At 48.4% G+C, this 281,891-nt stretch overlaps 8 protein-coding genes and 1 long non-coding RNA gene across 29 annotated transcripts; 4 read left to right on the top strand and 5 right to left on the bottom strand.

Moving 5' to 3' along the window:
- Window positions 1–8,366: 8,366 nt before the first annotated feature.
- LOC116448784 (diacylglycerol kinase beta-like) lies at window positions 8,367–33,657 on the top strand. Of its 3 annotated transcripts, XM_032119718.1 has the most exons (25): window positions 8,367–8,453; window positions 13,637–13,903; window positions 16,020–16,096; window positions 17,057–17,222; window positions 17,935–18,174; window positions 18,871–19,041; window positions 19,362–19,411; window positions 19,998–20,072; window positions 20,167–20,286; window positions 21,167–21,284; window positions 21,569–21,657; window positions 22,003–22,119; window positions 22,232–22,330; window positions 22,478–22,591; window positions 22,679–22,752; window positions 22,862–22,936; window positions 23,025–23,110; window positions 23,318–23,407; window positions 23,739–23,899; window positions 24,890–24,954; window positions 25,862–25,952; window positions 28,574–28,775; window positions 29,919–30,039; window positions 30,126–30,186; window positions 30,783–33,657. In XM_032119718.1, exons 2-25 carry the CDS (start codon window positions 13,837–13,839, stop codon window positions 30,879–30,881), a joined length of 2,628 nt encoding a protein of 875 aa, XP_031975609.1. In that variant the 5' UTR covers window positions 8,367–8,453; window positions 13,637–13,836; the 3' UTR covers window positions 30,882–33,657. The 3 variants fall into 3 exon arrangements, with proteins under 3 accessions (XP_031975609.1, XP_031975610.1, XP_031975611.1); XM_032119719.1 differs by lacking the exons at window positions 8,367–8,453; window positions 13,637–13,903 and having other exon boundaries at window positions 16,020–16,080; XM_032119720.1 differs by lacking the exons at window positions 8,367–8,453; window positions 13,637–13,903; window positions 16,020–16,096; ... (6 more) ...; window positions 21,167–21,284; window positions 21,569–21,657 and having other exon boundaries at window positions 22,028–22,119; window positions 22,483–22,591.
- Window positions 33,658–35,627: 1,970 nt separating this feature from the next.
- On the top strand, window positions 35,628–49,325 carry ETV5 (ETS variant transcription factor 5). 2 transcript variants are annotated; one of them, XM_032119850.1, is made up of 13 exons: window positions 35,628–35,732; window positions 36,262–36,398; window positions 36,559–36,646; window positions 36,792–36,839; window positions 36,944–36,994; window positions 41,923–42,052; window positions 42,162–42,425; window positions 44,077–44,336; window positions 45,007–45,066; window positions 45,471–45,539; window positions 45,894–46,063; window positions 47,269–47,370; window positions 47,530–49,325. In XM_032119850.1, exons 2-13 carry the CDS (start codon window positions 36,354–36,356, stop codon window positions 47,749–47,751), a joined length of 1,509 nt encoding a protein of 502 aa, XP_031975741.1. In that variant the 5' UTR covers window positions 35,628–35,732; window positions 36,262–36,353; the 3' UTR covers window positions 47,752–49,325. The 2 variants fall into 2 exon arrangements, with proteins under 2 accessions (XP_031975741.1, XP_031975742.1); XM_032119851.1 differs by lacking the exon at window positions 35,628–35,732 and adding an exon at window positions 35,958–35,972.
- A 19,045-nt stretch (window positions 49,326–68,370) lies between these two features.
- BOK (BCL2 family apoptosis regulator BOK) lies at window positions 68,371–87,184 on the bottom strand. Its single transcript, XM_032119769.1, has 5 exons — window positions 86,893–87,184; window positions 85,657–86,035; window positions 81,664–81,792; window positions 74,282–74,445; window positions 68,371–69,512 (listed from the first exon to the last, which is right to left on the bottom strand). Exons 2-5 carry the CDS (start codon window positions 85,877–85,879, stop codon window positions 69,387–69,389), a joined length of 642 nt encoding a protein of 213 aa, XP_031975660.1. The 5' UTR covers window positions 85,880–86,035; window positions 86,893–87,184; the 3' UTR covers window positions 68,371–69,386.
- Window positions 87,185–99,275: 12,091 nt separating this feature from the next.
- On the bottom strand, window positions 99,276–102,621 carry LOC116448812. The gene is made up of 2 exons (XR_004242124.1): window positions 102,112–102,621; window positions 99,276–99,395 (listed from the first exon to the last, which is right to left on the bottom strand). It is a non-coding gene; the product is annotated as an uncharacterized LOC116448812 (long non-coding RNA).
- A 250-nt stretch (window positions 102,622–102,871) lies between these two features.
- Window positions 102,872–124,945, top strand: STK25 (serine/threonine kinase 25). Of its 2 annotated transcripts, none has more exons than XM_032119982.1 (12): window positions 102,872–102,969; window positions 103,827–103,941; window positions 110,095–110,325; window positions 111,488–111,544; window positions 112,574–112,682; window positions 113,911–114,068; window positions 114,323–114,508; window positions 115,053–115,198; window positions 116,070–116,184; window positions 116,480–116,551; window positions 119,954–120,090; window positions 122,808–124,945. In XM_032119982.1, the coding sequence occupies exons 2-12, from the start codon at window positions 103,912–103,914 to the stop codon at window positions 122,845–122,847; spliced, it is 1,281 nt and encodes a 426-aa protein (XP_031975873.1). In that variant the 5' UTR covers window positions 102,872–102,969; window positions 103,827–103,911; the 3' UTR covers window positions 122,848–124,945. The 2 variants fall into 2 exon arrangements, with proteins under 2 accessions (XP_031975873.1, XP_031975872.1); XM_032119981.1 differs by having other exon boundaries at window positions 102,872–102,973.
- Window positions 124,946–127,109: 2,164 nt separating this feature from the next.
- Window positions 127,110–202,289, bottom strand: FARP2 (FERM, ARH/RhoGEF and pleckstrin domain protein 2). Of its 14 annotated transcripts, none has more exons than XM_032119972.1 (28): window positions 202,251–202,289; window positions 197,102–197,325; window positions 182,296–182,400; window positions 180,836–180,878; window positions 177,143–177,221; window positions 175,063–175,160; window positions 172,937–173,051; window positions 165,386–165,533; window positions 164,514–164,609; window positions 163,268–163,431; window positions 163,068–163,136; window positions 161,576–161,633; window positions 160,668–160,908; window positions 149,280–149,458; window positions 144,056–144,145; window positions 142,728–142,861; window positions 141,793–141,874; window positions 139,754–139,991; window positions 138,809–138,939; window positions 137,949–138,017; window positions 137,457–137,546; window positions 137,059–137,079; window positions 136,707–136,789; window positions 134,478–134,596; window positions 133,525–133,688; window positions 130,821–130,928; window positions 129,890–130,041; window positions 127,110–128,762 (listed from the first exon to the last, which is right to left on the bottom strand). In XM_032119972.1, exons 2-28 carry the CDS (start codon window positions 197,303–197,305, stop codon window positions 128,675–128,677), a joined length of 3,168 nt encoding a protein of 1,055 aa, XP_031975863.1. In that variant the 5' UTR covers window positions 197,306–197,325; window positions 202,251–202,289; the 3' UTR covers window positions 127,110–128,674. The 14 variants fall into 14 exon arrangements, with proteins under 14 accessions (XP_031975863.1, XP_031975865.1, XP_031975857.1 ...); XM_032119974.1 differs by lacking the exon at window positions 202,251–202,289 and adding an exon at window positions 201,548–201,982; XM_032119966.1 differs by lacking the exon at window positions 202,251–202,289 and having other exon boundaries at window positions 127,110–127,770; window positions 128,627–128,762.
- A 10,576-nt stretch (window positions 202,290–212,865) lies between these two features.
- SEPTIN2 (septin 2) lies at window positions 212,866–235,231 on the bottom strand. Of its 2 annotated transcripts, none has more exons than XM_032118881.1 (13): window positions 235,164–235,231; window positions 231,909–231,941; window positions 230,661–230,781; window positions 227,368–227,454; window positions 226,371–226,494; window positions 222,618–222,752; window positions 222,264–222,381; window positions 220,861–220,962; window positions 220,422–220,567; window positions 219,692–219,775; window positions 217,928–217,985; window positions 215,909–216,021; window positions 212,866–215,496 (listed from the first exon to the last, which is right to left on the bottom strand). In XM_032118881.1, exons 2-12 carry the CDS (start codon window positions 231,915–231,917, stop codon window positions 215,917–215,919), a joined length of 1,089 nt encoding a protein of 362 aa, XP_031974772.1. In that variant the 5' UTR covers window positions 231,918–231,941; window positions 235,164–235,231; the 3' UTR covers window positions 212,866–215,496; window positions 215,909–215,916. The 2 variants fall into 2 exon arrangements, with proteins under 2 accessions (XP_031974772.1, XP_031974771.1); XM_032118880.1 differs by lacking the exon at window positions 235,164–235,231 and adding an exon at window positions 234,279–234,372.
- On the top strand, window positions 234,455–273,725 carry HDLBP (high density lipoprotein binding protein). 3 transcript variants are annotated; one of them, XM_032118875.1, is made up of 28 exons: window positions 234,455–234,562; window positions 252,799–252,866; window positions 253,408–253,520; window positions 254,453–254,607; window positions 255,081–255,296; window positions 256,927–257,133; window positions 257,593–257,808; window positions 258,624–258,830; window positions 259,035–259,142; window positions 259,666–259,770; window positions 260,205–260,283; window positions 260,949–261,088; window positions 261,367–261,471; window positions 261,777–261,890; window positions 262,213–262,299; window positions 262,472–262,603; window positions 262,921–263,139; window positions 263,975–264,196; window positions 264,422–264,640; window positions 265,339–265,477; window positions 265,877–266,031; window positions 266,637–266,741; window positions 267,399–267,533; window positions 268,081–268,224; window positions 268,399–268,584; window positions 269,981–270,097; window positions 270,521–270,649; window positions 271,288–273,725. In XM_032118875.1, exons 3-28 carry the CDS (start codon window positions 253,445–253,447, stop codon window positions 271,372–271,374), a joined length of 3,804 nt encoding a protein of 1,267 aa, XP_031974766.1. In that variant the 5' UTR covers window positions 234,455–234,562; window positions 252,799–252,866; window positions 253,408–253,444; the 3' UTR covers window positions 271,375–273,725. The 3 variants fall into 3 exon arrangements, with proteins under 3 accessions (XP_031974766.1, XP_031974767.1, XP_031974768.1); XM_032118876.1 differs by lacking the exon at window positions 234,455–234,562 and adding an exon at window positions 248,492–248,594; XM_032118877.1 differs by lacking the exon at window positions 234,455–234,562 and adding an exon at window positions 248,777–248,800.
- Window positions 273,726–274,273: 548 nt separating this feature from the next.
- Window positions 274,274–278,534, bottom strand: ANO7 (anoctamin 7). The gene is given in 12 exon segments (XM_032119899.1): window positions 274,274–274,390; window positions 274,520–274,639; window positions 274,741–274,831; window positions 275,236–275,378; window positions 275,763–275,965; window positions 276,204–276,352; window positions 276,463–276,543; window positions 276,657–276,722; window positions 277,305–277,411; window positions 277,678–277,835; window positions 278,295–278,347; window positions 278,392–278,534. Coding segments are annotated over 12 exon segments (1,431 nt in total).
- Window positions 278,535–281,891: the final 3,357 nt, after the last annotated feature.

The following is a 281,891-nucleotide window of genomic DNA, read 5'->3' as shown; positions in this document are numbered from 1 at the left end:
CATGCAGCCAAGCATCTCATTTTTATACAGTAATCCCTCAGCATATGGCAAACGTTTCTCTTCTCCCGGTGACTGCGGCAGCGGCAGCCTGGCATGGAGGGGTTTCAGCTGAACCCAAGATGAGCTGTCTGGCTGTGGCTCAGGATTCACATTGGAGACCCAGAAACTCTTTTAATAGCAACATCTTTTTTGGTGTAGCTTTGGAAAAAAAATCACTCAAGGTGCCCCCTGCCCCAGGCCCCAGGGCCAGGAGGGCATTTTGGGGGTGCAGACCTTGGGGCATCTCTACTGGCTGCTGGTCTGGGGTGATGGGGACAAAGATGTGGGATGTGCCAAGTCATGTCCCCAGGTCTCTCTGGCTAGTTCTGCTGTCAGTGTGGGAAACAGCTTCTGGCTCATTTTGCCTCTCTCTCCACTGAAAATGTCATGAAAATTCCCATCCGTTATTCTAAGATTTCACATGCCAGTAGTTCTGGGATTGACACAACTGTTGCCCAGTGCATGGTGTAGTTCCTGGTATGTGTTTTGTCCCAGATGGTGTTTCAGTGTCAACAATTTTGTCCTGACAGTTTGCAGGTGTCTGACGGATGTTCGGGGAAGCAGCATCCTCGTGAACCCTGATCCTGCTCCTCTCCTCTCCTCTCCTCTCCTCTCCTCTCCTCTCCTCTCCTCTCCTCTCCTCTCCTCTCCTCTCCTCTCCTCTCCTCTCCTCTCCTCTCCTCTCCTCTCCTCTCCTTCAGATGAAACAAGTCTTGTGACAGCACCTGTCATGAAAATTTGAGAAAGTAACCGAGAGTAAACTTGCAGGTTCCTGAGTGCCACGCACATTTACCAACTCTGTGGCAGCTGTGGGATAGAGAGAGGCAGGAGCCAGATGAGAGAAGGTGATCACACAGTTATTTATACAGCCCTTCCAAATATTTGAGGCTGGTGACATGCATGATGATGTATAACAAAAATATCTCCTTCAAAAACCTTCCAAGTTAAATCCCACATCCGTATTTTAATTCAGGAGTTCAGGGGACTTAACAAGTATATACTTACTGTGATTCTTATCGCTCACGGTGAGGAGCTCTCCAGCCGGTCCTCACGGACAGTGGAGCAGGGTTGGGGACACACCTGCAACCCAGCACCATGACTCTGGGGAAGAGGAGCCTCAGTGGGCACACAGGCTGGACCACCTGTGGGAATAACATGAAGGGCAAAGGTCTCTGTGAGCCTCTGTGGGGATGCACTGGATCAGCACCTTTGATTTGGGGACCCCCCAATCCCCGGCAAAGGGGAGACTCACTGTCCCCTGCGGCCTGGTGCTCCAGACTGCTCAATGTAATAGGGTTTCTAATGAGGTCAGTTTCATTTTGCTCACTCAGGAGAGGCCAAACCATCTAAGGGAGCACTCAGAGCTCTGCAGGGCCCAGGAGCTGGGGGTGGCAGGGCCCCTGGCACCAAACATCCCCTGGGCAAGGCTGTCACAGCAAAGCTCAGTTCACACCAACATGCCGTGCTGGGACCACATGCTCCATCCCAAGGTGATGCCATGAAGATTTTTGCCTTTTCTTTTATACCCCTGTTACACCTTTTTACAACTTCTGTATTCCTAGTGCTTTTTGCCTACATTCTTGGACTTGTTTGTCAAGCTGAGAGACTCAACATTTTAGAAGCTTCGTAGGTAGGGATCAGTGTGCCCCAGACCCCAAGGTCCTCTCCAGAACACATTCTGTAAACCAAGATAGAACCATCCAGGGGAAGGCTCCTTGGGGAGGGGGGCTCACTTGAGCCTGTCATTGGGGAATCTTTGATAGATCTGCTAATTAGTAACACTTATAATGTTATACCCAATGTTGGGGGGGGGGGAACACACACACTCGGCGGGGTGCTTCTCCATGCATATGACCTGGACGTGTGCACCTAAGGATCCTTAAAATAAATACCAAGGTAAAATCCCTTTTCCCCTTCTAACCGTGTATGACTCTTGATTTTAAGACCAGGAAAAGGCATCAAAGGCACCCATCTGCAGGTCCCTTCCCCTCCTTCAGGGGTGTCAGTGTGCAGGGGACCCCCATGGACACCGTGGTGTTCGGTTCCCCTTGACCCCACAAAGTATCCCCAGCTCTGGTGGGAAGATTCTCGGAAGAGGGAGCAGAGCACGTTCCTGCGTGCCCAAATGTCTGCCGCAGCTGAGCCAAGCTTTACAGAGGGTTTTAAACGCCCACCAGCGTGTTCCCTGCAGCCCTGTGATTCATCAATAGCCACTTGACTCAGCTGTACCCTTTCATCATGCCCGAATGTGGCATTTCCCAAATCACATGGGCTTTTTCTGCTGCTATTCCACACCTACGGGCCCAGCTGCTCCCTCCCAGACGCGCTCTGTGTGGTGCCATCCTGCGCTAGGAGTGCCCGCTGCCCAGTGACACGTGCTGCCCTGAGATGGCACGTGGGTTTGGCACAGCAGATTTTATCCCCACAGCATCCCCACAACCCTTCTTCCCACAGACAGGGATTTCCTTCTCACAGTTATTGTCCCACGCAGCTGCCTGTGTCCCTTGGGGTGCAGCAGTGCAGGACAAGAAGGATGAAGATTCGGATAAGGGTCTGGTGGCTCTTCATGGTTGAAAGGCTGGTGGAAAACCTGTTCAGCCTTTTGGTTAAGGATGCAGGATCCATGTGCACGTTCCCAGGTAAGATGGGTGTCTGTGGGAACCAGGTACACCACCAGAAGTGACCCACAGCTGGACCAACACATCCCAAAAGACGCAACGAATTTCCCAGGAGCTCTGTGCTCCAGTGAGGATTTTTGTTACAATCCTGATTTTCTTGCTCTCATCCTGGGATGTTTGAGCTCGTGGTGCCAAATGCTGCCCAGCGTGTTTATTAGTGCTGATTGTAGAACCATGGCAGTAGCATTTACAATGGGGGCTGCAGAAATCCTACCGGATCCGCTGCCTTCCAGACAGATGGGCCTTATTAAGAGGTGTCACACTGCTAACAGCATCTGACAGCTCCTGTACTCCCTTCCCTGCTCTTCTCCACACACTCTGCGAGCGAGGCAGCAGCCAGAGACGGAGACAGGAGGCAGGATCCCTCTGTTGCCATGCCTGCCCCAAGGGCACAGAGCTGGGGCTCTGCCTTTGCATGGATTCCTGCACCCCAAATTTGCTCCATGCTCGTCCCTTGCCCTCCTTTTCCCACCTCCCTTCTTCATGATGGAGGCACCCAGCTGCACCCATGGGCGTGCAGTGAGGTGTCACCCCCAGCTCTGGATGCTTGAGGTTGCAGATGATATGTCAATATCTCTGTACAAGAGGGGGTTTTCCATGTGTTTTGTAAAATTTGGGATTTTTTTTCACTAGGCTAAAAGAACCTGCTGCTCTCTGCCAATGGGTTCTGACGTCATGATGCTGTGACACCATCATGTTCTGAGCTGTGGCATTGTCACTGTGGTCATCTCAAGTCTAGAAGAGGCCACAAAGTTGGTTGGAGGGATGTAATCCCTCTCCTATGAGGAAATGCTGAGGATTGCTCAGTCTGAGGAAGAGAAGGCTCCAGGGAGACCTTATTGTGGCTCTTCAGTACCTAAAGGATCTCCAAGAGAGCTGGAAAGGGACTTTGGACAAGGACAGGGCTAGGTGATAGGACAAAGCAGAATGGCCTTACACTGACAGAGGGCAGGGTTAGACTGGATTTGGGGAAAAAATTCTTCCCTGTGAGGGTGGTGAGGCCCTGGCACAGGTTGCCAATAGAAGACATGGATGCCCCCTCCCTGGAAGTGTGTCAGGCCAGTTTGGATGGGGCTTGGAGCAACCTGGTCTAGTGGAAGGTGTCTCTGCCCATGGGGATGAGATGTTGGAACTGGATGACTTTTAAAGTCTCTTCAAAACCAACCCATTCAGCGATTCCATAATTCTATGATCACCTTCTAACAGCTCCAGGTCACTCGAGGGGAAACAGGGCAGGGACAAAATGTAAGGTACCCATGGGTGCTCTGACTTGCCCCATAACACCCCTCTCGGTCTCCCAGCTCCCTCTCTCTTGGGTTTCCCCAGTCTCTACTGAGCTCCTGCACTCAGAGGTAGCGATGGCTCATGAGGCTCCATGCTCGAGTCCTCCTCCAGCCTCGGGAAGACGCTGCTTCGCCTAAATCCCTGACTCACAGCATCTTTCCCTTACAGCAGGCTGGCTCTGCGATTGGAGCTGGGCTTGGGCAGGAGCCACACAGCCCTGGAGAGCTGCTGCTGGCACTGCTACATATGTTCCCTCCAACTGCTTTGCTGCAACTCTCACTTGCTTCCTGTCAGCCCCATGGTTTCCCAAATCAGAATTATTTCACCCTCCAGAAAGTCATCCTGCCTAGAAGTCATGCTCTGCGGGAGAGCCGTGCAGGCTGTTCTCCGGTGCAGAGGCAGGGATGGAGTCAGCTGGCAGCCAGCAGCTGAGTTGTTTCCTCTGTGATGCTCAGCACCCCAAGGCTTGGGAAAAGCCTGCTGGGGTGACACCAAGTTCTTTGGGAAAATCTACAGCAGTGAAAGAGCAAGTGACTGTCCTGCCCTGCCACCGGCTCCTCTCACTGCCTGCAGGAGCCCCAGCACCATGCCCAGGGACACCCATACCCCCATGACTGGCAGCTGGGAAGGGGCCAGTTTGGCCACTTTGGCATCTCCTGGCTCTTCAGTCGAGTCCCTCTCGGGGAACATCCCATCCCTGCAGCGTTTTCTAATTGCCAACCTAATCTACCTCTCTCCAGGCTCACTGAGACTTAATATAACACTGGCAACCACCCATGAGCTCATCCTTCTCCCAGGGAGCAGAACTGTACTGAGCAGAACTGTACAAAAAAAATCATCCTGGAAATTTCTTGTGGTTTTATGGGGTTTTTATCACCTTTCCTGTGATCACTGAGAAATAACTGGGCTGTGAAGGGCTTCCCAAGCAGCTGTTTGTCTTTGGAGCAAGAGCTGGGACTGGGGGAGCCTGGGCTCATTCTAATCGTATCTTGTCTGCAGTGCTCATTGCTCTGCAGTTCCCATTTGTAATCACACGTTCAGTAAAATAATCAAGTTATAATTGCTTGGGATTCCTTCTCTCCTACGTCACAGAGCCCAGGAGGGGAAGCAGTGCTACAACTGAGTCAGCAGCCAGCCTTGGCGTTGCCTTGGGCCAACATTTCAAGGGAAAATTAACAAGAGTTAAAGCAAGAAGAGAGCTGATAAAAATCTCCCAAATCTGCCCAGCTGATGAAAAGACATTTTTAACCTCTCCTTTACTTGTCAGACTAAAAAAAGCATCTTCCTCCCCTTGAGTGCCCCCAAAATAAGGCTGGATCAGTGTCCATCCTTTGCAGAGCAACCACCTCTGTGGGAAGCTGGGTGTCCAGGGTGATCAGGGAAGGGGCTTCAGCCCCTTCTCTGCTGATCCCTGCTGGGTTTGGGCTCTGCCAGGGGAAACCAGGGAAAAGGAAGAAATCTCTGAGTGTCAGAACAAGGAATCATGAGTGACTCAGGTTTAAGGAGAACAATTTTTGCCAGGCAAAATGTAATGGCTTTTTTGGACAGGGATAGAAAACGGGGCTGCAGCTCTCCTTAACCCATCACTTGCCTCAGTCTGGAGAGCAAGACTCAGGGCTTGAGGCACAGGGCTTGGCAGAGGTGCTGTGCCAAGGGGCACCTGCAGACGCAGCTGTGGGCTGTTTGGTGGGTGGTGGGCCATCCCAGGGAGCCACTGGCACAGCAGGGAGAGTATTGAGGAACTGGCAGGGACCAGGAAGGCATTACAAATCCCCAGGGTAGCATCCCATTGTCCTTCCTGCTTCTACAAACTGGGCTTTTTCTCCTGCATGTGTGGAGGCAGCGCTGAGAGGCTTCACAGCTCCTGCCAGCACCCCTGGCTCGTGGTCACTGCCACCCCAGCAAAGGGATCCTCCTCCTCCTCCCTCAGGTATGGAGCATGGTCAGGGCTTCCAGGCCTGGATATCAGTGTTAAGTAGCTCTCATCCTCCCAAAGCTGAGCCCAGTGTCCCACTAAGGGAATCAGTCTGGGGGGTGAGTCTGCTGCTTCAGCTCTTTTAGGGACTGGGAGTGTGTCAGGACACAGCACACTGGTCTGCAAGAGAGAGACATCATCACCGGGGCTTGTGCCTAATCATCATAATTTGGTCTTTCTACCCTTTTAATTTACTAATTAAACCCTGGAAGGGGTACTTACTTGGATGAAGGGAAAGAATTAAAGTCTCTCATCTGGGAGTACTGAGAATTCCAACAAGAGCCCTGGCAGAGCATTAACCAAGTGGAGGCAGAGCGGAGAAGTCCAGCATCTCACTGGGCTAGCAGCTTCTCATGACTGAGCTGGCCACTCTGCCTGGAAAAAATATTCATGCCCCACTCCCGCAGGGCCATTCCAACGGCTGGAAGACCTGTGAGAACTCCTGGCCATCTGGAAAGCCCTGGGAGACTGCTGCTGGCTGGAAATTATTGCAGGAGGTAATAATGCATCCCCAGTGCGTTGTTCCCACGTGGGCTGGGATCAGCCCTGAGCTGGGCAGGGTCATCTGGTGTGAGTTTCCTGTTGGGAAAAGGGTTCTGTGTCTACCAGCTGAGCCCTTGCAGGAGAAATTTCACCAGCCCTGGCCAGGTCTCTTCCTGCCCGGCCCAGAGACCACGTGCCCTGGGACCCGGGATGTGGACAGCAACAGGCCAGGAGACTTCTTCTTCATCCTGCTCCTCCTCCTCCTCTCACCCACATGTTGGATAAACTGTTGCCTCCCTGCAGTAGTTGGTAATAAATGACAAAACTAATTTATTATGAATTTCCCACCCTGCCTCCCCCACGGTGGCCGGGCTTTCCCCACATCCCACCAGTGTGCCCTGAGGCCCCACTTCTCCATCCTCATCCTGGTCCCAAACCCAATCCCCATCCCCGGGATGGAGAAGTAAGCCACACAGGATGAGGGCAGGGCTGGGACGTTCAGGGGAGAGGAGATGTCACCTGCTTTGGCTCAGTGTTGACACAGGTTACAGCTTCTGAGGGAGATGGTTGGCATGGATGGGAGCAGAGAGCTCAGGGTCCTCTTCCCACTGCTCTGGAATGTGAGACTCCTCTGTGCTTTGGCACAGCCCATCATCAGAGACCAGTTAGTTCTTTGAGGGGATGCTCCTCCTTCCCAGGCACAGATGACAAGTGCCACCATTAAAAGTTAATGGTTGGACCCAATCTTAGGGGTCTTTTCCCACCTAAATGATTCCATGATTCCATCTCCCCTAAAACTGGTGTGGCTCTGGGGACTCTGTCATTCTCAGCATCCCAGCCAGGAACCCCAACCCATCTCTTTGGGGTCGCAGCCAGAAGGGAGGGAGAGAAAGTGGGGCTGGGACTGGAGAGATCCCCTATGTAGAGCAGGAACATCATCTGGGACTGGCATGCAGTGCACAGCTATGGCTGTGGAACCCGCTCCTGTTTCTCTCAAGAAAGTTCAGTCCCAGCTGTCAGTCCCCTTCTCCTGCTTTTTTTGAAGTTGGAGAACTACGCACATGGATCACGTCTCTAATTAATATAAATATAGCGAAACATAAATAATAGACATGCCTGAAATAGTGTCACTCCCAAGCAGGCAGGCAGACGCGTCATGGAAAGAAAATAAAAATGCTTTTTATCTGTTTTGGCATTTTTTGTTTGTTTGTTTTCAGCGGTTTGTTCTGTTCCTGAGGAAGGAGCAACCTTTGCCATGGGTGAAACTGTTTGAAAGTGAGAGACCGAGGTGCAGGCGGAGGGAAGGCCCCAGGGAGGAGAGCGAAATGGGAACTGGGGTGGGGACAGAGGGGGACGGGGACAAGGATGGGATGAAGATATGGCTTGGGATAGGGATGGGGACGGGGATGGGGACATGAAAGGGGATTGGGACATGAACGAGAATGAAGATGGGAACGTGGGCGGGGATGGGGACGAGGATGGGGTTAGGGATGGGGATGGAGACAGGCACGGGGACAAGGACAGGGGCGGGGATGGGGACAGGCAGCGTCGGGACTGCGGGGCAGCGCGCCTTGGTCATCGCGAAGTGGGGAAAACCCTGCCGCTGTGGAGAGGTGGGAATCCATCACAGATGAGTTCTATCGTGGAATCACGGCTCCTGCCGCCCCCGCAGCCGGCTGCTCCCGCCCCGCTGCTCCCCGGCGCTGCCCCGGGCCCGGGGAGGGGCGGGGGCGCGGTCGGGGCCGCCGGGCTCTTCCCTCCAACTCCTCCTCCTCGTCCTCCTCCCCCTCCCGGCCCGGCCGCCCGGTGCCGGCGGAGGCGGGCGGAGCGGAGCGGCGGGGCGGGCCGGGCCCGTTCGCATCCCCCCATCCCCGCCCCGCCGCGGGAGCGCGGAGCCGCCGGGCTGCCCAGCGTTCCCCGGCATCGCCAGCCCCGGAGCCGCCGCCGGAGCGCCTCGGCCGGTCCCGCCGATGGCACCGCGCTGCCGCCGCCAAGTAAGGGGACAGCGGCGGGGGGACGCGGGGGGGCGGGGACGCCTGCGGGCTCACCCCTTTCAGTGGTGGGCAAACCCCCCGATCCACTCGGGACCCCCCACCCCACGCGGGACCGGCTCGGCAGCGCACGTCGATGCCCGTCTGCTGCCCTCGGAGCCCGCGACCCTCCCCCCGGGCCAGCGCTGACCCCCTTCCCGAGCGGTTTAGGGAGCTGAAGGAGTGGGGCAGCGCTGGGGTTGGGGAACCGGGGTTCCCAGGCGTGTGGCTCCGCTCCGGGGAAAAGGAGAGGGCAGCATATACCCTTGTCCCCAGGGTGAGGAGGATGGCAGCCAGCCCCTAAAGCAGCCCAGGGGGCTACACCACCCTACACCACCTTCACTGGTGTCTCAGCATGTGTTGGTTCTCAGCCTAGCTATAGAACCAGCCGTCCTTTGGCTGGGCAGAAGAACAGCCCAATCCAGCTGTTCCTCTGTGTTGCCAGGCCGGAAAAGCTCGTTAGTGTCTTTCTTGTTAAGTAAAAATTGCCGGGGCCATTGGCTTTGGAAGCCAGGAGGACTGAGGAGGTGCTCGGTGTGGCTGGCCTGTGGAAGGAGGCTGGATGTGACTTGTTCTGCAGGTTGTGTTGGGGGATGAAAGGGAAGAGCGTGGTTCAAAGCTACCAGGAAGCAGTGTTGTCCCATGCAAGGTGGGGTTAACCCACGGGACTCGTGGCCACAGGGTTCCCGCAGGGAGAGAGAGCCAGGGCTTCCATCTGCCGGGTTTGGGGGTGTACTGAAGTCCTGGACTTATCCGTGCAAGGTGGTGGAGGTGGGATCCTGGGGAGGATCCCAGTCCTTAGGCTGCAGGGCCAGCATTTGCTTCCCTGTCTGGTGTGGGAAAGGGCTTTTCCATGAGACAAGATCTGTTTTGACTGGGACCTGCAGGGGTGATGGCAAGGGGAAGGGTCTTGCTCCGAAGGTATCCTAGCTCAGATCCAGTCTGCTCTGAACTCAGCCAGCAAAATTGTTCTCTAAAAATCCAACAACGGTTAAGTCAGGAAGTTGTTGGTGTCTCTGGGGTATGAGCTGAGCTGTCCTGACCCTGGCGGGTGGGCGAGTTCCAAGGAAGGCTGGGTCCCCGCTGTCACAAGGCTGAGCCAAGCCCTCCCAGCACCCAGTTGGGAGTTGGTACAGCCACAGCCCAACCTTGGGGCTGGAGGGCTGGCTACGGCCACCCACCTCTCCCTGTGTCACTGTGAGGGAGAACACGGATGCTCCGAGCACCCCTGCCAGCACCTTTTATCGCCCTGGTGCCACGAGGGTGCTCAGCACCCAAAGCAAAGCCTTCCTCTGTGTGGGTGGGTGGTCAGAGGGTCAGGGGGATGTGTAGACTGCAATAGGTTTGGAAAATGGAAAAAGCTGATCGTGAGTGTCCTCTTGGGCTGGCAAAATGCAGAAAAGCTCCTGTCACTGCAGAAAATAGTTTGATCGTGACTTGGTTGGGGTTTGTTTGCTGCAGTGGGACAGGAGGGATTTATACTCCACCCACTGCCTCAGGGGCCTCTCCCCATCCAACACAAAAATAGGCTGATCTTTCCAAAAGATGTGGGGGGAGACCTGGAAAATGCCATTCCTGCAGGGACCTGCCATGCTTCTGCCCCAGGAGATGTGGCACGTGACTGTGGCTTCTGCAGGCCCGGGCAGGGATGCAGGGAAGAGCCCAGCATCGTGTGCCGTGCTCTATCCCTCTGCTGCCAGGGAGCCACGGCCTCTGCACGTGTGCCTGTGCTCAGCACGAGCGTTGCCTCCTCGTGCCACCTCCTGCAGCTCAAGGAGCCGATGTTTTTCCTTCCCAAAGGGCATCTGGAGCAGGAATCTACTGTGGGGCATGCGCTGCAGCCCCATCCACACACGCCTGTGAAGCTGATCAGAGGCTGGGGGCTCTGCCAGCACCTGGAAGCTGCCAACCCGTTGCCTCTGGTTCTGTGCCCCAGCATGGGCAGAATTAGGTCCCCATCAGCAGCTGTGGTCCTGTGGGGGGCCAGGTGGGTGACAGTGGAACAAGCCCTCCCAATCCTATGGTGACCCCCAGAGCACTGTGCTGTGGGATGGAGGAGCTGGGTCCTCCATCCACAGCAGCCTTGGGCAGCCAGCGGCTGGGGGCTGGTGAAGAGGCTCCTGACAGGGATGTCTGGCTGGAAAAGCAGCTCCTCTGCCATCCCATCGCTGCTTCTGGGAGTCCCCCATCCCTGGATACTGAAGGGACATGGACACTCCTACCTGGACAGCCCTTTCTTAGGGATATTGACATGTTCTGCTGCCCGTGGCTTGGTCCTGCCGCATCTCCAGGCTCCACTTACCCTTGGGAACTGGCCCATGGCTACCTCCCGCCTGGCATTTCCCACGTTGATGTGTTTCAAGCCCTACATGGCTGGGCCCTGGCTCCCATGGAGCTGCACCTCTGCTTGCACCCGTCGATGCTCCCAACAGCACCTCCTTCATCCCCGGAGCTGGCAGGATGTTCCATGCAGCTTCCCAAGAGCTCCAGCACCACTTATTCCCCCGGGAAGGTTTGGGAGGCTCTGAGATCCCCCCTCTCCATCCTCTCCAAGCCACTTTGGCTGGCCCGAGTCACACCACGCCGGTGCCCACACCGGTGCCCACGCCGGTGCCGGCGGAGCGGCCGAGCCCACGCACGCGGCCGGCGGGCACGGAGCGAGGAGGGGGAGAGGGGCCATGTCCCGGTGAGTGCCTTCAGGCAGGGTAATCCGGTGTTATTTGTAACACTAGTAGGGAGCTATTTTTAGCGAGAGGCAAATTTGATTTAATAGAACATAATTTGCCGCTGACAATTCAGAGGGCGGCCAAGCGAGGAGCAGCTGGATTCCTAAGGAGGCTTTTTCCTGCCCTTCCTGAAATCCAAGGCTGACGCGCCAGAAGTGGCATTTGTTATTCCAGCAACTGCTGGGGGAAAGCCCCTTGGGATGGCCCAATTAGCTCTGCTTTGCTTTCCTTCTGGTGCTTTGTGCTGCCCTGTCACCCCGCCCCATCACCCACCATTAAAAGAAGCGAGGGATATTTTTGCTGCCCTCTGTTGTGGGAGGGCTCAGTGCCCCCAGACTCCTCCGGGGAGCTGGAGCCAGCCAGGTCCCCCACTTGGCCTTTTCTTCTAGTTAGTTCTGCACTCTCAGCCTCTCCTTGGATAAGTTTAGGATAAAAAAGAGGCTCTGGTCGAATCAAACAGCTTGTTTGCCAGGAAACATGAAGTCTGTGTGTGTTCCTGGGCATTTCTTACAGACTGAGTTCTTCTGGACCAGCCTCGGAGGTACTTTGGGGCAAACCCATCATCCAGGATAGGAGCAAACACCATGTTCTTGCTTGTGCTTTCACCAAGATGAAGATCCCCACAAAACCAGTGTGGGAAGACGTTGGATAGTTCTTTCCCAGCCCTACCACTGTCACACCCAGCCTGTCCCCGGTTGGTGGCGTGGGGACAAAGAGCTGCCAGCATGAGCTGGGATAGTCACAGGCTGGAGGCGAGTTGCTGTGGGGCTGCAGGGCCCCAGTGAGGGTGGGAAGGTGAGATTTTCCCTGGATTGTATGTTATCCTGCCATGGGTGCCCCAGGGCAGAGCAGTGAGGGCACTGCTCCCTAATCCTGGGGCAGCCATCGCTCCACCCCTGGGCAGGAACAGCATCTTGTGGGGTCCCCAAGCCCCAGAGCCCTCCAGGCAGCCTCAGAAGCAGCCGAGAAGTTCCAGGCCATGGAGGGGTGGAGCAAGACCCCAGCGACTTTGCCCTCCTGGGAGGAAAGGACTGAGCAGGACTAAGGGGAGTTGTGGCATTTAACTCCAGCAAGTGTGTAGCCAGGGTTTGGCGGGCTCCTCTCTCGGTGTGCAGTCACTCCTTGCAGCTGGAAAACCCCTCGGCAGCCATCTGGGTGTTTCCTCAGAGCTGTCACCATCCTCCCCACAGCCCCAAAGAGGGTTTGCTCCTTCCTCTGCCAACATCAGGCTTTGTCCCTGGGACCACACCTTGCCCTGGAGCACTTTCAGCAGCTGAAAATAAAGCCAAAATAGCATTTGTAAAGACATGTGGGGGAAGCCCTGAGTATGAGGGGTTAAGAGACTGCTCCTGGTGCACACCGTATGTGAATGTCCCTAGGGACTCTCTGTGGGGTTGGTGTGGCTTTTGGGACCTGACTGCTCCCCAAAATTACCTGTTCACCTTAACCAAAGACCTTTTTCTGGGAATGGAAAGGTGCAGCCAGCTGGGGGATGTGGGTGCTCGCCAAGCATCATCCCAAGTCCCGTGACCTTTTCCAGCTCATCCTTGCTCGGCTTTCTCCAGTCCATCAGCTCAGGCTGGTGGAAACTGGGAGCCAACATTTAGCAGGGAAACAGCCCTAAAATGGAGATCAAACTCCTTGGAGAACAACCACCTCCTCCAAATGCTGCCCTTTGTCTGATTACCAATTCAGTTAAATGAAAAAAGCGAATAAATTTTGAAGCCTTTAAAAGGGTGGGCTGGAGAGGGCCCTTTGGTCAGGGTTTTTCTGTGGCACAGGTTTGGTCAGGGTTTTTCTGTGGCACAGGTTTTTCCCTTGTGTCCAGTTTTGACTGTAGATTTTCATTTACAGCAGTTCTCTGGAAGTAAGCACTGGCCTCAAAGGTGCAGGAGTAAGCTGGAAGTTTCTACTCTCTTGTATTCCCTGCCTCCAGTTTTTGCATCTTCTTTAAATAATCGTGCGCTTCCTTCTGCTCCCCCTTCTGCTGGGTTCCCCTGGAAAACGCTGGGGGTGACAACTCCCTTTCCCTGCCTGAGGCGTTTGCTTGACCTCTGTCAGCCACACCCTCTGGCCACTGAGAGCTGTGGCTATTGTGGGTGGCTCCATGGCAGAGGGGCTTCCCCAGGGACACGGAGCCCTGAGAATGGTCACACAGCGAGGTGCCCCGTGCTCCTCCTTGTGCTCACCCCTGTTGCACTGCAGCCCACACACTCCTCTCCCTGTTCCCTGGAGTACGGATCCCCCACGTCTGCAGTGGGGCGTCCTTCCCAGCTGGGAAAACACCCTGGCACCCCATTTCCAAGCTCACCACCCCCTGCCCCACAGACCCCACTACGGAAGGTGACTGTCCCCAGGGAGCCGTGGCAACAGGACCCAGTCTCTGCCTTCCGCTGACCCCTCTCTTTCTGTCCCCTCCAGGGAGAAAGGTGCTGACCAGGTGCCCTGAAGCTCTGGGGCTGGCTCCTCACAGGCTCAGCGGGATGATGCCAGCAGTCCGAGAGCCCCCCGTGCCCCTCGCCGTGCCGATGTGACCGAGCCCTGTGTGGCACCTGTGGCACTGAGCCTGGCACGGCAGCACGGTGGCTGGTGGCCCCCGTCACAGGCCCTGCTGCCCAAAGATGAGCGATGGCATGTGGATCTCGCTCAGCCCTGCCGAGTTTGCCCAGCTCCAGCAGTACACGGACTGTGAGTACCCTGTTGATCTGTGCTGGACTGGTGTCCTACCTTTCCTTAGTGTCCCCCTGGAGAACCAGGTGGTTCCTTAGATTTTGGATGGGGAGTCTGGAAAAATCCCTGACCCCTAACACCGGCTGGTTGAGGTCCCCATGCCTGCCTGCCCGGAAGGATCGAGCTGAGCTTTGGGGGCCAGACACGTGAGCTGGGCTCAGTCCTTCTGAAGGCGGCCGGCTCCCACGTTCCTTAGTGAAGTGAAATGCCAACCAGGAAAGCAGACTGGCTTTTCCCAAACACACGGAGCTGCTCCACGGCTCGCTTTGGGCTGCCAACCCTCTGCAGTAATTTTCCTTAGTGCTTTTGCAGAGCAACACTCTGCTGCAGCTGCTGCTGCTAAGAGGAGATTTGCAGCAGCACCGAGGGGGTCCTGGGGCTGGGAGAAGCTGGAGAGAGAGCCTGGGCAAAGCCCAGGGGTCCGAAACCAGGTCCTTGAGGTCCTGCTTGCCAGAGAGCTGGAGTGTGGGTGTGCTTTTTCCAGCATTGATGGAGAAGCGGTGCAGCCCGCAGAGGTGCTGAGAGGGGCAGGGCAGGGTGGGCAGGAAAGCGCAGCCAGGACCACGGGATGAAGGGAGAAGGGGTGTAAAATCACAAGGGTGTTGCTTTGCAGAACTGGCATGACCCTGGAGTGAGCAGGCTGGGTGGGAGATGCCTGAGAGGCCCCGTGAGCTCTCTGAGGCTGTCCTTGGGGACATTGTACATCAGAAGGGTGAGGCTGGGGACAAGTTCCTCACCACCTCCTGCCCACCAGCCAGAGGCCTCAGGCAGGGCTGCAGGCAGCGGCGTGTGTGCAGTATCCCTCTCTGCATCTCATCCTGCCTCTGGAGGATGGTGAGCTTTGCTTTCCTGAATCCCAGACCATAAAGCACCATCTGTAAGGCTGGGCTCAGAACACTGATAGCATCTTTGTTTTGTTAATCAAAGTGTGGCCAGCATGGGTAGCTGCCTCCTCCCTGGGAGGATGGCTTGGCACCGGGCTGGGGACACAGGGCTTGGGGGTTCTCTGAGGAGGGCCAGGATCCCCCTCCTTGAGTGCCCCAGACATCCCACAGTTGTGGTCCTGTGGCAAATTTTCTCCCCAGCAGAGGGCTGGGGGGATCAGAGCCAGCACAGCCCCCACTTGCAGAGGATTTCACAGTAATTAACAAGGCTGGTGTGTCCAAGAACCTTTTAAATGCCCGTGCCCAGAGACATGTGTGAAGGTGAGGGCTGAATGTTCTCTCACCTTGATCTTTCTCTTTCCACTTTTCCCTTTTTTCCTCTATTTTGAAAGGATGAATGTCCCTCCAGACACGCCAGCCCTAGGAACACTCAGCCAGGGAAAGTCTTCAGTACTTGTGTGGAAGTTTGCATGGACCAATCCAATGATAGGGCAAGAAGGAGTGGCCACAAGCTACACCAGGGGAGGTTTAGATTGGATATTCGGGAAAACTTCTTCCCCAGAAGGGTAGTCAAGCACTGAAACAGGCTGTCCAGGGCAGTGGTGAAGTCACCATCCCTGGAGGGATTTGGAAGCCATGCAGATGTGGGACACTTCTATCTTAGTGGTGAACACAGTTGTGCTGGTTAATGGCTGGACTTGATGATCTTGAGGGCTTTTCCAACCTAAATGATTCCATGATTCTATGAATACAGTTCTATTTCTCCCTCCTGGCACCTCCTGGAGATGCCAATGGGCAGCCCGAGGCAGCCTCTGGGATGACTGGGCCTGCCAAGGGGTGCCAGCAGCCACCTGCATGGGGGCAGGGACACCCAGGGGTGTGCTTAGCACAGCAGAGCAGCTGGGACTGGAGCGTGGTCCACGCCTTCCTTGCTTTGCTCTGGCTCTGTGTTTATTTTCATACTGGCAGGAGGAAGCTCTCTATGTATGTAAAGCTCCCAGGCCAGCTTTCCATATCTGCCCTGCCCTCTGAAGGCGGAAGGGGAAGCAGGGCATGAGTGGCCTCTTCCAGGCACAAAAGGATCCAGAAACTGCATATCCAGCAGATAAACCCCTCTGCACCACCCTGCTGGTGGATGACAAAGGCAGCCCAGTGGGGCCATGCTCAGCACGGTGCCTTTGTCTCCCCAGACTCCACCAAGAAGCTCAAGGATGTTCTGGAGGAGTTCAATGGGGATGGCGTCCTCTCGAGGTACAACCCCGAACAGGTATGGCCCTGTGCCCGCCAGTGTCCCCCCTGTGCTGCTGGCAGCTCCCAGCCCCCCACAAGCTCCCCCAGCCCAGCTCCCCCAGCTGGAAGCAGGCAGGAGAAGGCAGGGCTGGGTGGCTGGCCCCCATCTCTCCCCATGGTTTTGCTCCCAGGACCTGATTCCCATCAAGGCCATCCCGGGGCCATCCCACCCCATCCCGCTGAGAGCTTTTTGGGGCATTGCCTTGCCAGGCAGAATCCAGGAGGGATTTACTGTCCCCCTAAAAGCAAATGACTTGGCCAGCATGGGGATGGGATATCTCTGTGCCCTCTCACTCTCCTCCAAAGAAGGCTGGGATTATTTTTTCCAAGCGGTGCTTTCCGAGAGACCTATTAGTGTGCCAGCAGGACAGAGCCTTGCATGGAGGCTGTAATCACTAGAATCAAGGCAAAATGAGAAAAATCAGTGGGCTGAACATGGCAAGGAGGGGCATAAAGCTACCCTGCTATTCCAGGGCACCACAGGACCCTCACTCCAGCTGGGGCCACAAAAGCCATTGGAAAACATCGTCCTCATGCAATGGCAGCGCCCAGCGGGGAAGGAGGAGGCACAGAGTCCTCAGGAGGAGGATGGTCCCCATGGGGCTGAGGCTGGGCTGGGAGGTCCCACTGCTCTGCACTGCTCTGCCCTGTCCTGCCACTCCCCCAGCTCCTGCCCTGGCTGCTGTCCCTGCTCCCAGCTCGCCTGCCTCAGCCACGCTGGCACTTCTGGGCATTTCTGGCCCTGCTGCCTCTGGGTCCCTTTAGGTTACCTCGAGCCACTGGGATTTGGGAAGCCAGCAGTTTTGGGGAGGGCTCTGCAGCTGCTGTGCCCAGTGAGGGGGGCCCAGGGCATGAAGCCCCACACCCACTGGCAGCTCTACACCCTCATGGTGGCCTGGGGCACCTCCATCCTCCTCCTCCTCTGCCCACTCCCCAGCCCATCGACTACGAGGGCTTCTGCCTCTTCATGAAGACCTACCTGGAGGCAGACGTGCCCGAGGAGCTCTGCCAGCACCTCTTCACTTCCTTCAAGCGGAAGATCTGCCAGGCCTCCCCCGAGACCCAGCACCAGAGCCCCGCTGTGTCGCAGCCCAGCACCCTCGGTGAGCCAGCCCTGTCCCAGCTGGGCACCAGCGTGGCACGGTGGGCCCGCTCCCACCCTGCCCGCGGGAATGAAGGTTGGGGGGTGGCACCTGTGGTGGGTGGCATCGGGGCCAGCTCACAACCCAGCTCTGCCCCATCTGTCTCCCAGGGCCCTGTGCTGCTCCAGGGAGGGATTTCTCTAGGATGCAAGGGCACGTGCCCTTTCCTCTGCACAGTCAGAGCCCGGGTCACTCCGTGTCAGCATCTCCATGCAGAGCAGTGCCCTGTGCCTCTGTCACGGGTACTGGTGCAAGCAGCCACCCTGCACTTGGCAGCTCGTGTGGGCAAGGCACCCAACTCTGCCTCCCCCAGCCCTTCCCGGGTGGATTCATGGCTCGTGGAGACATCTGCTGAAAGGACTACAAATTGCAAAAGGAAAGGGAGGACCTCCCCCAGCTCTGACTGGTGATGGAGGAGCACATCCTTGCTGTCCTGAGCACTGTGGTGTCCATCACCCAGGGATGGCAGCACTGCTGGGAGCTCCTGGGCCAGGCAGGAGGGTGAGGGGCCGCCTGCAGTGCCCGTCAGAGAGCCCTGGGGCTAGGATGCCGGGGCAGAGAGGCACGGGGCTAGCAGAGAGGACCCAGGGCTAGCACCCAGCAGCAGTTCCTGGAGCAAGGGGCATAGACACCCTGGTGTCACCCTGCCCTTGGGCATGTGTCTGCTTTGCAGGGATCAATGGGAAAACACTTCGAAGTACTCTGGGACGACACGCTCCCGAGCCCAAGAGCTGCCACAGCAACACAGCTGAGCCACAGCCAGCATCCCTCACCCTGGCATCGATCCCCAATGCCTCCCCCAGCTGGTCCAGATCATCCTCCCAGAAATCCACCACTGGCACCACTTCTGCTCACAACTCCTCGGGCTCTTCCAAGATCTCCTCCGTGTCTCTGCTCAGCCCTCAGTCACCAGGTGAGCTTGGCTGGGGCTCCACAGAGAGACACGGGCAGTGACAAGCCTTCCTTATTTTCTGGTCAATTCCCCAGCATGGTGACCTTCCAAACTCACTGGGTTCCTGGCATCCTGACACCTTTGCTTGGCAGACTTGAGCGACCGATCCCATCCCACAGAGCCCCCACCAGTCACTGTCTTAATTACCTGGCAGCATCTTGCAGGGAGGGGGAAATGGGGCGGTGAGTCACGGCTGGCCCTTGCCCCAGCCTCTGCCAGCCCCTGAGGAAGGGCCCTCTGCCAGGAGCATCCCTCTGCCGAGGGCTGCTATTGGCACGGGCATCAGTGAGCGTGGGCTGTCCTGGCACCCTGGCAAGCTGCCTTGCTGCCCACTGAGCTGCTCACTCCTTCTGGGTGGGTGCTTGTTCCCAGCAGGACACGTTTCCATGGGCTCCAACTGCTCATCCTGCCCATAGCTGCAGTGATGGAGGTGTGGGAGTCTGCACCCCAGGGACTGAGTGGCACTGCCCAGCCCTGCGCCTGTGATGGCACCAGTCCCAAGTGCCCTTTTTGTGCCCATTCCTGTGTCCCATCTGTGTCCCCGTGGTGTCACTCAGTCCCACGCTGGATGAGTCCCTGTCCCAGAGTTCCCATGTCCCACCTGGTGACAACTGGTCCCGTGTCATCCCTGTGCCTGGCCTCTCTCCCTGCCCACAGGCACGAGGACAGTGGAGAAGAGGTTACCCTTCAGCCTGCGGAAAAACCCCAGCTCCCAGAAAGCCACCCCGCCTCCTCCTCCCACCCCCTTGGCCCAGGTGGTCCACCTGAAGGACATTGTCTGCTACCTGTCCCTGCTGGAGAGGGGACGAGCAGAAGACAAGCTGGAGTGTAAGTGGGACCCTGGGCTGGTGCTGTGCAGAGGGGGGAGCAGTGGCTCAGGGGTTTGCCCGAGGGCGAGTGCAGGGCTGGATGCTCCCGTCCACTTGGGAAAACCACTCAGCTTCCCCTTCTGCTCCTGCCTGTGTCACCCACGTCTGGCCAAGGGGCTTCGATACCCCACAGCCCTGGGGTCACATCTCTCCCTGGCTGAGGCAGCACAGTGCTGCTCCCACCCTGAGGCTCCAGCAGCCTGGAATAGGGTGCCTGGGGCACCCCAGGTTGCCCCTGGGCTGGGCTCTAATTATCAGCAGCTTCTCTCCTCCTTCCAGTTATGTTTCGCCTCTATGATACCGATGGAAACGGCCTCCTGGACAGCTCGGTGAGCCTTCCCTCGGGAGAGAAAGCAGGGGCTGCTCGGGGGGCTGGAAACATGCAGGACACTGTTGGGGTGCCCACCACCCTACTGAGGTGCTCCAAAATGGGCAGAGATATGGGAAGGGAGGAAGAAAGCAGCAGCTGGACTGCAGAGCTGGGGATCACATGCCAGCTCTGCTGCATCCAGCAGGAGCTAGAAGAAATCCACCCACCAAGAATTGTAGCTCTGCATCAGGTCATGGTATTTCAGGGAAGAAAAAAATCACGCACAGCTCCTTCTCCTATGATGTTTTCTCTTTGTTCTTTGGGTATCGTCCTTGAAGGCTGTTGCAAATAAAATCTGGTTTATCAGAATAGTTTTTCCCAAGGAAAACCTCTTACAGATTTTCTTGCAGGTTTTCAGGGCAGAAGGCCCTGAAAAAAGAAGGAGCACCCATTGAGGGCTGGGGTGTTGCTGCCCCTCCTGTGTAGGTGGGGACTGGGGTAGCCTGGGGCTATGGGAATGTAGACCTTGGGGGCTTGGGGCTGGACACTCTGCTCATGCCTGGAGCCGTCCCTAACATCGGGCACTGCTGTCTCTCTGTGCTCAGGAGCTGGATCGTATCATCAACCAGATGGTGCACGTGGCCGAGTACCTGGAGTGGGACTCCACCGAGCTGAAGCCTGTGAGTGCCTGGAGGCAGCTGGGGCAGCTGCAGGGACTCTCAGCCAGAGCCCTGGGTGGCATCACCGTGTCACCACATTTTCTCCTTCCTCCAGATCTTGAAGGCTATGATGGAGGAGATCGACTACAACCACGACGGGACCGTGACGCTGGAGGAGTGGATCCGGGGTGGCATGACCACCATCCCCTTGCTGGTCCTCCTGGGGATGGAGACGGTGAGTGTCCCTGTGGACACCTGCTTCGGCTGCTCCAGCCCACCCCCAGCAACAGACCGCGCGCTCACACGGCACCACGCAGCCCCACGCTGGCTCCCAGCCCCTGCTGACACCCCTACCCTGCCCCCTTCACCCCCCAAATCTTTCCAAGCTCACTTTTGAGCTGCAGCCACTGCCAGCTGCTGTGCCCAAGCAGGCTGGGCTTGCTCCTTGCTGTCGCAGTGCACTCCAGTTCGATGAACATTTAATCAAAACCTGAAATGAGTACCTCAAATGGCACCTCCTCTTGTAGAGTGAGGTTTGAAGAGCAAAGGTGGGGTTGTTGGGATCCCCCTTGTTTCTCTGTCTTGTTTTTCCATCCTTTTGGCCTTCATTTCTTTCAAGTGCATCCCTGGCCGTCAGGTAATAGTTTGCAGGGAAAGATGGTTTTGCTCATGGTACCCATGGTTCCCCTGGAGAGGTGGGGGGGAGGACAGGCTTTCTGGCAGAAAAATTCAAGAAAGCAGGGAATTTTAACTGGCTCTTGCAAGGCACTCATGCCTGGCCCCAGATGTAAGAGGTTTGTACTTTTGTCACCCCGTGGTGGTGGTGGCAGCTTGACCCCAAATGTGAAGTCACCTTCCTGTCAGCCACCAAGATCCTCCCTGTGGCTGGGCTGTGCCAAGGGTCCGTGGGAGCTGGACGTGGCAGGGAGATGCTCTGGGGAACACCAAGAGAGAAGGGGAGTAGGGGGAGCCCATGATCCTGCTGGGAGCAAACTCCCAGAAACACCATGGGGTTTTTAGGGGATGAAAAGTTGATCAAAATGATGGGCTGAGGGGGCTGGGGCTCTTGGCAGCAGGGGAGTGACCCCCTCACCCTCCACTCTTCTGCCCTGCAGAACGTGAAGGATGATGGGCAGCATGCCTGGAGGCTGAAGCACTTCAAGAAACCTGCCTACTGCAACTTCTGCCGCACCATGCTGCTGGGGGTCCGCAAGCAGGGCCTCTGCTGCTCCTGTGAGTCCTGGATCCTTGCCAGAGTGTTGCACTCCCAGACTGGTGGCTGCTGCCACATCCAGTGGTGCCCTGGGGAGGGAGGACTGGTCCCTGTTAGTGCTGAGCCCCGTGGGTGCTGCAGGCTGAGCGGGGAGGGGGCAGCTCCCTGCTGCTGACCACCTTCTTGGTGGCACTTGGGTTAGTGGTGCCCTGGTAGTGTTGGGGTAACAGTTGGACTCGAGGGTTTTACAGGGCTTTTCAAACCTAAATGATTCTGTGGCTCTGTGGTTTTTCTCTCTCACCAGTCTGCAAGTACACAGTCCACGAGAGGTGTGTGTCCAAAGACATTGCTTCCTGCATCAGCACCTACGTTAAATCCAAGAGAAACACAAGTGTAAGTAGGCAGCTGGTGCATTTCTGAGCCAGTGGCCGTCCTGGCCCCTTGGTCTCCTGCTCTGCTTCCCCATGGCTTCTTCCCCTGGCTTTTGCCCCTCACATCCTGGGCAGCAGCTCACGGGCATTCCCAGCATCCAAAGCCTTGCAGGATGCACCCCATCCCCAGTCCCCAGGCACCCACATGACCTCCAGCCCCAAGGTTTGCCATGGCTCCACATGGGGGCTGGATTGGATCAGCAGCATCCCTTCAGGACAAGCTTCCAAAGCCCTGGTGGCACCCTCAGCAGGAGGGAGATGCCGGGGGTCAGCGGGTGCCGTGCCGCAGTGTCCCCGTGCCTTGCAGGTGATGCAGCACACCTGGATCGAGGGCAATTCGCCCGTCAAGTGCGACAGATGTCACAAGAGCATCAAGTGCTACCAGGGCATCACTGGCCTGCACTGCGTCTGGTGCCAGGTCACGGTGAGTACCCAGGGCTGGGGCACAGCCACGGTGCCTGCAGGGCCGGCTCTGGGCTGCTGACCACGAGAGGGCAGGTGTCCTCTGCTCACCATCCCTTCCTGCCCTCCTCCAGCTCCACAACAAGTGTGCCTCCCATGTGAAGCCAGAGTGTGATGGGGGCCCGCTGCGGGACCACATCTTGCTCCCGTCCTACATCTGCCCAGTTGTTCTGGTAAGTGCCCCCCTTGTCCTGGTAAGTGCCCCCCTCCTCGCTGCCAGTGACAGGGGCCCAGCAGGGCATTGCCAGGCCCGCCTGCCTCCCCTGGCTGCTGGCACTCCCTCTCGGGCACTGTGGGCATCCATGCTCGGTTCCCCAAAGGACAGGCAGTCCCACTGCCGACGCTCGGAGAGCGACTCCCCCGCCAGCACCAGCCCCGAGGACACCCAGGGCTTCAAGTTCAACTCCACCACAGTGGATGGGCAAGGGCTGCAGGTAGGTTCCTGTACCGGTCTGCAGGTGAGCTCTGCCACTGAACTCGACAGCAGGCAGGAATTCACAGCGGCGTTTTCTGCCCTCCAGATCAGCCCTCAGCCCGGGACACACCCGCTCCTAGTGTTTGTGAACCCCAAGAGTGGAGGAAGGCAAGGCGAGCGGTAGGTGGGGTCCTGCCTGCGAACAGCTTCCCCCCGGGGTTGGGGGCTGCTGGTGCCTAGGGCATCACTCCCAGTGTGGGATCACCTTCATGGCATTCCCTGTTCCCAGGGTCCTTCGGAAGTTTCACTACCTGCTCAACCCACGCCAAGTGTACAACCTGGACCGCGGCGGGCCCACGCCAGGGTATGGAGTTGCTGCAGGTGATCCTCTGCCCCCTCCCGCCGGGCGCTGCTCTCCCACGTCACCCCTTGTTTCTCCTGGCTTTCTCCAGGCTGAACTTCTTTCGGGACACTCCAGATTTCCGTGTGCTGGCCTGTGGAGGGGACGGCACGGTGGGTTGGATCCTGGACTGCATAGGTGAGCAAGGGACAGCCGTGTTCCTGCAGAGCATCATCCACCTGCATCCTTGGTGATCGGCCACAGATTCCCGATATTCCCCCAGTGAAAGTGGGGTGGTGGTCCTGCCAGCAGCATCATTCCAGGCTGCTGGTGGAGGAGGGACATGGAGAGGAGCAGGGAATGAGCCTTGTCAGCCCCAAACTTCTCTTCTCCCTTGAACTGCAGATAAGGCAAACCTGGTGAAGCACCCACCAGTGGCCGTCCTGCCCCTGGGAACGGGCAATGACCTCGCACGGTGCCTGCGCTGGGGAGGAGGTGAGGACGGGCAAGCATTGCCCGGGGGTGGCCAGTCCTTGGGAGCCCTTCCTTGTGGCCATCCCAGGGGAGGGAGGGCTCCTGGGATGCAGTTCAGACCTGTATGGAAGCCTGGTGCCTCTAACTCCTTCCAAAAAGAGCAGCTGCTGCTTTCTGAACCCCCCGCAGCTGGATCCTGCTCAACCTTTTCCATTTGGAGAGCCCTGCCATTAGCCAAAATCTCTGCCGCTGCTGCAAGAATGTGCCGCAGCAGCTGCCCTCAAGTGCTTGGCACCTGGCTATGACATGGCTGTGCTCCCCTTCATCCTCCTTCATCCTCCTTCCTTTCCAGGCTATGAAGGAGGCAACCTAATGAAAGTCCTGAAAGACATAGAGCACAGCACAGAGGTGATGCTGGACCGCTGGCAGATAGACATCATTCCGAGTGACAGGGAGGCCAACGGAGATCCCGTCCCATCCACCATCATCAACAACTACTTCTCCATTGGGGTGGTGAGTCCCATGGGGCAGGAGTTGGTTTCTCCCTTCCCATCCCTCCTTGCTCACACTCCCAACCTCCTTCCGTCTCTTGGCCTTGTTTTTCTGGTTTTATTTTCATTTGTAAAGGCAGCACCAAGTTACATAAGCAGGCATAGGATCTCTATCTTCCCAGCAGGAATGTTGGAAGAGTGAATGTGAAAGGAGCTTAAACAGGATTCAGGGAAGTTTGGGGTCCCAGAGACACGGACGCCCCACCTGCCAAGACAGCACCCATCAGCAAAGCCCTGCGTTTCCCTGTGTTTTCCTGACCTGGAGAGGTTAGGGAGCCTGGGGGACGATGACAGCCCTGTGCCACAGGGGTTTCCCCCAGTGCTGGGGGTCAGTCCTGAGAGCAGGAAGGTTTTGGGGACAGCCCTTCTCTTCCCAGGGGCTTGCAGCATTTTTGTCTGTGACAGGGGTGCCGCCACAGCATGGGTCACTCACCTGCAGCACTGCAGGACGCTTCTGGGGTACATCAGCTCCTGCTGATGCCAGGGGGTGTCACTGCAGGTGGCATTTGGTGACAGCTTCTGAGCTGGGCTTAAGCACCCCCACTGTGCACAAGGAGAGGTTGTGATGAGTTTCAGGAGAGCTGCCATCCTGCAAGGGGAGCTGTCAGGGTGCAGGGTCTTGGGGTGTCCTCAGAGCCCCACTGCTCCACTGGGTGCCTTTCCTCCCCTCTGATCATCCCCTCCATGCAGAGCCCCTGTGATGAGGGAAGGAGGCCGAGTGCGCTAATTATGTCTCCCCTAACAAGCTTTGGGAAGAGCCTGGCTGAGGGTCCCTCCAGCACCTTGGGCCATCAATGCCATCATCAATGACACCGTGTCATTGTGCCACCGGGACCAGTGGCGAGCATGAGGAGCTGAGCACCCACATCCCAACACGTGCCCAGGGGGCAGAAGAAGGGGGTTCTGCTTCTCTGCTGTGCCACTGATGTCTCTGTGCTCCCACTCTCCGCAGGACGCCTCCATCGCCCACCGCTTCCACATCATGCGAGAAAAGCACCCTGAGAAATTCAACAGCAGGTAAGGGCTTCCCGAGGGCCCCCCTGAGAGCTGGCTGTGGGGGGCACCCTGCCTCTGCCATGCACCCTGCCAAGAGGATTTGGTGTTTGGCCAACCTTAGGGGACAGGCAGGGCATGTACCAGGCGTGGTGGGGGTCCAGGGCCAGGTATGGTGGAGGTTTGGGATGCTTCTTCAGGTGTGGCAGGCTGCTCAAACTTGGCCGCACACCCGGTTACGTTCATTCATGCTTTATAATTAGTATGGAATTCCAGGACGAGCAGGAGCAGGCCAGGCAGGGAGGGCAGGGCAGGCAGCAGGTCACGGCTCGTTCCCACTGTGCTCAGGGTGCATGGAAATGTGGTGATGGCAGCAGGAGCTGTGGCTTGTGACCCCCATCCCCAGGTTTAGAAATACCCGCTAGAAAAACCCCGAGTGGACCAAAGTGTCCAGCCCTGCCCTCAAGTTCAGCTCCTCTCGGCTCACAGCCTCTCACAGCTTACAGCTCCCCCTCACAGCCTGGCACAGCAGCTGATGCAGGGAACGAGCCATGGTCAGGGGCTGCTTAGGGGGGTGCTGGGAGGCTGCTGAGGTGCAAGACATCCCCTCCGTAGGTGTCCTGTTTCTTGACAGCACATCCCATGCCAAGGGAGCACCCAGCACCCCCATTCTCCCCCTCTGCTGGGTGTCAGAGCCAGGTCTGCTCCAGCCACCCCCTGACAGCCCCCCCAACCCCCAGGCACACCCCCATCCCACCACACAGCTCCCTAGGGCCACGATGCCAGTGGTCCCTCTCCACAATGGCTTGTGTCATCCATGGCTCATGTCCCCAGCACAGCAGCTCCAGACAGTCTCTGGCAGCCCATCCTGCTGCTGACTGGTGCAAGGTGCTGCTTCCAGGAGGGATACTGACATGTCTCTGTGCCCCAGGATGAAGAACAAGCTGTGGTACTTCGAATTCGGGACATCAGAGACCTTTGCAGCCACCTGCAAGAAGCTCCATGACTATGTTGAGGTTGAGGTGGGTTTCCTGTGATGATCCTTGGCTCCCATCATGGCACAAAGGCTTTTTGGAGCCATTGCCCATGGATCCCTCAGGCAAGGCCTTTAGCTGTCTGGGGAGAGGGTGCCACCATGGCTTTGACCCCTCACTATGGCAGGAGGACATGGTGGCTGGCAGGACCTCCTATCCCACCACACAGAGCTTGCTACAAAGCCAGCCAGCTGTGGGCAGAAGAATAATCCTGTATTCCCCACTTCCAGCTGTACTGGAGAGCATGCCTGGAATATTCTCTCTGTAAATTCCGCGCTGCTCCCAGCCCTCATTGGCTGACATGGAAACAGCCTTTAATTAGAGCCGGGGGGAGGGCCCGTGGTTGCTAAGAGCGCTGTCACTTCTCCGCGCTGGCGCTGGGGATTTGGGCTGTAAACTTCCGTCTCTCCCTATCTCTGGATAATCCACCCTTTTATAACTTAGGCTGGAGGGTGAGGGGAGAAAACAGCACTTGCTGCAAGAGGTGGTGGGAGTCAGAGCAGCTGGTGGGTGCAGGGGTGCTGGCGGTGGGCAGCGAGCAGAGAGCTGGCCCTGCAGACGTGTGGCCATGGGCAGAGGGATTTTGATGCCCATTTCCATACGGGGAGTTTCTTCCCTTCCCAAAGCCTGAGGTGGGTAGCTGCACCCTTGGGAACTTGTGGGAAGGGGCAGGACCAGCATCACAACCATCTCACCCCCTTCCCCATCCAAGCAGCAGGGTGTGGGGTGGACAAAGTCCGTGTCTGTGGAGTTGAATGCTGCTGGAGATGGGCACGAGGTGCCCCCCCATTCCTTCTCGGGGTGCTCCCCACCAGCTGAGCCCTCTGGCAGGAAAGTGTTAATCCCACAGTATTTGAAGTTGAAAGCAGCCGCCTGTCCTCCCTCCAGCTCCCAGGCAACTGTCAGCCTTGCAGAGAAATAGCAGTTTTGTTTTGGAAATTGGCACTCGTTCCCCCTACAACTCCTGGAAATGAATTTGCTTTTTCCCCCAGCTGCAAATTTCTCCTTCCAGCCTCGCTGCCAGCGCGCCGTCAGCTGCCCCTGCTCAAAGGGCCCATTGTAGCTCGCTGGCACGAGCTGGGGAGGACTCTGCAGGGAGAATCGCTCCTGCCCGCGGCTGTGGGCAGGCGTGGGCGGCTGTGGGCAGGAACAGGCTCCTGCAGCATCCCAGCATCCTGCACTCTTGGCAGCCAACTCTCTCCCATCCCATCACGGCTGGGCTGGCACCCGCTGCCTCACTGGCAGGTGGGAAAGGTGCCTGTGGTTGGGGATGATGCTCGAGGTGTGTTGTCCATCCCGCCAGGAATCGGAGCTCGGTACCCACTGCTCAGAGCATTACGGTCTTTTCTCTTCCTGCAAATCACAGTATCATTAAGATGTACTGAGAACGAAAGGATTAACATCCTTTCCAAGCCTTGGAGAGACAGCTCGTCCCTCCCAAACCAGAAGATTCCTGCTTTTTCTTTCAATGTGAGGCTAAAAATAAGATCCCGCAGCACCAGGGGAAGCAGAAAGGATCTGACACACCAAGGGGTTCGCTTGTGTGAGCGCCCAGCCCCACACACATGGGCTTGGTGTCCTCAGCACTGGCCAAGTGGGTGGTAAAAATGAGCTCTAGACCTTTGTTCAAGGAAAACAACCAGAAAGGGGCTTCTTAGCCCATTTCATTCCTCTCAGCACAAGAAGTGAGGGCAGAGATGCCTTTGCATCACCAGAACGCAAGGAAAAAGCTGTGCTGGGATTTGCTGAAGCACAGAGTGGCAGGTAGAGAGCAGGTGCCTCAAGGAAAGTAGGAATGCTTGATAGAAATTCCAGTTGGATGGAAAAGTGGCTGCTTCCACCAGAGGTATCTAGGAAGGGGATCCATGTCAGGGTAGCGTGAGAATATTTGAAGTTAAGAAAAGCATTTCCAAGGCTGTTGCTTTCAGTCCTGTGGAAAAGCTGCAGGCAATGGATATTTTAACTTTTACAGGGAGTTTTCAGCTGAGGCAGTCCTGCTGCACGACAGCGAAGCCTGGGATGCCAGTTCTGTGTGCTCTCCTGTGGTTTGCTCTCCAAAACCTGACATTTTTCCCTCTGACACCTTCCCCTAATTTCCTTCCAGCCTTATTTCTAGTTTCCAAATGGCACTTGAAGACAAACTGGTTTGAGCTACTTTTTGGGCAGCCAAACTTTCCAGTCCTTTGGAGTCAGTTTGGATAAGGAGAGGGGGGAAAGCAGGTGCTGGAGCTCCTTGGGTGGAAGTCGCTTTAGGATCAAGGTGGTGTTGCCTCCTATTTTGGGTCACAGCACCGAGTTTAGCCAAGGTTTTATGTGGTCCCCCAGGAATTCGCTTTTTTTGAACCTGCTGTTTTGGACCTGTAGTAAAACTCCCACGGAAACAGAGGGGAGAGCAGCACAAGGAGTTGACAATCACTCTAGAAAGGCAAAGTGGGAGGGTATTTGTACCTCCAGCCCCAGCCACTCTGGGTTTGCCCATGCCCCCAGAGACCATCCGGGGACATGCTGTGCTCAGGGACCCGCGCTTCCATGGCGGGGAGAGGAGGCTGGGCTCCATGTGGTGGGCACAGCTGCCCCGACCCTCCTGATGCCACCCATGTACCCCGCAGTGCGATGGGACCCTGCTAGACCTGAGCAACACGTCCCTGGAGGGCATTGCCATCCTCAACATCCCCAGCATGTACGGGGGCTCCAACCTGTGGGGCGAGACCAAGAAGCAGCGTGGTTACAACCGGCTGGGCAAGAAGGCGCCAGAGAAGCTGCCTGGCACAGTGGTCACCGACGCCAAGGAGCTGAAGTTCTGCGTGCAGGGTGAGTGGTGGGGTTAGCACAGGGGCACTGGGCACCCACTGTCTCTGGAGCAGCAGCACTGGAGGAGTTGTTGTCAGCTCGGTGTCTTTTGGGGTGCCATGGTGACCCCACAATAAGGAGGAGGAGCTGGAACCCAACTGCAGAGCTGGCACCAAGGGCTTTTGTAAGCGTCTTGCCAGGCTCCACCACAGCGCTGCCAGCCTGGATGTAGGGTTTGGGAGCAGCACAGTGCCCACGCTGAGCCCAGCTGGCACCTTGCACCCGCTACTGAGGCCACCGGAGCCGTCGCTGCGGGCAGGGAGAGTGCTGGCAGCGTTCCCCAGTGGGGAGTAGTGGGGTAGAAAGCAGCCAGCAAAACAGGCAAGGTGCCTGGGTTTTCCACCCACCACCTCCCACAGCCTGGGGCTGGGCTGGGAATCAGCCCCCCTGTGATGTGGCTGCCAGAACAGTGGTGTCACATCCCAGACTGTCACTGTCTGTCCCTTGCTGCGTGAGCCAGGGGCGACAGGCTGCAGGGAGCGGGGCAGAGCACAAGCCGGTCCCAAAGGGACTGCAGGGGACATCCCCACTCCTGGGTGGGCGAGAGGGCATGGGAGGCTCAGAGGACTTCTCAGGGGTAAGAGGGGGTGTGTGTGAAAGAGGACCCTGAAGCAAAGAGCTGCACCAGTGTCGGGTGTCCTTGCTGGCAGCCCAGCAGAGCAGGATGAGCTGTGAAAAGAGGCGATACCCTGGGATTTGAGCAGATTGCTCACAGCGAGGATTCTGCCTTGTGTGCTGGCTTCTGGGGAGCTGCAGCACCCCAGGGCACCCAGGGAAGAGGCGTCACCATTTCATACGCTGCAAACAAACAGTCAAAGGGCTGGTGGGGATCTGGGCTGGCGCCCTGCAGCCATGCAGGCCCAGGTGCTGTTTCAGACCAGGAGTACTTTTGCTCCAAAGATTTTGGATAGCAGCATTACCCAGCGCTGGAAACACCCAGCTTGGTGGTCTCGGGACAACAGAGGACATCTGGCTAAATCCCCACTGTGCCACCAGCCGCGCTGTGCTTCAGGACAGCCAGCAGCCCTGGAGGTTTCGAGTGAGGGCAGAAGGCGGGGGATCCCTGGGGATGGGGAGAGCAGCTCAGATCCCTCTCTCTTGCAGACCTCAGCGACCATCTCCTGGAGGTGGTGGGGCTGGAAGGCGCCATGGAAATGGGGCAGATCTACACGGGGCTGAAGAGTGCAGGGAAGAGACTGGCCCAGTGTTCCTCCGTCATCATCAGGTATTTGTCACCTTCACAGCTGAGCGCCCGACCGGCAGTGAAACCTGACACCTGTGTCACCCCCGTCTCTCCTTTGTGCTTCGCAGGACGTCCAAGCTGCTGCCCATGCAGGTGGATGGGGAGCCCTGGATGCAGCCGTCCTGCACCGTGAGTCCCCAGGAAGGGGGCAGGAAGCCGGGCTGGGCAGAAGGGGCTGGCAGGATGGTGGGATGGGGCAGGAGGGACTGGCAGGATGGTGGGATGGGGCAGGAGGGGCTGGCAGGATGGTGGGATGGGGCAGGAGGGGCTGGCAGGATGGTGGGATGGGGCAGGAGGGGCTGGCAGGATGTCGGGATGGGGCAGGAGGGGCCGGCAGCACAGCAGGATGGGACAGCCTTGGCTCCTGGAAGCAAAGCCCCTGGATGTGGAGGGAGGCTCTTTCGCTTGCCGGTGGGCGGCCGCTGAGCCCGGCCAGCTGTGACTGCGCCGTGGCAGCCCCGGACTCGGGACACGCCCGTTTCTCGGTGGATGGGTGCTGCAGCGTTCCTCCCTGCGGGAGCTGCAGTGGGGTCCCCTACTGGGATGCACAGAGGAGAAATCCTCTTCCCATCCCACCACTACCTGGACGTGATTCCAGAGCTCTTCACCCCGGTGCTGAGCTGCTCCCAGCTCCACGGGGTCACTCCTGAGGGTCCTGGGGCCGGAGGGTGCCTGGGAGGGCTCAGGGCCCTCTTACTGAGCTGGGTTTTTCTACTTCTTTTTAGGTCAAGATCACACATAAAAGCCAGGTGCCCATGCTGCTGGGGCCCCCCCAGAAGAGCAGCTTCTTTTTCCTGAAGAGGAGAAGCCGAACTCGGGATTAGAGCAGCATCCAAGGGTCCACAGCCTGGAGGCACTCAGCGTCCCAGCCACCTGCCTGATGCAGGGGTTCCCAAATCCCCATTCTGCGGCGGGGACAGAAACTCCCCCTCCAAGCCCAGCGGGGATTATTTCTCCTGGGAAGGCCTTGTAGGCTCCTTCCTGATCACCACGAGCATCCTGTCAAGCTGGGATGGAAGAAGGGGGAGAAGGCAGGCTGGCATGCAGGGAGCACATTTGCTGGAGCAGCCCTAGGACTGGGATTTTTTTTCCCCTTTATTTAAATACCCTCCAGCCAAGCTGCCAGTGAATGTGCTCCAGAGGCAGCGCCAAGCTCCACTTATTTATTTATCATCCTCCTGAAGACCACTCGGTGTCTCGCTGCACCGGCTTTCTGTCCCCCAGTCCTTGCAATGGGAGGAATTATTTATTTCCTTAGCCTAGAGAAGCCATCTGGGCTGCTCACCTCTGTGCTGTGGGGTTTGAGAGAGATGCAAAGAACCATTTCTGCCAGCCGGGTGAGCCACGAGGTGTGGAACAGGCTGGGGACAGACAGTGCACAGGGACAAGCGTGGGGTGGATGGCAGAAGACTGTGTTTTTACAGGGAAATGGCAAAAAAAGGGATTTTGGGGGGAGCTGCCCCAGTTCTGGGCTTTGTGTTCATATTTATGTATTTATTTAGCAAACTTTGGGGGGAGTCTGGAGATCAGCTTTTTAGGAGCGTGGATTGGACACAGACACCACCTCCCTCCTGTGCTGGCTGTCCTCCATGGCACCTCCTTCCACATGGACTTTCCTCTCTCCTAAAGCCTGCCAGCCTGTGCCAGGGGCTGGAGACCCTGGGGACAGACATCCAGAAGCTCTTCTCTGCTTGAGAGTGTCCCCACCACCTTTGACACATCTCCCGACGTGCTCCGCCAGGCTGGTGCTGTCCCTGTGAGACAGGTGCTGCCTCTGATGCTCCCGGGCTGCAGGGAGTGGGGCACAGTGATTGCACCTCGGTTTCTCTATGGCCAGGTCTCCCCACAACCCACTCCAAATCCAAGAAGCCTCTCAGGTGCTGCTGCCTGCACGGCTGCCGGGGCCCACTGGGATGCTCAGGCAGGTTTTGGTGGCATCACCCATGGATGGACAGATCAGGGCATGCAGCTTCTCTCCAGGATCCACGGGGACCAGAAGACAGATATCTGTGTGTGGTGGTCTGAATGTACTCCCCAGGAGCCAGGAGTTGGCAAGACTTGCCCATGGAAAGGGCTGCTGGTTGCTTCTGCAGTCACCCACTGCCTCCAGCAGGATACAACCACATCCTGAATTACCCCTGCTCCCAGGCAGCTCCCTTAGGGCTGGTGGAGGCTCCTGTGCTGCTGGGAGCAAGCTGGGAGCGGTGTGTACCCCATGGATGTCACTGCAGGCAGGAAAACTTTTGCTTGTCCCCATGTCCCTGCCACAGGGCTGGGACAAGTCACCCTGTCCTCCCCAGTTTCCCAGTGCCCACTCAGTCCCTCCTGATGCTGCAGGTCCCCCTGCAAGAGCATTCCCCTGGCAGAGGGTGCTGCCATCACTGTGTTTCAGAGTGAGCTGCAAGGGACCTGTTTGTGACCTGTGTACACAGGCACGCGTCACCCGCAGTGCACCAATCCACCCTCCTCCTCCTCCTCCTCCTTGTCCCCCGAGGCGGCTGTTTATGAGTAGCCAGGTGAAAGCAGATGGAGCGAGGCCAAACAAACCCCAGGTCCCACAAACCAGCTGCCTCCGTTTGCCCAGTCCGTTGCCAAGGGCAGGAGTGCCTCACAGCCCCGCATTTGGGGAGGGTGAAAAAACCACCTCCGCCATCTCCAGAGCTTTGCCAGCGGGAGGGTGACAGGTTTGTTCCGTGGGATGGCAGCACACAAGGTCAACAGGTTTGGTTCCATTTCCCTGCCCACTCACCCTCAGCCCGGGGTTTTATCCCAGAGCCTGCATGGAGCCAGCAGTGGTTTCCCTGCTCTTTGCCCCGTCACAGTTTGCTGGGCTCCGGGCAAAGAGCAGCACTGGGGTCTCTGCTGCGGTTTGCTGTCGGTGGTGGCAGAGCCGGAGGAAGCAGGAGGGCATTGTGCCTGTGCCTGCACCCCTGGGTCTGGCAGCACCAGGGCTGAGGAGCTGAAATCCAGGGCTGAACGCTCAGCCACGTCCTGCGGGGCACAGGGAGCCCAGGGCCACCGCTCTGGGCCAGTGGGACGGTGATACACCAGCACCACTCTGCTCCAATCCAGATGTCCCCTCCGATGGCCAGGGAGATGAGCCCTGCCACCTGGCCCAGGGGACCCAGCTCCAATCTGCTCTCACACTGCCAAAGGCATGGTTCCCTGGGCCTGCCAGCTCCCAACCTCCTTAGTCTGATGGTGCAAAGGTCCCGAGGCCGGGAGGGACCCACAGAGGCCGGGAGGGACCCACAGAGGCCGGGACTTCAGCTGAGCTGTCCCCGGCTCCAGGGACGAATACGCCGTGCAGCTGAGGGGCACTCGAGGCTGTAATCCCCCCCATTCCCCAGTGTCTCCCAGTTCCCAAGTGCGTGGGATGGAACCAAACCCCCAAACAAGCCCCTAGGCGCTGGTGCTGCACTGGGGGACCCCTGAGAGCTGGGGAACGCCACTCCCACGGGAGCCCCAGCCCACTCCTCCCTGTGTGTGTGTAGCCGTGGTTGCCTGCATGGAGTGGTGTCCGTAGCGTAGCGCGTGTTGCCGTGTACACCTGGGCTGCCGTGGGTTTGCCTCCAATAAAGATGGTAATGAACTCCTCAACTCCTGCGGTGCACGGGGGTGATTCCTGGCCAGGTGTGGTGTCCCCACCTCTGGGAACTAAAAGCGATGGTGCCCAATCCCGGGTGCCGGGGCTGAAGGGGTGCTGGCAGCAGCAGCAGCAGCGCGATGGAGCGGTGCTCGGTGGGAGCTGCATCCGGCTAAATTTGGAGCTTGCGAATTTTTTTTTTTTCCTCAGTGGGGTCTAAATTTAGCAGGCACCGGTCACCATCCCCCCTCCCAGCCCTGGTTCTCCAGGGGTTTCTGCTCTTCCTGTGACCTCCCACCCGCCTGTCCTAGAGCTGCACTCGGCCTCATCACCTCTCCCTGTCCCAGGGGTGCTGAGCAGCCCGCAGACGGTGCGGATCTGCAGCTGATGTGGGGTGCCCACTGTGCCCCCCAGCTCTGCAGTGACCCAGCTCAGCCCCTCTGCCCGCTGTGCTCCCCGGCCCGGGTTTTGCCACCCGCCTGCCCATGTGTCATCTGCTAATTTTACCTGCAGTGATTTAATCCTGGTTGCCTTTGTGCAGAGGGGAAGTGAGAGCACGAGTGCCTGCAGAGCCCCCCGGGAGCGGCCCCCAGCAGCAAGGACACCCCGTGCCCTGTGTGCTTCCTCCCCTGGCACGCGGTGTATCCCAGCAGCCCCCCCATCATTCCGCCCGGGACACGAAGGCAGATGAGCTACCTGTGGTGACCACCATCAGCCCTGGGGGCTGGAGGTGGCCCTGGAGGGCTTTGGGAGCTCATTAGTAACCCAGCATCGACAGAGGAGTTCCTACCAGAGACACGCTGGGCAGCTCTCCCAGGACATTGACAAGCCCACGACCTGAGGATTTCGAGCTGGCCAGGACATCTCTGTACGGACAGGCTTCCTAGCCCCTGGGCAGCTTCCCAGGATCCAAGCAGAAGGTTCCTCTCCTTCCTAAGCTGAGATGTGCAACATGTAACCAAACACCTTGGTTTTGCCTTCTCCAGCAATAACTTCCTAGCCTCCCTCCACAACAATGTGAGGCCTCCGCACAGCCCATTTATCTTGTGCAAAGTGCTGCGTCCTCCCTGAGCAGCCACCGACAGGGCCCCATGGCAGGTCTCACCACCTCGTTACAGGCAGGGAAACGAAGGCACTTAGCGGGGAAATGCTGCAGTGGGGGGCCTGGCAGGCACCCAGTAGCACCACTCTGTCCTAAATTCGTTCCCAAACCTCTGGGACATTTGGTGTCCTTCAAGGGTGGGTGTCCAAGGGTGTGCTTGGAGGGGTCCGTGGCAGGGGCAGCCCCAAAGCTGCCCTTGCAGGTGGGAACTAATTTTCCCATGTCCCTTTTTAAAGGCAACCCTGGCTCCAGGGTGCCTGCAGGGGCAAGGCTGCCCAAATCAGTACTCAGGCATGGGTTAGCCCTGGCCTCGCAGGGGGTGCCGTGTGACGCTGCCTTCCTCGTGCGAACCACCTCCCAAGAAAGCAGAGGGGACCCCACGGCCTGTGAGGCCCAAGGTCCACCCCATCTACACGGCTCGCTGTGTGGCAGGTCCTTGGGCACGTTGTGCACGGACACGGTCCTTCCTCGCCACCCTGGACCCGGACCAACCCGAGGGTTGTCCCACCAGGTCTCCCACCCTCAAGGCCGCCCGTTAAGTCCCATCCCCGCTCTTGCAGAGGGCCGCGGCCCCTTTAAATCCTGCGCTGCCCCGGCCCCACCCGTCAGTCTTTTCCCCCTTCTATTTTTTTATGAATGAAAAACGTTCCGGGCGGAGCCATGCAAATCGCGGCGCGCCCATTGGCCGCCTCCGCCCCCGCCCACTCAGCCGCTCTCAATGGTGCTCGGCGGAGCGGCGCGCGGGCGGGCGCGGGGCGGCCCTGCAGCCAATCAGAGGGCGCAGGCCGCCGAGCGGCGGCACGCCATTGGCCAGCGCGGAGGGTAAACAAGCGGCGCGGGGCGGGGCGCGGCGGAGGCCGCTGGCTCGGGGCTTGCGGGCCGGCGCAGAGCGGCAGCGCGGTGCCCGGGCTCGGAGAGGCGCCGCGCCATCCCCGGCCCCGCTCCCGGCTCGCCCCGCTGCCGCTGAGGCTGCGGCGCCCCGGCCGGGTACGTGGGGGCCTGGCGGCGGGGCGCAGCGCGGCCGGGGCCTGGGCCTGGGGCGGGGGCGGTGTTTATGAATGGCGCGGGCCGCGCGGTGTGAATGGCGGGGGGCGCGCGCGAGCGGGCGCTCGAGCGCGCGCTCGGGGGAGAAGCGGGGCGGGGGGGGGGGCGGAGTTTATGAATGGGGCGCGCGGGGCGGCGTGGGAACGAGCGCGGCTGCGGCGCGGCCCCGCAGCGCCGAGCGCGGTGAGAGGGGAGGGGGGAAGGGAAGGGAAGGGAAGGGAAGGGGGGCGAGGCGAAGCGCGGCCCGCCCGCCCGCCCCGCTGCCTCCTCCCGCTCCCACGGCGCGTGATGTCACGGCCGTTTCTATAGAAATTAGGTGACATCACGAGCCGGGGGGCTGCGACCCGCCACGGCAGGAGCGGGCCGGCTCCCCGGGGAGGCGTGGCGGCCCCGCACCCGCACCGAGCCGGCCCCGGGGGTGGCAGGGGCCAGGGGCTGACCCCTCCCCCTCGCCGTCCCCTCCACCCCCCAGCCGCGCACCTGCCGGAGCCCGGGCGGGACCCCCCTTCCCGGGCCGGCGTCGATGCTGAGCGGGCCGGGGGCACTGCCCGCTTCCCCCGCACCATGGACGGCTTCTACGACCAGCAGGTTCCCTTCATGGGCCCCGGGGTAAGTTTGCCCACCCTGATCCCTGGTGACACCTTCCTCCCCGACCTTGGGGGACACCCCTTCCCCATCCTTGGAGCACCCACTCCTCATCTTTGGGAGTACCACCCTTGTCCTTGGGGGCTGCCACCCTCACGGGCAGCTGTCGCCCTGTTCCTTGCAGAAGTCCTGCACAGAGGAGGGCCGAGGCCGGCTGGGGTCCGATAGGAAAAGGAAATTTTTGGAGACTGACCTGGCCCATGACTCGGAAGGTAGGCAGGGCTGGCCTGGGTGGCCATGGCCTCTCAGCGGCCCCATGAGACCACTCGCCTTGCGTTGTTTTAGAAATAATCCTGCAAATAATGGCAGTTTTATTTATTCTTCTGTGGAGCACATAAGTCTTTCACTCTGTTCCAGAGCTCTTCCAGGATCTCAGCCAGCTCCAAGAGGCCTGGCTAGCTGAAGGCAAGTCTTCACCTCCGCCTTTTTGCCATGTAAAATCTCTCTGCAAGCGTTTTTTTTGAGAACTGAAAACGCCATAAACCCACTTTTTTGTTTGTTTTTTTTAGCTCAGGTCCCCGATGACGAACAATTTGTCCCAGATTTCCAGTCTGACAACTGTAAGTGATTGTTCCGGGTTTTTGTTCTCTGGGGGTAGATGTTTGGGTGCCTGTGCAAACATTTGAACTGGGTTTGGAGTAGCTTCCTTGGGAAAGCAGTTGTTCCTGGGGCTGAAACGTGGAATCATGGGCTTTTGGGAGAAAGCACGTGTGGTTTGGGTGCATCGAGATGAAATGTGCAATGTCCTGTCTTTTGTTAATGGGGAAAATTATGGCCAAATGCATGGAAATATCTCTAGCTGCTCTCTGGGTTCCTCTGAGACACGATGCTTGTTCGTAGCGAGGTGGATTCGCTTCTAAATACTCCTTTTCCCTTTCAAGTGGAAGAGATAACCCGTGCTGGGCTGCTTGGTTAGCCACAATCTCTGCAGTTTCTAGAGCCTTTTAGAGTCTTGGCCCAGCGCTGTTGGCAAGACCAAGCCTGAGCGGTGAAATTTGAGCCGCTTTAAGCAGCATTAATCACTGGCAAGCCAGCGTCTTTAAAAGGAGGCCAGTGAAAATGCAGTCCCTCGTGAATTGCATAAGAGCGAGAGTTGGTTCTGAGCCGCGGGTGGTTGCCAGAGCGGGTTAGTGGCGAGGGCAGGGGCCGGGGAATGGCGTGTGGGGCTGGCGCAGCTCCGGGCGCTGCTCTCGGGCGTCGAAGGGTCGGTTGGAGGAGAAGGGGGAGGAATCAGGATGTTTTGAGTTGTTACCTGGCAAACACAAGTAGTAGCTTGGTGTCGGTGGCTGGGTTTTGCTGCTGAGCCAGACAGCTACGGAACTTAAAGGAAATCAAGTTTAGCCTGCAGTCGAACAGATTTTTCATTCCAGCTTTGTCACAGCATGCAGCGGGGTATCTCCTCCGACAGCAAATGCATGTTAATTATTGCTCTTTGATTACTTCGGAGTGGGAAACTTGCCATTAAGCCGGTCCAGACAGCCCAAGTTTCAGAAGTGTTTTTTTCCCCTGTCTCCCCTGAGATAAAAGGCGAGCCCAGAGTCAGAAACACAACGGTCTGTTGACATCCCCAGCACAGCCCAGCAGCTCTTGCTCGGAGCAGTAGAAACTGCAGTGTGCGTGGGAGGGTGGCTCTTGGAGCTGAAGCTGTTTCCAGTGCCTTTTGGCAGTCTCTTTTTCCTCGTAACCTGAAGAGCTCAGAGAGGAGAGACAAACTTTTCTGGGTGATGCAGAAGAAAGAGGAGGAAAAGAAAAAGGCATTTATTTGGTCAGGACTCTTAAAATGTTCTGACCTGCTCAGCCTGTGGACCTGGTGTTGAAACGCCTTTGTCACTTGAGAGATCTGCCTGCACGACTCCCTGCAGCAATAACCTTCCTTAACTTTCCTGGGGAGAGAAAGCAAAGGTTTCTCTTGCTGCTGGGATTGCTGGCTGTGGGGGGACTCAGACTGAGGAAGAGGGGAATGGGAAGCCCAGCTCCTCCATCCCTGCACTAGAGAGAGTTCACAGAGGAGAGAAACTCCAGTTTTGAGCTATGTGCCACGTAGAAAGGGAGAGGAGGAGGACTCTGCTGCAGCTGTGGTCTGCACCCAGCTTTCACTAGCAGGGACATGCTGCCTTCCTGGGCTGGCAATCACATTGGAGTTCAGCATCCGTTAGCTCCCAGGGAGAGGTAAATGCCCCCTCAGTCCCCACGGATGCTTCTGGACGTGTGTTGGACTCTGTTTCTGCAGTTGTGTAGCTCCACACCTTTTCCCTGAGGGAACTGCTGCTCTCTTATCCTGAGCAAACTTCAATCTTGTGCCCCATCTTGCATTCCCAGGGCCAAGCTTCCTTGGCACAGCAGCAAAAAGGGACAAACCAGGCTCAGTTTGGGCCCCATGCAGTGGGGAGCATTGCCGCATGTGCCACGTGGAGTCTTGGAGATGCTCAGAACTGCAGCATCCTTCTTGTCTTGCTAAAACCCCCTCATGGCTGCCTGCAGCTCTGCTACTGCCCACTCTCTGTTCCCGACTCCGTAGCCAAGATCCCTGGCAGGCAAGGGTCTTAAAGTTGGGGCTTGGGAGCAAAATAATCTGGAGGGCAGTGGGTCTCTGTGCTGGGGAGGAAATCCCTCCGTAGGGAAAGCAAGGCTACTCCAGATGAGGGATGCATTGTTCTCAGTGCCCTGGACTGAGTGGCAAGAGGCCAGATTCCGTGCTTCTTAGTTGCCCAGGGAGGTGATGGATCCTTCCATGAAAGCGAGGAGGCTGTGGTGACTCTGCAGAGCTCACCATGCTGGCTCTCATGCTGCACCCCTGACCGGGCATGGGGGTGAGCTCACCAGCAATGTGGTCCTGTGGCCAAGGGTGTACGTACAGTGTTATGCCTCCACTGGTTGTTTAAGGACCTGGGAAGTGATGGGATCATGCTGAGGAGATGGGATCATGCTGAGGAGATCAAGCACCACAAGAAGTGATTTGTTCCCAGGGTACCTGTGGCCTCCCTGCGCAGGCAGCACGTGGCAACAGCCACGGGCAGGGCACGGAGTTTCTTACACACCAAAATGAAAGAGGGAGGTTTGTTTGTGAGGAAGAGTTGTTTAAACAAAGGAAAGCAGGAGCCTGGCTTCTATTTCTGCCTCCTCTCCTGGTGTGACCTTGGGTGCGTCCTGTAGCGCCGGGGGATGGAGGGGCAGGCGCGGAGCTCGGCTCCCAGGTGACGGCTTGAGCGGGTGCCAGTGTCCCCGGGCTCGACGTGGTGGTTTGGTTGCCTTCCCCTTGCCTCGTTCAGTGGAAGCCAGTGTTGCCCAAGCTTAGTCTCGGGGAGGTCCAATTATGCCAATGGGTGGGAATAACCTGCCCTGTCCTCCACCAAGGGATTCACTGGGAATTCAAGGCCTCGAGTGGCTTTGCGGTGTCACCCTTGGCTGACGGTTGGCGTTAGGGGCATTTCCAGTCTGGCTGCTTGTATGGCACTGCGGGGGTTTGCCTGAGCTCCCCCACCCAGCTCCCCTCCCGGCTGGGCACAGCAGTGGCACGTGTGGCTGGTCCCTTGCCCGGCCTCCCTGGGGTCCTTCCATCCCGAGGGGCTGCTGGGCACCCACGGTGTCCTCGCTGCTGCTGAGGCTCAGCCTTGGCGTGGATCTGCCAACACAACGTTCTCCGGCCCCGTCTGTAGCTGCTCCCTCTGCATATTTTTATATATTTTTTTAGCTTTTAATTATAATGCCGAGGGCAGGACCGGAAAGGGTAAAAGTGCTTGTGCACCCAGAGTTCCTTTGAGGTGTTGGGTGCTGGGGCAGGGCAGCTCCTCCCACCTGGCTGCTCGCTGCTGGGACCCAAACCCAGTGCCTTTCCCCCCAAAAGCTGCACCACTGGCCTCGGTGCCCCCTGGACTCCTCCAGCCTCGCTGGCCGTGAGCTTGGCTGAGGAGCGAGTCCTGCTGAGCAGCGCCGGCCGGCCCTGCAGTGTTTGTGTAAGGAATCCAAACGTTGCACAGAGCCCGGGCTTGGACAGCTGGTCTCTGTTAGGATCTTAAGGCTCATTTCCCTTTTTTTTTGAATGGCAGTGCTAAGCTCTGGGGAAATTTTTCCTTTCTTTTTTTTTTTCCTCCCTCAGCCACATGAATGGAGCACTACGAAGTGTTTGTGAATGGAGGGTGGTGCCTGCTCAGGGACTGGAGGCTTTTTTTTTTTTTCAATGAATAACCAGACCCCATTGTACGACTGGCGGAAAAACAACCCGCTCCAACAACACGGAGCCTGTTTGGAGAGCCATGCCCGCGATAGGCAGCTGGAGCCCTTCCAAAGCCAGTTCCCCTTTGCTTTCCCATGGCTCATGGGGTGCCTGTGCTTTGCCGCTGCCATGCTTGGCCCCCTTTTAAGGCTGGAAATGCTGAGAGTGGCAAAACCTCGCTGGGGAGGGGGGGAAGGAGGAGTGGGATAAATCCGGCTTGGGAGCGGGTGGAAGGCGTGTGGGGGGCTGTGCTGGCTCAGCGCTGGGCTTTGTGTTTCAAATCCTTCACGGGGAGGGGGGGGTTTATGCCCTTGGTACCAGCTGTACTGAGGCCTTTCGAGGGGGGGATGGGTACAAAGGGGAGTCAGCAACTCTTTAAAGGTTTTGACAAATTAGGGGAGCAGCTAATTACCTGGCAAGCTGTGAACAGTTGTCCTGGAGCTATTTGCTCCTCTCCAGTGTAGCTGGGCTGTGTTTAGGCTTCACATGAAGCTAATACTCCACTTCCGATTAGTCTTGGCTCTCCTCTGAGGCACTATTTAGGTACAGATCTCTGAGGTGCTTTCCCTTTCCTAGGGCGCCTGCTTTTAGAAATTAATTAGCTTAAGCATATATTACTCAGTTTATAATTATATATAGCAAGTGAGCTTGGGAGTGGGTGGAGAGGATTTGGGTTTAATGGGATGTTTGTCACTTGAGCTCATACAATTGTGGGACCCTAGGAGTGGATCCCATTGGGCCACCTTGGCTGCAGGAAGGTGGATCCCACTTAAAAACTCTGGGAGCGGGTATGCCCCTGTGAGGGCGAGTGGGTTGCTGTTTACGAGCTCTTGGAGCTCCAGTCTGTTGAGCCCCCTCACCCCTTGCTCTGTGTCTCAGGCAGGCAGCCACTGCCTGTGGTTCTTGGGCTCTTCACTCGCCAGGGAGCTGCTGGCCTGGCCACAGCACGTGTCTCATCCAAGGCTGCTGTCGAGCTGCCTGTTGCCCTCTCACAGTCCTTGCTCTGCCCCTCTTGGATCCCAATGGGGAGCAATTCCCCTTCTGAGAACTGTGTCCTGGGCTGCTGTGACTGTCCCAACTCTTCCCTCCCCTGCCACCCTGGCTCACTTCTGCGCTGGTGCTGGGGTCTGGCAGGGCACCATATTGCCCTGGTTCAGTTGCCAGGGCATAATTCAGCACCTTATTCCCAAGGAAAGAGCTGATGCTTGCAGGGGTGATGTTCCCATCGCCCTCTCCCCTGTGGGTGAGCCTGTGTCCTCCTCGGTGTCCTTGCAGTGGTCCTGCACGCCCCACCTCCGGCAAAGATCAAGCGGGAGCTGCCCAGCCCATCCTCGGAGCTGTCATCCTGCAGCCACGAGCAGGCTCTCTGTGCCGGCTATGGGGACAAGTGCCTCTACAACTGCTGGTAGGTAGCACGGGGACACGGCTGCCTGCAGAGCCCCCAGGCGCTCTGTGCCACGCGGTGCTGTCCCCGCCGGTGCTGCCCTCAGCCCCTGGCCCATCTCCTTTGGCAGTGCCTACGACAGGAAACCCCCCGCCGGGTTCAAGCCATTAACGCCGCCCGCCACACCGGTGTCCCCTGCGCACCCCGGCCCGGCCCTGCCACCGCCGCCACCGCCGGCCCCGGCCGTGCCAGCGGCTGCCCATGGGGCTGCCCCGGCCCCTCACGCGCTGCAGGAGCAGCGGCAGCAGCCGCCCTTCGCCGTGCCGCGGCCACCGCACCCGCCCATGCACATGCCAAAGATGATGTCTGAGAACCAATACCCCACAGAGCACAGGTAAGGCGTCCCCAGAGACCACAGGAATCCTGCGGGGCTTTATGGGGACTCTTGGTGTGGGTTGGTGGTCGCAAAGTGTGGGGAAGAAAGAGAAACGCTTGTGCCTTTGTTCCCATGCTGCGGTTGCAGTTGGTGAGCCAAATGTTGCTTCCTGTGGTCCCACGTGGCAAAACTTGCCACTTCCTACCGGGATCTTGTGGCTCTTTCTCCTGCTAACAGGGAACTGCTCCTTCCAGTCCCAGAACATTGGGCAGAACCTTTACCTCCCTCTTGGGAAAGGCAAGGGAGGCAGAGGCTGCCTCCTGCATCCACCCCTGTTCCAACGGGTGATGGTCCTGAGTCAGGGCTCTGCTCTCCTCGTTCCCACTGCACTGTAGCTCTGCCTCCCAAGCCAAGCCCCGCTGGGCTGTGGAGCTGTGACCATCTCTGTGGAGCTGTGACCATCTCTGTCCTGCCCATGTGCACCCAGGCTGGGGGTGGTCCTGAGCTGCCCCATGCACTGCATGGCATCACCATGATTTTGTGGGCTGTGGTGGGAAACCCCTGTTCCCTCCTTCCTCTCCAAGCTGTGGCTTCATTCCCCATCACTCCCACATCCCTGGAGGCTTTGCCAGTCCCCTCCCTCACCCTGGGTTTGCTCCTATGGGTGCTCATAGTAGGTGCTCTGCTTGTGGCCTCTGGATGCCCTTTGCTGTGACAGCCACCATGTCACCCCTGTGGGAATGGGACGAGACGTGGCAGCCTGGCAAAGGCCATGCAGTGGGGCCACGGAAGCCCTTGGAATGTGCCCACAGCAGGCAAGCATCCCTCCCCAGCAGAGCGGGGCTCCGGGTGACCTTCAGGCTATGCAGGGGGCTGGCTGCGACCCCTTGGGAAGCACTGTGCCAGCACGGGGCTTGGGTTTCATTCAGGAAGGGCAGAGGGACATGGCTCGGAAATGGAGTAATCCCAGCCCGGCAGCTGGGAGAGCTCCGGTTACAAAGCCAAATGGTGCAAGGCCGGCTGAGAGGAGCCGGCACGGAGATCCAAGATCACCTTTCAAGGTGCCGGAGGACGAGGGGATGTGGCAGCACCCCCTCGAGATGGTCCCTCATCCATCGCCACCAGCAGAAACCGTGCTCTCAGACCAGTGGTGGCAGCACCACGGAGCCCAAAATAGTGCTCCCTGCTGTCGAGTTCAAGGTTTAATCCCAGCTGCGCAGGCGGATTAGCAGCCGGCTGGAGCTGCGGGGTGGATTTGGCTTTGCGTAAGCACCCACCCATGCACAGCATCCCTGGCCCCTGCCCCCCACACTGGGGACAGATTTTACTGGTTCACAGAGATACGAGTGTTGGGGGGTGGTTTTTTGTTCCTCTCCAGATACCTGAAGGCCAGATGTGATGGCCCATGTGTTATCCTGCTCCTCCATCTTGGGGTCCTGAGCGCTTGGAGGGGCACAAGGCTTCTCAGCACCCCACTGGGTCCCCATGGGATGAGCCCCTGTGGTGGCTGTGTGTCTGAGGAACCGTCCCAGCCTGCTGTGGGTGCACCCTGGGAGCACCCCAGGCTGAAGGCACCCAGCTGTCAGTCAGGCAGTCCTGGTCTGGGGTGGGAGCCAAGAGCAGGGCTGACCCTCCCACTCCTCAGTAATGCCATGTCCTTCTCCCCCAGGTTTCAGAGGCAGCTGTCTGAGCCCTGCCACCCCTTCCCGCCGCAGGCTGGGGTCCCGGGGGACAGCCGCCCCATCTACCACCGGCAGCTGTCAGAGCCCCTGGGCCCTGCTGCCCCCCGCCCCCCTCAGGGATTCAAGCAGGAGTACCATGACCCTCTCTACGAGCATGGCGGCCCTGGCCTGCCCGGTCCCCCTGGCCACAGCTTCCAGCCCCCCATGGGCATCAAGCAGGAGCCTCGGGACTACTGCATTGACTCAGGTGGGTGCTGGGTGGGGTCACGCCAGTGACACTCCAAGGAGCAGAGCATCTCTGCCATCAGCATGGCAGGTGCAGGGTTGAGCCTTGCACAGTGGGTGCTGTGTCACCCTGGAGCTCCTGTGGTGCTGGGATGCTGCTTTGCCTTTTTCTTTCCTCTCTTTCCTCCTTTTCCAAAGCCAGAGGATAGAGCAGGCGCTTACCTGATGCCAGTGGTGTGGTCAGTGCTGTCGCCACAGGCTGGGGCACCCACGGCGCCTGGTGGGTCCCCCCTTGGCTCTGGCCTAGGGCCAGCTGTGACTTCTGCCTGCTGGACCCTACCAGCATCACGGAAAAATCCTCTAATCGCCTTAGGACCTAAAAATACCCCAGCCTCGGGATGGAGGGTGGCACAGCCAAGCAGATGGTAGGGGAGGCGGAGCAGTGCCTCCCTTCATGCGAGGCCTGTGAAAACTCGAGCTCACTTAGCCCATGCTCCAGTCTAAATTCCAGTGCCACCCCAAGTCATACTGGGTTTTTTTCCCCAATGTTGAGGGTGGATGTGGTAGACCAGGGAGCGTGGGGAGGGAGGAAGGTTCCCAGACTTCACTGCAGGACGTGCTTGGGGTAAAGAATATGCTGCCGAATCCATGGTGGCACCCACAGGGTAATGTTATTTCCATTTCCCTCTCAGAAGTGCCTAACTGCCAGTCCTCGTACCTACGGGGGAATGTCTTCCCCAACAGCCATGACGGTGAGTGACTCTCCTGCTCTCCCCCATCATGGCCCCATCCCACCCCTCCCTTGGCACCCAGCACTCCCTGGGCACCCTGAAAACACCCACGAGAGCACTGTGGGGCCTGTGAGAGCCGCGTGTGCCAGCCCCAAAAGCAGCTGGCGGCCCCTGTGAGCGTGCTGTGAGGGCACGGCAGCGCCGTGTAATCTGGGATAATGCTCCTGACAGAGCTGCTAATAGGGTTTGGGAGCAGTGACGAGGGCAGAGCTGTGCAGCGCTCAGCCACTGAAATAGCTGGGAATGGGTCTGCTCCCAGAGCTGCAGATGGGGTCCTGTGCTGGGTTGGGCCAAGCCAGGGTTTTTTGGGGTCCAGCCAGGGTAGTGGAGGGGCCCTATGCTCACCAAGGGTCTTTTCCTCGTAGGATTTTCATATGAAAAGGACACACGATTGTATTTTGATGACACGTGCGTGGTACCCGAGAGGCTGGAGGGTAAGAATCTGGCCCTGGAGGAGGCCTGCGGGGGAACCGGGGCTCGTGGAGGAAGATGTGGGGATGCTGGGATCTGCAGTGCCTGCCTCATAAAGCCAGGCAGTGCTGGCACTGTGCTCTTGAGAGCTGCTGAGAATCATCCCACGTGGCAGCTTGGCATCACTGCCACGTTCCATCTCTGTCCCTGACACCTACATGCCTGCAGCACCATCCCCAGCATCTCTCCCCTCTCCCACCCCATGGCCTGATCCTGCTCGGGTGTCTCGGCACAGGGGTGACCCGTGTTGTTGTACATGTCCCCTGCTGGTGAGGAGCAGAGCCAGGGTGTTTAACCAGGTGTCTCGGTGCGGGCAGGTAAAGTGAAGCAGGAGCCCACCCTGTACCGTGAGGGCCCTCCCTACCAGCGGCGTGGGTCCCTGCAGCTCTGGCAGTTCCTGGTCACCCTCCTGGATGACCCCGCCAATGCCCACTTCATCGCGTGGACCGGCCGGGGCATGGAGTTCAAGCTGATTGAGCCTGAGGAGGTAAGAGAGGTCCTGCCCTGGAGCTGGGGAGTTGCTGTGGGGATGCGGGAGTGGGCTGGATCCTTCCTGTGCAACAGCATCTTCCCACTCGTGCTTGAGGCAAGACACATTGCTCTGCTCTGCAGTCAGCTGTAGAAATTTGCCTTTAATATCTTCCACTGCCTCCTGGTGTGGCTGAAGATGGCAGGGGCCACCAGCCGTGGTGGTGTTGTCTCTATGCTGTGCCTTGCTGAGACCCAGGTTCTGCCATGGTTCCCTCCTTCCCAAGCTGCTCCCATCCTTTGCCCTGGGTTTCCATTGATGCCTTTTCCTGGTCTTAAGATCAAGAGTCAAACACTGTTAGAAGGGAAAAAGAGATTTTACCTTGGTATTTATTTTAAGGATTCTTAGGTGCAGACATCCACGTCGAATGCACCGAAATGCACACCGCAATGCACACCCCCAAAAAGATCTGGTATGACATTGTAGGTCTTACTAACTAGCATATCTATCAAAAATTCCCCAATGAGAGGCTTGAATGAGCCTCCCTCCCCCCCAGGAACCTTCCCCTGGATGGTTCTATCTTAATTTACAGAATGTGTTCTGGAGAGGACCTTGGAGTCTGGGGCACACTAACTTCTACCTACAAAGCTTCTAAAATGTTGAGTCTCTTAGCTGAACAAACAAATCCGAGAATGTAGGCAAAAAGCACTAAGAATACAGAAGTTGTAAAAAGGTGTAACAGGAGTATAAAAGAAAAGGCAAAAAGTCATCATGGCATCAGCAGCAGCAGCTCTGTGCTGGCACATGGCCGTGCCGGATCCGTGCGGCTCCGCGGGAGGGTGACACAGAGGAAGAAGCTGTTTGGGGAGTAATTGAGAGCAGCTGTAGCCAGCACCGAGCTGCGCATTGTGGGTAATTACCCGTAATATCTCTTGCTCCATGCGTGGAAATTGTGGTATTTTGAAGCAGCTTTTTTGGCAGGCTCTCCCTAATCAAATGGCTTTTGATTTGACCCCTGACTTGGTGGTGGCTGTGTGGTCACAGCCGGAGCATTTATCATGGCAGGCGGGGAACCACTCCCAGGCCACGGTGACACCTTCGCCCCTGGCTGCCGCAGCCCCCCCAAACAAGCCTCTAGCCTGCATTTCAGTTGTCATTTCCTTTGAGGATCCCTGTTCAAGCCCCAGCCGGAGCCCTGATGGCTGCCACCTCTCTCCCCACAGGTAGCACGGCGCTGGGGCATCCAGAAGAACCGGCCAGCCATGAACTACGACAAGCTCAGCCGCTCCCTGCGCTACTACTACGAGAAGGGCATCATGCAGAAGGTGAGTGCCCCCCCTGCCACCCCGCAGCAAGGTGTGACCGTCCCCTGCTGCCCCAGGCTGCAGCAGAAGAGGGATTAGGTCTGGTGTGAGGTGTGTGGTGCTTCCCCAGGGCAGGGGTGACGTTCAGGGCACCTCTCACACCCTCCCTCCTCCTCGCAGGTTGCCGGCGAGCGGTACGTCTATAAATTCGTCTGTGACCCCGATGCCCTCTTTTCCATGGCCTATCCCGACAACCAGCGCCCTTTCCTGAAGACGGAGCCGGACTGCCCAGTGCCGGAGGAGGAGACGGTGCCGCTGACACACTTCGAGGACAGCCCGGCATTCCTCCTGGAGAAGGATCCCTGCGGCAGCCTTCCCTACGCGGAGGGCTTCGCCTACTGACTCGGCCGGCTGGCAGAGCCATTGGCACTAGCGCATCCACCCGGGGCAAACACGGTTTTCTAAAGAATATTTTTGGCTGTTCGTAAGGAAAAAAAACCAACCCAACGACAAACCACATGGGTGCACACACACGAATTCAAGGAATTTAAAACGCCCCACGTGTGTTGCTGCCGAATTCCCACCCTTCCTTTCCAAGGGCTAGTGCACAGGACTGCCCGTGGCTGGCACCTCCTGCCATGCATCAGTGTGATGTCTTGGGGCGCCGGCAGCCTAAAGTTGCAGTCTCTTCCCCAGGCCCTGGCTCTGGCAGTGCCCCAGGACTGGGCTGCGTGGCTACCGAGCCAATTGTCACGACAATCTGCTTTGCATCGAGCACAATCCGCGTAGCTGCCTTGTGTGGTGGAAAGGGCTTTGATTTGCACAGAGAGGAGGGATGCGGGGGGGCCGCCTGGGCCAGCACCCTGGGGCTGATGTGCGCAGCATCCTACCCCAACCCTGAGGAGCCTTCTGCCTTCTTCCTGAGCCCCCCTCCCCATATAACCCCTTGTTCCCATAGAACCTCCTGCATCCTCTCCGTGCCCTCAATCCTCCCCAGCTCTGGCAATGGGCCATGGGTTGCATTTTGGGGGAGGAGACCCTGACACTAACTCCCTCTTCGTTTTTGGTTTTTTTTTTTTTTTTTGGGATGTTTTAGGAAAATACTAAAGGTTTCTAAACTGATTTTTGTAGATTTTTTGTATTTTAAGGCAAAGCTATTTTTTGCAGCCCGGCTGCTGTCCCTGGAGCCCCTGGGGACACCCCCATGGCTTTCCTGGTAGCAGGGGGAGCCCTCGATGCCCACGGCTTCCTGGGATGGCTGCCGAAGGATCTGGTCCACTCCATTTCACCACTCCAGTCCTCTTTCCCAGGGGAGCCAGGGCTGAACCCCAGTAGTGGCTCAGCTGCGCTCCCCCTGCTCGGCATGGCCTCGGAGCTGGGCTGTAAGGCTGAGGTGGGCAGGGATGGGGGGGGTCCCCCACCCCCTTCCTCAGTACCCCACTTCCCTCCAGCTCCCCCCACCCCTTGCTGCACCTCCTAACACTCCTCCACCACTCATATATCCATACCTGCCTCTCCTGCACCAGGCTACATGTTTTGTTGTAAATGCTGTATAGGAATTTTTTCTCCTCATTAGTTAGCTTCAGTTGGAATTTTTGTTTGTTTTTTTTTTTTTTGTTTGTTTTGTTTTTTTTTTTTTTTTTTTTGGTTGGTTTTTTTTGGGGTTTTTTTTTCTGTTTCTTTTTTTTTTTTTTTTTTTTGGGAAGTATGAAGATTAACTCTACGATGACTTGGTTGCTCTCCCCATGGTGGCTGCAGTGGCTTGTACCCATGGGGAGCATTTGGTTTTGGGAACCCCACCTTGGGGACAGGTTTTTAACCATTTGCTCGGTGTGGCAGGTCTGCAGTGCAGAAGGAGTTAATCTGAGGACTGATTTGAAATATCTTTATTCAAGCAGGGCTATGTATCTCCTGCAAAGCTGCATTACATTCTGTACTGTGTACAATAAAGGATCTTGCTTCCTGTTCCTCCCTGACTGCCTGGGCTCCTGCTTTGCCTGTGCCGTGGGATGCTGCCTGGGTTGGGAGGAGCCCCTGGATGTGCTTGTGGGGTCTGCAGTGGTCCAGGGTACAGCCCATCATTTGCAGTCTGGAGCTGGGACCAAGTCACGAGGGCTGCTCTCTCCCCAGTCCCCCTGCCCTCTCCCCAGTTCTGCATTTGTTGCTCCTGGGTCTGGATACTGCCATGGTTTTCACAAAGCCACATCCCATGAGAGGATCCATTTGGAACGGGGGTGGCTTCTGCCCAGCAGCTGCAATTTAATATTGCTTCCTCCCCAGGGTTTCTCAGTGAGTCCTCCGCTCCCCTGGAAACCCAAGCACCTGCCGTCGAGCAGGGCTAAAGCTGGTGGTGACCTCTCAGGAACGCCCCTCCACAAGCTACTGACCGTGGTCCCCTCACTGTCTCCATTTCTAGCCTAGGAACAATTCAGGGTTTGCAAAAAGATGAAGGAGGTGGGTAGAGGGCAAAGGCTGCGCTGTGAGGACTTGATTCAGCTGAAGGGTCTGTGTTTCTCCTGACAGGCTGGAGAAAAGCTCAAACACCCCAGAACTGCCCACTCCCATTGGCCTCAATTTTAGCTGGGCTGAGCCAGGGTGTCCACGGGCTCCCAGCCCATCCTGTGCAGGGGGTTGGTGTGATGCTGCTGGGGATACTCTGACACGTCTTGTCTTCCAGCTGATTCTCACTGCCCAGCCAAACCCCATCCCTAGATGTGGCAGTGGAGAGGTGAAAGGTCCTTATGTGCCATGACGCTTTTTACACACCCACCCCACCTTGCCTGGATCCACTCCTGGCTGCCAGCCATGTTGCTAATGGGTCCTTAAGCTGCTCTTCCATCATGCCTGAAGTGATAAGCTGCATGGAGAAGTGTGGCTGTCTCCCAGCCCAGGCAGGGCAAAGCAGGATCTAAAACATCCAGCAAAACCAATTCATCTGGCCTGAAGCCTTCAGGGAGCTAAATCAGCTCTTTAGCCTCAAGAGACATCTTGCACTCCCAACCCCATCCCATTTCAATATTCCACAAAGCTCTGTCCTCTGCCCAAGACTGCAAAACCCAGGTGATCTGAGCTCCAGACAGTGCCTGGTAATCCCACCTCGCTAGGGATTTCAGCAGACTGAGTCCTGGTGCTCAGGATGGAGCAAGGGGAAAATGGGGCCACCGGTAGCGCGGCCGGCAGGCAGATGGCCGAGGGTGGCGGGATCTCAACCTGGTGCAAATATGTGGGACCAATTATGGATGGTGAGGATGAGGATGAGCAGATAAGGCAAAGCCTTTCAAAGCCTTCATCAAGCATCTTGTCACACCACAACCCTGACCCTGGCCCTGCAAATCTTACTGTGGGCAGGGCTGGGGCCCCGCGGGCATCTCTCACGCTGCTCTTACCGAAGGGAGAGGTTAGGAAGAGGTGTTTTTCTATTCCAATTTGTCAGTGTGGGGCAAAAGGGGTTCAGGCCCCAAAGGGTTTGGTACCACGCTGGCTTTTATTGCTTAGGACACCAAGGATTTGCTCCTCATTTGATCCTGCTGTACATCACCCCTCCCTCTCCTCACGCTCCATGCAGAGGGTATGGAGCTGCTTTGGGTGCATGGTCCCACTTGTCCCCACCCCGAGGGTGAGGGACAAGCCACAGCCGTTCAGTGTCCTGCCTGCAGCCTCCCAGGGATGAGGACAAGGGCTGACAGGCAGAGCAGGGGCTGGACTAGCATTTGCCAGGAGTTGGGGAGGTGGAGAGTAAGCAGGTAGGGAAGCGTCCGTGCTCCCTTCTCACCTCGTGCCCCATCAGATCCCGCTCCCAGGCACAGGGATGTGCCTCATGTGTGCTCCAACATGCCATGGGATGGGGAGCCTAGCTGGGGAGCACTGCTGCGATTGCCACCACTGCCCCCCAGGAGCAGGAATGGCTTGGGCTACCACTGCTCCATCCCAGGACTGACCACAGTGGTCCCCTACTCCTGCACCATTTGCCTCCTGCCTTCCTCCCACTCCTCCCAGTGACTGGGGAGGATGAAGAGGAGCAAGCAGACAGGATGGTGAACAATGAAGCAGCATTTTGGGGAGGATTCAGCTATCCAGACTGGGAAAAACCTTGGTGCTGGTGTCCAACTCTGTCTCCAATCCTCCAGCTCACAGCTTCCACCCCTGTGTGGTCCTTGTGGCAAAGAGCCCATTGGCAGTTCGGGGTGAGCAACAATCTGTGACACTGGGTAAGCACACAGTAAAATGGCAGCTGGTATTGAATGGGGACAAATGTGGTTTTTCCTATTTTCTTCTTTTCACAGTGTTTATAATGTGCCCCAAGTTACCCCCTCCCTGGCATGAGAGTTTGGAGTTACCAGATGGTCCAAGAGGCACAGGTTAAAAATCATTTGGAAAAGAGGAGCCTGTAAAAGGGAGAGCATCATTACAACCCTCTACACATCCATAATTCATGGAGTACATTTCTGTTCTCCCTGTCTCAGAAGCATATAGCAGGACTGGAAAATGTTCAAAAAGCAACAGAGACAGCCAAGGGTCTGCTATGGCTCTTACAAGGGAGTGTATAAATAGTCTGGCACTTCCGACTGGGGCAGGATTTGTGGCTCAGGGGCTTCATATTTAATAGCCCGTGATGCAGTTTTCCATTGCTGCCTGGAAGAGCATTTAGGGCAAGAATTACTGCCCACGCAGCTTGTGCTCCTGGCACGACCGACAAGCCCAGCTCTTGAGAACAGAGGTGCTGCGTGGTCCAGCACAGGCAGTGCAGCACAGCTCCCACCTGGCCCACATCCCACTGCCCATCACGGTGGCCTCGTGCCTGTGCTTGGCAGCTGGTTCTACCAGGGAGGTAGGTCCCATCACAGCAGCTCCTCTCTTCCCCAGCTCTTCCAACACTCGATGTTTTCAATAAGCGGGTTGATTTGGCTCTTAAACACCTGGAGCAACATGAGTGGCTCCGTGTGTGGAGCCAACTTCAACATGAGTCAACTCCAGAAAAAAAGCAAAACAAAAACAACCAAACCAAAACAACAACAACAACAAAATAAATCAAGCAAGCAAAAAATTTGGGCTGGTGAGTAAGCAAAAGGTGAGGAACTTCCACCCGGGGGTGTGCAGGACACCCAGCTCCCTTCACATCGGTCTGGCACCACCTCGTGGATGTCCATCTGCTGCTTCTGGCCACCACGGGGTTTTGTGGTAGCACATCTGCAGAGGTCTTTGGTATCCAAATGTGGTTCATACCAGTGGGCTGGACACTCTGTGGCAGGGAGGACTTCAGCCACAGCTTGTTTCCCAGAGCTTCTCTCTGCTTTGTGCTGACTTTCCTGGGACATGTGTCACTGACTCCAAGCCTCCCACTCCTGGGCAGGCTGTAGGAAGAGGGAGACCAGTGACCCCACCTTCTCCTGTGCTCCATTGAGAAGAGAGCCGGGGCTCCACTAATACCCCTGAGCCTCAGAGCCCTCCAGCACTGAGCTCCCAGCCTCTTACAAGGCACTAACACTGGACTAAGCTTTTAAGTGGCTTCTGAAACCATGAGCCAATTGCTGAATTAAAGGCTCTCAGCACTACAGGGGAGGCTCCGTCATCCTCTTATCCTTAACCATGGCAGTAACTGTCTGTGTTATTCCTGTGTTCCACAGGTGCCCATGGACTATTCCCAACCACGGGGCACCTACACAGGTTCTTCTGTCCAGAGCAATCCTGAGGAAGGCATCCTGCCTAGAGGAAGGTGTCCCTGCCCATGGCAGGAGGGTGGAACTAGATGGCCTTTAAGGTCTCTTCCAACCCAAATCATTCTAGGATTCTATGGTTTCTTGGCCACTTTTTAGAGAGGCAAGCAATAGGACCCCAGAGGCTCAGATTTTGGAAGGAGGGTGCACCCACTTCATTGCAGAAGCAGGAGATCCCTCCTGCATTGAAAGGCTGGGTGCTCACCTGGCTGGTGCTCAGCCCTCCAGCCAGGAGGGGGTCAGCCAGTGCACGGGTAAGACAGGGCAAAAGATGCAATATGAGGTTTTGTTTCAGCTGACAGTGGAGCCAAGGTGAGGGGCAGAGCTGGGAACTTGTCTGGAGTACAAGGAATCAGCCATAGCATCCCATTTAGAATGCTTCTTAGTTTAATATAAATAAAATCATCCTGGACAGAACAGGCAGCAAATGAGGCCAGAAACCATGAGCTCCCACAACACTGCCTCAGCACAGCTGTACCCCTGCACTCCAAGCTGATCATCCATTGCCCTGCCATAAATTTTACTGGGATTCCCAAAGGGACCTGATAAAAGGCCTTCAAATGGCACAACCAGGCCAGCCCTGTACCAGCCTGGGCAGCATCCCCAGGCCTGGCACCCTCCACGTGCTGCTCCCTGCAAGGATGAAAGAGGATCTGCCAAGGGTGACCTGCACCCAGGCTTGCAGGAATCTCTTTTAAAAATTAATCTCTTGGTTTCTTGGCCACCTTGGACCCAGAAGAGGGCAGCAGCAGCCCAGGCTGCAGCCTCAGCTACCCTTTCCAAAGCTCCTCTTCATCTCCTAAGCTGCTCAGAGACAGCTGAGAAAGAAAAGCAGTGTGTGGAGGGAGCAGTGAAGAGCAAAAACCCAGTGGGTGGGCTAGTGGTACTCTCCTGGGCTTCAAAATTGTTTGCTTTCAAGATGGAAGCAGAAAGAAAATTTTTCTTTGAAAACCTACTGGCGTGCCAGGGCTTTCCATGGCAGTCTTTCATTCTTTTGCTATCAGTGGTCCCTATGGATGCTTGTCATGGCACCAAAAAGTAAGGTGGTGATACTGGGAATGTTCCCAATAGAGGTGAGAGGAAAGTACATGCAGTGTGTGCCCATCACGCTGCTGCAGAGATGCTAAAAGCCTGTGAGATTCCCACTGTGGAGCTCTTATGGCTTCACTCAGAGCACTCCAGGGAGATAAAACAAGATTAGCAGCACTCCACGGGCAGGCTGATTTTGTTGTCCCTGAAGGAACAGGAAGGGGAAGGCTGGAAATAGGGGAATTTTTTACTTGTCCACCTTGGCACTCCACACACAAGGGCTCCCCCCCCAGCTCGGTGCACTGCTGAACACTGTGAAACTCAGGCTCCCCATTTCCACTGGCAGCATCTCAGGTGTAGGTCAGCACCTCCCGGGGAAGCTGTGGCCTTTCCACCCAGCCAGGCTGGCAGCATCCTCCTGCCTTTCCCGGATGAGCTCACCGGGATGAGTCACGGAGCAGGTGAGTGGGAGGAGGACATCCTTAGAGCCGCGCCGAATTCCTACAGTGCATTCCCAGCCACCTGCTTTGACAACAGCCAGCCTGTTGTGGAGCCAGCCTGCGGTTTGCTGAGGCAGTTCCATTTCTGCCTGGGTTGGCCTGCCCCAAGGCACACGGGCAGCAGCGTGCCCCACTCCTGACTCAGAGCATACAGCTGAGCCCCCAGCCTGTGGCCTCTGTTCTCAGCAGGGCTCAACTCATGCTTTTTTTTTTGGTTTTTTTTTCAGTTCACACCCTCTGAAATCAGAGAAGTGCAAAATTATTGCTTACCAAAGCTGTTCTCCTGAAATGAGTCATGAAAGAAGGAGCTTTGTCACTCTACCAGACACAGCCCCGCTGCTTCTCTAAATTGGATGGCACCAGAGAACAGCCTGCTCCTCCCTTTGGGCTCCAACCCACCTGCACCCAGTGTTACCAGCCTCCATCCAGAGCCTGGAGAGAGAATCTCCTGCACTATTCCCATCTCATCAGATGACCAGCCCTTTGCACCCCATTTTTGGGTGAAGCTCTGCATGGTGTGGTAACATTTTGGTGAGGCCATGCTTTGTACCAGGCTAGCAGCTTGTCTAAGGAGCTACCACTGTGTGCACAACTCCTGCAAAATAGATCTCTTATTCAGAAAACTGCTCAGCCAGTCAGTGTAGCCTTCTCCATCCATCCATCCATCCATCCATCCATCCATCCATCCATCCATCCATCCATTCCTCCCTCCCTGGTGGCACCGGGGCAGAAGCTGTGGAAGGAAGGAGCAGAAACACCATTTCCACACCCAATGCTGTATCCATACCAGCTACCGAGAGACATAAAAAATTTCAAAGCCAAGGTCTGAACCTACAAGGGCCACCAGATTTATGCACTACATACAGCCACCTTCCTTTTCCCCCCTCAGATAATGTCTCATGCCCTAAGTCAAATAGAATGGTGTATTCTTGGTGCCCTAGAAAAGCCAGCCCAATATCAGGTATCTTCATGCAATTTGGAATTTAGTCCCTTACCTTGAGGTTTTGAACTTCTCCTTCCCAGTATGAAAGGTAGTATTCTTTGGAAATCACTACCAGAGAAGGGAGGCAGGCATGGGTCTATAGGAAATGTCCCTTGTGTCCAGTGCAGGACCAAGAGTACATCTTAAGCCAGAGCTACTTTCCATGACTGCTCTTAGCTCCTTCTGTGGTCTGGAGCTGACCTAGCCCCAAAAAGCCTCGCTAAGGTGCCTCTTGTTCACCTCCAGCCAGTTGTGGGCAGCTCACAGAAAGCTGCAGAGCACAGATCCCTGAATTTTCTTTCTTCGTTCTTGTCTCTCCTCTGCAAAGACTACCCAGACAAACCTTGGGAAGGAGCCCGTGGCCTGGTTATTGTGCACCTGGCTCTCAACTTTCCCTCCAATGAAGCTTGCAAGAAGTGCACATCTCTCACGTGGGGCAGCCCGTGCCCAACTTCTCCCAAGTCCAGCAGCTGTTGGATGGAAGCAGGTATGCCTCCTGTGAGATTTGTTGGCCTCTCTCTCTTTTTTTTTTTTAAGCAATAAAGCAAACAGATTCTATCCATCAGGTGAGATGATTTGACAAGATCTGGCCTGATTATTTCATTTTTCTTTAAAATTGCTGCTCGTTTGCAGCACTGTTGAAACATGTTAGAGGCAGCACACCTGCAGGCAGCCTGAAAGCAATGCCCACGGAGCCGAGCCTGTCAAAATGAACTCATAGCTTTGTCATGGAAGAGACACCAATGGACAGGATCAGCACAGTGATCATGATTTGAAGCCTGGGGCATGGTATGGTGAAAAATCTTGTAGGTGAAAAGAATCTGGGAAAAGCAGCAGAGGCGTGGAAAGGGTGCTGAGAAGCAGAGCTCTGTGGGCACCACACATACTTTACAGCTCCAAAGCTGCCAGAATGGCATCACCACCAACAGTGGCATCATCACCAGGAATGGCATTGCCCCCACTAAAGACATCACCTGGACTTTCTTAGTGCCAAAACCGTGAGCCCAGTGTCAGAACACGGCCTTGGCTCTTGCTTCAGCAAACACAGCCCGTCCCAGCCTTCAGAAGAGCAGTGGTCACTGAACAGGAATCCTGTTGCATGGATCAGCCACAGGCAGGCCTTGGAGATGTCCGACATTCCCACTGGGTGCCGCTCGTTGTGACAGAGGTGTCAGTCTGGAGCGGGTTTATCTTTAGCCTGCTTCCCACAGGAAACAAAACTCCACCAACCCCGCTCGGTCTGTCTGTCAAACCCCACTCCCCACAACTTTTGAACAGTGGCTCTTTTGATAGACCTTTTCTTTTGTGGGGGAGATACAGCTCCAAAATATGAACACCCATGAGTGTCAGGGAAAGAGGCAGCTGGGTAGAGGTGGAAATCTGTCTCCTCCCAAAGTCACGGAGATGCTGCCATCTGCCCACCTGGCACTACCACCTTCAAGTACCCACGTGTTGAAAAACCCTCCTGGATGTTGATCCCATGCTGGGCTTGAGACACCAGCATCAGAGCTGCTGGGAGGGATGCTCCCCAGCACAGGGATCCTACACTTCTGGCACATCTCCTTCCCTCTCCTGGTACAACTGTGTGGCCATGGTTAGGAGAAGGCATCCTTTGTGTACAGGCAAACACAAACAGGAGGAGGAACGTGGGTATTTGCCCCCCAGGGAGCCTGGGAGCCTGCAGCAGCTTCAGGCACCTGACTTCCTTCTTAAAAGATTGTCTTCACTGTACTCCCACTCACCTTGCTCCACAAACTGCTTGCTGAGGCATTCTGTGCCAGACCTGAGCTCTCAGCCTTTAGGAGACACTGGTTTTGCAGATTATTATACCTTAGTTCACATAAGAAACACATTCTTTCCACTTTTCAGCTCAGAATATCTCAGCAGTGGATACTTTCTCCCAGTTTGCCATGTGGCAGCACCTGGACCAGACCCTTGGTCAAGCTCTTGGGTCTGTTGCACTTTCATCCCATTGGGGTACAATGGAAATGTTAAGAGGAATGAGATAATAAGCAAAATTATTCCTGAATTAGCCAATAATACAAGGATGCAGTAGTGGGGTAAGCCCAGGCCAGGAGAAAATGGAGGTTTCCAACCCCCACAGGTGTATCCAAGCTTCACCCTCTTTACTGAAGACCTGTGCAGATTCAGCAGCACTGTAGCACTATAATGCCAATTTTACTCATGTGCAACATCTTCCAGCCACGATCTGGGTGACCAAACACACAGCTGTAAGGGCTTGGTGGGTCGGGAGTGGTGCATTTGGCCCAAAATCTTTCTGTTTTGAGAGGAAAGGAAGAAATCTATTGCCTCCAGCAAACAACAGAAGAAAAAGGCCAGCCTTGATGCTGTGGAGTGTTTCAAGCATGGGTATCAATAACCACACCTGGCTACAAGCACCAGCTGTGCCCAAAAGGGGACTTTCTTCTATGACTTTATGTCTCTCAGCCTTGAAATATTATTCTCCTGCTGTCTAAAGCACTGGAGTATCCAGACATAGAGATATTTCTTTTAATCCTACATTCATTATCTAAGCACTGTGAATGATCATGTGTTTGAATAAAAGAACATTTCCTCTGAGACAAGACCAGGCCAAGCACTGTGGGATTTTTGCAGCACTACCCTGGTTTTTGTAACTCGATGCATTCAGCCAGACACCAGCAAAGCAATCCACCTGAAGGGTAGATTCGTCCACTTCCAACCTGGCACAAGGAAGGTAGCCACCAGCAGTGCCCTCCTGACACATGGATGCCAGGGTGAAAGCAGTGCCATGGGAGGAGCAGTGTCCTGTAGTACTGGAAAATGACTGGATTTCTCTAAAATGCCCATCCCTCTGTTTTGGCTGTGGGCTAAACACACCTTCTGGCACTAACAGCATCATATCCAAAGCCCCCTGTTTCCAGGACTGGCTGTGTACCTTTGCTCAGAGCATTTGGCTCAGTAGCTCTCTGGCCACAATAAATCATAATTCCACTCATGAGAGAAACAAGGAGAGTCTGCTCTCCTGACATGACAGGTTGGTATTTTCAGAAGTAATTTGGAAACCAGAAAATTACTCAGTGTGCAGCAGGAATTAAAATTAAACATAGGCTGGAATATTTTTTTGTCTCCTAAATTAGGAGGATCTCCCTCTGTCTGGAAGTAGTACCTTAAGTGAGAGTAAGGATTTAATAAGAGTTACTGCAAGTGAAAGAACTTTAAGATCCAGCTGACACCAAGGTTTGGGTCTAATTACATTGTCTTCATGAGGAAATATTCCATAGCATCCTTGCTTGTCTTCTCTGTAACAGTCTTCAGAAGATATTTCATGGATCACAGGATGAAAAAGGATCATTAGAGGGCAAGTTTAGATTTGATATTAGGAGGCTGGTGAGGCCCTGGCACAGGTTGCCCAGAGAAGCTGTGGCTGCCCCCTCCCTGGAAGTGTTCAAGGCCAGGTTGAACGGGGCTTGGAGCAGCCTGGGATAGTGGCTGCTACCACTGCAGCACCACTGCCAGCATCCCAGCCTCCCAATATCCCAACATCCCAGTATCCCAGTGGGGTGGGCAGAGGGCAGAGGTGGAGGACGTAGCTGGAGGACCAGCAGCTGCTCTTGAGGCTGTGCTGGCTGAGTGGTGGCAGAGAAAAGCAGGAAGAGAAGCTGAAGTAGGAATTATCAAAAATGGACACAAGTCTGTTCTTGCATCCACTTTGCTTTCTGGAGCATGGTGTTGGCTGGGAAAGCAGTGTGGCTGCAATCCAAAGGGCACAAACCCCAGATTTCATTTAGAGTTTGAGTTTGTGTGGATAACTCCACTCCATGGCTTCAGCTGCACTCACAAATCCATGTTTGTACCTGCAGAAGCAGCATCCCAGGCCTGGAAAAGCAGTCCAAACTCTGCTTCCTTCTAACGTGCCTTTTTTTCCTGGTTTGTTTAGTTTTTTCAAGAGTTGCAACAGTGCCTCCTTTATTTAATGGCTTTATTTTTAGTACTTTATAGGACACACACCATCAGGGAGCCAGAGGTCTTAATTACAAACATTTCAGCATAATATGGACCATCTCGCTGTGTGGTGGATCTCCTCAGCATCGTGCTGATGCCTTGGAGGCCTTCCTGCCTGTGGGCATTGGGGCTGGCTGGTAGAGGATGGAACTACAGGGAGAAGGGTAATGTTTAGGTTCCCAGACTGCTTTTTGAGTCAAATAATGTATTTTCAGCAGGTTGAACTGTTACCAAAGGAGGAGATGAAGGTGTCAGGCTTTTTTCCAAACCTACTCCTTATGTTCTCTCAGGAGTGCCTGGAGAACAGGCACATTTGCAAATGTTTTTCCCCTTTTAGAGCTGTTTTTGTCAGTCTTCTGTGCACTCTTGACACTCCTGCTCCTGGAAATAAGGTGGGGAAGCTGGTGCCTGTAAATCCCATTTGTCTGTGCTGTGCTGTGTATATATACCTCTGTCTGGGACCCAGTGGCCCCTTGAGACAGCGACGTGCATGAGAAGTCTGCAGGGACATGACCCTGGGATTTTCCCGAGCTCCTCAAGCTCCAGACTGTGGGAATCAGCATCAGAGGCTGCCCACAGCCTCCCCAGGAGAGGCTGTTGCTCTCTATTACACCAGGCTCTTACAGCAGGCAAAGGCCTGCCCCTTTCACCTGCCCATTTTACAGGGGCAGGTTAACCCTGCTCTGCTCTCTCTGCCTCTCATGAGCTGGCAAAGGCCACTTTCAGGAGCTGTCAGCCATGCAAAATGGGATTAATCATAGAACCATGGCATGATTAAGGTTGGAAAAGCCCTCTAAGATCATTGAATCCAACTGATAGCCCAGCACTGCCAAGGCCACCACCGACCCATGTCTGCCATGTATCTACACATCCTTCAGATCCCTCCAGGAATGGTGACTCCACCACTGCCCTGGGCAGCCTGTTTCAGTGCTTGAACACCAGTGAGGAAATTTTTCCTAATGTCCAACCTAAACCTCTCCCTCCCACTGAGGAAGAGGCTGTTTGGTCTCACCCCACCCAACATGAGTTTGATTGGTTTACCTGCAGAGGTGACTATTCTCAAAGTGCCCACTCGACCTCAGAGAGTCCTGTTTGCCAAGGAAAACCCAACCCAGTAAGACAGAAGAAGTGATTTGTCAGCATCACCCAGAGGTTTAACACAGCCATGTCCCTGCAGCATGTCCCACCTTCCTGCGAGCCCCACACCCCCTCTGCACAGCCACAGGTGCTGGGGAAAGCAGCTCCCTCAAAGCACCCAGGGGAGATTGTCTTCTCTAGAGGGCAGGGATGATAAATCAGCATGGAAGAGCCAACACATATTTACATATTTACACCAATTTACTGAATCACAGAATGGTTAGAAGGGATCCTAAAGACCACCTCACTCCAACCCTCCTGCCATGGGCAGGGTTGCCTTCCACTAGACCAGGTTGCTCCAAGCCACATCCAACCCGGCCTTTACAGCCAGAATTAATCAGAGAGGCTGTTTTGTGCTATCACTTTTGTACAGAATTGCTGCAACCACATGCAGTGATGCCCTCCCTGCACTTTGAGACTCGTGTGCTGGGGCACTGCTGAACCTTGACCCCCCTACGCAGCTCTGTGCCTGCCACTGACTCACTACAGACTCACTTCATCTAATTTTCATCACACAGCACAACCATGGGGTTTTGGTCTGGCTTTGGCTGAGCTGTCTTTTGCTATCTCAAAGTGCCACCAGTGAGTGCCAGCATCTTCTCCTTCTCCTCTGAGCAGCTTTAACACAGGCCTGGTCCAACCCCTCGGTCTGAGGCTCCTGGCCACCCAAGGGGCATACAAAATGAGGTGGACCCATGCAGCCTGGCACTGAGAGCCTGGGCTGGATATTCACTATTTCTTCCCAAGCATCGAAAACCAGGATTGTGTTCCGTAAGTTAAACTTTAAGTCTGCTAAGGTGGGGGAGAGAGAAAGCAACCAGTTTGTGCTTGGAGGCTGTTGTTCCACCTTGCACTGTCAATGCCACTGTAGCAGCTCAGGATCCTGCCTGCCTGCCTGCCTGTAGAGCTGCCACTGCCAGGAGTCCCTGTCCCAAAGCCAGCCTGTCCCAAAGCCAGCACTGTGAGCACCAAACCCCTGGGGAAGGCAGAGCCTCCCTCTACAGAGTCAGCCTGGGAGTGACAGGCCCTGCAAATGCAGAGGCCAATTGTGCTGTCCTGTGTTATCCCAAGAGGCTGGAAGATCACCCTGTTCGCTCCCTTTGTTGCTCCACTCTTCCTTCTTTGCTTGGTTTCTGGTCATGGGATGGGAATGTTCAGCTCCACACATGGTAACAGGGCAGGGAGGGTCATGCACATGTCTTACTTCCTTCAGACAAGTCACCCATTATTTCACTCCCTCACAGCCTGAGGACATCACTTCGAGAAGTTTCTGGAGTAAATTGGAGGCACTTTGTTAAATCTTTCAAGGGAAAGATAGCAGGATTAAATTCCACTTTTGATATAATCCTTAACTCTCTCTTCAAGGGAAGTGCAGCTTTGCCTCCAGCCCTGGCTGGTGCCTCCATGCTGAATCACTCTGATCCCAAAGTAAATAAAGCTCTTTGAAAAAGGGCAAATGTTTTCTCAGCTGCTCTTCTCCCCTTCAAACGTGGGGCTGAGTGAAATTTTTATGTCTGCAGACAGAAATATATGCAGTCAACAAATGCTTCTTGCTAGGAAGCTGTCTCCACAAGATAACTGGGTTTTGGAAAGTACACTGAGAATCCATGGGATACTCCCGGACCACACTGCTCTCCTTACAGCTTTCACTTCTCCTCTCCTTCAGTGCTTTACATTTTATGAACTCCTAAATGAGCTGATTTAAATCACTGCACATTAATCTTGGCATGTAGACAGTTCAGGCTCCTGGTGTCCTCAAGACTTTGTTTTCTCTCAGCCCTGGAGCTGCGTTTGCCGTGGGAGACAGCAAACAGAAACAGCCCTTTGTCATGAGAAGCAGCAGTGATCTGAAGGGCCAGAGCCCTGGTGTGGGGGCCAGGCTGCCTTCTCCCAGCTGCTGTGCCCTCATCCATCCCTGGATGTCTGTGTGCTCCTTCTCCTCCAGCTCCAGTTCTGAAGCGAGGGCTGAAGCCCAAAACTGACAGGAAAACCTTTCTGCCAGCTCTGATGGCAGAAAATCCCACTCAGCTGCCCCACACATTCTTGCTCCATCCAGTCTTCATCCCCACAGAAACCCTCACAAGGCTGTGGATACAATGTCAACACAAGCCATTCTACTATTTATTTTTATTAAACTGCTTAAATTTAAGCAAAGCTGCTGTGCAAGTCCTCCAGTCTTCCCCCTGATGTGCTGCAGGGTTTGGGCAGGGTGCCTCATAATTTAGCTCAAGCTAGTTCCAGCCTCCAGTAGGTTTATTGCTTGTAATAATACACAGCCTGGCCTTGACTGTGTGAATTCATCGCTCTCCCCCAGAGACAAAGTGCTAGCTTGAACACGTTAATATTTTTAGTAGTGCTGTTCTCCTCCTCCAGTTAAGCCATAAAACCCAAGGGCACACATATTCCAAGCACCTTTTCCCAGCTTCAAGTAATCTACCATTAGCCACAGATTACAGGCTCACAGCATGCACAGGCCAGTGAGTGCCAGCAGCGTGTACCCAAACCTTGAAGGCAGCAGCCTTTCAGCAGCAGGAGAGGCTTTGAACACAATCCATGGAGTTTGCTCCCTCTCAAAAGCCAGCTGTGCTTTCTCTTTTCCCACCCTGTAGAAACGCCACGTGCCAGTCCTAACAAAAGGGAAAACACGCCAGGCAATGGGGCACAATGCCATCGAGGGGAGCACCCAACTCTGCTGCAGCCACAGGGCTGCCTTCTCTGGGGGAGAAAACAACCTGCTGGGTCAGGTGGCCATGGGGATCAGACACCTTTACCCTAGGAGCAATGCCAGTGAGCTGAGAGGGAAAGCTGACAGCATAAGGCAAGGGAGTTAGTCGGCAGAAACTTGCCAGGCTTAAAAAGGGCAGTCTGGTCACTTCTGGCCAAGGAACTGAGAGCAAAGTATGTTCTAGCAGCTTAGCGGTGATTGAATTGTTCTTTTGAAGTGCCAAGGAGATCAAAATAAAAGGCTATTTTCGGGTTTTTTTAAATCCCCTTCTTAGATTACCAGAAAATCCCAGCTCAGCTCTGGTGGGAAACAGGTACAAAGTGTCCCTGCAGTCGCCACTGCACAGCCCCCGACTCACACCTCCACATTAGGAGTAAAATGGCAACACCACAACGTTGAGAGGGCCTCAAGATCAACTTTCAGGTGGTTTTATGTTCCCTGGACAGTGTCACAGAGCACTGGGAGAATGGATCTGCATAGCAAAGACCAGTGCAGGGTCTCCAGCTCCTGCCTAATGAGAGTTAGGTGAGACACTGTGAGGGCTGGTCCTACAAAGTAGCCCATCCTCTCAGTTCCCATCAGATTGGTGATGCTGAAGGTCCTTGGTGCTGCCCATAGTCCTCCAAAGTCCAAACCAGTTGCCCTTGAGGTGGCTGAAAGGGACTCAAGAGCAAGACCAGTGCAAGTCACACTCTAGCAGGGAATGGGGAATAAAAGTTTATCTTGCTTAAACACAGAGCTGAACAAAAGCAAGAGGGAAGGTCACGAGATAGGGACAGAAGTGGAAACTTGAAACAACAGGGAATTGTATTTGATACCAGTATTTGACACCAGGAGAGAAGTAGAAGCAAGTCTTCCTGCAGTGATGGAGGAGACAAGCTCCAATGCTGTCTGCAGGCCTATGGGCAAAGAGAGGACATTTCTCCTGACTTAAAGCTCTGAAATATGCTTGTAAGGAAGCTGGAAATTCCCTTCCCAACTCCTTATTTTCTTCCTTCTGTGAGAGGGGAAGCTTTTTTTTCATCTGACCTTGCCTGGACATGGTCTGCATGTCGTGTGATTGACCCAGGGGCACTCCATTTCCCACAGACTCTGCTTGAACATGCAATGCATTTCCAGGTCCTGGTGACAGTGTAAAGTTCAACTGAGGATTGCTCTGTGTAGCTGGGGGCTCATAATCCCAGTGGGTCAAAATGTTTAAAGAGGTTACAGGCTTTTCTGAGGGAATATTTAAACTCCAGCTGTCAAACCACTTGCACAGAAGAAAATTGTAGACTCAGCCGGCAGTACATTAAATTGCTGTTTCCTTGTCATTAATCTAGTAGCATGCATTGTTTTCACATTGCCATAAGAGAAGAATTAATCTGTGGCAAATTTATGCTAAAAAGTTATAAATAGTAGGCCTAAAAAAAAAAAATGGCAGTGAAGAAATTCAAAGGGACACACATTGACGAGAGCCTCATCAAGAAGGCTCTTGGCAAAGCCCTTGGAATGCCTTCAGGGTCTGATCTTTTCAGAAAGCCATCTAAGGGACTTGCAATCTGCTTCATATTCAGTTTAATCATGCACCAAAAAAAACCCCCACTTGCAGACTTTGCACATTAAAAGCAGAATAAGAAAAAAAAAAATCAGAGCTTTTTCTCAGGGTCTAAAAAACGAGTCTGAAAATGAGGAAGTTTGGTGTTGCAATTTCCTGGGAAACCTCAATCTCACCCCCCTGTCGCTATTGTTCTGTACTTTGGTCTATAATACAGATGCAAGTCTGATAAATTAAGTGCTTCACAGACTGTTTTCTTTCCATTTGCAGGAGAAAAAGCAGTGCAGGAACACAGGTGACATCTGCTGTGAGACTGCAGACCACTTTCTCTAGTTGCTTTGAAGAAGGTGAACCTGCTGCGGGTGTTTGCTATGGGAGAGGTACAAGTAAGGCTGGGGCTGGGGCAAGGCCATGTGTAGGACACGATAAGCCCTTCTCAAATGCTTATCACTGAAACTCCCAAGCCAAGAGGGCTTTTCTGCTTCCCTCCTTTGTGATAAGGCAGATATTTCTGTTGACTGAATGTAGGTTCACTACAAAGAAGCAGAGAATGAGGTTGGTGTTGGAGGGGGAGGCTGGTGGGATAATCCTTACTGGAGCAAGTTCTACTGTGAACAAAGGCGAGCTGAGGCTCGGGTTCCCCCAGGCTATACTCTGCTGTAACCACAGGCAAAAGTCTCCTCTGCAAAACATTCCACAGCCACAAAAATACTTAAGATGCCCTTTTCCCACCTCCATCCAACCCTTTCTTCCTCCTCCTGCTTCTCCCTAAGCACCTCCCATGCCACCACCTGACCTTGCCTCACCTGTTCCCTGAGCCCCCAGTTTTTCTGGTGGGACAGAAAGGCAGGAGACTGCTAAAGCTTGGCTGGATTCTGCAAGCCCCTAAGGGGGTGAACAGTAGCCATCTCCCCCTGTGCTGAGAGGAGGTTTGTCCCTTGCCCCTGTGACTGCTGCCCTTCAGCAAAAAGGGATGAAACTTGGCAGTGGATTGAGAGTTCACTAGGGACAGGGAACAGCCCCCCAAGACAGCTGGTGTGTAAGTCTCACTTAGAACACTCAGTGTGTGGAAAACAGCTCAAAAAAATTAAGGCAGCTTTTACTACAAGCAGATTTTCTCAAGCAGACAGTAGGAAACACTGGGGGGAAAGAGTGAGATGGTTAGTTTGGGGCTTTTCAGTGTTTGATGCTGCAAGAGGAACAACATACAGGCTTTTGGTATGGAGGAGCACAATAGTACTAACCTTGGTACTTGTTTTTCTCTCGGTTTTCTTTAACAACTAAATAAATTAGATCTTCTCCTAGGACCTTCACCAATCATTTAAAAGGAAAATGTTTATTAGGGTGATAAACAGCCAACCCTGATGTCTCCCATCATGTAGGACTGGCGAAAAGAGAAGAGGGAATAGAAAAATCACAGAGCCCCAGAACAGCTGAGATTGTAAAGGACCTCTGGAACTACTCCAAAATGACTAAATATTACAGATAGGACTGAACACAACATAAACACCTGTCTGTATCATGCTCAATACTGTTACTTCCTAAATGTACAGTGCTGTGTGCAATTCTGTTTGCTCAGTTGTTTATTTTGGTGACAAGGCTGGTGGCGATGTGGTTATTACAGGAGTGAGAAGGGTCAAAGGACCCTCCTTTAACCCCAAGTGCAAGGTGGGCAGCACACTGTTCAGCTCTTGTATGTATTTTGCAGGGACTAGCAAATGCAAGGAGACACAAGCCAGAGCAGTCTGAAACCTGCTTGAGGGGAGCTCCCCCACCTCTTCATTATCAGCAGTTTCCAAGGCTGAGCCTTTGTCTGCCTCTGTAACCCCCTTCCCACCCACACACATTCCTTTCCAGCAATGCTGCTTTATTTGGCTTGTCATTATCTTTTTGCTAAATCCACTTAATCGGTGCATTTAACTCTTTGTGTTCCTTAATAGATCCTCTGATATCAATTGTTTACTGAAAAAAAAACCCAGCAGCCTTAAGTACTACATTTCAAAACAGCATCTAAATTGAGACAGGTCTTGCCAGTCCCAGTGTTGAACTGTGCTACTCCAGTAACTCCCATACACTCCACGAGACACAAGGCAAGCTGGACTTGATGAGTTGTGAAGCTGTCCAAGTCAAAGTCTGCACAGAGCGGCACAGAATCCAAAGTCTCCTTTTCCACAGGCTCCTTTAGGACAACAAGTCTGCACCCCCCTGCTATGGACTACGAAGCTTTTAGTGCCTCTGTTGCAGACTGGAGGGAATCCTCTCTCTGCTGCTCAAAGGTGATTAGTGTAGCTCCCTATGTGTTCTGTACCTGCTCTAAATTTCCATAGCCAAATCTACCAGGAATCTAAGGAAGAAAATCCTAACTGTAAGTCATGCCAGCAAAACCCCTAATGCCAATATAATCATGTCAGGAAATTAAAAAAAATTTTTAATGTTCCTCTGGCAATTTGGTTTTATCTGGGGAACTGCCTCAAGTTTTACACACTTAAAAATGCCCCAACCTCATGGCACCATCAGCTGTACCCACACTGGGAACTTCATCAGTATAACCCACCCCAAAGTGTCTCTAGCCACTGTCCAAGGCAGCACACAGCTTTGATGTGGAATGGGAGGCTCTCTCCTTCTCAGTGAGTTTTTCTGTTGAATGACTGGAGATGAGGGAGGTTGCTCTTGAAGGGCTTTGATCCACAAGAATTGCTTTACTACTGAAAATGTACTTGTAGACCAAGGTGGCACAGCACTCTTCACTGGGGGTGTAGCACTAGGGGTAAAGCTGGGCCTGGCCCCCCTATGTCAAGGCATCAAAGTGCAAAGGCCTAGAGCAGAAAAAGCAAAAATGTGCGAGGATCTCACTCCTACACATCCTCTGCTAGGGTTTCTGCTGGTCAGAGCACAGCACTACTAACTGCCAGTACAGACCTGGCCCAGAGATAGTACCCAAAAGTAAAGGTTTTGCTTTATTCTCAGACCCCTTTGTAACTCCTGGAGGAAGAGTGAAGCCCCTCTAAATGTTTGGGAGGGAAATCAGGGAAAAAACCCAGCAAAACCCCCTACAGTGCCACGTGTTCTTAATCCACGTTTTTTTTCTGTGCCTAGCACCACACTTTAGGGAGCAGGGCACTGAGCAGGGAGTCTCCAGAAGGCTTTGGCAGAGAGGAGGCTCCACAGCCCTTTCCTGCTGACATCAGGGAGGCCCTCCATCTGTTGGCAAAACCAGCATGTTTCTGACATGGCAACAACATGGGTTAAATTCCAGGCATGACCCAGGCGAGTCACAGTTTTAACATGTTAACATGCTCTACCAGGGGAAAAGCTGAAGTATTTTTAGCATGGCCAGAGTGTTTGTCTTTGCACTGTTCTGGCCTTTTTTGGAATTGTTAACTCTGGTCTGGAAACAAATACAATAGCCTTTGCAATAGTGAAACACCACTTATTTTCTTTTATTGTTTGCCACAAAGAAGACTACGAGTTGTACTTCAAAGAGATGAAAAGGAGAAACATCAGCTACTTTCAGCACAGCTCACTGCTTTTACAATGCCAGCCAGTTCACTTGCTGCTTCCCTCTTTCTGCCCACGGCTCCCAGCCTTTCCTACTTACATGCTTAGCTCTGACAAAATCTCCGTGGAGAAAACATTTTTCTTCATGATGAAATTCCACTCCCAAGTTGTTGCTTGAAAGCATTGCCCCTTGCTCTCCTGTTTGACTGGGGTGAGTGCAGCAAGAGGGATCAACAAAACATACATTGCCCTCTCGTCCTGCCCCTCACAGAGCTACTCAGACCAATCTCCAAGATGTGTCAGGGAGAAGCATCTGTTGACAGAATGTTTGGTTTTATCTCGTTAAAAACTCACCATGCTGTGCTGGGGCAGAGCCCAGCAAGTGAGTTAGGGCTAAAGGAGGAGATGAAGTTTAAGCACAAATGTAACGACAAGAATCAACACAAGGCAAGTCTGAGGACTGAAAGGGAAATCACATGAAGTGAAGGAGGGACTCTTCCCCTCTCCTGTTCTCTTATCCCATTTCAAATAATATTCCCTTCCTCCTCCCCTCTGCCTGGTGCCAGCATAAGCATGCAACAGAGCCATAAGGAGCAGCCATCTGACAGTCCCATGCTCCATGTGGCTGCCATCAGCGTGCCCAGGGACCAGCAACACCTAGGCCACACATGCAAGTTACCCAGGGAAACAAGATTCTTGGAAGGATTAATGGTGAGAGAGGCTCGTGTGGCTGCAAATAGGAGACTGTGGTTGATCATCTGCTCCCAGTTGATGGGAGAGGAGAACAAGCCTTTTATTTTGTCCCAGTTCTTCTCTTCCTCCTCTTCAGAGACTGCCATTACCAATCTGGAATTGCTTCTCCAGTTACTTCTTGTTGCTTCTGGAGTGGGAGAGAAGATGGGGCAGGGGGGTTGTGCCTGGCAACTCAGACTCATCTCTCAGGCAGCAGGACGAAGAAGATGGCCTTGAGGAAGTGACCAAAACTGCAAACAGCGGCCACGAGCCAGTGGGAGCGAAGGCTGGGGTCAGTATTCACCACACATTTTGTGATGTCTGCCTAATGAGGAGGGAAGAGAGATGGTCAGAGAGAGATGCCCACATCAGCCACTCCTGCAGGCTGTCCCGGCCCCACAACCCACGGCATCGCACCACCACTGCTGCAGCACCAGATGCTGGCTCTGACACTTCCACACACTGAAAGTTATTAAATCAGGCTCAAGAGCCCTGCAAAATACACTTTTCCTAACTCCCCAACAATGAGGCAAAGTATCCTCCTTTTCAGCCACTCCTGGGGAAAGAAATGCTACAGGAAGATTATCCAGCACTTTCCATTTTGGATCACTAAATACAACTTTCTTTCCCTGTTCAACAGTTCTAGGAAGCCTTAGCAGTATCAGCATTCCCATCCTCTTCTGTAAAGCCAGATGCTTCCCAGAGGTTGTCCTGTTAAATATCAGCTCAAGTTGCTTGTACGTTTTCTCTTGCCTGAATGCTTTCTTTGGAAGACATTCAAGCAAAGCCATCCCCCAATTTAAACCTAAAGCAATGCAAGCTTTGTAGCTTTGTTTGTGGAAATATATATGCCAGCAGAGATGCCTCCCAGATGTGTGGGCCAGATTTAAAGATCGCTTGGGCAGCCAGTTTCAAGTATTAACAAGAAGAGAAGCTGGCCTGCAATGATTAAAAAAAACCCAAAAACAGCAACAAAAAATCCCCCCGTCAAATTGATAGAGATAGGCTCTCATCCGGCATGGGAAGGAGAAAATGGAAAATATCAAGAGAGTGAAGTGAACAGGACAGAGGTAGAGAGAAAAATGTATTTTCTGGTGCAGGAATCAGAATTAAAAAGCTTTGCCTGTGATATAACTGAGTTGTGGTTAAACTCCAGCCTAGCACAAGATGTGGACTGTGGTTGTGTAACAGGGGGTGCACCATTAGCACATCAACCCCACGTGGTTTTCAGAAACAGCTTTTGGGTGGCAAATGAGAACAATAATCTCACATAATCACACAAGGATGGCAAATGTTCACAGCCCCAAAGGCCTTTTCTTTATAAGCTTAGCTCAGTAGTCTTCCAAATTCGCCTTCTGACCTAAGTCTCTCATTGACCAAGCACAGACAAGGCAGACTCTCAATCCTGAGGTGTTCCTCCCCAAAGCAGGACACGAGAGACGATGAATGCTCCCATAATCTTCTCTATTCCTTCTGCCTGTGCTCACGACATGCACGAGCCTTGCCTGGCCAACCTTGGTCATCACTAGAAGAAAGGAAAAGGGGGTTGAAGGGACAAATCCCAGAGTCTGGTTAGTGAGTACAGCCACACTAACCACCCCCATCATCGTCTCCAGACCAAAGCTCTGCTGACAGCAGCCTCCCACACGTTCCAGCAGTTCCTTGTGCACCATGTCTGGAGGGCTGGCAAGGTGCGCCTCGCCACAGCGCTGATCTCCTGGGAGCATCAGGAGAAGCTGAGCCCATGAATAACTGACAAGCAGAGACTGCAGGAAGAAGGAACACAGGCACACAATGGTGGGAAGAAACAGGATGACAGGAGAAAGCTGAGCCAGCACCAAGGTGTGGAAATACTGCTGCCTATAGCTAAAAAACACAAGCAAACATAGCAAGCAGAGCCAAGGTAGTTACCAGGAGATGCTGCAATGTGGTACAGGTGGTTACAGGTACCTCATCTGTATTGTGGAGGAAAGCAAGGTGGGTCTCCCTGAATACTTCCAGCGATGGCTTAGCACACTCACCCTATTTGCATCTGAAAAAAGCCTGAACTGATTCAACTTGTCAAATTCTAGTGACCTGCATGGGGTCACGTTTAAAACACAGTTGTGACCAACTGTCCCTTTAGTTGAGAGGAGTCACGACCTGCAGGTACCTGTCTGAACACATATATTAGGGTACCTGACCCATGAGAAGCATAAGCTCTAATGGGCTTTAGTGCCTCACGTGAGCCAGTACAAGGCCCAAATACACACACTGGGTTGATTACAGCTGTAGAGGGTTAACTGCCAGATGAGAAAACGTGAACTCCTTAAAGCCCTGCTATGTTGCCCCAAGGCAATGACCTCACTGCTCTAACCTAGAGGAGCTGCACTCAGAAGCACTTAAAAATTTGTATGGGGCTTGCTTAAATAAGCAAAATTGCTCAGCTGTTTAACAATTGCCTTAGCTGTTGTTATTCAAATCAAGCCTACCTGATAAGGCAGTGGAATTGAAAACTCCAAAGCTACTTACGTCTTTTTGCCTTATCGGGCACTGATAAATTGTTGCAATGGCAGTTTGATGTTCTTTGTTAATTTTTCAAACAAATTCAAGTCACATGCACTGCTTTGTAGCAAATGCTGCTAAAAAAGTTTAAATCTTTCTGTTCCACTGTAAAGCCACTAGTGAGGCTGCAAACTCTTCCCAGGAAGAAATGATGTCTCAAAGGTTCTTTCTTGCTCCTTCTGTGAGGTTTGGGTTGGGTTTTGCAGTCTTCTCCACCCTGTGGAAGCAGCATGGGAACCTGCTGCTGAATGGAGAATTTCAAATGCCTTTCCAAAGTCTCCATGGTGCCTTTTCTGGACCAGCTCAGGGCATGGGGGTTACTCTTGGCAGCCTCAGCCTAAGGTGATGCATAAGAGATGGGGGCCATGTGATCAAGGATGGCATGCTAGGACAAACCAACACAAGCCAGGCCAGGCAGTGGGTGAGAGGGTTCCAGCAAAGAGCTGTTTGGTCTGGCCCGTGAGTGAACAACGCTGGGAAATTCCTTGCTGCAGTGCCTAGATCAAGAGGAAGAACATCTGGGGAAGCACAGCACAAGATGGCAGGAGGATTAGCAGCCTTTCCCCAGACTGAAGGATCCCCTCGTTTCTAGAGGGAAAGTACTTCCTTTTCACAGCCCAGGATTGCTGATAAGGGGGTTGGAAATGGGCTGTATCAGAACAACCCAGCAGCCTTCACAGTCTTGTGCTTGATGGGGGGCAGTGAAGTTGGCTTCCCTTCCTTAGGGCCAGATCCCAAGAACAATCAGCATAGATTCAGCAACTCCAATAGGAACATGCTGCCCATCTAAAGAGGGATGGCTGGCAGAAGGAGCCAGTGGTGGACTTTTCTCCTCAGCTGCACAGAACCACAGCCGGTCTGAGGATGGGTTTTGCAGCCTGTTCGCTATGCAACAAATTTTACAAAAGTATCCTTTTGGAACTATCCAAACACTGTTTTGAACTCTAATGAAGCAATATAAAAATTAAAATAAGATGCTCACTTATCAGAGCACACAAGTTTTAGCAAAAATAAGAAAAAAGTGCGTGGAAACCAGAAGGGGATGCGTTCCTATGCAACATTCCTGTTTTAATGAAACTAGATCTTAAAAAAAACCAAAACAACAATGTTTCAGAGAATACATTTCAAGCAGCTCTACAAGTATGCAGTAAAAGTAAGCCTCAAATGATACTGAGGCAGGGATTGGCATTCACAGGCAGGAACAGTGTTACTTAATCCCAGGATATCCTCTTCACCTGCCTCGGCACAATTAATTTTTGGAATGCAAAATGAAACAGATCAGGGCATTCAAATCAAAGGTTACTTTTAGCCCAACCAAACAGTTCCCAGAGTCAGCTGGCCTCGAGGTGACACAGTTTTAGAGAGGACAGGGATGATTTAAGGTAGGATTGGTACTCAGTAAGTGCAAGGGATCCAAAATCAGAACAATGATACTTTCCCAGTGGCTCTTTGCCAAAAAAGGTGCCTTCACTCCTGAAGAAATCAGGTGCCTGAACCAGCTACTGACACAGTTGGGAAGTCTCAGCACAAAGGAGCAATGCCCATTTGGAAAAAGACATCCCCCTCTCTCCAGATCTGTGTGGGTGAGGAGCCTGACCATTTCCTGACGACTCAGGAATAAATTTCACCTCTTGGAAAAGAGGGAATTTGCTGCTGTGGCTCAGTCTGGAAAGAGTGCCTTGGGAACAAGATGTCCCATGAATTCAGTGGTGTCACAGGGCAATATTTTTCCCCAAGAAGAATCTGCCCAGCAACACACTAGAGGATCCAAGGACTGTCTGTGCCCCTGCCAGACAGGCACATGGAACCTGGTACATACAGATATCACCCAGCTGCCAGCCACTAACACAGCCAGCCAGTTCTTCCAGTCTGCTGGGGAGGTCACTGGAAAGGCATCTAGCTATGCCACAGCACCAAAATAAAGTTCTTACTATGAACGATCCTCCACAGGAACCAATGCTCACAGTGGGTATAGAGAGACCAAAGAAATCCGATGCTCAGAGGTGAGATGAGAATTAAGTTGGCAGGCTTCATTTTTTGCCAGTTTCTAGAAAACAGCCAGCCAAGAGTATCACAGAATCTCAAAGAATGGTTTGGGCTGGAAGAGACCTTCAAGATCATCCAGTCTCATCCCCTGCCTGGAACACTTGCAGGGATGGGGCAACCACAGTTTCTCTGGGCAACCTGTGCCAGTGCCTCACAGGAATTACCCCTACAGTGTCCCACTATGACTGGCTGTTAGCTCTGGAGAAGATCAGGAACACAACAGGTGCTGGTGGGTCAGGACTGAATTATTATGGCACAGCTATGCAGGAAGTTGAGGACAGGAATAACTGATGTTTTTGAGGATGGGACTACGAGGCAGTAACAGAGTTATCTAAGTCTAGCACAGGTGTAAGTAGGACAGAGGTGGCCACAGCACAGTGGAAGAGAATCTCACACAGCCTCTTTCTGCATAAAGCTTCAGGGAGTGCACTCTCACTTGCATTAACTGGGATATTTTCTGGTCTGGACATGCAGAAGCAAGTTTGATGAGACAGCATTTCTTACCCAGCCTCCTCTCCTTTTCAGCCATGTCACCAAGGTCTTGCGGACAAACTCTCCCAGGCAGTCAACGATGGTGTGAACCATGGCTGGCTGCCCATGCCGCACACAGTCCACCGCCAGCCCGGCTGCCACGGCATACAGAGACACCACCTTGCCCCACGTTATGCCTGTGAAAAGAATAAAGGTCATTCATATTTACACACACACTCAGTTCAGTCTTGAATAATCAAAGGAAATGACTCTGCTTCATTACATGTGCCTGTGCTGCCCACGTACAGCCACAGTTCTGGGTGTTCTCCACACGGGGGAAAAGAAATACTAGAGGAGCAGAACTGGGGAAGACTTTCCACATAGAGAAGCGGAATGAAATAATCTGACCTTAGTATGGTTTAATTGCCTCTCAGCACTGGCTGCACAGCTTTGGAGAAAGCAGCCCAAAGGCACCATCGGGATTGGGAAGATGTGCACCACCATGTTTTGTATTGCCATTGGCTCTCAGCCATGCACATGCTGCCCAGGAGGTGATAAAATTCAAATAGTTTGAACAACCTGGAGTTTTTGTCTTCAACAGAAAACTTAAACACCCCTAGACAAAGCATTCCTGGTTTTTTCTAATCACTGTTCCAATGTGACACTCAAAGCATACAAGGTAAGCATCTTCAGTTCTATCATGGCACAAAAGCAACCAAGGGAGGCAAACCTACAGGGCCAAGAGGGTTTATAGAATCATAGTTGGAATAGAGGAGTCATAGAATCCTGAGCTGGATGGACCCACAAGGATCATTGAGACCAGCTCCTGGCCCTGCACAGACACCCCAACAATCCCACCCTGTGCCAGAGAGCGTTGTCCAAAGGCTCCTGGAGCTCTGGCAGGCCTGGGGCCATGACATTCCCTAGGGAGCCTGTTCAGTGCCCAACCACTGTCTGGGGAAGAATCTTTTCCTAATATCCAATCTAACCCCCATGACACAGCTCCCTGCCATTCCCTTGGGTCCTGTCGCTGCTCACCAGAGTGCCAAGTGCCTACCCATCCACTTGCACTCAGGAGGGCAGGTGTCCTCTTCAATGTAAGGACTAGGCCTTAGTCTCCACCCGAAAAACAGGTAGCTTCAAGGATTTGGCCTCTCTGTCTACTTAACATTGCCTATGCTAGCCCACTGAAGACAGTGCAGGGGTGGAGTCAGACAGTTATCTAATCTCCCAGAAGACAGCCTTCCTGCCAGGCTGACCTGCCTGCAGCAAGAGCTCCATGGAAGTTGTCCCAGCAGTAGTCATCTTCCTGTTAGCATTAGCGAGAAGCGCGGGAGCTCAGCTCTAGGTACCAGCCAACCTCCCGGGGGCTCCCCAGGGCCTTACCAACACCACTGGGCATAAATCCTTCATGCTCAAACATTGCAGTCAGCTGCCCCTCATCAGGCTTTTATCAGGACCAGTGACCTGGAAACACAACCCTTTCGCTCCCATGCAGAACTACCGCTGCACAATGGCACATCCCCCCTGTACTTTATTACCTGCAATAGCCATATTTATCAAGCACACTGCCAAGTGTTTTACAGTGTTAGGTCTCTATGGAATCTGTCCAAAGTCTCTCCCAAACAGAGCCAGAAGCCTGGTGAAGTTCTAATATTTAAAAACCACACTAAACTGTTCTTGCAGGGTTGCAGCAAGAAAGAAAACAGGTGAGAGGATGGAAAGATCTGTGCAATGTCTCGATCTATGGATCAGGAGGGGTTAAACACACCATTAGAAAACTGGATGTGCTCAGCAAGCAAAAATACAATTTACATGGGGTAAAGAGTCTCCCTTTTTCCTTCATAGCACTCTCAGATTCCCAGGTAGCCTGAACCAACTCTGGGATGGAGCTCCAGCCTCCTCACAGCTCTTCTCACTGCAGCAGAATGAGAACAGTGAGAATATTTCTCTGGAAAACATGCAGATTTCAGAGCATTTCCACAATTCTTATACTTGGTGCTTCAAAAGAGACACTCACACTAACACTTTTAGGAATTGCTTGCTTTTCTTTTCCTTAAATAAAAAAAAGAGCTAAACTTTAGAGGAACTCTTCAAATGTCAGCCACAGGAATACCTTTTTAGACTGAAGAAAATCCATTCAGTGTTACAAAAAAAGCCCCATTTTTCATGACTAATGTAAGATCAAAATCTGCAGATGAACCATTTGTGAGGCTCTGCAGCAACAGTAACAGCATTAGCTCAAATCCTCTGTGATACTCTGACCTTCTGCAGAACCATCCCCGAGATCAGAGGAAGTTATTAATGCAGCTGAAGTGACTGTTCTTCTGGTTTTATTTGCTGAGCAGACCCTGCGGTGTCCCCGACACCAGCGCTGTCACTCAGGAAGTTCACTGCCTGTTTGGCATTCACACTATTTATCTGCCTTTCTCACATTGTGTGTCACCATGACAGCCAGCAGAACGAGCCAGGAAGAGTCTATGAAACCACAGAGGACTAGACAGAGGGGTTCTCCCTGCAAGAAAGAGGCTGTCCGAGTGCAGGTCAATACAGTTCTACCTAATGAAAGAATCTTTACAGGGTTACACTCCTTGCTGATGGTATCTATCTCCAGGACTAGAGCCTCAGCTGGCTTATATTCAGCTTTGGTATAAGTCAGTTTTACAGTTCTCCATCCCTGCAGAAATATGGTTTCTTGCATCTTGAGTTACATAACAAAAGTTACCCAAAATTCCAGGGAGGAGTTCACTGGCTTATTCCCAAGCTTTTACTGACAGCACTCTTTAAATATCTGAAGCAAGTCCATTAGCTCTGAGATACTTACATGGCAGTAATGAACACTGATACGACTGAAGTCACTCTGGTACAGAAAGACAGCTCCAGTCTTGGTTAACTTTGTTTTGAACCCAAGTTTCTCTTTCCAACAGAAGAAAAGTGTATCTACAACCTGTGAAAAATAAAGGCTCAAGAGACCAATGACTTCCCCAGTACACAGGAAAGCAGTTTGCTCCATGGCACATCAGTCCAGAGAGGATGGAGAGGAAGCCCTTCAGCTCCAGCTTCCCTGCCAAGATTGTTCCATAGTGGTACCTGCTGCAGGACTTGCACGAGGTAAGTGCTTCCCTGGCACAGGGAGAGAACCCCTCTCCCTTTCACTGGACAGCAGAAAGAGAACGAGCTCTTGGTTAATGCTTATAATGGTGACGGATGTGGAGGGCTCAGGGGTCACATCCTCTTTCCAGAGCATGCCCATAAGGGTCAAACCAATCCTTCAGTCTGCCTTTCCTGTTACTAGCAGAGCCGGTCCATGGGGGCAGGACAGGAGGAAATCCCTTCTTGATTTCCATTTGTCTGAAGTCCTCTTGCCACTGCTGGAGGCAGAAGATGGAGACAGCAGGCTGGGCTTCTCACTCTCAACAGCAGGGCACAGCTTATGCTCTTGTTCTCATTAGACATTGCAGGAAGCAAGGGAAGAGCAGGCATCTCCAACACCTGGGCTGTGCTTGTGGCTGGGCCCCCTGCCCAGGAGGGCTCCAGCAACCATTCAGCCCCAGGCAGGAGAGGGCAGGGGAACATGCCCCAGCAGCCCTCCTCTGCACTTTCCCAGGACCAGCTCCATTAACTTTTCTCTCAAGTACTCCCTTGGCAGGGGCAGAGGAGAACAATCTACTGAGAGGACAGTGCCTCTGTCCCCCATGCTGTCCAGGCCGGGTTCAAAGTGACACTAGTGTGATGCATCTCTCAGCATAAGCTGGAATCGTGTCTGGCCAGTGCATATGAGAAGCAAAAACACATCTTGCTCCAAATTCCTCAACAGGCCTGGCTGTCATCCACACCGGGTGAAATGGGCACTCATCACCAAGCAAGACAATCCATTCACAGCTTCCCACTGCGTGGATTAACATGCACAGGAGCTAACAACAACAGGGAATGGAAAGCTGGTCCAAAAAGGAATGGTCAAAAGAGAGAAAGCTCTGCTCACAGACATGGAACAGAAGGATATGGAAAAAGTTAAGGGAAAAACAAGGGCTGCTTAGAAGGCATTATAAAAAATAAGAAATACAAGTTGCATTCTCTAGGCCAGCCATGGAGCTGAAGGTATGTAAACATTGCTGAGCCCAGGGTAAAATGAATTAGCAGGAGAGGAATGCTCTTGAAAGTGTTCCTGCTCATATGAGCTTTTCTGCCCCAGGGGAGAGATGAAGAAGCCATGAGACACGGCTGTGCAGTCTCAGGGCACCACACCACCCGAGGTTACTCAAATAAACTTCCCTCTGCTCCACTCAGCATCAAAGTCTCGCTCACAAATCAGACGTTAAAGAAACACGATCCACTGCTACACTTCCACAGCTGGGAGAATACAGCCAGACACAATATACTCTGGTGGAGAGAAAAGCTGAGGGGGTGTGCACAAGGCAGGAAGCTCAAGTCATAAGGCCTAAGCGACGAGGGAGCAGCAGGATGCATTTCTAACAGCATTTCAGAGAAACCCAGAATGGTCTGGGTTGGGAGGGAACTCAAAGCACATCTCATTCCAATCCCCTGTCATGGGCAGTGTTACACCTCAGTCACTTAATTCCAGGTTTTGCTCTGGGTAGATGCAAAGGAGAAAATCCCAACCAGATATTCTCAAGAGGTAAAAAACACACAAAAATTGACTGGCAAACTATAGAAAATTAAGGAACATTGGCAAAAGAGTAAATGCAACATAACATCACTTACCACTGCATAGACTTAGCCCACCGAACATAGAAAACCTTTAAACCCATTCAATATCGTATTCCGTGAGAAGAGAGAAGAAGAAAGGGAGAACAACAGAAAGACAGGAAAGATATAGGAAAACAGACATATAGCTACCAACTCCTGGGCTCCAGTGATGTAAAACTCCAAGATGAAGGTAGGGTTAAAGGACAACATGCTTGCCTCGTGGTCAGGCTTCTTAAAGCTTTGGCCCATCCTGGGCCTTCCTCCCAAGTGGGACTTGCAGTCTCTCAGCCACTCAGGGACTGGGGAAGGCAACACTGGGGGGCTGCCTTCAGTGTGCCGTGGCTGACAGACACTGCAGGGTTGGGGGGCACAGGGGGCACGGGGGGCACTGGGGGCAGGGCACCACCTCACCAGAGCAAGGCCTGACCCACCCCCTCCCATGCATTACAAGCATCCTAAGGTGTCTCAAAACAGATTACTTTTTCCAGTCTCTGACAGGCAGGGACACCTTCCATTATCCCAGGTTGCTCCAAGCCCCATCCAACCTGAGCTTGGACACTTCCAGGGAGGAGGCAGCCACAGTTTCTCTGAGCAACCTCTGCCAGGGTCTCACCCTCCTAGGGAAGAATTTCTTCCTAATATCTAATCTAAACCTACTACCTGTTAGTATGAAGCCATTCCCCCTTGTCCTGTCTCTCCAGTCCCTTGTAAATAGTCTCTCTCCAACTGCCTTGTTGGCTCCTTCAGGGACTTGAAGGCCACAGTTAGGTCACCTGGAGCTTCTCTTCTCCAGGCTGAACAACCCCAGCTCTCAGCCTTTTCTCTCAGCAAAGCTGCTCCATCCCTCCTCTGATCATCCTGGTGCCTCCTCTGGACTCGCTCCAGCACCTCCATGTCCTTCCTGTGCTGGTACCCTCAGGCTGGAGGCAGCTCTAAGTGGGGCAGAATCTCCCCCTCCCCTGCTGCCCACACTGGGGGATCAGCCCAGCACATGGGTGGTTTCTGGGTCCCAGTACACAGGGCTGGGGCATGTCCAGCTCTCACCCACCAGCACCCCCAAGTCCTTCTCCCAGGGTTGTTCTTGACCTGCTCATCAGAGCCTGGATAGATCCCAGTGGTTGCCCTGACCAAGATGCAGCATTAGCACTTGGCCTTGTTTAACCTCATGAGATTCCCATGGGTCACTTCTCAAGCTTGTCCAGGTCCCTCTGGATGTCATCCCATCCTTCAGGTGTGTCAACAGCACCACTTAGCTTGGTGTCATCTACATCCATTTGCTCCTGTGGGGAAAGTGCTTTCTCCTCAGAAAGCATTAACCCTACATTCCTGTTACACAGGGTTCACTGCAGCCCACATACTCTTGATTAAAAACCAAACCCAGTAAAAATCAGGCTGAAAGGTTTCAAAAAGCCCTCATGCCTAGCAGCTCTTACCAACAGGACAGAACTGCTTCCTTTAAGGAAGGAAAACACACCTCTCCCTTTTCCACTTCTGTTTCTCCACCAAGTGACCTCTTCCTTCTGGCATTTGTTTGAACACCTGAGGTAAATGTCAGCTCAGCCAGGCCCCAAATCAAAGCCTGTTCAAGTCAGGGGAAACTCTCTTGCTACCTGCAAAGGCAGCTTTGGACCACACACGAGAACCAGCGGTAACATCACAGAGATAATGCTGTTGCAGATCCTTTACCATCAAAAGCAGATCAGGGCTCTGCAGTGCTTGTCTCCACACAGATGGGCTCTCCTCACCCTGAATAACTAATGAGTCATTTGGAAACAGGGGAACAAAATACACCTTGAGCCTTACCATAGTCTCTTCTCCCAGCCATGGGACAAAAGGAAATGGCCCCAAATTGCACCAGCTGGTGTTTAGATTGGGTATTAGTAAAAATTTCTTCACTGAAAGAAGAGGCATTGAAACAGGATGCTCAGGGCAGTTTTGGGCTTAGTCGACACCTGTAGACAGTGTGGACAGGAAGTGAGCACAGACAGAGGTACAGTGTGAAGACTCAAAACCAGACCAGAATGTGGAAGACAGACATGTAAAAGATTAAGGAGAAAACCTCTCCAGCAAAAAAGGGTCAAAATCCCCTGATCCTTGCTGGAAAGGCACTGTAAATGACTAGTGGGGCTCCCCAAGCTGTCTAAGCACTGTAGTGTCAGACTGTAGCTGTTTTCTTAACAAACTTGGTAATTGGCATGAAAACTCAGACTGAACTTGAGTATCTGGTTTCCTTTGCTCAATAAGAGCCTCTTTCCTCTGAACTATGATTCTGGCTCCCAGCATCAGCAGCACCCTGAGCTATGATTCTGGCTCCCAGCATCAGCAGCATGAGCTGGAATAAGGGAGACTCCCATGCAATGAATCTTCTGCAGTTGCCAATGGTGAGCAAAGAAGCTTGGAATGAGTGACCTCCCCATGCAATGAGGCAACAACCAGCTCCTAACGAGGAAGGGCAGGAGGTGCCTTCTAGAACGAGACAGAACCTACACGAGGATATTACAACCCAGGACATCTCCCAGCCAGAAGACAGCAGAGAGGAGCTCTCATTAAATCATTAAAGCACGGCACACTGCCAAACTGCCCACAGCCCTTTGAGAAACCAGGCCCCACCTTCCAGGCTATCCCAGAAACACGCCTTCTCCGAGAGAGGTGGCTCCATCCTGTTCCTCCCACCCAGCCCTGCTTGTGGATCTGTCTGGGCACTGTACCTGCAGTGAAAATCTGTGCAGCCACTGCCAGGAAAGCATCCGACACCACCGTCTCCGAGTGCAGCGAGATGTTCAGCTGGCGGGCGATATTCCGGTAGACATTGGGGCGAATGTACTCCAGCTCATCCCCTGGAAACAAACAGCCAGGAGTCAGCACACACAGCACCAAGTCCTGCTCTCACCATGGAGGAGTTATGGTTGGGTCACTCAAGGGATGCCTTCAGCCAAAGAGGCAGAACCCCAGCTCCACCTGAGTTTAAGCAGGCAGCAGGTGCTTAGGGTGGTTTAGATGCAATTCCCTATCACCTGCACCCTCTTTCCCAATATGCCCTGTGCCTGGGACTCCTAAAGGAAGCGGAGGCAGGCAGTGGCCCTGGACCCCTGGTGTGGCTGCAGCAATCCCTGATATAAGCGCTGTTCCCAGGCTGGCTGCCTGCCTTCCCTCCAACACAGGAGACAGGCCTCAGATAAGCAAAGCCATGTCATTTTATTTCAGAAGTGAGAAGGAGGCATGTACATCCATGTGAGCTTTTGAGAGATACGCCCTTCCTCAGCACCCCATCGGGCTTGTACAAAAATGCCTGAAGTGCATGAGAGCGACTCAAGAATGCTGAAGGCTGATGAAAGCCAAGGATCCACCCAGAGCTGCACAACATTAATTAAACAAAGAGACTTTCAGCTATTTTATGCTCACACAGGCACTTGAGAGTCAATCTGGAGTTCTTCCTCTCCTTCAAATGGTTAAAGAGATGTTCATTTGCATGGCTGACTGCTCAGCAGTAAGATATCTGAGACACAGATATGTGCTTTCACCTCCAGAGTGCTTTCTGCCCAGCTGGGCAATGGCTGGAGGTGTTAGGCCAGCTTGAAGACCAAGACAAAAATACCAAGGACAAGCAGAGAACCTCCTCCTAAAGCACTGAGCTATGAAGCTTGGGAAACAACAGTAAAGCTTTTCCTTTGTAGCAAAATAAAACCGTTGTTGAGTAGTAGAATTAATAAAGCCTGGTTTCCAAGGGATTTCTCTCTCTGTAGAGGTTCATGGATATTTAATGACGGTTGCACAGCTGCTGTAGGAGCATGAAACAATGCAAACACTGCATGGCACCAAGGTCCTTTGTGCATGGAGAGCCCTTTTTGGCTTAGCTTTAGGACATACTGTGCTCTTCTCCCACACAAGGGTGCTCCAGGAAGAGAAAGAGCTATCCCAACAGCTTTATATCCCCTTTATATCCCACAGCAAGACCCAGGTGACTTGGCCCAGCCAGAGGGCAACTGATGATCCTCAAAATTTCATTTATATGAGAGGCAAAAAGGAAGATGCCACTGCAATCAGGAGATTGTTATAGAGTCATTAGCTACTGATCCTTAATTCATTTATCAGGCACTCAGCACGGGCAAAACCCAGCTCTATAGAATTCCACAGCTGAGCTCTCCCAGCCCTTTCTGAGCGTGGGATTGTCCCTCTTTGATGGCAAGAGGAAACCTGCCAACACATGGTCAGCCCTGATAAGAGGAAACCTTACTTGGACTGTTCAACAGCTGTTTTCTCCTCACAGGCAGCACACAGGCTTCCAGCTAAATGTAAGGAAATGGGGATAGCCCTGGTTAGCTGAGAGGGAGGCACAGGAGGCTGGGATCAGCCCTTGGTAGCCTGCCACTGCTACAGCTTCTAACAAGCAGTGCCTGGAGGCCCCAGATGAGATCAGGGTTTTGCTGGAGGCACATATGCCCTGTTCTGCAGGAAGGCACAGGGCATCCGGGGAAGGAAAGCACAGGAAAGCATTCCCATGCTCAGAGAGCCTCCCTGCCCCAGCAGCCCCAGGACCTCTCCTGAGACAAGATACACCGGTGCTGGGCTCCAGTGCCCTTGTTCTGACACCCAACTTTGCAACATTTAGAGCAATTTGGGGGCTTCTCCTCCTTCCTCCAGTGATTACGGAGGAATTAGCAGGGCAGCAGTGAGAGTTCCCATGTGGAGAAGATCAGTGCAGTGGTCAAAGGGCACCTCCCTGGGCCTTGGCCAGAGGAAATACAAGTTCAGATAAACCAGGCCTCTGACACACGCAGCAGGTTGGCCTGGGGTGCCTCATTTGGCTATACCATTAGGTTTTACCATGTCTGACTCATTAATTGCCCTAATTAGCTGCTAAGCCTCAGTGAGCTGATGGGGTCTCCCTCCCTATGACCTCCAACTGCATCGCCTGTGCCCAGGACCTCTGCTGGCCCACCAGGCAGTTCTCTGTGTGCAAGTGGGCTAGGAAATACTCCAACTTCCCATCTCCACAGGCTTCTCAGCACTATCATGAAGGAAAAAACTGGTCTGGATTGTTGCACTGCTCAGGAAGTGGCTAAGGATTACCATTCCTGGCAGGTGGCTGGATAGCAGCTGGCCTTGTGCTGGTTAGAGCATCAAAGGGGAAAAGAAAGGGATGGGCCATGTGGCAAGTGGAAAAAAGAAACAGGACAGAAACTACTCTTCATCTTAATCAGGAGGACTGCTCACCTTTCTGGTTGCATGGGTACCACATGGTGCTCTCCAAACAGATTTGCTCAGAGAAGGCACCAAGTTCCTGGGACTATCAGCCAAATCTTTCCATCTGCACATGGATAAGTAACAGGAGAGTCATCCAGGAGACGCCTTCAGATCCAGTGCGCCACCTGCTTGCCCTTTAACATGTTCCTGGCCGCCCACAGAAACTTGAGTTGAAAGCAAATAAATCTCAACCCCCAATCCAGGTGGAGAAGAAAGGGAATACAAATAGACAGTGAGATTGACAGAAGAACAAAAAAATTCCCCCAAAGACCAAACAACCACTGGAAACAAAAACAGAAGTTAAGTCAGCATAGAAGAGAAAAAGTGAAAAAGAATGAATTTAGAAAAAAAAAAAAAAAGTCAGTTAAAAGAAACACAGCTGTGCCTTAAAAAGAAACTTGGGATAATATCAAACAGGTAGAAAGGGGAGAAAGTAGGGACACCAGCCCTGGTCCTGACTTTGTTAGGCCCAGCTAATGGTTACTTCACCACACCTGTTTGAACTCTGATGTAATTAAATCAGATGCAAATGCTGGTGGTAGTTTCCAAGCCAGATGTGAACTAATATACCAACCTGCAGGTGAAGAGGGATGTTGGAAACAACTTCCAAGAACAAGGATGTAGTGTTCCCAAAAGACAAACAGCTAGACTTGAGCACACAGGATGCTACACAACCCGAAACAAAAGGCCAGGCAACTGTCAACATTTAGAGGGTGCTCCTGGTACAAGCTCTAGAGCATGTCTTCATGTCACAGCCTCCAGGCATGACCTTCAAATTGCTCTCCCTGAAGCCCCCAGAGTTGCTGTGCTGTGAGGGTGGCACTGAATGGCAGTGTGTGCCAAACAACATCAACCAACTCCTTCCTGCTCCAGCAAAAAGCAAGAAAACTTAGCTCTTCCTGAATGACTAAGGTAGACAGTTAAAGGACAATTAAACACACTGTCATTTAAAAGTAGCTTTTATAAAATCTCCAACAACACATTTTCTAAGCAACTACCCCCAAATTAAAGCTGGGTGAGCTACTGCTGAAGCCCAAGTCCAGCGGTAGCAGTGGCCTTAAAGATGCCAGATGCATTGTGGCAATCAAGTCACATCTGGAGAAAACACTGCATGACTGCTGAGAAAAACTGCTCTAAGTACCATGAGAATTGTTACACAGGTGGAGACCTGTGCACACAGAATCAGTTTGCTGCTTTCTTGGACTGCATTGTGATTTTGAGCTGTTGCAAGTCCTCAGAAAAAGGGCAGCTTTGCAGAAACCCTGTGCTGAGCTCAAAGAGACTGAGGAAACTCAAGCAAAGGAACTGTTTAGGGAAGATCACCTAAACCAAAACTAAATGCCAAAAGCAGAGAAGAAGAATCTCTGTATCATCACATGAAAAGCCTCTTCCAGAAACCTTAGTCTGGTCCGAATTGCTCCATACAATCTGAGTTCCCCCATCCCAGCAGGACTCACCTAGTCGTAGCAGTATGGTGGACACCTCGGCCAGCTTACCCCCAGGCACTGGGGTGTTGTACTCAGGTTTGCTCCAGCTGACACCTGCTTGAACCAGCCTTGAGTTTATGTAGTCTCTGCAGAGAGCCTTGGCTTGGGACACGAGCTCTTTGTCAGTGGGAGACCTGTCAAAAACCTCCATCACCTCTGCAGCAAAGACTGAGGAACGACGTAGCACTTCCATCCTCAGCTGCTGAACCCACACCTCTGCATGCACTGACTGGAAGGCTGAGGCAATGCCTTCGATGAGAATCTGCAGGAGTTGTCTAGTAATCCTCTGTCCTCAAGGTCTGTCAGAACTCCCAGCAGCTCTTCTCCACAGGCCAGTTTTTCATTTTAGCTGGTAAATAAAAGCATCTGTAAGTCCTCTAGCATCGCAAAGATGTAAATCAGAAGCTCAAAAATACAGTTATGCTAAAGTCAGTAGTATCAGATTTGCAAAACATTTGTCTCGGTCTGTCTTACAGACAAGGGGCAAAGTCTTGAGCCTTTCAGCCACTGACTATCCCTGGCAGCATGGTCCACAGAACGGCTGCAGTTTCGAACTCTCAAGGTTTTTCCTCTTTTCCCATTCATATCTGGCAGTTCTAGAATTACCCCTCAGAGAGACTAGACAGTCAGAGCATGGAAATACTTCATAGAATGTGCAGACAATCTCAGCTTGTTTCAATTAAACTGGAAAAAAAAAAAGAACCCCAAATACCAGTTACAGTAACCTCAACCAGATGTCAACAGACATTCCAGCTCAGTAGGTCATGGATCTTTCTGAAGAAATGGCACTGTTGCAAGAACAGGGATATGGGAGCATTTGAAATGTCTTGATGGAGACACTTTACCATACTCTCAGTTTAGGTTTTGGTTGTGCCACGCTTTTTCCCAAAGCAATGTGCATACTACTTCTTGAGAACATCTAGCAATAGCAGAGAGAGCAAAACAGAAAAGTAGATTTTTAAAAAGCTTTATGCTGTGAATGCCTAAAGGGAAACGTCAAAATTTCTTCAGAGGCACCTGAATTCATCTGCTGATCTGAGTTTTTAACCCAGTGCTGCTTTTGAAGTCAGAGTCAGACCAGTCTTTATTCAGATGTTAATAAATGCATTTTTTCAGTCTGCAGTTTCCAACATCTACTTACAATGACGATTTTCAAACAAAATACAGCCAGTTATTTCAGTTTGTCCCAAGGAAAAATATATTTACCTCTCATGTTGCACTTTTTCCCCCTCAGTGATTTCTTTTTGGGTTTGGTTTCATGTTTCTTTAGAAGATCTGCATCACTGGACACCTGGTTTAGGATTCATAGGTTACTGTCACACCTCTCTGGAGAGCACCAGCCTCCTCTGCTGTGCTTTCCACAGGGCTCATGCCAGTGCCTCCTTCCCCATCTCTGTCAGCCCCGCACGCCGGCTGCACTCCACCGGGATCCTTGGGGTTTGCTCTCCTGCTTTTAAGGGACCCAGGCGCAGAGGAAAGCTTCTGGCTTTAGCCTTGTAAGGAAGATGAAATAACCGGGAGGTGGGGTTGCTATACCCAGAGAGAGACGCTTTCTCCTCCCCTTTCCTCTCTCTTAAGGAGGCTCTCTGTTGTTCTTCACTGGGCTTCGTTCAAGGACTCGACTTCAGGGTGAGGGTGGGAGCATCATTTCTGGACCAGGTTACCCCAGGTAACAAACAGCAATGAATGCACTGCTGAACCAGGAGTAATTCCTGCTGGATTCCCAGAGCAGCTTTTGCAGAGTTGATGTTGGCCAGTCATTTTCATATGGTAGCCAGGTGGGGGAATTATACACTGTCATATTCAGCTGTGGGTTAGTCCTCCCATTTCAACCACCTCCATCATTTTGGACTATGTCCCTGCCCACGGTAGGGGGTTGGAAATAGATGATTGGTAAGGTCCCTTACAAGACAAACCATTCTGTAATTCTGTGACGATTTTGTGATTAACATAGAGAGCCACAGCTCAGGGCTAAGGCAAGCAGTGCTTGCAGCTCCCCCCAAACTACGAGTAGTCTGGTTAAAAAAATGAAGTGGGTTTGTTGATAGGAAATAGTTTATCCAGAATGAAGTGTATTGCAGGAACTTGCCCACTTAATCTCAAAGTGTTATGAAAAACATTTCCATGAGTTCCAATATATTTATAAGTTAATTTCAACATCAACTTCTTGTTGCAACATTATCATATTGATGCCACAATGTTCAGCTTTCTTCCACGTGCATGTGTTACACCATTTCATCTCAATAAACCACATACAAATGGTGGCTTTCCGTGCTGCGATTTGAAACAAAAGAAGTTTTAATAATAGAATTTTCCTGCGGCCAAGAAATTCTACCAGACCAAACACAAATTCTCCCCAACAAATAACAGTTTGTGTACCAGCAACTGGGCACTTGGCATGTTCGAAACACACTCTTTCTGGAAGGAGGTCAGAAGTGAGATGTAACTGTTAACATCTTGTTGCGTTCAAGAAAAGACAGAGGCAAGTACACCTCTGCAAGGTGTTGATCACACAAATCCCTCCAGTACAACCTGCACCAGTGCTGGTCTCCAAACTGAGGGATAAAAAGGAACAAATGAATTGCATGAGAAAATCTTATTATGTGATGTATTGAACATTCTGGCCAGCATCCAACACACAACTCAAGCACAGATTAACACAAAGCGTGTTGGCTGCTGTTAACTGGATTGCTGGAGCCTGCTTTGCTGTCTTGGAAAAGGGGTGAGGTACCTCATACCCTTCAGCAACAGATCTTCCTTCTGAGCTGGCTTTTTCAGGGAAAGGAGCAGGGTTAAGGAGAGGTACATGCATGCAGTGATGCCAGCTGAGACCCCAGCTCAGCTCAGTGTGATCAGAGTAAGGTGGCAGTAGTGACTGTGCATCTCCAGCACCAGATGTGTTTGCTCCAAGGTTCTCTGAGAAATTTGTTTGTATCCACTAGCCTTATTCAAATTTAAATACAGACAGAGGCTTGTCCCACAGAAGCTGATATCAAGGCTCCAGAGATTCTGTGCTACTGCCCACCCCTAACCCACCTATTCCCTGCGGAGTGGGCCTGATAGTGTCTTGGAAAATTGTATTTTTGCCTTTGCCATCTTGATGGCTGAAAAATCATTAAAATTATGCCTTAGCTTCCTGCAGCAGCTGACAGCTTGACACATGGGCCCTATCTAAACTGTCCCTATTCAGTAGGGCTATGAAATGAAGAGGAATGCTTAAATATCAGTATTGCTTAACTAACGATAATTTTCCCCAGAAATCTGGCAAATATGCCAGTGCCACAGTGCTTCCCAGCTCCCCGTGAGTGCCAATCTCATCCCACATGTGTTCCCTGCCCAACTGTCACAGCATGCAGCACCCCCTCAGCTTCCACCCTGCAGCAAAGACACAAAAACTAGAAGCATGAGGGTTGTGTATAAAAAGCTAAACTTTGTATCACAAAACCCCCACCCAATAGTGCATGGCATTCTACCCATATTATTTACACATTAAAAATACAGTTTCACACTGAATGATGCCTCTATAAGTAAAAACAGATGAAACCACAGCATACAGTGCTCAGCTGACCACAAAAGAAGAGGGCATTACAATCCAAGGTGCTGTCGGTGTAATCAGAGCCCCTTTTTCCATAGAATGTTTATGCTTAGGGACTTGATCTATGATGGCGAAAACCCCTGTGGCAAAGGAATGAGAGGAAACAGTGCAAAAGCAGTTTTTATCACCCCAAAACACTGTTTCCACTGTGCTGTTCCTGGCATGACAGTGTTCTGGCTGGAACAGGCTCCACACCACAGCTCCTGTCTCAGGTGGGGTGACCAAAACAGCTTAGAGCACTCCTTTAGTAAAACCAGGGGACCACAAATATATATTTTATAAGCATGTCAAGTGGGAGCAAACCCTGGAGAAGGCACATCAGCGAGAACACAGCGATAGTTTAAATGTGGACAGCTTCTGCTCAATATTAAACAGTTCAACTGCTAGAGAGGGAAGTCTCTGGGAAGGCCTTTCAGCAGTTGTAGTTGAAGCAAAATAGCTAGTGAATTGTGAGCACACTGCAGAGGGTCTGCATGACAGAGATGCCTGCAAGAGAATAACCCCAAAGGCCAAGGAGGTCATGTAACATTATGTTCCCACAACCTGGCTCTGACTGGAGCTATTGTTGTGTCTCACCTTGCAGAACTTATCCCAGCCACTTCACAATTCCAGCAGAAACTACACACAGAGATCCCATGTTATAAACACCTGCAGAGTAAGGACTTTGAGAAGCAGATGGTTGCCAAAGACATACAGCCACTCTTCAGAGAGCCTGGGAACCAACCCCCCTAGCCTCTACCTGCTATAAGAAGCAGGTAGATGCTCTGGCAAAACTCTGGCACTGTAGCCAGACCAACTCCTTCTACCAAACCAAGCCTGAACCACCTTCTGCATCGTCTCCCCCACTTTTAATGTGCAATCTTAGGTGATTTTTGCAGCAACACATCAAGTCTGTGTTTGTGAAGTTACCACTTACCTCTGCAAACACTCAATGCTGGGCTTTGTGCTGCAAAGCTGTACAGGAGGGCAGGAAGGTTGGACAAAACACTTCTTTTTGCATAGAAATATTTTGCCAGCTTCAATAGGAAAACAATACATGGAAGCAGCAGCTTAATGGGACCAAGTAAAACACTGAGGCTTTTTGAACCGTTTTCTTGTTTCTGAAGGCCTTGATTCAAAGCCTCCTCAGAGCCATGCAGTGAGTGGAATCACTTGCTTGATGGGATCACCTTGGAATGTCACAGACCAGACCAAAGAGGCAGTGTCACAGTTAACTTATTTTCCACAGCCTTTAGACAAGTCTCCTTCATGAGGATACACATCTAGTGACTTAAATGCATCAAGTTTAGCACTGATATCCAATGCTTTCATCTCTTAACGCACTGCCATCCCTACTGTCACTGTAGACACAACTTCTCTGTTATCCATATGTTTTGACAAAGACAGAACAGAGAGATGGTGTACTCCAGAACTGAGGTACAAACTGGGCAAAGGGGAAGCTGCAGCAGGAATTTAACATTAGCTTCATAGAACATCTCTACCTATATTCCTGAATCTTATTCTGGTAATGTTGTCTGAGAAGAGTTTAACCAACTGTTGCTACTCAGGTAGCAGTTAATCAGCTGCTCACTGCAAGACAGCAGCTTCTAGCTACATCTAGGACTTTGATGAGGCTGCATCATCTGCTTCAGAACCTACTTCAGTAAATATAACTGTTTTGTTTGTCTCCTGTCTCCTAATTTGCTTCAAAGTGACACATTTTACTGAATGGATCAATCATAGCCAAGAAAACAGCAGACACAAAGAAATAAAAATTTTTAGGTTGTTCAACAACTACCGCTTTGCTTTGAAACACAAATAAAATATTTACCACCAAAAGGGAAAAAGCAGAAAACACCTACTGAGGTCACTGTCCCCAGGAGATCAGAGTTCTCTTCCCTTTCAAGCTCTAATCAACAAAGGCAGGGGGTAAGCCTTTGTCTCAGTCTAGCAACTGACCACCAACAAGGTTTAGGAATCAGTTCACACTCACACATGGGATACACACACATGGACAGGTAAAGACAGGCAGGTGCCTCTGCTTGCAATGATCCCAGAATCAGAGAGCCTGAAGTGGGTACAGGCACTTCTGCACTGGTTCAGCAGCATTTATGAGCTCTGACGCATTTATCTGCGGCTGCAAGACGTGTGCTGGCACACAGACGTGTCCTACATAGGCAAAGGGATTGCTGGATCTGATAACACTGGGCAGGACTCTACCCTGTACACATCTTCATGCCCTAAACATGCTCCAAGGGATTTAGACTCAAGTTTTGCATATTCAGAATGTAACCCTACTTGTAATTAAACCCTTGGTGACTTTTGGAAAGCCTCTTCAGGCTCTTCAGTCTCAGCCTCTACTTCTGGGCAGGGCAGCAGCTATGGCCTTTAAAAAGCTGTCTTTTCAAGGTCTGAGATGAGACATCAGCCTTACCTCTTTAAGTCTGCACAGAACAAATTCAGAGTGCATGGTTGCTTCATACACAGTATTATACCTTACAGCACCTCCACTAGGATGCAGTTCCACTCTGAGTGCAGCAAAACATTTCTAAACATTTGATACACCTCTAGACTTTGTGGAACTCCACACTGGCAAAAGTTTTCTTCAAGGCTGCATTGGTTAACAAGAGTGACCCCTTTCACTCTGTGGAGCAGTATAGGGATGTTTTCCTCAGCAGCAGGGTCAGCTACAGCAACCTTCGTGTCCAGCTACTCATACCAATTCCTAAATCATCCTTCCAAATTGCACTGCGATAGTTATGGGATTGCTGGCACTGTGGACTGGTTCAGGGGGCTGGTTGGTTATTCTCCATCTGGATGTGATAAACCTTCCATTCAGAGTACATCTGCAGAGAGGTATTAGTACAAGCAAGGTAGTTATAAGCAGAAGGAAACAAATTCAGCTTTTCCATCAAGTAAAATGCCCAGGAAGCTATCATACTAGTGTTGATTGTCCATGTAAAAATGCAGCTGCGGTGATCTGGAGCTTCCTAGTCCACTGCAGAAGACAGTGAAATGCTGAAAGAAGGTAATCAACAGATCCTCTTGTGAGCCCAGCATGTCTGGGTTTTCCTGCATTTATAAAATGAGAGCTTTCATGGCTTCTGATGGAAGAGAACTAAACCAGAAGGAGGGGGAAGAAAAAAGAAAAGAAGAGACGGCAACATTCTGTTACCTGACATCAAGGTATCCAAGTCTGACACGTACAATAGCCAGGACAAAAGCAACTCCTTCCCTCAGGCTGAAACACGAGCTTGATCAAGCAGGTGTCCAAAGCAGGGTTAACTTGCATTGGTTGACCATGAATTTCATTGTCTCCCTTACTTCACCCAGAAACCTTTGGTCTGGAGTATTTACATGACTCTGAAAGGCAGCTGGGTGCAGTAGCTGCTCTAAGTGTTTGGGATTGGGTGATACACATGCCCACCCATGCTCAGGGAAGAAGGAAAACCTCACCATCGTTAGGAATCCCTTCTTAGGCTCCCTAGTGCATTCTGGCTGGAAAAGAATTGTTACAGGTCTTGGACCATCAGTTCAGCAAGAGCCAGGAGGCTCTTAGTGTTGTGCATCACTTTGCACTGGCACAACAGCAGCAAACATCTGGCCAGATGTTAAAAAAAAATTGCCAAAGGTGCTCAGGGTGGACCCACTTTAGTCAAAGTGATTCAAATCAATCTTGATCGTATTTAGGAATCAGCAAGCAGGAAGTCTTGTTTTGAAGTCACTAATTTTAATCTGGGTTTATATCTGTTTCTACGAGAAGGCGAGTCAGACTCACCTGTTTACTTGTTTCTGAACACAGTTCATTGCTATGGTTTCTCTCTCAGCAAAAAAGGAGGAAAGTGATGTGTGTTTAAGCAATTTTACAGCTGATACCAATCAGAAATCTGAATGTGTCCAGGGTGTTTTCTAATTAAGCTATTTTAGCTTCCTGTTGCTAGTGTATGCACCCTCAAACATTAAAAAAAACCACAATTTAAATGCAAGGAAAATAGAAATAAAATCATGTCTTTAAGTGCTAAATTAAACTACCAAATATGAAGTTGAAAAGGGTTTTGGAATGCAGAAAAGCACTCAAGACCAAAAAAAAACATAACACAACCGTTCTTATACAGGTACTGAACTGAGTCAACTGTTGAAATGAGTAAGCAGTTGGAGACCAAAAACCTTCTCTGGGAACAAATTCAAGACTTCTGAGATGCTGCAAGCTCAGAGAAGTCTTTCTTACTGAGCTAATGAGGAGCCAGAGAGGTAGATGAAAAAGCAAAAATCTACTACGTATTAGGCAAGATTAATTACTTTCCACAAAAAGCCTGAAGAGCCACCTCAACATAAGCAATGCTGGTTGCTTATATTTTACAAGTCACTCAAATTTATGCCTTGCTTTCCATCACTTCAGAATTTCAACAAATCCTCACAGCTCTGACATTTTTGTTTCAGAGCAAAGAAAGGGCTTAAATTGGACTTGATGATCTTAAGGGTCTTTTCCAACCTAAATGATTCTATGAAATATTTACTTACCTACGTGAATAAACTCTAAGTGCAAAATTGCACTAAAAGATCCCTTTAGCATTCCACAAATTTCACCTGAGCAATGAACTCATTGCCTCAACTGGCAATGAGTGCAGTGTCCCACAGGTGATTTAGGCAAGAAACCAGCAATACTCTAGCCAGGTTAAATCTGAAGTTTCTCAGCAGCAAGGAGGAGGCTAATAAGTAAAATAGAATTAGGGGAAGTGTTTTCAAAGAATGAAGAAGAAACTCATAAAATTACAGTTCTGGGGAAGAGAGGCATCTCATTCCAGTGACCAGTCTCAGCTGAAGCATGGAGTTAGTTCAGTAGCTGCAAGTGAAGTGATAGTGGTTTCAGGGGGAGTCAGTGTTGTTCAGCATCATTACATGTGGCAAAGACAGTGAGAAAAAACACACAATCAAATCCCAGTTTAAGAACTACTGCACTGGATAGGAGCAAGCAATGAGAGAACACTCCCAGGTAGCTTTTCACTGCCACCAAGACCCTAGAAGCAGCTAAACACATCCCCTTCTCCGTAAGGAAGACAAGCAGCCACTGAGCTCTCTTGTACACTTCCTGCCAAATGTTTGCTGTTTAAGGTACAGTGGTGCTCCTAGTAGAAGCCTCAAAGTAGGGTAGATGCACAGCATGAGTAATTTAATAGACAATCTGGATATAAAAGAAGTAGATGCTGGTCATCCTGAGTTATCAGAGCAAAATCAGCTTCATACAGACCTGCACAGGGTTTGTGTCCCTCACCAGCTCCCAAGGCATATCTTCACTTAAGGTCTGATTTCTCATATCCTGGAAACCACAGAGCAGTTTCTTTGGATAGAAGCCAAGGCAGGATAAAATTTCTTGTTGGCATTAACATACACACAGTATTTTGTTAGGAGAAATATAATCCTTGTGACTTCAGTTCTAGAAGCAGCCATGAGTTCATCAGTCTCCCACTGCAGTGGCCTGGAGCGATTTACATAAATTATGACTGAACTGTGCAGAATCTCATGGGACAGAGCTGTTAATGGTGGCTTTGGCCCAGACAGCAGAGGCCAAGGAAGTGTTCATGAATGTACAGAAGTTTGCTGCTGGCACTAAGTCCCTCAACACAAAGAGGCCTAAAAGAGCAGGGAGCTTTGCATTTTCTTGCTTTACAAGAGGACAGAAAGCTCTTCAGAATCCTAATTCTAGCAACTATTCACTCAACCAGGTAACTGCATCTTCCTCTTTTGAAACATTTCTGGACAAATCTAGTTGAAGATGGTCCTGCTCTTGCAGGAGGGGGGGACTAGATGACCTTTAAAAGGTCCTGTCCAACTCAAACTGTTCTATGAAATGAAAGAGGAGTCTTTCATGAATTGCTAGTTTTCCCTTCCACAAGGTGTGTTGGGAGTTAATGGGAGCATGAATTCAGGTCAGTTTAGTTCAGTTCTTTCCTCTGAATCTGAATAATTGGTTTTATTGTTATATTGTTATATTTTAGTTTAATGGCTTGAAAAACATGTATTGACAAGAAAAAATGCTGTCAGAAAGGGGACTATCAGCTGGCAAGTCCTCTCTAGGTTTTTGTCCACGAGACCTTGCATGCTGAACTCAGACCCAGGGATCAGCACTACACTGGGTTTACTTCACTGTGGTTCTCCACACACAACAGAAACCCTGAGTTTTTTTCCCAAGAGTCTCCAAATGGCTTGCACATATTGGCACCGGCCTTACAAAGCAGCAGTTAAGGCTAATGGAAGTACAGAAAGCACAGTGCAAGTTTTCCAGGGGAAAGCTGGAACACAGGGGGGTCAGAAGCACTGTAGAATGAGTTAGGTGATCATTTTGAATTGCAGAGATCTTTGTAAACACAAGTGTGACCACACTGTGGTTTTACCAGAATTACAGCTGAGTATTCCTGTTCCTAACTTGGACAGGAGTGAGAAAGTAGGTGTTTGGCCAATCTGCACAGGCAATAGGCATGCAACCAAATAAGCAAAACAAGCTTATTTTCTTCAGCAGTTCTGGATAGTGCTAGCTTTCTCCTTATTTTTCTGGGTGGATAACTCAGAGGGGATTCAACCACATTTAGCAGCTCCAGTTTAAAAGCAGGTCTGACCCACTGAAGCCCAATGCCATGCTATCAGTTGCAGCAGAGCATTTTTCCCTCTGTTTCAAAGAGCCTTTACAACAATTTTCATAGGTATTACGTGGTACCAGACAGGAGTTACCCCTGAAGTACTCAGTGAGTGCCAGGTCCATCGCCCAAATAAAGGATATGCCAGCAACTATCCCTTACAGTTCAATTAAAAAGGGGTCTCCCCACTCACCTGCATACAGCTTCCAGGGCAGCCAGAAGAAACTAGCAGGAAAGCAAAAATCTCCGCAGAATCACATTAGCCACATCCATTCCTGCCTCTGCACAGCACAGAGGCCTGCAAGAACCCAGAATTCAGCTCAATCCCCTTGAACTGCCTGCTACCACTACCCAGAAACATGACTTGGAAAAACAAGCATTCCATGCTCTCGGCTTGGAAGAACCTTCATTTAATTTAGGGATTAGTGGCTGTGGGAAGCAAAGGGTTGCTGAGCCAACAGGAGTCTCAGCTGCACTCTGAGCTTTACAGCTGCGCATCACTCTCGCTTATTCCACTTTGCCAGCAGGATTGAGAGATAAAGGCTCTTTTCTTTGCTCAACACTCAAGACAGCCTTAAGAGCCACAATATCAGCAGAAAATCAGCCCCGTGCAGCCAATATTGCAAGATTTGTAGTGATACAGACTGAAAGCAGGAAGGAGACTGATGAAACTTTAAATTCTGCTGCAGTCTCCATACAAGCACAGATCTGAAGAGCCACCATCAGAGCCAATGGATTTCCACAGTACCAGCTAAGACTGATCTATCTTGTAAGGGTATGGATTTCTCTTTGAATTCTCCCTGGCTTTCCTACAATGAGCACTGTTTAAGGCCTGGAGCAGGACGTTACTGCCAAAACAAAGCAATCACTTTATTCTTATCAATAGCTGTGATGCACCCAAATAGAGCAGAACCAATACATCCTACGCCTTACACCAAAGGGAGGAGCAATTTAGATTCAGAGGGCTCTCTGCTCCTCCTTTCCTTTGCTGAATTCAGGTAAGGTACTGCTTCACTTCAAAATCTTCACCAAAAAGAAAGGTGACTAAGAACATCCCCATTAAAAACTGTCAATGCAGCTTGTAAGCTCAGGCAGAGACTCTTTTGGCATGAGCTTGAGTAGCATCTGCTATACAGACGCTCAGGGGCCACGTCCAGACACAAACTATAAATCACAGCAAAGAGTAAAACTGCCACTGAGTCCAGCTCTTGCTTCTTTCTGTACAAGTGCCTTCTTTCCTAGGGCTTGAAAGCCCCACTTTGCGCTGGGCAAAACCATATGCCCTGGGAACGTGACAGATTCAAAAGGATCCTCTTGTCAAGAAGATAACCTGCTTTCTGTCCCTAGAGTGGTACTGCTTAACTGCATCATGCAGCAAGAGTGCTCTTCCACATCACTGCTCTCCACAACACCACTCCAGCCACAAAATCACTCCAGCCTCTCAGTATCCAAACGGAACCAGAAATAGCTCCTCTCCAAACAAGCACCGCAGCACCCAAGACAGTTGTTCTGCAGCACATTCTACAGGAAAGTTTGACCCCCATCTATCCTGCTAAGTAATTCTACCTTTAGGGAGAGCACTTAACACCCAGCTCTCAGGCCTACCACTCTTCTCCACAGCTCTGTTTATGTTAGGAAAGAGCTACCACTTCTTGGGGCTCTCCAGGCTCAAGGTGCCTAAGCTGCTTCCGGAAAAAAATCGTAGAGTCATAGAATGGTTTGGGTTGGAAGGGACCTTGAAAGTCATCTCGTTCTGACCCCCCTGCCATGTCCTTTAGTGACTCCAAAGCTGAGGTGCCAGACCTAATATCACCCAGCCACCATGTCCCCAGTCACTTGGCAGCTGCACCCATCCCCCTGCACAGTTACTGTCCCCCTCCATGGTACACTCCACTCTCTGTTGGTTTACCCTCACCGTGCCTGAATTTTTAATGTGGTATCCAGGGCAGACAGAAGAAACTGAACCAGATTTGGCCCCACTCACACAACAGGAAAGCTCAGAGTCCCAGGACAGAGCCTGGATCACCCACCCTGCTGCTCTCTCTTTTGCAAGTGAGATGTCTGCTTTAAGGCTGAGTGAACAGCTTTGAGTTCCCGGCTTTGAGCACCGCTTCATGCACCGGCACGAAGGGCTGCAAGATCCACGCAGGGAAGGGATGAGCAGTGACAGAGCAGCGGGGATTTGGCAGGAGCAGCGCAGCCGTTTGTGGCAAGCGACCGAGTGGGGCTGCCGGGTGCTGCAAGGCGCTGTTGCCACCTGCTGGCACCAACACAGAGCAAACCAGGTTGGCGTCCAAAACCTCTTCTCTGCCCCAGAGCCATCAGTGCTCCCTTGACAGCACGGTCAACCTGTCGAGGGCGCTAGGAGGGCTCTCCAGATCTGCCGCACACGTGGGGAAGTGGGGAACAGGGTGGAAAGGCCTGAGCAGCTCCAGGACTCAGCACCAGGCTCGTGTCCTCATCTCAAACACGGAGCAGCTGCCCCATACCCCAAGGGCATTTCACAGCAGGCCATACCACACTGCTCTGCCCAGCTCTCCCAGGGATGCCTGCGCACCCTCTGCGACAGCAGTGTCATGACAAGCTTCTCAAGAGGGACAGAACAATGTAAATCCGGGTATTCTGAGTAATTCATACAGAAAAATCTATCAGTGCTTGAACCAACCATGAAGATTCTTGGAAGATTTCACAATCCAGAGCAGGTAGGATGTAGAGCATTAGCTCTTGACGTCCTTTCCTCATGGTTTGTTTTGGCCATAAATAGCCAGAGCAAGCCTGCAGTGGTACCAGCCACTGTCTACTGACCAGCATTCTTTGCTTTTATCATTACAGGGGTCTCCAGACTAACATTCCTTGAGAAGAGCATGTACAAAGGGGGGCAGTGGAGTTGGGGCAGCATCTGGAGTACAACTTTGATGAGGAGCAGCTGAGAGAGCTGATGGGGGCTCAGCCTTCAAGGAGCTCAAGCAGGACCTTCTCCCTCTTTATAACTGCCTGATAGGAGGGTGGAGTTAGGTGGGGGTCGGGCTCTGGTCCCAGGGAACAAGGGAGAGGACAAGAGGAAACAGCCTCAAGTTGTGCCAGGGGAGGTTTAGATTGGATATTTAGGAAAAATTTTTTCCCCAAAAGAGTGGTCAGGCACTGGCACAAGCTGCCCAGAGCAGTGGTGAGCTCACCATTCCGGAGAGATGGTGTAGATGTGGCACTTGGGGACATGGGCTGGTGCTGGGGGAACAGTTGGACTCAATGGTCTGAGTGGGCTTTTCCAGCCTATAGGATTCTGTATCCTACCACATATTCTCATACCCACCCACCCCCTCACCCTTTTTCTGCCTGACCCAAGCAGGTATACAACAGATAGGAATACAGTAATACCGCTGCAGCATTTTACCTTCAAGCAGGGAGGCAACTCTGAGATATCTTGCTGAAAAGTTTCTTGTTCTCAAAACCACAGGTATAGGGTAGGGAGCATCAGGAGAGAAAGCTTATTTACTCTGTACTTCCTAGAAAAAAGGAAAAGTGGAGTTACTTTAGTGGGACATTTAAGAACACATCAGTCAAAGCTTCTTGTAACTATTCACACTCTTCTCTGGACTTCACAGAAACAGAGCCAGGTGTGTCAGCTCATTGGGCAAAAGCTGTAAATAGCTGGGTCAAGATTTCTCTTTTATGTGAGAATTATAGGGGTTATCTCAAGCAGTGCTTATTCCACTGTCAGCAGAAAACATCAATTTTTTGAAATAATTACCTTTTACAGAGAGCATATTTAGCAATTGTGACTGACACATCTCGAATAAAGGCTCCAGTTCTGCAGACAGGAACAAAGCAGACTCCATGGGTACACAAAACTTGCCATGGGAATGGGGACTGCAGCACAGCTTACTTGTAAGCAGCTTTCATAATTGACCTGGGGTGTAGGGGCTGGGTGTTGAGCACAAGACTTGTTTAAATACTACATTTTTATGTCACCAGCTTTTAACCTAATTTTTTTGTTTATTTGGCAGGTTTACCCCTTTGCTTTAACAGGAAGAACTAGAAGAGGGAGAAGAAAAAAATTAAACTTATCCTCTTGAAAACCATACAATAAAGACATCTAAAAAGCAAGAAGAAACCCCAACAACAGAAGAAATGCCATACAACAGATGCCCTTGGTTTTCAGCCTGATTCCCCCACAGCATCAAGGCTCAGGCAACCACTCAGCACAAAGAGCGAATATGACTTGTCCCTACTCAAAGCCCTTGACCGATTTTAAAAAAGCATCAGAAGAAGAGTAGGAACCCCAAAAGCATGAAGATCCTAAAATTTTATGAAGCAAAAAGTAAGAACAGGTAAGAACTTACTAACACTGCCATGAAGGCAAAGGCTAACCAGCAGCACCAGAATTAACATAGAAGAAAGGGACAGCAGCAAGGCTGGCTCAGCTCTGAGAGCCGCCTGCTCCATCAGCAACAGGGGACTCCCTATCATGCCCACCTGCTCCAGGAACAAGGTAATCCTCCATCCAACCCCAAGAAACCCAGGAGGAACCTACACTGACAACCAGAGCCAGGAGACAACACCGTCCTACCCAAAGCTCCCTTTCCCAACAGCCGTGTTTCCCAGGGCCAGGTGAAAGCTGTAACCCTGAATACTCAGCGACTGAAGTCTTGTAGGCTTGGGCACTCCAGCATGTAATTAACTCTCTGGTGCTTTCCTCTAGCTGAAATACCTTCTCTTTTGCGCTTGCTTAGCTGGCTTTTTCCAAACATAGATCTCCTGGAGGCAGGGACCAGGTTTCTTTCAGTGGAGGTAGATGGTGCAAAGCGCAGGTAACTTTGGGGTACTGAAGTAAAAATTATATATATATATATATTTATAATTATATATCTACAGATACACAACTTGTAGTGTGATTGTACTGTAGTCACAATTGCTAATGTTAAAATAAATGAAAAAAAAAAAAAAATAAAGAGAGAGAACTAGCCTGCTAGGAATACAGCACTGAGTGAAAACCAGGGAGCAAGACTTTGGCTCCAGTTGATATATTCTGGGAATCAAATGGAGGTGGTGATGGATACAAACAAGCCATGGACAATCATGGAGAAGTCAGGGACACCTGCTTCCCCAGAGTCAGCATTTGTTTCTGCATTCTTCTGAGCACATTAATAATCCTCTCCCCTGCAAAACAGGCCCAGAAATAGCTGCCTGAAAACAGAGCAATCATCTCCAAGCCTTGTACTCCCAGCTTGTCCAAACCAAAGTGTCCAAAGTGACCAGCTACTGATCCATAAATGGTTTCTTCCAGGTGGTGGCCAGACCTAAACCCCCCACACAATCTCTCCTGCCCATCCATGGAGCAATACAAAGCAGGCTGCCTGTGGATCACAGATGAGGAGAAACACCAGCCCACATTTGAAACTCTCTGTCTCCTGTGCTCCTGAGCCAGCTTTAGCAATTTCAGAAGGAAATGTCATGCTAATCCCATATGACAATCACCTTTATGAAAGACTTATCCTGAACAGACAAAACTAATTGCTGCTCCTGTGTGTATGTTCAGACTTGGCTCATTAAATAACATGCACTTTTTTTGGCAAGACTTCTGCCCTCCGGCCTCATGCCAACAGTGGCTAAATTAATGACTGTCCATGTGACAAGAGGTGGAGAGCTGAGGCATTGGATCATTAAGTAACACACAGAGGAACTTGAACAGGGAACAAACAGTTCACGCCTTGGTCCTTGCTACGCTGGAACCAGAGCAGAACTTCATTCTCCTTCCTTTCCTGCTTCACATGAAGCTTTGATTTCTCTGTCTCTTCATAGCTCTCCTAAGTCAAGGTGTCATGTTGGAATAGGTTTGTTTATGAGACAAGACAATCTGAGTTTGTGGGGCTAGAAGGCTGGTCCTGCAGGTATAAACTCAAAGCTCCAGCAACCCAAGGATCCTACAGGCAAAATCTTTGTGAAAACCTTCCAGTGAGGTACAGTTGATTTAAATACAAAAACAGAATCTCATTGCAGGAGTTCTTGATACCTGCACTCTACCTAATTGATGTTTTCACTCAAGTACCTCAAAGTGCTGGTTGATTTGATCAGGGACAGGGAAGCAGAGGGAAGGGAGACGGATGGGGGAGGCAATGCAAGAGGGAATAAGAGGGATGTGAGGGAGCTGCTGGCTGCTGCCCGGACCCTTCTGCCCATGCAGCGACAGTTCCCAGGGCTGCTCCTCTTGCTACAACTCACCTGTGCTACAGAGCAGCACCAACTCACCAGGTTGTGACAAAGGCGTTGTGTGTCAGCACCCGGGAAAAGCTGTGCCTGGTTTGTTCAATGCAGGGAAGAAATGCAGGGCCAGCTTTAAAGTTGCCTGAAAAGAGCCTGACAAAATTGGTTTTTGGTTTGTTTTTTTTTTTCCTTTGAAAACGTTAATCAGTCCCTGACACTACAGCACGTGAAGGAAAACCTAACCCCGCAGATGCAGCGCTGGGAACGAGGCTTCCGTCCCCTCGCCTCTCCTCCTCCCGCTCTGCCGGCGCCCCCGGGAGCCGGGCGTCCCGCGGCGGGGTGGGAGCACCGGGAGGGCGGGGAGGAGACAGCCCCTCACCCTCATGAGGGGCACCGGGCAAGAGAAGAGCTGAAGGCGGGCCTGCATGGCGTCACCCGGGGGACTCCAAGGCACAGTCCCCTAAAGGCTGGCGAGAGGAAAGCCCCGTGAGGCGGGACTGGCAGGACAAAAGCGACTCCTCCCCGCCAGTGCGCGGGGGCCGCTGGGCCGGGCAGCGCCCGCCCCCCAGGACTCCCCGCCCCAGCCACCACCGCGCCACCGCCCCGCCCTGCAGCTCCGCCCCGCCGCTGCGCGCGCGGCATCCTGGGTATTGCAGTCCAGGAACGCGGTCGCACTGCCGGGTGGCGCGGCGTGGAGACTACATCTCCCGGCATGCGGCGCGGCGCGGCCTCCCCCACCGCCGCGCCGTGTTGTTGCGCCCGGCCCGGCGCTCCCGCCCCCCCGCCGCGCCTGGTGTCCCGGGGCAGCCCGGGGCGGCGGCGGCTCCGTGCGCCAGGGCCCGGCATGGCGCTCCCGACGGCGGCGCAGCGCTGCCCGTAGGTGCGGCGGCGCTCAGGGCCGGGCGGGCCTGTGCGGGCTGGGCGGGGCGGCGATGCGCCACAGAGGGACTCTGAGGGTGCCGGGCGGGGCTGGGGGGGGGTGGGGGCGCGCTGAGTACCCCATGATGGCGAGAGGAACACGGGAGGGGGGAGATCTCTGAGGTGTGAGGTGGGACGAGGTGTCCGTGACGGGAGTGTGGGGCCGCACCGTGGCGGGGGATGCTGGGGTCGGGGGCCCTGGAAAGGGCTGGAGCGCGGGTGCCCCGAGGGGGCTGAGCTGGGGGGCCGGGCTGGGTTGGGGCTCAGCTGTTGCTGGGTGGAGGGGAGGGCCGCTGAGGAGGACAGAGCTGGGAGCAGCGGAGAGGGAGCGGGTGGGCTGGTGCAGGGTTGGGGCTCCCTGAAGAGAAAGGTGTGTGCTGAGCAGCTGAGCTTTGCCAGTGGCTGTACCGGGGACAGTGGGAGCGGAGGAGTGCTGTCAGTGAGAGGATGGCTGAGGAGGAGCAGAAGTAGACGATGCTGTGGGTTGTGCTGGGGAAGATGCTGCGAGTGGTGGTGAGGGAATAGAACCGTGGGGTTAACTCTAATACGTGCTGAGGTGATGGTAGGGAAAATGGAGCCTGAGACTTGGTCAGTGTATAACATTAGAGTGAGGTTCCTTGACACATCTAGAAGGCATTTCTGTTAAGAATTGAGAAATGCTGTGTGCAAGGAGGGCCTGGCATACTTAGAACGTGTTGGCAGGTTCAAGGAGAACTTCAGATCAAGGAGGGAAAAAAGATGCAGGTGACTCTTCAGGGGAATGAGCCAACTTCCAAGAACTTCACATGAGAGCTCTGTGTTCTTGCTTGTTACAGGTGACCAGTAGAGAAATCATCACTTTCCTGCTGTGCTGCCACATTCTAATCCTCCCTGATTTTGCAAAAAACCCATTCTGCAGGCATGGCTCACCTGAGAGAATTTGCTAGCCAGGTAAGTGGTGATTAAAAATTTATTTTAAAACCTTCTTCAAGGGTTTATATAAAGGTGTTTGCTCTTGATATGAGGGTTTCAAACAAATAACGAGAAAATCACTTTTTGCCACTCTTTATCTCTCTTGCACAGGTCTCAGCTTACTCCTGTTAGCTGATTGACCTGTGTCTCACTCTATGCTGGTGTTAGGCTGATAGTGTTGTGTTGCTAGCCATACAGAAAGCGAATTCTTCACCCACTGTGGAGCCTTTCTCTGGGATTAACTGTGTTCTTTTTAGGGAGGCAGGAGTCATTGGCTTTCTGAGTATTTTTGGAAGGGGAAGTCTAGAAATGGGAACAGAAAAACTGTGTGTGCTGGCTCTGCCAGACATATCTTCCTAAAGTGTTCATGGCATTAGTGTCAGAAAAATGGTGCTTGCAACCTTGCTGCATAAGAGGCAGTGATATTTGATACTGGGCTGTAACTCTTCCGAGACATCTCAGCCTCCGTGGATGTGATAAAAGCTGCTGTTGTGACGACATTTTCATAAAAGGAATGTGGAAAGATGATGCCAGGGTTTGGGACTAAAAGCTAAACCACATTAATAGTATGGGCTTGCATCTTCCCTCTGAATTTTGTTGTGGGCTGTGTTTGATTATTGGCACATGTCAATGCTGAACATAGGTCTTCTAAAACCATGTTCTGTGAGTTTTGGGGCATTATTCTGTTCTGCTCCTAGGTGTAGAATTACTAAGAGCTTTAGTGGTTTGAGATAATGCTTTCTCTGAACCTTTTTTGATTTAAAATTGATTTGCAATGCACCTTAGTTTACATGCTGTCTTTCACGTCAACTGCTTCCCCAAAGTGCGTATGGAATTAAATATAAATATAGTGCCTGGCTGAGTCACTGTACAGGGGGAGAAAGGGAAGGATACTGTCTGCTTAGGGCTGAAAACTGAGTTCTGTAGCTGCAGAGGAGGTTGCTCTGAAGCTTTTTTTATACACAGCATTCACTCATGAAGCTTATCAGCATTCTAGTGGTTTCAGCTCTGAATTTATTATGGAAATGTTAGGCATTGCATTCTCAGATCGTGCCATCCCATGACTCTATCTGGTCTTGGAATAGGAAGCCAATCTGTGTTGTCCATTTTCCGGTCTTTTCAGGAATCCCTGGTGGAACCTCGTAATCTGTGTAACTGAGGCTTGCTGCGAGGGCAGTAGGAACTGGCCTGAAATTCCCTTCACTTAGGGGGAGATTTAGGGAGCAGTGGGAGGTGCTGTGAAAATCAAGAGACTAAGACTTGCATTGGGATGTCAGAGGCTTGACTTGTTTCTGATTCTCAGTTCTAGTGCTGATGGGCACTTACCATCAATGTAATGCCCAGGTTGCTCTGCCTCGGTGCCTCCATTTCCCTGCCTCAGCTGGTTGTTTCCTCTCTCTCCTTGGCTCCCTTGTGCTGTGTACATACAGCACTGCAGGCCTGGTCTTGGTCTGAAGCTCTGTCTGCCAGGTGATGTGTTAGTCACTATGTTTAAAGCTCTGACCTGGGCTCTGTTTCTAGATTTGCTGTTCCTTATGTGACCTTGGAGAAGCCATTTAGGGTTTTTTGGCTAAGTAATGCTTCACTACCTGAAGCAAAAGAATACTGTCTGTAAAGAGTTGGGAGTCTCAGACAAACAGATGTGTTTCAAAGTGTTGAACAGAAACTTCCCTCTTTTTTTATACTCCAGTAATTCAAAACTGTCCCAGGTTTTGGCAGTTGCAGAGAGCTGTGCACAGATTTCATATAGACAGGGAAGCTCTCAGATAGTTCCAGATAGGAAGCTGGTTTCACCAGAGAGACTGTTGGTAGCCCAGAGGTGAGTGTTCAGTATGCTGGCTGGGAAGCTGGGGAGCAGAGGAGGCAATGAGGGAAAGAGAAGAGCAGGTGAGTTCTATTAAAACCAACTTCCTTCTTCCACTGTGTTTGGCAGAGCAATATTATGTTTGTTTGGCTGGTGGGAAAGTGCTTCAGTCAGAAATAACACTAAATGTGGCTGTAGTTCCACATAAACCCTTTGAAGTTGCCACATTCCTGGTCAGCTTCAGCTTGTAAAGTGTTGTGGCCTTGACAATCTTCTGTTACAGACCTCTCCCATATAGAACAGCAATTCCAATTCCAACCTGCCCTAGATTAAGGAATGCTCATTTCCAAAAGGGTTTAAGCACCCCTCAGTGTTTTATGCAACAAATGCAGGCGTGATTCTTGCTCTTGAATATTTTGAGAGTAAGATCCAGCTGGACACAGCCCAGAGAGAAGATCTGCAGCTGGTTCAAATGGTGTTTGCTTCTGTTCCCAATATGCAGCTTATCCTTCCAGGCAGTAACTTTGAAATGAGAGCAGATACTTACCCTTCTTCTCTAGTACTTATCCACATCTTCTCAAAGACTGTGGGTATCATGTCTCTGCAGCTGGAGGTGGCAGAGCTGCCAAAACCATTCTTTCCCCATGAAGCAGTTGGTGTTACTGCCAGGCTCGTCTCACAACACACTGCAATTCCTAATTCCTGATGGCTGCAGCGAGTTGGTCTGTTTTAAAACATGGTATCATCAGTCAGGATGGCAAACACTCCCACACCTGTCAGGACAGAGCATCCTTCTTTCCTGTGCTGTGAGATTAGATCCCGGAGGGCAGAAGTGGAGCACATTACTAGGAAATTGTCATCATCCCTCTCATACTTGTTCCCTTCCTGCACTTACTGAAATAGTGCATTGTGTGCTCTCCCTCCAAAGCCTGCCCAGGCGTGCCTGAGCCATCTCTAATGCCTGACTGACTGCTCTCAGTGGTGAGGAGGCTTTTTGCTTCAGAACTGCTGTGTAATGAGCATTCAGTCAAGCACAAAGTTACGATGTAGTGACCATTCCTTAACGGCTTTACATGTAGTAGTAGAACGAGGAGCAGCCGCTGCTGACCTGGAGCTCCATTTTTCAGCTCTGGTGGGTGCTGCGGATGTGGAAGAAAAATGGGAAGAACCCAAGCTGGTGAGCAGTTGCAGAGGTGACAGGTGCTAATAAGCTGCTTTGGGTTATCTGTGCTCATTTAAGCTGGTACAAAACATTTCATCTGGATTCTGTTGCTTCCTACTAATGAAGTATCCCAGGTGTGTTTGTAGCAGTGCAATTCCAGAGCACAGATTTCCAGCCAGGGTGATTCTCTAACAAGATGAGTGGTACTGAGGTAATTCATGTTTAGGAAAGGGACAGATGGTGCTTGTTACACCTCTTACCACACTGCTTTGCAGGTGCAGATGTGTTGGGGTAGGGGAAAGTTGGGCTCATGGAGTGCATCCTTCTCTCTCCTGACAGAGCAGTGCAGTTCCATGGCTCTCCATTCTTGGTGGAACTGTGTTTGTGCTGCTGTCTGATGAGTGCTGAGGCTTTTATGCCCACGGATCTGAGCATTTTTGTTTGTCAGCACATGTCGCCATGTGGTGTCTCAAACTGGATTTTTTTTAATGGACAAGGGCTTTTGAACAATGTCCTGCAGCCAGGACATCTTAGTTTGTTGTGGGAATTCAGAATTGCTGAAAGTGCTGCCTGGAAATTTCTTCCGCGAATGGTAGTCCACAATGGTAGTTCACCAGGTGTTCTGTTGAGCAGACATTGACCTGCCTGAATTGGGGATGGGCCTGTTTCCTCCTCCCTGGTTACAGAAAGCAAAGAAATTCATCAGCAAACTGTGCTCCTCCAGCAGTGTCTGGGGACTGTAACTGTGGCTGGAATGACTCTGTACCCCCTGGCCCTATACTGGCTCCGTGGGTTCTGTCTGTTGCTGGGTCTGATTTCTATGAATTTGGCCACTGCATTGAGGGATGTTTGTCCTCAGGCCCTCCATAGAGTCAGGCTCTTGCCCTGTCACCTGCCAGCTCTACAGCAGTTCCAGGTCAGTACTGGGAAGGTAAATGCAGTACCTACAAACGAAGTGTCCTAATGTGTCCACCCTAATGGGAGTGGGCCTGTCTCACCTGCCCATCAGTTACATTATTTTCCTGAGTCCCTTGGGCAAAATTTCTGTCTGCCTGTCAGGAAGCTTTGTCTCCTTCACCGCACCTACCTGAACTGCTTTGTTCTACAGAAAACAGGATAAACCAACATCCAAGTCTGGAAGCTTGTTTATGAAGCTGTCCATGATTACAGAGCCTGCCACATGAAGTGGTGGTTGTCCCAAAAGCTGCCTGCCATAGCCGGTGCGTTTGATGTCCTGATTTGGAGAAATCAGTCCTGATTCTCTGATGTGCCCTACCAAGCTGAGGGGGGAGCACTTACTTCCACCTTGCTGTTTCTTACCTCATGTAAAAGTTATGTGGGAGGGGAGGAAGATTTTCTTGAAGGTTTGCTTCCCTGCAGTATTCATGTGGATAGGGTTTCTTTTCCGAGCTGAGTGGGTACTTCTAGGAGATGATCCTCTTTCTCTCCCTTCTCCCTGATTTGTGGAAGTGGCTGAGGTGTTGAGTGGCATTTTTAGGGTGCAGTAGGTCACTGTGCACAGTAATGTCTGGGGCACTTTCTTGCCCCTTCCTCCAAGTCGGTCAAGAGATGGAAACTGCTCCTGGTCTGTAGTGAGCCTGGACTAGTCAGACTGTTCTCCCTGCCTGCAGTCATCATTCTCATGTTGTTCCCTGGTATTCCTCAAGCTTAAATTCTCTTTCCCCCACCTCCCTCTCTTCAGTCTCTGCTATGTATCTCCAGTTCTTTTTGTCTCTGAACATCCCTTCTGGTCTGTTTCCAGTGTGTTTGTTCAAAGTACAGCCTATTTGGTGTTGCTATGGATGCCAAAGGATATTTGGTTATCCTTCTGTATCTTGGACTGGAGTTTGTGTGGAAATCCTGTTGAACGAGCTGCCTGTAAAGATCACCTGGGCCTGGCTTAGAGCAATGCACTAGGCACAGAAGGCAAACAACCTGTGATGACAGACTGGCTTAATCATTAAGCAGCACCTTGGGCTGCTCAGTGATGGCCTACTGCTAGAACCTGGTGTGAGATGGAAAAATGCAGCTTCCCTGTTCTCTGATAAAATCTGCCAACTCAAGATGCTTGTGAGGGAGCAGTCTCACTGAGTGACGTGTTGGAGGTGAGACTGAGAAGTTCTGGGTGTGGAAAATTCCTTCTAATGGCTTGGCTGCTTCCTAAGGTCAGGCCATATTTTCCAGGGTTTTTTTTCAAACTATTATTAAAAAAAGGCAGAAAAATTAATCACAAAGAGCGTTTCAGTAGCATGAAGCTACTAGTAGCATGAAGGACCTCCTGGTGTGCAGGTGGACTGAATGAAGCAGCATGAGAAAGTGACTGTGATTTGTTCCCTTTCTTATCCATACTCACCTTAATAAAGAATTCACTGTGCAGCTGCTGTTAAAGAGTCAGTATTTCTGTTAGTAACTGCCTGGTTGATGTGCTTGTCTGATGAAGGAGATGCTATTTGCCATTGCATCTGAGTGTGCCAGCCAGGGAAGAGGCTGCTCCAGAAAAGCAGGTCAGGTAGATGGAGTGTCCATTCTGCTCTCCTGCCTGCTCCTTGCTGCTGACCTTCCAAAAGATGTGAGGCTCCATCTGGAAATGTCTGAGGAGAGCTGGGCTGGGTGCTGTGTGGAAATCAGGCTGCAGCAGAGAAGACACTAAATGTGAATTCATATTACTGTAATATTTCATCCCCCAGACAAGTAGAGAAGGATGCAGATCAGTCTTTGAGTGCAGGAAGGCTAGCAAGTGTTTTTGTGGCCTCTTGCTTGTGTCTGTTTTCTCATCTGGATCTCCAAGAGAAAGCTGGTTCTGGTACCCCTTGCTGGTCTCTGTTGAAGTGTGAACAGATGCTTGCTCATGGAGCTGCTTTGGCACCAGTTAGTGCCTGCAGCTGAGCAGCCCTGTCCCAGTGGAGCTGACACTTTCCACAGAGGTATTTGCTGACATTCTCATGCTGGGCTTCCCTCCTTTGCCTCCCCGCTGTGGTCTGCAGGGTCAGAAAGCCTTGGATATATTTCTGTGCTAAGTTTCTAAGACTGCTTAGGGTATGTGAGTTGCAGGTGAATTTATCTACATAGTAGGTGCACAGATATGGAGATGAGCTGTATGGGTATGTGTGGTGCTCTGCAGCCCGGGAACTTAATGGAATTTTCCCATCTCTACTTCATGGTGTAGCACTCCAGGGTGGATCCTGAGGAGCTGTTCACCAAGCTGGAGCGGATCGGCAAAGGATCGTTTGGTGAAGTGTATAAAGGGATCGACAACCGCACCAAGGAAGTGGTTGCTATCAAGATCATTGATCTGGAGGAGGCTGAGGATGAGATTGAGGACATTCAGCAGGAGATTACGGTGCTCAGCCAGTGTGACAGCCCCTACATTACCCGGTACTATGGCTCCTACTTGAAGGTAGGACAAACCATGGTGATTCCTTGCCAGTAGTTTGGGAACAGGGAGGGCTCCTCTGTGGATGCTGCAGTAGATGGTGGCACAGGGCACTGGAAAGTGATGTGTGAGTGGCAGCATGGCAGCAGGAGCAGTGGTGGCTCTGCTCACTGCATCAATGTGCACTTAATAGCAGAGTGGGCTTTGAGACACTTGCTAAGGACATGGAAATGAAGTGCCCTGTACTGTGTGGTACCAAGACGAGGGCACTTCACTGGAGAGAAAATTATTTGTTGAAGACTGAACTTCCCCTGGTCTGACAATTCTGGAAAGGAAGTTGATGGAATACTTTTGAATACTAAGAATAGCTCAGTCTTAAGGCAGTACCACTGAAGGATTTACGCCTCTGAAAAAAAAGAGGAGGTTTAAAGTACTTAATGAGAAATGGTGAAAAGAATTTGGACTGGGTCTATGAAGGAGTCCTAATACTGCTTCCATCGAGAACAGGTTTAGGAATCCCTAATGGAAGCTGCGAGTAGTATTGATCAGAAGTGGCCTAGGCAGGCTGGCTTCTGGAGATGAGTGTAACAGTGGGACTGCAGCAAACAGTTCCTAAGCTCCTCGGGTCCTGAATATTCCTTACATATTTTTCAAAGGCCATAATAGATTTTCTCAGCCTTCTGCTGTAGTTTCATGGACCTGCTGCTTTTGTTCTGTTGGCTCCCTGTGAACCTCAGCATGGAAATCTCTTCTCTGAGGAGTGTCTTGCTGATCGTACTGTTCAAGCTGACAGCCCTGTTAATGAGATCAAAGGCTGCAATGCTCCCCTGCCATTGCCAAGAAGAACTTATGCCATATGAGCTGTTGGAGAGATGTTAAAGGGCTCTAACCTGGGAATAAACTTACCTGTGGGCTGGGCAGTCTGGTGCCTTTAGGGGCGCTTCCTCAGGTGAAACTGCAGACTGAGAGTTAGAAATGTGCTGAAGGCAGGTCCACCTCTGTAACGCTGTGTCAGCAGAAAAGAGGGAGCTGGGGGCTCCTTCCTTGAGCCCCTGAGAGCTGTAGTGTGCAGCATCTCTTAGATTGTGTACAGGACTGCTCTTGTGCCTTGCTGCTTCATGAGTGTTTCACTTTTTTGTCTGCTTTTATTACTGTCTTTGCTCTTGATTTGTGCTCTTGCTTGCAGGGCACTAAGCTGTGGATAATCATGGAGTACCTGGGAGGAGGTTCAGCCCTGGATTTGGTGAGTAAGTGGCAAGTTCTGGACTACAAAAAATACTGACTGAAGACTTGGTTTATGCAATCCTCATAAGCCAGACACTCACTTGCCCCATACCATCTTTTTGTCAGCCCTGTGCCGGAGGGATAAGCAGTGCAGGACAGGCATGTTGGTTATGCTTATCCCAGGACAGAGGGAATGCTTTCATGGAGCTCAGCTGTCCCAGCACTGTTGTCCAGCATGCTGTGCTGCTGTATGAACACAGTGAACTGAAAAGTGACCAGCAGCCAGTTGGTTTTGAGCAGTGCAAATCTGTACTTCACCTAGTCAGAGTTATGGTATTGCTCAGTGCTCACATAGCTCAGTAAAGACATGGTCCATGATTAAGCTACCCCCAATTTTAAGAGAATACAAATGCAGAATGTATCCACAGGCAAAGATCTGCTGCACTGTATTCTGTCACAGCATTTTTCTCTTCTCTTTAGGACAGTAATGCCCATTTTTCCAGAGCAATAACTAGTCATGTAGGGAAAACTGCTGAGCCTACAGTGACTTGGAGGAAGGTGTAGTGGGAGGATGTCATCAGCAGAAGTTACCTGAGTGTCAGAACCTCAGTTACTCCACTGAGAAGGCAGGCCTTGGTTAGAGGAGAACTGATGGAAAGGAGAAGAGCTTTGATACAGTACTCCACAGCCTGAGGGTTGATGTCTCAGAGGCTAAAATTCACTACTTGTATGCTAGCAGAGAGACCTGAACAAGAAAAACTCTTAAAATGTTCTGTTGGCCAATGTATTTCCAGGCCAAAGTGAGAGATGAACTGCTGTTTGTTTGGGAAGCCTGTAACAAACTGATAGACAAGCAGAAAATTCCCCAAAGTTTTTCCATTGAATACTGCCAGGTGCAAAGACCAACATTCTGCTTGTAGAATGTGCACCAGGTGTGCAAGAAGGTGCTTCCTGCTGAATATGACCTGCTTGGCCAAGGTTTCCAAGTAACAAACAAGTCCAAAGCATCGGTCACCCTCTTTTAAGTCATCTTTCTGCCTTTAATCAGCTGAAGCCAGGACCACTGGAGGAGACTTACATTGCTACTATCCTGAGAGAAATCCTAAAGGGCTTGGATTACTTACATTCAGAGAGGAAGATCCACAGAGACATCAAAGGTAAGATTGGAGAGCTCAGCTCCCTTTCTTGTAAGGGATGTTAGTAATATACTACTCAGAGGTGTTATATTCCACCATAATCTGCAAGGTTTCAAAGACTTTCTCAGTGCTGCTTTTCTTGTTGGCTTGCTGTTCTCTGAATCTGATGCTTGTCACTGTAACACAACTCATGCTTTTCATGTCTTTAGAGTAACAGCAAGGATCTGTAGCTCTCCTCTGGCACTTGGAGTTTGGACAGTCAGGGAGCTAAAGCAAAGGAGTCAGTGAAAGGCATGCTCAGATATTAGCTGACTTGTGTCTGGATATTTGCTTTGCTGCTGGACCCCAAGGGTGTGTGTGCTGGGTATTGCGGTTATAGCTCACAGCAGAAGTGAGCTGTCCTCATGCAGGGTTCACAGCCCTAGAAAATCAGGGCAGCTTGTGCCAGCTTATCCTCTTGCTGGTTTTTATAGTCACTGGCCACGTGCTGTGTAGAGAGAGCTGGCATCTGCCTCCTGAAGAGCAGTGTCACAGCAAGCCCAGAGCATCAGAGTGCTGCAGGGTGATGGAAGGACAGTGCTGTGGAGCTGGGACAGTGCTGGATGCTCACTGCTCTGACCCACTGCAGGAGAGGGTGTGAGCAGGCAGGGAGCAGAAACCTCATGCAGGGAGATTGGGAGAAAAGATTTCATTGTGTATGTGAGACTGCACATTTCTAGCACTGCACAAGATGTGTAGGGCTGGTGGCTGCCAGTGGTGGGGAAATGCTGAAAGTTGTTAGGTAGGGTCTCAGAATGAAAAGTCCTGCGGAAAACCCCCATTCCCAAACCTGCACAATGTTACAGTCTTATGAGTGAGTGGGAACTAGTACAAGAGCTCTTTAGAAGGATCTGCTATTTCACCTGTGCTGAATGCTACTCTGGAAAAAAAATCAAGAGCATTAGAGGCTGTGTCACCCTCCTTTCTTGGTGTGGCCAGGAGTCACATTGACTTGGTGTGGCCCTTCACATCTACTCCCTGCTCCTACCTCAGCAATAGTCCCCTTCTGATCCAACAAAGTGCACGAGCTTGTTCCACATTACCCAGTGGAGTTCAAAGCGGAGGATGGGTTGAGGCTGGAAATCCAGGCTGAGGGTTATCACTGGTGTGAAGGAGGATGGCATGGGAAGGCTCCACTCAATACTCGGTTCTGTGTGGGCTGGGGGTGATTCAGAGGCCAGCAGATTTAATTGCTTATTTGTGTGTCCAGCTGCCAACGTGCTGCTTTCGGAACAAGGAGATGTGAAACTGGCTGACTTTGGGGTGGCTGGACAGTTGACAGACACCCAAATCAAGAGAAACACCTTTGTGGGGACTCCATTCTGGATGGCACCAGAGGTCATCAAACAGTCTGCTTATGACTTCAAGGTGAGCTGGGAGCAGGAGGATTGCTGCTTGGGGCTACTATACAGGTGGTGGTGCTTGGACAGAAACAGGGATTGGAAGTGCTGCTTGCTGCAGGAATTAGTCTTTTCTGTTGTGATGCAGGGTCTGCTGGAGAAGTTTGTGTATTAGACTTGAAATGCCACATCTGATTTATGTGATTAGCTGTCCTAAAAATGTGCTTTCATGTTGTAGAATTGCTCCTTGCTGTTCTGTGTTGTTCTTCTTCTCTTTTCCAGGCAGACATCTGGTCCCTTGGGATTACAGCCATTGAACTAGCAAAGGGAGAGCCTCCAAATTCTGACTTGCATCCTATGAGGGTTCTCTTCTTGATCCCCAAAAACAACCCTCCGACACTTGAGGGTCACCACAGCAAGCCCTTCAAGGAGTTTGTGGAAGCCTGCCTCAATAAGGATCCTAGATTTGTGAGTATTGCTGCCCACCTGTGAATTTGGGTGAAAGTCAGCAGAGGTCAAAAATTCCTTCAACAGGAAGGTGCCAGAATCCTGGAGTGAGAGACTTGCTGACCTTACAGGGTGGACACATGAGCCTGGCAGGATTTCCTCATGAGGGGAGGTGGAGGGGCGGGCACTGATCACTCCTCTCTGATGGCCAGCAATGGGACCTAAGGGAATGCACGAGGCTGTGTCAGGGGAGGTTTAGGTTGGATATTAGGAAAAGGCTTTTCCCCCAGAGGACAGTCAGGCACTGGAACAGGCTCCTAAGGACAGTGGTCATGGCCCCAAGGCCGCTAGAGTTCAAGGAGTGTTTGGATAACACTCTCAGGCACTTTGCTGGGGATTGGTAGCATTGTTGGGGGCTGTTCTGTGCAGGGCCAGGAGTTGGAATTGGTGATCCTTGTGCATCCCTTGCAGCTCAGGATATTCTGTGATTCCAGTTGAAGTCAGTGAGTTGCGTGTTCAGTGTGCAGAGATGTTAGATGTGACATGCTTTCCTTATCTGCTCCAGAGGCCGACAGCTAAAGAATTGCTAAAGCACAAGTTCATCACACGCTACACCAAGAAAACCTCATTCCTAATGGAGCTCATCGATCGATTCAAGCGCTGGAAGTCGGAAGGCCATGGAGAGGATTCCAGTTCTGGTGATTCCGATATGTACGTACATGTTTTGCATGGAGGGGTGCTCCTGCTGCCCCTGCTTGCCCCAGGGTAGCCTACTGCAAACAGCTCAGGTCCTTTTCCCACCTGAGATCTCAACTTTGAGCTTTTGTTTGTGGGAGCAAGTGAGTGCTGCCTGAAGAGCCAGGCTGTTACCTCCTGTTCAGTGGGACCTCGTTCTCTGTTCTGGTCTTCACCTGTGGAGCCTCTTTGCTGAGTGTGAGGAATCAGGGTACTGACACGAAACAGTCTGTGTGTGACTAGTAGAACAGGGCTCTTGTTGCCTGTATTTTATGCACATTTCATGAACTACAAGAGCCCCAGGCTTTAGTAACTGTGGCAAGAGCTGTGTTTGTGTGTATTGTGTAGTCAGGGGTAAATCTTTGCACTGCCATGCAGGACAGTCAAGTTATGGGCCTTGGGTGGGGAAAGGGCACTTCATTGCCAGACTGGTGTCACAGAGCTGCTCTTCACCTGTAGTGGCAGCGACTCGAGTGACCAAGGACTCGGGGAGACTGGCTTATAACATCTAAGTCTGGCCCCTCACCTTGTGAGCTTGGATTGTCTTGAAATTCTCCTAAATTTAACTAGCACTAGAAACTTCTTCAAGCTGGCTGGATCAGAGAGGTGAATGTGGTTGTTTGGAAACATGATATAGTACTTAGCTCAGATCTCTTTGATGCTGCATATGTGCTGTAGAGACTGAAGTGGTTTCTCTTCATAATTTGTTCTGGGATAGGGAAAAGCCTGAAGGCCTGCAGCAATATGGCAGTCAGGTGGGGAGAACTTGTGACTCTGGGAAAGGGTGGGCAAACCCCCAGTGTATGGAACTGAGGCTTTGTCTTGACTTTCCCCTTTTCATTTGCAGTGATGGAGATGCAGAGGATGGAGACCAGGGTCCAATCTGGACATTCCCACCAACCATTCGCCCCAATTCCTTGAGCAAGCTGCACAAAGGAATGGCTCTTCATGGTTCCCAGAAGGTCTGTGTGCTGTCTGGTCTTTCTGAAGTGGACTGAACTAGCACAAGTTTTTGGATGTCTTGGGGAAGCCACCAGGCACTTGTCTTCTGTCTGAAATTTACTTCAGTCTGGCACCTCGGGCTGGTGCTCCCGAGGTGCCTCTTCCACATCATCAGGGTACTGTGACTTGTGGCTTTCCCAAGATCTAGTGATGGGATTGCCGTGGAGGGGCTGTGAATTCACCAAAGGCTTAGTACTTCATGTGCCCTGGGAGCTTTTGCCTGTGCTTGTAACTTCTTTTCTTGCTGCTTTCCAGCCTACTGAGCCCATCAAGAGGCAACCACGGTCACAGTGTCTCTCCACACTTGTTCATCCAGTTTTTGGGGAGGTGAGTAGAACCTTCTTGGTCTCTACTGGTTGGAGATGAAGAGATACCTTCAGATAAGTGAATAAGGAAAGATTTGGAGAAGGGAGGTGTGATGGGGTAGCTAGTAGGGCTAAGGGACTCTCAAGCATTTGCACCAGTGGAGGGGGCAAGACCATATGTGGGGAAAGTGAGTGTGTCCCTGGTGTGTACTGAAAACCCTTGTGTTTGGAAGAAGGGCATTACCCTTCTGGTAATCTGTCTTCTGGTGAGGATCTGATAGAGAAGTATCTGTCTCCTGCCTGCATCTTAGGCTTGCTGATGCCTAGGCAGCTCCAGACTCTGATGTCCATGGCTGAAGTGCAGCTCCTGGTAGAGCAGATGGGTGCTTGAGCTGGCCCGTGACTATGCATGTCCCCTGCCCTTCTGCTGTGCTGCTGCCCACAGCAGAGTTACTGAGGGGAAGGTAGGTGGGTTAGAGCAGGAATTGGCTTTGCTGGTTGCTAGGCCATTTCTTGATCTGTACAGACTGCTGTTGGTAGCAAGCCAAGACCAAGGAGTTCCCTGCCACCTAGCCTCTAGAAGGCAGGCAGAGAAAATGTGTTCAGAAAACCTACTCAATTCCCCTGCCTTGTGGTCTGGATGGGGATGTGGAGTTGAAGTAAGAGCTTCCATTAACGATAGGATGGTGTCTGTATCAGCAGAGAGGTGACAGCTCATCTTTCCAGCTGGGTGATGTTGTCAGGGAAGAGGAGGATAATCACAAGGGGGCTGCTGGCTGTGAGCTCTGGTTGCTCTTTCCAGCAGAAGGGTAGGAAAGGAGATTATGCTTTGGAAGAAATCAATTAGATGCTGCATGTCAGGGTTTTGTTCTTGAGATGCTGGTGACAGACACCCTTTCTCTGGTCCTGAGGAGTTACTCTTCTGGATCCTGATTGCATGGCCCAGCAGAAAGCTGAGCTTTTTCCAGGGATAGTTTCTGGACTTACCTCTCTTTTCTCAGGTTTACTGCTATGTGGAAGGAGGGTTTGCTGCATGTCAGGAACCAGAGGTCATTTGGAAAACCAGGCTCTTGACACTGCTTCAGTTGGAAATTGGGGGTTTATCTAACTGGCCTCTTCTATGCTCCACAGGGCTTGACTTTCAGAGGTCGGAGCATGAGGCCAGTGACCTGGGTCTTGTAGGCCTAGAGCTGTGAGATGAAACTGCATTAAAACCATGTTGGTTTGTTTGTGCAGCACAGTCACTGATGTCTGGGTCTCTGCTCAGTTTAGGAGCCTCCTGGGGCAGAGTGCTCAGGGCTGTGACTGTAAGTGCATTTTTGTGCTTCTCCTTACTAACTTTGCTGCACCAGTTCCAGGCAGGAAGTGGCTTCTTGGACATTTCATTTCTGCTAGTTTGACTCCCTTGCCCCAGTTTGTTGATCCCCCTTTCCTTTGATTAGACTTTTGCTGGCTCTGCAGATCTGAGTGAAACTGGGAGCAGGAAAGGTTCTGGGCAGTCTCTGAAATAACCTGGCTTTTGTGTGCAGTAGAGAGGGCTTGAAAGAAAACTTCTCCAGGTTGGAAATCTGCTTCACTGCTGGTTGAATGTGTTATTTGCTATTGGTAGGAAACCAGAACTGAAGACTTTGTCCTCATCACTCTTGTGTGATTGCAGTTTAAACCAGCTAGGCTTGATCCCCTCTTTCCCTAAAGGGGCTGAAGCTGGGCTTTGTGAATGGAAATCTGACTGAGATGTTCTTTGTAATCTTTCCTTTACCTTCCCTGAACGTGTGTTACTGGATGTTAATATTGAAAATGGCCCATGAGGAGTCATTAACAGGTGTGGGCAACTGCAAATCTGGAAACATCCTGGGGTAGGGAGGTAAAATGATGTTTGGGCCTAGTAAGGCTGAGCTCATTGCAGTGCTCTAACTCCCACAAGCCTCCAGAGAGCTCTTCTGCAGTGGGAACAGAGAGTCCAGCACACACTGCTCCCTCCCATCATAGGCTGCTGGGCAAGCTGAAGGTCAAGGGCTTGGCATCAAAGGCTGATGATAAACTGACAACTTACCTCCAGGACAGACCCTTTGCTTACTCTGAGGTGGGCAGCCTTTGGTAGGTAGACATCAAATTCTTGGTTTTAGCATCACACCTATTTTTGGCTGTGAAATCTGTATCCTTGATGTGTAACTGAGTTGCCCTCCGTGTCCCTGCCACTTCTGACTGAGCAGAGGTGTGCATGGGTGGTTCCCACAGCTTTGTGGTAGGGAACAGGTGCCCCACTGAGAAGGCAGCAGCCCTTTTTGGCTGGGAACTGTTTGTTCCCAGCAGGGGCCTTGGTGCACAGGAACGACTGCAGCTGGGGATTAGCATTCACATTGTTCTGCTTTCCGAAGCACGGAGAAAAGGTGAGCTCCAGCAACAGGATAGGCTGATCCTGGAACTGAGGCAAAGAACTGCGAGGCTTGTGTAAAGCCCTTTAATCAGCAGGGCCTAATGAGAGCTTAATTGAACTGGACAGTGGTAAGCTGGCAGATGTTGCTGGTTCAACAGGACGCTTGATTGTTGTTCAGCTCCTTGTGTGATGGTGCCCTGAGGAAGGGGCTGTCATATCAGCAGCTTGTGGGAAGGAGATGGGGAACTGCTGCAGGGGGTGGAAATGTAGGATTTCCAACAAGGGACTCCTTCAGGCTCAGCACCAGTGACCTGTCAGGCATTCCTTCTCAACAGAGGTGTAGCTATTTCAGATTAACAGCTGGAAACATGTGCAAGTAGAGGCCTAGTCGGAGTGCACTGACCATGAGAGATGTGAACTGAGGTAGATGCTGCATGTGGGGGGCTTGGTGCGTGGACTTTCTTTCCCTGCCCCCCTGGGTAAAGCTCCCTTAGAGAGGAATGTTGGAAGTGAAGGTGCTCAGGATCCCTGGTGTGGCAGTTGTCTGCCTTGGCCTCCCAGTCACTAGAAGCAACTCAGACTTTTTTATGGTTATTAAAAGGGGTGGTGACTAACTCCTGGCGTTGGATATATTCTGCCCAACCTGCCTGTGAGCCTGTGTGTCTGGGTGCTGGGCTGTCATGAGCAGCAAAGGTCATTGTACTGCTTCAGATACACCCAGAGTTCTTTGTGCTGTTACTACTTAGGAGTTTTCAGAGCTGTTGGTCCATTTCTTGTAACATTTAGTTACAAGAGTACATCCTGTTAGGTAAGGACTTTGATTGCCCTAAGTACCTGGAGGCAAATTTGAACCCCAGACAGTGGACTTCTACTTTCCTGACCAACAAAAGGAGCTCTTTTTGGTTCATTTAAGTGGAATGTGGGTGCCCTCCTGCACCCTGGTGGAGTCATACTAAAAGGGAAAGGGCCTTAATGTCAGTGCTGCACTTCTCAACCAGTGCTTTCTGCAACAAAATAAGGACCTAATGCCCTGTTTCTGGGTTGCAGCTCAAAGATAAGCACAAGCAGACTGGAGGCAACGTGGGAGCCATGGAGGAGCTGGAGAACGCCTTTAGCTTGGCTGAGGAGTCCTGCCCAGGCATCTCTGACAAACTGATAGCGCACATGGTGGAGCGGGTCCAAAGGTGAGTGTCCTGCGTGTGAGCTGGGGTGGAGCCAGCACTGAACCACGTGGCTCTTGTGCTCCACAGCTGTGCAAAGGTCAGTGCCAAGCAGTCAGGACAGACAGAAGGGAATATTCATGACAGCTGCCCTGATAGTTCCTATGGCACTTCTTTTAATTGCTTTCATTTAATGCAAACAGTTTGTCTGCCTCAGAAGTCAGGTTTCTGTAGTGGTGATGTATGTTGCAAGGCACAGAAAGATGCTGCTGTTCACCTTCATTCTGCACATATATCTATATACATCTGATATCCTGCTGGTCCCATTACCCAGGCAGCAAGGACTATGCAAAATCTCACTGGGATCACTTCTGGGATAGAAAGTTTCTGTTAATAAATATCTGTTTCATTGCAAGGAATGTGCTTCAAAGCACTATATGCAGCTAGTCACTGCTTGCCCAGCTTTAGGTATACAGGAAAGTGTACTTTTCCTGGAGAGAATTACTTACTGAACCAGTGAAGGAGTGTAGTCTGGTAGAATTTAGTTCTTTGCCGGGTCAAACTTGGCTCCGCTGGTGGCACCAGGTCCAGTCAAATCCATGTGTTGCAGGCACTAACACAGCTAACCTGGTCACAGATTTATCAGGCTTTATTTAACATGATTTTGGCTTTTTTCCCTTTCCCTAAATCTCGCCCTTTCCTTATCAAGAGAGAAAGTTAACATTTGGCTCCTCCCTGGTTAGCAGGCTGGAAGTGCTTTATGTGACAGAAGAAGCTGTTCTATGCTCTGGCTGCCCCTGTAAACACAGCCCAAGCTCTACAGTCTTTACACCCTTGAACTTAGGCTTTCTAAGCCTTTCTTTCTGATGGGTTAAAGTTTGTGCCTTGTAACTCAAGTACCCATTGAATGGAACAGAATCAGTAAGGTTGGAAAAGCCTTTGACTGATAGCCACTGTGTCTACTAGACCAGAGCACTGAGTGCCACATCCAGCTGTTTCTTGAACGTCTCAAGGGCTGGTGACTCCACCACCTCCTGGACAGCACATTCCAATGCTTGACAACCCTTTACATGAAGAAATTCTTCCTTATTCCCAACCTGAACCTCCACCAGTGCAGCTTGAGGTCATTCCTCTTGTCCTGCCCCTTGTTCCCTGGGAGTAGAGTCCAACCCCCACCTGGCTGCCACCTCCTGTCAGGGAGTTGTGCAGAGCCACAAGGTCCCCCCTGAGCCTCCTTTTCTCCAGGCTGAGCTCCCCCAGCTGCTCCTGGTGCTCCAGCCCCTTTCCCATCCCCATTCCCTTCTCTGGACATGCTCCAGCCCCTCAGTGTCCTTGGCATGAGGGCCCAGAACTGTACACAGCACTCAAGGTGGGGCCTCACCAGTGCCCAGCACAGGGGGATGGTGACTGCCCTGGTCCTGCTGCCACATTATTGCTGACACAAGGGCAATTGCTGGCCCTCTAGGCCACCTGCACACATGCCAGCTCATGTTCAGCTGCTGTTGAGCAGCATCCCTAAGTCCTTGCCCACCGGGCAGCTTTCCAGCTGTTTTGCCCCAAACCTGTAGCAGTGCAGGGGATTGTTGTGACTGCAGTGCAGGACCTGGCACTTGGCCTTGTTAAACCTCACCCCACTGGTCTTGGTCCAGCCTGTCCAGATCCCTCTGCAGAGCCTTCATGCCCACCCAACTTGGTGTCATCTGTGAATGTGCTTAAGGGAGCACTCAATCTCCTTGTCCAGATCATGGATAAAGACACTAAACTGGACTAGTCCCAACACTGAGCCTTGGGGAACCTTCCTAGTGATCAGTCCCAGCTGGATGTAACTTCATTCCCCACCACTCTCTGGACTCAGCCAATCCAGCCAGTTTTTAAGCCAGCAAAGTGTGTACCTGTCCAAGCTGTGGGCTGCAGCCTCTCCAGGAGAATGCTGAGATCATGGACTACCTGCAGAGCCTTTCCCTCATCCACTAAGGGGGTCACCTGGTCATAGGAGATCAGACTGGTCATGCAGGACCTGCCTTTCCTAAACCCATGCTGTCTGGGCCTGACCCCCTGCTTGTCCTGTCAAGCAAAGAAGAGCTGTAGACATTAAGGACCAAATATAATGGCCATCCTAGAGGGATTCTGTTTCTACATCATTCAAGCTTCCAAGCAAATACACCATGGGACTGTGTAGAACCCTCATCTAATAATCACTTAATGCCAGGAAGAGAACACTCATTCTGCTGGCTGACCCATAGAGGTCACAGAAGGTGTCCTGTGATATCTGTAAAACCTGAGCCTCTGACTGAGCAGGAGGTGCTCATGGATGTGTGGGCGTGACTGCAGACAGGTAGTTGTTACAGCATCATTCCCTTCTGTCAGCCTAGAAATGACACTGCTGGATGGGGCAGAAGCACAAGATACTTGTTTTTTGGGGGGGCCTTGCAAAACCTCAAAGACCCGGTTGCTTTCTTACCATAGAACACTAGTGCTGAAAACTTCTTGTTAGGTGCAAACTGAATCTTGAAAGCCTGAAAAAGTGTCAAACCAACTTGGCTTTTTGTTAAAGTGCTGGTTTTGTCTGTCAGGACTTTATCTAGTAAAAACTGGCAGTGGCAATGGCAGTGGGGACAGACCCACGCAGCCTGACCCCTTCCCCCACAGAGCTGCTGGTGGGTGCCTCTGGGCACCATTCCAGGTGAGAGCTTCAGCCAGCCAGTGCTGACCAGTTCTCCCTTGTCAATTCTTCCCTGCAGGTTTTCACACAGTCGGAACCACCTGACCTCTGCCCGCTGACACTCACACTCCCTGCTGTTGTCGTGAGGGGGAAGGATTTTTTCCAGCTTCATAAGAACTACATCTCTAATCCAGACCACCATCTGCCGTTGGATGTGACATTGTGATGGACTCCAGGACATTTCAGAGCCTTCATGTTAGCCGTGTTTCCATGATAACCCAGGGTGGGGTTTGCAATGCAAGTACAATTTAGACCTTTTGCAGAACCCGAGATGGGTGGTCTAATTGTTTTTACAATGTAATCAATGCAGTTTTTAATTGTTTTCCTACAATGGTTGTGTCCATTTTGGCTTGGTTTGATTCACAGCTTGTTTCTGGTAAATGCCTGGCTGCTGGAAAAAGGGAGATTCTCTTCCATTGATGTGTTTCACAGGCAAGTCTGATGGGTTTAGTCTCCTGCCCTTCCTAAAGAAGCATTTGTGAGCAGTTGTGTGTGAGTACAGGGATGGTGGGAAGCTCTCCAGGCATTTAGGGCCTCTGGGAGAGTGAGACCCACTCTCCAGTTGTTCTGGAGGATCACTTCAAGCCCTTCACACACAAGTAACAATGCTTTCCAGTGCTGCAGCAGCTGAGCTGATACACGGTTGCTCTTTCCCAGCCTGTCATTTCATAGGAGGATGGGTTTGCTGATTGTTCTGGTTTTGGCTCTGGGACATCATTTTGTATTAGGCTTTAGTTCATCTACTTCAGGCAACAGCAGAACTTGCCTTGGATCTCCAGGGAGCAGAAGGCAAAGTGGGTATGTTTGCTGTGGGAGCTGGTGGAGTTCCTGTCCTTGGCACTTCTGGCAGCTGAAGCAGCTCCACAGGCAGGCTGGGCAGTGCTCGTCTGAGCTGAGCAGGCCCACGTGGGGCAGAAGAGTTAAAAAGGGGAATGGGGGGAACACAACAGCTGCAGGCATCAGCAGGGCTTTGGTCCACAAGGCAGAGGGACACTACAGAGCAGGTTTTGATGCAAGAACCTGTGCTCTACATGAAGACATAAACTGGATGGCTCACAGCAGTGTGGTGGGGCTGGGGATTCCCAAAAGCTGCTCTAGGCCTCCCTCTCCTTCTCAACCTTCCCTTTCTGGCTCCTTCTTCAGCCTGGGATCTAGATTCACTGCAGCCAGGGCTCTGCTCCAGTTGACAAGCTGGGGTGGTGTTTGGTAGCAGAGAAGGTAAAGCATCTACTGCTGTGTTGGCTGCTTAAGGTATTCCAGCAGAGCCATCCCCAGGAGCTTTGCTTTCTGTATCATACTAGTTTATAAAGCAAATGTTTAATTCAGGTAAGCACACAGATCTTAAATCTACACTTTAAAGGTCTAGAAAAATAGACTTAGGAAAATAACCCCGGACAGCTGGTTGCTTAGAGAGCTGCTCTCTAACTGAAAAGAGATTCCCATGAAGTCAGCAAGAACTCAGTTACCCAGACCTTCCTGTCTGAGTGTTTGTGTGTGGATGATATGGCTCATCCCAGAGTCACTGAGAACAAAGGCTGGAGCTGTTCAGCATTTTTTTAATGACAGGCCACTTGGTTATAAACAAGGCTTGATTTTTGGTACTTAGATTCAGACCTGCAGACTTTAAGTGCTAGGCTGCAAGTAGCTCAGGAGGACCATACGTTCCCTCATCCTGGTGTATGGTGCTCACTTTACCTTATGACTGTCCTTTATTTGTCCTGATGGACAAATCCAGGCTCAGCAACGCTATGAACTTTACAGCAGAGAAGAGGTGCTGCTGTTGGATCTCTGCTGCAGAGCAGTGTTCTGTGGTGAGAGCCAGCTCAGAGCCTGCAGTTAGGAAGAACAGAACAAACCCACTTTTCCCTCAGGAGGAGAAGTTAATGTAGAGACAGGACACTTGGAGAGGGGGAAGGCAGAGGCTGCAGGCCAGCACAAAGGGCCCCTGCTGCTTTTGAAGTTGCTGTTCACAGCGGGAGCAAACCGTGTGGATAAGGTACCTGTATTGTCACTCACATGCTCTGCAGTGTAACGAGGAAACTTTTTAAAGGAAACAATCCCCACACCCTTCGTCCAGTACTCAAAGCAACAATGGGTTTAGTTTTCAAAAACGTTGAAAGGGATCTGCCACTTTCAATAAAGTAACAAAACAAATGAGGCTGGTGTAACTGTGTTATTAGGGGAAGAGCATCGGTTCCAGCTGCTTTTCTCTGCATTTTTCTTGGTCTTCCCCTAAATTTTCCTCATGCATCTGTAACAGAGACCCCAGAGACAGAGCCAAGTACTTTGTGTGCAAGGATTACAGCTGCAGGCACATCAGCCTTTCCTGCTGGCACGCCAGGAAGCACACGCTGTTGGCAGAGGTATAGCTAGCTGTGCACTGGGGGCACACTGCAGTGTGGTTTTTTGCTGGAGTTTGTTTATTAGTTGCAGTCTTTAGAGTCAGGCTCGACTGGAAACAGGGTATCTCTGCCTTCCTCTGTCTCACTTTGCAGCTGGGAGGGGGCCCGAGTGGTGGCATGGGTCACCCAGGGAGGTGGTGGAGTCTCCATCTTTGGTGATAATCCACTGCACAGATGCAGCCCTGCATGAGCAGGGATTGAACCAGACAGCCCTGAGCCTGTGTGACCTCAGGGACAGCAGGAACACCCTGGAGATGCCACTTTAATTGTGTGTAAACCCTTGTGACTGTCCTTCCCTGGGCAGCAACAGAGGCGAAGGGCTCAGCTGCTGCTGTGACCAACTCTGCAGTGCTCCTCATCTGTTTATGCCTTGGAGCCAAGAAGCGGAACTGATTAATGTACTTCTGACTGTGCTTTTTGGGGGGGAATTTTGCTAAATGCCATGTGCTCAGCTCAGCAGGCTGTTGCCAGGACAGTGGTGATGAGCCAGCCTCAGCAGCAGCAGGAGTGTGGAAGCACAGGGTCAGTGCACCAGGTGCTCTGTGGGTGGGTGCAGCTTGTAATGGGAGCGGTGCCTGATGCCTCATAAAAATGGAAGTCTGACAGTTAACGTCTCCCCAGCAATCAGGCACTAACCCTGCCTAGCAGAGGACTTGGCTCCTGGCACGCCAGCCCTTGTCCCCTGGCACAGCCGCGGTGTGGGCACTGCCAGGCACAGAACACCTGGAGCCCACGCCTGCTGCTGCTGCAGCAGAGCCAAAGCTGTGCTGCTGGGGCCAGGCTGAAGGCCTGCACTGGTGTAACAGAATCACTGCTATGACCAGGGAGGAGAAGGGAGCAGTCACCAGAACAGCTCCAGTCTGTTGGGTTAAATGTGTCAGGAGTTACTGCACAAAGTCTGGTTTCTTAAGCAACAAAGCAGGACGGTGTTATCCTGGATGAAGGCCAAGCATGAAGAGGGAAATCTGTAGTGTAGGGGTTGTTCAGCCTGGAGAAGAGAAGGCTCCAGGGTGACAAGGGCAGGAATAGCTTCACACTGACGGGGCAGGATTAGATGGGATATTGGGAAGAAATTCTTCCCTGTGAGGGTGGTGAGGCCCTGGCACAGGGTGCCCAGAGAAGCTGGGGCTGCCCCTGGATCCCTGGCAGTGTCCAAGGCCAGGTTGAATGGGGCTTGGAGCAGCCTGGGCTAGTTGAAGGTGTCCATGCCTGTGGTGGGGAGGGGAGGGGTGGAACTGGATGGTCTTTGAAATAGTGAGACCATGGCTATTAAGCCATGCAGTCCCAAATGCATCTCCCCCTCACATACACCTTAGCTCCATAGCAAGAACGTAATGCATAAGGACCTGTTTTAATTCTGTTCTTGCCTAATGCTCCTGTTAAGGAAACTTCTCATGCTTGTAGTTAAGAGAAAAACAAAGTATTTCACAGAACTGATACACCACCGAAATCCCCACCACTTTTAAAGTTCACTGAGGTAAGGCAGCTGCAGTTTTGCTCGGAATAGCAAAGCTTTTGGCTTTTCTAGCCTGAGCTCCTGCACTATAAATGCACAGACATTTGAGCTCAGTATTCTCAAACCAAGAAGAGGCTTTTGCTGCCTGCTGTCCTTCCAGAGGCTCCTGGTTTAGAGACCCCACCTCAGCAGTTGCATCTTTAAGAAAGATGCTGAGCTGCAGGTTCAGCACAGGAGCAACTAAAGGATCATTCACTCACCAGCCCAAAAACCATAGGGAAAGACCCTTGCTCACTGTGGGGCAAGTGCCACTCAAGCTCCACAAAGGCAGCTCTGCCACCTCCTCCACACCATCCCCACTCTGTCTGGAGAGCACTTGGTACAGGGTGAGCTGAGATCCAGAGTTGTGGAAAACTGAGTAACTTGAACGTGGAATGGTGGGCCCAGGAATAAGAGGCTGAGAGAGTTTTATACCAAGATGCTATTTACTTTGAACAGTCATATTCAGCCACACGTCTAATCAATCCACATGGATACACCTACAACAGGTAATTAAAAAAATAATAAATGAAGATGCTAATAAATTAAGTACATTTAACTTAGATGGGACAATGGTCTTTGTGAGAGCGGCGGCAAAGGCTGGATCTGCAGTCACTCCTCTAGGATGCAAATGCCAAGCAAGAAAATCCCTCTGGACTCCCCATCCCTTCAGTCCTCATCCTGCTTGAGACCATAACTGAACATTCGTGCTGGCCTCTGTCCTTCCCATTGTCCCATGGGATCTCCACATTCCTCCATCCTCACAGCATGCAACACTTTCCTTTTTCTTTCACTGCTTCACTGCATTGTTCCTTCTGTTAGTACACAAACACTTTTCTATCTAATATAAATCAGAGTCTCCTCAGCCCATCAAAGCCACGTCCAACAGCATCTTGTGGCACTTAGCGTGTGTCAGTCCTTCTTGTGGAGGCACCCAAAGGTGACAGCTTTACAAAAGAGAACAAGCTGCAAACATTTCAGAGTTAATACAGAAATTTAATAGAGTCCACAGACACTACTGCTCCATCTGGAATCCAGTGACTTTTACACCTTCATGAGAAACAGAAGATGGATCCCACCCCACACTGAAATAGAAGATTAGGGATTTTCAGAAGTCTTTGCATGACAAAAGCACAAGCAACAGTGACTTTCAGAGGCTTGTTCTCCTACAGTGCTTAAATGCCTTGAAAACATCACCCACACCAGAGTGGAGAGTGTTTGCCATCCCATGCCTTACTTAACTCCTACTACAGGATAAAGAAACTGGAGCTGTGATATGAGAACAGTGATTGAGTTCAGAGGACAAACCATGCACCCCCCTGCACCGATCCACAATACACCAACACCTCAACAGCTCAGCAAAGACTCAGTCCTCCTGCTTCCCTGGAAAACTGCTGCTGTGGCAGCTCCTGAGGAGCAGAGCTGTTCTGGGAGAGCTGCAGTGTCTGTTCAGAATGAGCTGTGGGTAAGCCAATGCACCGTGTGCTCCTGTTAGTCTGAGACAGCTGTGCCAGCAGGCCGATGGTGACGGCAGCAGGACGGGTTGTGCCGCCAGCCCCGCGGAGCACCTGCGGCCTGGGAGCCCTGGCTACCCGCTGCTGCCAGCCAACTACACCACTGGAAGCTGCTGCTTTTCTCCCATGTGTGCTGATCATCCAGTCAAAATGTAAAAACAAGGTGGTACCTGCCTTCAGGGCAGGTGAAGGTGTTACTGTACAGGTACAATGGAACAAGAACCCTTCCGCGATGTGTGCGCACTGCAGCACTGCTGTTGTTGGGTTCTCTCTAAGTAGGTTCAACTGGAACGGACTTGACCCTCTTCCACACCATCGGGAATGGATGCGATCCCTGTCTGCAGCCCCCTCACTCCCACTTTCCATGCCAGGGGAAATGAGCCTCCTGGGTCTTTGCTTTATCAACTCCAGACACTCCTGTTCCCACCTGCTTCTTTTGTTGGTGTTGCCAGCAGAGATCCAGCTCTGCCCCCCTTCAGTCTGTGTGAGTGTCCTTCTCCTTGGGAAGCAGCAGGCTTGACCTGGCCGGAGAGCTGGTGGCTCTTTTGATCACCTCCATCCACCTACCAAGAATAGACATGAGAAAAGCTTGCCCCTCACTCACAGATAACCTTGTCCTTTGGTTATGAGCTGTACCCCTTTCCCAAACCTCCCAAAACAGCCATTTTCTTTCTTTTACAGGTCTTCTGGGAAATTAACTCTTCAAAGGAACAGCTTGAGATGTGGTAAATACCCTGCAGAATACAGTTGTCTGTCCAAGTAACAGGTCCACAGTGCTCTGAGCTCCAGAGAACTCTCATGAGAGCTCACTGTGTTCTCTCCTCAGTGTTATCAAGGATGGCAAAGTGGCAATAATTATTGCTTTTCTTAACAATAAATTAGGAAATAGGTAACAGCCTTGCTCAGATGGAAGAAAGCAAAGCAGCAGTGAAAAAAGCAAGACAAATCCACTGTGAATTAGACATTTTCCCCTTGAAATCACTACATGAGCCCAGTGCATTAAAGAGCACAACTTATGGCCCGGGTAGCTGATACGTAAGCTGTTCACAAGTGTGTGACACTCTCCCAAGGAAGGGGGACATGTGACACCTCAGTAAAACCACATTCCAAAACAACCAATATGGCCCTGCATGACAGGACCCAGTGCAAGGGTTCTCAATGTAGCAGCAAAGTGTTGTATGTGGTGCATTTCACACTCTGTAGAACTCCCTAAGAGCAATTAATTGTAATTATAGAGGATAATAAAATGTAATTACAGAGAAACCAGCCAAGTGAAAGGGAGCCCTGCACTTACTGCTCTCAGCCTTGTGTTATAACTTCTGCTCCCAGAGATGGAAGATAAAAACCAAAAAACTCTTTACAGAACCTGGAAATCTGACTCCCAAAGAGCTGGTGGAGCTGAGCACCCCACAGCCCTTCCTCCCACATCCCTCCCTGGCTCCAAGGAAGCCCCAGACTCCTGGCACAAAGCCCAGCTCACAGCTCTAGGTGTATCCCCAGCTCTCCCCACACAGAGGAGGGTTCTGTCAGAGGAGGGATCTCCAAACATCATCAGTGGGGAGAGGAAGGGAATGTTACTCCTGAGAATGTGCTGGGAGATCACTCAGACTAGGAGGAAAGAGAGGATGGGATGACCAACCACTGAGTTAAGAGCAGGTTATACACCAAGACAGAGAAAACAGAAAATTACCTCTCAAAGGTGTATTTGCTCTCAGCCCTGAAGAAATACACGTGGGACTTGAACTGCAGCTTGAAGACATAATCCTTCTGAATCCCATCTGCTTCCACAGGGCAGCTGACTGTGTAGCCGAGCAGCGGGAGGCTGGCCAGGGGATAATCATCCTGCAAGAGCCCAAGAGCCCAGCCCTCAGTGCAAGGCACCCCTGCCATGCAGCCCCTGTGCCACAGGTAAGGGCTGTGCACTCTTGTTCAGGAGACAACAGGAGGACTCTTCTGCAAGGCCACCAACAGCTTACAATGAAACTTTCCCCCAAGTCCTTTCATTTTTTTTATAGTTATTTGCTTCTTCTCCTCTGCCCGACGCTGCCTCCTGGGCTCCCTCCTCCCTCTCTGCACCCTTTCTATGGAACTCCAAGCACAGATCTGACAAAAAAGGTAAAGTAACCCTCACAAAAGAAATGTGTCCTCAAGGCAAGAAGCCAGAATAACCCAGTTATAATAAACCAGTTAATAAACACAGTTTATTTGGTTAATAAGATGAAAAGATTGTGCTGCACCATGGTTCATTATCAAGCAGGTGCTGAATGTACCATGGGCAGAAAAATCCCTGGAGCCCGTCAGGCTGAGCTGAAGCCCAGCAGGGAGAGAAGCTGGCAATGGAGGCCCAGAGGCTGCTGCATCCCTCACATCCTTTAGTCACTGCATGAGGAGATGCTTCCCCCTCCCCCACAGAAGGTCAGTACCATCAGAACTGGGAATCCTGATGAAGTTCCACAAGCAGTGCCCACAGCCTTTCAGAGAGCAGCTTCATTATGAACTACCTCCTCTTCCACTTGTTACTCTCCTTCAAACAGCAGCGATTTGCCCCTGGAGCTGAAAGTCAAGGATCCCCAGGTCCCCCCAACACCCCGACCATCATCCCCTCACCTACACCTGCCCACCTGGTGTGTCTTGTAGAAGAACAAGCAGAAGTTGGTGAAGACCACCCACAGTTTCTGCCAGCCATTGCTGTTCTTGAACTTCCTCAGCAAATACCCAGAGAGCTGGTTCTGGCACAGAAGGAAAAGAGGATTCCCATGAAATCCCAGGTTGCCCTCCTGCTGCAGGTGAACAGCTCAACGTTGCTCCTGCGCTTGTTCCCTGGTGTCAAAGGCCTCCCAGGTATGGAGACAGCCCCCAGAGTCCATCCCTTTCAGCCACCCTTTCTCACATGCAGAAAACCCACATGGAACACACTGTGTGAGAAGGGAAATAAAGCAGGAGAGGAAACAGAGGACTGGAGAGCTGGGAGATAACATGTGGCAGCTACACAAAGCCAAGCCAGCGTGGAAGGGGGGCTGCAGGGAGGGGAGCACCACTGCCTTGGAGTCAGCCAGCGGGATAAGGAATCCTATGGCATGGAATGACAGTGCATGGATTTTGTAATTTGATAAAAAGACAGGATACACGGCAGATTTACAGAGAGTACCATTTTTTGAGGCATAAACAGGAGGAAATCCTGCCTTAACAAGGCAATGGTACAAGTCTGCCTCTGAGGACGAGCATCCTCACGTGAGCAGTTAGGAAGCAGGACATTTTCCTGGGCATCCCATGGCTCCTCCCCACCAGCACAAAATGTGAGAGGCATCTTTACCTGGATCATGCACAAGTAATCAGACAGGGATAGGCTCTGGTTCCGGTACCAACAAACATGGGTGATTGTGTTGGGCCGTTGGGCCTGGCCCAGCAAATAGCGAGGAGGAAGCTCTGGAGAAACAGCAAGAGAGCAGAAAACTGAGCACAGAAAGGGGGAGAGAAAGAGAAAAAGAGAATGTTAAGGTGAGAGGAGTGATGCAAGAAAGGTGGCTGTCAAAGGAAAATGGATTGTGAAAAAAATGACGGCATTAGAACACGGAACAGATCAGAGTGAGAGGGAGTGCAAGAACTCACACGCTCAATCCCAGAACCTCTAGCAGGGTGGGCTTGTTATCCATGCACAGAAGTGTGAAATGGTGTCTTTCCCAAGGTGTCAGCAGGGAAAGGCCTGTCCCTTCCAACAGAAACCACAACAGAAGCCAGCTCGAGTGTCCAATGTCTGCACCTCAAGCCCAGGTCACATCTATAGCACTTCCCTTACCAAGCTAATCCACACGGTCTCTACATCAGAAAAATGCAGCAGCTCCAGTGCCCAAACTTTTAACTCCAGTTAAACAAGTGCCTCAAGAGCAGAGCAGGATAGGCAGGCACAGACACATGCTGCAGCCCCCTGCCCCATTGCTTTTGTCAGGTTAGTGACCTTCTTTATCTCTCCATGTCATTTAGGGTCCTTCCCACTTCTGGAAGTCTTCCAAGCATGCCAGCCTCCAGGAAGGTGTTCTACCCTGCCAAACTGCTGCCTAAAGTAAAACCATAGAGTAGGTGCAAGCAGTGTAAGGAGTGCTGAGCTGATCTGTCTCGAAATCTGCAGGATTCAGTGGCCAAATGTGCCACCAGTGCTGCCCTGCACTGTAACAGCAAGACCGCAGGTACCAGCGGCTCATAGAATCCCAAGAAGGTTTGGGTTGGAAGGGACCTTAAAGCTCATCTGGTTCCACCCCCTGCCATGGGCAGGGACACCTTCCACTACCCCAGGTTGCTCAGACCCCCACCCAACCTGGCCTTGAACACCTCAGTGGGCACATAATAAACACCTCTGCTCAGCATCAAATGATGCTGCCATGAAAAGACACTTGACTGCTCAGTCCTGCCAACGAGGGAAGGGCAGAGAATTCCAACTGAATTCCCTCTTCTTAATTCTGTGTGCAGTACAGGACCTAACCAGAGCTCAGTACAGCATGGTCAATCTCTAAAGGAAAATATCATGGATAGGGAACTTACAATCATAGAACCATTAAGGTTGGAAAAGACCTCCAAGATCATCAAGTCCAACCTTTGACCAAATCCCACTGAACAATATACCGAAGTGCCACATCCACACATTCTTTGAACATTTCCAGGGATAGTGGCCCCACCACTGCCCTGGGCAGCCTGTTCCAATGCTTAACCACTCTTTCTGTGGAGAAATTCTTCCTGATTCCCAACCTGAACCTCAACTGGTGTAGCTTGAGGTCATTCCCTCTTGTCCTACCCCTTGTTCCCTGGGAGCAGAGCCTGACCCCCACCTGACTGTCCCCTCCTGTCAGGGAGTTGTGCAGAGCCACAAGGTCCCCCCTGAGCCTCCTTTTCTCCAGGCTGAGCTCCCCGAGCTGCTCCTGGTGCTCCAAACCCTCCCCCAGCTCCGCTGTCATTCTCTGGATACACTCCAGCCCCTCAACGTCCTTCTTATCATGAGGGGCCCAGAACTGACCCCAGGATCAGCAGTGCCCAGCACAGGGGGATGCTCAGTCCTCCAGCAAGCAGGATGAAACCCAAAGGAGCAATTCAACCCCAGGATATCCTGGGTTGCCTTTAAACTTTCCCTGCTTTGATCCTGCTGCCGAAGCAAAGCCATGCTGCACGGAGAGCAGAGTGTGAGTAGGGACACGCAGCCGAGCACAGAGGGGACAGGCATGCAGTGGTGTTGGGTGGCCCACGCTGTCCCTGGACACAGAACCGCTGCCGAGGCGCAGTGGCAGATGGAGGCCAAGGCAGGGGGACAGAGCGAGGCGAGCGCTGCGCCCTCGGTACCTCGACAGCCACACTGTGGTCGGTCATGGAGACGCTGGTGTTGCGGTACCAGCACACGTGCATGGTTGTGTTGGCACGGTGATGGCTCTGCCTGTCCAAGGAGCTACGAGAGGAGTGAATGTCATCTTCGGACTCCTGTTCTACAGAGACCTCATCAGAGGATCCTGGGGGAGGAGAATTGGGTAGTGGTTTAAGAAAACCGTGCAATACAAAAAAGCAAGAGGAGCTGGGGTTCCTGAGAAAGGCTGTTTTCTCTTGCCACGGTCCAGTTTTAAGTACGTCAAGCTGAACTGGTGACACAGCTCCTATGACCTCAGTCTGGGTTTCATTATTCAGTTCTGCCTGGGGCAGCTGACTCACAGGATCAAAGGATAGTTTGGGTTGGAAGAGACCTTAAAGCTCATCGGGTTCCAACCCCCTGCCATGGCAGGGACACCTTCCACTGGAATAAAATCACAGAATGGTTTGAGTCAGTGCTGTGTCAAACGAACAAAAATGACCACACTTCATCTTGAGTCAAGGAACAGGACAGAGGGCTCCAAGACGAAATCCTCCATGTTTCAGCACAGCCATAACACCACCAGACAGGCACAGGAATACTGGGCTGTAAAAGCTGACCTTCAGAGACACCACATTTTGGACAAAAAAATTCACCATGTGGTTAAATTGAGAAAAATCTCTGTAAAAGGTGACTTAAGGACACACTTAAGGACTTAAGTTGCTATAAAATTAACAACTCTGTAATGGGAGCATCTCTGCTGCATTTAAAGCTACCTTGAACATCAGTCTAGGAAGACAAGCATGTCTCTTTTGATTAAAACCAAAGCCCAATTGACTCTCCATTATCATATGACTTATAAAAATACTTCCTTTATGTCATCAAACTCACAAAAGGAAAAGCAGAAAGGACAGGACTGCTGCTGCTTTCCAAGGAGGCAGGGAACAGCACTTACTGTTGGAGCGGTTGCACACCGAGTTTTCCAGAAGCATCTCGGATTTCTCAGTAGATTTCTTGGCCATTTCAATTGCCACATTGAGATCTTCCATCCACTTGCTCATCTCCAGGCGGGTACTGCAAGGGAAGAAGTGGGAATGAGGATCCACCAGCCCAGAGCTGAGCCCGTGTGCTGAAGGCACAGGTCACTGCCCAAAACAAGGCACAGCGTCCTTCCATTAGATAAATAAAAACAAAATTAGAATTCCTCCAAAGCAGGAGCTTTCCAGAAAGCAAACTGAAGTCATACAGCCTCCACCTCTATATTCAATCCTTGAAACAAGACTAAACCAACAATTAAACACTTGGACTTTACAGCAAATAAAATGAACTGACAGCTGGCGGGGGTCAGGAGAGGAACTCTGGAGATGGGGGATATGAGCCATGATTTTTGGAAGGATAAATGGCAGCCTGAAGCGCAGCCCATCTTTTAAAGGGCATCTGGGACATACCTGACATCTCAAGCCAGTAAAACCCAGAGCGCAGGAAGAGGAGACTTCCTTCACCCCTCCCAGGATCCACTACAGAGTGAGACCTTCACAGCCCTTCCAGGTGTATCAGTGTCCACAGGGATGCAGCAGTGGAAGGTCTGGCTTTAGACACAGCCACAACATTTCCTTGTTTTGGTAACCATCTCTTTTTTCTGAAAGTTTTTAATTTAGACTGAAAATTCCACACATGGTCTAAGCCCAGCAGCAATTTTTTTTTCTTTTTTGACAGGCAACCTTTGAGCTATTTTTAAGTCATGAGAAGGTAAAACTTGTATTTATTTTTCCAAATTTAAAAATCTTTCAAGCACCTTATGACTCACAGCTGCTGAGAAATAGCTGATCTTAAAAAAACCTGTGTTTTCAGGTCTTAGGTTGGAATTAAAAAAATACATCTGCATACCAAACATATTGGCTCATGTGCCATTACACACCTGATTGATAAATATACTGTAGTGGTTATTTTTCAAGAACAGGTCATCAAGCAGTAAAAAACCCTGTGATTTAAGGCTGAGATTTAGTGCTCCCACCCTGTATCGTTGGCATTCCTGATTCCAGCTGCCTTTTTATAGCAGACTTGGAGAAAGACACAAACTCCTACAGCTGTTTCTGAGACCAGGTGTAGGAGACATCCTAAGTACAAAAAGGCACCAAACTCACTGCACAGGGATAATTTAGGCTGAAAAGAGATTGGTTTTATTACCAAGTCAGCCTTTAATTTCTCCTCTCCCCAGCTTCCTCCATGAGATCCTGCAGGAACTCTCCCCTCCTCACAGCAATTCACAGGTTCTGAATTTTCATTCTTTTGAGTCTCTAAAATATTTTTATGTTTAGATTTTGTCTCCTGAAGTGGTTTGAAGGATGACACTGGAAACTCCCAAATAAACAAACACACTGGCAACTTTATTGCTGCTGTTTGTGCTTTGGGTCAGATAGAAACAGAGAATCCCAGCATGGTTTGGGTGGGAAGGGACCTTAAAGCCCATCTCATCCCAGTCCCTGCCATGGGCAGGGACACCTCCCACTACACCAGCGTGCTCCAAGCCCCATCCAACCTGGCCTCAGACACTGCCAGGGATCCAGGGGCAGCCACAGCTTCTCTGGGCACCCTGTGCCAGGGCCTCAGCACCCTCATAGGGAAGAATTCCTTCCCAATATCCCATCTAACCCTGTGGCACTGGGAAGCCATTCCCCTTGTTCTGTCTCTCCAGGCCCCTGTCCAAAGTCCTTCTCCAGCTTCCTTGTTGGCTCCTTCAGGCCCTGCAAGGCCACAGTGAGGTCACCCCAGAGCTTCTCCTCTCCAGCCTGAACAATCCCAGCTCTCGCAGCCTTTCCTTCCAGCAGAGCTGCTCCATCCCTCTGCTCATCCTGGAGCCTCCTCTGGGCTCTCTCCAGCAGCTCCACGTCCTCCCTGTGCTGGGCCCCAGGGCTGGGGCAGCTCTGCAGGTGGGGTCTCACCTGAGGGGGCAGAGGGGCAGAATCCCAACCCCTTTCCTGCTGCCCACGCTGGGGGATCAGCCCAGGATAAAGTACTCCTTCCCAAAATCCAGCACTGAAAAAGGAGTTGTGAGGAGTCCTGGGCTTGTTTTGAAGTCCAGAGGATGCATGAAACACCCCTCTGGCTCTGCACCACTTGAGCAGTAACTTTCTGGAGAAGGAATCCATCAAAGCCACAGGCATCTGAGGAAAACTAGGATTACCTGGCTGCCACCACGATGGTTTTCTGTGCAGAATAGATAGTGAAGCAGTGTGGCACAGACCATTCATTCTCACTCTCCTCCACCTGCAGGAAAAGAAAAGATTTTTCTCATCAGTGCTCAGTCACCAATAAACACTAAAACTGTCCTGTGCTGGCTGGGACTGGAGACAAACAGGATTCCAACCCGGCTGCAGAAGTGCAGAAGAGCAACTCTTTGAAGAATACCACCTACTTCCAAGTCTATTTTGGCTCTCTATGAAAATCTATGGTGTGTTTCTACTGCAGGAGCACAACACCACTTCCAACAGGGCAAGGAAAGGAAGGGGTTGGAGCAGATCTGGCTCATTACTCACCGGAGGGTCGAGCACTATCAGCTGCAAATCAAAGACAGAAAGAACAATCCCGTTAGAAAAGGTGTGGGGAGGCAGGAGGATTGGTTATAAGCCAAGGTGTGTGCAGGGGGACAAGACACCAGGATAAATAAATGCCTATTTCCAGATCAGCCTCTCACAGCAGTGTGAAAATGAATGGACAAGAGGGTGTGCTCCAGCTGTTTTGCTAATGTGGAAGGAACAGACTCATCGCCTGCAGATAAAGAAAGCTCTGCTTGACACACATCAAGGTCCAATTGCTGCTGAGATCGGCCTCGGAGCAGTTTGTGGCTTTGGTCCTTGTGCCCTGAAGGAATTCCTCAACCTGCCTTAGGCAAAGCCATGTCCTTAACCCTATGATGCAACATGGAACCACTTACCAACATGCCATGCAGAGAGAGATGTCCGTGGATTTTGAACTGATTTGTCCCTGTGACCCCTTTGCTTGTGTACAGTAACATATCTGAGAACTGGAAAGGCAGGAAGAGAACAATCAATGTTCTGAAAGCAGCAGGCAGGGCCAAGGATTTTTTGACATCTCCTTACAAATCTGTTGTTTAAAGGCCACTGTAATGCATGAAAAATGCCATTTCTCTGTTTGTCTCAGTCAGTTTGGCCAACTACCCTTAAAATCTCTCTTTTGTTTACCCATAAGAGAGGAAATTAAATTTTTTAATTCTATTAAAACTCTGTGCCATTAAGGAACCAAGTTGACCAGAAAGTAGTGTCACAGTCATGCCCTCTTAAAACATTGCTTGGAGTGAGTTTTCAGTCTCAGGTGCTGATTTTCAACACAAGCACATGAAAACACACTTCCCCAACAACTTCATCTTGAAGACTTTGGGTTTATAAAAGTCAGAAGCAACACCCACCAGAAAGAACATCCGCTGCTGTAAGCCCTTCTTAGTGAGCTTGTACAAGCAACCTTCCCGGATAAACTCCTGCAGTGGGAAACAAAAACTCAGACAATGTTTGATCTTTCCTGACTCAAGGGAATTTTATTTTCATCCCAGAGTACACAGATGTTGATTGGTGCCCAGCAATGATCACTAACAGATTTCTTAGAGGCCCGATGACACTTTTCCTTCCTTTTTTATGATGTGAATCAGCTCCTTGCTGCAGCCAGCATTTAAATCAGTGAAGGAAGAGAAGGAAAAAGAGCAGAATTCCTGTTGGACACCAGCAGTTCACCTCTCACACTTACATCCCACTGCAGTGACTGCCATAGCATCCCCAAAGCACATGCGATGCTCCTGCATTTATGCCCAGAACATCTATCAAAAACAAAGACACAAAAATCCAGGCAGGAACTGCACAAACTCCTGTAATATAGAGGCCCCCACACCAGCTTAGCCCAGTGCAGTGGCTCTTGCCGTCCCTCCATTCTCTGAGGCTGCACCAGGCAGACACAAGCGGAGCTGGGAGTGGATTTCCAGTACGGCACACCAGTTCCCACTCACACACACAGCACCATACCCCAGTATGCCCAGTGTCTGTACTGGAAACATGAAACTGCAGCCACAGTTTAAGCAGATGCATTTCTGATCTATCCCTCTGAATATCACCAAGGTGATGATCCCATCATCCATGGCATTCTCTAAGAGACAGTTACATGAAGCCTTTAGAGTTGTCCTGGTGACATGGGGGGCAGCAATGGCAAATCCACGCTTCAAAGGCACTTCCTTGGAAATAAAACCAATAAAAGCTCTCAAAACTAAGCAGAGGCACTTACCCTGCCAGGTGCTGTGAGATTGTCTATCCCAATCAGGTCGTGCTGCAGCTCTGTAAGCTTCTGGAAGTTTTCCAGGCGGATGAGGCTGTGCTGCAGCTGTGAGGTCATTTCTGTGACTTCCTTCAACGCATCTGTGTGGAGAACAGCACCAATGGGACCAGAGCAGAGCAACCCAGGCCACCCATTTCACCCCTGGAAAATTGAATCTGAACTTTAGATCCGAAATTTATAGCCAATTTTCGAACAGAATAGTTCAGTCAGAAGGGACCTACAATGATTACCCAGTCCAGCTGCCAACTTTAAGTGTATTTTAGAGGAGGGTAAATAGAGACAGCAAGTGACTTCACAGCATTTCCTGTGCTTCTGGAGATCATTGTGTATCTCAGATCTTGCTTAAAAAAAAAGTATTTACCATGTAGCTGAAAGTAAATGAAAAAAATCAAATCCAACAATTTCTGCCAAAGATTACTTTGTCATGAATGGAATTTACTACACATGCTTTTGATGCTACAAAACAAGCACTTTTCGGTCATATTTTTACATCTAAATGACAACAAGTTCATTAAAAAAACCACTATTTTTGTCCCCTGCTAAAACAGGAGACAAGAAAAGGACTAGTTTTCCAGCTTTGGCTGAAACATTGGGATCCATCATGAGAAAACCAATTTCTGGAATGCCAGGAGAAAGAAGCACTTACGTGAAATTTGTGGGCATAAGTGAACATAAGTGCTCAAGGCGAGGTTGGACGGGGCTCTGAGCACCCTGGTCTAGTAAAAGGGTATCCCTGTCCATGGTGGAAGGGGAATGAGATGAGTTTTAAGGTCCCCTTTCAACCCAAACATTCTGAGATTCTATGAGCCTATAATTCTTGTCTTCCCAGGGCAGGATTTTGGAAGTCTGTGGGAAGGGGTGCTGCCAGCAGGACATGGCTGGGTGCTCACTCACTCCGGCAGTCGGTGAAGTCCCGGTGCTCTGCTGTGTAGTGCTTGCACAGCCTCCCCAGGATCAGCTTGTAGTGCATCAGTCTCTGGATGGGTTTGAGCAGGAAGGTGTTGAGGGGCAGGTAGCAAACCTTTTGCAGCTCAAACTCCTTATAAACCATCTCCAGCTTCTTGAGGCGTTTGGTTGCTTTCTCCAGTTCCGTCAGGACCTCGTCGTGCTTCTGCAGGTAACTGGTGAACTCCTATGGAATTGGACAAAAAGTTACTTGGATCAAAGGAAAACAAGTCTCTCATAACTAAAGAAGGCAGGCAGCTCCCAGTCAAGGTTAAAACAGGGGTCTGTATGGCATTGTGCCTGCTGGGAGCACCAAATGCTGGTAGTGGAAACGGCAGTCCCACACTCCTGCGCTCCCATTCAAGCCACTGGTTTTAATTAAATTACTCCACTACTACAGCACTAATGTAACTGTCCCACAAAGGCACTGTGCTCCACATAAAGTTGACTTCATTTCAGAAGAAACTATTCTGCTTTTGAAAAATATGTATGTTTTTAAATTAAATAACCTTATGAATCAAGGTCTCAATAGGGGAGCTAAATCAATAATTTTTGTTTTCTGCTGAATAATCAACAAACACCTTTCCTCAAGGTAAATGTAGGTGGCCAAATAAGCAACAGTCATTCAAAGCCTTCCTGCAATTATTTTACTCTGTTTTATTTTTAAATTGTTTCTCAACAATAATTGTCTGCAAGTTACCTCAAGATTGACTAAAACAGAATGGGTTTAGATGGGATATTGGAAAGAAATTCTTCCCTGTGAGGGTGGTGTGAGATACTGGAATCTTATAGTGCATGGCTTAAACATTATTATGAAGCTTCTGCCTGTTATGGCAAAACTGTATAAAGCAGCTAAAAGCTCAGAAGCCCAGCCCCCCCCCCCGAAGATGCCTGACTGGAACTTTGGACTGTGAGTTAAGATGCCTTGATAAGATAAAGGGAACACTGTTGTTCATCATCTCAGGTCTAGGGAGAAATAAACAAGGCTGAGGGAAAGGAAGGCATCCACAAGAGAGCCAAACCCAGCAGAAAATCATCCCTGGCTGGGTTTGGGGTGGGGGAGGCCACAGCCCAAGAGGCCAGGTTTGCACAGACCCCCGCAACGAAGGCGAGAGGAGGAGAGTTCTGGGTGCATGGCAAACCCACTGGTCAGAGGCAGTGAACACAAACTGGAGCAGTTGTTAAACCACATCCCCCCAAGGAAGGCCACATCCATGGGACAGTCACGGGGGAGGCAGCTGAGGGGGTGTCATAACTCATCAAAGACCCCTCAGAGTGCTCCCAAAACTTATTCCCGTGGCCTTGCATCACAGGGACTGCACGTGATGCAAAGTGATTCAGTCTGCTGCAAGAGACAGTGTCAAACTGTCCCCCCTCCCAGGGAGGTACCATCTGGCCTGAGCATACATGAATCCATTGGATTCTACGCTTTTTGGGGTCTATGTTTCCCACCACCAAGAAGACCAGCTGGAGAGGATCATCAGGATGCTGGTGGGATCCATGGAGTGGTGATATTTTCTTTAATCTGTCTCTGTCACTCTCCTTCTGTCCCCTCACCTCTTTTCTATTTCTTTCTCTTCTCTCTCTCATATTTACTATTAAATAAAGCCCATACTACTGACTTTGGCATATGGTCTCGTTTGCACCTCAATTCAGGCAGAGGCATTTCTAACAATTTTAAGAACCAGACCATAACAGGTGGGGAGGCCCTGGCACAGGGTGCCCAGAGAAGCTGGGGCTGCTCCTGGATCCCTGGAAGTGTCCAAGGCCAGGTTGAATGGGGCTTGGAGCAGCCTGGGCTAGTGGAAGGTGTCCCTGCCCATGGCAGGGAGTGGGATGAGATGGGCTCTAAGGTCCCTTCCAACCCAAACCATCCTGGGATTCTGTGATTAATGGAAATACTAACCCTGAGCTCTGATCCTTGACAAAACAAAACAAAACAAAACCTCAGTAATCCCAGAATTCCAGGTCTTTAATCCTGTATCTACCTTCAGAGTGCGCATGTTCCTGAGCATGACATCTCCGATGCGCTGGTAATCCCCTTTCACGTGGGCATTGGTTCTGCCTTCCCTGGAACACACACAAGGAGGAAAGAAGAAGGCAACATGCATATGGGGGATCAAGACATTTCTGTTTTCCCCCTCCATCTTCCCCTGTAATTCAAGACATAATCTTTAGCCACTTGACGTTCCTATTTCACTGTTCAGATTGAAAACTTGGTATATTAAATATGGATGCTGCACAAAACAGCAAACACAAAGCCATGCTTAGAAAACTGAGAAAGGACTAGAAAGGAATTTGTGTGAAATTCTATTCAAGAGTTTTATGTTTCAGACCTCCAAATAAATGTCATGACACGACCCTACCCGATACTTTGTTTAAATTGACCACCTCCTTTTGAAAGGTAGTTATACTGTAATATATAACATGTCAGGTCAGGAGAAAATAATACAAAGGTTAAAAGACTAAAAACATGATCTGTGAAATAAACTGCATTGCAAGAACCAAACTCCCACCTTAATCACAAAGATGTTTCCTAGATTTTCACCTAGAGATTCATTAACTGGAAGGTGTGGAAAAAACACACACACTGTCTTTTTGATCTTGTGTTCTTTCTTTTTTCTAAGGCTTGAGAGACACTATCAGGTTGTATGAACAATTGGACTTGACAACCTTAAGGGTGTTTTCCAACCTAAATGATTCTGTGATTACAAAACCCTCGGCCTGGTGCACAAGTCATACAACTACAGGATATTATATACAAGGCAAAGCTTGAAAAATGGGCTTTGTGCAAGGTAGTTGGCACTTTTTAAATAACTTTTATTTCGTAAAAGATTTCTCCTTGCTTCTCTTGATGTGGAAATACCAGTTGTAGTCTGGTTTTGACATGAGGATATAGAAAAAGGTCCCTCCCCTCGCTTACCAGAGTGAGAGCCTTTGTTCAATCTCCTTCAGAAAGCCTCGATGGAATTCATAGATGGGGTCAATGTTGGAGAAGAGCAGTGTCATCAGGCCCTCTGGCATGGCATTCTCCTTGATCACAGCACTGCGGAACCACTGCCAGAAAACCAGAAATTCTCATCAATCTCCCTGCTTCAGAAATTCATTGTTAGTATGAAAATTCCTGCTCCTGCAGTGATGGGGTAGGAGAAGGTATGCACAGGGAAACAGCAGGAAGGAAGACGAAATATTTAGGGAAGACGTAATTTGTGAAAAATGAAAAGATGGGGTTTTTTTTCCTTGCCAAATATTAGGAAGATGAGGCACATGGCTGGCTCTGGGCACAAGCTTGTTTCTGAATGCAATGATGGGATGGTTGGGGACAGCTGAGTGACAGTCAGTTACCCAGTGGCTGCCCCAGCTGCTGCCACTTCCACGCACATACAACTGCTGTCATACACCTGGAGCCCTGTTACTCAGCTGAAGACATCTCGTTGCAGGTCACATTCCACACTTTATCTCTTCCAGGTCCCCGCTTCCTGGCAGGGATGGGGATATTACAAAAATCCTCTGAGGTACCAGGTATTCCCCCTTCTTTTAGGAGAAGTGCTGGGAAGCCTGTAGGAGGAATTGGAGTGAGATGGTGCTCAATGAGCTTGCAGAGAACACCTCCACTGAGGCCACGCAGAGTTAAGGGACTTTTTTTGATGGAATTAAAACAACAGCTTACAGAAAGGCAACAGTCCCAGTGCTCATACACGGAGTTCATTAGCAAAAAAGCTCTTTTAGAAACACAGCTGGAAGTTCATGCTGCCCTCCAAACCGGGACTCACCTGTCTGTTCTGGGTGAAAGGAGGAGGAAACAGAAGCAACAAAACAAGAAAATACTCTTCAAATCCCCATGGGTTTGATGCCCTTTGCAACTGTCATCTGCTCTCAGATTCAAAGGCACAAGGCTGTTAAACTCTTCCCAAGGAAAACCATGGAGAAGATGGCTAGGTTATAAGCAGAGCTGGCAGCTATCACTGAAACTAAACTCAAAACATTTTGAGGCTGTCCCTGTTCATGGTTTTCAGACCAAAAGTTTGCCTAAGTCATCAGGATGGCACAGGATGTAGCTGCTGGAGCAAACGATGGAAGCCCAGAGAAGGCATCTGCTCTCCCACAGAAGGAGCTACGGAACAAGGAAGGGGACAGCAACTTGGCTCATGGATTACTCTACATCACAGGAAGAAATTCCAAGCTTTTCCAACCTAACAATCACCAATCTGTTTAAAAAAAGGGAAAACAAATAAAATCAAGCCCACTTACCACTGTAATAACCTCCAGGTCCTTTAAATAGGTGCGTTCTGTGGCAAGGATCTCCTTGGCTATGAAGTACGCCTTGTCGGTGGGGTAGCGCTGAAAGGACACACAGCCACCGGTCAGTACTGAAATACAAACCTCTGTTTACTACTGGCCATCAGCTCAAACCTTACATCCACTTGCCCTTGCTGTGTGCAAATGGAGCAGATCATTACTAACAGGACATCTCTCTGTTCAGTACTGGTCATTTTCTCTGCTGTCGTTTCGTCTCTGAATCGCGCGTTCTTTTCCTCAGAGTTCGGATTGAAACGCAGCAGGCGCCAGGCTTTCCTTCTCATTGATGTTTATTATTTCCTTATCCATGGCACAGCTGCACAGAGCGTGCCTCCAAGTTAACAAGGTGGAAAATGGCTCCGAGTTCTACCTTGCAAGGCCATTTAAAGGTCCAAATCAACCAATCATGCAATGCTAAGTAATGTGTTTTTATTTATAACCCAGTAACTATCTATTCATGACCTGCAGTGCAGGTTTTTTGACCCAATACCAGAACAGCCACATTTGTGAAGAAGAAGGAGAAAAGATGAAGAACAAATCCACTTCCAAAATCCTCCATATTGTTACATATATATATTATTATATCTCAGAAATCTAAATTCTCTAAACCCAGGGTTCCAACAAGTATCACATTCCCAAATACTGACGTTACTACAAAACATTCTTTGTATTGCAAGGGTATTAAAAAATAATGTCAGTTATCATAGAACCACAGATGGTTTAGGTTAGAAGGGACCTTAAAGCTTATCTCATTCCAACCCCCTTCCCACTAAGGGCAGGGACACCTTCCACTAGCCCAGGGTGCTCCAAGACCTGTCCCACCTGGCCTTGGACACTTCCATTACATGAACTTCCATCTCAAATCAAGGAAACACTTTACAAAAATATGGAAACACGTATTCCAAGATGCCTAGATTTTAAACGCTTCTCCAACCAAACACAGCACAACAGATTTGCAAACAGTCCTTTTCCAAAACTATTTATTTCCACTTCCAGCTTTTATTCAAGCTTTTACTCCTTTGAAGACCCTATTAATGAGCTAAGAAAAACAGAAAACTAAACTGCAGCAGTTGGTGGCTGCATGATTGCTCTGGGCTGCTATTTGAAGAGAAGACAGAATGGATATGGAAGAACAAAGGAATGAAATGGTGGTAAGAGATGTTCTGCAGCTGCAACAACACAAAATCAGCCTGAAAACATAGATGACTAAAAATAATGAAATATTAAGGAACTAGTCACTCTTCAAGGTAAAGGACTGCTCTGTCTCCTTAGCTCACTATGCTGTGCTGTAGTTCTCTGCCAAATGCCACTGAGTTACATCAAAATTTGGTCTCCTCCATTTCTACCCCTCCTGAGGGATACAATGCTTTGAAAATTCTTTCTTCTGTTTCCTTGTATGTTCTGAGTTAATTAAAAATTCTCTTTATAGAGTCACTTTGAGATGCCTCCAGTGCTGTCAGCACAGCTACTGAGTGTTTCCCAAATCCTCCAGCTCAATGTTGCCCACAGAGGAGATTCTCCTGGTTGCTCAGTAACCTCTCTGTTGAGCCCACAGAGAATCCCTGGAGGTGTGTATCCTCAAATAATTAATTCTGAAACACTGTCTAGTCTCTTCTCAGGTTATTTTATGCTAGTTATTGTAGTTCCACACATCAGCCCCCTCCCTGGAGGGACCAGAGGGTATACTTCTACTCACCCCATAGCCATCCTCTTAACTTCAGCATACCTGTCTCAGGTACACAGTGTCAGGCAAAGTCCTACCTAATCTTGGCTTTTTCCCTTGGGCTATTTACCTGACTGCAGTCTCATATGTTGCTGAACCCCTTCTCAAACAGCCTCTTCCCAAAGGAAACAGCCATCATTTTTCTGCCCTCCCTGGAGCCTGAGGTGACACAGTTTCACCATCTCACTTACCAGCCTCAGCAGTTCCTTACATGACAGGAGAATTTCTGCTATCAGGGATGTTTTTACACAGCTCTGGGTAGATCCCCTCCTGGATTATGTACAGGATCCTACTGTACTTCTTTGAAATCTTACAGAGCATGAAGGTGCATGAAAACGTGGGAGCATGACTTTTACATGGGCAGGTAGGATAGGGGGATATTTTTAAAAACTAAAATAGGGGGAACTTTTTAAAAACTAAAACCACACCATGGTCATAACTTGTCACTTCTCATAGCCTGCATGGATCACGTTTTTCACCACCTCTGAGCATTTCTGCAGGTTTTTGTTTCATTCTCCAGCTGACTGTGTGCTAACCCAGGGCACAAGAGATGCTTTTCTTTTCCCAGGTATCTTCTCTTCCTTTCTCCCTCCCCAACACATCAGCCCTTTCTGTTTATTCTCAGAAGTTCTTGCTCTTTCCAAATTGCTCCCTGGTGGAATTTAGTGCCCTTAACTTGCTTTTTTTCCAGCCTTGCACCACTCCTAAGTGCATCCCTTGTGCTGAGTGCTGGCAGCAGCTGCTGGGCAGACCCTGCACCAGAGGAGTGGAAGGTTGGTTTTTTTTTGGCAGAGGCCCTGCCAAAAACCTTCTTTACTGCTCAGGCTCTGCAAGGGGAAAGAAAATCAGCTCATGCCTCAAAAAACCAAACACAAGAACTCTCTGAGGTGGCAGTCTCCTTCTAGAGTTCAAAGAAAATGTTTTTACAACCACAGCAGGCATCAAGGCAAATATTCCCACTTGGAAAAACTGGTGTTTCACCATATCATGTACACACAATCCCACCTGGAAACCTTCAACACTCACCAGATGCAGCAACCCCCAGGTTGTGGGGAGTGAAGAGCTCCACTCTACATTATTTTTGTAATGGCCAAAATGTTTTAACTTTTCACTTCAAACACCAGGCTTCAGAAGTGTTAAAAATAACTCTGAATGGGGGACCTCCCCCAAAAAGCCTAGCTTCGATGCCCTTTCTTAAGTGGGTTGCCACAACCAACCTCCATTAGAAAAGGAACAGGGAGAAATCTACCAGTAAGATGAAAGAAAAGCACAGTGATTTAAAAAGAAAGAAAAAAACCTCATCTTTCTCAAGGTTTCAGTATAGGACCAGCAGCACCACGGCAGCACAGAGCAGAAAGCACACATTGTGAGGGCTGGAGAGTTTGCAGAACATGCCCTGATTAACCAGGTAGAACTACAGCAGTATCACCTTCAAATCAGACCTCTAGTCAGAGAGATATTGCAAGATTACATTTTTCTTGTACAATAAAGCTGTAAAGCTCCTGTGAAATTGAACCAATTTAACACTGGTTTCCTCCTGGGTCTGTTTCACTTAAAACAATGTCTCTGAATAGACATCTAAGCCTTGGAATGCTCAGGAGCTGATCAAGCTTAAGATCAATACAATAAAAAGAAGTTCCCTTCTAAGGAGTCCCACTTTTATAAATTAGTTTCAGCCTGAAGGAGAGCACAAGCTGCCAAAACACCAGACCTTGCAGAATGCGGCAGAAAGGGTTGGGCTTCATGTTTAAGTCAGCTAACACAGACTCTGCTCATTATTTCCAAGCTATAAGGATAAATGAGAGGAGTTATTTTTAAAATAACTATGGAAACTAATAGATCAGCCAAAGCTATAAACTCCACCTCAAAAAGTCTAAATGAGACAGGGAAGCTGCCAGCTGGGCGGGTTGTCTGCAGCTCAGCTCCCAGTTACTGGTTAGACCTTCCTCTCTCTCTCTGGCAGGCACTTACACCACGTCCACACCATGGGTGTTTCTCAACAGCATCACAGAAGTGCCTGGAGGTGCCCAAGAACACGGTAAAGACACCAAAGAGCAGGGGCCTGTGACCTTCTTGCCTGAGGATCCTGATCCTGACAGAGGTAAGACAACCAGAACACTGGATGGGGTAAGTAGAAGAGCAGAAGCAAAGACCACAGAAAGTGGTTTCTTCCTCTGTGTGGATGTATGGAAAACTGTAGATCCCAGTGTGGCCACTGACTCCATATGGAACTGAGTTTGGACAGTGGAGCCTTCCTTGCACTGTAATGGAAGGTCCTGGATCCTTCTCAAGCACCAGAGTCAACAAACCTCTCTGCAAGCAAGGCAAGGAGAGCAGAGAGTCTTCCAGAAAAACACTACTGTTAGGTAGACTTCTCTATCCTACTGGAAGAAATGCAGCAAATCCTGAGCCCTACATGGGGATGAGGAAAACCCCACATCATGTGGGGGAGTCCCTGGTTAAAGCAACCAGTGCTCACTGGTAGGCAGGCAGAAAGCATTCCAGGCACAGAGCAATACCTAGATGTAAGCACATCTTGAAGACCCAAAGCTGTTCCTGGTTTGAGACTCACTGCACCTGCAGAAGTCAGGGGCATTTTTGTGCCCCTCTTTCCAGAAAGTGAGACTCAAGCTTCTGCAAGGCCAGAGCACTGTGCACCTCTCTCTGGACAGAAGGGTCAGCCACGGAAAGGACAACTTCAACAACACAGCCAGCTCTGCTGACCAAGCCCATGATGAAATGGGTGTGAGAGAATTCACACTGAGCTCAGGTCCTCCACAGTTCAAGAGGAACACCTCAGGACCCCTCCAAAGGTCCTGTTATGGTCAGAAAGCATGACCTGGAGGAACAATGTATGGTGAGATGGACCAATGAGACCGTCATGAGACTGCACGGGAAGGAAGGAACCCAGGAAACACACAGCTTATATATTAACAAATAAGGATCTCTGAGGATCATTGTGTCCAGCCCCTCATTCCTTGCAGATCCACCTGAAAATAAACCATATGACCAGGGGCATCATCCAGATGTTCCTTGATCTTTGTTAGGCTTGGTGTTGTGATCACTTCCCTAGGGAACCTGTTCCAGGGATCAGCCTCGGGGTGAAGAGCCTTTCCCTAATGTCCAACCTGAACTCGTTTCCATTCTGGGGTACAAAAAGTGGATTTTGAACACAGTTCCCTGACACACTGCTCCTGCTAAAACAGGGGTAGGTGGTCCCAATGGCCATGCCAAGAAGACACAAGAAATGCCAGGAGGGCACCGGGAACTCCTGCCACAACAGCGCAACACATCCCAACCAGCCTTCAGCACTGCAGTTTTACCACAGCCACCACAGAATAAAACACAATCAGCATTCAGCACCCAGCAAGCAGAGCTCCTCACCTGGCACCTTCAGTGCCCAGCACAGCTCCCACATGGCACCATCATTCCCCAGCTACATCATGACCTTACCTTCCTTTTCATTTCGTCATCCTCTTCTATCCTGGCCCCGCCAGCATCGCTGAGGACAGGGCTCAGCAGAGGGGATGAGCCCTGAGTGACTGCATTCAAGTTCACCTGAAACGCTGGGGTCAAGCCTAGGGGACTCTTCAGCACAAGGGAGGAGAGCTGGGGATGGTCCACGGGGAGGCCTGGATGGGAAGACAACAAGGAAATGGAGTGGAAAAGGAGAGAAAATTATTTCAAAGATAGTGAAAATAAGGTGATTATCCACTGTTACAGCAAACCAGAATTGCAATCTCATATTATTTTAAAAAAGGTAAAAGAGCAAAAAGGCATACAAATCCAAAGACTTCAGCGTGTATCTCAAAGTAAAGGGAGTGTTCCCTGCATCCCAGAGGTTGGATGGCAGTGCAGTAAGGACAGACACTGCCACAACCACAGCTGAGGGAAGGATAAACTGCTTATTGTCAAGGAAAAATTGCTGCTGAGTAGCAGCACAGTTCACAACACAGGGTTATACTGCAGGGACAAGAATACAGCTTTTAATTTTTGCTTTTCAATATAAGAGTTACTTTTCAACACAGGGAAAAGCTAGGACACATTATTCCATGACTTGCCACTCCAGGAGACAAAGTATGTTAGAAATACCCTGGTTTCTGAATGTATCTCCAAAACTGGTCCAAAGGGAAAGGAAAGCCTATTGCTATACAAAGAGGGAGCATGGAAAAAATTTAATTCCTGGCTTTTCTAAATATGCAAGCAGAGTAATCTCAAGGAAAACCATTTTGCAGCACTGAGTATTAACTGGATGGACACAAGCCACAGCTAAACCTGTTAGAAGCAACAGGCACCACTTTGCTTTAGATTATTAAATGTCTTTGTTAAAAAATTATTATTATTATTATTATTATTATTGTTATTTTGTGGACCCTTTAGAGATTTCTGACCCATCACAGTGAATTCAAGCCTCCTCTTTTCAGCATGTAGACCCCCCTCAGGGGTGAAAATGACCATTCAAGATCAACTTTTTTGGGCCAAAGGAAGGCAACAGACACACGATGCACACAGAATTCCTCCTAACCTCACATACTATTTTTCTGATCTTCCCTGTGATAAACAAATGAGTTTTCTCAGATCAGGCAATGAAACAGGTACCAGCACTTAAACATCTACAGCTCTAACACCCTCCCAAGCCTCCCCAGCAGGATTTGTTGTGCCACAAGTGCTAAACCACCCACCCGAAGACAAATGGGGAAATAACATCCAACCCCAAACTGCCAAATCATCATTTCCCAGACTGAAAATCATCACAAAAGGCTTTAAAAAACCCAGTCCTCACAGATATACAGTAACTCCTCACACTGTCATGGGTGCTGCAGGAGGAGTTGGGAGCTTTCGATTCCCAGCTGCTCCGGCTTGGAAAGCACACCCAGGGCGAGGCAGCCCCAGCCTGTAATTCCACATGGACAAACGCAGGAAGCTAAACAGTGCTGCACTCGGTCACCTGGAAGAGATTCAGATCATCCAGGCTGCAGAGTTAACTATTCGTACACTAGTCCAGCACCAACGTTGAAGCAGATTTTGGCTTCTCCCTGAGCAATTGGTCCATTCACATTGCTTTTAATAAAAGCAACACTGAACAAAGTGTTGGTTTCGCCTATCCAGGCACCGGATTCAAGTTTGCTTTTACATGCCAGGAACGCTGAAAAAACAGCTTCCAAACAAATGAGCTTGCAGGGGTGAGGAGCTTCTTTAAGTTCTTGGAATTTAACACAAAGTAATGACAAATTCCAGAATCTGTAACTTGAATTGCTTCCAGACAGCCTGAAAGCTCGGATACAGTGGGAGCACATGGGATATAAGTTGCTATAAACAACCCTGCTTTTTTAGTCAGGTTGTTCTACCTTTTATCTCCTCCAACAGAAGACAGCCAAGTAAATTAATTTCAAACGTTGAATCCGAAAGCAAGAACCCCTCCCCAAAGCCAGAGGGACTAACAGAAATGAGAGGCATTCACAGAATCACTGAAGGGTTTGCGTGGGAAGGGACCTTAAAGACCACCCAGTCCCACCCCCTGCCACAGGCAGGGACACCTTCCACTAGCCCAGGCTGCTCCAAGCCCTGTCCAACCTGGCCTTGGACACTTCCAGGGATCCAGGGGCAGCTACAGTTTCTCTGGGCACCCTGTGCCAGGGCCTCAGCACCCTCACAAGGAAGAATTTACTCCATTTAAAAATACCCTCCTTCAGCTTAAGGCCATTCCCTCTTGTCCTGTCACTTCCCAATTTTATATTTTTTTTCTAGAAGAGGCTATAAGAAGTCACAGAGCAGCTCAGGTTAGCTTTTTAGCAAACATTTGTTTAATTAAATGTTTGATCTAAGCTCAGTGTGATGGTGTGTCTTGGCAGATGATATTACAAATGAGGACTGAAATTTTCATTCTCATAACCCAAGTCTTCTCCACCAGAGCAGCACAGGAGGACTCCAGGCAAGCAGGTAGGATGTACAGCAATTCCTCATTCTCATGGAGAAAGATGGTAAAGGGAGAAGCCATTTCAACTGCTGTTCAGTGTAGAAAACTCATGATTAGGTAGAAATATTGATGTGAAGATCAAAACACGCGAACAATTCCCTTTGACATCAAACCCTGGTGCTCCGAGGTCTTCCCTTCCCCACAGGCAGCATCCTCCAGTTATCTTTAAAGGGATTATTCTTTCAGAGGGATGTTTCTGTGTTTCAACGTTCTGCATGAAGTGGAAATTTGTTCTCTACAAGTAAGTCACACAAACATCCCCAACTGGTGTCTGTAAACGCTGTGAGCACAAGCCAGGCCTCCGCGCAATGACATGAATGAATTCAACGCTGTAGCCCAGACTGTCAGACGTGGCTGCATTCTGTATACAACATATTTCTGCCTCCACATCACACACAAATGCACTTAAGGCAACATCCAAAAATGCATCAGCTCGGTGTAATACTCCACATACTCAAAGACCTTTAAGTATACTAATACTTCTTAGTTACATTATGTAGTGAGAAACACGTATCCTTAAGCAAACAAACCCACAGTTTCATAAAGACCAGAATACACGTAAGAGAAATAAAAAATAAAAACTAATCAATAAAACATTGCAAAAGCACTGTAGTATGCAAAAGCACAGCTACAGAATGTGGTGAGAATGCTGAAAATATCCTCCAGAGCTACTGTGTAATATTGGTCATGTAGAAGCAGGTTCTGTTTGATTTTCACTGAGATAAGAATAATAAGATAACAAGCTTTTGGTGTCATTTCCCAGTTATTTTTTCAGCAGGTATTTCCATTCTTCAATCTAAATTCAATTCCGACACAGAAAGCCAGACTTGAGTATACAGGCTGGCCAAAACAAAAAGTACAGGTTCTGTAAGCTTTATGCCTGGATGCTTAAAATAATTCAAAGACAGACAACTAAAATAGTACCCCAATAATACTGAGCATTATGGGATGGACAAAAGCTATGTGAGGGTCAACTGTCAGCAACGGCTTTTTATCAAATGGAGCATCTCTTGCATTTCCCAGAAAACATTTAAAGACACAACTTTATTATTACATCATTGCTATTACCACTACTTCAAAAGGCAAGATTATTTTCAGGCTAAAACCCTGCAGGGGCTGACCAGAGGACAATGGGAGCCTGCTCAGAGCCTCCCTTCCACCCAGTGCCCTGCTGAACCCATCACATGCACAGACCAAACAACTATTTTCTAGAGTGAAAGTACAGAGAGTTACTTCTAGAGTGAGGTCATTAGCAAGCTGATGTACTACAAATAAAATCCTGGATACCTTCCCTATCTTCCTTATTTCAAAACATCGCTACTAGCAAATTTTCCCTCTGCAAATCTTCCCTTTAAAAAGATGAGAAATAGCTGGGAGATAAGAGAACCTTGAAAATTATCTAAGAGCCTAAAAAACCTACGCAAGCGACTGTAAATTCAAAGATCTCCAACAGGTACAGGTCATGTGAAACATTAAAGCACATTTACAGCACTTGGCACGTGTCCCAGTGCTGTGTACCTGGGAAGTCACACCTACATGTGGTACTAGCAGGATCCTAAGGTTGGCCCTGGTTTTATAGTTATGCCCACAAAACAGCTGAAACAATCCCAAACAACCACCCTTCTTTTGCCACCTGCCCAACTTGTTAAAGCCCTGTTTGCAGGGCAGAGGATTTACCTAAACACTGGTCACAGACACCTGAAGGAGAACCTGCCAACTAGAAAACATGCAATTGCCTTCACATGCTACGTCTGCAAAAAAGGACAATCTTCCAATAAAAACAGATATGCAGGAGAGAGAGTTCAAGGGACGTACCAAGCTTAAAAGAAAAGGTCTCCACAATAAATATAATTCCTACAAAGAAATCTGAGCTTCTAGTCCCATTTGTATCCCAAGCAAAAGATCTGCACAAACCAGGAATTTGAAACCCACACACCAGTGTTTGCCTACTGTGCTCTATTTTCAACGAAGTGGTACAGGTGGAAAACCATGTGGAGAAAGCTGGGAATAAAACTATAAGATGCCTTGGCTAGGAGAACAAATATTTATTCTATTTCAAAGATAAGGGTAATGAAAATAAAGCTAAAAAGCCCATGTTGTCATTTATATCAAAGTTTTCCTTGTTTTATTGCATAAACAATTAAAATTATGAATTAGTACAAATCTGTAGGTTCATAATCGGCAATCTGAACAGACACAAAGATACTCAAAACCCCAACATATAATTCAATCAACATTTACCATATAAAAGATAAAGTTCAAGAGATCAATTTAAAAATTCCAGCTCTCTTTGTTTGAAGGTAATCTTTCCCTGGCAAGAGTGGAGTAGCACCTATGGAACTGGGGAGTCCCTCTAACCAAGGCACACGTACCCCTGTACGTACCGAGAAATGGGAATTTCGTGCTTCGAGCGACTGCGGAACGTTACGACTTTGGAAAAGGCACAGGAACACCTTCCCACAGAGCAGGTTCAGTGAATCACATTCCAAATATGAACTCCCAAACCTCCAGCTCACCCACTGGAGTAATTCTACAGGAGCCCATGGGCAGGTAATTAATGAGGCAGGTTTTATGATGCATTTGGAACTGTGAAGTCTCCCCATCTTCAGACAGAGAATGTATATGTACAGCCATACATATACACACAGCCCTTGTGACAAGTGAGGTGTAAGAGCCCCTAAAAAGGGCAGGCAATGACAGCTAAAGGACTGTATTGAGACCTGTGATTACACTCATTCAGTACTGAGTAATTATGGCTTAGAACAGTTTGCAAAATGACAATAATGGGAATGACTTACCGACAGGTTTGCACCAAAAAAGCATAAAATTACAACTTTTATTAGTGTCTTCACAAAATCTTACCCCTACCAAGACTTGCAACTAGACAAAACCTACCACCACCAAAAAAAAAAAAAGAAAAACCCAAATAAAAATGCCCAACACCAAACCATAATCAAGCCACCAAAAAAACCAAAACAAAAATCCCTTAAACAAGATCACCTATGACTACAATACAAATAAGCACAGGAAAAAAAGAGATCAATACTTGGTATTATCCAGATTATTCAGCAACTCTGAAATTTACTGGAAATTAAAGTGAAAGTTGAGAGTAGATTGATATATCGCCCTATTCCACCCTAAGATAAAATATGGCAAGTCCTGGGAATACACAGCATGTATTACTTCACTAATGAATACTTTAAAATTACAAAGTCTATGCACAATAGATAACACAGGTTAGTGAATTTAACAAAGCTTAACCAGGTGGTGGATAGGTCAGAGAATATTCCATGACCCATGTTTTGTGCAAATTAAGTTTCATTAACTGCATAGATGATGATCAAAAATGCTCTGCTGTAGTGCTTTACATTTAATAAATGTGTTTAAGCATCAGAAGGGTTGTAAGTACACACATGGAGAAGTGCAGGTGGGGATTAAATTGCTCACTCGAAACACCCATTTTGCTTTCTTTCAGTCGCACTGCAACCTTCAGTTGAGCACTGCAGAGAGTTAAGCCCAGCAGCCTGACTCACTGGGAAAAGCCACTAATACTGGCATGCATCCTACAGCTGCATGTGTTTGCTAAAACAGAACAGAGAGATGTGGAAGGATGGGAAACAGCCCTGCTTCACTGTGGAGCCCTGGCACCCTCCCTTTGCCAAGCCAGCGCTGCAACAGCTGCTGGGTGCACTGTGTAGAGCAGGAGAACACACCTGGAAAGTCCTGTGGTTCTCCTACTGGAAAAGCACAGCACTAAAACCTGTGCACTGGCCAGAAATGTTCGTACCTGTGTGCGTCCCCAGCTCCCCCACGGGGTGGGAGGCACAAGGCCAATGTGCAAGGATGTACCTGTGATGCCATTGTGGGTTTCACCCTTTTTTTCTTTTATATATTCTCTGTATCCTTTACACATATACTTGTAGCTTTGTAGCTTCATATTGCAGCTTAGCTTCAACATTTTCCTAGGCAGAAAGACAAAACAAATTCCAGGACCCCTATGCTGTCTTGGTTCTCCTTAGAAACCAAGGCTGAAACCAGCTTACTTTTGTAAGCAGGGCCTGGATCTCATCCTAAGGGGGGAGAATCTAGAAGGTACTAGAACTGGGGAAATTACTTCACCAGGCAGGTTCCTAATTGGGGGGTTCTTGTCAGATATGCTAATTTGCAGAATCTGTAACAATTGTACACGCGTTACACGGGGCGCGCATCTTTGGCCTTTTCTACCTGACAGATTTGTGCACCTGAGGATCCTCATATAAAGGTACCCTTTTTACCACCCTAACTGTGTCTGACTCGTATTTTTAGGACCAGAGAAAAAGGCATCACCTGCAGAGGTGTTTGCTGGGAGGAGCAGGGGGACGACTGCTCACTGGCCACAGACTCAGAGAGTTTACACCTAGGTTTTATCTGCTCTACCACAGCTCCTCCAATGCTGCTTTCTTGCATGGGATACTCAACAAAGATCTTCTCGATCTTGTCCTTTTTCCTAAGTCATTTCCCCTGTTTTCCATGCCATGTGGTTCCTGCAGCAGAGGTTACTGCCTAGGGTCTGCAAGGCTCCTGGCCAGCTCACCACTCACCTTCATGAAAGGAAAACTTGTGTTCTCAGGAAATAAACAGGAATCAGTACCAGGAACTAAGTTTTAATATCAACACTGTAACAAGAAAATAAAACAAACTACAGGGAATAGTGCTGGAAGTTAAGCAGCATCGCCAGGACTCAGGACACACCACACTTCTCCAGTTCACCACTCCCCTCACCCCCAAAAGTAAATGAAGGGGACAGAGTAGGGAAAGACATTGCTTGTCTCACCTTCTCCTGCCACCTCAGGAGACAGCCAGGGGGGAAGAGGACAGCTCCACTGCACTGAAATAACCCACACATGGTGCTCGAGCTCCCTGAGAAGGTCTGAGCTGCCACCTTCCCTTGAGGGCAGCTGGTTTTCTCTCCATCTCTACTGGAAAGTGAATCTGAACTTATGCCTCTGAAGGAAATGATGAAGAACCTTTGCTCACAGCTTTCTTGCTATAAGAAAAACTCTACTTATGAACCAAATTTTCTGCTCTTTTGTGCCTGTCTGGGAAAGCTTGAACAAAACAACACAGCTCAGCATGCAAAGATATCCTCAGAAGCCATATGGCTTTGGAAATCAAGTGAAGCACAGAAGGAAACCATGACAGCTCTATGCTCTCAGTCAGCCAGAGCACAGACAGAACTAACAGGGGCACAGCAGCAGCTCTGAACTCTCATTCTGTACCTAAAACCTTCATCTGAACAGATCTGTACCAGGGTCAAAGCTCCCCTCACCCCTTCCTCACCCGTGGATCCACACAACCTGCCCTAAGATAGAAGACTGAAATCCTAGTCACTACCATTCCTCTGGAAAACAAAAAGGGCACTACACTAAGAATCTTATTGCTTCCTTTTAAAAAAAAAAAGAAAATCCCTGAGAGTTAGAACTGCCAATAAAAGATCTGCACAGTTGCAAAATAAGAAAAGAAGAAAATAAAATAAGAAGAAAAACATTGAAGATGCCTTTCCAAACTAACTGTGGTGCAAGAAGGCAAATTGGCAAGCCTGTACATTGAAAATACAGGCAGCTTTTTACCAAGATCTTTTGAAAACTAGAATTTCATTGGATTTATTTCCATCTTAAGCTATTCTAACACATTTAAAGGAATGCTTGTGATTGAGGCACAGGACATGAAACACAGTTATATGTAATAGCTGAATCCTGATTCTTTTTTTAAAAGATCAAAGGCATCAACAGCCTTTCCTACATCTTTATCTATATACTTGTCCCTGAAGCTACCACCTGTTACAGAGTTTGCAGACAGAATTCTATCTTTATGCTGATTTTCTTTTCCTTCCTTAGGTTACACAATGTAGTTCATCTTGGGAAGAAGTCAGACAAACCACCTAGAAACATACTTAAAGGCACCAGCTCTCTACACCACTGCAAACCTCCTCCAAGTCCTATTTCAAAATGTCACACCACACACCCATGACATCATCTCCACAGGCCAGAATAAAGTCCCACAAAGAGCCAGAACACACATTCTTACAGGAAAGAAATAAAATAGAAATAACATATAGCAAAAAAAAAAAAAAAAAAGAGCACCTTGTTGTGCATTACTGGAGGTCTGGGCTAATACTTTGTTCTGAATGTGCTTTGTCTTTCTGTGCTGCTGGCAAAGGGGACAGGTTTCTCATGGGACAGCACACATTGCACTCAAACACAAGATAAAAGCAAGCACTGTGCAGAATAGTTACACCTTGGTAAAACTAAACTGGAAGAAATGGGTGACTAAAGGAGGTTTTACCTCCTCGTGTTCTGCCTCATGTTGAAAGTATTCCATCGAAGTTTCAGTTGAGAAATAATAGTATTTTTTAAATGTCTGAGTAAACAATGAAGGTCTTTAACAATATCTCAAGACCATATTTAAACTGCTACCAATAACATTGACCATAAAGTTATGTTTGTAACTAAGCTGCTTATTTTGGAGGCATCAACTGTATTAGTACTGCACTCACTCTACAAAGGACTGAAAAGGGCAGAAAGGAACCCAAAACCAAATGGCTGAAGAAGATGATGCTTTCCATCACAAGATTTGGGTCAGGTGTTAACAGATTTCCCATTCTTGCTTGGATGTAGTCTAAAAAATGCTCTTAACAAGCTGAAGCTCAGAATTTCACCCCCACAATCCATGGCAGTTGGGAAGGACATTTCACAACTTTTGTTGTTTCGCCTCAATAAATGTTGCTAAATTAAATGTGATCAGTTAAGCAACAATTCAATTGTCTTTTCGATTACACTTCCGAACTTACAGCTCAAGTCTCACATCAAAGCCACCTGTCTAAAAGAATTTACAAAAGCCCTGAAACCCTGTTGTCTCCAGTATTTACCTCTCCTAACAACTCCATTTCTCAGAAAAATTACAGTATTTTTCTGCATGCAGCCCATATTTTAAAGAAAAAGTTAAAGCTATCACCAGGTTGACCATCAGCTGTCCTCCACAGATACAGGACACTTTTCTGAATTAATTTGTAAGTATTTTTATGCAGAGTGATTAATAACAAGAAAGAAGGGAAATGTGATGGGGATTAAGTGCTTTTATAGTCTCTGTGTATCTCCAAACTGCTGCAAAATGTTTGCTGCTGGACTGCTGAAGACATCTGGAAGTCAGCAAATAAGCTTGTCTTCACAAGAAGTTTGGAAACTGCTATTTCCATTTGGTTGTATATGCATTCCCTCTTCCAAACTACCTTCCAAAAGTAGGTATAGGCTATTTATTCTTCAAAGCCTACCACAGACGTGTAGCACAGGTTGGTATTTTAAAACTGTCCTTCAGAGATCATTTGAAGATTGTTCGTTTTTTTTTGATTATGGGAACAAAAACAAACCCAAAATGAGGATCTTGCTACAGCACAGGAAAACAGGCAATTTAGTGGATGCAGCTGCTGGTTAACAAGCATGTGCAAAAGTGACTGTTTTATTTGGATTTTGGAGGAACAGCATATTATATGAGACTCTTACAGATATGTTTACAGCTGAAGAAATCGTTCAGTAAGTTGTGATGTCTGCATGAGCCAGTTGATACTTAAAATTCTCTGAAACCAGTGTTTTTTCCTAAATGCAGTATTTTCCAACATTGTAGCCTATTATAACCCATTCTTGATGTAGTGTGATGCACAGAAACAGAGCACCAAAACTTGCATTCTTGGAGGGACACTGAAGAGGCACATGAATTTTAAAAAAATTTTTAAAAATCAACTATGTTATGTGATTTAATATCCAGCCACTGGATTGACTGATATCACACCCTACTGACTTCCAAGCCTGAACAGCACAGAGGAATCCACCACAGAAATCAAGACAATCAATTGATTTGTGACTTCTCTGTCCAGTCTTCTTGAGTGAGATTTTTTAAATTATTCTGAAAGTCAAAGGCACAGTTGTCCCCGGCGGTTTGAGCAAAGGGGTTACTAAAGAAAAGGTTTTCATCCAGAGGCGCAGCCGTTCCCGAGTCCCAGGAGTCGGTGTCCGTGCTGCTGGAGTCTTCTGTGGTGGTGGGTGGGTAGCTCAGCTGCTCCAGCTGGTCAATAATGTCCGTGAACTGGAAGGCTGAGCTGGACTCGGAGCGCACGGAGTAGGCAGGGAAGTTCAGCATGGAGCTGGCCTCGGAATGGTTGGCAGAGCTGTAGGTGTGCAGGGAGGAGGTCCCATTCAGCGGCAGGTTGTTGAGGGAGCTGCTCTCAGAGCGGTTGTTGATGAGGGAGCTCGTTTCTGAGGGGCTCAGGAGGCTTTGCATTCTGCTTGCTTGGGCCTTCACCTCAAACAGCTCCGAGGTGTCTGATGGCCTCTCATTGCCGTTGAAATCGCTTCCTTCTTCAAATTCAAACTCCTCTTCCATATTCATATCCACGGCCTCGGTTGAGTACCTGTCGGGGCTTGACTGAGCAGAGACTGTGTTTTGCTGGAGGGCATCTGCAGTTAAACCAGCTGACTCTGACAGACACTTAGAAAACTCAGAACCCTTTAATTCTAACCCACTGTACACATAGGAAAATGCCTCAGAGCCCCCAGCAAAAAAGGACATTTCTGCTGGGTCGTCATCAATAAACTCCTCCGACACCTGTAACTGGGAACTTGTCAGTGTGAAAAGAGGGGCACCTCGGCTGCCATGCTGCTGCTCTTTTTCAGCAATGAATACACCTGTGGTAAAGTCATCCTCATCATTGTCATTTTTACAACCAGCAACCCTGCTCTCCTTACTACTCCTCTCTACATCTACATCACAACCACTCTCAACAACAGGACAAGACGGGTTACAGTTTCCTGCAACACTACCAAACCCAACACCTTGGAGCATGGGAGATCCAGGCTGCTGCATCAGCTTCCTCCCCGCTTCTTCCACTGGTGCTGCAGTGGTTTTGTCTGGAATCCTTGTGTACGGTGCTCGGGGGTCCAAGGAGGAAGGGCTGGGTTCAGCAAACATGGGCAGGATAGAAGCAGGACCGGCCAAGGAGTGAACCGAGTGGAAGGGGGCAGCTGTTGAGGCTGGAGACCCTGGAGTTCTCAAGCCCTCACTGAATGGGACACTCTAAAAGGAAAAAAAAAAAAGGCAGAAATACAACAGATAAAAAGGTTTTTGTCATACATAAAAAACAAATGTAACATCCAGTTACATCCAGATGCAGAAGGAATATATGCTTCACAGGAGCTCACTTTACAGCAAACACTGCACAGAACCTGATCCAGCAGCCCATGTAAAAGGCAAGGTTTTTTTTCCTTAATTCTGATAACTGGATGGAAAATTAAATGCATGGATTTTATAGCTGAACAAGCATCCACAGGGAAAAATAACAAAATGACAGTGAAATTCTGTGATCCTTCCTTAACCTCTCCCATGTAACACAAGTGCTTTCAGTGAAATGATTGTTTCTTGCTGTGTCCTGCAGAAGGCATCTTGAGACTGCCAGAGAGTAGTCAGAGAGTACCTGGAGATAAACTAATCCTCTGAAATAACAACACCCTAGAAAAGTCCAACATTTCCTTTTCGGTTCAGTGGAACTTTGAGTAAAATATTATTCAATTTACACTCCACTGGCTACAACTATCAGATCAGTAACACCAACAAAAAGAACCGTGCAGCCAGACAAAGAGCAAACAGTGGAAGCAATCCTGGTGAGTTGACTCCTTCACTACCACCTCAGAAAGTTGTTTGTCAATGCCCCTGACCACACCACCGAGAGCGCTGCAGAACTGACCTGCTTTGGCACATCTGTGTTCGAGGTGCGAGTGGATGCTCTGACCTTGCTGTGCCTCCTGTGGAACAGACCAGCCTGTCAGCATCCAAGACATGCATCAGCCTCTTTCTTTCCCCCATCACTTCTTGTGATCATTCCAGTAGCCAACAGAAACATCTCAAGCTCTATTTTATCATGTGTTGTTAATAACTAGTTCAAGTTTTAAAAGGTCAAAAGAGTTGTAAATTAAATGATGCAAGAGTAAGAAACGTATAAAAATGGAGTAAAGCAAGATCCAGATCATTCACGGAACTAGAGAATCATTAAGGTTGGAAAAGACCTCTAAGATCATCAAGACCAACTGTTGCCCCAACACTACCCCATGTCCCCAAGCACTTTATCTCCACGTTTTTTGAACACCTCCAGGGACAGTGACTCCACAACACTTCCCTGGGCAGCCTGTGCCACTGCCCGACCACCCTTTCAGCGAAGAAATTTCTCCCAGTATCCAACCTAAACTTCTCATGGCACAACTTGAAGCTGTTTCCTCTTGTCCTGTCACCCACTATCTGGGAAAAGAGCCTGACCCCCACCTGGCTCATGGGGAACTCAAGAACAACTTGGGGCTGAATACTAACTGGATACTAAACAGCACATTTTAGTTTAATTCCATCCTCTGTCATTACTATAAACATCTACAGAGGAATGGCTTCAGAACCAGAATGAGCTAACCTGCAACAATTGTTCAAATTTTTACAAATTCAGTCAACCATATAGAAGTCTGTATGTTAGACTCCAAAAAGTGGTATCCTACCTAACTCTCGTAGTTAGGTCCATTCTATGTCAATAATGAAACAGAAAATCAAATTTTCATATAGAAAAGGAGCTCAACTGGAGTCTGAGACACTAAAAATACTTATTAATAGTAGATTGATGCAAACTTTAAAAAATTCCTACTAAGTCCCTATAATCTTTTGGATTAGGAGTAGGAGTCTCCCACACATAGTTTGGATTAGGATTTGGAGGAGGAGGAGTTTCCCACATGTAGACTGGACAGCTTTAGAGTCAAGTAAGTAAAAAACAATTTTATAATGAAAAAGCATATTCTTAATTTATATATTTTCATGTTTAGAAACAATTGAGTCTTTAAGGTCACAGTTTCAAACTTGCAGATCCCAACTTCCATTATGTGCTCTGCCACTGGCTGATTGCACAGCCACAGTGGCACACACACAGGTCCTCATTAACATTATGGAATCTTGAGTATGTGCTGAACTTTCAGACAGCTAAGCCACACATTGTCCATAGACATCAAAATGTGGTACCAAAACTTTCCTAATCTTCTTACATCATCACAAAATAATAAATCCTTTACATTTTTGTTTAGCTACCTTAAATTTGATAACTGAGGATGAGCCTGCCTCCAAGCAGCATGAAAACACTGAAATTTAGGCAATGAGGGCACTGTGAAAGTCTCAGCTGTGTTTTGCCTTACAAAGCTATTTCATCTTACCTTTCATATGGGGTTCTCTTCATCCCACTGTCCTTAATATAATCCACTAGTTGCTTCTGTGTTCGTCCACTGTGAACCCACAGAAGTACAAAGGTTATCAAACACAGGGGATGAGCATTAGAGATAGAATGACTTTAAAATACTTCTTCCTTCTGATCTCAGTTTCTAAGACATACTGAGGCTGTTGTGTTTCTCCCTACCTGTATCTGAACGATGACCCTCTGGTGAAGAACACTGCTTTAGCCTTTGGCTTTGGCTGGTCGAAGAGCCTAAAGAACGTGTGATACTCCACACAGATTTTCCAGAAGTTTTTACACTCATCCCTACTTCCCAAAAGAAACTCCAATGTATCTTGATATGGGCCCTGGGAAAAAAAACATAGAAGTTCAGCAGCACCTAAAATGACAATAAGGAGAAAAGGAAGGCGCATATGGGTGCCAACAAAAAAGCTGAATTCCAGCGAGAGGCAGGACTTTGCTAAATCACTTCTTGCATGCCTTAATGGGAGTGATTCTGAATGAAGCTGAAAATTATTTAATAGCTTTCAAAAATGTTTGCTTACCTTGAAACTGTAAAAGTGTTTAGACTTTAGAAACCTGCTCAATATAACTCAGCTTTAGAAATCTCAAAGAAAAATTTAAATATTTAAGCGAAATAGTAGCTACTTTAAAATAGTAATCTTTTTCTAAGAGTTCTGATGCTTGTTTCCCTGAAATTTAGACAAAACTGGAAAATACTGCATACGTCAGAGTACAGTTATCTCATGGAATTTCTGAAGGGCTCTTTGTGAGACACATTGCTACACAAGCAGACAGTGTGTCCTGTTTCAGGTGTCCTTGATACATGAAATTATAGTATGTCCAAAATTGGTTTTTTCCTCAATTTTAATATAAATTAAAAACTGAGTGCAATCTAGTCATCCAGCGTGGAAGCAACAACAACTTTGATGACATCTGCAATCAAAAACGTCTACTGTAAATCAGCTAAGCATGAAAAATAACACTTGTGCTATACAGTTGTATAGAAAAGATGAAGCAAGAGTAATCATACCATCCTTAAAATGAAGCTACAACAATACGGTTTCAGCCACCTATTCCTACCTGAGATGTATCAGGTAATTCTCATTTGATTCAAGAAAGTGGATATAATTTTTCAAAGTAGAAGTACTGAGACAGGGTGCACCAAATTCCTGGGTCTACTAATTCTTCTCTGTTTTACATTTATACCTGTGTAAGCTTGTGTCAAGAATAAGCTGAGATTGAAACACAAAACCTAAAGATCCTAAGTTGTGGGGTGAGAAAGGAAGGATTTACCCGTGAATGATGAAGCCAAGCCTGCCCTGCTGAGGCTGTTTCATAAAATCACAAACTCCAGAAACGTTCATAATAAAATGAAGCGTAGGTATTTTTTTCAACACTGACCAGTCTATAGTACAGTAAAACTTACACAGACCTCTGGGTGGAGCTTAATAAGGAATCTTTTCCTCTTGAAGCTCAGTTTACGGACCTTGGACCAGTTGAAGGTATTGATTTTCGTGTTACCCTGAATTAAAATGAGAACGATTAAATGTTAGCAAAAGTGTCAGAAAAGCAGAGTACCAAATAAAATTCTGTTGTGGGTACATAGACATATGTATGTGGACACATTCAGCTGGATTTTTAGTTCTGGTAGCAATATTCCCTTAAACAAGAAAGGCCACTGAGCAGTCTGAGAGGAATTGCAGGACTGCAGTGGCTGATGCACCTCCAAAAGAAGCAGCCCCACAGTAACTAAAGGACAGGTAAGACTCAGCTGAGCACCCAAACAGAGATATTTCAGTAGATCAGCTGCCTCTGTGTTTTGGGGAGAGGAAAACAGTATCACTGCTTTCATAAACAGGACTCTGAGCACAGAGTCACTTATTTAATACAACAAACATAGTAACACTAATTGGCCCAACCACTCCAATCAATCAGCATTCCTATACAATAAGAGCAACAATATCCCAGCAAAAATACACTGGAATATGAAAAGAAGAGAAACCAAACCAAAAGTCCAGGATGACAGACGTGACCCAGGCCTGTTCCAAATGAATTGATTTTCTCTGATGACACACCTAACTTCAAGCAAAGACCCTCTACTTTACTGTCACTTGGTTTTGATGCTCCTCACTCTGCACAAGAACAAGCTGCACCGACCAGTATTTTGGGAGCTTAAATGACACTCCTTGACCATAGAACACATTAGATTTTCAAGACATCAGAGATACCTTATGGTAGAATGGGAGACTTACTCCCAGACTTGCTAAAGGACAGACAGACACAGTTTGCCATCTGTACCTGGAACACCAGCACACCCATGTGTGAAACTGCCAGATTGATTTTGGTGCCCTCACGGTCAGAGGCAAGGTGGAATCTGATGCCATACATCTCCAGTTTCCGGGCAATTTCAAGCACTTGAAAGTCAGATTCAGCAGGAGTTTGACCCCTGTAATGAGGAAGAAAAATAAAGTTTTAAGAACAACCTGGTTCTACTATACTGCCAACACTGCTAACACACTTAAGTCTGAACTCTGGCACTAAAATTTTCTGTCTCATCTAGTTGGGTGGTTTCACTCCAAGTCACATGTAACATTGAAAATTCTGTAATGACACAGCTGATGGCCAATGTCAAATGCATCCCAGGACAAGTGCTGAAAGAGATTTTAATTAGCTCAGAGCTTTTTCAGTTTAGAAACTATGAAGTTAAACAAATCCAAATTCAATCCACAGTGCTCCTCCTTCTGCTTGCTTGTGTACACATCAGCATTAACTAAGATAAGAAGTGAGAGCTGGTAGAGTTGCACAGCCAGCAAAACAGAAACAATGCAAATATTGCAACAGAATGACCCTTTTCAGGTCAGGTTTTGGGACCACAAGATTATTACTCTATTACTTCCAGGTGCAACACATTCCTCCAGTCTTTGGCTGGATAATTCTCTCTCTGCCAAGGAATCCTGAGAAGGATCTTTAAATGAAACCTCATCTTGCTGTCAAAATTACCCTAAAAACAGGAGGAAGCTGTACACAGACAGGAGCAACTGCTCTGTAAGGGTGCACAAGGTCCAAAACCACAACACAGAGACTGTTCCTGACTCTGGCACACACCTGTCACAGTTTCAGCCCTCACTGACTGCTCCCCAGCTTAGCTGACGTCAAACCACTAACACTTTGCCTCTCCTGCATGAAAACGGTTCTTTTTTTCCTCAATCCCCCCGTTTTTCTCAGTGAGAGGGAGTGTGTTAGATTGCAGTGCATTTTCAGCTGGTACTCATACTGACAAGAGCTTTGCCCTCTAAGTCAAAGCACTCTCTGTAAGTTCATGGGTCCTGACAAGGAGTTAAAGGTCCTCCATGAACGAGCAAATGGTGCTGTGGAAATGAAGGAATTCTTAGAATCATAGGATCATAAAATCATTAAGGCTGAAAAAGACCTTGAAGATTATCAAGTCCGACTGCTGCTACTGATCATGCCCCGGTTACACTGCAAAGCAAAAAAGTCTTTATCACAAACATAAGCATGTCACCCAAGTAGGTCTCTGAACCAGAAATATCCTGCAAGAAAACACTATTACCCAGTTTTAGGCATAATATGGTCCAGGAGAACCAGGAAAAGCAGGAGAACCTTTGCCTGTGCTAACCCTCAGGAAACCCCACTGCAGAGCTGCCTCCAGATCTGGGGCCCCCAGCATAAGTGGACACTCCATAAAATGAAGCAAGACTAGAGAAGGGCACAGAGATGCTCCAAGGGCTGGAGTGGCTCTGCTCTGGAGACAGGCTGGGAGAGCTGGGGGTGTTCACCTGGAGAAGAGAAGGCTCCAGGTAGAGCTCACCGTGGCCTTTCAGTACTTAACAAGGGCTAATAAAAAACAGGGAGAGGGACTTTTTATATGGACAGAAGGTGATAGGAGAAGGGGAATGGTTTTAAATTAAAAGAGTTGAGATTAGGATTACATTAGGAGAAATTCTTCCCTGTGAGGGAGGTGAGGCCCTGGCACAGGGTGCCCAGAGAAGCTGGGGCTGCCCCATCCCTGGAAGTGCCCAAGACCAGGTTGGACGGGGCTTGGAGCAGCCTGGGCTAGTGGAAGGTGTCCCTGCCCATGGCAGCAGGTCAAAGCAAGATGAGCTTTAAGATCCCTTCCATCCCAAACCACTCTAGAATTCTATGAAACACCAGCAGCACAGGACCCGCTGGGGCATTCAGAGCAGTGAGGCTGTAGCAGCCACAGCTGGATAAACTGACCCCCCTACATCACTGCTGACAATGATTAGAAATAATAAATACCAAATTACTTCCATGTGCAAGTTCACTAGGATAAATGTAATGATACAAGGAAGACACCGGTGCTAAACAAATATTATTATCTATTTACAAACAACCAGGGCTGAAACCGGATTAGATTCCTGCACACACAGACTAAGCAAATTTTACAAGCCTTTTTTCCCAAGAAGAAAATGGCCTTCCTTCCACAAATCTGCATTTCATTTCATTAAAACAGGTGATAAACTATTTTTAGCATTACCTATTTTTGTGTACTATGCAGTGCCAACCACAACATCTGTACTAAATAAATTCTCCTGCTTCCTTGACTGGCCTTTCTAGTCATACTCCTTAAAAATACCTCCTTCAACCCACCTAGAGTCATGTGTTAGATTAAACAATTGTTTAGTGCCATATAGATTTTTTTTTTTTTTAATATAAATAGAGCTGTCTCTACAATTCAGAATACAATTATGAAACTTATATGCTATGGTTTTAAAAACAGAAGTTGTTAGTAAAAGCAATGCTTCTTTGATACTGACTAAAGTGCTCTTTAGTGTAAAACACACACATACACAAAATGCCCTGAGAAAGTAAGCCTGACTGCACACAAGTTTGACAACAGGATTTCAGCAGTACTCTGTTGCCTTGTTCATTCTGGAGGGGAAAACAAAGAATCTAAAACACTACAGCAGGAAATCACAAATTCATTTTGGCACGTCCAGAAGGCAGGGATTCAATGACATTCCTGACTTTACAAGCTCATTCCATAATCCACCCTTACCCAAACGTCACTGTTATGTGACCATGTAATATAAAGGGAAGAATATAAGAGGAACAAAAACCTGATTTCAAATGGAAACAGAAATGCCAAACTACAGAGAGAGCCTCGTAGCTGCATTTCTACCAGTGTTACTACTACATGTATTAGTTATGTCTAGAGTTTCAACTGGCAAAGCAGATTTCTCTTCCCCTCACTGAAATGAGTAACACTGAAGCAAGTGCTTTTAATATTGGCTTTGAGTGTTGTTTCCATTTCCACCACAGATTCCTTAACTGCATCAAAAAAGCTGGAGTACCAGGGTTCCTATTTATTAAATACATACAAGACAAAAGAGGTAGATCATAAATCCTACTTTTGGCCAGAGCTTCCTGAGTTACACTCTGAGAGCACTGTGTGTAACTCCCACCCACACTAATTCCTGCTGTAATTCTTCTGAATACAGCGACATTAAGAATGAAAGCAGGGCTTTGTCTTTTAAAGAGGGTGCTGAGGTTGGGAAGGAGGGTTGGAAGGGAAGGAAGGCAAAACAAAAAAACGGCAAGAGGAAAATTGGAGCTCTGCAGTACTAAAAATTCCTCATGAACAGTCTGGTGTAACTGATGTAGAACCACTGACAGTTATTTCGTGTACCATTACATATGATCCAAAGCACAGCACATCTCAGAGCATTAAAAATAAGATACCAGCCAATTTTAAGAATGTTCACTTGCACACAACCTGCCTGTACCCACCAAAGAAGGCTGAGCCTGGTGTGGAGGAGCTGGGAGCAGAGCCAGGCAGCTCTGACTGTACCACAGACGGGTACAAAGAGAGGCAGTCTCAGAAATTGCCCTCGGATGCTGCCTGCAGGCTTAGCTGCACAGCCCAGTGCCAAAACAATCTGCTCTAATTTTGTCCAGCCATTAAGCAGATAAATCTACTTAATCTTCCCCAGGTCAATGGACGACACACTAATATCAGTATTTCCAGCAAAAACTGCTGTCAGTGCAATAGATGTTAGTGTAGAGGTTCCTTACAACCATCCAGCTAGACAAATATTGGTTGTGATACAATATTCCCACGGCAACGGATTCAAAATAAATGCTGTCAAGTGGTAGGTGATTTACAGAGTATTTAAACCCAGTGATTAACATAGAACTTTAAAGATGAAGTGTCAAGTTAGAGTTTTTCTAGTTTACACACAATTTAAAGAATTTAAATCCAAGGACAACTAAGCTAACACGTTGTGAAAGGACATGAGGGATAACAGTAAATGTAAATATAAATCTATTAAATCTTCTAATTCTTTCCTGATTTATGTATGTACAGACAAAGAAACCACAGACATGTGAACACAGGCAAAATGTGTCATGTTGAATCCTGCACTCACCTTGCAGCAAGTATTCCACTACTCACAGGAAGGCAGAAAACATTGTATTTTGAGTGCCTGGGTACCAGGAATTAACTGCACCAGTACCAATACACCATCTACAAAATATACATCTTTTATTTTTAATTAACTATAGAAATAAAATAAGTTACTTCAGGCTCTTGCTGAAGCAGTAACTAATGTGCTACACCAAAAATATAACTCATCTTGTTTACCATTACTACATTTGCAAAGTATAGAAACCACATTGCTATATTTTTGAAAGTAAAATAAAGGATTTACAAATGTAAAAAAAAATATATGTTTAATAGAAAATAAGCATTCAATTGCCATCTTTCCAATTACAACATTCTCCATATACAGAATGGATTGGAAACACAGGTTCTGTTTTATTGAGGGTGATGATGTTCTACCACTTCTAATAGCTACAGTGAAGTAATTAAAACAGGAAGGGAAAACTGGGGCAGAAAGAAAGTGCCACAGAAACAATCTGGAGGAGATGAGCCATCCTGCCAGAAATGGGTTTCTCTTCCTGGACACCCAGTTTGTACAAGAAATCTCTGTCAGGAGCAATCATCAGTGAAAGAATCACAGAATCCCAGGATGGTTTGGGTGGGAAGGGACCTTAAAGATCATCCAGTCCCACCCCCTGCCATGAGCAAGAACAACTTCCACTAGCCCAGGCTGCTCCAAGCCCCATCCAACCTGGCCTCAAAAATATTAGTCTGCTAAAGGTAAGTGGGGGAATAATAAGGTAATTAAAGGACATAAAAAATTAAACCAAAAAAGTAAAAATATGACACACCAGGATAACATGATAGAGAAGCAATTTTGTCTGTCCAACTGCACTGTGCGTCGCCAGGAAAAAGCCAAACGCCCAGGTCCCTGCTCCTGCCTGCTCCTTGGAACACAAATGAGGGAAAACATGTCTGCACTGAGAAAACACAGAACCCTGCTCAACTGCTGAAGATGGGAAAGGGTGGTCAATCCTCCCTAAGGGAAGAGGGAAGGGATGTGTGCGCTAGTTCGGGCCGGGGTTAATTTTCCTCACAGTAGCTGTGATTTCTATTTGAGCTCGACACAATGTTGATAACCCAGAGGTGTTTTCCTTATTGCCCAGCAAAGCTCGCCCAGAGCCAAGGCCTCTTTTGCTCCACACCCAGCTCCACCAGGGAGGGGCTGGGAGAGGAACAAGGACTCGGGAGGGGGCACAGCTGATCCCAGCTGGATATTCCACCCTGTATGGCCTCATGCTCAGCATATAATGCTGAGGGAAGAAGGAGGAAGGGAGGACATTTCGAGTGATGTTGTTTGTTTTCCCAAGTCACTGTTACCCATGAACAGATCCTGTTCTCCTGAGGATGGCTGAACACCTGCCTGCCCGTGGGAAGTAAGGAATGAATTCCTGGTTTTGCTTTGCATGAGTGTGCGGCTTTTGCTTCAGCTATTTAAACTGTCTGTATCTCAAGGTGTGAATTTTCCTACTTTCACCCTCCCAAATCTCTGCCCCAACCCACCAAGGGGGAGCTAGCAGCTGATGGGGCTAAGCTGGGGTTAAACCATGGAAGCCACAGCTAATTGTAAGATTGCAGTGCTTGCAAAATGACATCTCTCTAACAAAAATGTTTCCAAAGGTGCAGGGGAAATTTGAAACGTGCCTTCAAGGTACCCAGGTATTGCTCACATTCCATGGTAACCATTTGTAATTACATACCTCAGCTGTTAATCTTAACATGGCTTGCATATATACCTCTAAAACACTGCCTTAAAATCAGATTTACAATCATTTTAATAATATGGCTGTATTAAATGCAATTCTCATGATACTAATTTTGCAAAGTACATTTATGAGGCAAGGCATCTTTACCTATTAACCTTCCTCTGACTCCTTCCTAAAAGGCAAAAATACAAACTTTCCTTACTGTAACGAATGATTAGAAGAAACTTGTTTGAAAAAAAAAAAGCTCAAATCCATTTAACAAAACTACCAGTCCCTGACTCAGAAGACAGTCACAACCCTTCCATCAAGGGAAGCAAAGCAGGAAAATTCCCCACAAGCAGAATCAGCTCAACAGAATCCTGGTACATGACTAACAGTGGGCTGTTCTGTCCATTCTCTGGGGGTACTTAGATCTAAAAATCCCACATTTCACCTCAAATTTGAGAGCCATCAGCCGACACTGCATGGCGTCATCAAAACCTTGCATGACCCATTTGCATCTTCAGACTCCACAGCACCTTGCAGCAGTATCACAATATTGCTACAAGTTCTGTGAAAAGGATGTTTCCCTCTTTTAATTTGCTCTGAAGTTACTAATTCTTTCAGCACTTTTCTTTAGACAAGAGAAAAATAATGAAATGAATGGTGCCCCTCCTCCAGCTACCTTCTCCCAAGGTGAAGAATCCTTCCACGTATTTTAATTTACTTCAAAATTACTTTAAAACATTTATTTTTTTCTTCATCATTTCCACGTGCACCTCAAAGGTTCAAAAGCAGAAAAAAGTAACCACCTGATTTCACGAAGAATAGACAAAGCTGAAATTTCATCATTAACAATAATTTCAGTACAAGTTAAAATGACTGATCATAAACAGCAAATAGTTAATCACTGAAATTCTCAGGAACTAATTTTCCAATACTACAGGATGTGTCTTTAAACACAGATGCTGCCCTGAAAAACCTTTGTTCAGTCTTAAAAGAAAATCAGTCAGCAACAATCCACAAGTTTACCCACAGAGAGCAAAGGAAAATCTAAGTTTGGATTAGAACACACAAGCATGCACAATAAAATGTGTGTGTGAACATTCGCAATTTATAAAAGAACTTCTAAATTTATAAAAGAACTGCTAAATCCTAATATGCAAGGTCTCGAAAAATACAGAAAAGTAAGTTCCTGCAGTTCCTGACTCCAAGTTGGAAATAATTTTATTTTAGTGGCAGAGTTTGTCACCAATAATCTTCCCTTATTTCAAAAATACCCAGCTGTAAGATAAGGTATTACATGAATTCTGATGGAAGTTATTTCTTCCCCACTCCCTCCCTCCTTCTCCATCTCCCTTATGCTTAATGTGTAGCAAAAGAATATGATGCAATTGATATCTAATTATTTAGACAAAAGCAAGAGCTCTGCATATGCTGGCAAAACAAACTTTGTAGAACGGAAATTCTGAAGAATAATTTTGCATAAACGCATTATTACATGACAGCTGTCTTTGGCACACTATTAAAGATACACTGCAAAAATCACTTGAGAAAAACCACTGCCCAACAACTCCATCCTGACTATGTAACTATTGCTACACCCAACTTTTCTTGCTCAAATGGTGTTTAATTTACACACTCTAACGTCATCTTATCACGCAGCTGCTCGACCTCCCCCAGGCAAGCCCATCTGCTGCCCCAGGGTTACATTAGTGCTTTACATTAATCCTCACTTACACATGCTTCCTGTGGAACTCCAGGATCTTTCCCTCAAGTTTCTCCTGGTTTGGCAAATACTGGTTTGTTTTAAGGTGTTCTCGATCTTCCGATTCATCGAAATCCCCTATTTCAGCTACGACAGAGAACAAAACAATGTTAGAGTAAGAAGAAACCATGAGAAAGGATTGATGACAGAAGTACTTGGTAAGGAATTAGAGAGACCACAAGAGCCTTTAATGATTCAAATTTGTGCATGATGCTTTGTATCCAGCTTCATTTTACCAAACTCATATTTATCCCAAAATGACTTCCAGGGGATTACAGCAGTATTTGAACATGGTCTGGAAAATTTAGATTTCTTATGGGTGCAAGATGTGAGACTTGTAGAAGACCTGTGAGGTGGTCTGGAACATTTCTTCCTTACAGATACCTTATACCAAACATCATAATTCAATTTATTTTTTAGTAAATATATGTAAAATAGTAATAGACAAGGCTACTTGGGAAGATGGCAAATTACATCTGGAATTTTGGTCTCCCCTTCACATATCCATGTCTTTCAGATGCAATGCTGTGAATTTAGGAAGAGATTTACAGAAAAAAAGAAGCATTATTGTAAAGTGCAGAACAGCTTCCATCTGATACAACATGAAATGACCAGAAGTCTTTGGCTTGGAATACAGAAGCACAAGGCAAGCAGAACATATGGCAAATGTATATAAAAATTACAAGCTGAACAAATAAATTTTTAAAAGCCATTTACTTTTTTCCTAATAATAAAATATGAAGTTGCAATATTAAATTCAAACACAAAAGGTTTTTAAAGCTAAAAGTATATATGTTATCCTAAAATCTTCTCAAAAACTAAGCTGTGAAGCTCATTTCTGTGGAAGGATGCCAAAAATATAAGCAAATTCAAAAATTAGACAAATACAAGGACCACCAAACCCAGATGCAGAGTCAGTCTGTGGTGCTGTGTGTGCAGTGATGATGGGATGGATGCAGCAGAGTTGCCATATGCTTGCTCTATGTCTTAGTGCTTCCCCATTGCATCTGCCATCAGCTACTGTCAGAGAAAGAACTGGGCTTGTTCTTGACAAGAACACAGCAAATCCTGTTTAAAATCAAGCCAGCACATGAAAGAACGAGTGAAAAGTACTGAAAGGTGCTTTTGTAAAATAATTTCTGCTGAAAATAAACTTTCTCACAGCGCACCTTTCAGAAGGGCAGAATCAAGCTAAGCAAGGCCTGATGGTGAGATCTGCTCACCAGCTCCACAGTGCTGGAAAATCATGAGCAGGTTTTGAGGTGTCACTCACTGATGGCACACATACAAGACAGACTTGCTCTTCCAATAAAATCACCAGAAGTAATACTATCATAACTGTATTATTATATTGCATTGCAGAATTAGACAACCAATAACTATTTAGCTGTGCACATGTGAAGAAGCATCATTGATCAGCTTTTGCTGCCAGCCAGCAAAGAGCCACCAACAGGCCCTGTCTGCAGGTCGGGTTGCAGACCTGTGAACACTTCAGCTGCTGCTCCAGCTATTTGGTGTTTGAACTCACTCAAGGTTTCCACCCTCCTTGTCTCAAAGGCCACATTTTAGGTCTTTAAGCATGTACAGGCTGAGCCAGCAGCAGCATGGAGTGCTTCCAAAAAAATTGCTTCCTATTTCCACTTTCAGTCCCAGTGAGGAGGAAAGCTGCCGACAGCCCCACTGCAGAGCCTGTTCCAGCATGGCTCTAGTTGTATTTCACCCAGTTCCTGTACAGCCATCTCCTCCCAGACACAGGGAAAGTGAGAAGTGAAGCTGAGGGAGCACAGAAACAGGTGGGAACAGCTGTCTGGAAGATGTGGAGTGCTGGCAACACAGCTTGCAGAGCCAGGGAAACAGACAGCAAAGGGCTGGTTTCGTACTACCCCCCTGAAGCCAAATTCACCTCCTACATAAGCACCAGCTGCTCCTCCCCACACCAGCCCTGATGACCATCCCAGGGTTGAAAATCAACATATTTACAGTGTGTGGAGAAGGAAATACTGTGAGACAGAGACTTCTTTTAGTTACCAAAAGCTTCTGTGTGCGATTTAACATGGGTTGGCCCCGTCAGCAGTGCCAGCCCAGCTGGGATACTCACACTGCAGAAGGTGGGAGACCAGCAGAGCAGCCGTGTTGTCGCTGCAGGTCAGTCGCTCCTCTGCCAGGTCCCTCTTGATTTGCAATGCAAACAGGTACCTGGAGGAGAGGTACAAGGCTGCAGTTACCCAGACCATCTTGACACAGGAAAGGACAACAGAACAACTGAGCAGAAGGTTATAAAGGCAGCATCTCCTGATCCTTCTGCTCTCCAAAGAATAACACAACAGCCTGGCTACCAAGGAGTATCAAATCAAACCAAAATAACCTGTGACTAGTCCAGTGCAATTCACCAGCACAAAAGGACTCACAGGTACAAGGAAGCAGAAGGAAAACCACATTTTAAGCAGGCTTTGTCTGTGCAGTAACAGCAGCTGTCATTTTTAGCTGGAAAGAAACTTAAAGAACACTTCAAGTGATCTTATCTATTAGAAAAAAAGATGGAAGAACATCACTGAGATTCCAGTATTTTGTTAGGAACACTGACAAGCACTTCTGTTAGCACTCAACTAATCTACTCAGCAGTTGTATTTTCCAGAACTATATTAGCAGCCTACAAAAACAGTAAGTTCAATTTACTTTTCTTATACTGCTATATTAGTTCAACTAAAATATTTCCCATTCAGTGGTTAAAGAGGAATAATTTCTGTTTAACAGCTTTCTATGCTGTTCCTTTTACTTGGAAGAAGATACAGGAAGGACTCCAGTAAACAGGCAACAACTCGCTACTACAAACCTTCAAACTGACAGACTGATCCTTTTTCTTTACTGAATTACAACCTGAGAAATAGCAATAATGTTTTTTAAAGAAGAACTTATTTTAAAACTTTATTCCTGAAGCAAAAAGATAATAAAAGTTATTGAATGGTAGGGTTTTTTTTAAATTTTAAACTACTGTAAATATGTATTAAAGGCTTCTCAAAAAGTGTGCCCTGCTTTCAGCATGTCTGATGAGCTCTCTCAGTTTCTTCAGTACTTTACTCACAATAAAGAATACATTATCATTAACAGCATCATTAACTATCCAGCTGCTTTAAGTGCAGACCATAAATACTCAATAAATAGGCAAAATACAGTTCCTGCTCTAAAAAGCTGTATTCCTAGTGAATTTCCTATATGAAACAGCAGTTAATATAAGAAAACTTGGTGCAAAGGAAATATTTAGGTAGTATTTCTCCTTACAAGAGACAATCACAACAGTTATCATGCTGGTTTTGTTCTTAAATACATCTGAAGGATAATAAGGAACCTCTCTAAGAGGAATTCCAATTAAAAGTAGTGAAACTGTGAAAAGCACCAAATGAGCTCTTTAAATAACAACATCTGGGTAATGTCCTTGTTAGAGGCACAGACTTCAAACCAGATCCCCAGGTGATAGTAGGTGGATAGGGCTGCTTAATTGACCATAGATCAATTAGCAATCAGCAAAAATGACCCATGATAAGCAGGGTGAAAAATGTGAACAGTGAAGTGTGCTTGCAAGTGTGAGATTTGGAAGTTTAAATCACTTATTAAAATATGTACTGATTATTTTGTGTTTACTCTACAGGCACTGTTTATAAACATTAGTATTTTCTGTTACTCTGACTCCCTTGACACCATGATGCTGGAAAGCCTAACCCTAAGCAGAGACTGTGCTGTTCTTTGTTTTGAAAAAGTATTTCTTCTGGTAACATTTGTTTGACTTTGTTCCCTGATTTGGGGGTTTCAGTAAGTGCAATTTTGGCAAGTTTCGGTCCTTTTCAATGTGCCTCATTTCATCCCAATCCATTTGGTTGGAGTCACTCCATTCCCAAATTTTCTTTTTTTTTCAGTTGTATTTCATTTTATCATATCTCACATCCAGAGTGATTGTTACACTTTCTTCTCTGTTTTCAAGGACTGTGCTGTTTTCTGTTTTGAAAAGTATTTTTTCTGATAACATTCATCTGCCAACACCTGTCTGCTGGAACTGTAACATTCACTGTAAGTGCTCTTTCACTCATCTTCCATCTCAGCTTTGCTTGGAAGCAGCTGTGCTGCCCTCCTACTCTATTAATTCAGTATGTAATACAAGTCCAATGGTTCTAAAAATACTTTACCTGGTATATTCCTCTTGCAACTGACCCGGATCTGGAGGGAAAAACTTTACAGCCAGACGAAGCATTGTAGTCTTTGGTCCTAGAAGAAAAGTTGGTAATTTCACAAAAAAAACTGGTGTTCTTCATGAACACATGCATATTCTGTTTGCCAACAGGCATAAAAATAACACAAAGAAAGTCTAGGCAGATTTCAAATCCCAGCTAACCACAGCAGGCTCTGGTGTAGATTGTCCATGTCAAGGGAGATAGAGCAGCTGATTTCCAGAGGAACTTGGATACCACAGACAAGGTGAGTCTGCAGGCTGAATGCTGGAGAAAGAGTTTCATGCAACATGAAGTCTGTAATACCCCAAAGCAACTACTTGGCTGCATAAAAGACCATCACAGGTGACCCAGGGAGAGGGTCCCAGAAGGGGAGCAGGAGGGAGACACATCCCACAGGCTCCCAACACCCACTTCCACCATCAGGACTGATGCCAGCACACCCAGCTGGCTCGCCATGGAGATAAAAGGGTGTTTGCAGCCTGCTCCCAGCACGTCTGGTAATACCCATGTCCTCCCATTTTCAACACCGTTCTTGTACATCTCAACAACAAGAAGAAAACTAATTTAATTGTCAAAATTAAAGAGAACCCTTGCTCACCCTTGGGAACAGTCCATAATGCTCTGAATTAACAGTTCCAGCATCACAAGTCAGCCTGCAGAACCACAATCCCTGTTCCACCTGGATTTCTGAAGGAATTACTACAGGGCCTGACCGTCTCTCACCATGCCAGGACTGGGCACCACTGTTTTCCCATTGTTTTCCCTGCCTTAAAGCAAATGAGGCCAAGTATTCCACAGGCAGGCAAAACACTGGCCAGCCTTTGCTTACAGGAGCCTGCTGAGCATCCACCTGATGTCCACAGGCACCCTCTGGACCAGAGCCAGGCACAGTCCCCCAGGACTCCCCATGCCACTGCTAATTCAAAGTAAACTTAGCCAAATTAAAAATAAATCAAACTTGTTGGAGCACAAGCAGCCTGCTTTAATTTATTTTAAGCACCAAGCTCTCTTAAAGCCTGTCAAAGTCCAAAGTTTAACCCCATCAGCCCCAAAGTGCACTGATTTCTTCTGTCTGGAATACCTGATTCCCACAGGCCAAACGTTCCTTCCCCTCACCCTCTTGGTTGCTAATGAGAGAATAACAAACTTTGCTTTTTGACAAGTAGCTGGGAGAACTCACAGACTATCACAGCTATGACAAGAGCAGCTCCCAGCCTCCAATTCCAGAATTACCAAAGCTTTGGTGAATGAAAAAAAACCTAAAATCCACATCCTAATTACAGTGTAGTGTCTAGAAATAAAGGGAGGCTGGAAATAACACCCTATAATGACACAGAAAGCTCACATTTGGCAAAGATTAAGGATTCCACAGTTCTAGAGATACACCAAGTGAAGAAAATAAACAGTTTTAATGATTCCAGTTAAAAGACCAAAATTTTACATCAAATTTCTGAAAATATTCTGAGCCTCTGGAAGACCTTCACAAGGTTAAGAACAGTCCTGCACATTACTGATGCCAGTCAAGTGGAAGTATTAATGTGGGAGCAATTTTGGAAGTGTTTCAAGCATCACTTACATCAAATGCTAACAAATATAAAAAACTGAAAACATAATACTGCAGATTTGCTCTTGTCACACAACCCTCCTCTTTTTGTTTGGTCAATCTTGCCTCTTCTCTATGAATGAGTTGCACTCAAAGAAGTGCAACAAGGAAAAGAAACATTTACCCAGTCTTAACCAAGATGCAGAATTCATTTTAAGAAGCCAAGTCTGAGCAAAAGCAAGAAACAAAAAGGATGTGAGGAAAAATTACCCAGGCAGGAATGGTGAATATAACACTATATAAAGGGGCAACACCTCAGAGAAGGTATCCAAATGTCAACCTGATACTGTGTGCCTGTTAGGAGGCTGGAAATTTGGATCCTAACTCCTTCCCATCTGGAGTGCTTCAGTAGTAAAACTGATTGCATTCATCTGAATTTAATAAAAAAAACCCCAAACCTTATCACACAAGAGAAAGTTCAGTGTATGTCATGATAGGTCATTAGCCAAAACTAACTGGGAGAAGAACTTTTGTTTTTAGAGAGGATGTCAAAGACTGAGAAGTGCTTATCTGCAGGTACACAGCCATCACCAGCAACATCAACCAACAGGTCTGAGCAAGATCACCACCCTAAAGCCAGTAACATCTGTGTTCCCCTGCTGTCAGACTAAAAGTTAAATGGTTAACTTCAAAATCATCACACTCTGCAGAAAAAGCCCCCAACCAAACAAAGCCCCCAACCTACAGAAAATAGGACATTTCAAGCAATTTAAAATTGATTTCAGAATGTGAACATCTGCCAGACAACTGACTGGTATCTCTTACAGACTAATTTTTTTTTAAAAATTAAATAAATCTTTCCGTTTCACTGGCAACACAACATGGGTGGTAGACTGCAGAGCAGCCATAAATCTTAGTACATCCCCATGCTTTTAGACCATTTTAGAACAATATTTGTATCATCAGGGAACACTGTCTGTGGTCTAAGGTCAAGTTTCCACAATTTACATAGTGTAGGAGAGGATACAGAAGGAGTAACCAAGCAGCACTGCAGACCTATGATCCACCAGGTCTTTTGACTAGGACATAAATCCCTCTAGCCAGGAGCATATAAAAAGATGGCACTCCCAACATCTTTTTGGCAGGAAAAATAGAGTGAAAATATTCTGTACTCTCCTAAGGGAGCCTTATTTTATAGATGATTTGGCTCTTCTGCTTAAAAAACAATGTTGACAAAAGTCAAAATCATGACCTTAAAGTTAAAAAATTAGCTAGAATTGATGATTTCATATTTTCTGGCAATCAATTTTAAACAGAAGGGTAAGTAAAAGCTACTTCCCAGTACTCATATTCAACATATTTCAACAGGATTTGGAAAGGAGTAGGAATCCACCACACCCTCCTGATCTTGTTCTTCCACAAAGCCTCTACAATCAGAGCCACAAAACAAACAAATAGCTTAACTGTGTTCTACAGGGGAAAAACAAAAAGTTGGATCTAATCTTTCAACATCTGAAGAACCACCCAGCATCCTGCATTCTTCAACTATTTTTGGCCTTTAAAGTGCCTGTCACATTAACACTTTTTAGGTGGTATAAAGACAAGACAGCATCACTACTGCAGGATCCTCCAGGCCAGGCAGCACAAGCACACTTCACAGCCAAGGCAGAGGCTCTGATATTGCAGGCACCACCCAGGTGGGAGATCCCCACCTCTGCTCTTCCAGCAAAGCTGCTCCTGAGCACGTGGAAAGAGCTGACATGGGAATCAACCAAAATGTTCCTTTTTCTTCCCACAGTATGACAACACAACTTCCAAAAGCTAACACAGCAAGTGTTATATTTCACTTCAACGTCACACCAGCTGGCCCAACCTATCCAGATATTTATCAGAGAAAGAACCCTACCCTCAGGAAGTTTCCATTCCACCCACCACATACTACCTATTGAAATGTCAGGCTGGCATGCCCCAGCAGGAACCTCCATCACCCCTACCATGTGTAATTTGCAGGGAAGCATAACCAGTACATCAAGTAGTAATTGTGAAAGCAACCCACATAAAGAAGACGCAAATTAAGGAAAACTTCCTTTTTTAAAACTACTTACTCCGTACTTGTTTAATAACAGGTTTCATAGGTTCCAGCCAAATCTGAAATTGAAGAGGAAAAAAAGCTACAAATTTACATTCTTATTAAATATAATATGAGAACATCAAAAGTAAATTCAAATTAAACAGTAATTTATGAGTAGCATTTCTTCCTCAATGCAGTAATTCCTTTGCTTTGCAAAAAGTGTACTTATCTATTTGAATTGACATTTCTCATGCATCAATAGAAAAGCCACTGATCTGTGCTTAAAGCTCATCTGGACAGAAGAGGAGCCAAGTCAGCAAAAGCAGAGCCCCACTACCAAGAGGACAGGAGTCATGCCAAAACCCACAGTCTGACAGAAGCCAGGCTGCAGAATTACAGAAAGTCTGCAGAACATGAAAAGGTCCAACATTTTTTTCCCTTCTGTGCTTTTTCTGTCACTTTTACCTACTTAAGGGTTTTTACTCAATATTAGCTTCCCTCCATTTTTTCCCTTCCGACAAGCACATTTTAAGACTATTGTTCTACTAAAAAGAACATCCATAAAGGTAATGCAAAATATTCTGAAAGCTCAACCTTTTATTTTCCCCACTCTTCCAAACAGAAAATTGTTACAAGACAATTATGTTTGGTCCTTATTAGTTACTGCTCTGTTTAAAAGACAGCTGAGGATTTTAAGAACCTTGTTAGCTGCAGAAACAGTTTGGACACCATGCACAAGAAATGGAAACTAAATAAGCTTTACTGTGTTTCCTCAGCTCAAGAGCAGCATGGATTAGTGCCACTAGCATTCCCTATGTTCTCAGTCATATTTTCTGGATGTGAGTCCTAAAACTAAAAAAAGTAAGTAAAAATGTTAAAAAAACCAAACCAAAACAAACCAAAAAGAAAGTTTGGGGAACCTTTTCTAGTTTAGAAGCCACATTGTCCTCTTTGCAACGTACAGGATAAGTGACTAGGAGGCTTAAAGGTGTCAGCATTGATCTAGATCAATGATTTAAAAAGGTTGCAGGCCTGTGTGCCTGCTGAGGTTTGTGTTGATTAGAAAGAGGTTTGTAATGGCTCTTCAGGAAAATTAATTGATGACTGAATTAACTGAGGATAAATACAAACACTACAAAAATTACACATCGTAATTTGATTTTATGAGCACTCCACAGAGTACACTTTGAGTTCATGTTTCCCCTTTCAGAGGACAGGAGGATTTTATTTTTGTCCCTGCAAGTAGGAACATCAGCAGCTATTTAACTGCTTTATATAATTTCTGAAATGTAACAAGAAGCAGAATTTGATTCCTCCCTTCTGCTTTAATAGCTCTCGTCATTCTGGTGAGTGAAACAGATTTACAAGAATCCAAGAGATAATCCCACAGGAGACTACAGAAGACTTCAGCAGACTGAGAAATTTTTGTCACTTGAGGAACTGCATTCACCCAACCTTTTCATTATACCAAATTCATCAGGGAACTGTACGCACCCAATATGACTGGATATTCTGGAACTCAATTCCAAAGTAGTCTGATTCAATCAAATTCAGATGCTTGTAAACTTCTGTCAATAACGTCTGGCCGTAACACTTTGACTAAGGAAGCAATAAAAAAAAGTTACAGTGAGATTAATAAGAATAAACAAGAATAAGTTTACAGCAAATTCAAAAACAAACGGCATCTTTAGAAACTGGAGAAAAAAATACCACAAAGATTTTTCACATTATTCTTGCCACTGTAACACACAAACACCTAATATACAGACACGACTCCATATAAAAATCCTTCTCAGAACAAGAGGAACTGAAGTTGGAAGGGGCCACTGGAGGTCACCTACATGCAGTCTCCTGCTCACAGCAGGGTCAGCAGAGAGCTGAGGAGACCAGCTGCAGGCTATTTGCAGCTCCCTCAATAAACCCACACGTTTGTTTGTGTAGCTGAGTAGTGCGGTCTGCCTCAGCTGCAGCACATGGAAGCAGGAGCTGCCAAATCCCTGCTCCACACAGACCCCTCACTCCTTCCCACACCAGGAACCCCAGGGCCACACGCAGCCTTCGCACCAACCAGGCTGGAAATGCCTGTGGACAGCGGGAACCCAACCAAACCTCCTCTCACACCACGCTTGCTGGGGAATCCTTTCAATGAATCTCTCCCTCACCAACCCTTTCTGACAGTCAAGTTAGGGGCAAAGCCACAAACACCTACAGCAACACAGGAGCGAACTTCCACAGCACACCCAAACCAGCAACACTTGGGGCTGCTGGTTCAATCACCCAGCTTGCTCTCAGCATCTCTCCCCCTGTGACTGTAGCAGGCACCAGGAGGAAAACAGCATTTATGAACCCACACATCAGTCCACCTTCATCACTCAGGAAAGGATCCAAAAAGGCTGTCGCATCCCATTCCAGCAACACACAAAACCTAGCAGGGTTCAGCAGGAGGTTGCGTGGCCACCAAGCTACACCTTGGACCATGGAAGCAGTCCCCCAGCCGTGGTGACAGGGTGTGGCAGCATTCTGGTTGGCCGGGTTATCCAGCAGAACACTCTGGCAGCGTTGATGCCACCGGGGTTTTGCTCATTTGGAAAAGTCCAGTGATGGAAGACTCTATGACTTTGCCACCAAAGCAGGCACAGAGCTCTCTAATGACTCTACGCACTCAGAATAGTACCTCCTTTAAAACTATTAGGCATTATAATAAATTATCACAGAATCACAGGATGGTTTGGGTGGGAAGGGACCTTAAAGCCCATCCAGTCCACCCCCCTGCCATGGGCAGGGACACCTCCCACTATCCCAGGTTGCTCCAAACCCTGTCCAACCTGGCCTGGAACACTTCCAGGGATGGGGAAGCCACAGCTTCTCTGGGCAACCCATGCCAGGGCCTCACCACCCTCATAGGGAACAATTTCTTCCCAACATTTAATCTAAATCTACCCTTCTTCATTTTAAAGCCAAATTAGTGTTAGAATTAGAATAATTTAATACAATGCAAATTAAAATACCCGAGAGGAAAAATGTGCTATTTTAGGCTTAAAAGGTAAAAAATAAGGTGAACATTGGGGAAATACTTTCACATCACTGAGGTGCATAAAAAATTCAAAAGTAATTGCCTCTTACAGGAAAAAGATATAAACTGCCAATGCTTTTAGAATTGTGCAAATGCCTCTGTAACACTTAAAAAAACCCCGAAATTTCATAGAAAGAAAGTCTGACAGCCATGCGGTGTTGCAAATCTGAAACAGCTTTGGTATCCGCAGTGGTGTGAGCAAAGCTGACTGAATCCAACACTCAGAGAAAAGCACAGAAGCAGGGCAGAGAACGACACAAGATGGGCTTGTCCCTCTCACTCAGGCTTTCACCAGCCACGCTACCTGTAAGAGCCACCACAGCTTCAGTCAGGTGAATTCATCTGGAGCAAACACAAGCCATTCAAAAAGCTCCTTGGTATCACACTGGCTCAGGCCACTAATGCTGAAACCCCCAAATAAAACTGCAAGTCAGGAGAAATGATCCAGTTCTCGGTGACTGCAAGGGGTACAGAGATGCCAGGCTGAGTGCTGACACGGTACATGAGCAGGAGTACTCATCTCTTTTTCTGAACAAGTTTGGTCACGTCTAAAAAGGCATTGTCTTGGTAAGAATAGAGCTGAACTTTTTTAGCCAAAATCTGTGCTTGCAGAAGACTCTGTGGGTATGGGTTTTGGTTTTTAAATGGTGACAATGAAATAAGGAATGATACAGGTAATGGCAAGCCACATCTCCAGTAAATGACATTCTTTCTCTGCTGTCTCCTGCACATTTCCCAGGCAGGTTACAGACTCTGCCACAGGAGACACACAAGCCTGGAGAAATGCATTCTGGTAACTATGTTTTTTAATTCCAGTTGAAACAAATTTCTTGCGATGGACTTGCGCATAAATCTTCAAATAGTAACAGAAGAAAATATCCTCAAATATAGTAGGACCCTTTCTTTTTTTTAAGGTACATCCACACACATCTGTTATTGTACACCTCCTTCTCCCAGGCCCCTCAGATCCAAGAAGGGAACACTTTTCAGCCAGCAATGTTTGTGGGGATGCAGCAGTACCCTGACCAACCTCATGTGCAGAAGATGGGACATGCCACTTGCCTTTTCATGGACAAACCTTATCCACAATCTACAAACCTTTAGAAGCCTCTGAACAGGAGGTGTCCTGTGACCCAGATCTCTGATTTCTCATTCATGAAACAAGAAGCGATTCTGGTTCCAACCACCTTCTGTTAGAACTGATACACTTGGATTAACTCGTGAAGGACACCTGCTAGCAATCAGACAAGTTTTACAGCCAAAATGTGTGCTGCACTGATCAAGGAATCTGTGTGCATGGCTAGTTCCATACACAGGCATTAAAATTATCCCAACTAGATTCTAATGCACAGATTTCTTCCATTTAAACTGAGTCACATCTCTTGGCTCCATCAAGTTCCGTGCCTGAAGACAATCTAGCTGCCTTCATCTCTCCCAAGAAAAGAGCCCATATGGCACAGATCCCTGGCACTTCTCTCCTTCCACTGTCAAGAGAAACTTGTCTCCTTCAAGAGAAACTGGAGATGAAGAAATTAAGATGGTTGGAGCTGGAAGCACTTGGCAACTGATTAAATTATAAAGGTATTAACATCCAAATGTTAAAAGCGTAAAATAATTTTGCTTGGGCTACCAACTGTAATTTTGGGTGTCGTTTACACTGACAAGCTAAGAAAAAGCCCAGTTCAAGCTCGGTATCCTTTTGCATCCTTCAAAGGATAAATGTCACATTTTGAAAGAACAGCATTAATTTTATTTTAAAATAAAAATGGGGTTCAAAAGCTTGAGACAGAACACAGTCTTTTATTATTACACCTCAAATTATTTGGGAAAACTCCTCTTAGAACTATTTAGTTCCTCAAGTTATTACATTTATAACCATCCTTTCCAAAGAGCTGAACATTTTGAAGTAGACAGAAACAAAAGTGATGTAGTGGGCAGCTCCATGTTATTGTTTAATTTGCATAAAAGCAGCACAAAGCAAAATACTTTAAGTAATTCCTTAATTACTGTAACTTTGACATCAGGGCAAGTAGCTGCATGAATGCAGTTCATAAAGGTCCTGCTTTCAATACAAATTCACAACATGGCATACTTTCCATTCCAAACTTCTCAATTACTCTTTATTTTCTGCCAAGACAATGACTAGTGATATTACTGAATTATTTCACATAAAAAGGAAGAACAAGAAAACAGGGTAAAAAAACTAAATAGGCAGCTAACAACAGCTTTCCTCAGTGACCCAGCTCCAACTGTACTGTAGATAATTTTAACAAGTCATCATCAGAAGACTGTTCAATAGAACAGATTTATTTCAAATTGATTTCTGTAGTGAGGTCAAGCTTGAAAAGTTCCCTCAGAGCTGTGCAAATGCCAGCAGGGTACCCTGACAGGCAGTAACAGCACAGAGAGAGCCCTGTGTGGCAAGAGAAACTACACCTTCAGACAGGGCCCTCTCATTGCCAAGACAGCATCAAACAGGAATAAGCATTCCCAGCTGAAGTTTCTTGCCTCATGGAGGTATCTGTATTTTTTACTTTATCAGAAAAATAAACATATTTAATGTTAGGAATGCTTAGGACAGAGGAGTAAAATATAAAGACTTTTTTTAAAGTTGTAACAACAGTTACTTTTATAGAACCATGTAATCACAGAATGGTTTGGGTGGGAAGGGACCTTAAGGCTCATCCTATTCCAGCTCCCTGCCACGGGCAGGGACACCTTCCACTATCCCAGGTTGCCCCAAGTCCTGTCTAACTTGGCCTTGGACACTTCCAGGGATGGAGCAACCACAGCTTCTCTGGGCACCCTGTGCCAGGGCCTCACCACCCTCATAGGGAAGAATTTCTTCCCAATATCCCATCTAACCCTGCCCTTGGCAGGGGGATGCCATTCCCCCTTGTCCTGTCCCTCCAGACCCTGGTCCAAAGTCCTTCTCCAGCTCTCCTGGAGCCCTTTTAGACCCTGGAAGGGGCTCTGAGGTCTCCCTGGAGCTTTCTCTTCTCCAGGCTGGACACCCCCAGCCCTCCCAGCCTGGCTCCAGACCAGAGGGGCTTCAGCTCTTGGAGCATCTCTGTGGCCTCCTCCAGACTCACTTCAGCAGATCCATGTCTTCCTGGTGGGGTCTCACCAGAGCAGAGCAGAGGGGAGAATCGAGCCAAGTGTTTGCTATTTTCTCAAAAATCACTACCTACATGGCAGATTCCCCCTCTGCCCTAACATCTGAGCTTAGGAAGAGAGAAAAACAAACTCATAGCCTAGGATTTTCAGTAGACCATAGCTCCATATTATCAAAATCAATTCTTCCTCTCTTAACTCCCAAACTTGTCTTCCAGAACATCTTAACTTCCTGCTTCCACATATTCTAATTTAAAAACCAAAAACCCCAGTATTTTCATAAGGAGTATTCTCATCTTCCAAAACTGGCAAGCTGCCCTTGCTCCAACTTTCCAAAAGAGAAATCCACTTTTGGCAGCAGATAAAATGGAAGGGAAAATCAGTCCAAAAGTCAAGAGTTTGGAAAAAAACAGAGTTATAAAACTGAGGTATAGAATGGAAACTCTTGTGCAGCCAGAGCCAGGGGAGCCACTGGACCCACGCACCAGCAAACACCTTGGATTTTTGTGTCACAGAAATCTGCAACTGTCAGGAGACCAAATCCTCTAGTTAATAGTGGATGTGCAGGAGAGGCAGAAGTTTAGATTTGACATCGCCACTGACAAGCAGGAAACACAGAGCCAACGTGGAGCACCCTGTGAATGGCCAAAGCAAACTAAACTGATTTAAATAAAAGTCCCTTCAACAGACACAGATTTTTATTGGTTTTTCTTCTCTGGGGCACTTTAGAGAGCTTCCTAATGAAAAAATGATTTTTCATTTTTTGGCAAATTAAAAAAAATAGACGATTCGCAACTAAACATAGACTTGTTGTTTCCTTTCTTAATCAGAAATATGCAAACATTTTGGTGAGTTTATAGCTCTGTTTATCTCCAGCCCTTCCGTAATCTGTTAGATCTCTGTCCAAATGAAGCGTGAGACAGAAAAAACACCCTCAAAACTCCCTGTTAATAACCATCATTAATGCCACACATAAACAAAAATGCATTTCTGAATACAGGGTGGACATTAGAATCCTTATTAGAAAGAAGGAAATAATCTAAGATGGCAAGGAATACCAGTCATTAAGTTTGTGCTTTCATGGCTGAAACAAGATGACCTTACAGCTCTGTATCTAGTATTCAATCTGCAGACTGGAAAAGCAAGAAACAACCGCCTTTCCTTTTCAGTACTTTATTAATTTCCTCAATTTCAAATGGAACTAGTAACTCCAATGAAAATACTCCCTGCTCCCCCACAAAAACAAGCACCAGGTAATAACTCTGTCAAACACTGTTTTCATGTGCTCAGCCAAATTGCTTAAATACTATTCTATTTTGATCATCTGAACATTTAACAGTAAGTGTCAATTCTTTCAATTTTTCTCTTAACTCTTTGTGAAGAAAATGGTATTTAAATACATTTATTTTTTCACTCTTCTACATTGACAGGTCCCAACTACAGGTTACTTCACTAAGAGACCACACCAAGAATAGTCTGCAGAGCATTTAGCAGCTTACAGAGCACAGGATGCCCAGCTGGAGACATGACTCTCATACAAGGTCCTGATGACCTGCAGTCCCATCCTGCCACTGAGTGAGGATGCCAATCCTCAATTCTTCCAGAATTAGGTGAAGACCTGTAGGAGCCGATCTAGCACACATGAGTTTTGTGGAACTTCATCCACCTTTCTGCCCTAGTTGCTGGTATGATTTTTTTTTTTCCCCAAAACTTTTTTTTCCACCCTAGAGAGCACAGTTCAGCTACTGGGTTTCCCTCTTGCAACAGCAGTCTTACAATGTGGCTTCATTATCACAAAACGAGACAGCGTGCACTTTCATCTTGAAAGTCCTTTATTAAGAAGAAGTTATTATGTTACAGAAAGAAGAATTATTGTGTTACAGTATTTCCACACAGCACTGAAATACCATTTACTCAAATATGGAAGCTGCAAACCCAAATAAAAATCTCAGAGCTATTTTAAGTTCCATTATTACACTCCATATTGGGCATAATTTTTTGTTTAGGGGGGAAAAAAAAAAAAATCATTCTAAGACTCTCTCCCCATGATTTTTTTTTTTTGTCCTAAGATTTCAGTGGTTGGTTTTGATGTGGGTTTGTCAGAGTTTTTTTAAGCAGAATCCACAGCCAGACAAATTACTCTAGAAATGGAAGCCTCTGGCTCATTTAATTAAGGCGAGCTTTAAAATTATGATCATTTAAAGGATCATTTAAGGCAATGTCAAAGCACATCACTGCCAATTGAACCAGCTCTACCCAACAAACAAGCTTTTCCAGAGCAGCTAGACTTGCTGGATGCCTGAAAGTAGGAAAACAACAATTGGCTGACATGGGAAAGATTCCCAAAAGGGAGGGAATTATGTGAAGGAGATTGGAAAGTGTATACTTAGGTAGAGAGCACGTGGAGACAAAAAACGGTCCTAAGTTTTAGAAATGGTGCTGTGCTGAAACACCAAACTACTTGGAATAAAACACACTGTGGTCAGAGTAAAAGCAAGCAGCGACATGGCTGAGAGCATTCAGCCAACACACGGTGCCCCGGTGTACAAACAGCAACGTGGAGGAGCCACAAAGTGGGCACCAAGCAGAAATTCTCAGTTGTTTTCATTACCTGGAGGGGTAAATAGATACATGAACCCCCACACCTCTACTTCACACACTGCTGTAGACTACTTGGGGAAGAAGGAAGTTGCATAAATCAACACTGTGGGCCACATCCTTGGACAGTTTCACAGGTAACTGCTGGATGATTTGGCACCTGAGCTCCTGCTTGTTAATAATTAAGCATCCAGGTGACAACAGTGACACTATCACAGAGAAGAGCTGCTTTGGGGTGGCTGATCCCAAATTCAGGTTCATAACAAAAAGTCTAAGCACCTACTTTGTTCACACAAGCTAATAAAGAGAAGGAACTAGGAAGTCAGGAGACTGATGTCAATTTTCCCCCCTTGAACTTTGTTACAAGCCCCTACACACTTGCATGAACCCCTGAACCTTTCTATGCCCGTTCCCTCCGACAGGCCTGGCCACTCCACACACTCAGACTGTCAGTGCTCCTGGGACCGTGCACAGCCTCATTTCATAAGTGTGTATATGCATATAAATAAAACTATATTTTTAAGTCATTTTAAACATAGAAAATACTTTGTTTTCCTCTGTTCATAAAAAAACCCACCTCATTAAAATTGCAAGTCCTTCTCCATTAATTATGCTTTTGCCTCAAAACCATCGTCCATGCCCACATTCACCAGATTTGATTTGGGCTTTCACAGAATTCCAGAATGGTTTGGGTTGGAAGTGACTTTAAAGACCATCTCATTCCACCCCCTGCCATGGGCAGGGACACCTTCCACTACACCAGGGTGCTCCAGACCCCATCCAACCTGGCCTTGTCCAACACTTCAGGGATGGGGCAGCCACAGCTTCTCTGGGCACCCTGTGCCAGGGCCTCCCCATTCTCACAGGAAACAATTTCTTCCCAATATCCCATCTAACCCTGCCCTCTGGCAGTGGGAAGCCATTCCCCTTTGTCCTGTCTCTCCAGAACCTTGTCCAAAGTCCCTCTCCAGCTCTCTTGGAGCCCCTTCAGGTGCTCAAAGACTACAATATGGTCTCCCCAGAGATTTTCCTTCTCCAGGCTGCACAATCCCAATTCTCCCAGCCTTCTCTCCCAGGAGAGGTGTTACAGCACCCAGGTACTGTACTTCCCCTGCAAGGTGTTAGGCTACTCCAGGCTGACACCCTGCTTTGAGGAAATCTGCCCAAAGGAAATAGTTTAAAACATCAAGAGGACAGTTATGACAGACTCTTTACACAAAAGACAAATACAAATGTGGTATTTTTACAGAAAAGGCCAAAACTCCCTTTTGTTTTGTGCAAAACTGAAATTGTACCAGCTGTCCTAACATCACTCCCCACTGTACTTTGAGCAGAGGTTCGATAACATGGTGATGGGTTAATAAATACCTACAGGCCAGATTAGATAAGGCCAAGCTTTTCTAATTTCCCCTTCACCAGCAAAAGTCTTTCCTACACCACTGGCTTTGGGCTATCTGCCTGAGACGTGGGCTGAGGGCACAGTGACATTTTTCCTTCATGACTTCAGTTGAAGACTCGTCAGACAGTTCTAACAGAGTCTCTACAAAGCTTTTCTTTTTTTTTTCCCCCTCTTCTAATTCTTGTTTTTATTAATGAATGACTGCTCTGTCAGAGAGAAGGGCCTACCCCCCTGCCATATCCAACACTCCAGCTTTGAACAGTAAATCTCTCACACCAGGCATTGCCACCATAGCACAGCTTTTTAAATATTCAATGTATACGGTCTCTCTCTTACCCAAGCAGGCAACACTGCCTTTTCCAGATGTGAATTTGGTTGCAAGGAGAAAGGGCTGACACACAGGTGTGCTTTTGCAACCCTGTTTAGCTAAATGCACATCCCCAAGCCTGTGCTGCTCTGAACCCTGAGAGTACCATGCCACACCATCCTTGCTCAACTCCAAGCCCCTTTTTTCAGTAGGCACAAACCTAAAATTTCTCTGATCTGCCTCTCAGCACACTGAACTTCTGTAGCTGTCTTTAGCTACTCATGGGTTGATTCTTGCTTTGGTTTGGGGTTTCTTTTCCCTTTCAGGCTCCACATATATTCTACAGAATTACCCATCTGTGGGTCCAACCTTGAACGTCACACACACCCAAAAAAGGTTTTAAAAGGTTTCCAGCGGACTTCTTAGTTTTGGGTTTTTTGTGGAATACAGCATTTCCTGCAGCCATTTTGGCTGAATGGCATAAGACTGATTTCAGCTGACTTTCACTATCCTGCATCACTAGATTATGAAAACAAATGAACACCTGCCTAGCCATACAAACTGTTATGAATTCAATTCACTACATTAATATTTCAAGGACTGTGATAACACTTGATCACCATTTTGCTAAATGGTTTCTGTGTTTTAAGATGTGCACATAACCAAGTTTTTGTACAGGGATATTCAGACTGTTTTTTCTTTACTGCAGTATAAGTCAATTTTCTTTACATATGATATGACACCTAATGTCAAGAGAACTGTAAAATAATAAATTTGGCTTATTATACAATTTAAGTTCACATTTTTCCTAAAAAAAACCACCCAAAACCAAAAAACTCGAATGAACAAAACACACACTCTAAATGTCTGTCAATAAAATGGCTGTGGTTTCACCTTTCTCCACCCAATACCACATTCTTACATAGCATCAAAAAAGTCAAGCTTCCAAACACAAAATAACAGGCCTAAAAAGTATATAGTGGAATCAAATGGTACACAAAATGCAAAGCTTTAGTTACCTTCTTTTCAAACCCTATAATAATTGCAAATTTAAAATAGTGAATTAGTAACTTTCTTTTCTGAGGTCAGATAAAAATAAGTCCTAAGGCAGCTTATTTGCCTTATTTAGGAGACTCAAACCGAAGCAATGACAAACATCTGGCTATGATTCTTTCTGGAATTTTGACTATTTCTTCCTGGCTAGGGAAGAAAAACACTGAGCTGACCAACAGCACCTCAATTCCTCCAGCACAGCACTTAATAGGATTCAGCAGCAGACTATCCCTTGACTCCTCACATATTTAAGCTGTTAATACTTTCACAGCACAGAGGGGAAAAGCCTTCATGAAAGGAAGGTCTAAGCAGGCGCAGGGAGAGCAGGGCAGAGGCAGGAGGGCAGCCAGAGCCCAGAGCCGGGACTGGGCTGCCTGTCCCACCAGCAGCGTGCCCAGGGCTCCTCATGGCACACAGCAAATGCTTTTCAGTGCCCACAGCTTTATCCCAGTTTTTAACTTACACGTATTTCTTACTTAAAATTGCTCAATAACAGCAGTTAAAAGTTGCATCATTTCTGCATCACCCCACAAAAGTTCTTGGGGGCACTAACACTACCAAAAAGCTGCTACTGAGAGCAGCATTTTGCCTTGTGCATGAGTGGGAAACACTGTCTCCAAACCATGGGAAGCATACTGCAGCCAGATTGCTTCCTCTGCCATCCCAAAAACCTCCTGCAGACCCAGCCCAGCTCCCGATTTCAGGGCCTCCAATGGCTGGTCGAAAACAATGGGCATCCACGGGAAAGTCACTATCGTGGCACCTTTTCAACCACAGATATCTGCAAACTGCGCAGAAACCAGAATAACCAGAGTTATTCTATCCCATTCTAAGCTTAAGGATGAAGAGTAGCTTTGCACTTTGAAGAATGCAATTTATACATTTCAATAAGCCAAGGAAGTGCCCAGCAAAGACAGTATCACTATCAGAGTAACCACCAAGTACACGTTTTCAGTTTAATATAGAATAAGCCACTTTGGTTTTGTATTAATGTAATAATTTTGCACAGTACATTAATGAACACCAAAGTAGACAGGAGCAGTGAGAGGACAATACTTAATAATAAAATAAGAAGGGGAATGAAGGTGTAATCTTATCTCACTAGCCTGTTCTCAAGAACAGCAGTGGAGTGGAGCATCTCCCTTCTAGGAGTCCACCAATGTCAGAGGGAGAGGGACACCTCAGACAGCACTGCAGGGATACATCATTACTTCATTACAGAAAAGAAAAATAAAAAAGAACAGACTTCTGCTCTCAAAACGAACCAACAAAGATTAGCACAAAAGAAAAAAATTCCAGTTTAAATTTTCCCTTAGAGTGGAGCAAGCAGGCAGACCCTATAATAAAATGTAGAAGTATTTTTCACTCCCAAATTTCATTTGACATCCAAGCAGAAGGAGAAGAGGAAGTACATGCCACTGAAGAAGCACCAAGTTCTCCCCAAACAATTTGGTAAACTTGAAGTGTAATAATATAAACTTCTTTTTCTGGGGCACTTCCTCATAGCATAGAGCATAACTCATGTAAAAGAATTTCCTAAATGACACGTACTTCCTACATAAGGAACAACACAGAGCCCAAATATTAAACATCATATTATGGCAGCAATTCCACTAAATGTCATTTTGGTGAATTCAACCCAGCCCAGACCCTTCCGCTTAAGAATCTGCCACATTTTTGTGCTGATCAAAAGCCTCCAAGTTTAATCTCCTCAGAAAATCTGGAAAGCTGGCAGAACTTCTACTGTAAAACTCTGATTACTTTGAAGTGTGCCCCCAGTCTGAACTAAACTGAATTTGCCAGTCATTCATCTCTCAGTCTGCAAAACCACTCTTTGGACAGACTTAGTTTGGAGAGAAGAGGTAACCCATGAAATGGCACATGCAAGATTTGAGCTGACTAAACAAGCTGGCTGTAAAAAGGGAAAACAAAACAACTCATGAAAATAATGAATATTGCAGCCTAGCTTTGAATGGATATGTTTCATTCTCTCCTCTGTTTTGGAAGGGAAAGGAGAAACCATAAATAGCCCATTTTCAGTTTTTTCAAACGCTAGAAAACACTGAGTATTTCTCTATCCCCTAACATTCAAATCAGATTCCCTGGAGAAGGGCTCTGCCCAACATACTTTAAGGAATAATTCCCTCTTAGTAATTAATGAAATTCCTACTTAGAAATCAAACCTTACGAAACAGATGGGGAAAATGGACAGAGGCAGGGACTTCAGACAAAAGGTGGTAGAATGTAGCTACATGGAACTTTTTGCAAACTGTTCCAGGTACACCAGTAACACAAAGAAAAGACTGTTCTTTCCCATTTTGTTCTCTCTCCATCCATTACATCACTCTGTCAGTCTCTTTTCTTGCTCTTTGGCAAGTTAAAAAGTCAAGTGGGCTACCAGTGAGGGCAACCACCAACTCCTTGCTTCTCTCCAGGCAGATGATGTTTTAAACACGTCTTGGAGAAAGGAGGGGATGACAAAGTAAGGCTGCATGATTAAGTTGTTACTGTGGCTACTGCTACTGTTGGCTCACTTTAGGCAGTGAGGCAATAAACAGAGCTACTGCATCAGGTTCCCCATCACCCTGCACAGGGAAGGGTCTCTCCAAGAGCTGATCCTACACCCAGTCTGTCCTTCCACTGACACACCATTTTTCCCAGTAAAATGTCCTCTGCCATACTTCTTACAGACAGGAGAGAAAATAATTTGAATAGGAGGAAAAAAAATCCCAAACCACCTTTTGCCATCACTTATATCTCCCTGAGCAGGCAGCGCCAAAACCCCATGGGAAAGGCCTGTGTGCCACTGCACTGACAAACTATTGCTGACCTGAATCAAACAAAACCTCATGACATCACACCTTGTTGTGATGACAAAAACTGCAAAAGCAAAGAGAAGTGGGCAAGTGGCATGGCAATCTGAACCTCCACTCCTCTAGGACAGCTGCTTGGCCACCAGTTTCTCTAATTTCTTTTTGAGAAATTACTGTGCTAGCACACACCACCTATTCAGCAATGTCACTGCCTTTTCCTAATTCCTGCCCTCAATCCCAAGTGAAAAATTCCCACTTTCCATGACAAACAGCAGTCAGCCGCTCCTCCTATCCCATCAGCTCACCAAAGAAATCAAGCAGAGGGTCACAGTTTAATACCTCATGCCTGTTTGCTATCATTTGCTACCTTATTTAGCCAAAGCTGAAAGGCAATGGAGGCAGCGTTAGCTAGACTGTAATGCCACAGCTGCTGACTCTGGACCTTTTTGTGCTCAGTGCTCTGAAGCTGACCCGAGGCTGACCCCTTCTCCTCACCACTCACAGAGTCAGGCATGATGTTTCTAAGTTTTTCAGTTCCAACTGATCTCATAAAGAAGAGCAGCACAATATTAATCATGGCCTCAGCAGGCTAGTGCCCAAATTCGGGTGTTTCTGTGGGTGCCATAATCAGAGAGAGCTTTCCAGGTAAAAAAAACCTAAGATAGCTCCTAATTATGGGAAACACATACAACACAACTAGCTGAAAGCCCCATAAACCTGGCCTTGCACTGACTTTCAAAATTATAGAGCTGAGGGTGCTGCTTGGGTTTTTTTTTTTTCTTTTTTGAATCAAAACACAAAAGCACCATCTACATGAACTTGGAAAAATAAATAAAATGATCCTTCAAAAGAACCAAAGTCAGCGGATTTTCTAAAAAAATATTCTAACGTAATTTAAAGGGGAAAAAGAGGCTTTTGTGTTCTACGTGGTACATGAGGGATGGGTGGGTTTGCAGTACCAGACACTGTGTGCTCAAGTGGAAGGACACAGGCACAGCCTCACTCTTAAAAAAACAAAAAAGCAAACAGTTTTCATGTCTGAGAGTTGAACAGCTGGACAGAATCTGTAGAAGACATCCCCAAATCCACTGTTTCTTCAGAGTTCCACAGACATCTTTTTCACTTTATTTGAAAAACCCTTTTTGAGTCTATGTAACAAACTAAGGTTCCAAGTGCTAATTATAAATTACACATTTATAGATTACACAATTATAAAACTGATTACAGTTTGATACTAATGTAGAATATCTGATAGCTGAGTATGTTCACTAGAACACAGTTATTTTCTACAACACATTTAAGGCAAACTAGAATTAAACTCTGAGGTTAGTGCTGAAAATGTAACAAGAATTGGAAAAAAAAAAGTTTAAAAGCAAAATCTCCCCTAATTTGTCATGGCTTCTATGTCTTATGGCAGATTTCCCCAAGCATACTTTTAAATAAACATTTTCAGAAACACTGAACTGGTTTTGGTGCATCCCTCCTAAAGTGTGCTGGCAAGCAAAGACTTTCAAATAGGAGCAAGTTTACTTAGAGAGGATACAAACCATTAAAATAATTAATATAAATCAGTAACTAAGGCAAAGCTCTTCTGCTCTCCCAGCTGCCAAATTGACAAAGCTGCATGTGGCTCAGGAAGCAAGAACAGTTTGGCAGGAGATGTTTGGTATTGCCCCAAAGCAAACAACAAATAAAGACTCTCCTTACAGTATGTGCTTGTATTTAAAGTCTGTTAAAAACACAAAACATCTGTTATACTCAAAAGATTTTTAAAAAAAAGCCATGCAACTGCTATCACTACTTCTCAGCAGGTAAAATCCCAACAGGAATCTTCATTCAGATATTGCCTCAAAATGTCCCAGCTCTCTACAGAGGCCCATCCTTATGAGCTTTGAATTATCAGAGGCTCAGTGTACATGACATCAGGTTTAAATATCTCTTACCTCAATGTCAAGTACTTCCACTGTGTTGTCCAACATCCTTATTTTGACGGGGAGGTCGCGCTCGTGCGCTTTGGCAGGCGATGATGCCATGGCAGTCAAGAGGTTCTGTCCTGGCTCCAAGGTACTCACTCCTGAGGTCTTCTGGGCACCCAAACGAGAGCCTGGTGTCTGCAGAATTCTGTATGTTCCTTCTATCTCTCCCATCTTCCAACAGCGAGCAGAGTCTACAGAAACATGGAAGAAAACAGAGGGCTACAGCCTGAAAGATTTTCCACTTACATTCTGTATGAAAATATTACCCACTGAAGCACTGTCACAAAATCCTTATTCAACACTCTTTTTCCCACTAGCAAAATCAGTAATAAGGTTAATGAAACTCTGGACAGGGCTTAGAGAAACCTGGTCTAGTGGAAGGTGTCCCTGCCCGTGGGAGAGGTTGGAACAAGATGAGCTTTAGTGTCCCTTCCAACCCAAATCATTATATAATGACTAAAATCCAACAGCTGGGAAGAAAAAGCAGGAAGAAAAACTAACCATTCTGAAGCATGGTTAAGAAATGGGACAGTCCAACCTGTGCCTTCTGCCCTCCCAACACGAACACCTTAAGTTTCTGGTGAGTTTTTCTGCTGATGAGCCCCCTACCACCAGCAGCATGAGCACTGGGGACAGTGAAGGGTAAGGCAGAACTGTACCTCTCACCTGTACCCAACCATCCCACTGACTGCTCACTGAGATAACAGGAACTGTTAACTTCCTGCATCCCCAAAACCATGGCTCAGGCAAAACCTTTCATCAAGGTAACAGTTCCTCACCTCACTGGCACACTCGTGCTACACCCATATTAAATCAGTGGGCAAAAAGAGACACACAGTAGTTCAAGTAGGCCGACTCCTACAGAGCAAGTCTTGCTGTCACGGCTTGGTGGCAGCTGTGCAGAGCAAATGTTTAATTCAACATGGGGAAAAAGGGCTGTGTGGCTCTCTCCCCAGCTCTCCCATGCTGCCAGAGCAGTGGTGATATTTGCACGGGGAACCACAGCGGGGTCTGTACGAAGGTGAGGCCTGTGTGCTCAGAATGCAGCACAGCCTCTGTGTCCCATGCCCACCGCTGGCCCCATTTGGCAGCAAGGTGCAAGGAACCCAGCAGGAATACGCAGGGAGGTTCCTTGGGCCTTTTGGGCGAATTACCCAAACACCACACTGAGTGCCAACAATCCAGAGTATGTGGGTACTGCGGTGGGACAGCCTTCACATGGCTTCACATCCAAAGGAGTGAGAGGCTGTTGTTTTGTAATAAATGTGTTTTGTCAGAAAAGAAGAGAGGCAGCCCAAGAAAACACTCCTTTGTCTCTCTGTGCTCAGAGTAGGTAGGCAGCCTGCTCCAAGGATTTGAATGAAGCCAGACCTACATGTCTACCAACAAATTAGTTGGGGGCGGTTTACGTTTCAATTCTCACACACATCGAGACTGGTCAAATGTCTTCCTAGCCTGCAGCCCAGTGCATTTTAACATTTTGGGGGTTTTGTTTTTAATACTTGCAGACCCCTGTAGAGATAAACTTATCCCAGGAGGGCAAACAGATGCCTCCCCACCTAATCACACCCACCACAAGGCTTGTGTGGCCTCCGAGCCCCTGAAGAGCCCTGCCTGAGCAGCACAGCTGAGACCACCCAGAGACACCACCAGCCTTCCAGGTGATGACATGCAACAAGAAAGTGTGACAATCACAGAATCAATACAACTGGAAAAAGTCTCTGGCATCATCACATCCAACCATCAACATAGCACTGCCAACACCACCACTAAACCACGTCCCCCAAGTGCCCCACCCACACATGTGTGAACACTTCCAGGGATGGGGACTCCACCACTGCCCGAGGAAGCTTGTTCCAATACCTGACAAATCCTTCAGTGAAGAAATTTCCCCTGATATCGAATCTAAACCTCCCTTGGCATAGCTTAAGGCCATTTCCTCTTGTCCTGCCTGCCCCATGTTCCCTGGGAGCAGAGCCCAGCGCAGCCTCACTGCTGCATCCTCCTGTCAGGGTGTTACAGAGAGTGAGAAAGTCCCACCTGAGCCTCCTGTTCTCCAGGCTGAGCCCCACCAGGCTGTGCCTCATCTGTCTGACCTCTTCTCCAGACCCTTCCCCAGCTCCACTGCCCTTCTCTGGACATGCACCAGGGAGCCAAAACTGAACCCTGCATGAAGGATGAGCTTAAGCTTTAAAGTGGGCATACATTGCCCAGTTGCCCAACCTCCCAGCTTTGGGTGACAAATAATCAGAAAGTTTCTTTCTTGTGGTGTTTTGTGCATATTCTTTGGCTGAACTTCTTGGTTTGTGTGACCACACAGCCAAGGAGAAAAACTTTTAGGTCATAAATTTTAAAACCATCCTAACAACAAAAGTCAGCAGAAAGAGATGCCCAGGTTACACCTCTAACTGCTCATCTGAAGAGAAACCAGAGCTTGATGTCATCTGAATCCTCTTGATACTGTGTCCCTTATCATGTAATTGCATAGTAAGATTTTTGCTATTGGCATTCAGGAGCCTATGAGCAACTGGAGCTGCCCAGGATCGGTCATCCTCCTCACAAGGCTATTTATGAGCCACCCGCTCTTAAAATTAGTGCTCCAGGAGCACTCATTCCCTTCTGAATAAACAGCTCCTGGAAGAGACACACACTGCAGTTACTCAAAAGGAAAAAAATGCAAGCGGCAATAGCCGAGGCAGCACAAGGAATAGCCCTGCAGCAGAGACCTCAGCAGCCTCCCCTCCAGCTGGAGCCAGCTGCTTCCCAAAGGCAAGGCAGGCAGGCCACCCAAGGCCGGGCTAATGAGGAGCTCCTGGGCACTCTCTAGCTTTGGTCACCAGCCAGGAGAGACCAAAGTCATATCAAACAGAAACTGCAGATGTCAAAGTCCTTCCCCACAGGTGGTAACAGGAAAAGCGAACTCAATGGGGCTTGACCTCGTGTCCTACTGATTACATGTTCCTAAAAATATTTATACCGGCCAATATTCAGATTTTAAAGGCCAAACAAGAACTAGGCAGAACACATGATGTGCAGAAGCAAGCATGATCCCCAGAAGAGCAGTGGCCTGCTGTGCCAGCTGGGAGCATCTCTCCCATGCCACATCCTGTTCCAAGGCACCCTACTAATGCCATCACAACTATTAACAATCCCCAAATAGCCTGGCCTGCTCCCACTGTCTTCAACACCCAACGTGTGAGGAGTGCTAACCAAGCCAAGCACTATTTCCAGTTTCACCACCAGAGTTACACACCACGTTTTATGTACTCTGACTACATATGACATTTCTGGACAAAAACCATAGTGTCATGGTTCAGGAAACACTTCAGTTCAAGGGGCTGACTACATGAGAGGAGGAGGAAAATGAACTAGTGAAGCCTGAGACAGGCTGCAAGCTCCAAGAACACAGAATTTCTACAGGCAGAGCAGAGCGTCCCACAGCACCGAGAGCCTCCTGCCACAGGTGAGCCACAACAAGGTCTCAACAATGCAAAACTGAAATGCAGTATTACCACAACAGTAAAAAAATCTTCCTTGCATTGCCTCTCCCTGAACTTGTTTGCACCTAGTGTTTATCCTGATAATTTCCTACAAACTAGGACCAGGCACCAAAGCTAAATCTGCTCCCTGAAGCACAGTGACTGAATGAGTGTTGCTCTCGGCCCTAAGTGAAGGAGCAAATAAAACAAAATTTACAAAATTTAGGTAGCCGTATATAATCTTTTTTTTTAACTTTTTGTACCAGGTACTTTTTGAAATAGCTTTTAAGTCACAATGAGTTTCATCTTCTACTTGGATGGAATAAACTTTTTTTCAGAAGCAAGACAACGTTTTCAGCTACCAGCAGATCTGGAAAGGCAGCTTATACCTGAGGATATGCAAGATCACAGAAACATAGAGTGGGGTTTGGACTTGAAGGGACCTTAAAGCCCATCTTGTTCCAACCTCTTGCCACAGGCAGGAACACCTTCCACTAGACCAGTTTACTTCAAGAAGCTCCATTCAATCTGGCTCTGCGTGCTTCCAGGGATGGTACCAACGGCTTTCACAGGAACTCCTCTGAGCACCGTGCCTGTCGGTCAGTGGCAGGGTCTGTGCTCCATCCCTCACCCGTGCAGAAGGCAGATCTGAAGTAAGGCCAGCTTCCCAGTTGCTGCGTCTGAGCAGGGTGGTCCCTGCCTTCCATAGGAAGGGATTGCTACACACGGAAGTACTCTCAGATCAGGTCCCTTCAGGCATCAGAAGCAACCTCTCCTCTTTTAACTTTCTCACTAAGCCATCGCCACCCGTTAGCATCGCTACACTGAGCTGGCACCAACTGATGCAGCAGGAATCCACCACCACAATTAAGAGGGATGAAGATTCCGAGTGCCCAGTTGTGAGAGGAGCGACATGTCTCCCTGGGACGCGGACCTCACGCTTCCCTATGACCACGGTCCCTCCTCACGGCCTCGAAGGGTTTCACGGCTCTCCCCTGCAGCGCTGCACGGCAACACGCTGGCTTGGAAGGAGCTGGATGGGCGGGGAGAGCGGGGAACGTCCGCAGCCGGTCCCTCCAGGTGAGCGGGGCTTCAGGAGCGCTCCTCTGACCCAGCAGCAGGGCGACGCAGCTCGCCTCCCAGCGCGGGTCCCCAGCACAGAGGCGGACGCAGCGCACGGGGTGTGCCGGGGCGCTCACACACTCCCAGCCCGAGAGAGCAGCGGCGAAGCCGCCAGGCCAGACCTGCGGCAGCCCCCGGCGAAGGGGCTCTCTGAGCCCCGGACACCCCGGGGAAGCCGCTCCCCAGGCCCCGGCAGCCGCCGGGAGACCTCGGCAGCCGGAGCCCTCGGGGCTGGCGGAGCGCGGGCCGCAGACCCCGTTCCCTTCCCCGGCCAGGCTCCCACGCGAGCGCCCGGCCCGGGGCCGCACGGCCCGGCAGCGGCGGAAGCGCGGCCGCGCAGGCGGGGCGGGCCGAGCCACCGGCCTGGGGCGCCGCTCGCCGCCGGCGCCGCTCCAGCCCCTCAGCCCCCGCCCCGCGCCCGCTCCCCGGGCTCCGGCCGTCGGCTCGGCCCCGGACCCGGCCCGGTTCGCGCCCCGGCCCCGGCCCGCGCCCCGCAGCCACCGCCCCGTGCTCACCTCCAGGCCGGGCCCGTGCCGCCGCCGCCGCCCGCGCACACCGGCCCCGAGCCGGCCCCGCCCCGGCCCGCCCGCCCGTCGCCAGTGGCCAGCGGGGCCGGGGCGGGGCCGGCCCCACCCTGCGGGCGGGTAACGGGGCTGGGGCAGGCCCGGCGGAGCGCGGCTCCGCACGCCGAGCTTCGCCGCGGGGAGCGCCGCAGCGAGTCACATAGCGATGCCTCCTGTTTGCCCCACCGCCCGGCCGGTTCCGCCGAGCTTTGAGGATTATTTTATACCGTAGTGAAACCCAAAGCGTGGTTTTTAAGCGCGAGGAAGGCTTTAGAAGAGTATTTCCATCCGAAGCTGAAGGGCAGCCAGCTCACAAGCTGCTGCCCAATGCCTGCACCCCAAAAAAAGGCACACGAAACCCCCCAAGGTACACCCCAGAGATCCACCACGCACACCCCCGAACCCATCCCGCACCCCACAGATCTCATTTGCTCAGGGAAACACTGCTCTGGGGGACGACATCATGCCAGTAACCAGCCCCAGGGCAAGTAACGAGCGCTTTAAGTCTTCACTTAGCTAAATTTTTCATATATAGATTTTAAGTGGGGATAGAAATAGACTCAGCGCTACAGAACAGGAGAAAAGGTGGGTGCTGCGCAGAGGCATCAGGCAGTGTTGCTGGCCAAAGGAGCTGAAGACCACAAAAGCAGCAGCATCTTCCTCCTCCTCACTCCCCAGCCAGCAACCCCATCCCTCACTGACACAGACAAGAACACGACACTGTAGGAAATTCAGCACAGGACAAACAGATCTTTGCACTGTCTGGATTTCATCAGCTCTAAAGCTGAGGCCAAGGCTGGCAGATAACAGGACAGCCAGGAAAAGAGCTCTTCCTGAAAAGGGCCACCTTTGACAGCCCCTGAGCCACCCAAAGCTCACTAGAGTCTGCACTTCAAGATAAGAAGCAACAGGAATGAGAGAAATCCTTGGGTTTCTCTAGGTAGGGGTTGTTGGCCAATAGCATAAGAAATGCAAGGAGCTGTCTTGTTTCTGAGAACTTGACCTTTTCACAACAATTTGAAAAACAAAATATTAGCATAGCATATGACTTTTGATAATAAAAAACACATAAATTATGCAGAACAGCCCTTTCAAACAGAAGCAGCTTCATTAGTCTCACTCACCGAAAGGCAACTTGCAAATTTAATGAGTAATTCCTGACTAGCAGCATTCTCATCTCTTCAAAAGAACAAAAGACACAAGGTTTTAAAAAATATGTCCCATGATTTGTTCTCCTTAAAAAGTGAAACGGAGCTGAAGAATCCCATGGATACAGGGAAAAAAACCCCATAAATATGAAAGTTGCAAAAGTGTACACAACGTTTTAGACAACTCCATTCATAATATCGGTTGTGATTTCAATTGGGTGAAGTGCTTTCATTACTGACAGGCTGTTTCAGTATCCTATTTGCATGGCTCTTTATTTGCAACTTAATTGCTAATACAGTTGCACATCCTTCAAAGTGCAGACACTTCAGAATCATCTTCATTTCAATCACTTTCTTAAACATCTAGAAAGAGCACTGGAGTTTTCTTGTGCAAAAAAGCAGCTGCCACTAAGTCAGAGAACAAATCTGATGTGATCACTTTAAAGCCACATACCACCACACTCGGGAGAGGAAGCAATAATTACGGATATGGCAGAGTCTTTAGAAATGTCAACACCCTGCTGCTGCTCTTTCTGCTTCACTCAAGAGTCCTGACTTTATTGCTTACCCAAAACACAAGTCATTTACTGAACTAAAACAATGCAGTAAGGAAAAGGCACAAAGGTTCAGTGTGTTTAATTGTCCACATCCCCAGCACCTCTGTTTCCACATGCGGCTCATTTCTGACTTTTTTACCCCCACAAACAAAAAAAATATTTTCCATCATATCAGAGAATTCCAGAATAGTTTGTGTTGGAAGGAACCTTAAAGATCATCCAGTTTCAAATCCTCTGCCATGGGACAGCTTCCACTACACCAGGGTGCTCCAAACCCTGTCCAACCTGGCCTCAGACACTTCCAGGGATGGAGCAGCCACAGCTTCTCTGGACAACCCTGTGCCAGGGCCTCACCTCCCTCCCAGGGAAGAATTTCTTCCCAATATCCCATCTAACCCTGCCCTCTGGCACTGGGAAGCCATTCCCCCTTGTCCTGGTACTCCAGAGCTTTGTCCAATGTCCTTCTCCAGCTTTCTTGGAGCCCCTTCAGATCCTGAAAGAACACAATATGCTCACCCCAAGCATTCTCTTCCCCAGGCTGCACAGCCCCCATTCTCTCAGCCTTTCCTCACAGCAGAGGTACTCCATCTCTTTGACCACCTTGCTGGCCTCCTGTGTACCTGCTCCAACAGGTCAGTGTCCTTCCTGTACTGGGCCCCCCACAGGTGGATGCAGTACAGATAAATAAATATGTTTGCATGTGTGTGTGTATAAGAAAACTCAATCATGCACGCAAACCTTTGTAAGAGCTGACTTTTCCCTGTTAGAGAAGTCCCCACCCTTTTTCACACTCCTACCTGCACATTTAGAACCAGGCTGCGAAGAGACACGTGGCACCACCTGCCGCCACAAGCAGGGGAAGTGACAAGAAGGGACAAGACTCCGCTTGTACAGTCTAGGAGATGACAGCTCTACCCTCTGTAATTCCTACTCCCAACCAAACAGGGTACGATTAGGAAGGGCCATGTCAGGTTGAACCTCTGTTCTATACACTCAATCATTTGATAAATCCTCAGCAACTGTAAGAAAAAACATGCTTGAGATGTGGTGTTTGGCGATTTTGAAATCTAAAAGAGGGAGTGGATGGTTATCTCTGCCAGACTCAGCAGCATGTTCTTCACAGCTATCCACAAAGAGCTCTGAGTTCCTGTAACACGCATGAAATCAAACTTTTCAGCCATCCAGGCAGTGTTTGAAGCCTTTACAGGAGGAGGAAGAAGTTTAGAGACCAAAACTAGAAGAAGAATGCCATTACACATGAAAGCCAGCTGTTGCTGTTGGAAGGATGCAGTGTCAGGACAAAGTACAACTTTCTCCTTTTGAGATAAAAACTGCTAACAAAGTGCAACTCTTTCACTCAACTAATATAACAAATTATCTGCACCACATTCTCCTCTTGGCCTGAGCAGGACAATTAGAATTATCTTTTCACTACACTATAATATCATCTTTTTCTTTAATCACACTGTGGATGAGGGTTGAGGAAGTTCTTTAATGCAGACTTCTTATCCAGCCAAGATAAACAACAGCTGGGAAAGCTTCTCTTTGTTCAGAGCCTTCACCGTGACAAAGAGAAACTCTGCAGACTGAAAAATTACACCTATTGATGATTTTGTCAGCACATATTTTCCAAATACACACTACAAAGCTCTGTCTCTCAGAGGTCTCCATCTCATAACAAAAAGACAAGCAGTTTCAAAAGCTTACATTATGTCTTCCCTTCTGTCTACAGAAGCAAGCCGGCATAGCTGAGAGCAAAAATAGTTACAATCATTTAAACCAGTGTTTTATACCATGTACACCAAACTAACTGGGCCACACGTCACCAGTTCACTTCTCTAGCGTGTTGTACTGGGACTCTACAACAACAACACGCATGGACGTGCCAAGGCTGAAAATAGGAAGATGGATTGGTATGGATTTCCTTGCAGGTGGGTCACTGAAAGCACCAGAATCCCTTTTGGGGCAGTTCACAGACCTTTGATTGCCACAGTTCACTGCCATTGTCCTACTTTAGTTCAAGACAGTGCTTTGAATTGACAGTTCTCCCATCTGTTACTTCCTGGAGATACTCAACAATTTGCTGTAGGCATCATTAACCTAAGCCTAAGCACAGTGTCACTTAGCACTAACTGGAAGGGCTGAGAGCTTTCTCCACAAGATGATCACACTTCTATCACTTTTGAGGACCTGGTGACACCACACCACCTGCAGAGCACCTCAGAGGTCCACCAAGGGAAAAACTGGCTTTTCCACAGCTATGTTCACATGTTAGATGAAATGTCATGACAATCAGTGACCACTCTGGCCGTGTTTCTGGTCTGGAAGTGTTTCAGCCCTGAAGAGTTCAACCAAGTACTTTGCAGCCTGTAATGGCCTGTGCCACAGAACCAGACAGAGACCAGCTATCTTGTCTTACTGACCCATCCTCTGGATTGCCTTCCACATCACCTCAGACATCTCAGTAGGGACTAGTCTGCATGGATCAACAAATCATTCCTCAACCTCTCTCATCACTGAGTTCTCTACCCAACAGTCACAAACAGTCACAAAGACCATTAGTTTGTTTCTTAAATAGCAAAATCAAGCCAATGTCAGCAATTGTTATTCAGGTGGTGTTCTTCCCACCAGTGTTCTAACAGGTGGTGCTCTAACAGCCCACCAGTATTACAGGTGGTAGAAAAACATGTAAAGAGTGAAATCATAAAGTTGTACATTCCACCGTCATTAACAAATGACAAAAGACTCAAGTCAAGGTGAACAGGAATTGCTGGATAAGCAGAGATACGATCCACATGATGGGCACAAAGGTTGAACAACACAGCCATACTTGTACATACCACTCACCAGAATTACTCTCTTACTCCAGGCTCACTTACTGTTAAAACTGACCTGAAAGCCTAGGAGAAATACTGTTCTTCAACAGCAAGGAATGAAGATACTTCAAAAGCAGTCAGAATGCACCTCATTCTACTGGCAGAGATGCAATGGCAAAGGCACTCAGCAGTAGCAGTACCTTGCAAAACCAACTTGACAAACTGATTTCCATGCTACAGATACTTGTACACTCTGTGGCTGGGATTTTACACTTCCAACCTTAAATAATTCTCCCCTCCACAATCATGCTCTAGCACTTCTCCCAGCAGGAAACCTTTGAGCTTCTCAGATTGTTCCCCTTTGGAGAATTCTTGAAGAGCCCTTCTACACACACTGCAGCTACTAATTACAGTGGCCTTTATAAAGCACAAAGTCCACCAGCCTTAGACCGTGACCTGGAATTAAACCCTCAGTATTAACCAATTCTTTAGAACAGGCCTGGGTACTTACATACAGGAAAAACTTCTGCTAAGAGAAAATAACCCAGGAGGCTGCAATCCCTTTTTGCAATCACCTACTTTGACTTTCATAATTATATCTCTATTTTAACTTGGCTCTCATGGTGAAGGTGGCAATTAGAACAAGTAAATTAAGCACAGCATATGTTTGTACCTGCACACACACAGACGCACTCACTCAGCAGCTCCTCTCAGTCTGACTAGTGAACTTGCCCAAGCACGTCCTCTCTGCCCAGAAGGTTCAGTCTGTAGCCAGCAGCAGTTCTGAAGCCACAGCATAAAAATCAAGAGTATAGACAAGCTACAAAGTGCAACAAAATAGAGCTGCTGAGCCACAACGCTGGAACAGAAGTCCAATCTGCAACTGTGTCTCCCGTGTTCTTATCCACAGGTAAAAGCTGAGAGACAGTCCCTTATTGCCCCCACGTGGTACATCGATCCTATTGCACAGAAGCACAAATATGCCCCGAATTTCCTCTAAATTTGCTTTAAATTGAATCCTGAGGTTTTTTGATAGGTGTTCGTTCTGTGGCTGTAACAGTCTAAACATTAAGCAGCTACCAAACAGTCTTTTCTGCAATTAGATTGATTTTTTTCTTCTCTTACACTTAATGATGTCTGCACAGTGAGGGTAACCAAGCATCTGAAGCAGCAAGGCCTGACAACCACCCCCCAATAAAACTGGGAGTGCCAGAAAGCTCACCCTGCCTTTTTTTTGTTTTTTGTTTTTAAATCCCATTGAGATTCATCTCATTTCCCTGCCCATCAAATCAGCCTGGGTTTTGTTACCCCAGAGAAGTTGCACAAGGGCTCAATTCAGTCGTGACTTGTACCATGCCTCAAAAATTACATGAAAAATGTCTGTGTGTGTTTGAGGGGGTAGGGAACAAGACACCCCCAAACAGAAAACACCGCTCCCCCACAATCTGAAATTCTGACAAGAAAGAAGATCACCTCATCTTCACATACCGATCAACTTTAGTCAACTCAAATACACAAAAGCCCAGTTAAATATAAAGGAGAAAAAGGCCTGGTTCTATTTCATGGACAGGACTCTTCAGATTAAATGATAAATGTAGGATCTCCAAACACTAGCCACGGATAAGCTTGGCAATTATTTTACTGCCAGATAAACCGCAGTTGAGGCTGTCAGTGACACCAACTCTGCTGCATTAAGTTCTTTCAGAAATGAGGCAGCCAAACACAGATTGCTGGCAGAACAAACTGGCAGATTCCCCACTCTGCCCCCAACCAAAAGGACTGTTCCAGCTGTTTGTGCCAGGATGCAGAGCACGGCAGTCCCACTGCTGCCAAGATGCAGCCCCTGAGCCGAGCCCAGCTGTCAGACACATGGACAACCATCCCTGCCATGCTGTGTTTCCATGCTTCAAAGCAGTCTGAGACTACTTGCTGGGTAGGAAAGGAAGATTCAAACCAGTTTTCTTGGGTACAAACTTTCAAAGAGACTGAAATATTCCTGGAGAGCCAAATCGAATGTTCTCTGCAGGGAAGAAGCTCTGAACTCAGAGCAAGTACCACTACAGGAACAGCTCGACCTAGGTTTTAGGCTCTCCTTTAAGGAAAAGCTTCTCAAAAGTAAAAAATGAATCAAAAACTTTAAAGTAACTGGGGAATTGGAGATTGCCAGGCACAGGAGTGAGCATGTTCTGAACAAAGCCTTTACTGTCAGTGCCTTTCTATTTTTTAATAAATATGCTATTGAAGCAGCACAGGATCTGTTTAAATGAGTGTTTTGCATTAGCTCTCAGGGTGTGTATATTTACCTATTCTATAGAATGCACTGAGTTACCTTCACAACACTTGTAAGCTCCTATGCTTCCTACATGGGTTTTTTTCCCATGAATTTTTGGCTCCTGCTTATAAAAATGAGGCAACTCCTCATTGCCCCACCAGCTTCAAACTGTTTGTCAATAAAAAGCAGGAGGACAGCCAGCCTGAGGCACTTTAAGCACGATGCCTCAACATGGTGAAGTTGCTAATGGAAAGCATGTTGTATAACTCAGATCTCCCTGACTTTTTGCCATGTCTTCCTGGATGTGACTTACAGGGCCGAGCAGAAATTTCTATCTGGCAACGTGGATCACTCTTGGAACGCAGCCTTAAACCTGACACCATTTACATCACCACAGATGATATGTGCAAAGCTGAGAGCCAGGGAGGGCTGGGATAGAGCAAAAACAACCAGCTCCATCAGTTCTACAGAACTGTTCACAGTGGGTTTCAAAGGGAGCAGGATAAGCCCCAGGCTTGGGAGAGAGAGTAGAGCTCCTCATTCTTTTCCTAACTAGGAGTTCAGTGTTTCCTACGGCAATGAGAGCGCTGCACTGCTTTCTCCGTGGGACTGCTCCATAAAGCCAGGTGGGATGGCTGCGGGGCTGTGTCTGCTCTCGCCAGGGTAGATTCCCAAAAGCATGTTGTTCTCTGAGGTAGCTGGACACCCTCCTCTGCCTTGCTGGACTGACAGGCTCTCATTCCTGTGGGTGGGAGTGAAATTCATTTGCCTTCTGCATTTCAAGCACCGAAACTAACCTTGCAAACACACAGCTACATCAGATCTCGCCTTGCTAAATGCTGCAGAAACTCCACAATGCACCTGAAACTTGGGCACACCCTGCTGTGGCTATGAGCCAGGCCTGGGTGATCCCATCGTGTCTGGGCTGCACAGGCAGTGTGGCTGCCCATCACACCACTTCTTAGACAAAGCTCTTCCTCCTCATACTCCCTCCATTCCCAGTTTCTGGGCTTGACCCATGACATCAAATGTCACTTCACTGCACATGGGCTCACCTGGTCTCTGTGACAACAGCCTGGTTTCAGCACCCTTCATATAAAAGGACACACGAGCAGGTGGCAGCACCTCCCATTTTTTGGGTTATGAAGAGATTCTTTAGGAAACAACTACACACCAGGGGCTGCTCCAGCACAGGGACAACACCTGCTTCACCGTTAAACTGGCCTGCATTGCCAGCCACATGCCTTTGGGGCTGTCCAAAGGAACAGGGCATACAGCAGCCCAGAGCCTTGTTCAGCATCCCCAGGAAGAGGTGGCAGACATGGTAGGGAATAGGGCTCTAAGACAACAAGCTGCTAATCGAACTGTTATCTCTCCTGAGAAATCGCCCTTGGGAATCGTGGGCTGTGGGAAAAATCTCTACAGCAAGCTGAGTTATGAAGTGTTTTAATCACAGCTTTCTTGCATTGCAGGAATCCTTTAAGCATTTCTTTCTGGCTTTCTCTGACAGCAGGAGCCCTGTGTTAAGCTCTTTGTGCTCTATTCCATACACAGCGTTGAGAGAAAACAGCAAATAGGGAAGAGCACATAATTCCTGGGAGTCCTTTGCACTGAAGTCCAGCACAATGTCCTTTCAAGCAATAGTTTCAACTCTTCCCACAGCCTTTATAGATTGTGTTCTTGCACATTCCAAGCAATTAACCGCCTCATTTGTCCTCTAGTTTGGACACCTCCCTGAAGCATGTAGCATTTCAGGATCTATTACAAAGTGTCCAGAAAAATGCAGGAAAAGTTACATTTTTCATTTTTCTTAACTCAGATGTCACAAAACAGGAGTTTAAAGATATTTTGTTCATTTTCTTTCTCTTTTTTGTAACCACTAAATCTGTATAACAAGCTAGCAAAATCCTGACGGAAATCCTTCTTCAGGGCCCAGAAGCCAGATAAACCAACAAGAACACCACAGAGAAGCCAATGAAATGGACACACGAGGTTTGCTTAGCCCTGTCCAAACACTCAGAAAGATCCAGGCAATACTTGGCAGTGTGGAGCAGGAGAGTTGCCTGAAAACAAGGCACTTCTCTGCACTCATGCTATCTACTGAGATAGAAACAGCAAAGGACTCAACTGACATCAAAGTTACAATCCATGAATCTGAACTTAAATTTCTTCCAGTCTTGGGAGGATTTCCTACTAAATGCCTTCTGAATACAGTTGGGATTGGTAGCATTTGTTAATGAAATGCCAAACACTCCCTTCCAGTCACATCACAGGACAGCTTTCTCCCCAGTGGCTTACTCTGTGGTCATTAGAGTGTGTATGAAGACAGAGGTGTGACTAATTCATCCTCAGGTGTCACCCAAATGGAAAGCCTGGGAGCAAGCGGTGACAATTCATCTCCAGCCCAGCCATCCTAATATTCATAACTACCTGAAAAGGGCACACCACAAGCTCTGAATGATCTTTTTCCTCATTCCTTGCTGAAGAGCCATAATGGCCAGGGAATGAACTTGAACTACTCTCCTCAGAAAAGAGAACATTTGGATCCCAAATGGAAGGAGCAAAGACAGGGAAGGAGTCTAAAGACAGCCACGGTGCCTGTTGCTCTGCTTTCCTCCTCCTCCCCTGAGGGTGCTCTCCAGTGAAGAGCAGTATCCAGTAAATAAAAGCCAGGGCTCAGCACACTGCAATAAGCTGCTCCTCTCTGGAGTTGCCACAGCATTCTCCTTGCAAATATTGTCACTTTACCAGGGTCCTGTACTTCTTTAGGGGTGAACTTCCAAACCATTGTAGCAGAGAATTTCCCCAAAACCTGGCTCGTATTCTCCCATGCTGTGCATGTCTATTCACCCTTGGGGGCAGACGTCTGAATGACCTCCATAGAAATCTCTGCCCTGACTCTATGGTATGGAGTCCACTGAGTAGACCTGGCAGACTTAGCAACAAGAACACGCTTTCCTAAACATACAAAGGGAATTCAAAACTCTCAAAAGCTGTTGTAACAGGCCTGAGGGAGGAAAAAGGGGCAAAAAGCTGGGGAAAATCATCCTTCCCTGTTCTCCCTGGATAGCAACACTGAACACTCATCAAGTGACCCTCATTGCCCTTCATGTTATCATGTCAGGAACTGGCATCCCACAGTACAGCAACAAAACAACCCTGATTGCTCTCCCTGCTCTGAAAAAACTCCCCACCAGGAGCATCTACAGCAATATGTAGAGTTAGGCACCTCACCCACATGAACGGACCGAGCAGCATTGTGACCAGTAGCTCTGTACGAATACAGAAAATGCTTGGATCAAAACTATTTCCAACCCATTCTGGGCAGTTCTGTTGTTATCTCACCCCTTTGTGCCCCACACTGGGGCCTAGTTAAGGTTGTGTAGTTTAGGAATGGTATTCCCCAGTTTAGTGTTCCCACTGAAACTCCAAACCACTCTGCCAATCACCTCCTCCCTTTTCCTCTCTCCCTCTTTTCTGCATCCGGATGGAGAGGAGAACTGGAAGCACAAAATGTAAAGATCACACACTGTTATAAGAACAATTTACTGGAAACAGCAATGAGATAAGAAAAGGAACAGTAATAGCAACCATATTAATTAAGAAAAGGGTACAAAAGACAGAGTGATTCACATGCAAAAATCCTTACCATGGAGGCCAACCCCACTCACGGCCACTCCAACCCTGCCCTTCCTGGTTGGAACAGGACAATATTTCAAACATATCACCACAAAATAATATTGATTATAATAAAGAACCATAATAAACACAAAATAGCTTTTTAGCAATTTTTATTACGGTTTTGGCTAATTGCAGTACATAGAATATAACAGGTTTTTGTACCAAGAACAAGTAATTTTTGCTATCAACTATAAAGGTCTCCAAATTTAAAGTGTTTTTACTCCTAAAATAAAAACCATCACAACACAGTAACAGAAAAAGAACTGTGGCCAGTTCAGCAAGCCACCAAACAGAATCTACCTTTTGTCCCCAAGTCTTTCTGCTGCTCATAGCTTTCTTTTACCAGCAGCTTTTCTGAGAAAAGCAGTCTTGCTTTTCATGCCTTAGCACAAACCCATGAACTTCAAGACCATCCCAAGAAAAGTGAAGGGGAAACAGATCTTCAGAGACATCAGGCACACTATGAACAATTGCCCCAAGGGCTTGGGAAGAAGCAGCAATTAATTACCTGTCTTGAAATGGCTAGTGCCATAAACTTGTTTTTTCCCATTAAATACCAAAACAGTGTACAAAAATATTTCTCCTGCTGAATTTTTAGATCAGTCTTTTTTTGCTTAAGAATCAAATGAAATGCTTTATCCTGATCAAATATTTTAATAGATGTGTAAATATTCCAAAGAATCACACACTGCCTGAAATAATTTCACAGATGGTCACCAAACAGCACTAAACAAACGGACAATCTGCTCTTGTTCCCATGCTAAAAATATAGGAAAAAAAGTAACAACCCAATATACACAGTGAGAGTGACAAGTTCAACCAGGCCCCTGTGCAGACATTTTACATTTCACAGTTTTTCTTCAAGTACAGGCTCATGGAAATAGAAATAAATAAGGTGGTGTGGAGAGTTCTCTGACAGTGCTGCTACATTACTTTGGTCCTATACTTTCTTCTGAAAAAGCAACTCAAGAATTTAGAAGCATATGTTTTTCCATCCAAGTTTTATATGTAAAGATTTGACAAAATGGGACTTAACTCTTCTGTGCATCTCAGCATACAAAAAGGTTCTCATTTTCACTTTTGTCGAGGTTAGGGAAGGTCAAATGAGCCGTGTCAAACTTTGATAGTAATTACTTTTGAAAAGAGAGCTGGAGCTCCCCAGCAAAGGCTACGACACAAGGTTTTACTTCACATTTTCAGAAAGATTCAAACATAAACCAGTAGTTTCAGGCAAGCAAAAATTTCAGTTGATTAACAGGTTTATATTTAATCTAGCCACTGAAGTACCATTGGAATTATACACTAGCTGTAGAAATTCTATTATTTTTTTCAAAGAAACATTAACAAAATTATAAAAGTCACAGCTGCACCTGAGCTCAAAGAGCTGAAAGAAGTTGCAACTCTATCTGTTCATTAGCTGCTCAGATAAGAATGTTTTGTGACAGATCAGATGAAGAAATCTGATTGCTGGCTTTATCAGAAGCAGGAGACAACCCAAGGTGTGTCACTGCTTGCCCTGTCAGCCACCACCAGGGCAGTTGTGTGCTACAGTGTGATTACTTGCTGCAAACACAATACGAGGCATGATCTGCAGCACAAGTCCAGCCAAGATAAGAACAGTCTCCTCTGCTATCAGTATTAAGTGACCTTGGCCTAATAAAAAAATCAGCCGCTCCTGAAGTAATATTGCTGACTCCATCCTGGAGCAAGAAGTTAGAATACTGTTTGCATTGATCCTGTCAGGAACAGATCACTTTTAAAAAGAGAAGCGTGCTAATATATATTTTTATATATTTATATTTTTACTACATATAACAGTTTGCAATGCCCTAAAAACACTATGAAAATACTGATTAGGAATTATAGAATTTCTTACGCCTTTGGATATAGGAAACACCCATGCATAGAAAACTACTCTTTGGAGTTTACCTCATTCAACAAAATCAGCCTTATTCAAGTTTATTTGGCTACAATAATGCCAGAAAATAGCAGGAGTGATTTGTGATGGCCTACAAGAAACTATTCAAAATTAGCTGCAATAGAGCAAGAGATTTTAGGAAAATAATAACCCTCAAGGTTAAATCTAAAGGAAATAACGTCTGTCATGTAACATACAGCGTGCCTCTCACAGAGGCATTTCCTCTTCTTTCTTTCGCTAAGACACAAGGCATGCTTGAATTTTCATTTGATATTTTGCAGAGGCCAAGGAAATCCTCTGCTGTGAGCAGAGACAGAGAAAGGGCTGCTGGTCTCGCACACATATGTAAACACTGCAATATATATAAAAGTAACCTTGCAGGGGTGCAACCTTAGTGAGGTGACTGTTACCTGGCACTGAACAAGGTATCACTGACAGCTGTTTATTTCTAAATGGAATACAAAGTTAAAAGCAGGGAGCTAATAAGGTATATTAAAAAAATATTATCTAATGCTTATCAGGCTAGAAAGCTATCAATTACTATTTTGTATCCCTAATATAATAGGAAATTTAAAATAACCCCTAAGTAAGAAGGACTAAAGAAAACAAAAGTCAAATGTGTATAATATATAAAAATACCAACTGACTACATGTTACGAAATACATCTCACAAGGTGTTACCACAAAATATTCCCACATTAAACTCTACAGCAAGCTCCAGATCACATAGAAGCAAGAGGCATCCTTTCTGCCTCCACCACTGCAATCCAACTCCAGGTCTCCTGTAAGTCAGGGGATAAAGTCATCTAAAAACAAGACAGGAAAATACCATTTCAGATAGCAGTCTTCTCACATTAAGAAACCTGAAAGAACTGCACATATTTTATAAGTCACAAGGAAACAATGAGTTACTTCATCATGAGCTTGAGAAACCTGTTTAAACTATTTCAAAGACTTCTTCCATAATTCTGACCAGTATATATTGTATTGGCTTTCTGGAAAATTTTCATATACACACACACACATACAATACCATACTGTTTACTTTGACTCCAAGCCATTTAACTTTGCAAACAGCAGTTAATCTGTATAAATTAAAAGTAAGACTGAAACCTATAGAAACCCATCTTGCAAACATTTTTCCAAAACTTCTTAATACCAAGCACATTAGAGAGCAGCTAAAGGAGAAGCCCTTTAAGTGGCTATTGAACATCTTACCCAAGACTTTACACATGGTGCCCATGAACTGCACTGCTGTCACCTTCTCCACTTTGCATCTGCATCTGCATCTGTGCCTGCATTCTTGCAATCATCTCCTGCATGCGACGGAGCTGGAAAAGCAGCACAGAAGAATTCTGTACCCTAATCTCACTTCAGAATATAATTTTTCACTGTCACCACCCTATTACTTATTTTTATTGAAGAGGGATCACATATCTGCATTTTCTTTATCTGACACGCAATGATCTCAGGTTATGGCATCTTCTTTTATTGCTCTTCATCCCTGAAGAGGCTGGCATTTACTGACCAAAATAAATAGGCTTTATTGTTGTACTGTGGGATGGGATTTTTAAGCATCCCTAAATGGAAGTCTCTGACGTTAAATGTATAAAAATTATGGTTCTGAAGCACGGAACAAGCATTTACACCTACTAAAGTTTATCAGAAAAAAAAGCAGCTTGTTTATGTCCCTCCAAACTACTCCTGTATCTGTCATCAAAAAAAAAACCGTCAAGATTACTCCCCAACTCCCTTGCTAGCAATGACTAGGTGGAAGCAAGTATTACAGGCAAACCATCCAATGAGACAAAAGCATAATTAAACTTGGCTGAAGCTCAATTTTAGAGTATTGCATTTAAACATATTAAACATTTAAACACAAGGAAAGTATGTAACTCATCTACTAAGATTAATTGAACCATGTTGCACATACATTACTTAAATCCTTTTGTTGCATCCAGCTCTGACAGGTGGCAAGTCAACCTCACTATGGAAATAATTTTGGGTGCCTTTGTGCACTTACACTGTAAACTCAAACTAAACTGTAAAGCTTAACAATAAAGTTAAACCTGTAGAATGTTTACACTATACTTGTTTTACATATTGCTTGAAACAACAACCCTTTTCATTTTCATTCAGTTATATTTTGGGACTTGGGTCCCCACTAAGATCACTGGTAGAAGTCTGAGCATCTGCTTGTGCTAGGGCAGGCTAAGGAGCTCATCTAACTCAGCTCTCTCCCCTGTACAAGCTGTTAGGAAGTGCACGGAAGAGCCTGACAGCCAGGTGCCCACTCCCAGAGCTTATCCACACGTGCTCAAAATCTAGAATCTGTCCCTCTGGAGCTTGCCAAACCAAAAAAATTCTACCTCCGCATTTAGTGAGCACATTCATGGAGAAAGCAAACTCTCCTGTCTCAGCATTTTTTGCCTTACCTGCTCAAAAATACCTTGCTATGTACAAATTCCATGCTAACAAATACCACAATCTTCAGACTATGTTAGAAGTATCTTTTTAAATTGAAATCAGCCATCTATTAATCCCATTAATCTACTACACAAACGACCTCTTGTTTGTGTAGTAGATTCCTATTCATCCTGCCATCTATGATCATGTTAGTCCCTTTCCCTCCAGTCATCTACTTCTCAACAAGGCTGTTAATCTCATCTACCCTATCACAGGACCTGCTTCAGGTCTCCACTTCAGCCTTTCTGCCCACATTTTGCTTTTCATTGCACTTTTTCTAGTCTTGCCTATCTACAACCTTTTTGAGTTAGAGGAACAACAAAAGCGGCATTAGAGCTACGCATTAGGAATTTGTCATAGTGGCAGAATGAGAATTTCTGTTTTGTTTTTTATTTCTGACCCTTTCTACCATCATTCCCTCTTTTGCTGCAGGGCTGAACTGACTTTGTCCCAGTCTGCAGTTGTGAAGTGTAGAACCCTAACTCCCAAGAGGATGGTTCTCCTTGCCCACGCAGTGCGCGTTAATCCATCGCTGATCACTACAGTGGAATCATGTTTTATCAGATTCCATTTGTTCCAAAAAATCCCTATCCTGAGTCTCCTCTCACCTCTTTTCATTCTGTTTTCTTAGTGAAGCTTAAATAACTTTATATTGGCATATAACAGTTTTTCCTTTATGAATTATTAAGATCATATAAATATTTGCTCTAAAGTAGCAACAAAAGAACAAAAATTCCCCCATTATAAGAATATAAAGTTCTGTCATCTTACTTCTGCTTCCTTCTCAAGCAGAATCTGGTCTTTATTTACTTCTTCATCTTCTATTTTCCTAAAATAATATTAATATTGTTAGAACCATTAAATCATTAAGGTTGGAAAAGCCCTCTGAGATTGCTGAGTCCAAGCATTAACCCACCATTGTGTTCACCAGTAAACCACGTCCCCAAGTGCCACATCCACAAGCAGTTTGAACACTTCCAGGGATGGTAGCTCCACCACTGTCCTTGGGCAGCCTGTGCCAGCGCCCAAACACCCTTTCTATGAAGAAATTTCTCCTAATATTCAATCTAAACCTCCCCGGTGCAACTTGAGGCCGTTTCCTGTTGTCCCATCCCTTGTTACTCGGGAGAAGCAATTGACTCCCACGTGGCTTTATTCAAGATTATCTACCACTTTGTTAAAAGCTTTCTCCTACTCCATGTCACGACAGGAAGATCTACTAATGGATCTAATCAAGCAAGTGCCATCAAATATGCAAAGCAAACAAACTGGTGTTTGTTAAAAGGTTAACAGAGAAATAGATTGTAAAAAATCTGCTGTGCCCCAAAGCCTCTGAGATCATTAGTGAGTACAGTCAACAAGCACCTATTGCCAAGCACTCCTGGGAGCAGAAGTGCAAGCTTGAAATACACTCACGTGAAATCTACCCTCACTTATAGTAAACCTGACTATGTCCTAGCACCACCTCAGAAATGTGAAAGCAAAGGTGTATGGGCCACTTAACTAGGCAAGATACAAAAACATGCTTTAGCTTCACATACCCAACTTAACAGCAACTTGAAATCCTCTAAAAATTGGATGACCTTAGGTCACATTACTTCTAAGGCCTTTGTACACACCTGTTGGATAAGAGACGCCAGAACTTGGGAAATTTGGGGACTTTCACCTTGAATTTCAGAAAGCAGGATTTAAAGTCAGGAGAGAAGAGCATTTCATCTTGCCTGTAGGCCAGTGCTACAAGCAGAAACAAACTCTTTTTGCTGAAAACTGACCAGACGTGTGACAAAATCTCTGTCAACAGCAGGATGGGGAAACTTGTGCAAAATGCCCCAAAGCCCCCAAAATGTGCAATTCGGAACCCTCTAGTGGCTGTAAGAAGAGACGCAGCTGAAACACCTAAACCAGGAAACACGTGGTTTCCCACAAGACCTCACCAACTCATCTTTACAGACCCTGCTATTGTACTTAAAAATGGGGTGTTTTGCCCAGTTCTCTTTCCAGGAAAGATGTGCCCTACCCACCCCAGCTCAAAACAGGGTTGACAGCCATTACCCTGTGGCTGCTATGTAGAGAAAATTATGTATGTCATGTTCAATAAAGCACCTCAAAAAAATTCGATCATCTCTTCTAAAGACCCAATCCAAATATTCCGGCTGCTAGTTCTGAAAAAAACTCACACTCTTTTTAACATATCAGCTCTGATCTAATTTTGCAGGTTTTTTAAGACAACATTTATCATAGACATCTGTCCTACTTAGTACCTTCGACATTCCAATCCAACTATGTTCAAGTCTCAGACCAAAGCACAGATGTAACTATTCCCACAATTCCCTAACTCCACAACTGTCACTTCAGATTTACCAAATATTTTTTGTTACACTCTTTGTAAGCTGGTTGACAGAACTTGATGTTGACTGGAGTCACAGAGCTGCCCTTGATCTGCCAAATCCAAATGCAATGCTAGGTGAGACACACGGGGCAAAATATAAATTCAGAAGAGGAGGAAGAAGCAGCATGTAACCATGAGATGACAACCTGCTGCCTCGTTTGAGCCTCTCAGAGCGGAAGTTCTCATAGTGAAGATCCTGGGTCACCTCCTGAAGGTCTTGCATATGGGTGCTGGAGGAAGAAAAGTAATTAAAACATAAAACATCCTTATGTCACATCAGTTTACTTAAGTAACTCTCACATTCAGCGCTGTCTTGGATCAATGGGCTCAGCATGCACACCCAATTAGCATACTAATCTAAAGGCTAATTTCAGTTAAATTGGTGCAATAAAGGACACTGAGAGATCACCTCAGCCCTGAGACTTCCCTGACAGAAGCTGTACTCCTGGGCGAGGCCTCTGATGAATGTGAGCAGGCGAAACAGAGTAGCAAAGACCAGGAAAAAAACCAAGCAGTGGACTTTTCAAGTCTGCTCCTTTGCGATTGTATCTGCTTAAAGATACATTGAAATAAGGACAACTTGTTTTATGTTCCTGGGGATCTGAGTAGCAATACAACGCTAGGTTGGACAAAAGAATTAGACAAAGCATTATTAGTCTGAATCACTAATTCAGATTGGAGAGAACCTATGGGGCCTGTGTGGTCCAATCCCTGACTAGGCCTAGCTCAGCTAGGTAAAGGCTGCTCATGGCCTTCCCCACACAAATTCTGGATGTCTTCAGGGATTACACAACTGCAGCAAACCCCCAATACAGTGCTTGATTATCTTGGTGATTGTTTTCTAAACTACTATTTAATTGGAATTTTCTAACTTACATTAACATGGTCCTCAGCTTCAGGAAGTCATTATGCTCTGGATTCTCCACTTCAACTACACCCCATGGGTAGAGCCGACCTCTAACTTTTTTACCTTTTGCTTCGATGAGTTGATTGGACCCCACTACACAAAATGGAATGCTGGCCTGAAAGCCAAAAGTGCAAAAGTTACTTATAATGAACCAGGACAAACAACTCCAAGAACAACTCTTGTTCTGCCCAGCACTGCATATTATGGTAAAAAGTTCATAACTCTTTGAATTAAAAGGTGTAAAATGAATAAAAGTAATTGCTGCTACCATCTTCCAAGCTAGGGAAGCCTGGGCAGACACACAGTGACTCACTCCAGGTTGCATTGCAGGTCTTGTTCTAAAGCCATCTGAGCAGTCTGAAAAAATACAATATATTATCCACATATAACCTATTAAACCAGTCACACCTTCAGGAGTCTGGTCTGCTCTTTAAAATCTTCATCCTCATCAGATTCAGCATCAGGCAGGTGATAAATCTTGATGCCATGCTCTTCTATTTCATCCAGAATCTGAGATTTGCAATAAAAGAAATTTATATAATATGCATGTAGAATCGGCACTTTAAAATCTTAACATAAAATTACTTAATAGGCAGTCTCTTAAGAAATCTGGATTTATCTTACTGATCCAAATTACTTAACAAGGATTTGGTTTTAAATACCATATTTCTTCATGGTATTCAACAATTACTTGCCACAGACTTTCAGACAAACAACAGTGTTCACAAAACCACAGTCCTTTGTGGAAACTGTGTTTTGTTAAACCTCTGCAATTTTTTTTGTAATAACAAAAGCATTGACTCAGAAGTCATAGTTGCTTTCTACAGCTTAACCTCCTTGCTCTTACCTCTGAATTACAACTTGGGAGGTAGGGGTGGGAGTGTTTGAAAAACTGAGATATACACACAACAAATACTTTTTTCTTCATGACTGCCAGTAACGGCATCTACAGCAGGAATCCATTTGCCATAGACCCCAAATTTTGCTCTTTAAAAAAAGAATAATCCTTATTTCTGCAGAATTCTAGCACAGTAAACGTACCTACTAAAATATACTATATAAAAAGTCTCTATTTTTATTCCAGATTGGGTAAGATAGCTATAAGGATTTTCAGAATAACTGACAAAAAATCATAAAGTTTTCAATGCAAGAGCTAAGACTGCAGCATGCCTTTGAGAAGTTAATCCTAATGCTTCTTTCTAAACTTCATAGCTGCTATTAGTGTGTAATGGTTTGCTGAATTCCACCTCCTCCCAGCAAATACATCATCAAGTCCTGCAAGACTGAATGTGTCAAGAGGTCCTGCCTCTGGAAGAAAGAATTGGAATGCTTTAGAAGGAGTGACATAGGGGAAGAAAAACAACCCCAAAATCAGAAACATCACTGAAAATACCATTTTTTAACCATCAGAATTCTGACTGGGTAAAAGAAAAAAATATATAATACATATGCACATTCCATATGCAGATACTATCTCTGCTTTGGGACTGATTAAACAGGTAACAGACCAATTACCATCAGCAAATGTATTTAAATATTTTTCCAAAGTTTCAAAATTCACTCAATCTAATTGTAAATGTAGCCAGTCTGCCATTTTGCAAACAGCATTCTAAGGACAATTTCTCAGTTAAATACGTAATAAAATAATTTACAAGATACCAAACTACATATTAAATGATGCTACACTGTGCATGAGATTATATTTTCCTCAGCTAGGACAGAGTAAGGTTAATGAGAACACTCCTCTCTTCAGCCACCATACTGCTACAACCAAAGCACAACACATTTCTGCAAGCCAGAAGAACACTCACCCTTTTCTTTAGTCTCTCTCGCTCTTTCAGAGAAAGTGTGTCAGCTTTTGCAATCACTGGTACAATATTTACTTTGTTGTGTATGGCCTTCATAAACTCAACATCCAGAGGCTTAAGGCTAAAATTAAAACATGGAAAAATTTTATTTATTTTTACTGTAAATTACCAATTTATGTTCACTCCAGCATAAATATCTCTCTTTACACAGAGAGAAAGAACACAGCCAATTAATGTCAGCAGTTATAGCACTTGCTTAAGTACTGGCAACCCGATTCTGAAAATTTAAGTCAACAGGCACAAACCAACTCTCTAAAATAAAACAATGAAAAAAAAAAAAGACAGAGAAACACCTACCCATGACCAAATGGTGAAATGAAATAGAAACAGCAATGAACTCGATTATCTATGATATGCCTTCTGTTCAATCCACTCTCATCATGCAGGTATCGCTCAAACTGCTCATCAATGTAAGAGATTATGGTCTTAAAACTGTAAAACAAGCATGGATTTGAGAAATCACCAAATGGTCCACAACTTTAGGACTCTTTCAAAGGTAATATTAAACCACTGAGATACCCTGCTGATGAACCAATCTTCTGATGGACAAAAATTCATTTACTGATTCTATAGAACAGGGAAAATAGAAGAGCACGTATCTCAAAATTTTATTTGAATTCTAGAATAAAAAGCTACTATGCCTATTAGATATATATATAGTAAGATAAAATATATATAACCCAACCTCAGTTCTACAACAAATTTCTCTTGGGTTAGTGTTTATATCTTGATTAACATTAACCACACATTTTCAAGATATTTTAAGGTTCTTGTTCCAAACTGATTTAAAATCATAAATGGTTGGCATTGGAAGGGACCTTTAAAGATCGCCTAGTTCCAAGCTACTGTCATGGGCAGGGACACCTTCCATTAGTGCAGGGTGCTGTAAATCTTGTCCAACCTGGCCTTGAACACTTCCAGGGATGGGACAGCCACAGCTGCTCTGGGCAACCTGTGCCAGTGTCTTAACACCATCACTGTAAAAAGGTCTCTGCTACATCCAACCTAAATACACTGTCAGTTTCAAACCATTGCCCCTTGCTCTGCTACTACAGGCCCTGTTATTAAGTCTCTCTCCATGTTTCCTGTGAGACACTTCGATAAATTTCAAGGCATCAGTAAGGTCTCCCTGGAGTCTTCTCTTCTCCAGATGGAGCCCAAATTCTCCCAGCCTCTCTTTACTGCTGTTCTAGCCCTTGAATCATTTTCGTGGTCCTCCTCTGCACCTGCTCCAGTAGGTCCATGTCTGTCTTGTGCTAGAGCCCCAGAGCTGGGTGCAAGTCTCACAGGAGCACAGTAGTGGGGCAGAACTCCCTCCCTCAACCTGCTGGCCACACTGCTTTTGATGCAGCCCAGGATATTAATGGCTCTCAGGGACTGCCTGCTTATATCCAACTTTCTGTCCACTAGTGTCCTGGTTCTGGCCCAGATCAGCAGGAGGGGGCAACTCCAGAGAGGAGCAACTTATTGCAGTGTGCTGAGCCCTGGCTTTTATTTACTGGACACTGCTTGTCACTAGAGAGCACCCTCAGGGGAGAAGGAGGAAAGCAGAGCAACAGGCACTGTGGCCTTTCCAGCTGCAGCTGAACCACTGCAACAACCTGTGCCACGAACAGTTGCCCCTACACAGAAGAAGAAATCCAAGACCAAATCAGTTTGCTTAGTGAAAGATGAAGAGGAAGCAGGGCCCTCACAGCAGGAGGAAGAGACAGGGCCAGAGATAATCACCCGACTGCTATCCCTAGTGAGCTGTGAGATACATGAAAAGATTTCAGCTGCCATCTGGGGGAGCCCCTGGCAACCCAGCTGCACCGGTACTGGGATACCACAGCCCACGCTATGGAACCAGATGGTAGGGAAGCCAAGCAACTGGGATCCCTGGCCTGGGATGTGCGCATTGACAAGGGGATTGGGAAGAGGACAGAAACTCTCAGCTCTGGTGGCGACTCCTGTCAAGTGTGAGGGAAAGGTAGTCTCTCAAGGATGATCTAATAATGTGACTAGGCAGGTGGAAGGCCATGGAGGAAGGTATCCAGTACCTGAGAGAATTAGCTGTGCTGGAGGCAATCTATAGGGGTCCAAATAATGATCAGTGCCCTGTAGATCCAGATGAGGTCCACTGTACACAATCCACATGGCAGAAGTTTGTACGGAGCACACCATTGTTGTATGCCAACTCATTTGTGTTGTTGTCAATGAAAGGAGAGCAAACAGTGCTTCAAGTGACCTAACTCTGGCAGTAATATCATCTTTTTTCTTCCCTACCAACCTGCACTTCAGCTGCGGAAAGACTGTCCAAGATTAAGAGCAGATTTGAAGAACTCGAGCAAACTAGAGGAAATGTTCCATACCCCACCAGTATGGGCCAGAGCCTCTGCTACTGGGAGCAAACACTGCCCTCCTCAAGAGGCACGATATACACCAAGATGTAACCTGTGGTTTTACCCACATGACCACAGAGAGGACATGAGGAAGTGGGATGAAAAACCCACCACTGCCTCAGCAGCATGGGTGCAGGAGTTGAGAGGAAGTACAACCACCACAGGAAATTCTTCAAGGATAAACACAGCTCCAGTTTCCAGCGGGCATGTCCTCAGACAGAATAGAAGGGCTGATGTTACTTCTGATCCTCTTGGATGGGACCTACCATGAGGGGACTTCCAGGTCATATTTACAAGAAGCTAGCAATGAGTACCACAACCAGAACCAACCTCCAGCCAGGTGGAGGAAAGAGACAATCCCTATTAGGCTGTGTTGATCCAATGGCTTGGCAGAGCAGAACAAGTGTACCCTGATGCCATTGAGATACAAAGGGGAAGAATTTATTTCTGGGAAGACGGGGAATCCCAACAGCTGATTGCACTGGAAGCTGAAGTACATCTGGAACTGACTGCCTCAGGGTGGAAGTACAGCCTACCATTTGCCATGGACTGATCCAGACTGCACTGGAAAAGTGCAAGGCTTCAGAACACTTGCAATACATTGATTACATCACTGTGTGGAGAAACACGGCAAATGAAGTTGTTGAAAAAGGGGAGAAGATAATCCAGCTCTTCCTGAAGGTTGGTTTTGCCGTAAAACAAAGTAAGGTCAAGGTACCTGTCCAGGAAGTCCAGTTTTTAGGAGTAAAATGGCAAGATAGGCACCATCAGACTCCAACAGATGTGGTCAACCAAACAGCAGCTCTGTCCCCAGTGACCAGCAAGAAGGAAGCTCAGGCTTTCCCAGGTGCTGTGGGTTTTTGTAAGCAGCATATCCAGAGTACAGTCAGACTGTAAGGCATCTCTATCATGTGACCCAGAAGAAGAATGATTTCAAGTGGGGCCCTGAACAACAACAAGCTTTTGAACAAATTAAACAGGAGATTGTTCATGCAGTAGCCCTTGGGCTCACCAGGACAGGACATGTGGTCTTGAACCAGAATTTCACTTTATTGGGAAGCACTTAATTTCCAAAGTTCTGGGGAAAGCCAGAGGTTACCTTGAGGTTCACGGGCTTGAGAGATGTGGGAAAAGGGATTACCATTGAAAACCGATTGCCCTTGATCTCAAGATTACTTCTCAGTATTTACTATAATGTAAATTTGTAAAAAAAAACCAAAAAAACAACCAAACAATCAAAATCTAAGATGGTGAAAAGCACTAAAAAATTAGGCACAGAATCTGAGAATGCTCAAGTGAATGTAGACAAGATCTAAGGGTGGATTTTTGCTTGCACTGAAGAGTAGGTGATTTACTTTCTTAAAGTATTATTGAGAGTCAAGGTCACAGTTCACTTAAAGCTCTTTCAAGCAAAATGAAAGTTAACAAAGAAAAAAAAAAAGTGCCACAAAATTTATTTCAAGTTGTGTCGAAGTCATTGATGCCTCTTTATATGTATCAGAATTAATTCATAACACTGAAATTAAGCTTCCTCAAAATTAGAAATCAAAAAATCCCACCTCAAATTCAGCATTTCACAGACACACACCATGCTTCCACCCCCCAGGACAGATAAGAAATCTATGTCCGTCTCCATAGATAGATCAAGATACATTCTCTGTGCACGTACCAGTCCCGACAATTGATAGCATCCCCATATCCTGGTGTATCTACAACTGTCAGCCGCAGTTTCACACCCCTCTCTTCAATTTCAACTGTTGAGGCTTCAATCTGCACAGTGCGTTCAATCTTATCTGAAAGACAACAAACTCCATCTTTCAGAATCAAATTTGTAAGACCGTGTCATTTTGAGATAAGCTCCAAAGATTAATTGGCAGATAAAACCACATAAATATTATTCTATCGATTACATTTTAAGGCCTGATAACAGAAGGATTCAGTACATAAATTCTTTAGATGTTATTAGAGGACTATATGAGATTTCATACTTTTCTTAAAAATAATGTAGAAATTAAGGCAAAAGGGACTGAGATAAAACCATAGGTAATTGGAGAACAATACAAAATTATACATAATGGATTTTTTTCCGAAGGCTGGAAGTTATATGTAATCATCAGCTAACATGATAAAACCCTTAAAGCAAGTCACTCAACAGGTAGCAAAAAGGGAAAAATTGCATCTTTTATTTTATTACAATATCCTCTTTTGTTGGATTATTGCATGCCTTGATTAACAGAATAAAAATAGGACAAGGGAATGAAGAAGAACAGGAAGTGAAGCCCTCATTCACTAAATATCCATCCAAAGCAAAGGAATTAAGGTGCAAGCAGGTATAAACAATTCATATGTTTACAATTGCAACAGATTAAAAACTAAATAAATTCTCTGATTGTTTTAGTTGATTGTTTCTCTTACTGTGGCACAATGACTATTTTTAAGCAAAAGAAGGGATCAAATTTCTAGATGCTAATACAAATACACCCAAGGACTAAATAACAAAGACCCGATAGACATCCCAGCTGCAGAGGAAAATGGTTTTATCAAACAGCTCAAGTGTCAGGAAATACATTAGAAACTCTTACAGCTAGAAATCACTGCTGGCTGCTACCAAAACTCAAAGATAAAAGCACTCAACTCCAAAAACCATTGAGCAAAGATGTATTTACCAGCAGCTCCTGGGATTATCCTTTCTGGGTAGAGATCTGTCAAGAAGAGGCTGTTTATTAATGTAGATTTCCCCAATCCAGATTCACCTGTGATTCAATATAAAGATAAATTCAACATATTTACATAAATAATTTCAACAGTATCTGGACAGTATTATCTGACTATACATTTTTTCATATTTCTTTCAAATTAAAAATTTACAACTTATAATTTTGGATTAACAAAGTTTGCACAAAAGGGTTGAATAACAATTTTTACATCTTGGCTTTATAATGCACTTTCCCAGAGCTTTCACTGATGATTTGTAATTAATTCTGCTAGTCAAGCAGAGTTGGGATCCATTTAGACCTAAGATTTCCCATTTCATGTCTCCTGATTTTTTAAGACATGCTTTTCTTTTATCACTCCAGAATGTGAAATATCATACCCAGTGAGAAGCTATATCCTCTCAAGGCTACATCATCCATTTAAACAATGAAAAATGCATTGCTGAACTTCTGCACAGCCAGGCATCATAAAGTGGGATTTATTTCTGCTTTTTATGACAATATGGCAAACAAGAACTAAAAGCAAGAGGAATATGGCCACTGAGTAATTTTTTTTATACTGATGAACTTGGGGATTACCAATTTGTACTGTAAATATATTTTTGTTCTAGAGATAAAGACGGCCATGAGGAAAGTTCAGAGGATAACAAACTAGTTAAAGATCAAGATTTTAATCAGAAAAAATGTTCATAGCATAAGAAAGAGCAGCAACTTGTAATGCTCAGTACTTGAATTCACTGAGGAGATCTTTTTCTAGAATTTTAGTTCTATTTCAGGTGTTGATAGAATTAAACTTAAAAAATTAGATGTTAAAAAATGATGGGCCACAGAATCCCTGAGTAACACAGACTGTTCTGCAATATGAATCTGACAAAAATATCTGAACAAAAGAAAAAAAAGATGAAAATTGTTTTTAAATAAGTAGGGGCTGCCAGTTTTTAATGCCTTATAGAATGCAGCTTTCTAGGTCAGATTGTGCCAGTGCAGCCTTCACCAGTGAAGGTGACACGCACCCAGAGTAACTCAACAGTCACATGGAGTCATTTTGGCAAAACCAAAAAAAGTATGATTTCATCCAGTGCCACATTCCATAGTTCCAGTATGGGTAAATATTACACATAAACAAAATCAGTTTTCATAGTCACTGACGACAATGATACTGGCTACAGTAGTTTAGTGACTCTTAACTGAAATAACTATTTAGATGAAGTCATAGCTAAATAATGAGAATGAACATAAAATTGTTAATAAATACAAGTGATCGGGATTTCTTTGGGAGCAACACAGCCAAGCAGCCAAATTCTTATAAACTCCAGCTCATATTTTCAGATACCACAGTAAACAATACCAGGGAAAAAAAACATAACCAAAAGCAAGGTGGAAAAGCAACATCATTGATTAGGATTCTGTCAGCACAGGCAGCTTTTAAAGTATTACCCTGCTCACGAATGAAGAAGGATGGCAACTTAATGAAGAATGATAGTTCGAAACAGGCACTGTGACACAGTCCACAAGGGAACATACTTAAACTCCATGCATATTTGAAGAGAAAGAATTCACATTCCAAACTGTTGAAATAATCAAAAATTTAAAGCATGGTTTATTTTATCTTACATCAGCTGCCTCCCTCTGCTAGTGTATCTTAAAATACCATTCCAAACTTTCAATGGAATTATTTTTTTTCCGAGTTCTCTTCCTGCAGTTTTCATTTGTCCCTTAAAACAGTGGCAGGCAACAACCGTAAAGTTCCACTTTACTCCAACATGGGTGGATTAAACCCCTTTCTGTTACTCTTACACCGTGTCATTTCCCCTCTCTATTCTATTTCTATTTTACAAGAGGCTAGAAACAACTGTTGGTCTACATAATTTTGCACTGCTTTCTTCCAGAACTGTTTTACATGGCACTGTTTGCAATTAGAATTCAAAGAGATCTGAAAGTTAAGTTTAGCTACAGCAGAGAAAGCCCATCTCTTCTTTCTCCAAGCTATTCCCACTTTTAGGATCACTGAACAGTAAATTCTGAAGAGTTACAGTAGATAGCATAATTTAAAGCAGCTACTTATAGTTTGGCTTGACTCTTATATTTTATAAGATATCCTTTATGGTATCATCCAAATCAAGTCTAATGAAAGATACAGTAAACAACTACAATAAAATTCTAGGAAGACAAACATAAGGGCAAACTCTGTACAACACTGAAGAACAAAACTCAGAAGCAGGACAAAAGCAGTGCTAGGGCTGTCATTTGGCAAAACTAATGAAAGGTTTGAGGATAGACTCTCTCTGTAACTACTAAAATCAAAAACAATTAAGTTAAACACCTCCTATCATGCACTGTGTGTCACCTCTCCTGCTCGTTCCCACTGTGATCTCTCTTGGGCAAATCCAACACACAAATGGGATTTATTTCTTGTGGTGCCAGGTAATAAAGAGCCTAATTCTATCAGGGTACTTCTTGTGAAAGCAAGAATTACAGAGTTCAAACACCAAAACTCACAAGTTATGGCTCACAAACAGAGAAACAGAGAAGACACCCAAGCCTGATTTGGGAGTCTACTTAACCTTCAAGAACATCAACCGATTTCTCAAAGGATCAAGGTATTTCTTCTGCAGACACTAGATTTTTCTTTCCATTCCAGATACCAACACAGATTCCCAATGAATTATCAAATAGAACAACACTTTAGATTACAACTGCTAACATAAAATCATGATCAATGTAAAAAGTAACAGCTCACACGAAAACCAACTGGTCCAATGCTCAGTCTTTCTCACTCTTTCACGAGAGCATTTGGAAGGGTTGAAAAGACTAGAGTTCAGATTGTTTTGAACTACAGAAGCATAAACAACATCTTAAATAGAATGGTCTCCTTAATCCTAGTCTCTTAATCAAAACATGCAAGTGAACCAAGATTGTATTCAAATGCAAAACTAGTTTAAAACTACATTTTAAATGGAATGCTGGAATACTGTAAGGGGAGAAGGAAGGAAGAAATGATTGATGGAGTGCACAATAAAATTTCTTCACCCACAAACTTATTAATGTATTCAAGCATGGTTTGAAATGTGGTAAACAACTGCTGCAAGAATCAATAAAATAGAAAAGAAAGCTAAATGCTGCAGTACAGGAAAGTTTCTGATGCCAGCTGGAGCCTTACAATAGTGGAAGTAACATTCACTTTAACATCAAATTCCCTGTGAACAAGCACTAATTGTGAGAAAAACTATAAAACGCTTCCTTACCAACCACCATAAGAGTAAATTCAAACCCCTTTTTCACAGACTTTCGGTGAACCTGATTGGGAAGGTTTGCGAATCCAACATAGCCGGGAGTTTCTGGATTGGTAAATTGAGCAGGCTGTTGCTAAAAATGAAATTTAAAAAAATAAAATAAGACAGTAATAAACAACCACTCAAGACTTACTAGTCTGTAGAACTGCTTTCCTCACTTATCTCAAAAGGTTTGAAGCTACATGACATACAGAGAGGAAACTACTCAGAGGTTCCTACTACTCGACAGTTTCACAAAGAAGTGCAAAACAACTACATTGACCTAGAGCTTAAAAAAAAAAAAAACTTCACTTGTTCAGCTCTCCAGCCAAGATCACCTCAAGTAAAACAGATAAAACAGAAACAAAATCCCAAATAATTATTTATTGAAGTATGACAAAGTATGAAGTGTGGTCACTAATCACACACTTTTTGAACAGTCTTCACACACAGTTAAAATGAAACAGTTTTCTGTGGACTTGAATAAAAAGATGACCGTTTCTGATCCGTTTTTAGCACATCCAAAGGAAAACCCTGAGCAACTTGTGAAGTGACAGCCGTCTGCTGGAAGTGCTCCTCAGAGAGCTCTCTCAAAGTGTGGGGAAGGGGAATTTACACAGTAGCGTTTTGAATGCTCACTGCTACAGATGTGGCAGAGAAATCTTTACATCTCTTATTTCCTTCCTCAAACACATTACTCAAGCACCCTTTATCATTCATTTCACCCTAATAAGCCAAGATGGATATTTTATCTATCATATCAAATGCTGGGGGCCAAGAATTAGATGAATCCCAGCATGACAATAGTATTTTAGGTTACAATATTTTAAATGAAGGATTTTATTGGAAAACCAGTTGATTCTATTAGCAAAGAAAGAAATTATATCTAAACCATCATTTTCTTAAATGTGTCCTGCTCAAAACGAAGTTGAAGAAAGGAAGTTTCAACGAAGATGCACCAGGGAGCTTGCATACAACTCTGACTAAAATCCTTCCAAGAGTATTAGTTAACTGCAGAGATTTATACTTGCATGAAACTACTTTAATATATGTTTTACATCACTCATCTTTCAATATCATGTCTCCTATAGACAGTAAATTTAGAATACCTTTCATCATCAAACAGATGCAAGTTGCACAATTTGTCATTGAAGATTAGTATTTAAAAACAAAAAATAGGTTTCACATTGTTACATTGGAAGACAGAAATATTATTCTTACCTTGGACATTTTTAGGGAAGGGCAGGAAAAAATCTGAAAAAATAATAATGTTTTTCAGCTTCTTAAAAATTGTATGAGAGAAAAACTCACCCACAAACCAATGTAATATCCACTGTTGCACACTAAATTGAAAAAGGAGCATCCCTGACTGGATGTCCAGATTCTGATACAGTGTCCACTTCTTCACAGAGCACAAGCATTTGACTCTCCTGTACTAACAACAGGCAGAATTTTCAGCTACCATTGCTCCTATAAACACAGTCAGACAATAAATTCAAGCAACATGAATGTGGGGTGCTGAAGGCATCAGGTGTGTGACAAACTGTTCTGAAGCCTTGAAAGTCCACATCCTTTCCGGAAACTAACCAAACCAAACACCCTGCTAAAAGACACCTTGCTCTTTACAGGAAACGGTTTCTTCAAAGCGAAAAAAACCCCCAAACTCAGTTATTATTTTTCTTTTCAATCCTCTTTCTCTTCAGCATTTTCCATCATGCTCGAGTGTTTTGTAAAGAGCTAACAGCTTCAAAACGAAACTTTTTCTCCTCCTCTTTTATCTAGATGCTTGCAAACTCAGTCATTCTACCTTCTGTCGCCAATATAAAATTTTCACGTGTAGCTGCATGTGAAATATAAAACATGCCAGGGACACACACACACAAAAAAAGTAAAGATTTCTTATCTAACACTTCTATGCAAAAAGGTCTCTTAACAAAGACTCACCAACCACTAACTTGCATGATTTCAAGAGATCATGTGATTTACCGTGGCAAAATAAAAATGTCAGCATATGCTGTATCTGCAAGCGATGAGAGCTCAATTCCCCTTTCTAGTCCCTCCCCTGGCTTACCCTCTTACCACAGGGTATCTGTTCCCAATCCCAAAGCCCACACTCACCTCTTATCAAGCTCACTCACACTTCAATTCTATGGATTTGAAATTAGCATTGATTCCTTTCCATCTTCCAAGCAGATTTTTGTCAGCAAGTTCAGCTTCGTGTGAAATTACACCAAACTGCTTCAGTCTGTTTCTCCCAGCAAAGAGACATCTTGGAATCAAAACAAACTGTCCAGTGTTAGATAGCAGAAGCCCAACTTTTTGTGTCAGGCACAAGGTAAAGTTGTTTCAATGTGGGGACGATTTCGAGGATTTTCTTCTCAAAGCTACCATATAGGTGTATGTTTACACAATTGCAACCTCATTTGGGTTTGATGGGAGGCCCAGACTGAAGAAGTTAAACATTGAAGCAATCTGGTGTCCCTTCTCATGAAGCCGAAGTTGCTAACAAAAATCCGGCACCCTGGTTACTCACACAAAATAAAAACTGGATAACATGGTTCTCAAGGGAAATTTCAAGATAAAAATAAATTCTAGTATCTGCAACATCTGCATTTCAGTCCATAAAACGATCTATGACCTGTGATGTATTCAACTAGTGAAGAGGTTATCCGTGAGCCTTTTATCATGTAAGATTGCTCTGATAGCAACTCTTCCTTCCAAGAGTGTTTCCTGCCAGTGATGTCATTGATTCCCGCTTAAGCATTCTCCATGAGAGGTTTTCAATGCCAAATAAAACTAGATCCTGCTGGAACACAGAGGAACATTCTTTTAATTTGTGAGACTTGTCTGTCACCCAACCATTTCTCAGAGGCAGGCTAAAAGCAGAGGAAAGTTTCTCACAGCTGCTAAGAAACGAAGCAGCGAGCAGAGTTATGCAGACGGCTACAGCTGCACTATATTTTAACAAACGGACCAAGCACAGGAATCTTTCACGAATGATCGTTCCCACAGCGTTCCCATCAGGTCTGAGCTCTCCGTCACAGGCAGGAGCACACCCGAACCCGAAGGCCAAGGCCCTGCTCGACCGCAGCCCGAGCCCAGGGGGTGGCTCGGGGGGCTTAGGGTTGAGGTCGGGGTTAGGGGCTTAGGGTTCGGGTGCCTCGAAGCAGCCCGGATTTTCCTCAGGAGATGGTCAGTCACATTCTTCACCCTCCGGTTTCAACAGCGCGGCTGGAGTTTTCTACGAGACCGTGTTCAGAAGCGACAGCCTTACACGCTGTGGGAGAGGCCCCGCTCCTCCGCGGCCCCCGCTCGAGGGTCCCACGGCGGCCCATACAACCACTAGGTCCCGCGCTGGGCGGTGCCTCACCGGGGACCCCGGCACCGCCCGCAGCGCCCATCGTCCCGCTCCCTCCTCACCAGCATCACCCAACCTCAACCAAACCCCTCAGGTTCGGGGCTTCGCCTGCGCGGCTGAAAAGGCGAGACCCTTCCCCAGCGCTCCTCCCCGCCGCCTCCCCTTATCCCCGCTCCCTTTGCCGCCGCGCAGAGGGACCCCGAGCTCCCTCGAGGCAGGGCAGGGCCCCTCACCTCAGCGCAGCTCAGCTCGCGCCTCCCTCAGCCGCCAGCTCCGAGCTCCGCTCCCGCGCGCGCACGGCCGGAGGAGGGGGCGGGGCCGCCCCGCCCCAGGCCCCGCCCCCGGGCCGCGCCGGGCTCCGCGCGCAGGCGCGCGCCCCATCCCCATAGCAACCCGCTGGGACGGGGCGGGGCCGCCCGCATGCTGTAGGTCACGCACATCCCCTCTGCTGCACCAAGATGGCGGCCGGGCCGGCGGCCTCGTACCCAGCATAGGCTTCGCTGCGGGCCGACTAGAGGTAATGCCGGCCCCGGCGCGGGAGGGCGGGGGCGGGAGCGCCTCAGGTGAGCGGGGGGAAGGCGCGGGCCCGGCGCCGCGGCCGGGCGCGTTCCGTCGCCCGCAGCAAGATGGCGGCAGCGGCGAGAAGGGCAGCGGGCGGGATGTGCAGCGAGCGCCCGGCCCCGCTCTATGGTCGCGGCCGCTGCCATTGGCGCAGCGCGGGCCACGTGCCGCCGGCGCACCCCGCACCGGGCCGGGGCGCGGGGGCTGCCCCAGGGCCCCGCTCCGCCGCCCGAGGCCCCGCTCCGCCGCCAGCGCCGCCTTGGCGGCGGGGAGCGCTCCGGGGCCACCCAGGAGCAGATAAAAGCCATGAGTCATGTCCCGCTTCCTTCCCCTGCGGCGGATCGGCCGGGGCTGGGCCCTCGCCCCCGCTGAGGGGATGCGGCTGAGGAAGCTGGTCGCTTTCCCCTTTCCTTCGGCTGGTGGTGGGGCCCGCCCTGTGTCCCCGGGCCCGGACTGCTGCGGGCTCTCGAAGTGCCGTAGTCTCCATTCCCACTGTTCCTGGTCCCAAAAGCTGAGGCTGCGCCCTGGGCCGCGGTGGGGGAGGGTTTTGGCCTCACCTGTGGCACTGTAGGTAGTGTCAGCCGCCTCTGTGCATGATGTGTGAGGAAATTCAGCCTCTGCTGGCCTGCTCTCTATGTCTGCAGTGTGGTTTTATTTCGGGTTATTTATAGACCAGGATGATCCAGCAATCCAGCAGCCCTGAAGAGGGTTAAGCACAGGGCGCTGATGATTCTTGAGCTATAGCTGAAGTGACACATGATAAGTAGCACTTCCCATGATGGCTTTCCCCAAACGGTAGGAACAGTTTCCTACCTGGCAAGAGTAATTTCTTCCACTGAAAGACAAGAAGCAAGAGAGGAGATTGTGCTGGGAATGTTGGTAATGTAGAGATCAGTTAACTTGTAAGATGAGGTAAGGGCCTTGAATTCACTAAGTTTAGAATTTAAACATTCTCAGCTCCATATCTGGGAAGGGAAGATTGGTGACATTCAGTCCCAAGGAGTTCAAAAGAGTAATTTTTTTTCCCATCCTGTTGTGTAATGACAAAGAAAAATCTGCACACTCATATGTGCTGTGTTGCTTTATCACGTTTTCCGTTCAGTAAGGTAAGTGAAGAAGCTGCCTGGCAATTTAGTCTCCATTTTTCCTACTGCTTTTGTTCTGACAACTGTCTTCAGTTAAAAGACAACAGATAGTAGTATGGCTTGTGGGTTTTTTTTTTTCAAACCTGGCTTGGAAGTGGTGTTTCATAGGTGGGCCGGATATCCCTCTCTCTGGTAAAAGAACATATCAGAGGTGAAGCAGGAAAAGAAGTGGTAACCTAATGATTAGCTGTGTGTCTGCTAAAGCTCTGTCTCTATCCCTTTGCCTGTTTAGATTTAAGCTGTTAGAAAAACCAGTCTTCCTACTTGTACATGGATTTTCATAAAGCATGGCCCAAATCGTAGGCAGAGCCATCCGCAACAAAAACAACCTTTTTCATAAAGGTCCACGGTATAATTTTACAGGGATCAGAATGACAGGCGCTTTTAGGAAAAGCTCTCACTAGATAGGAAAGTAACAGTAACTGGCAGTATGTAACTGCGGGGTGGCAGAGGCAGTGTAACCAGCCGGCCTGAGCTTTGCCACTGCTGCAAGGTACAGTAAGTCCAGATCATTCTCAAAGGACAGTTTTCCAAGTAGCTCCTAAGAAACAGTTAAAGACTGCTCCATGTTTGTTCTATGTAGATCATTCTGGTGTGTCCACAGCTGGTAGTTTGATACACACTTCTGTATCCTCCTTTGTTGCAAGTTAAGCTGATTTTTTTTTTGTTGGCTTCTTTTTTGCCTCTCCCGCGCTTCTGCTTGACAGGGTGAAAAAATTGATATATCTTCTTATGATTTTGAAGGTTGTTATGGTCCCTACTTTTTCATTGGCCTCACTTACCTAGACTGGGATGATGAGGGAGGAGGTTTCCCCTTGAACTGGAATTGGATCATAATGTTGCTGTTTGTTGCACAGCATAGTGGTAACAATAGTAACTTGGTTTTGGTAGATTAAGGGGAGTTGTTCTTAGTCCTAGCTGGTCTTTTTCCATCTGACATTAAGCTGCCTCTGAAGATAGTATGGTCTGTTAGAAAGCCCAAGTAACCTTGGGCTTTCCATAGCTGTTATGTGAGTGGGAGCCATCCCACACAAGGCAAACTGTGCAGTTTTCACCTTTTTGAAGAAAATTGCCATGTTTTACTGGTTACAGTATTTTGGGTGATACTGCCTTTTCCAAAGCATAGTATTCTTGTTGTATATAGAAGCTTGTTAAACTGGTACAAATGCACTTAGGATGGTGCTGCTGTGAAAATTTGGGTAATTCATCCAGTCACTACTGGTTGGAGGGTCAGAGTAGTCAGCAGTGGCCCTGGGACCAGTCCAGAATGTTCAAACTGAATGCAGATAGATGTGTGGTGAGAATCATAGGATCATTTAGGATGGAAAAGACCTCCAACATCATCAAGTCCAACCACTCACCCAGCACCGCTGTGTTCACCACTGACCCATTCCCCAGGTGCCGTGTCCATACAACTCGAATGCTTCCAGGGATGGTGACTGATGGGTAGCCTGTGCTGCTTCCCAATATCCAATCTAAACTTCCCCTATGAATGAATGGTTCACTTACTGTAACTGGCAGCGTTTTGACAATTTGATTGGTGGATTTCTGTAGAGTATCGGATTTATGTGAAAATGTTTCTTTTTGAAAAAAAAGTCGCTCAGCAATGGTTCAACTTTGTTTTGTATTTAAGAATTCTGCAGAAGGAAGTGCTCAGACCTGTGCTGTGCAGAGCTTATAAAATAAACCTTAGAGTGAAACAGCAAGACTGGCAAGTGTTCCCATGGGTGTTTTGAACCCTTATGGGAATGTTGTTACAGTCTTGACAAAGATACACAGAGTAGCGGTGGCTTCCCCATTCCTGGCAATATTTAAGGCCAGGTTGGATGGGACTTGGGGCAACATGGTCTAGTGGAAGGTTTCCCTGCCCGTGGCTGAGGGTGGAATTGGATGATGGTTAAGGTGCCTTCCAACCCAAACCAGTCTGGGATTCTGTGCATCGTTGAAGAAGTTGCAACAGGGTTTTTAAAGCAGACTGAGAAAGGCATGTTCATCCAAGAGGTAACAAGTCTAACTTGTCCAGGAGCCCAGAGCCTGTAGAATTTCTGCAACATGTGTCTGCGCAAGAATTAAGTAGGTGTTACTGTATTAAAATATGAAAACAGATAAAGAAGAGATAGGAAAATAAAACCCAGCTGCAGGATTAGGCCTCTGTTCCTCTTCCTGATTACCCTGCCTTTGAAAGCAGAATGCTGTTGTGTAGCTTGTTGGGCTTTGCTCATGTTTTTTTATTTTACTTACTGTTTTTTCTAGGCCTTTGGTCTAGAAGCTGTTCCTGCAGAGTCTGTGCTTCCAGGAGGCTGTGGTGTTGATTGTGGCCTGTGAGACTGCATCTGGAGTGGAAGGGAGGGCCCTGTTCAGTAGGGCCTCTTGGGGAAGGGATTGCAGAGGACTCAGTACACCTGGAGCTGGTCTCTGGCCTCCAGGTGTTTATGCTAGACTGGTCACTAAGTCAAGAATCTAGTACTGTTTCAAGAATCTAGGACTTGTTTCAAGAGCTCTTTCCATTTTAGAAATTCCTGGGTTTAGAAGAACAGTTTTGGGTTACTAGCTTATCCTGGATGTGGAATTACACCTGAGAGATTTGTATTTATATTTGTATTTATTTGTCCTTTAGCTTTAAAAGAAAGCAGATTTTTAGGACCTAAGCAGTCTCATTAAAATCTTGTGATTTGCATTCCCATCTTAAAGAGCAAGTCCTGAACGCCTAATAACTCTAGTAATCTTTTTCACATCTTCCTTCTGTGAACTCATGTTGCCCCTTAGCTCTCATGATATGACTTCAGTGGAAGGAAATCAGAAAGTCAGGTTGGAAAAAGATGTATCAATAAATGAGAAGGAAAAGTTCCATCCAAAACAAGGGGAAAAACTGAGTTACTAGAGGATTTATCTGTTTAAGGTTTTAATTGCATCAAGGAGAAGTAGTCAGGCTGTAATTAGTGTTCTGAGTTTGATAAAAAAGGTATGTTAAAGCTGAAATACTTAATTTTTCCTTCATTTAGATGATCTTTGGTGTTTCTACCTACACAAGCTCTGATATTTTCCCAGCAGTCTTGCAGAAGTCCGGGAATCATTTCTGGCAGCGGCTATATAATACAGATACTTTTCTTTGATCCTGCTGGTAGACTTCACTTGTCTCTCACAACTGGTTCTGTGTTGTTGAATCTTGCATTTGGTAGATCTTTCAAGCCTCAAAGATACCTACTAATATTTTGCAAATTATTGCTAGATATATTAGCATGTAAGTAACTTAAGTACATTTAAGTACTCTTGGGGATGCAGAGGGCTGACCTTGGCCACAGCTGCCTGGCCTGTGGGAGCTGGCTGTGTTGCTGAGGCAGCAAGGGAAGCATGTCACTCTTTTGTGAGGAGCAGGGGTTGGAGCAAGGAGTTATGTCCAGCTAGAGGCACAAAAGAGGCACTTGCATAGCAGTGGGCAGAAAAAAACAGGGAGAAACCTGAGAGAAAAGATGGACCACAAAAGGTTCATCTAGAGGAAGTCATAATGAGTTTAACTTCAGTGGAAAAACAGCACTAGAAGAAGGGAAGGGATTGGTTCAGTCGCTGCATGGCACAAAGAAATGGTGACTCACAGGAAAAGTTTTGCCTTTGAGAGGATTGAATAGCACAGTCATATTTATGCGACCTCCCTTAAATGATGTTATTTAATTTAATTGCAAAATAAAATGAGTTTACTTGTTGACGCAAAATGGAAGTAGTACCAGATTCTCTTACACTCCACAGCACAGTGTCTGGAACTGTTTTCCAGCAACAGTTTTTCTGTCTTTACTGAATATTTTTCAGTGATGAGAAAGAACCACTTGGGAGAAATTTGAGGATGGAACAGATAAATTTATTTAGCATTATTGGAAGAAAAGAGACACACCCATCCCTCCCCCTGGAAGAAAACAACAACAACAAAACAAACTCAAACATGAAAACAAGGAAACAAAGCAAAACCAGGAAAAAGAATTCTCTAAGGAACTTGTTTATAAACATATGTCAGTGTGATTCTGGTAAAAGTATCCGCACATATAACTTGTGTGCATGCCCCGTCTTTTACCTGCATGAGAAATACCTGTGAAGGAGAATTTCTGGGAGTGCTCATATCATGACAATTGATACTTGTGTGCTGTAGCTATGAATTCAGCAACATCCCAGCAAACAACTGGATTTTAAGGAGGAAAGACTCGGAACCGTGTTGTGTTTTGACTGTTACAATCCTGTTTGGAGGAGGCAGGACCCAGCCTTCTCTCTGTGTTATTGAATTGATAGTTGCTTGTTGAGATCTCTGTCAAAGCCCATGAAGTGCTGTCTGACCCCAGGTCACAGGCCAGGTACATGTCAGGACTCTGGTTTTAAAGGAAGGTTACTGGTATCATATCTCACAGTAAATACCATGAGGCAGTATAGCTGACTGTCACAAAGGTAACCTCTGGCATATTTTTCATCAGGGATTGGATAGCTGGAATAATCTTCTTACATCCATCATTCAAATGTCAGGCTTGGTTCAGGGTATTGGCACATAGCATGGGCATCACTCCCCTGTCCCTTTTCCCCACCCCTGTTAGTTTTGGTTGACTGGTATTTCACAGGTTTTACAGCGAGCTGCTGAAAAATCTGCAAAGGCTTTTTTTCAGAGGAACACTGACTGCTTTGATGGCCAGTGCTTGATTCAGGTGGTACCACCTGCTTTAGCATCACTTGCTGGTTCTCTTCTGCTTTTTTGTAGTGTTGTGGTTTTGTCTATCCCTGCACTTCTGGCACTGGGAATTAAACTGGATATTTCACAAAATAAACTGGATAGTTGCCAAAGATGAGTGACAAACAAAGCCTATGACAGGCTGTGTGCCTGGAACAGGGACCTCGGGCAAGGGGTGGGTACATGGGTTGAGTTAGGAAAAAGGAAGAGACTAAGGGACAGGGTTAAGATTTCCCCACTGGCAGGGACAAAGGCAAAGCCAGAGAAAGCCACAGTGGAACAGGAGGCCAGGAGTGATTGAAGTGGACTGATTACTGCTCGCCCCAGAAGTTGGGGGTCATTTTTATGTCTCCAGTGGGCACTGGAGATGGTGTGGACTGCCTGACTTCTCCTGCCTTTCTGAAAGAGGAGAGCACAGTTCTGCTGTTTGTACACCAGGCCCCAGCTGTTTCCATTGCTCAGGAGAAAGTAAGTTTGCTGTTATCTCTGTGCCAGTGATAAAGCTGAATGTAAACCTGTGCTGGAGCAATTGAAAGGAAAGCTGAAAAGAACAATTCTCAGAGCAGGCAGGGTGAGAGTGGGAATGGGAATATATTATGGTTGACCTGTTAGTGCATATGCCTTTGTTTTCAAAGTGAATGCTTCAGCAGTTGGTGCAGCCTGCTGGGATTTAGGTGTTTGGTCTTACAAGGACCCTTGGAATGTCTGGAGAATAGCAAGTTGTGGGTATGACTATTGCTTAAAAGTAGAGCTGGTTAAGCATTGAGGAAGCTTAAAAGTCAAGTTTTACACCTGCTCTTATAAGCAGTTTCATGAAATTAAAATACTGAGTTGATGGCTCTGTTGCTTGCAGCATGGTTATGGGTAAAATGAGAGCAAGCAGTGAGTATTTACAGAAGAAGTTCTTGCAAATTTAGGTGATGTTAACCCCTCTATTTTATTTGAAAACTCATCTTGCTCAGGACACCGTTCTATTAATCCAAAAGACAATAACTAAGTGGGTGGAGGACTGAGCAGCATGAGGTATCAAAACAAAAAAATTGTACCCGAAATGGTTCATGTCCTGTTCCAGTTCAGCCTAAAGATGAGCAGAGTAGAACTGGGAATGATTCAGTTATGAAAAGGGGTTTTAAGCGTAAAATAATATTATTTGTAACAATTATGGGGAATAGTTTTACTCTGAGTTCTCACTATCTCTCTTTCTCTTCTTTCATAGCAGGCTTAGAGTGGCCTTGCAAATTTGGAAGGGAAGACTGTCTGGGTTTTTCACTGTCAGTTTAGATCACTGTGATGTAATTCTGTCTAACACATGAAGAGCCTTTTGCTTGGCCTAGTAGAGATTAGGAATTAGTGCTTGTCTGTGGATATGCTGAGCCCCTGTTGCATGTGCTATGAATAGGACAAAGGAAAGGCAGTGCTTAAATAGCGAGGGTCCAAGCATTGCTTTTCCAAAGTAGCAGTTGGAATCAGATATTTACTTTAATGCTTTTTCAGAGGAATTGTTGCCAAACTGAAGGTGGGTTTTTTCAATATTAAATAGTTCTGTCCTGCTCCAAACAAAGCACTAGCCTCTCTGCAAGTTTCAGGCTTTTATTCTTTCAAGTGTTTTGTTTGTCACAATAACTCTGACTTTACTGGTTTGTAATTTCAAGCTGCTTATTGCAAATGAAAGACAGAAATAAAGAAAAATAAAATTTACAGAATAAGAGAGTCTTGTGAAGCCATGTGACTTGGGAAACTGGAATTCGGAGCAAAACATACCAGAGCGCATAGGAAGTTTATAAAAATGGAGCTCTGGCATTCTCTTGAGTCTTCGTTGTCCAATAAACATTAGAAACTCAGGAATCCTTAAAATCTTTCAAGAAGCCTTGTACAAGTTTGCTGAGGTTTTTTTATATAATACATCAAATCAAAGTAGCTAAGCAAGATTAAAAAGAACTGTAACCTAAACAAAATGGACAAAACCAAATGTCTGTTTACATTTTTGCTTCAGTTGCAATTTTTCCGCTCCTCCCCTGAAAAGTGGCATTGGGGAGGTCTCAGTTTGCCACTGTTCTTTTTTTTTTTTTTTTTTTTCATTTTCTGTATATATTTATCTAATCAGCGTGAAAAGAAGTTGTTGTTGTCATCTTTATAAACTGCTGTAAGCAAGTACTTAAATTCTGTCCTGCAAAACATCAGCCTAAGAGTACCTGGAGGAGGGTCTTGGTGAGTTTGGTGACAGGTTTGAGCTAAGGGACACAGCTGACTACATTTTCTAAGTATGTGACAGTTAATGTGGAAAAAGGTAAATTTAGGGCTTGCGAATCCCCTGCTTTTTTAAGCTAAGTGATGTATAGTGCATGAGAGCTGCTGGCAGCATTTCTTTAAAAAAATTGCCACGTGTTCATTTTATATTGCAGTGGCCAGTGGAGAGAGAACAGGAGACACTGAAAGGTAAACAAAAGAACTTCAACGCAGTAGCCAAAGGAGAGAGAAGTGAAAGTTTCCATTTGAAGAACAGAAAGAAAATAGTGCGTGCTTTCTTCTGCAGTATCTCCAAAATCCTAATTTCTTGGGTAACTGGGATATTAGCAGGCTTTGGGAAGTGCCTCTCCATTCACTAATTGTGAAAGAGTTTTGTTCTTCTGCAGTGTAGAATGGCAAGCAGTGCTGCAGCACCGCTCTGAAAGCACCTGGGAGTGATAAGCACACAGTGTGGTGGTAATTTAAACTAAAAAGCAAGTTCAGATCAGCATAAAGAGCCAACATTGAAATTAGAGGTTCTAACTGCAAGTTAAAAACCTTTTTTCACTCTAAGGATAGTCAGGTATTGGAATAGGTTGCCCAGAAAGTTTGTGCAGCTGAAGGTTTTCAAGAGCTGAGAGAGGAAAGCCCTGAATGCCCTGGTCTGACCCTGCTTTGAGCAGGCCCCAGAGACTCAGACCTCCATGTGTTGCCAGATATTCTGAATTTCTGTTATTTCTGTGCAATATATTTGGAATCTTTTTTTTCTGAACCATTTTTTTCATTCTTGAGTCAAAACAGTGTTTTGCTTTACTGTGAAACTGAAAGATACTGTATTTTACTTTATCCCTCATATTTATTCCTCATGAAAATGTTTATTGGGTCCCCAAGGCCAGGAACCTGAAATTTGCTTCTACTCCTTAAAAATTCTACTCCTTTGCAACTTCTTGAAAGCCAAGTTTATGTTAAATCAGGTTTTTCTCACGGTGTAAGCAGAAGGGCAGATGCAAACTAGTCTTCTGTGGCTTCCTTTTCCTTTGCTTTTGAATTGATTTTATTAAACCGTCCATTGATTTTTTTTCTTCCTCATCTCTGAAAAGGCATTTATTTTGTCATAGCACCTGACATCCAAGTATCACAGCATTCTGAACAACCTGAAATGAAATAACAAGTCCACAGAGAAAATCAAGATGCTGTGTGTGCCCAGCCAGGGCAACCAAGAGAATTTTGCTGGCCAGTTCACCAAATCTGCAGCAAATCTAAGAGCAGAGCTTGAGTCTCTTTATTTTTTTTTTTTTTCATTAAATCTCATTTTCTCACAGTGTCCCTATATAAAACCAGCAGCTTTTCCTCCCTCTGCAGTCAGAAGGCCTGATGCTCCTTGTTCACACTAGAACTCTGTCCACACCAGGAAGCTGCTCCTGTTCTTCCTACCATTCTGCATGCCCCTTGTTATAGATCCCCTGTGACAGGCTAGGAAGGGCAGTGTACATATTCTTTGCTAGCTGATGGTTGCATAATTTTATTGTCAGAGTGCCCAGGAAATAAGTCTTTTAAAGACCCATATTGGCCTGAGAGCCCTGCTGAGGTTTGTCATTTTCCTTCAGTATCTAGTCAGCTCTTCTGTTCCTGCAAGAGAATTGCCCTCAATAAACAATGTAGGTTACCAGGAGAAAGGCAGGTGGTGTTGCACCCACCTGGGACCCTGTATTTTATACCACCCAGATCCTGTGTGAGACAAACATACATAGTCGCTCATCTTCCTTCCACCACCCTCCCTTCTTCACTATCACTTCAATATCACTAAGTGGTTGGAGCTGGGATTAGTGTCTAGGCTTGGGTAGACTTTTCTCTTTCTGCCTTCAGTTCTCTAATTAGGTATTTGCAGTGGGCCTCTGAAGATGGAGGGGCTGCATTAAGTACAGCCAAGGGGCAGAATTTAGCCTATGGAATAATTTCTTCCTAGCCCTGGTGTGTGAATGCAGAAGATAGGTGTCTGATTTGCACGTCCCTGGAAGTTTTGTTCCTCATGGCAAATAAGTAAAAACTAGTCTCAAAGTCACAGAGACATAAGCAATGTGGACTCACATTCAGTCGTTTTTTAATGATTAAACTTTTTTTATCGTCTTAGCAGAATGATCTATGTAATTTGACTCAGCTTCAATTTAATAGAGATTTTCTGTAGAAATGCAAGTGTTCTGTTGGAAGATCCCCTGGCGAGCCACAGCGATAGCTGTAGAGCTGAGACACATATCCTGCTTTGGCTGAGAACCTCAGTACTCTCTGGCATACAAGTGCCCTGCATCCTGAATCCTCTTTTGCTTCCTTTTTCTAGTGTGATGCAAAGTATACCCCCAGCCCTTTTTTCTTAATGCCACTGGCAAGGGATGTGCTGAAATGGATGCTTTCAGGGGTAGCTCTTTTGTGGTGTTCTCTGAGTTGAGTGTGTGGGATAAGCACCCAGAGTACAAAAAGGTGCTTATTTGTACAGTTTTAGAAATCTGGGGTTATATTTAACAGGAAATAAAATCACAGCACACACTCTTTGGAACATACTTGGGTTGCTTTCCAAATAAGGCTTTCGGTTTCTGGCAGGAAAAATAGGACTCTCTTATAACAACAAAAAATACAAATAGGCTAGAAGAAATGCTTTGCAAAATCCCAGCTCAGCCGAGGGTAGATGTGCCAGGAAAGACCAACCTTTTTGCTCCAGTCATTTAAGGTGCAGTTTCCTCTCCCTTCCCCAAGAGTCCTGGGGTGAAGCGATTATGGAAAGCTTCTTAACTCCTCAACCTTGCCTTCACATGGGTGAACACATGTTCCAAAAAAACAAGCCCCAAACCGGTTCAGTGTTAGTTTTATCTCTGTGCATGTTTGATGTTTTTGCTGGTCCCATTTCTGTGTCCTCCCTCAGACTGGTGATATGAGCTGCCAGTCCGATAAGCCATGGAAACTGTGCACTGCCCAATCCTTTACCCTTTCTGCCACCCTTTGGTGTTCTCTTTGGGAGACTTCTTAATCAGTTGTTCTAACAAGTCATGAAATTGGGGTCTGCTGTAATGCTGCCAAAATATGGGTTGCTGGAGGGAAGAGTGGTAGGTTAGTGTTTGTCAAGGGGTTGGGTACCTTCTTCTGTCTCCATTCCCCTCAGCTACCAATTTCTTATAGCTTCTTATTTCTTATTGCTTATAGCTGAGCCATTTTACACACATCTCCATGACACGTGTATTTTTAATTTAATTTTTAGTGAGAGGTTGTCTTTGTGGACAAGTAAGTAGACAGAGCAGGCCTGAAGCAATCCATGCAGACCCCTCTCTGCCCATACTCCATAGCCTCATTGAAGAAAAGGTATGGGATGGGACACGGATGGTCTGGTGCTGGTGGGAGCAGGATGTGGAAATAAGCCTCCTGGCACTCTCTAAATGTGCTTTTGTCCATGCACAGGACGCTTCTGCACTTACTGAATGTGGGAGGAAAGGTGAGCTCTTCCCCCCATACACACACCTCTTTCCCTGTGGATGATCTTCCTCTAAGGAGAACAGCCTGTGACAGGTTTCCTTCAGCAGAAATCATTTTTTGAGGGTGGCACACAGTGAGGTGCTCGAGGCCTTCCAGTAGTTTCTGGGACTGGCAGGCTTCCCTCCCACCACTTGCAGCTGGAAATAAAGGAAGAGCAACAGGCAGAGGAAGATTGCCTCTTAAGCAGACCTGGAGAGGAAGCTGTGATAGAAGCCAGAAATCCATAATGACCTGGCAACCCGTGGCTGCAGCAGCACTACATAGAGAGAGCAGGAGAGGGCCATGTGGTTATCCCAGAGGCACAAGGTGGCATGTCCCCACAGAGGGCCCCTGCTGAACCAGATAATGAGGTGGAGTTGAGGGAGCACGATGTTGGTGCCTTGGTAGGATGCTGTAGGCTGGAGGTTGCGATGCTTCTGTGGTTCCCTGGCACAAGGGATCGTGGTACTTACTCAAGTTAGAGTTAATTGGAAGTTAGGGTGTTGGAAGGAGCCTGCCTGCTTTGCGCTGGGGAGATAAACACCAGGGAGCAAAAGCACCAGAAAAGCATCCTGCACCTTAAGCAAGGTTCTGAGTCCCAAATTACAGCACCCTGCACTGCAGCTGCTGCCCAAAGTCTGGAGGTGCTGAGGTTTGCCCAGGTCCCTGGAGCTCTGCTCTTGCACATCAATGCCTTGGTAGGCACCAGCCTGCTTGTGTGCCTTATGGATGCTTGTGGCACCCACAGCCCAGGCAGTTTGTGGCAGAGCAGCTAGAGCCAGCTCCTGGAGCATATATGACGTGGCAGCAGTTGGTCAGTGCCTTTCTGTGGAGAGCCCCATGCTTGGAGCGGGATTCCTGCATCCCCAGACTTTCTGAGGAGAGGCTGGGGCGGGGGAGATAGATCACGGAGGTGCCTGGGCATGGTGTCAGTTCTTGATGATTGTTCTCCTCTGTTCAGGAGACTTCCTGATTTCACCCACAAGTGTATCTTTATTTATAGTTCTAAATTGTTTGTGTCAAAAAATTCAAGTGTTTTGATGATGTCTTCCCAGCTATAAGATAAAAAGAGGAGAAATGGAGAAATATACTCTTGTTTAATAATAAGTAATAATTTTACTAAAGGCTAAATAGCATCCATGTTTCTATAAATACAGTGCACAAAATCTCTAAAATCTACTGCATGTAATCAAAAGCAGTTATCCCAAAGACCTCAAATTTTTGTGGTCAGAGCTCCACAGAGCAGCGTCTTTTGTTTTGTTTGCTAGGGCCTGGAAGTGCTCTCTCTCAAGGTGGGAATGAGAAAACCAGTCACTAAGCGTGTTAGGACTTATGAGAAAGATTAATGCTGTGTAGGAAAATGAGCTAACACAAAAATCAGTTCAAATCTGATGTATTTTTACAGTGATGAGACAGGGTTTTTTCCTTGGTTCACTGAGAGCGCAGAGCTAATAATTAAAAACATCTATATTGCACAAACTAATAAACATCCTCTATGCAGGAAAGGAGGGTATTGTGCTTGCTGGCTTGCCTTTTCCCCCCCTTCACTCTTCCCCATTTTCAAATTAGAGACTGGAATAAGAAGAGGGGCTTTTCTCTTTTTTTACTTTTCTGGGAGAGAGGGGGTGTTGTGGTTTTGGGGATTTTATGTTATTTTGTTCGTTTTTCTTTTTCTTTCCTACTTTTACTCTTACCTTGCCCCTTCTGCCTGCCTGCAGCCTCACTTCAGGTAGCTGCTGCTCTGTCAGTGTCTGTGCAGGAGGAGGCGGATCAAGGGGCCACCTGGGGCTGGGGCCTCGCTGTCCCTCTCCACTCGCGGCACGGGGCAGGAGCCCCAGGTGTTTGCTCTCTGCGGTGCCAGCTGTGGTTTTCAGGCTGATCAGAGCCCTCATGAGCCACTGCTCGCTAACCCTGCGTGAAACCGGGCTTGACCAAAGTGGGTAATCCTGAGCTCTGGGGCCGTCGCGGGGCTGGGTAAGGACGCGCGGGCGGTTCGGCTACAGCAGCCCCAGCCCCCTCTGCCGCTGGGGGGGATACGCAGGGAAGGTGGAAAGGGCCTGTACCGCGGGTATCAGCCGGGGAGCAGGAGGCGGCGCGGTCCCGAGGCGCGCAGAGCGGGCGGTAGCCACCCGCGACTCGCTTGCCTCGCCGTGCGCCCCGCGGGCCGGGCCGGCCGGCGGGAGCGAGGCCACCAGCAGAGCCACAGGCTCCGGGGCCGCTCGGCCGCGGCGGGGCGTCCCCGGCGGCGCAGGGCACGCGTGGCGGGCCGGCCCCGCCGGGAAGGGGCATGTCCCGCTGACGTGTGGGCCGGGGATTGGCAGCAGCCCGGCCTATATATGCGGCGGGGCGGGCGCCGCGCCGTTCTCCCAGGAGCGCTCCGTTTCTCCAGAAGGGCGGGCGAGCGGGCACCGGCCGGAGTGAGTCACGGGGGGACGGGGGGCGGCCCCTCCGCCGCGGCCGCGGCGCCGACGTGGAGGCTGGCGGGGCGGCCCGGCCCGAGGCGGCCTCGCATCCTCTCCAGGGCACCGACGTGTCGGCGCTGCCTGGAAACTCCGCACTAACTTCCCGCCGGCCGGGCCGGGCAGGGCAAAGTCCGGCGAGGGAGGGTATCCGGCGGCGGGAGGTGGGGAAAAGTCTGGCCCCGCGGCGCGGCCTCGGACGGTGGTGGTATGGCTGTGCCGGCCGGCAGCAGCTGCCGCGTATCGCCGGCATATGGGGCCGGACCGATGTGGAGGCCGAGCCCCGCGGCTGCGTGGGGAGGGGGCGGCCCGGCCAGGCCGAGCGCGGCGTGGTTCCTGTCGTCGGTGGCAGACGGTTAGCGGCGCAGGCCGACGCGGTTCCACGCCGTTCCCGGCGGTCGTAGGGTTTGATTCCGATACGAGTTAAAGCAGCCGGCGGCGAGCGTTCGTCCAGTGTTGGTCAGCCCGCGGAGCACCGGCGGCGGGCAGCCCAGCCTGCCGCGGGGCCGAGCGCTCTGCTCCTGCTGTGGCTATAGAAGGACAAGCGCCCTGGCCCCGCTTCCTGGCCACCGTCGGCGGGGGGAGGTGCCACCGCCGGGCCCGGAGCTGGCCGTGCCCGCCACGCTACCGCCACCGGCAGCGTCCCGGTGGCCGCGGAACCGCGCTCGAGGCTGTCACTGGGCCCCGCGGGAGCGCCTGTTCCCCGCTCGCCTGATGCGGCCGCCCCGGCCTGCAACCCGCAGGGCCGCGGCGGGCTGGGGCTGCCGGGGCTGGGCTGTAGCTGCCCCGTGGCACTGGCCGCGCCCCGGCCCCGTTCCCGCACGGTCCTGGTGCGCTGGGCGCGCCCCCGCCGCCCCCTCCCGCTCGGCCCCGCGGGGGGCGCGGTGACAGCGGAGACCGCCGGGCCCTTTAAGGGCGCCGCCCCGCCCCGCCGCCCCGCCCCCGGTGCCGCCAGTGCTGAGGTGGCGCTGGCGGCGCCGCCCGCCCGGCCGGGCCCGCGGGGCCTGGCGGCTCCCCCGCCCCTCTGCCGGGCACCGCGGGGCCAAGCGGAGGGGCGGCCCCGTGCCGCTGCCCCGGGGGTCACGGTGGCGGTGTGGGCCTGGGTAGGCTCCGGGCGCAGACAGCCCGGCGCGGAAGGCTCCCCCGGGCCGATGCCGCTCTCGGTGCGCGGCCGGGGAAGCCCTCTGCCAGCCCCGCTGAGAGGCACTGTCTGTGCCTGCCCCGCCGGGCCGGCCAGCAGGACGCGGCCGGGTGCACGTCCTCGGTGGCGGGGCCGCCACAGGGCTCCTCCTGTCCAGGGCCAGACGTGGTGGCGGGGCCGGCGCTAGTGGAAGAGTAAACATGGGAGATGGGTCAGGGCTGCCCGCGGCCAGGGCTGCGGTCGTGTTGCACTCTATGGTGTACTAAGTCGGGAATCGCTACGAAGGGAGACTGCATTCTGCCGCACAGCAGCTGTGTCAGCGTGATTCCCCCAAAACTGGGGGGCCTGGGCCTCCAATCTCTGAGGAAGCTCGTCGGGTTTCAGAAAGCAAGTATTTTCATTCGTGTCCATTCATCAGCCAAAAGAGATTGCCCTGTCCTGCGTGAACGTTTGGCAGAGGACAGTGCCTACCACAACCAGCCCAGTCCTGTTGCTATGTGCGGTTCTTGCTGCATGGGATTAAAAAAGTGATCATGTTTTTATTAAATATACTTTTAAATAACGTATAGCTGACATTTCCATCCACAAGAGCTGATTGTATTGGCAGTGTAACTCATGACTTTGCCTTTGTTTCTCTTCATACAAATGTTTGCCGTGTGATTAGCTCTGCCCCTTGCTGGAGGTTCTTTTTAGGATGATTTCGTTCTCATTACTGAAGTGTGCTCTAGACTTCTGTAACTTCTTTTGGTGCACAAGGCCAGCACCACAGGCAGTGTATCAACCAGGCAGTTTGAAACCTGTTGACCCAGTCAGCTGCACACTGGCATGACGTAGCTGTAACCTTAGTTTCAAAACCTAAGTGGGAAGCCAAGGAGGTGTAAGATCCAAATGCAGTGCTTGAGCTGCTGGTTTTGACATTATGTTTAAAATACCATTCTAATGGTTGCCTCTGATTTTGGCCAGAGATTAATCCCTGAGGCCTACAATATACCAGATGCTTGGGATTGCTGGAGATGAGGAGTATTTGTTCTTAGCTTCTTGTATGGGTGACGAAGCAGAAATTCATATGGATAAACACTGCCCTTTGATTTCTCATTGAATGTCTGGCTGTTCTCTGAGGTGGAGGCAGCAAGGAAGATCTCTGCAGCTGGTGTGTACACAGTGAAACCAGCAGCTGTGCCTTGAGGTTGTGGCTTTCAAGTAGGCACTATATTGGGTGTCGTTCACTGGTTTCTTATCCTTACCCTCCTCTAAGGAGCAGAACACATGCAAAATCAGCCAGGTGGTGTTTTCTGGAGAAATGAGAGTTATAAGCACATCTGTGCCATTAGCAAGGCAGAGCCAGAGCTTGACAGCTGTTTGTGATGCCTAGGATGCTTCTCCCTCCTGGCCTCATTTGGAACTTGCCATGAGGTGGTGGCACCCTTGTTAGTGACCCAACAGGCTGGAGGAGCTGCCACGGAGCCTGCAGGCCTTGCCAAGATAGTCTGGAACAGGTGCCGTGGCACTAACTTGCTTTCCTTGGATCTGCAGCAGCTTGAGCCATGCAGGCATGTGCCATGGACACATAACCACGTGTTACACTGTGGCATAACCCTGGACAGCAAGGCGATTTCTCCAAGAAAATAGGTTACTAGCCAGAGTAAAAAAAATCGGCTCTCCAGGTTACTAGCCACCCTTTCTGTACAGCAGCAAATGCCTTGCAGAGATCTGCATTGCTGCAGCACCTGTACTTCAGCAGCATGACTGGCTGTCCTGGTACCTGCTGCCTCATTCCAGGATTAATTGCAACATTAGCTCTACTGCTCTGACAGCACAGTTTGTGCTGCCTTCTGCCTGTAAAAGGCGTGTTGAAGTAGGGGAAAAAAACAGTCTTGGCTGAGGTGCAGATCAGGCCTGTATGACTCTTGCATCACTGCTCTCCCTGTTCTTCCCTCCTTCTGCCACCATCAGCTTCCCTTACTGCATCATAGCTCTAGCATGATGTGAGACACCCCATCAGCAACGCTGTGTTTTTAGGAGTGGCACTGGTTTGGGGAGCTTTTTCTAGAACAATGAGAGGTCAGAGATGGCAACTGTCACTTTCCTGAGAAAGCGATCAAGTTTGCTGTACAGAAGATGGTCCAAGCAGCACTGCAGGGTGTGTGTGGGAGAGGGGCCCCCTGTCCCATGAGCAGGCAGAGGCACTGGATTTTAGGAGAATGCAAGCTCTGCTGAAGCACAGCTCTGGGGGACTCTGGGTGTGGATTTGGTACAACTGACAGAGTGTGTACTGTACTGGTTTTTACATTTTCACTTGTATTCCTAAACGCTTTTTCAGTAAATCTGCAGATCCGGATTCAGGAGATGGAAAGTCCTTCCCAGCAGTGTCTTTCTCTTCCTGCTTCTGTCTTGTGTACATGTTTAAAATAGTCCATGTAAACCAGTGTGAATTTTCTTCTAGCTTTCAGATTTAGGTGTGGAGACAGAATTTCGTGCCTGGTGCATGATCTTATTGCAATAAAAACTGCAGAGCTGGGCTGCCCGACAGATGAGTGTCAAGAGCCCTGAGTGTTTGCCTTAGTTTGTGAGGATGTCTGTGTTGATTCACCCAAGCTCCACTGAACTACATTCCTAACTTGTGACTGATGGCAGTGTTGTTGGCAGGTTTTCAGGTTGTTAGTCTCTTCTGACTAGAGAAGGTCTTGCTTGCAACCCTGAAATTTCATGTCTTGAACATCTGTTATTAATTTTTTGCCTGATACTGTATGGCTACTCTTGTAGCCAGTGTGATGAAAGAGTAACTACTCCAGACTTCCTGCTGTGAAGTTTGGGTAGATAGTGGCACTGCCTGCAGAGCTAGTAAAACACGACAGGTGTCATGTATGGGGAGATGCAACTGGGTATGAGAGTGTTTTGGATAAGGTGCAACTTTGAAACATACAGGTGGTGCTCTGTTGAAAGTTACAGTAACAGGGGTGTCATGGTTTTCTGTTGTCTTGGACCTAATTTATTTATTTTAATTTCTTTTTTTCTATAAAGCAAAAGCTGGCAGGCTGACAAACAGGCAGCTTACAGGACGGACTCTCTGGCTACTGACCATTTAGCTGGTAAGTTCTTATTTTGGTAGAGCCAAACATCTTGCTGAGCTTGCTAGACAGAGTGGCTTTCTGAATATGTCCCTCAGTCAGGCACCTCAGTAAGTTTCTCAGGAAGAGGCAACTTTTCTTATCTCTTTTCTCTCCAGGGATACACAATGGTCTTGGACTGACTATCCAGACGTTCACATACTCATTTAAAAATTGCCCGCCATTAATAATGAATAGATTAATTAGACCGTACTTCAGATTAATTAGAATACGCTTTAAAAATTTGTGGTGTCCCCCTTTCCAGTGACCTTCTTAGGTTACACATCCTCTGCCTTCTTAGGGAGGAGCTTAGGGAGGTTTTGGTGACGACTGTAGGGAGGAAATATCCATCCTGAGTTCCTGTCTGGTTTAACAAGGAAATTGGGCAGCTGATGGGCACTGTGGGTGCTTTTCAGGAGGATGACTGGAAGAGTGCTTAGTAACATACACTTTGTCTTCCTGGAGTGACTGTGTGCATCCTGGGTGGTGTTGGTGATAGTGTTGCTGCCTCCATCTCTTCCAGTGGCATACCCGGATTGTGTGTGGGTGGGAAGTCGACAATGAGCTCTGTGGCAGTTTTGACCCAGGAGAGCTTTGCTGAACACCGCAGCGGCCTGGCCCAGCAGCAAGTGAAAGGTGAGCAAACACAACTGAGTTCCTGTGATGTACCTCTAGATCCAGACTGCACAGGCAAGATTCCTTGCTCTTGCACAAGCTCACTCCATGTGTCTGGTTCCCCAAAAGTGTGCATTCTTCATTCCTAAATTAGCATTTTGCTAGACTCTAGCTTTGTACCTCCAGCAGCGCAGTGATGATGCTGCACAGTGCAGGGCTGTGAGGAGACAGGCCTGAACACTTCAGAGAGTTCTGGCTAGCAGTGCTGTCAGCCCTAGGATGGGGCACGTGCAAGAGTGGGGCACTGAGCTACACGAGAACCTCATGGATCAGTGTGCTGGGCTGTCATTTCCACCCTTTGCTCAGCCAGGTGCTGGGAGTGGTCACTAACCCTGTGAACTGACTCAGTGATGGGTTTTGGCATCTGTCCCCAGCTGCAAAGTGCCCCATTTGGTATGGCCCAGTGCACAACTGAGTTGAACATAATGTACAGGCCTACAAGCTTTGTCTAGACTTTGCCCTAACTATAGCCCTTCTCTCTGCCTTTTTCCTGGGCTTATATTTGTCTTGTCCCCTTCTGACCTGCACCCTTGCTCTGGTCCTTTCACTTCTTTCTGCTCAGCCAGTTTTCCCCTAATTGAACCCCTCTTGACAAAGTTGGCAATAAGGTGCTGTTTGCTGCCACCATTCACTTGCATGTTCGCTCCCTGCACCCACTGTGCCAGCTCAGACAAGGCTGGTGGTTTGTGGCATTCACTGCAGTCTGTGCTATGCTGATGTCAGTCGTGCTCCAGACTTGGCAGCCCCATAGGCATAGCTGTAATAGGATTAATAGCAGGGCACAAGCCATTTGCTCTCCCTTGTTAGTGGTGCCTAATTGCAATTGCACTGCCTGTGAACAGGGGCATTTCTTCAGGCAAAGTAACTCATCTACCCTATTTGCTTTACTCTAGTTACAGCTTTAAACTCTGAAGAAGAGAATGATCCTCCAACCTACAAGGAAGCCTTCCCTCCACTCCCTGAGAAAGCACCATGTTTGGAAGCTGCCCAGGAACCTGCTGGTCCCTGGAGCAAAATTCGACCAATAAAGGCTTCTGTCATCACTCAGGTTGGTGGGAGTGGATGTCTTATGTCCTGTCTTTTCCCCGCTCCCAAAAGTACGTGAAGTGAAGCATTCCCTGAAGTATGAAATCCTTGTTATGTCAGCTTCTTTGTTGTGTTTTACCCTGGTACTGCAGCTGAGAGCTAGGACTGCTCTGGAGGGGAGGGATGTGTTGGAAAACTGTCCAGAAAGAGCTCTGTATCCCTGTTCCACAAATAGCTGAAGCAGGCCTGAAGGGAGCATTGCAGAATTCCTGTAGTGAGTGCTAATCCCCCTTTAGGAAGACTCCTAGTGTGGGACAGACTGTGTGCTGCAGTGCTCCTGCACTTCCCTGGGCACAGCTGGTTGATGCAGTGCACAAACCTGGGAGGTCAGCTTGCCATTTAAGTCCTGTATGGGCATGAGAGAGAGAGAGGAACTGTCAGGCAAAAGCACACTGACAGCTTGTTGTGCCCTTTTATCTGTCTGTGGCTGGGCAGGTGTTTCATGTGCCGCTGGAGGAGAGGAAATACAAGGACATGAATCAGTTTGGAGAAGGCGAGCAGGCCAAGATCTGCCTTGACATCATGCAGAAGACAGGAGCTCACCTGGAGCTGTCTCTCGCGAAGGACCAGGGCCTTTCCATCATGGTCTCTGGCAAGCTGGAAGCAGTCATGAAGGCTCGGAAGGAAATTGTTGCTCGACTGCAGACTCAGGTGAGGGCAGCTAACTGTTTCTCACTTGATCCCTGCTCTTCCCCAAGACTCCCAAATGCTTTGAGACCCTTGGGTGTGTGTGCTTATAAGCCAAAGAGGTGTTATTAGATGACTAATTCAGCTTTGCCATGTATTTTCAAAGCACACAATTGGCAATTTGGAATGGAAATGAGGCTTAAAATAGGGTTCAAAGTTAATTACAGGCCGTGGTGTTGCATGAAGGGTGGAGTCTTCAATCTGTGACTTTGTGCTGAGGTGCTGGTGCTGGCAGGGTACAGGCCCCTCACACAAAAAATTTGTGGTGTGTGAGAATGGAATGGTGCTTTCTCTGAAGTCCTTCAGAGAAGAATGTGGAGGGTTGGGAGAAAGAAGAGTAGAGAAGAGGGAGTTCTGCCAAATGCTGAAAGCTTCAGATCAGGGTTCTGGGTTGTGTAACTTGAGCCCCATTGGTAAGTAATTGCAGACTCCTTGTTTCAGTTGCTTCTCCTTTCAGTCCTCTGAATTTTGATTTCTTGCCTTCAGGTTCTTGAGTTCATTATCAAAATGGTAGTTCTTGTTAAGATATATCACAGCCAGGTGTCATGGTGTGTTTTAAAGTGTAATGTCCAAGGTAGTTAATGCAATAGGTAGGTAGTACCGTATCTGCTCAGTGCTGTTCAGCCTGTGTGTCATACCCTGCCAGAGGGAAGAAAAAGGGACAAACCCTACATAATGTGCATCTTAAGAAATAGTTTAGGTTGTACTACCACAGATCCATACCCCACTGTCCTCAAATATCCCTCCTAATTGGCCCCAGGTCTGAAAGGTGTGTCTTGTGTTGCAACTTCTCTTAGGCTTGGCTGGCCTAATGTGGACAGAAAGCTGAAGAGTCACACCAAGTGATATGGCTTTGATTTGATTTATTTCTTTTTCTATTGTAGGTTGAATTGTAAGTGTCTAGTTAGTTAGTAGTTACATATTCACAAGGATCAAGAGCATAGTAGCAATCCTAAACTATCAGTAAGGTCAGTAAAAACTCATTGAGAAGGGAAGAAGCCAGGAATCCCTGTTATAAACCAGCTCTTTAATGCTAGATTGAGAGAAGCTCTGAGGACCCCTCTTTTTCGAGAGGAGCCATCTAGAAGCAGTCCCTGAAGCAGCGTGTGCTGCATTGAAGACACCTTAGCACCCAGTAGTGGTAAGCATATTTGAGCTCTCTGCCTGCTGGAGTAAGTTTCTGGTGTTGAATTTCGGTTTCCTAGGAGTCAGACTATGTCTTCTTCTCTGTAGCCTTGGCAGCAGATATCAGAGTTCAGATAAACTCTACCCCAGAGCTGTCATCGCAGTTGCTCTCTGGTGCTGAGAGACTGTGAGACAGTGGAGTGTAGACACCTCCTCATCTGTACCTGAAGGCCTTTGCTTATTCAGAGTATTGCTCCTGGGCAAACAGAAGGCTTTTGAGGGAATAGTGGGTTTTAGACTCCTGGAATACAGGCACCATAGATCTACTCCTCTGGTGTAGTATCAGTCTTTGGACAGGATGTGCCAGAAGGCATTGTGTTTCCTCCTCAGTTGTGCCACTAAGCAGCATCTGAAGAACTTTCCCTGTGCAGGCAAGGGCTCTCATAGATTCTTGGCCTTTGTGTTGCAGGCTTCAGCGACAGTTGCCATCCCCAAGGAGCACCATCGTTTTGTCATTGGAAAGAATGGTGAGAAGCTGCAGGACCTGGAGCTCAAAACTGCAACCAAAATCCAGATCCCCCGCCCAGATGACCCCAGCAACCAGATCAAGATCACTGGCACTAAAGAAGGGATTGAAAAGGCCCGACACGAGATCCTGCTTATCTCTGCTGAGCAGGTACTTCAGTCCTGTGATCTCTCTCATGTTATTATCTGAACGGCCATTTTGGTTCTCCATGGTATATTAGATGTTTGTAGCCATGATGGGCACAGCCAGTGCTAACACTGTTAGCCTGAACGGAGGTGTATACCCTTCCACTGGCTGTTTGATCACTGCTTCCAGGTTCTGCACCTTCTGGTGCACCCTTTTATCCGTCTCTAAAGTCAGATGAGCACTTTTTGTACTTTGAAGTGAACCATATTAGATGCCAGCTGAGATAAGACGGGAGATTACAGACGTGAATATCATAAATTTGGAACAGCACTGTTTTTAGATGGAAAGGGATGGAGCCTGCAAACTGGAAAGGGTGCTTGGGCTAGAGTGTCAAGCAAGACAGCACTGGGAATTCAGCTGTATGTGGCAGAGATGGTAATACTGACAGCAGTTTCCACTGAGGACTGTTCTGGATACTTTTAGGATAAGCGTGCCGTGGAGCGGCTGGATGTGGAGAAAGTGTACCATCCCTTCATTGCTGGCCCTTACAACAAGCTGGTGAGTGAGCTCATGCAGGAGACAGGGACACGCATCAACATTCCTCCGCCCAGCGTTAACAAGACAGAGATAGTCTTCACAGGGGAGAAGGAACAGCTAGCCCAGGCTGTGGCTCGTGTTAAGAAGATCTATGAGGAGAAGGTATGGACGGTCCCTAGAGCTTCCCATCTTCCCCCCACCTGCTCACAGCCCTTCTTCCCTTATTTTTCTACTTCTCTGCATCCCTCAGTTCCATACTCCTCGTGTCAGCTCTTGCTCAGCAGCCCTTGCAGTACATGGACCTGGGTCTTATCATTTCCTTGCTCAGCAGAGTGGGACTTGGGGTCATTCTGCCAAGGAGGTGACAGATCTCCTGCTTTTTTGTGTAATGGAAATTAGCAGACCACAAAGAGCTCTCTGGGTGCGTGTTTTCACAGGTGCTGCAAAGGAAGGAGGGAAATGTGAAGGCTACAGTGTGGCCAACTGACAGTATCAAAGTTGTTTCATGAGTAGAAGTTGCTGAAGAGTAAATTTCACTTCAGTTTATTTTCCACTGCCAGCATCACTGTGAATATCCTTGTTGTGGGTTGTTGGTCTGTTTTTCCTCATGGTTACGTCTGTTTTTGTACCAGTCTGAATTTCAACACAGATAATCATCTTACAGCGTGGTGTTGCATTACAGCACTGCCTGGGGACAGCTGGGCATTGTGCAAGGGCAGGGGTGTGTATGTGGTCTGTTCCATGTAGTGTTCCAGGGAGCTTAAACAGAATTTTTGTATTTCACCTGTAAATTTTTGAGAATAGGGCTTTCTGTAGGCAGGATCCCAGAGATGCTAGAGTACTGCAGAACTCCTGTGCTCACCTTTGCTTTGATCTTTCCTGGGTGCTGAGCTTCACTGCATCTTGTGTCTCTTCCTTTCACTTTTGTCCTTCCCTGCTCCCTTGTGATTGATGCTCCAGTGCCTCTGCTCCTACAGAAAAAGAAGACTACTACCATCGCTGTGGAGGTGAAGAAGTCCCAGCACAAGTATGTCATCGGCCCCAAGGGTAATTCCCTGCAGGAGATCTTGGAGAAAACTGGAGTGTCTGTCGAGATCCCACCCACTGACAGTAGCTCGGAGACGGTGATACTGCGAGGCGAGCCTGAAAAGCTTGGGCAAGCATTGACTGAAGTCTATGCAAAGGTACTGACTGGATGGGCCAGGCCTCCTTTGAAAGCCCCACAAAGATACATCCCTGGGCTCTGACAGGTGGAGGGGGTGGTTTCTGTCAGGCTGCCAGAGATGCAGCTTAGAACTCAATAATGAGGGTGCAGCATGGGAATTGGAAGTGAATTTTTGTGAAGGCCTCTTCCAGTCTGTCCACCCAACAGCTTCTCTGTCTCTTAGGCCAACAGTTTTACCGTCTCCTCGGTCTCAGCCCCCTCTTGGCTTCATCGTTTCATCATTGGAAAGAAAGGACAAAACCTGGCCAAAATAACTCAGCAGATGCCAAAGGTATGGATGAGCTATTAGCTTAGCAAAGTAGAGTATGGTTTAATCCAGCTCACTCTTTGTAGAGAGAGAAATGTATTTTAGCATGGATAAAACCAGGGAGGAAATGGCACAGATCTTATAATATTCAGGGGAACTACCAAATTCTACTGCCTCGAACACTTCCCATCCTGTGTTACTTTCAAGGGTTGAGTCCTTCAAAGGAAGCTTTATGTGTTACTATTTGGAGAATTGATGTAGTAGGAGACCTGGAAATGCTGACTTCAATGAGGCTTCTCCCTGGTGAGTTAGATGGTATCTGGAGAAAGGTTAGGTGAGGAACTTCTCCAAAGCCCTTGCAGACTCCAGGACAGCATGAAAATTTTATGCTCTAGACACTGTGATGTGGCCGAAATTGTAACTTGCCTGCTTCTGAAACCATGTGTACCCTTAGTGGTAGGGATTGATGGTGTAGGCCTGACTGACAGCGTTGACCTGGCTTGTGTCTTGGAAAATTCTTACTGATTTCCTTGCCTTGTGTCTCAAGGTTCACATCGAATTCACTGAAGGAGAAGACAAAATCACTTTGGAAGGACCTACAGAAGATGTGAATGTGGCTCAGGAACAGATTGAAGTCATGGTCAAGGATCTGGTAAGTTGGTGGTACTAGTTCTGGTATGTAAGAAGAAAGCGTGGAAAGGTGGGGCAACAGAGCAGAGATAAAGTGTAGCTCACATCTGTGAGTATTTTCACAGGCTTAACAGACCTTGCAGAAGGCAAGTTGTGTGACAGATGAACAAGAACCTTGGTTGTAAAGCTTTTCTTAAAAAATCACCAGCACATCTTAAGTCTTTTGATGCAGAGAAGGGAAGATTCTCTTTCAGTCACAGCTGGAGAGGCATTTAAGTCCCTTTAAATGTTTCACAAGCATGGTGCTCTCAGCTCAAAGCAGAGGAGTGTTCTGCTCTGCTCACTAGCAGGAGGAGTGCTTGTAGCTTTCAGCTGGAGTTAGTGCCTGCACTGGCAGTGGGCACAGGCAGCAGCAGAGGGGGCCTGCCCTGCCTAGCCCTGTACAATTCTTTATAGATCAACCGGATGGATTATGCAGAAATCAACGTTGACCACAAATTCCACCGACACCTTATTGGCAAGAACGGAGCTAACAGTAAGTGGAGTGCCTTTCTTATCCTTCCTGTGCCCAGACTCTCTGTGAGTAGTCATTCATATCATGGCTCTGCAGCTCAACCAGGGTGCTGCCTCCATTACATTGCCTCTGCCCTTCTGGAGTGAAGTTGGCACAAGGAGATAAATGGGTAGTGTGGCCTTGGAATGGCTTTAATGTATTGGAAATGTCAGGGAAAATTGAACAGATTACTTTGCCATGTCCTGGCAGAATTTCTGTATGTTGGGGAGGTTGGAGAGTTGTCTTTTATTTTTTTTTCAAGTTGGCCTATGTGAATTTCATTTTAGAACTCAGGTGGGGGTGGTAGAAATCTGCATGGTGAGTTTCTCCCCAAAAAAGAATTTAGGATTAGAAGTTAATAAGTATCTTCTAGTCTAAATATGGTGCTGTTTAGGGAAGAAACAGATGCCTCACTCTGGCAAGTGAGCTATTGGCTCTAGATGCCATAGTATTTAATTGTACAGATTCCTGTGTAGCACAGATCTGCTCTTGCTGAACCCCAGAGTGAAGAGGCACTTTCCTCTGATTCAACTCCACCCCTCTGGCCTTTCCTCAGAGGCTGATGTACTTCTTAAACAGCCTCAAAGGTGTCTTTGCTTCCAAATCTTGGCCTAGCAGAGTGTGTCACCACATCCCTTTCCTTGCAGTTAACAGGATTAAGGACCTCTACAAGGTGTCTGTGCGCATTCCCCCGGACAATGAGAAGAGCAACCTGATCAGAATTGAAGGAGACCCACAGGGGGTCCAACAGGCCAAGAAAGAGCTGCTGGAACTCGCTTCCCGTATGGTTAGTGGGATGTGATGCCTGGGAGGCCACAGAGTTTGAGCTCTTGTGTTCCCTAGTAACCTTCTGGTGGAGGTGTGTGCCCATTGGCCACTGAGCACTTGGATCTCATGACAAGTGCAAGTTCCTTTATTCCCTTGGATCCCCTTCTCAGTCAACCTAGAGTGACTTATGTCTGGAGGAAAAACACTGATGACAAGTAAGCTGTTGGGCAGCAAACTGGTAATTACAAGTACGCGTCTCTCCTGCTGAACATTCTGTGTAAACTCTGTTCTCCACAGGAAAATGAACGCACCAAGGACCTAATCATTGAGCAGAAATTCCACCGGACCATCATTGGGCAGAAGGGCGAGCGGATCCGGGAAATCCGGGAGAAATTCCCAGAGGTAGGGCTTTCTGGGAGATGAGGAATTCAGAGGGCATATTTCCTACATTGGTAATAGACATATGGTCACTTAAGTCATAAATGTGTTGTCCCTGTAAATGTGAGAAATATCTGACTGATTGATATGTGTCTGCTCATACGTGTAATGTGTATGAGAAGATGGTTCTTCTGGCCAGAGACTGCTGATGTGGTTACTTGCTTCTGAATGGCAAAGGGGATGTGCAGGATCCCTCCAACCTTTGCACATGTCTGACATGATAATTCTTGCATTTGTTTGAGTTGACTCTAAGTGACCATTTCCTGCAGGTTATCATCAACTTCCCAGACCCTGCACACAAGAGTGACATTGTCCAACTCAGAGGTCCCAAAAACGAGGTGGAGAAGTGCACCAAGTACATGCAAAAGATGGTGGCAGACCTGGTAAGGGAGACTTCTGTCTGCTGTTTTCTCTGTTCCATGCCTGGATAACCCTGGAATAGGGCAGACCTGTAGTGGCTAGGGCTGACACACCTCAAGATGAGGGAACTGTGGACATTGTTCTATCTGTATGGGGGCAGGCAGGTAATACCTGTTATTTAAGGGCTATAGGAGAAAGTGCATATCTTTGCTTATTCTTGGAAGTGTCCCATATAGAGAATTCCTTGGGTCTAAATCTGTTGTCAAAAGCTTGTTTATAGAGTTCCTGGGATGGGGCCTCACTTGCCAGGATGGTGTAATCTTCAATTCTCCCTTTCTCTCTTAGGTTGAAAACAGCTTTTCTATTTCTGTTCCCATCTTCAAACAATTCCACAAGAACATCATAGGGAAAGGAGGTGCCAACATCAAGAAGGTGAGATCTCTTTCCTGTCTTCACTGCTCATTATGGTGACTGCCTGCAGCAAAATCTCATTCTCTGGTCTCCCCTGCTCATTAGTAATGTAAAATAAAACCTCCAAGGCCTTTTTTTCTGACACAGGACACCTCTCAAATGATTTTTCTGGGATGTTTTGTTTTTGTGGCAGATCCGTGAAGAAAGCAACACCAAAATAGATCTCCCAGCTGAGAACAGCAACTCAGAGACAATTGTTATCACGGGCAAAAGAGCAAACTGTGAGGCTGCTCGCCACAGGATTTTGGCTATCCAAAAGGAACTGGTAAGTGAAACAACCGGCCTGTGGTGGATTAGGGACTTGAAAACATAAATATAGGAGTTATAGGAGATATAAATATAGAAGCACTTGTAGTGGGGTGTGGCAGGAGACAAATGTGGATGTCAGTCTGTTCTTGACTCTTCAACTGAAGTTTGTGGCTGCTCATGAGTTAGGAGTGGCCAGTCTCAATTCCCTCTGGTCAGGCATTTCTGACACTCAGCTCTGCAAAGCTCCTGGCAATGTGGGAGTTAGAGGGCAAGAAGAGTCTGTGCAAACACATTGCTACAGCTTGACTAACACCCCGTACTGTCCTCACTTAGGCCAACATCACAGAAGTGGAGGTCTCTATTCCTTCCAAACTCCACAATTCCCTCATTGGCGCCAAAGGCCGCTTCATCCGCTCCATCATGGAGGAGTGTGGTGGAGTCCACATCCACTTCCCCACAGAGGGCTCTGGCAGTGACACTGTGACCATCAGGGGCCCAGCCCAGGATGTGGAGAAAGCCAAGAAACAGCTGCTACATCTGGCAGAGGAGAAGGTGAGCCTTGTCCTATGGGGGAAGGAGCAGGTTGGTTTGGCCAGCTGTTTCTTTTGAAGTGATTCCCTCTGTCTGCGTGGAAGCCTTTGGCATCAGTCAAACAAATCCTCTTTTGAGGATTTGAGTACAGTTTGGATGATTAAAAGAAAGCTATACTTCTATCCTTGTGACAATGAGTTCTTCACTCATGGGTGGTAGAACTGTCTGTGATGCATCTCTGCCCAGGCTGATGACATAATGAGAGTTAAGGCTCCCTGCATCTGTGGTTTGAATGCTCTTGGGTATCCACACTTCTCTGAAACAGTTTACTCTGCAGATCTCCTTTTTTTCTTAATCTCTGAATTTTGCCTCCAGTCATCCATTTCACTGCATACATTCAGATTTGAGAGCTTTTGGTTACAAGACTTTGCTCTGAGTTGTGGCTGGCTGACTGACTGGTCATTTTTATAGCAAGCTTTCTCAGGTCAGCATGTGAACATGTTCTCCCTGGGAATTGGTTGGTTGCCTCTGGGGCCTGGCTTGCAGTAGTCAGTTAGCAAACGATTGTATTGCCTTTTGTGCTGTTCAGACCCTTCTCCTAGGGAAGTCTCTGTTCATACTCTCATTGATCATGCTGAGTGTACAGTTAGTTTTTTGGCCCTGAGAATATCTTTGAGGTAGTGTTTTTAATTTAAGACATTGTATACCTTTTTTACTTTCAATGGCACGCTACACCTACCTTGCTTTTGCAGCGCTCTGCATGTAGGTGCGCATAACATATCTACATGCTGACTGTTGGTGCTGATGGATATTTTGTATATATTGACATGTTCCGTGGGTCTCTGGCTCTTTTCAGCAAACAAAGAGTTATACTGTGGACCTCCGTGCAAAGCCAGAGTACCACAAATTCCTTATTGGTAAGGGTGGTGGCAACATCCGTAAGGTGCGAGACAACACAGGGGCCCGCATCATCTTCCCCACCTCTGAGGATAAAGATCAGGAACTGATAACTATCATGGGAACAGAGGAGGCTGTCAAAGAGGCACAGAAGGAGCTGGAGGCTCTCATCAAGAACTTGGTATGAACTTTTTCTACTTTCTTGCCTTTCACTGTGGCAAGGTATAACGAGTCAGTGTGGAGGACCTGCTTGTCCTAAAAATACTTGCTGCCCTGCCCTTCATGGGAGCTCAGGAAGATCCTTCCTTACCTTGGAGTGAGGTTGTAAGCTGATTGCTGTGGAGTACAGCCAGCTCATGCCTATCACCAGGACAGGCAGGGTTGACTAGCTGTTGTGTGTTGGCAGGATAACGTGGTTGAAGACTCCATGGTGGTTGACCCCAAGCACCACCGCCACTTTGTCATCCGTAGAGGACAAGTTCTGCGTGAGATTGCAGATGAATACGGTGGTGTGATGGTCAGCTTCCCACGCTCCGGCACCCAGAGCGATAAAGTCACCCTCAAGGGAGCCAAGGACTGTGTGGAGGCAGCCAAGAAGCGCATCCAGGAGATCATTGAGGACCTGGTATGTTGTAGAAAAACTGTTTCTCCTGTATTCTGTTCCTTCAGCAGTGTCCTGCTTGAAACTGCTGTATGACCAAGCTTTTTGTGAACAAGTCCCATGGTAGTTCTTGGATCTGAACCTTTGCTGTCAGCGTACAAGGTCTGCGGACTTTAGATCCTGGCCTGGGGGGTAGCAGCTGGCTCCAAAATGGCAGTGCTGTATGAATGAATTTCCTCCTCTGACCATCTTCTTCGTTTTTAGGGGTGGAAGTAGGAGACCACTCCTCGATGTGCATCTAGACATTAAAAGATCAGAGCCTTCTTGTGCCTCTCCATGTCTGGCCTTGGGCAGTGGTTGCTTTCAGGGGTTTCCTGCACTGTTAGTATTGGTTTTTGGAAGCAGTCAACTGTCAAACCTGTTCTCTTCCCTTCTTTCTTTATTTTTTTTCATTTCTTCTAATGCTTCCTCCTCCTCAGGGTAATAAAGAGTTTGAGCTTGGCTCTTGGAAGCCTTTAACATCCTGAGTTGAAGGCAGCCTTCTTTAAATCCTCTGCTCTGAGAGAGAAACAATTCTAGGAAATTTTCAGTTCTTCCCCTGTCAGCCATTGTTATCTTTTTTGACCCCTCTCTGTCCGTTCTGGATTTCACCATGCACAAACATCCTGTCTCCTGGTGTGAAAGAGGCTGCATTGCAATAGAGCAACTCTGCTTTCCCACAGGAAGCTCAAGTGACAATCGAATGCACCATCCCACAAAAGTTCCACCGCTCCATTATGGGCCCCAAAGGATCCCGGATCCAGCAGATCACCCGGGACTTTGGCGTCCAGATCAAATTCCCTGACAGGGAGGAAAATCCAGGTATACCTATGGATGCACGTTCACATGGTAGTTGGGATGATCAAATGAGTGTAGTGTAGCCTACACTCTGCTCCAGTGGACATGTTTTACTTAAAATTTATGGAGAGAACTGATCTCTGGTGTTCCTGCAGTGTCCTTGAATCTGGGCCTAGCATCAGCCTTGCCCTCTTGGGAAGGGGACAGTTTCAGGAGGTCAAACCACAGACCTGGGTGTTGTGAACATGTTGTCACTGCAGAGTACAGGGAGAATGAGGACTTAGCCTGACAAAAATGGCTCTGTGGGCTTACTGAGATCTCTCTGACTTCTCACTGATGGCTGAGCCTGAGGATCTGGAGGAGGGAGATGATGAGCAAGGAGGTGGCTCTGTGTATTGAACACAAGACTTTCCATGTTTTCAGCCCCTGTTGCGGAGCCAGCTGTGCAGGAGAATGGTGAGGAAGGTGGGGAAGGCAAGGAGGGGAAGGACACAGATCCCAGCTCTCCGAAGAAGTGCGATATCATCATCATCTCTGGCCGCAGGGAGAAGTGTGAGGCAGCAAAGGAGGCACTGCAGGTGTGTGGCTTTCTCAGCCCCTTACCCTGTTAAAGTAGTGATGCTTGGACGTAATTTTTGGTGAGGTAGTAAAAGCTACTCAGTCCAGGTGTAATGCAAGTGGTCAGTGATGCTGGCTGTAGAGGGGGTCTGCACTGCTCGAGGGCAGCCCCTCTTCTCTGTGACTTAGCCCGACACCTTGAATTGTAGGGCCTGACCTTGCAATTGCTAGAGCTTGTAAGCAGCCCCAAGTTACTTGCCATAAAAGCATAACATGCTTGTTTTATGGAGCACAGCTGGGAAGAGGAGGAGTCTGATTGAGGCTGAGTCATTCCAGGTTCAGTAGACCTTGCCATGCTTCTGCAGTGATGTTTTCCAAGTCTCCAAAGGATATGAAAACAACCTGTTGCCCAGGTGGGGTTTCAGATGGCTTGTTTGGAAAGCGTGCTTTAACGTGCAACAGGTCATTTTGGTGTTCCCAGCTGTCCTCTCTTCCTGTCAAGTTTGTATCCTGACTACAAGGGAGTGTACCTCTGTTCAGCAATATGTTCTTTTGGGCAAGTATATGGCAAGATAGAAGACAGGAGAAGTCTTTCCACTGGTAAACCGTGCTCCATCCCCTGCAGGCTCTGGTTCCTGTCACCATTGAGGTGGAAGTTCCCTTTGATCTTCACCGTTACATCATAGGCCAGAAAGGAAGTGGGATCCGCAAAATGATGGATGAGTTTGAAGTAAGTTGTTGCCCTTCCTTCCATCTCCTCTGTCCTGGAGAATCTGTAAGTGACTGTGTTTGAGGTTTGGACAGTTACAGCATACTCAGGTCTGCCATGGAATCCAAGGCTCCATAATAGGAAAATGATCCCTGTGCATTTTGGACCCTGGGCCCAAGGCTTGGCAGGTTTTGTGCTGAAGCTGTATGATCGATGTTGATGTTGTGAGTGTTGCATGACTTGGCTGGTGTCTGCAGGGATTCCTCATCACTGTGAGAGTTGTTTTCCTCCTGGGCCCTGGGAAACTACTCTGTTGCGCCTACCCATTTGGGAGAATTCTCCAGACCCTCTGAGCCTGATGCAGGTTGGCTGCAGTCAGTGTTGTTGAACATGTATTTGTTTCCTGGCCTCTCTAGGCTGTCACAGGGGCTGGAGAAACAGAGTTCTATGCAAAAACTATCTAGAAATGGTCCTAGGCAACTGACTCCAGGTGGCCCAGCTTGAGGATCTCCAGAGGTCTTTTACAACCTCTACCATTCTGTGGTTTGTAGGCTGCCTGGGTGGGAGCTGGTCGTGGTGTCAGGGGAGACCAGCGAGATGCCAGCCTGCAGTCAGAGGCATCACAAGTGATACAGAATGAGCAGTGATACAAAGTGATAATTGCTGCTTGTTACTCAGGTGAACATCCAGGTGCCTGCTCCTGAGCTGCAGTCAGATATCATCACCATCACTGGGCTGGCTACCAACCTGGACCGTGCCAAGGTCGGGCTCCTGGAAAGAGTGAAGGAACTGCAAGCTGAACAAGAGGATCGGGTAAGGCCTGTGCTTGTCTGTCTTTCTTCCAGCCAAACATGGCTTCAGCCTCTGGGCGCAGACTCCAGGAACCCCTCATCTTTTAGGAGCACCCTTAGCTGCTCTGTGGGTGTGGAATGCTCATAAATGGGTTACTCAAAGGTAGCTCATTTACCGTGAACTGACAGGACAGTTTGGGAATATAACTTTGGACTGTCCAGATCTCTCTCACACCTTCACATACCTTCGAGACACTGGTGAGTAGGAATCTCACTGTGCTGTGAGTCTCCCTGTACCTATCCTCACTGAATCCTTACCACAGCTCTGAATAATAGCTGAGGGATGAGTTGGGTGGTTGTTTGCTGTTTGTAGTTTCCCTCTGAACTTGGTGAAAGCACAAGGCTCCAGCTTGTGCTTTCAAGGATGGGTGGCTTGGGTGCTCAAGCATGGCCTTGCAAAATCTGTTCCACGCATCTCAGAAGCCGGAAGGAAATGCTGTGGCTTAAGTGGACATCACTGGAGCAGCCATGGTGTGTTCCCTGTTCTCACTCTGCTTCTCCTGTTCCAGGCCTTGCGAAGCTTCAAACTGACAGTCACTGTAGATCCCAAGTATCACCCTAAAATCATTGGGCGGAAGGGAGCAGTGATCACCCAGATACGCACAGAGCATGAGGTCAACATCCAGTTCCCTGACAAGGATGATGAAAGCCAGGTGAGAGATCAGACAGAGTGCAAGGAAAGCTAGTGGTTGTCTCTGAGCATCTTCTTGAGAGCTCTGAACTCTCTCCACTGCCTTTGGATAAGGTGGATGGTAAAGGGGATTAGCAGGGAGAAAGCTTGCTCAGCTGCTTATGAGCTTGGTCTCTCACACGTCCGTGTGCCCCAGGCCCAAGACCAGATCACCATCACTGGCTATGAGAAGAACGCCGAGGCTGCCCGGGATGCCATCATGAAGATCGTGGGCGAGCTGGAGCAGATGGTTTCCGAGGACGTGACTCTGGACCATCGTGTTCACGCACGCATCATTGGTGCACGTGGTAAAGCCATCCGCAAAATCATGGATGAGTTCAAGGTGAGCAGTGGGGCGATGCCACACAGGTCAGGCTGGGCCTGGGCAGCTACCTTCTCCTGGGTAAAGAGCTTGGTGCTGAATGAGCTCACATCTTGTGGTTCTTGTGTCTTGTGCTTGTTGAGCACCTTCAGCTAGAACAGACATGAAAAAAAAGCCAGTGCTACCTTGCTCACCTTCAACTCCACCAGCACATGAGCAGCATCCCTGGCCCAGGGCACCTGGGGTGTCTGGACACCACAGCCAGACACCAGCTGAAGCATCCCCACACCACCTCAGCTCTGAGTCATGTTCCTCTGGGAGCCAGGCCAGGAGCTTTTCCTGTTTTGCTGGAATCCAGACAGAAGAGGAACCTGGGAATGCTTCCTTGGTGCTCTGGATTCGCCCTGCAAGCAGCACGAGCTCTGTCCTTCTCTGCAGCCCTTTGGTTGGGTTTCTTGCAGTCAGAGTCCCAGTTGATCTTGAGAGAGAGGCAGAGGTGTGTATGTCAGCTACTCTGATTTCTGGAAGTGGGCAGCCAGGCCTCTTGCTGGGATGCTCTGTGAGGAGGCTGTCCCCAGACCCCCCAGCTACTTGAGCTTAACTCAGAGAATTCCTCTGGATTTCCTCTAGGCCACTGTGGATCCCCTTGACTTTGGGAATCGTGGCATATTCTCAGGGCTGTGGATGTGGCAAAGCCGGCTGGCTCTGGGAAGGTCAGGCACCTCTGCCCCGATAGCACATGGCATCAGCAGCAGGCTTTACTGCAGGGGCAGCAGTGAATGTGAATACAGAGGGATGGGATTTTGGAGACCTGCATCTTGGCTGGGCTCAGTTATTGAAACAAACTGTTTGCTTCCCAAATGAACAGCCTTTGGGTTTGGTCCTGTCTTGTTTAGATTTCTGGCACCCATCTGGAAGGCAGGGTGTGAGAGAGCACAGTGCTTGTGCATGGGGTGCACTAGGCCAGCTCTATAAAGTGATTATTCTGTGGCAAGCACAGAAAGCTCATTGTTCTTCATGGTGATGGCTCAGTGGTGAAAATGCTTGCAGCAGTGTGAGGACAGTGTCTGGAAATGCAGCCCCTCTCCTGTCTCTGCTGCAGGAGCTGCCCAGAAATCAGCAAGCCTCTGGGAGTGAGAGCAGCAGGGGCTGCTGGAAGTTGGGTCCTTACTACAGACTGCTCTGCTTTCCTTCTCAGGAAACTGGGCAAGCTTTGGGGCTTGCTCACCCCTCAGGTATATACCTGTTCACCCCTCAGTGAGCAGCTCAGTCTGAGCTGTGGAGGTCCAAAAGAGACTGTTGGCTTCAGTGAGGGCATCAGTGAGAGTGATCTGTGATTCTAATGACAGGGCTTGCAGGGAGTCTCTGGCATTTCAGATGTGCAGGCATAAGTCTTGTGCTGTTCCTTGTGTTACAGGTGGATATTCGCTTTCCCCAGAGTGGGGCTCCTGACCCCAACTGTGTGACTGTGACAGGACTTCCTGAGAACGTGGAAGAAGCTATTGATCACATCCTGAACTTGGAGGAGGAATATGTAAGTGTTCAGCAAATCTGTGCCAGGGCTTAGCAAGAATTTCCCCTGCCACAGAGCTGGATGTCTGAACTATGTCCATGTGTTATTTTCTTCCACTGCATCAGAGAAATTGAGCCCTGTGCAGGTGGCTGTCAGTCTCCACTGCAGCTGTCCCTCAAACCAGCTGGACTGTCCCCTCTGTCCAGGAGAGGACAGTGAATGAGAATGCTTGGACACCCCAGGATGTGCATGTTCTTGCCTTGTAGTAGCTTGGACCAGTTAAAAGTTGTGGCCCTCAGACTAGTGCAGACACACTGTTTTTGGTCATTGTAGAACAGGCTGGTGAGCTTGAACAGGTTGCAGTGTGGTGAGATGGAGGGTGGACATTTTATACCAGTTTGAGGAGCTATCCAGATCCTCCCCTCACTGGTTGTGTCACTGCAGCTTGCAGATGTGGTGGACAACGAGGCAATGCAGGTGTACATGAAGCCCTCCTCACATGAAGAGTCCAAGGCCCCATCCAAGGGCTTTGTGGTGAGAGATGCCCCCTGGGCCACTGTCAACAACGAGAAGGTGAGTGCTGCTTGTGCTGCAGGCTGGGGGGCACAGAGTGTGGGGACACTTCTGTCTGTGCTGGGGACACAGAGCACTCTCCTTGGTGACAGAGCAAGCAGCTTTTTGCTGCTCTTTGTGGCCTGAGTACAGGCCTGGGCTCACCTGTCCATCTTTCAAAGCACTTTCCCAACCTCTTGTCCACTCTGGCTACACCACTGTGGAGCTGTTGGGGAATGGGGGATCCTTAACAGGAAGTGTCCTGCCGGGTTTTGTTACTTTTAGGGGTAGGGGTATGGCCTGGGACTTGAGACTCTTGCTGCAGCACAGAACTGGCTCAGTGTTTGCAACTCTGAGCTGGGACATGCGGCAGCTCATTCTCAGCTGCACCAGTGCTGCTGCAGGGCTGGCCTGACCCTACTCCAGTGGCCCAGTTACTGAGCTGGGACCCTTTTCACTTTATCTGCACCCTCCTCAATGTCACCTCTAGATGGCTCGGCCCTCCACCCTGGGCAGTCCTGGGGCCACAGTGATCCTTTTTGTCCCTTCCCCATTGTCTCTCCTCCTGGGATATCAGCGATGGTGTTTAGCTCGGGGCCTCACCATGTAAGTTCGCAGCAGGGCAGGAGCTTAACTTGTTCCCTTTTTGTTTGCTCTAGGCCCCTGATATGAGCAGTTCTGAAGACTTCCCCAGCTTTGGGGCTCAAGTGGCCCCCAAGACTCTTCCCTGGGGACCCAAACGATAATGACCTGGAAGCAGAAACTCCTCCAGCCCGCTGACCTGACACTAACCTGCCACAAATACTTCCTGTCTGAAATCTGACCCAGCGGCTGGAGCACAAATCAATTGTCCCAAGAGGTCTCCTAATGGTGTCTGGAGTGCTAGATCCCATCCTGCTCCCCTCAGCTATCACCGTGTATAGGACCCACCCTCATCTCTTGATGGATATTCTTTCCTCCTTTGGAACAAGACTTCCACTCAGATTCAAACACTAAATGTGTGTGTTTTTGTTAGAAACTTCATAATTGACTCCAAGTGGCTAAGATTCGCAGCTTCCCAAGCGCTAGCAGAGCAATCTGCTCTCTTGAGCATGTCTGACTAGGCATTCTCGCCTTCATTAGGAGACCTCCTTTACTGTGGCTAGGAATCTACTTCCTGTCTCATGACCTCAGGAAATAAATTTCCTTGACTTTCTAAAGCCAAAACGTTTGCCCTCTTTCCTTTGTGTTTATCCCAGGCCTTACCTTACCTTTGTAGAGTGCAATCAACTTTTTTTCCTTTTAACTGCCAAAAATTCATTTAATGCTGATAGCTGACTGTGGGGAGAGCTTCAAATAATCTGTAAGGGCAGAAACCTGCTTTTAAAAGAAACAAAACCTTCAATAGGCTGTAGAGACAACAGAGATGGAAGGGGCCAGAAAAACCATATGGCTACCCTGGTCAGGAAAACACCTGTGAGCGCAGCAAGCGCGTGTCCCTGCGCCGCACCGAGCACAGCCCCAGCCTGCTCACTTGGCCAGTCTTCCAGTGCTTGATGAGAGACCTCGCTCCTAGTTCCCTGCAGTCTCTCGTTCCCCCTTCCCAGCAGTGTGAGCAGGCAGGAGAAGCCAGCACGTGGCAGTGTGACTGGATGGGACAGGTTTGGCTCGGCCGAGGTCGCTGCAGTGACACGGCTCAGGAGCAGCTGGCGGCACGCACAGCCTGGAGACGCTGTAGCCTGCTGTGAGTGCTGCAGCAGCTCGGCACGAGCAGCAGTCACACCGTTCCTGTTGCCTTCTTTCTACCTCAGACATCAGTATGATGGGGGCCTCTCGATGGTTATGGTTTAGCAGCTACTCCAGCTGTCACCTGGGCAGCAATGGCAGAAGCGTGGAGGAGAAGCAAGAGGAGCCTTGTGTCTGCACAGCTGTGAGAGCTGCTCCAGAGGGAAGCAGAGCATGGAGATGCTGAGGCAGGCTGGGAATAATCTGCAGGGACTGCATGCTGAGCTAGCACAGGGCTTCACCCCAGGGCCATGGGTGCAGCTGTGCCGTAGCCCTGGGCTGCAGAGGTTGTGTGAGCCAGGCTTCTGCTCCGACAGCATTGGGGGGGTGATGTGTGTGCTGAGCCCTCCTGAGGCCTCCATCATGTGGTAGAGGGTGATCTGTGATCTGTACTTGGGGCTGCTTGCACCTGGGCCCTGCCACAGCTTGCTCAAAAGGGGGTTGTGTCCGAGCTCCTCCAGCCAGTAAGAGGAAAACTGCATCTTTATGGAGGGAGGTGTGTAGCGTGGGGTTTTTGAGTGCCCCCCACTTTCTGTATCAGTCCTACAGAGCTTGTAGTCTGAGCCATTCCTCTGTCCCAGCTGCTTCAGCTCTTGGACAAGCAGGAGGCCCTAGCCTCTCTTCTCTAGTGCTGCTGACAGAGCACAGCTGTGGCAGGCTGAGCCCAGCTGCCTTGCCTTTCCCTCTGTGGGGCAGGCCCAACATGCCGATGCTTTTCCTTCCTGCGCCAGCTCTTCTTGGCAGACACTGCTATGCAGAAGTCAAACCAAAACCTCACAGTGCTCTCCTTTAGTCTGAGAACCAAGTGAAACGGACCATGGCCTGTTGTGGAGTGCTTGGTTGCCCCTGAAGGACCAGGGTGGCCTTGCCTCCAGCACGGGAAAAGGGGAACTAGGGTGGTACCCTTCTATCTGCGTCTGTCAGGAAATGGTTAATACCCTGTAGCTTAGGTCTGTCCTGCATCACCAAGCCTATCACCCCCTCCTCCTCTTTATGCCCCCGTGCCCTCACCAGTTGCACAGCAAGGCTTGAGTTACATCCAGGGCACCCACTGCCTTGGGCTTGTGCCCCACAGCCCAACCTTCCACTCTAAAGAAGGTCATGAAGTGATTGTACCTAGTACTGTCCCCCCACCACCCTCCTTCCGCAGCAGACTGTGGCATGTGTCCATTTCTTCTCTTTGACGTCTTCCATATTGTACGTTTCCATAGCAATGATCCCTTGGCCTTAACTTTGGAATTTGGAGACTATATGCAAACATGTAAAAAGGCTCATGAGTATGGATGACACTGGAATTTTATAAATTCTAAAATAAAACCTGAAACAGCTTGGAGTGTGGTGGATATTATTTCTGCTGATGGGGTGAGATCGAAGACAGTCCATGCTGGGCTGGGTTTAGCCAGGGCTGAGGACTTTCAAGTTTGCACACCTGAGCCTTTGCTGTGGCCATGCCCTTGATGGGGTGGGATTCACATGGCAAGTGGTGGGTCGAAGGAAGGGGGTGAGAGCAGCAGCAGAGGCTGCATGCTCCTTCTAGGGAAATACAAACCTGCTTGCCTCCAGGCAGCTGGTGCCAGGGATGCTGCTGGTATAAGGGAGGAGGGGGAGGCACCAGCCACAGTCCCTCTTGCTCAGTTACTCCGCAGCCAGAGCCTCTCGTCTGCCTTCTCAGCGCTCTGATTCCCTCCCTGCCAGGTCATGTATGCAGTAATACCAATGAGCTGGGACAGACACTCAGAGCCAGGCGTGTCCCTTCCCACCTTCAGCAACAGCCATCCCCAAATGCCCAGGTGCCAGGCAGCCATGGAGGGCATGGCACACCTGCTGCTCACAGCTCCTCTGTCCTAGTACTGTGCCCTGGGCCGTACTCTGCCACGATAGTCAGCTGCTGGTGAGCTGCCCGGTTTCCCAGTTCCTGCCTGCAGCTGGATCTGTGACCCTGGCCTTGCTTCTTCTCTCCTGTTTCTTCAATAGGACGTGAACCACAGAAACAGGGAGCTGGCACTTGTCCTAGCAGGAGCAGCCACAGCCTCTTCCAGGGCTACCTTCCTGCTTGCCAGTGCCTCAGTGTGGGCATAAAGCAAAAAGGGCTTTGGAGGAGGAGGGAGATGACCTGCTGCAGCCCACCTTGTTCTCAGCCAGAGCCTCTTTGGCCAGGTACTGTTCACGCTTCATCTTAACCTCCTCAGCCTCAGGAATGTCAGGTTCCAGCCATGCAGTCACACGTCCAATAATGAAATCCAAATGCTGGAAGTGGATGGGACGTGTGGGTTGGCTGTGGTGGTGAGTCCTTACCCCTGCCCCAGCAGCACATCCTTAGCCACCCAGCTGGGCTCAGCAGCTGGTACCTCAAAGGTGACGATGAAACCTGAGCGTACAGCCAGCAGCTGCCAGTGAGTCAAGGTCAGGCTGCCATCCTGGTCCCTGAATGCTCTGTATCTGTGGGAGCAAAGTGCAGCAGGTACTGACCGACCTTCCTGGCAGTTACTCCTGCTCCCAGCTGGGCATGCTGGAGCACAGCAGAACCAGCCCTCAGCCAGCTTCTGCTGGGACCTACGTCCCACAGGTCACCCGGCCCCAGGGGAATTTAATCTTCACAAAAGCACCTCCCTCCACAGTGGTGGCAAGTGACCCTCCCCACTGCCGCACACACAGACCTTTCCAGCACACACACAGCCCTGGCATGAGTGAGGGCCCCCAGGACCTCAGCGAAGTGGGTGGGCAGCATGGACCTGGCTTAAAGTCACTCTGCTAAATAAAATGTTTGCTGTGGCAGAGGCAGAGAAAGGCAAAATCCAAGCTGAAGGAAGGAGGAGCCAGGCGAGGCGGGAGCGGGCTCCCACCTGCATGGGGTGTTGCTGTGCAGGACAAAGTCCCGTGGTGTGTACGCCAAGGTGGAGTTCACGTAGCCGTGCAGGCTGCTGTTGTACATATGCCTGTGGTACACAGAGGGCAGAAAATCAGAGCTGAGGGCTATGAGGAAGGCCTGGAAGCAGGAGGATGTGCTGCAGCAGATCCTGCAGCTGGGGGGACACCCCACCCTCACCTTCCTTCATGCCCTGTGCTTCTGGGGTGGCTTTCTGCCTCTCCTTCCCTCAGCCTGACAAACCAGACGTGACGCTGGTCTGGGACAGCAGAGCTGCTCACAGTGCAGTGCCCTGTTCCCTCCTCCCAGTTACTGCCAAGCAAGGCCCAGAGCATGACAGCTGCCCACTGCCCGTGGCTGGAGCTGCATCTTCTGCACAGGCAGACCCACCCCCAGCACTGCAGCTCCCCTCGTCACGCTGCATCCTGCAACACCCAGACGAGTTCCCCCAGTTCCTTTACTCCACCTGCAGCCCCCTCACCCCTGGCCGCCCGCCCAGCGCACGTTGCTGATGATGGCCAGGTGAGTGGTGGCCTCCAGGGTGGACAACCAGATGCCAATGCCCTGTGCCTGCTCAGCCACAGGCCGCCGGTAGTCACAGATGCGCTTGTGGGGGTCCAGGCAGATCACACAGTTGTTGAGCAGGGTGAAGAGGGATGCCAGGGGACAGGCTGCCACGAAGATGGTGATGAAGCCAAACTGCAGGACTAGGAGAAAGAGGAGGAAGAGGAGTGGGGAGGGACAGACTGAGATGACAGCATCAACTGCAGCATCTCGCAGCCTGATCCTGTGGGGAGCGGGGCAGCCCTTCTCCCTCCAGCACCTGCAGGCTGCTCACGGTGAAAGCTCCTTCCTCTGCGGAACTCCTGCAGTTCCTGCCTCTCCACACCAGCCTTCTCTCTCCCAGTGCCTCTCAGCACTCCCCAGCCCAAGGCCAGTCCCTACCCGTCTCCAGGCACTCATCAAGCAGCCCTTTGAGCCCCAGCAGCTGCTGGCCCATAACCCAGGGTGCCTGCTCCAGCAGGGCCGACTCCTGCTCCTCTCCTGCCTTGGCTGAGAGGAGCTTACACTTATGCCACGAGCACTTCAGCTTCCTGGAGGAAAAAAAGAAGGGCCACCACGTCCTCTGCTGCTGAACGTGCCCTTGGCATCCTGTGTGAGCTCAGGGACGCGTGATGGCCCTGGCAAGCCATGGTGTGCTCACAGGACGGCCACCTCCTGCACGTTGTTGATGATCTGCTTCCCCACCATGATGACCAGCAGCTCCTGCACCATGGAGCATCCACTTGGGCTGCACTGTGGGGAGAGCAGGGCCCTCAGCCTGCTGGCACACAGAGATCAGACCCCGAGGGTGGGAAGGCATTCCCACAGCACACACCAGCATAGGGCCTCTCCCACCCGGCACTCAGCTCCTCATTGCAGATCCCCAGAAAGCTCAGGTAGTTTCTGGGGTAGCCAACAAACCTGCAGGAGCCACGTCAGAGTTGTGAGTGGAGATCCCAGGCACTGATTCCAGGAATGCATCCAGAGCAGCCCCAGGGAAAGAAGGGCTTATCTGGTTCACAGAGCCCTCTTCTTGCTTACTTAGGTGGGACAAAAGGACTGATGGTGGTCCCAGACTGGGACCAGTTAGCCCACAGTCGGTTGGCACTGCCCTCAGCCCCAGCTGTCCTGTGGCCATGTGAAGGCTCCCACTCTCTGATGGGACTGTCCCCCTGCCACAGTGCTCCTTGCCCATGATGGCAGCAGCACCATCCCCCCTCCTTTAGCCCTGCCCAAATGCCCAGGAACCTGCTTTTCAGAAGCCAGTGAAAGAAGGGATGGGGCTCTGGAGGAGAAGTTCAGAAGCAAAATGAAGTGGGACCCCAGAGCTCTCCATGGGACAAGAGTGGTGACTGGGGATCGCTGGGTCCCCTGGGAAGCAAGGAGGCTGCAAACCCCATCGGAGCCCCACAGAAACCCAGCCAGTCATGCAGACTGGGACACCCAGGAGCACTGGGGCACTGTTCCCCTTCCCCTGCAAGCTTGGGCACCGCAGCCCCTCACCTGCAGGGCACCCAGAGCTGGAGCTCCTGGGCACAGCAGCAGTGCAGGCTCCAGGGTGCACTCAGCAGCAGATAGGGCACCACCTTCTCCTCCAGACGAGTCATGTGCTGTGGGGAGAAAAGAGAATGCTTGCACTCGTACAGGTGCCTGTGGGTGGCACTGGGGTGACTCCGTGCTGGTCACTGGTGTGGATCAGCCTGGTAGAGCTGACCCAGGAGATGAGCACAAACACATTGCACCCCTGCAAGCCCTGGCTGCCCTCCTGAGAGAGGCCCCCGTGGCAGGGCGTATCCTCCCCTGGACCCCACAAGCCACAGATGAAGGCTGCATTTACCACAGGGGGATGGAAAGCTGGAGTCAGATCCCCGGGTACCTTTTGTGTGTGTATCCCAGCAGATTGAAGCTTGTCCTGAAATTCCTTCCTCCAGGTCCTATGGATGGCAGCAGATCTCTCCTGCAAGTCACTGTTCTCACAGCTGTCCTGCTCCCAGCTCAGCTCCCGGGGCATTATTTCCCATACCAGGACAAAGTCTGAGGCAAGGAAAGGGATCTCGTGATGGAACCCAAAGCCGTCTCTGTCCTGCATGTCTCTCTCCTACAGGACTTGGTGCTCTTGTGGGGCTGGGTGCTGTCTTGTGAGTGAGACAAGGAGCTGAGGGAAGGATGTGCTTGCTCTGGAAAGGGCTCCAACCACTTTGTTTGGGTGTTCCTAACACAGGAAGCAGGGAGAGTTTATTAACAGGACTGAGGACTGCACCTGTCTTGTGAAAGGGAAGGGCTGGAGCACCCGAGTAGGATCAGTAGGATGGTGCCTGCCAGGGCCTGGGGGTCCAGTGCCCTCTGAACCTGATGCATGGACCACCTGCCAGCTCCAGCCATGGAGCACTGGGGCTTTTCCTACACTCCTCAACCCAGCAGACCCTCTCCTGCCCCAACCTCCTCTCCGGGATGGAAAGGAGCTGAACTCCAAGCCAAGCCTTTTTCCCTCACCTATCCTCATGCAGCTGCTGCTGAAGACATTGGCCATGCTCCTCTTGTCCGGGCTGTGTGGCTGGGCTGGGGGTGAGGTGTGTGGGGTGAGGAGCACAGTGATTCCCCAAGGAGCTTGGCTGCAGGGGAAACGGGCTGTGACCACCCACCTGGGGCATTTCCATGGCCTCCTCACCCACTGCCACCATCCTGCCCCACCAGGCTGCAGTGGGGGTCATCCGTGCAGCTCCTCTGTTTCATGGCAGACCTTCGTGCCCCTTCCTTCCTCCTGGTGCTGAGGAGCAGACCCACTGGTGTCCATGGCTCATGGACACTGCACAGCCTCACCACCCCTCCTGGCAGTGCTGGTGCCCACATCTGGGGAGACTTGGTGTCCACTCCACCGATCATCAGGAATGTTTTCAGGGGGAAAGCAAGGAGACATCAGTGGTCAGTGGTCTGGTGCAGAGTTCTCCTGTCGCCTCACCACCTAGGCCCCCTCTGAGTGTCCCTCTCCTCCACTACCTCAGCCAAATACATGTTGTGGAACAACCTCCTCTTGCATCTTTTCTCTGTCACTGTAGGTAAGGACTTTTCTTTGGGGTTACCCAGCTCGAAGGTGTGTCCACCAGCAAGCATGATCTGGTGATGGAAAGGTCAGAGACTCCTTCTCCACACCAGCAGCTGGGTCCAGTCCATGCCCAAGCAGTTCACATCTAAAAGACCGAGCAAACTGAGCTCAATTTTGGAACTGGAAACACCTCGAGAAGCTGAGCAGATGGGAATCTCTCACACATGGGAGGTGAATAAGGAGATAAAAAGATGCCTGCAGTGAAAGAGGTGGGAGAGCAGGAGAGTGTCACAGCATGAGTGGCAGACAGGGAGAACATTGCACATGCAGTGAAGAGAAACAGCTCTTCCAATGCATCCACCACCTGAAAAAAGGAGCCTGGGAATCTGCATGTGTCCCTCATTATGGCTGGAAGGGACTTGGGAGGATCATTGAAGATCAGGTCCTGGTCTTGCACAGGATAATGAGAACCCCAAGAATCCCACCCTGCACCTGAGAGTGTTGTCCAAATGCTCGAGTTCTGGCAGGCTTAGGGCCATGACCACTGGCCTAGGGAGCCTGTTCCACTGCCCAGCCACTGTTTGGAGGAAGAACCTTTTCATAACATCCAGTCTAAAACCCCCTCATTTGGCCTTTTTAATAATACCAGGTTGTTCCTCAGAAACGAGGTGGCTTTTCATCATTACTTTCAAGAGAGGCAGCGAAAAGAAACACCAAACAGCCTCAGCTTCCCCAAGCTGCTCCTGGCTAAAATCAAGGTGGGCAAAGCATCTCTTTGCAGAAGCCATTGACAACCAACACCAGCTCTTCTGACACAAGAGCTTCTTCTGGGCACCAATGAAGCAGGAGAGAGACATCTGCTAACTTCACCTAAAAACATCAGAGACCCACTCCTCAAAGCAAGGGAACAGGCTGGGCCTCCTGTTCCTACAGTAAGGATGGATCAGTGTGGGGATAAAATATTCTTGGGCCATGAAGAGAGGGAAATGTGCCACGAAGAGCCTGAGCTTCTCATTATTGCACCACTCAGAATGTCCCCAGCTGGGGTCCTCAAAAAGGCCAAGCCCCTCCTGGGAAGGTGGCCCTGCCACCACACTGTGACCACCAACCAGGCACTTGGTGAGCACACAGAGCAGCTGTAAGAGACCTGCACCAAAAGATGACAACACACCTGGGATTGCAGCGAACGTGCAGTCATGCTTGGGAGCTGGAACACCAGGACTGTGCTGGGGAATTGGGGCAGAGCTCTGCTGAGCTGGGCACAGGGGCACAGGTGCTGACCTTCACCCAATTCTTTTCCAGCAGCTCAGCTTCTCGGGCACTTTCGGCCAAGCCCCCAAACTTGAGCCAAATTCCAGCTTCATTTACACCCTTTGCAACTCCTACCAAGTCAAGGGGGGTGCATGTCAGCATTGAATTTTGCTTGATTTGGGTCCTGTAACTTCCCAAAGCCCCGGTCAGACCAGTCAGGAAGGCTCGGGTGACATGTGCCAAGCACAGAACCTCCCTAAGGAAAAATATCTGTGTCCTGAAAAGCTCTGGGATGATCTACCCCACAAAAACCCCTCCATCACACAGAGAAGTCCTTATGACATCTGGAGCATGTGGACACGTATCTCTGCTGAGGAGGCAATGCAGCCCCAGCTCTCCAGAGCAATGCAGCAGCGCTCCTTTGGGGCAACATCTGGTTCTCACCCCTGGCAGACAGCAACAAAAACCTCCAACCCCCACAACAGCCCAACAGGCACCTCTGAGCCCCATGATGGAGCTGGGGAGGGAGCGTGGTGGGGAATCAGCCACAAGGCCAGGCACAGTTTGAGAAGCTGGATGAAGGCACTGGGGTCTGTTGCATCCTGCCCCTCTCCTGCAGCTCCCAACACGAGCCCCAAACCGGCAGCTTTTACCCTCATACCTGCTGCCCAGGCCCTTGCCCTGCTTGTTCCTCCCACAGAGCTGGATCTGAGTGCCAGCAGGTGCAGGGCAGAGGGGTCCTCCCACCCTAAGGCTGCTTCTCCTCCAGTGGGGAGAGAGTGGGAAGTGCCACCCTGTTGCTCCTGTTGATGGCCAGGCTCCCTGTGTAGGAGGGGCAGAGTCTGGGGACAGGAGGAGGAGGAGGGTGGATGGGTGTGCAGGCATCTTCCCCATTTAGAAATACCTTCCTCCAAGCAGCCTGGAGGAGGTCCTGCCTTTGTTTGAGCTGGAGGTGGAGCCCTGTGTGGCCCTGAGCAAAGAGGGTTCAGTGGGACTCAGGGAGAGGCAGTGAGGGGGACCAGGTCCCCCTTGCACCCTGGAGGGGCTGGTGCCCAGTCAAGGCACAAGGATTTTGGGGCACCAGGGAAGATTTAAGAACTGTGTTCACCTCACACCTACAACAAAACAGTTTGTGTTGGTTTTTGCAGCTCTGGGTAAAATCCCAGCTGTGTTTTTCCTGCCAGTCAAGGGACATGCCACCAGCCCAGGAACAGTGTGGGGGTACAGCACCAAGGGCCACAGAGTGACTGAGATCCTGCTTTTACAGTCCCCAGGGAGAGTTCATGGCACCTTTGGGCACTCAAAGCAGCTCATCTCCCCCCATTCCCAGTTCAGTGGCATGGTGGGGTGCAGGTTCCCCGGTCAAGCCCAGTCACCACCCCACCTCCAGCAGCAGCACAATCCACAGCAGAGCTGCCAGTGAGCAAATGTAACACGGCCCACAAAAGGGAACTAAAATCTTTACAGGGCCACACTGTCCTGCTTTATATTCCTCGTCTCCAGCTGAAGAAGGAATTCATCCCCCTCTTCCTAAGATTCAAACCCATGTCAGCTCAGAATGAATCAAACTACCAGCAAGAGCAAATTTGCAAGCACCCCTCCTGTGTTTTCCTTGCTCCCCTGGACTGATGACGTGCCTGTTGGACAAACACAGCAGCAGAGGGCAAGTGCTTCCAGTTTTTCAGCTGCTGGAGAGATGCAGTTCAATTGCCCAGATCAAACACAGGTGCAGAGGGACAGCAATGCCACACTGCCATCTTCAGTGGAAGCAGGATGTGATTCATACTTTCTGATGG

Source organism: Corvus moneduloides, chromosome 10 (genome assembly GCF_009650955.1).
Source record: "Corvus moneduloides isolate bCorMon1 chromosome 10, bCorMon1.pri, whole genome shotgun sequence".
Lineage (NCBI taxonomy): Eukaryota > Metazoa > Chordata > Aves > Passeriformes > Corvidae > Corvus > Corvus moneduloides.
Note: the sequence above shows the minus strand (reverse complement) of the source record. Positions and strands in the feature narration are given on the sequence as shown.

Bases quoted from the DNA above. Each gene is read 5' to 3' on its own strand.
- BOK (XM_032119769.1), bottom strand. From the start codon at position 85,879: ATGGAAGTGCTACGTCGTTCCTCAGTCTTTGCTGCAGAGGTGATGGAG. The intron at 81,793-85,656 runs GTGAGTCCTGCT...GTTTGTTTCCAG, and splicing joins CACCATACTGCTACGACTAG to GGGATGAGCTGGAGTACATT. The intron at 69,513-74,281 runs GTAAGAAATGCT...CCTCCTCATTAG, and splicing joins TGAAAAGGAGAGGAGGCTGG to GCAGACATCACAAAATGTGT.
- HDLBP (XM_032118875.1), top strand. From the start codon at position 253,445: ATGAGCTCTGTGGCAGTTTTGACCCAGGAGAGCTTTGCTGAACACCGC. The intron at 268,225-268,398 runs GTGAGAGATCAG...CGTGTGCCCCAG, and splicing joins ACAAGGATGATGAAAGCCAG to GCCCAAGACCAGATCACCAT. The intron at 270,098-270,520 runs GTAAGTGTTCAG...GTGTCACTGCAG, and splicing joins TGAACTTGGAGGAGGAATAT to CTTGCAGATGTGGTGGACAA.
- LOC116448784 (XM_032119718.1), top strand. From the start codon at position 13,837: ATGAGCGATGGCATGTGGATCTCGCTCAGCCCTGCCGAGTTTGCCCAG. The intron at 13,904-16,019 runs GTGAGTACCCTG...TTGTCTCCCCAG, and splicing joins GCTCCAGCAGTACACGGACT to ACTCCACCAAGAAGCTCAAG. The intron at 17,223-17,934 runs GTGAGCCAGCCC...TCTGCTTTGCAG, and splicing joins GTCGCAGCCCAGCACCCTCG to GGATCAATGGGAAAACACTT.
- STK25 (XM_032119982.1), top strand. From the start codon at position 103,912: ATGGCTCACCTGAGAGAATTTGCTAGCCAG. The intron at 115,199-116,069 runs GTACGTACATGT...TTTCATTTGCAG, and splicing joins AGTTCTGGTGATTCCGATAT to TGATGGAGATGCAGAGGATG. The intron at 120,091-122,807 runs GTGAGTGTCCTG...TCTTCCCTGCAG, and splicing joins ATGGTGGAGCGGGTCCAAAG to GTTTTCACACAGTCGGAACC.
- ETV5 (XM_032119850.1), top strand. From the start codon at position 36,354: ATGGACGGCTTCTACGACCAGCAGGTTCCCTTCATGGGCCCCGGG. The intron at 42,426-44,076 runs GTAAGGCGTCCC...CTTCTCCCCCAG, and splicing joins CAATACCCCACAGAGCACAG to GTTTCAGAGGCAGCTGTCTG. The intron at 47,371-47,529 runs GTGAGTGCCCCC...TCCTCCTCGCAG, and splicing joins AGAAGGGCATCATGCAGAAG to GTTGCCGGCGAGCGGTACGT.
- FARP2 (XM_032119972.1), bottom strand. From the start codon at position 197,305: ATGGGAGAGATAGAAGGAACATACAGAATTCTGCAGACACCAGGCTCT. The intron at 180,879-182,295 runs GTGCGTACAGTT...CTTCAATTTCAG, and splicing joins AGAATATCCAGTCATATTGG to ATTTGGCTGGAACCTATGAA. The intron at 173,052-175,062 runs GTGAGTATCCCA...TCTCTGTCGTAG, and splicing joins GGTCTCCCACCTTCTGCAGT to CTGAAATAGGGGATTTCGAT.
- SEPTIN2 (XM_032118881.1), bottom strand. The intron at 227,455-230,660 runs GTAAGGAAGCGT...ATTGAATCACAG, and splicing joins ATTTACTCTTATGGTGGTTG to GTGAATCTGGATTGGGGAAA. The intron at 222,753-226,370 runs GTACGTGCACAG...CTTGTTTTACAG, and splicing joins GCTATCAATTGTCGGGACTG to TTTTAAGACCATAATCTCTT.